We start from the raw sequence: 223,900 nt of genomic DNA, 5'->3' as shown, positions 1-223,900 counted from the left end.
GAACCCAGGTACCTGACTGTGATGGAGTTGGAATTAGAACCCAAGGATCTGACTGTGACTTTGCCCAAATAATAATAATGATGATGATGGTATTTGTTAAGTGCTTAGTAAAGTCTGGGGTGGATTCAAATTGGATGCAGTTGCTGTTCCATGAGGGGTTCACAGTCTCAATCTCCATTTTACAGATGAGATAACTGAGGCCCAGAGAAGTGAAGTGACTTGCCCAAGGTCACATAGCCAACAAGTGGTGAAACTGGAATTAGAACCCATGACCTTGTGACTTGCAGGCCCGTGCTCCATCCACTGGGCTTCAACAGTCCAACTTTCAGGTGACCTCACAATACTAAATACTTTGACAAGAGAAGGTATGATTAGTTCAGCTTATTCACTTGAGTATATTTGCATATTTCGATAATGATAATCAAATGGATGGCATCCATGGAAAATTGTTATGGGTATAGTTTGCAAATATGAATAAATTATTGCTAGGGTGTATAAATATATGTGCCCAGATAGACACGCACTGTACAGTAAAGGTCAAAATCTTTATGGACTGTAAGCTCATCTCTAGATTGTAAACTCATTGTGTGCAGGGGATGTGTCTCTTTATTGTTATATTGTACTCTTCCAAGCGTTTAGAGCAGTGCTCTACCCACAGTAAGTGCTCGATAAAGATGATTGCCTGATTGACTATTTATTGAGCCCTAAGGAAAAGCATTATTGCCTGTACTTGGGAAAATTCATTATAAGAAATTGATTCCAGCCCTCAAGGAGTGTACAACATGAAAAGAACTGTATGTCAGATAACAGAATTGTGGGCCATATGTACAAATTTATACATTTGTACACTGATTAAAGATGTCATCATTTGTAGTGTCACCTTCAGCTTATCGGCATAGGGTAAGCTGAACATGGCATGTTCCTACATGTAAAACTCTCAAAAAGCTGTTTGGGAGGATAACCAGTTAAATTTCTTGCTAACCAGTGTCACATGATGTAATAATCATATCACTATTATTACATAGTAAGATTAATAAGCACTAGTACCATTGTTTTTCCATTTTAGCATAAAGTGGATAAGCAAATAAATATCCTCACCAATTATTCCAGGTATCTCATAGGACTAATGAGTGCAGGCCTGACACTTAGGTGTGAATTCAAATCAGTCAATCAATCAGTGGTATTTATTGAGTATTTACTGGGTTTCAAGAATGAACAAGACGATAGAGTTGGTAGACATGATCCCTGCCCGTGAAGAGTTTACAGCCTAGAGAGATCAAAGCTCAAAGGCAGGGAGTCCCTTCTCCCAGGGAGTCCTAGCTACTTCACTTTCCCACATCCTCCTGCTTTGCCATTTCTCCCTTCCTCCTAGTAATTCCGACATTCATTTATTCATTCATCCCTATTTATTGAGCACTTACTGTATACAAAGCACTGTACCAAGTGCTTGGGAGAGTACATTACAACAAGAAACAGACACATTCCCGGCCCACAATGAGCTTACAGTCTAGAGGTGGGAAGACAGACAGTAATATGAATAAATTACAGGTGTGTACATAAGTGCTGTGGGGCTGGGAGGGGGGAAGAACAAAGGAAGCAAGGCAAAGTGATGCAGAAGGGAGTGGGGGAAAGGGAAGAGGAAGCTTAGTTAGGGAAGGCCTCTTGGAGGAGATGTGCTTTCAATTAGGCTTTGAAGGGGGGAGTAATTGTCTGAAGGATTTGAGGAGGGAGGGCGTTCCTGGCCCGCGGCAGGACTTGGGTGAGGGGGCGGTGGTGAGATAGACAAGAATGAGGCACAATGAGAAGGTTAGCGTTAGAGGAGCGAAGTGTGCAGGCTGGGTTCTACTAGGAGAGTAGTGAGGTGAGGCAGGAGTTTTTGTTTGATGCAGAGGTGGATGAGCAACCACTGGAATTATCAGAGGAGTGGGGAGACATGTCCTGAACATTTCTGTAGAAAAATTATCCGGGCAGCAGAGTGAAGTATGGACTGGAGTGGGGAGAGACAGGAGGTGGGTGGTCACCAAGGAGGCTGATGCAGTAATCCGGGCCGGATAGGATGAGTGATTGTATTAACATGGTTAGCAGTTTGGATGTAGCAGTTTGGATGTAAAGGGCAGATTTCAGCGTTGTTGTGAAGGTGGAAATGACAGGATTTAGTGATGGATTGAATATGGGGGTTGAATGACTATACTGTAAACTCATTATGAGCAGGGAAACATATCTGCTAATTCTGTTGTACTGTACTTTCATTCATTCAGTTGTATTTATTTAGCGCTTACTGTGTGCAGAACACTGTACTAAGTGCTTGGGAAGTACCAAGCACTTAGCACAGTGCTCTGCACATAGTAAGCGTGGCTCAGTGGAAAAGAGCCCGGGCTTTGGAGTCAGAGGTCATGGATTCAAATCCCGGCTCCACCACTTGTCTGCTGTGTGACTTTGGGCAAGTCACTTAACTTCTCTGGGCCTCAGTTACCTTATCTGTGAAATGGGGATGATGACTGTAAGCCCCAGGTGGGACAACCTGATTACCTTGTAACCTTCCCAGTGCTTAGAACAGTGCTTTGCATATAGTAAGCACTTAATAAATGCCATTTAAAAATAAATAAATAAATAAATGCCACTGACCGACTGACTCTCTTGGACCGCTGCTTTTTCAGTCTCCCTTCCCCAGTATTTATCTTTGCTGTCTTGGTGCCTCTTTCTCATCTGTCCTGCCTCAATCCTCTTTGTCTCTTTGTTTGGGTCTTTGGATATATTTCTATCTGTCTCTGACTGTCTGTTTATCTAAACTTACTTTGGCCTTGATCTTGGTTTCTCTCTCTCTCTCTCTCTCTCTCTCTCTCTCTCTCTCTCTCTCTCTCTCTCTGTGTGTGTGTGTGTGTGTGTGTGTGTGTGTGTGTTTCCCTTATTATTATTTCTTAAGTGCCTCCTGAAAGCAGTTCTACCTTTAATTTTATCTGCTTGATTCCCCCTACTTCCCCTGATGAGTTGCCCTTTGGCTCCTGTGGACTCATGTGGTATTCATTCATTCAGTCGCATTTACTGAGAGCTTACTGTGTTCAAAGCACTGTACTAAGCACTTAAGCACTGCTTTAAGCACTATATCTCTTCTCCCACTTTTTCCCCTTTCCCCTTCTTTGATTTCCCCTTTTCTAGAGATTTCCTTTGTACTACTGCATTAGAATAACGAACTTAAGAATGGAGACTCCAAGGCAATTATATTAGGGAGTGGAGGAAGAGTGTGGGAATTGCATATTTAGACAGGGTGGGGAGAATAACAATACCAGCTTTCTTCCACTTAACCAGAGTTCAGTCCACCAGGGTAAGCTGCTGCTGCTGTCAGAACCTGTTGGTTTTGCGGACTATGTTTCGCAAGGAATGAGAGTTGAGTGGGGATGTTAAGTAAAGATAGGTATCAGAACTATGTTAAAAATCAGGGTCATGTTTTTCTGCAATCTATGAAAAGTCATGATTGTATCATCTCTTGGAGTTGATTATTGGGCTAAAGAAACTTGTAACTTCCGGAGTGTAAGCTTTATCCGTTATGTTTTTATTTGTAACTTTTTTTTAAACCTTTCTCTTGTTTTCTTTAATGCTAACATGGTGGTGTGCCAGAAAATTCAAACTCTAGCTTTGTCAATCTGGTAATAGCTGTTTGCAAAAAAGAGTCTGATTCTTTGTGAACAAAGTTTTGTTTGATTCACATGAAAAAAGTGTATAATTTCTCCCCTTGAGGATGAATGGAGTCTGGGAGCTCACAGGATGTTCGCAGGCATGGGCTTTAATCTGTTTTAGCTCTTTGTAAGCTCGTTATGGGCAGAAGACATGTCTGCTGATTATTTTTTTTTAATGGTATTTGTTAAGTGCTTACTATGTGCCAGGCACTGTTCAAAGCACTGAGGTAGATACAAACTAATCAGGTAGGACACAGTCCATGTCCCATGCAAGGCTCACAGTCTTAATTCCCATATTATGGTTGGGGTAACTGAGGCACAGAGAAATGAAGTGACTTGCCCAAGGTCACACAGCTGCAGGTCCTTCTGAATCTCAGGCCCAGGCTCTATCTACTAGGCTATACTGCTTCTCCCGTGGACCCATACCCATACCCTCCCATACTCCTTGTCCCTCCCCAGTTTCGCCCTGAAAGTGGGCATCCTCATCTCTGATGTTAATGGGGGTATTCTAGAGCATTCCTGAGGTCTGCCACATATTTCTAGATGTCCCCTGGTTGACACTCTGTGCAGTTCTTGCAAAAGGATCAGGATCGGATCAGCTAGTATGATCTTCTTGGGCTGATCTTCTGTTTTCCTGCCCTTTTAATATTGCCAGTATCAGCAGTTTTCCTGGTGGTGATGGGATGATCTTTTCTTTGTTTTGTAGCCCCTATTGTCCCTTCTCTGTTGTACTTGTAACTGTCCTGATCCCATCAACATTTTATGGTTCCTGATACTTGCCTTTTAGTATTACTGCCAGGAACTGCCTGTCCCACCTCATTCTGCTCCTTCCAGTATTCCCCATACATACGTTTTGAGCAATCTATCAATCGTATTTATTCATTTATTCATTCAATCGTCTTTATTGAGCGCTTACTGTGTGCAGAGCTGTACTAAGCACTTGGGAAGTACAAATCGGCAACATATAGAGAAAGTCCCTACCCAACAACGGGCTAACAGTTTAGAAGGAGGAGACAGACAACAAAACAAAACAAGTTGAAAGCGGTCAATACCATCAGAATAAATAGAATTATAGCTATATACACATCATTAATAAAATAGAGTAATAAATATGTACAAATAGACACAAGTGCTGTGGGGCGGGGAGGGGTAGGGCAGAGGGAGGGGGGCGATGGGGAGGGGAGAAGGAGGAGAGAAAAAGGGGGGGCTTAGTCTTGGAAGGCCTGCTGGAGGAGGTGAGCTCTCAGTAGGGCTTTGAAGGGAGGAAGAGAGTTAGTTTGGCAGATGTGTGGAGAAAGGGCATTCCAGGCCAGGCCAGAGATTAGCACCAGAGGAGCGGAGTGTGTGGGCTAGGCTGGAGAAGGAGAGAAGGGAGGTGAGGTAGGAGGGGGCAAGGGGATGAAGAGCTTTGAAGTCAATAGTGAGGCGATGTTGCTTGATACAGAGGTGGATAGGCAACCCCTGGATATTTTTGAGTAGGGAGGTGACATGCCCAGAGCGTTTCTGTAGAAAGATAATCCGGGCAGCATAGTGAAGTAGAGACTGAAGTGGGGCGAGACAGATGGTTGGGAGATCAGAAAGGATGGTGATGCAGTCATCCAGTTGGGATAGGATGAAAGATTATACGAACAAGGTAGCGGTTTGGATGGAGAGGAAAGGGCGGGTCTTGGTGATGTTGTGAAGGGGAGACTGGCTGGTTTTGGTGATGGATTGGATATGTGGGGTGAATGAGAGAGCAGAGCACTGTGTCATTCACAGTGAAGGGAAAGCCAGTATAGTGTAGTATGGTACAGCAGAAGGCTTGTTCTGGGTTGTGGCTTCTCTCTACTGCCCAATGGTGCTACTAGGCATTGTTCTGTGAAGCTGTGGCTCTCTAGCACACCTTCGCGGCATCAGGCATTGGTCTGGGAGCCTGCCCTTCTCTATCTCCCTGTGGTGGTACTAGGGTTTTGTTTTGTGATGTTGAGACTCTCTATCACCTTCCAGTGGCACTGATTTTTTTTTTCCCCATGGTGTTTGGGAAGCACTGACTATGTCCAAGGCACTGAACAAAGCACCAGAATAAAGTCATGAGATCGGTCACAATCCGGGGCTCACAATCCCAATCCCCATTTTAAGATGAAAGGGGAGTTGCAGCATTGAGAATTTACTCTGTGCAGAACATTACTAAGTGCTTGGGAGAGTACAATATAACTGAGTTCGTAGACACATTCCCTGCCCACAAGTAGCTTGGTCTTTGAGTACTCCAACATTGGCCAGGGGACCCATCAACCTCAATGCCTTGTCTCCGTAATGAAAAGCATTTCTAAACAAAAGGAAAAAAAAACAGTTTCACAATGAGAGATTGAGAAGCCTGGGTACTGAAACAAAGCCAATGAGGGAGAGTTTTGCTTTGGCCCAGACTATGAGTATGGAAGTAAAGGTCTCTAGTAGATACGCCCTGGATTAGATTAAGGCACTGGTAGGCCCCAAGCCCATGAGACTAGAAGCCGTATATGGGACAGCGACTGCATCTGATCTGATTATCTTGTAACTAGAACAGTGCTTGGCACAGAATAAATGCTTAACAAATATTTCTATTGCTATTATGATGATTGATCCCCCAGACCAGAGTTCCTTCCTTTTTTTTCCCAGAGCATACATATACCTCTGCTTCATAGGCACTCATGTCCCTGCCTTTGAAAAGCCTGTTTACACACACACACACACACACACACACACACACCCCAAGTGCTTAGTACAGTGCTCTGCACACAATAAGTGCTCAATAAGTATGATTGAATGACTATATATGTATATATATACGTGTATATATATATATATACACACATCTGCGCTCTGTGACACTGTGAGGGCTACTTTTAGTTCAATGGAACTGCTGTAGTTCAACTCAGAGCAGGAGTGGGGAGGGAAGCTGTCAGAACAGCTAATCATGTACCCACTGGCCACAGTGAACTCCCATCAGGCTGCCACTGGCCTTCTGAAGACTGGGGCCAGTTCCTCCTTTAGCCCATTGGTTACAGTAGCCTTGGAAGAGAAAAACAGATGTTATCAAGTGAAGCCAAAACCCTGAAAGCAGATCAAGAAAAATGCTTCCTTTACCTTGGATGTGTATATCCCTGCTCTTGCCTAGAAAATACGTCATTGTTGGAGAATATGAGGTTTAAGAAGAGGAACTGGATTGCACAATTTAACCACTGCCTTTCAGAAGGAGAGGTTTTGTAATAAGAGAAGCAAAAAAGCTTTTTTTCCTCTCTCCACCTCTGTATCACTTTACCCATCAGGGTTTAAAATGGTTTAAAGCTCACAGCCCCTGAAGATTAGGAGAGCTCCTGGTGACTTCTGGGAGCAACCATGTACTCTGAAAGCCCTGTTGGCCTCTTGAAGTTGTTGTAATAATAACAATATAATAATAATGATGGTATTTGTTAAGTGCTTACTATGTGTCAAGCACTGTTCTAAGCGCTGAAGGAGATACAAGGTAAACAGGTTGTCCCATGTGGGGCTCACAGTCTTTAATCCCCATTTTACAGATGAGGTAACTGAGGCACAGGAGTAGTAGCAGTATTAGTATTTATTGAACACCCATTTGGTTCAGTGCACTGTACTAGGCACTTGGGAAGTAAACAATAACAAAGTGACACATCTGCCCACCAGGACCTTGTACTCTAATGGGCTCTTTTCAAAGTATTTTTCAATTTACTCCTAATGGTATGAGTGGTGCCGTGAAAGCCACTGGCACCAAAATCAATTCTTCTGCCGAGATTCTAAATCCTGAATCTCAGGGCTGAGGCTCATCTGTTGTTTCTGACAGGAGACTCCATCAAGGGTGATCAGATCTGGAGGTCTTTCATATAGCACCTGTTCCTCCACCTCTGGTTTACTTCATGAGATGTAACTATCCCATAAATCTATCTATCAGTGGTATTTACAATAAATCAGTGGTATTTATTGAACTATGTGCAGAGCACTATACTAAGCTCTTGGGATAATACAATATAACAGAGTTGGTAGTCTGCATTTTACTCTATAGTTATAATGCCTAATGATTTTCACCTTCAAAACACTAAATCCACAGTAATTAATTTTTATAACATATCCAGATAAAGTAGGTACTATGACTCTCCTTTTACCAAAAAAAAAGCCAAATTAAGCTCTTTGCCTTAAAATCCCCAAGGGAATCTTTGCCATAAGGTCCTGACTCTGAGCCCTATTATTTACCACTGCTACCAGAGTAACCTCTAAAGGTAGCAACCAAGCAATCAATTCGTCGTATTTACTGAGCATTTTCTGTGTGCAGAACACTGTACTAAGTGCTTAGGAGAGAACAATATAACTGTATGACAAAATTGGTAGACGTGTTGCCTGCTCACAATGAGTTAATAGTCTAGTGGGGGAAATAGGTGTATTTGAAGGTATTTGAAGGTAGGTGTATTTGTAGGTGTAATGTAGACTTCAATGAACCTCATTTTCTGAGGAATTTATTTCTTAAGAAAATACATTTTGCCAGAATGTATTGAGATACTTATTCACCACTTTTTTCTAGCACCTAGTGTTTGGCACTTTAATCTGGGCTTAAGTTTTACCTTGGGAAAATGTATTTTGATTCCGTTAGCAAATTAGTTACTTATCTTAGTGGATAGAGCATGGGCCTGGGAGGCAGAAGATCATGGGTTCTAATCCCGGTTCTTCCACTGTCTGTGGTGTGGCCTTGGGCAAATCACTTCACTTCTCTGTGCCTCAGTTACTCATCTGTGAAATGGGAATTAAGACTGTGAACCCCATGTAGGACAGGGACTATGTGCAAACCAATTAGCTTGTATCCACCCCATGCCTGGCACATAATAAGTGCTTAATGAATACCACTAGTATTATAATTAAGTACCACTATTCTACCACTATTAAGTACCACTGGTTCTAATTCCAGCTCTGCCACTTGTCAGCTGTGTAACTTTGGGCAAGTCACTTAACTTCTCTGTGCCTCAGATATCTCATCTGTAAAATGGGGATTAAGACTGTGAGCCCCATGTGGGACAACCTGATTAACTTGCATCCCCCCTAGTGCTTAGAACAGTGCTTGGCACATAGTAAGTGCTTAACAAATGCTATCATTATAATTATTATCTGTAGCTGCTATTTATTTTATGAGGAGGGAGACTACCATGCATACTTGTGCACTAGACTAGGTACACAATACTCTGAAACTGAATCAATAGAATTAACCTACCCATATTCACTCTTGTAGTTGCCTCACGTTTTGGCAGAATTTTTGTCTTGTTACAACATGGGAGGGTCAATTTCCCGGATCATATAAGAATGAAGTCTTGCAATAAGGGGAAGAGGAGAAAAAGGAGAAGAAGAAAAGAAGATGGGGAGCAGGAAGGGGAAGGTAAGAGGGTGTTTGAGACCATGTCACTGACTTCTACTGCATCTCTCAAGTGCTGCATCCATTAGGTCCTTGATGAATCCACCCATTCCTTTCCATCCAAATTGCTACCACACTGATCCAGGCGCTCATCATTTCCCACTTTGACTTTTGCATCAACCTCAATCAGTCAACCAATGAATTAGTCATTTATTCATTTATTGAGTGCTTTCTGTAGGTGGAACACCGCACTAAGCACTAGGGAGAGTACAATACAGCAGAATTAGTGGATGGGTTCCCTGCCCATAACGAGCTTACAGTCTAAAGGTCAGTCAGTCAATCGTATTTACCGAGTGCTTACTGTGTGCAGAGCACTTTACTAAACACTTGGGAGAGTACAATATAGCAATAAATAGACACACACAATGAGCTCACAGTCTAAAGGGGGAGACAGACATTAATATAAATAAATAAATTACAGATACATGCATAAGTGCTGTGGGACTAGAGGGGGTTGAATAAAGGGAGCAAGTCAGGGCGAAGCAGAAGGGAGAGGCCGAAGAGGAAAGGAGGGCTGAGTCAGGGGAGGCCTCTTGTAGGAGATGTGCCTTCAGTAAGGCTTTGATGGATGGGAGAATCATTGTCTGTCAGATATGAGGAGGGAAGGCGTTTCAGGCCAGAAGCAGGATGTAGGCGAGAAATCAGTGGTGAGATAGATGAGAATGAGGTACAGTGAGTAGTTTGGCATTAGAGAAGTGAAGTGTGTGGGCTGGGTTGTAGTAGGAATAGGAGTAGGTCTATTGTCTAGAGATCTAAAAGTGTACAGTCTACAGACTAGAATCTGCTCATTGATCTCTCTGGATCCTTTCTCCCCTCCCCCTTCTCCCTGCCTCCAGTCCATACTTCACTCTGCTGCCCATAACATTTTTATGAAAAACTCTTCAGTCTTTCGTTTCCCCATTCCTCAGAAACCTCTAGTAGTTGCCCATCCACCTCCACATCAAACAGAAAGTCCTTACCCTCAGAGTTAAGCTTTCTCCTTCCTACCTGCACTCTCTCATCTTCCCCTACAATCCAACCCATATCTCAACCTATTCTCCATACCTCCATTTTACCTATCTTACCACCGAGCTCTTGCCCATGTTCTCCCTCAGACTTGGAACTCCCTCCCTCTTCCTAGCTGAGAGTCCCCCACTCTCTCCAGCTTTTAAAAATTACATCTCTTCCAAGATGCTTTTCCTGACTAAGCCCTTTATTTCCCCTACCCACCCTCACCTCTGTATCACCCATGCCCTTGGTTATGAACCCATTAAGCACTTTGATACTCACCCCAGCCCCACAAAACTTATGCAACTATTCTTATACTTTACTATTTCCCCATCCCTAATTTATCTAGGGGATAATATTTGTCTCCCAATTTAACGATTATAATAATTATGGAACTTGTTAAGCTACTATGTGCCAAGCACTGTTCTAAGCATTGGGGTTGATACAAGTTAATTAGGTTGGGCACAGTCCCTGTCCCACACTGGTCTCACACTCTTAATCCCCATTTTACAAATGAGGCCCAGAGAAGTGAAGTGACTTGCCCAAGGTCAGCAGATGAGTGGCAGAGCCAGGATTAGAACCCAGGTCCTTCTCCCAGGCTCGTGCTCTATCCACTAAGCCATGCTGCTGGGCAGGGATGACATCTACCAACACTCTTGTATTGTACTTTTCCAAGTACTTAGTACAGTGCTCTGCATACAGTAAGTGCTCAAAAAATTCCATTGATTAACTGATTGGTTGAATTAACACCCCTACCCCCCGCTGCACTGTTGGCGTCTCCCCCTCTTCCTCTAGTGCCACCATCACTTCTTAGTTTATTGTCCTTATGATGCTTGGAGTCAGGCGAGGGGTCATTCTCTCCCTCTGCTCCAGTGAGAAGAGGCCACCTGGAGCCACTGAACCCTTCTCTGCTGCTTTCAATCAATCAATCAATCAGTCATATTTATTAAGCACTTACTAGGTACGGAACACTCTACTAAGTGCTTGGAAAAGTACAATACAGCAGAATTACCAGACATCTCCCCTACCCGTAATGAGCTTACAGTCCAGATGGGGAGATAATAACAATAATGTTAATAGTAATAATAATAATAATGGTATTTGTTAAGCTCTTACTTTGTACCAGACAGTGTACTGAACGCTAGGGTGAATACAAGCAAGGCAGGTTGGACACAGTTCCTGTCTTACTTGGGGCTCACAGACTTGCTCCCTATTTTACAGATGAGGTAACTGAGGCATATAGAAGTAAAGCCAACTTGTACTTCCCAAGCACTTAGTACAGTGCTCTGTACACAAGTGCTCAATAAATACGATTGAATGAATGAATGAATGAAGTGACTTGCCTATGATCACACAGCAGAGAAGTGGCAGAGCAAGTATTACAACAGAGTTAGCAGACACAGTTTCCCTGCCCACAACGAGCTTACAGTCTAGAGGGGGAGGTAGACATTAGTATAAGTAATTTATAATTATATTATAATTTTAATATTCCCTTGTGTGTAAAATGGGGCTAAGATTCCTGTTCTCCCTCCCTCTTATGACTGTAAGCTCTGGGTGGGGCAGGAACTGAGTCATTAACATGGATAAAGAAGAAATAATTAATAATATATAATTTAAGTCTATGTGCACAAGTGCTGAGGGGTTTGGGGTGGGGTGACTAATAAGCATCCATCTTCCAGCATGAGAACTGGGGTGCGGCATGAACTGGTCAGGTCAGCCTCAGCCGGCTGGGGACGCTGGCAGCCACTTTCATTCACTGACAGTAATAGTGGGCTGACAGGGAACAAGAGCAACATCTCTACTCTGGAAAAATAAACTAAATAACCTCATCTAATAATAATAATAATAATAGTACTTGTTAAGTGCTTAATGTGTGCCAAGCAGTGTTCTAAGCACTGGGGTAGATACAAGTTAATCAGGTTGGATACAGTCCCTGTCCCACACGGGGTTCACATTCTTGTCCCCATTTTACAGATGAGGTAACTGAAGCACCGAGAAGTGAAGTGACTTGTCCAAGGTCGCACAGCAGACGCGTGGCAGAACCGGGGTTAGAACTCAGGTCCTTCTGACTCCCAGGCCCATCCTCTATCCACTAAGCCACGCTCCTCAATGCTGCTGAGAGGCTTCTGTAAAATGGGGATTCAATACCTGTTCTCCCTCCCCCTTAGACTGTGAAGCCCTTGTGAGATGAACTGTGTCTGTCCTGATTGTCTTGGATTACCCTAGCACAGTACAGTGCTTGGCACATAGCACTTAACATATACCAGAACTATTACTGATGATAATATTAATACTAATAATAACTTGCTAAACTACAGAGATCATGAGGTTTTCTACATGACTTGATTTTTTTAATATTGGCAAGATCCTGGTGTCTTTGCAAATAATCTATAAATAATCCATTATGGTTCTTGGGATGGAGGGAGACTAGAAGAGATACTGTGTGTAAAAAATGTGCAATTTTTCCAAAGGCTATAACACTTGTTCAATACAAACCTGGGCCAAGCCTATTTTTTGCAGAGAATTGGAGCACTCCAGGCTGGGAGGGCGGAAACAAATGAGACACTGCAGGGTAAACAGTGGTAACCATCATATCAAAGAAAATAAGAGGCAATAGTGTTCTACAAAAAAAGATCTTATTTCCTTCTCAAAAATTGGGATGGCGTAGTTAGCAGCGTGGTTTAATGGAAAGAGCATGGGCTTGGGAATCAGAGGTCATGGGTTCTAATCCCAGCTCCACCGCTTGTCGGCTGTGTGACTTTGGGCAAGTCACTTAACTTCTCTGTGCCTCAGTACCTTCATCTGTAAACTGGGGATTAAGACTGTGAGCCCCACGTGGGACAACCTGATTATCTTGTATTCACCTCAGCACTTAGAACAGTGCTCAGCACATAGTAAGCACTTAACAAATACCATAATTATTATCATGATTATTATTAAACAGGCAACTACATGAATATATATGGTAACAATGAAATCTGTAGTTTAGAGTTATCTGGTCTGCACTTTGTGAGGTACAGATGAAGGAAGCTAGACGAGAGTGAGAAAAATAGGTCCACAATTTAACAGTATGCCCTTGGCCTTTTACAGAGGAACTAAGGTTGGGCTGACATTGATGGAGGAAAGGCTGGCTGAGAAAATCAGGAATTTCCAACCTTCTAATCAAGATCAGTAGACAGGGCACAGGAAACACAGGAAAACACTGTTTCACTTGATAATGGAATTAGCACAGAGAGGAATATTTATTTTATAATCCAGAGGGAAGAGATCTCACTCTCTAGGAATGAGCTGTGTACCTTAGTTACGTCCATGCGGAATGGATCACAGATCATATGATAATAAGTGCTTCAGAAATATTTAGGGAGATTGTCTTAAATACACATCACACATTGTGACAAAATGTATTATTATTTAATTGCATTTTTCTTCATAGCTTTGAGCAAAGCATTGTATTAAACACTGAGGAAACGTACAAACATTATGACTTCAGACACAGTCCCTGGACTACATTTATTGATGTAGACCTGGTCTAGAGTTGACTAAGTGCCTAATAATAATAATAATGTTGGTATTTGTTAAGCACTTACTATGTGCCAAGCACTGTTCTAAGCTCTGGGGTAGATACAAAGTTATTAGGTTGTCCCACTTGGGGCTCACAGTTTTGATCCCCATTTTATAGATGAGAGAACTGAGGCACAGAGAAGTTAAGTGAATTGCCCAAAGTCACACAGCTGACAAGTGGTGTGTAGGAAGAGCACTGTACTGAACACTTGGGAGAGTGAGAAGAAATGATAGTTGCCCTCAAGGAGTTAGGGGGGTGGGCAGTGTCACAGTCTAATAGTAGAGTGGGAAGGAACTGGGGCTCACAGTCTTAATCCCCCTTTTACAGATGAGGTAACTGAGGCACAGAGAAGTTAAGTAATTTGCCCAAGGTTACACAGCAGACAAGTGACAGAGCCAGAATTAGAACCCAAGTCCTCTGACTCCCAGGCCTATGCTCTTTCTACTAGGCCACATTGCTTCTCACTAGTTAAACCCCTACTATGTGCCAAACTCTGTACTAAATTCTGGGGTAGATACCAGAACATCAGGTCAAGCATAATCCCTGTCCCAAATATTATTTATTTGTATTAATGTCTGTCTCCTCCACTCTAGACTGTAAACTCGTTGTGGGCAGGGAATGGCAGTGTTTATTGTTGTATTGTACTCTCCCAAGTGCTTAGTTTAGTGCTCTGCACACAGTAAGCATGCCATAAATATGACTGAATGAATGAATACAGGACTTACAGTCTGAGGAGGGAGAATCAATATTTAATCATCATTTCACAGAGGAGGAAACTGAGGCAAAGAGAAATTAAGCAACTGGCCCTAGGGTCCACAGCAGGCACGTGGAGGTGTGGGGATTAGAACCCAATCCTCCGACTCCCAGGTGCAATTTCTTTCCATTAGACATGCTCCTTCCCGAAAAAGGAGACAATTATCCAAGACCATAAGCACCTCTCTGAATTGTAAACACATTATGGGCAGGGAACATGTCAGCTAATTCTGTTATATTGTACTCTCCTGAGTGCTTAGTACAGTGCTCAGCAAATAGGAAGTGCTTAAAAAATACCATTGGCAGGCATCATGTCCACCAACTCTACTGTGTTGTCCTCTCTCAAGCACTTGGTACAGTACTCTGCACACAGTAAGCACTCAATAAATACTACTGAGGGGTTGAATGACTGAACTAAGTGAAAGGAGAGACCAGAGAAATAAGACCAGCTGAAGAGGCACCCTGTGAAATACAGGTTTCCTCCCTGTGTATGCAGTCCTCTAGACTGCAAACTCAATATCTGTGTATTGTTGTATTGCACTCTACCAAGCATTTAGTACAGTGCTCTGCAAACAGTATGCACTCAATAAATGGGAATCAGAAGGTCATGGGTTCTAATCCCGGCTCTGCCACTTGTCTACTGTGTAACTCTGGGCAAGTCACTTCACTTCTCTGCCTCAGTTACCTTATCTGTAAAATGGAGATTAAGACCGTGAGCCCCGAGTGGGACAGGGACTGTCCAACCTGATTATCTTGTATCTACCCCAGAGTTTAGAATAGTGTCGGGCACACAGAAGTGCTTAATGAATACCACAAATACCACAGTTATAGTAAATATGATTGACTGATGAACGACTGACTAAAAGACTTTGGGGAGTTTGTTCCAGTTCCTGGAACAAAGTGAATCCCCTGGACACCCCCTGAAGTGCCCTCTCCTTTGTACTAATTCTTCTTATCAGTTGTTTTTCCCAGAGATTACCCAAGCTCTGCCCAGGTAAGGCTGCTGAATTACTGACAACTTGCCAGCTGCCCAAAGGCCACCTCAACAGTCTGAAAAACAAGCCCCTCACCTCCAGGTCAGAGGTGTAGTGCACAGTGGACAGAGCCAGGTGTACGATGCAAACTGAGATGAGCGCAGGGCTTGGCCCATGGTTAGCGCACAGTTCCTTGGTAAACCCAGTTATCCAACCCCTCCTGGGACCCGTCCAGTGAGATGGAGAACATACTTCATTCTTTTTTCATTTTGTTTTGGTTTTTAATGGTATTTGTTAAGCACTAAATAATAATAACTATGGGATTTGTTCATTCATTCAGTCATATTTATTGAGCACTTACCGTGGGCAGCACACTGTACTAAGCGTTTGGAAAGTACAAGTCAGCAACATATAGAAACCATCCCTACCCAACAACAGGCTCACAGTCTAGAAGGGGGAATTTGTTGAGTGCTTACTAAGTGCCAGGCAACGTACTGAGCACTGGAGTGGATACAACCAAATACGATTGGATGCAGTCCCTGTCCCACATGGGGCTCACAGTCTCAATCCCCATTTTATAGATGAGGTAACTGAGGGACAGAGAAGTAAAGTGACTTACCCAAAGTCATACAGTGGACAGTTGGCAGAGATGGGATTAGAACACAGATCTTCTGACTTCCAGGCCCGTGCTCTTTCCACTAGAACATTCTCTAAAGAACTGTGCTTCCGGGGAGATTTTCTTCCTCCAGAGGATTCCTTCCCAAGGCTTTTGGCTGTCAAGGGACAAGATAAAATATCTAGCATAGTTGTCAAGTCCTCCCATGCTCCCATTCCCTACCAAATCTAGCTACACTTTGCACAGGGAGAGCAGAAGTCAGATTTACCCCACGTGAAATATCACCTCTGTAAAAGACATGAACTCATTATAATGCCAACCCCGAAAATGGCCCCAATTCTGGAAGAGTGAGGGATCTCATCCTGTCCAGTTTGCCACTGAAGGTATCATGTGAAAAGTGGGATCATTTTCATCCATTTCCTATCTGATATTCGGGGCTGGAGACCCAAAATGGTTCACATAACAGTGGAAAGTGAGGTAGTAGCATCTTCCCCTGGACCATTTTACAGTTCCCAGTATATGGTTCGGTATAACTCTGGGCTCTTTTAGTCAGAATAGGGGATTACACTGGGCCAGCAGGACGCTTCTCAGTCAGTCAGTCGGCTATATTTATTGAGCAGTTACTGTGTGTAGAGCACTGTACTAAGCACCTGGGAGAGTACAATATACCAATATAACAGACACATTCCCTATTTACAATGAGCTTGCAGTCTAGGGGGGGAGACAGGCATTAACATAAACAAATAAAATTACAGATATGTACATAAGTGCTGTGGGGTTGGAAGGGGGGGGATGAATAAAAGGAGCAAGTCAAGGTGATGCAGAAGGGAGTGGGAGAAGAGGAAAGGATCCCTCAGTCAGGGAAGGCAATTAAAATTAGAGAACATTTTTCTGGCCTTGTGAGCCTGCTTGGACTCAGAATGCTGTGCTTTTGAAGAAATTATGAGCATGCGTGCAGCCTCAGTGTAAATGAATTCTTTAATCTGAGCTCTTTTTAAAGTGAGGTTTTACAAGAATACTACCCCCATTATCGGACATTTGAGTGTATGTAAAAATGATTCTTTGCTGATGTTTGCTACTTGTAGCGTGTTTCATTTTTTTTAGTTTTTTGTCTCAAACTGTGCTTATGGAGAACAACCTCTTTCCTGATTGCTGCCTGCCAGACATTATTTGCTATTATTTCCAAAAAAATCTGGTCTATTGCACATTGGTTGAAACTGTGCTTCATCATCATCATCACTATGGCATTTCATTCATTCATTCATTCAATCGTATTTATTGAGCGCTCAAAAAATCACAATGTTTACTGACCGCTTACTGTGTGCAAAACACTATTAAACACTTGACAGAGAGGCAGCGTGGGCTAGTGGAAAGATCCTGGACTTGGGAATCAGAAGACTGGGGTTCTAATCCCAGCTCCGTCACATGTCTGCAGTGTGACTTTGGACAGGTCACTTAACCTCGTCGGTGCCTCAGTTTCCTCAACTGAAAAATGGGAATTAAATACCTGTTCTCCCTCCTATGAGCCCCTTGTGAGACAGGGACTATAGCTGACTTAATTAACTTGTACGTATCCCACCTCTTAGAACAGTGTTTGACTCATAATAAGCGTTTGACAAATTGCATAAAAAATTGGCATTTATTGAGTGCCGTGTGCAGAGTACTGTACCAAGTTCTTAGGAAAGTACAATTCAAAAGAGTTAGTAGACACAATTCCCGCCCACAAGGAGCTTACCATCTACAGGATTGTCTTACAGGGGCAATCTTCCGTCATCTATCTGGTACTGCTACGGACTGGACACTTATGTTCGTTTAAAGCATTTTAAATGCCAAGCCTTCCTCCACCTTGGCTCCTGCTGCCAAGTCCCATTATTGGTGTGGCACTAGTGCTCCCAGGGAATTGGAAGGGAAAAGCAATGATTTTGGAGCAAATAAAGGTTAGGTTCAGGCCCCCTCCTCTTCCTGCCACAGTGAAATTCAAGCATTCAATCAATCAATCATATTTATTGAGAGCTTGCTGCGTGTACTAAGCTCATCCATCTTGCCACTGACCCCTTTCCGTCCTCCCCCTAGCCTGGAACTCCCTCCCCTCCATATATGCCTGACCACCACTCTCTCCATCTCCTCCAAGAGGCCTTCCCCATTGAAGCCCTGTTTTCCTGGCTCTCTCTCCCTTCTGCGTCAACCATGCACTTTAATTTGTGTCCTTTGGACACTCGATATTCACCCCACCCCTAACCCCACAGCATTTATGCCTGTATCTTCAAATTACATATTATAAATTACTTATTTATTCATACTAATGGCTGCCTCCCTGTCTAGACTGCAAGGTCATTATAGGCAGGGAACATGTCTGCTGATTCTGTTGTATTGTACTCTCCCAAGCACTTAGTATGGTGCTCTGCACATTGTAAGTGATCAACAAATATGATTGATTATCAAGCACTTAGGAGACTACAATATAGCAGTATAACAGAGTTAGTAGACACTATTGGTAAAGGAAAAACTCTAGGATCAGCCCAACTTGGTTGTGCTTCCTCCCAATGATGCCCATGACACCATAATGTTATCCAGCCTGTTTGTGGCATCATTTGTGTCCCCGTGTCTGGAATTTGAGAGGGCTTGAATGGCCACTACACTGACAACTGACCATCTGAAGGGGTAACTGGGGGTGGTGGCTCCAGAATGAAGAGGACGGTGAGCCGAAGGCAAACCAGAATTCATCTCTATTTCCCATGCCACCTCTATTATAATGATAAAAACAATAATAGTTGTATTTATTCAGTTTTTACTATGTGCCAAGCACTGCACTAGACTGTAAACTCAGGTCAGGGATTGTGTCTACCAACACCATTGTGCCTCGTTCTCGCCTGTCCCACCATCGACCCTGACCCACGTCCTACTTAATAATAATAATAATTTTACTTCTGGCCTGGAATGCCCTGCCTCCTCACATCCGCCAAACTAGCACACTTCCCCCACTTCAAAGCCCTACTGAAAGCTCATCTCCTCCAAGTGGCCTTCCCAGACTGAGTCCCCCTTTTCCTCTGCTCCTCCTTCCCTCCCCATTGCCCATACTCCCTCCCCCTGCTCTACGCCATCCCTGCCCCACAGCACTTGTGCATATATGTACATATTTATTATTCTTTTTATTTTATTAATAATGTGTATATATCTATAATTCTATGTATTTATATTGATGCCTTTGATGCCTGTCTACTTGTTTTGTTGTCTGTCTCCCCCTTCTAGACCATGAGCCCGTTGTTGGTTAGGGATTGTCTCTATTTGTTGCTGAATTGTACTTTCCAAGTGCTTAGTACAGTACTCTGAACACAGTAAATGTTCAATAACCATGATTGGATGAAAGAATGAATATTTTACTCTTTTTTATGGTATTTTTAAGCTCTTACTATGTGTAAGTACTGTTCTGAACACGGGTAGACTGTAAACTTGTTGTGGGCAGGAAATGTGTCTATTCCTGTAGTGTACTCTCCCAAGCGCTCAGTACATTGCTCTGCACACATTAAGCACTCAATAAATACGATTGAATAAATGAATGAATACAACTTTATTAGGTTAGGCACAGTCCCTGTCCCAGATGAGGCTCACAGTCTAAATTGGAGGGAGGGGGACTTAATCTCCATTTTACAGATGAGGAAACTGAAGCACAGAGAAGCTAAATTAAGAAACAAGCAATTAGTGGCACAGGGATTAGAACCCAGGTCCTCTGACTCCTAGGCCCATACTCTTTCCATTAGGCCACACTGCTTCTCTTCATTAAAGACCATCCTTCCTGTCTCACAAACCCGTAACCTTGGTGTTTTCCTTGACTTCTCTCTCTCTTATTCAACACACTCCTATCACTATCTATCACTAAATCCTGTTGGTTTAACTTTCAAAACATTGCTAAAACCCACCCTTTCCTTTCCAGCAAAAATGGCTACCACACTAATGCTACCCTTCCTTGATTACTGTATCAGCCTCCTTGCTGACCTCCCTGCCTCCTGGTTCTCCCCACTTCAATCCATATTTTTCTCTGCAGCCCAGATCATTTTTCCTACAAAAATGTTCAGTCCATGTTTGCCTACTCCTCAAGAACCTCCAGTGGTTTTCCACCCACCTCTGTATTGACCAGATATTCCTTACCATCGGCTTTAGAGCACTCAATCACCTTACCCCCTCCTACCTCACCTCGCTATTCTCCTGCTACAACCAAGCCTGCACACTTCAGTCCTCTAATGCCAACCTATTCACTGGACATGACTCATACACCTCACTGCCAACCTCTCGCCCACGTCCTGCCCCTTCCCTGGAACGCCCTCCCTCTTCATATCCGACAATTACTCTCCCTCCCCATAAAGCCTTATTGAAGGCTCATCTCCTCCAAGAGGCCTTCCCTGACTAGGCCCTCATTTCCTCTTCTGTTTCCCCCTGATTTGCTCCTGTTATTTACCTCTTCCTGAGCTCCACAGCACTAATGTACATATTCATAATTTATTTATTTATAATAATTAACTGTGGTATTTGTTACGTGTTTGCCAGCCACTGTACTAAGCACTGGGGTGGATATAAGTAGATAGGTTTGGACACAGTCCCTCCCTGTTCCATGTGGGGCTCACAGCCTCAATCCCCATTTTACAGATGAGGTAACTGAAGCCCATAGAAATGAAGTGATTTGCCCAAGGTCACAAAGCAGACAACTGGAGGAGCCAGGATTAGAAACCAGGGCCTTCTGACTCCAATGCCTGGGCTCTATTCTCTGTCTCTCCTTCTAGACTGAAGGTCACTGTGGGCTGGGAATCTATCTACCAACTGTGTTATATTGTACTCTCCCTAGTGCTTAGTACAGTGCTCTGCGCACCATAAATCTTCGCCAAATACCACTGTCTGACTGGATTACTAATAGTTAAGGTAGATACAATCCAAACAGGTCAGACATAGTCCCTGTCTTATATGTGAGCCTTTAATAATGATAAGGATAATAATAATAATAAATAATAATAATGATATATGTTAAGTGCTTACTATGTGCCAAGCAATGTTCTAAGTGCTGTGGTAGATACAAGGTTATCAGGTTGTCCCAGTAGTGCTCACAGTCTCAATCCCCATTTTACAGATGAGGTAACTGAGGCCCAGAGAATAATATAATAATAATAATGATAATTTTGGTATTTGTTAAGCGCTTACTATGTGCAAAGCACTGCTCTAAGCGCTGGGGAGGATCCAAGGTGATCATGTCCCATGTAGGGCTCACAGTCTTAATCCCAATTTTACAGATGAGGTAACTGAGGCACAGAGAAGTTAAGTGACTTGCCCAAGGTCACACAGCAGACAAGTGGCAGATCCATGATTACAACCCATGACCTCTGACTCCCAAGCCTGTGCGCTTGCCACTAGGCACACTGCTTCTCTAAGCTCATTATGGGCAGGGAACTACCCTGCCCATTATGGGCCCCACTCAGAGTTCAGCTCCTCCAGGAGGGTTTCCCAGATTGAGCTGCCTCCTTCCTCTCCCTCTCTTCATCCCCCCCGCCTTTCCTCCTAACCCTCCCCACAGCACCTGTATATATGTATATATGGTTGTACGTATTTATTACTCTATTTATTTTGCTTGTACATATTTATTCTATTTATTTTATTTTGTTAATATGTTTTGTTTTGTTGTCTGTCTCCCCCTTCTAGACTGTGAGTCTGCTGTTGGGTAGGGACCGTCTCTTTATGTTGCCAACTTGTACTTCCCAAGCGCTTAGTACAGTGCTCTGCACACAGTAAGCGGTCAATAAATATGATTGAATGAATGAATGAAGTGTCTACCATCTCTGTTGTATTCTCCCAATCACTTGGTGCAGTGCTCTGCACACAGTAAACATTCAGTAAGTACCATTGATTGACTGAGAGGAGGTACTGAATCCCCATTTTTCAGATGAGGGAACTGAGGACTAGAGAAGTCAAGTGACCTACCCAAGGTCACACAACAGGCAAGTCGTGTAGCCTGGATTAGAGTCCAGGTCCTTTGATTCTCAATTACTTCTCTCTCCTTCAGACAATGGAGAATTGGACTCTAAGCTCATTGTGGTCAGGGATCGAGTCCACCAATTCTGTCTTATCTTACTCTCTCAAGTGCTTAGTGCAGTGCTCCACACACAGTCAGCGCTTAACAAATGATAATAATGATGGTATTTGTTAAGCGCTTACTATGTGCCAAGCATTGTTCTAAGTGCTGGGGTAGATACAAGGTAATCAGGTTGTCCCACGTGGGGCTCACAGTTTAATTCCCCATTTTCCAGATGAGGGAACTGAGGCCCAGAGAAGTGAAATGACTTGCCCAAGGTCACACAGTGGACAAGCGGTGGAGCCGGGATTAGAACCCATGTCCTCTAATAATAATAATGATGGTATTTGTTAAGTGCTTTCTATGTGCCAAGCACTGTTCTAGGTACTGGGGTAGATTCAAGATAATTAAGTTGTCCCACGTGGGGCTCACAGTTTTAATCCCCATTTTCTAGATGAGGGAACTGAGGCCCAGAGAAGTGAAGCAACTTGCCCAAGGTCATACAGCCGACAAGCAGTGGAGCTGGGATTAGAACCCATGACCTCTGACACCCAAGCCGGGGCTCTTGCCACTGAGCCACACTGACTGATTGGAGGGGTCAGTGCTCCACTCCTGCCAACAGCTCTGCCGAGGGTCCAAAGCCCCACATCCTCACTTCCCCCAGACCGGGTGATTTATTAATCATTCATTCATTCAATTGTATTTATTTAGCGCTTACTGTGTGCAGAGCACTGTACTAAGTGCTTGGAAAGTGCAAATCGTCAACATATAGAGATGATCCCTACCCAACAACGGGCTCCCAGTCTGGAAGGGGGAGACAGCCAACAAAACAAAACAAGTAGACAGGTGTCAAAATAATCAGAATAAATAGAATTATAGCTATATACACATCATTATTAAAATAAATAGAATAATAAATATGTACAAATATACACAAGTGCTGTGGGAAGGGGGAAGGGCAGAGGTAGGGAGTAGGAGTGAGGAGGAGGGGAGGAGGAGCAGAGGAAAAGGGGGGGCTCAGTCTGGAAGGCCTCCTAGATGAGGTGAGCTCTCAGTAGGGCTTTGAAAGGAGGAAGAGAGCTAGTTTGGCAGATGTGCAGAGGGAGGGCATTCCGGTCTAGGGGAAGGACATGGGCCAGGGGTCAACAGCGGGACAGGCAAGAACGAGGCCGGGTGAGGCGGTTAGATTCTAATAGTTATTAGAAACTATTCCTGGCAGCAGCACTTGGAAGGCAGGGTTAGTGTGCCCGGGGGTGGGGGCGGCCTTCCACTTGTCCTCTCCCCCATCTAGACTCTCCCCCTTCTCATAATAATAACGGTATTTGTTAAGTGCTTACTATGTGCGAAGCACTGTTCAAAGCGCTGGGGGGTACAAGGTAATCAGGTTGTCCCACGTGGGGCTCACAGTCTTCATCCCCATTTTCCAGATGAGGTAACTGAGGCACAGAGAAGTGAAGTGGTTTGCCCAAGGCCACACAGCTGACAAGCGGCGGAGCTGGGATTCGAACACCTGACCTCTGACTCCCAAGCCCTCACTCTTCCCACTGAGCCACACTTCTGTAATAATAATAATAATGATGGCATTTGTTAAGTGCTTACTATGTGCCAAGCACTGTTCTAAGCACTGGGGAGGATAGAGAAGCAGCATTGCTCAATGGAAAGAACACGGGCTTGAGAGTCAGAGGTCATGGGTTCTAATTCCTTTTCTGCCAATTGTCAGCAGTGTGACCTTGGGTAAATCACTTAACTTCTCTGTGCCTCAGTTACCTCATCTGTAAAATGGGGATGAAGACTGTGAGCCCCACGTGGGACAACCTGATCACCTTGTATCCTCCCCAGCACTTAGAACAATGCTTAGCATATAGTAAGCGCTTAACAAATGCCATTATCATTATTATTATTACAAGGTGATCACGTTGTCCCACATGGGACTCACAGTCTTAATCCCCGTTTTACAGATGAGGTAACTGAGGCTCAGAGAAGTGAATAGACTTGTCCAAGGTCACACAGCAGACTAGTCGGGGAGCGGGGATTAGAACCCCTGACCTCTGACTCCCAAGCCTGCGCTCTTTCCACTGAGCCACACTGCTGTACTAGACTGCGTTGGGTAGGGACCATCTCTATATGTTGTTGATTTGCAGTCTCCCAAGTGCTTAGTCCAGTGCTCTGCACACAGTAAGTGCTTGTGGCTCAGTGGAAAGAGACCGGGCTTTGGAGTCAGAGGTCATGGGTTTGAATCCCAGCTCGGCCAATTGTCAGCTGTGTGACTTTGGGCAAGTCACTTAACTTCTCTGTGCCACAGTTCCCTCATCTATAAAATGGGGATTAGGACTGTGAGCCCCACGTGGGACAACCTGATCACCTTGTATACCCCACAGCGCTCAGAACCGTGCTTCACACGTAGTAAGCGCTTAACAAATACCATCATTATTATGATCACCTTGTGTCCCCCCAGCGCTTAGAACAGTGCTTTGCACATAGTAAGAGCTTAACAAATGCTATCATTATTATGATCACCTTGTATCCCCCCAGCGCTTAGAACAGTGCTTTGCACATAGTAAGAGCTTAACAAATGCCATCATTATTATGATCACCTTGTATCCCCTCAGCACTTAGAACAGTGCTTTGCACATAGTAAGCGCTTAACAAATACCATCATTATTATGATCACCTTGTATCCTGCGCTTAGAACAGTGCTCGGCACATTCATTCATTCATTCATTTAATCGTATTTATTGAGCACTTACTCTGTGCAGAGCACTGTACTAAGCGCTTGGGAAGTACATGTTAGCAACATATAGAGACGGTCCCTACCCAACAATGGGCTCACAGTCTAGAAGGGGGAGACAGACAACAAAACAAAACATGTGGACAGGTAAAAGCGCTTAACAAATACCATCATTATTATGATCACCTTGTATCCAGCGTTTAGAAGAGTGCTCGGCACATAATAAGCGCTTAACAAATACCATCATTATTATGATCACCTTGTATCAGGCGCTTAGACCAGTGCTTGGCACATAGTAAGCGCTTAACAAAAACCATCATTATTGTACATATTTACTATTCTATTTATTTTATTTTGTTAATATGTTTTGTTGTTTGTCTCCCCCTTCTAGACTGTGAGCCCGCTGTTGGGTAGGGACCGTCTCTAGATGTTGCCGACTTGTACTTCCCAAGCGCTTAGCCCAGTGCTCTGCACACAGTAAGCGCTCAGCGTGGCTCAGTGGAAAAGAGCCCGGGCTTTGGAGTCAGAGGTCATGGGTTCAAATCCCAGCTCCGCCAATTGTCAGCTGTGTGACTCTGGGCAAGTCACTTAACTTCTCTGTGCCTCAGTTCCCTCATCTGTAAAATGGGGATGAAGACTGTGAGCCCCCCCCCCCGTGGGACAACCTGATGGCCTTGTAACCTCCCCAGTGCTTAGAACAGTGCTTTGCTCAAAGTAAGCACTTGATAAATGCCATTATTAATTAGTTAATAAATACGATTGAATGAATGATTGAATGAATCTCCCCCATCCCCCTCGTCCCGCCTCCATCCCCCTCATCTTACCTCCTTCCCTTCCCCACAGCACCTGTATATATGTATATATGTTTGTACATATTTATTACTCTATTTATTTATTTTACTTGTACCTATCTATTCTATTTATTTTATTTCGTTAGTATGTTTGGTTTTGTTCTCCGTCTCCCCCTTTTAGACTGTGAGCCCACTGTTGGGTAGGGACTGTCTCTATACGTTGCCAACTTGTACTTCCCAAGCGCTTAGTACAGTGCTCTGCACACAGTAAGCGCTCAATAAATACGATTGATTATCAATACAAATGAGCAAATGAATTGCCCACGATTGAATGAATGATTGAATGAATCTCCCCCTCGTCCCCCTCTCCCTCCCCCTCATCTTACCTCCTTCCCTTCCCCACAGCACCTGTATATATGTATATATGTTTGTACATATTTATTACTCTATTTATTTATTTTACTTGTACCTATCTATTCTATTTATTTTATTTTGTTAATATGTTCTGTTTTGTTCTGTCTCCCCCTTTTAGACTGTGAGCCCACTGTTGGGTAGGGACTGTCTCTATATGTCGCCAACTTCTACTTCCCAAGCGCTTAGTACGGTGCTCTGCACACAGTAAGCGCTCAATAAATACGATTGATTGATTTATTGATCATTATCAATACAACTGAGCAAATGAAAGAACGGCTGCCCGCGGTCAGGCTTCGGGCCTCCGCCCCGGGGGGCGGCCCTGAGGGCGGGCGCCGCGCATGCGCGGGAGCGGGGCCGGGCGCGGGGGGGGAGGGCAGGTCCGGGGCGCGCTCCCGAGGCAGGGCGGTGCGGGTGCCCGGGCCCGGCGCGGCGCGGCGGGACGCGGCCTGGGCGTCCGCCGCGGGACCATGGCCGTGCTGGGCGCCGAGGGCTGAGCGCGGCCGCCGCAGGACCCGCCGCCACCGGAGCCCGCCGCCAGCCTCGGGTAAGCGCCGCGCGGGCAGGCTCGGGCTCGGGCCCGCGCCTCCCCCTCCTCCCCGGGATCGCGCCCGGCCTCTGCCCCCCGCCACCCAGGGGTCCCCCCCGGCCCAGCGCGCCCCCGCTTCCACTTCCCCTTTCTACTTCCCAAGCGCTTAGTCCAGCGCTCTGCACACAGTAAGCGCTCAACCATTCATTCATTCAGTCGTATTTATTGAGCAATTACTGTGTGCAGAACACTATACTAAGCGCTTGGGAAGTACAGGTTGGTAACATATAGAGACGGTCCCGACCCAACAGCGGGCTCACAACCAATACGCTTAGAACAGTGCCCAGCGCTTAGAACGGTGCTTTGCACATAGTAAGCGCCCGTGAGCCCATTGTTGGGTAGGGACTGTCTCTATATGTTGCCAATTTGTACTTCCCAAGCGCTTAGTACAGTGCTCTGCACACAGAAAGCGCTCAATACATACGATTGATTGATTATATGTTGCCAACTTGTACTTCCCAAGCGCTTAGTACAGTGGTCTGCACACAGTAAGCGCTCAATACACACGATTGATTGATTATATGTTGCCAACTTGTACTTCCCAAGCGCTTAGTACAGTGCTCTGCACACAGTAAGCGCTCAATCAATACGATTGATTGATTAACAAATACCATTAAAGAAAGAATGAATGAATGAGTGACCCGACCTCCCCCCTCCTCCCCGACTCCGGCCACCGCCATCCCCCCCCACCCCGTGACCTTGCAGTTTTTCCCGCACGGCGAGACAAGCGCTCAGTCCAGTGCTCCGCACACAGCACCCAATAAAGACGATTGAATCGGATCCCGGGCATTCTTCCGTCCTCCCCCCGGGTCCGGTCCTTAATCCTAAACTGGAAAACCCACAGGGACCCCGCCGGCTCTGGAAAAGACACCAGGAAGAGCCGGAGAAATGGGGACCGGGGGAGAGGGGGGGCCCGAGGACGTTTCATTTGAGAAGCAGCGCGGCTCGGTGGAAAGAGCACGGGTTTTGGAGTCAGAGGTCATGGGTTCGAATCCCCACTCTGCCGATTGTCAGCTGTGTGGCTTTGGGCAAGTCGATTCACTTCTCTGAGAAGCAGCATGGCTTCCTGGAAAGATCCCGGGCTTGGGAGTCAGAGGTCGTGGGTTCTAATGTCGACTCTGCCGCTTGTCAGCTGTGTGACCTTGGGCCAGTCATTTAACTTCTCTGGGCCTCAGTGACCTCATCTGTAAAATGGGGATGAAGACTGGGAGCCCCCCGTGGGACAACCTGATGACCTTGTATCTCCCCCAGCGCTTAGAACAGTGCTTGGCACATAGTAAGCGCTTAACAAATACCAGCATTATTATTATTATTCTCTGGGCTTCAGTTCCCTCATCTGTACAATGGGGTTTGACTGTGAGCCCCCTGTGGGACAACCTGATCACATTGTAACCTCCCCAGCGCTTAGAACAGTGCTTTGCACATAGTAAGCGCTTAATAAATGCCATTATGATTATTAGGACCTTTCTCCTCTATAATAGGGAAAGTCAAGGTTACCCAGTTTAGATTTGTCTCTTTCTTCAGGATATTTAGTGGTGGTGATCAAGTAGCTCCTGTAAATTCATTATTCTGCCCCATTTAAAAATACCTTCAGAACCTCTAGGTATGGAAAAGTGATGGTCCGGACTGTTATTGTTCGTGAGAAGGCAAGCTGGAAAATCCGGGGTAATAATAATAATGATGACATATATTAAGTCCTTACTATGTGCCAGGCACTGTTCTAAGCGCTGGGGGAGGGGGATACAAGGTCATCAGGTTGTCCCACATGGGGCTCACGATCTTAATCCCATTTTACAAATGAGGGAATTGAGGCCCAGAGAAGTGAAGTGACTTGCCCACAGTCAGACAGCAGACAAGTGGCGGAGCTGGGATTAGAACCCACGACCTCTGACTCCTAAACCCGGGCTCTTTCCACTGAGCCGTAGAGCTGCATGCTTAGGTTTTAGGCGTGCATTTTATTTTAGACTACTAGCGGGACGGTAGTGCTTGTGAACAAATCAGGGTTCACATTTATCCCAGCCTCATTAAATCCTGGGGCTTGTTAAATGAGCAGGCAAATAACATGAAATGCCAGTCAAAAGTATGTGTGTGTGTTTCAAAAATAGTTCCTTGCTATAATAATAATAATAATAATAATAACAACATTTGTTAAGCGCTTACTATGTGCAGAGCACTGTTCTAAGCGCTGGACATCTGGCATTAAATAACAAGCTATGTTGGAAATGACCTCTATCAGTTGGTTACCAACAGTAAAATCTTGTGACTTTTCGAAAAAAAAAAACAAAAAACGAACTGCTCAGGTTGGTTTAAAGCCATGCATTGTATGTGAAAATTCAGATGAGTTGCTCGTTGGGAAAATCGATTGGAAGTTTAACCCTTTACAAAGCCCCGTTTTTGAAAAGAATGATTTGGTCAGTAGTCCCCGGTTGTTTTCAGTGTCATTTGGTGTTCACCCTCACGGAACTTATGTTCCTATCTGTAAATTATTTATTGTAATGTCTGACCCCCCTCTAGACTGTAAACTCATTGTGGGCAAGGGCATGTGTTTACCAACTCAGCTTCATTGTACTCTCCCAAACGCTTTGTGCAGTTTTCTGCCCACAGTAAGTGCTCAGTAAATACCACTGATTAGATTAATTGATTGAACAATGAACACTTACCAGGGATCTCCAGCTAAATCCCCGACTTCCCTTAAATGATCATTTGTTGTCTGAGTTGTAGCCCTTATGGGATACAAGGGATTTAGGATGTATTGAACATGGCCCCTGCTTTTGAAGAGTAGAATCTATTGCTTTAAATAAGCAGAGTGGCCTAGTGGAAAGAGAACGGGCCTGGGTGTCAGAGAACCTGGGTTCTAATACCGGCTCTGCCACTTGTCAGCTGTGACCTCAGCCTAGTCACTTAACTTCTCTGTGCCTCAGTTATCTTATCTGCAAAATGGAGAGTAAGACTGAGAATCCTATGTGGGACAGGGACTGTACCCAACTCTATTATTTTGTATCTGCCCCAGCGCTTAATACAGTGCCTGGCACAGAGTGAGTGCCAAACAACTACCTCAGTTATCTGTTGCTTTAAATTTCAGTTTATTTTTACCTGCAGTTTTTCCATCAAGATGTTAATTAAGGTGATTGATATACTCTTAGAAGTTAGGGGAGGGAAGGCCCACTTTATAATATTTGAAATTAAAAGAGTTTTCAAATTTATGGTGACCGTGTTTGCAGAATTAGGAGAAGAATACGTTGAGTTAAAATTTGACCAGTAAAACAAGACTTTAAAGTTTTACCTAGGAGTTTTTTTGCTCCAAATAGTGTACATTTTTTTGTAGTAGTGATTATGAGCCAGGTTATTATTAACTCCAAAGGAGTTTTTGCATCTATGCTTTACCAGTTCAGTATTTTCATCTTGGGCATCGAGCTGGCAAGTGACCTCCGACTGTGGTGGTGGCGGCACTTCAGATTTGGGGTAACTGTGGCACGGCTGTCCAAACTGCAGCCTCCGTCGGCATGTGCCCAGGCTTCCCCACAGGATGACTCCTAGGAACAGGAGAGGAAGGAGACAAGGCGTCAAAAACCTTTATACATAAGTAGTTATGTTTCTCACAACTGAATGAACCCCCATCTGTCCCTTCCCTTCCTTCTCCTTCTCCCCACCCCCTGCCCCCCTGTAAGGTTGTGCTAATCAGCTTCCTGAGATTGTTCATTCTCCCCCTTAGAGAAGCAGCGTGGCTTGGGATTCAGAGGTCATGGGTTCTAATGCTGGATCTGCCATGTGTCAGCTGTGTGACTTCAGGCAAGTCACTTGACTTCTCTGTGCCTTTTACCTCATCTGTAAAATGGGGATTAAGACTGTGAGCCCCACATGGGACAACCTGATAACCTTGTATCTATCCCAGCACTTAGAACAGTGCTTGTCACATAAGCGCTCAGCAAATATTATTATTATTGAATTCCAGACAGGTGACAGGATTTCCGAGAGGTAGGTCCGTGACCCTTTTTGGTCAGCACCATGTTGTTTGAATTTGAGCAAACACAAGTTTTAAACTTGCATGACTTAGTGCAAAACTGGGTCGGAGGTAATTGTACTCTGCCAGAGCCCAGCGGCCTATTGGGGTGATTTGGAGGTAACCATGCTTGCCCTAGTTGAGCTGTGCAGCTATGCTTATATCTCCTGCGACTATTACCTCAATGACGGCAAGCATTTTTAATTGCTGATATCCAAATTCATTCATTCATTCATTCAATTCATTGAATCGTATTTATTGAGCACTTACTGTGTGCAGAGCACTGTACTAAGCCCTTGGGAAGTACAAGTTGGCAACATATAGAGACGGTCCCTACCCAACAGTGGGCTCACAGTCTAGAAGGGGGACACAGACAACAAAAAAAAAACATATTAACAAAATAAAATAAATAGAATAGTAAATATGTACAAGTAAAATAGAGTAATAAATCTGAACAAACATATATACGGGTGCTGTGGGGAGGGGAAGGAAGTAGGGTGGGGGGAGGGGGAGAGGAAGGAGAGGGCTCAGTCTGGGAAGGCCTTCTGGAGGAGGTGAGCTCTCAGTAGGGTTTTGAAGGGAGGAAGAGAGCTAGCTTGGCGGATGTGCGGAGGGAGGGCATTCAAGGACAGGGGGATGATGTGGGCTGGGGGTCGACGGCAGGACAGGTGAGAAGGAGGCACAGTGAGGAGGTGAGCGGCAGAGGAGCGGAGGGTGCGGGCTGGGCTGTAGAAGGAAAGAAGGGAGGTGAGGTAGGGTTAGGGTTATGTTGTTCTATAGCACCTAGCTTAGATTAAGCCCCTGAGCATTGGGGCAGGCCTTTTGTGATGGGGTGATTGCAGTAGGCTATCCCAGTCTCTCTCGGAATCTTAGCCTCAGAGATAAAGGGTAAAGAAAAAGCCTTGTCCTAAGAGTCAGAATATGCCACTGGCTTGGTGTCTGGGGGGAAGGTTTGCCAGTATTTTGTCAGGAAGCTCATAATGGCCCTTTAGAACAAAGATTCTCAAATAATATTTTGCTAAAGCCACGATTACAGTTGGCCAACATATTTGTGGTGGCAACTTTCCTGATACAGTTTTGAGTTCCAGGTATCTAGACAAGTACAGAATAAATGACATGAAAAATGAAATTTTCAATGAGAACATTTGTTGTTTGGATTTAGGAGGTGGCTACATCAAGATGATCTATTCTAAGGAATTCTGTGTACACACTGAAACTTGCAAGGGGAATAATGTATGTAAAAACCTCAGAAACTGTTATCATATAGCAAGACCAAATAAACAGTCAAGTTGAACCTCTAAATTGGCAACTTGCACCTTTTTCAGTGAGTGAATCAAGTTGAGTTTTAGGAAATGGTGGAAATGTGTTCTATTATGCATTCAACAAGTACAGCAAAATGTCAAGGACACCTGAAAACTCTCTTAGGGTATTTTCAAGGAATCACTTAGTAGTAGATTTACCTCATTAGCCTAACAAGGCGGGGGTCTACATTGGGAATTTTGTAGCCTCTCTCCTGGACTGCTCGCATGTCTTGGCCACTCAATAAGAACATTGGGAGAGAGAGAGTCTGTCTCTTATGGGCCCAAGGAAAGCAGAAACACTAGTCAGCTACTGTAACTGCTAAAAATTAATAGGGAAAAATTGAGAGAAATGAAAGTCAGTCAATCAGTGGTATTGAGTGCTATATTAAGTGCTTGGGAGAGTCCAATAGAGTGGACCTGGTACAGGTGATCCCTGTCCACACATAAGTGGGGATTAAATGTTAAACATGTTAATAGAAAAACTTGAAGAAGAAATCCTTAATATTATACAATAATAGCTAAAACTCAGATGATCAGTTTTCATACCTGCCTTTGTTGGTTTTTAGATAGCAGTAATGAGTTCATATGAATGCTGTTGAAAAGGAAACTTAATAGTGTGGTTTTTGAAGAAATCTAAGTCCTTTATGAAAGAGGCTGTTTTAAACAATATTGCTGTACCCTTCAGGTCATTCTGATTTACAACACAATTGGTTCTAGAAAACCGTGTCATCCTCAGTAATCAATCAATCAGTGGCATTTATTTAGCACTATCTGTGTGCAGAGAACACTGTACTAAGTGCTTGGGAGAGTACAATTTAACAGAGTTGGTAGACTTCCCTGCCCACAACAAGCTTACAGTCAAGAGGGGATGACAGACAGGAATATAAATAAATAATGGATATGTACATAAGTACTCAGGGAGGGATAAATTAAGGATGCAAATCCAAATGCAAGGGTGGTGCAGAAAGTGGGAGAAGAGGAAATGAGGGCTTAGTTAGGGAAGGCCACTCAGAGGCGATGTGCCTTCAATAAGGCTTTGAAGATGGGGAGAATGATAGTCTTTCCTTTTGTCCTTGTCTCACGGGTAAAGAGGGAGGGTGTTTCAGGCCAGAGGCAGGATGTGGGTGAGAGGTCGGTGGTGAGATAGATGAGATCGAGGTACAGTGAGTAAGTTGGCATTAGAGGAGCAAAGTGTGCAGGCTGGGTTGAAGAAGAGCAGCAAGGTAAGGTAGGAGGGGGCGAGCTGGTTGTTTTAAAGCCAATTATAAGGAGTTGGTATTTGCAGAAGTGGCTGGACAACCACTGGAAGTTATTGAGAAGGAATGAAAATATTTGTTGAAAAATGATCCAGGCAGCAGGGTTTAGTATAGACTGGAATGGGGCAAGACAGGAGGTAAGGAAGTCAGCAAGGCGGCTGATACCATAATCATGGGGGAATAGGATAAGTGCTCGGATTAACGTGATAGTTTGGGTGGAGAGGAAAGGACGGACTTAACAATGGATGAACTGAGACAAGATGTAGTCCCTTCATAGCCCTACTGAGAGCTCACCTCCTCCAGGAGGCCTTCCCAGACTGAGCCCCCTCCTTCCTCTCCCCCTCCCCAACCCCCCTGCCCTACCTCCTTCCCCTCCCCACAGCACCTGTATATATGTATGTATTTATTACTCTATTTATTTTATTTGTACATATTCTATTTAGTTTGTTAATATGTTTTGTTTTGTTGTCTGTCTCCCCATTCTAGACTGTGAGCCCGCTGTTGGGTAGGGACTTTCTGTATGTGTTGCCGACTTGTACTTCCCAAGGGCTTAGTGCTCTGCACACAGTAAGTGCTCAATAAATACGATTGAATGAATGAATGAATGTAGTAACAGATTGAATATCTGGGTTGAATGAGAGAGAGGAGCCAGTCAATCATATTGAGTGCTTACTGTGTACAGAGCATTGTACTAAGCCCTTGGGAGAGTACAGTCTAGCAGTATAACAGGCACATTCCCTGCCCACAATGAGTTTCCAGTCTAGAGGGGGAGACAGACATTAATATAAATTACTGATATGTATATAAGTGCTGGGAGCGGGGATGAATAAAAGGAGCAAGTCAGGGCGACACAGAAGGGAGTTGAAAAGGAAAAGAATGCTTAGTCAGGAAAGGTTTCTTTTCTGTTTATTCAACACTTGATGTGTACAGAGCAGTGTACTAAGCACTTGGGAGGATATAATGCAACAGAGTTGGAAGCCATATTCCATGCTCACTAGGAGCTTGCAGTCTAGAGGGGGAGACAGATACTAAAATGACTAAATTACAGATACATACGTAAGAGCTTTGGAGTTTAGGGTGGGATGAATATCAAGTGCTTCAAGAGTATAGAAGTAACATAGAAGGAAGAGGGAGAAGCAGCATGGCCCAGTGGAATGAACAGGGGACTGGAAGTCAGAGGACCTGGGTTCTAATCCCAGCTCTGCTACTTGTCTGCTGTGTGATATTGAGCAAGTCACCTAACTTCTTTGTGCCTCAGGTACCTCATCTGTAAAATAGGGATTAAAACCGTGAGCCCCATGTGGGATGTAGACAGTGTCCAACCTGGCTATCTTTCATCTACCCCAGTGCTTAGTACAGTGCCTGGCACATAGTAAGTGCTTAACAAATAACATTTTAAAAATAGAAGGACTAGGGGAAAAGGAGCTTAAACTGCATAAGTCTTCTTGGAGATGTGATTCCAGTAAGGCTGAAAGGTGGGGAGGATGATAGTCTGTTGTATGCAGAGAGGGAGGGAGTTCCATGCCAGAGGGAGGACTTGGGCAAGGGGTCAGTAGCCAGATAGGTTGAGGTACAGTGAGTAAATTGGTATTAGAGGAGTGAAGTGTTCAGAGTAGATTGTAGTAGGAAATCAGTGAGGTAAGGTAGGAGGGGATAAGCCGATTGAGTGTTTTAAAGCCATTTATGAAGCATTTCCATTTGATGCATAGGTAGATGGGCAACCACTGGAGATTCTTGAGTGGGGAGACATGGACTGAACATTGTTTTTTAAGAGAAATGATCCAGGCAGCAGAGTGAGGTATGGATTGGAGTGGGGAGGTGCAGGAGCCAAGGAGTTCAGCAAGGAGGCTGTTGAAATGATCAAAGCAGGATATGATTAGTACTTCGATCAGCATATTAGTTTGGATGAAGAGGAAAGTGTGGATTTTAGTGATGTTGTGAAAATAGAACCAACAGATTGAACATGCGGATTAAATGAGAGAGATGAGTCAAGGATAATGTTGAGGGTAAGGGCTTGTGAGACAGGGAGGATAGTGCCTATTATCTCCAATTGTGGGAAAGCCATGGGGAGTACAGGGTAAGGATGGGAAGATTAGGAGTTCTGTTTTGAATATGTGGATAGTAATAATACGTGTGGTGTTTGTTAAGCACTTACTGTGTGCCAGGCACTGTATGAAGAGCTGGGGTGGTTACAAGGAAATCGGGTTGGACACAGTCCCTGTCTCACATAGGGCTCACAGTCTTCATCCCCATTTTACGGATGAGGTAACAGGTGCAGAGAAGTAAAATGACTTGTCCAAGGCCTCACAGCAGGCAACTGTAGGAGTAGGATTAGAACCCATGACTTTCTGACTCCCAGACACGTGCTCTAACCACCATGACACGGGCACTAAAGTTTGAGGTGTTGGTGGGACTTCCAGGGAGAGATATCCTGAAGGCAGGAGGATATGCGAGACTTCACAGAAGGAGAGAGCTCTGAACTGGAGAGGTAAAATTGGGAGTCATCTGCAAAGGGATGGTAGTTGAAGCCATGCTAGTGAGTAAGTTCTCCAAGGGATCGTGTGCCGATGGAGAATAGAAGGGGGCACAGAACTGAATCTTGAGGAACTCCCAAATTAGAGGGTGAAAGGCAGAGGTTGAGCCTGCAAAAGAGCCTGAGAAGTGATTAGAGAGATAGGCGGTGAACCAGGAGAGGACATTGTCCGTGAAGCGTAGGTTCGATCATGTTTCCAAGGAGAAAGGGCTTGTCCACAGTGTCAAAGGCTGCTGAGAGGTTGAGAAGGATTAGGATGGAGCACAGACTTTTGGATTTTGCAAGAAGGTGGTCATTTGTGACCTTAGAGAAGGCAGCTTCTCTGTAGTGAAGGGGACAAAAGCTAGAATGGAGGGGGTCAAGGAGAGGAAATGGAGGCAGTGGGAACCAATTTTCTTGTAGGAACAATGCTATAAATGAGTGATTGGCTACTGAATCAAGGCTGGATACTCTGGTTTTTTTTAACCAAAATTATCCAGACTTATATTCTCACTCAATTATGGAAGCAACGGCTTCTTTGATGTATTTATATTGAGTCAGGGAGATTCCTTGAAAGGGTAGCTAGCTTTTACTTCATGGAAAATAAATTGGGAATTTCAGTCTTCATTGGTGAATCTACTTTGTGATCAGAAGGACTCCCTGCCCCTTTTAAATCTCCTCTCCCCCTCCCTCACAGTGCCTCCCTTTAAAATTGCTTCCCCATTTCTCCAGGGTGCCATTGCAGGCTCGCACCCGAAAGCTAAGTGTCACAAAGCAGGCTTGATGCTGAAACGGTGTAAATTTAGAGAGATGTTAACTCGAAACTCACAGCGTCTCAAGTTGAGCACTGCCTGCAATAAAATGTTCTTAATAACAGAGTTCAGTTTTCTCTGTGTCAATATAGAAATTCTTGGCCTTCTTTTGAAATACTGTGTTCTTTCAGATTCGTGTCTTGGAAGAGAATTTTTATATACAAAGATCTGTACTGTGATGAACTGTCATAAATATGCTAATACTTCCAAAGGATGCTTTGTAGCCTGGGAACAGTTAACTAACATTCTGTTAATCTTGTGTAAGATGTCCTTTTGCTTATGAACTCAGACTGGTTTAGTAAGGTTTATCTCAATGTATTTTTTTTTCTTTTGCAGTGCTTTGAGATCCCTAGAAAAGCTATCCCCTCAGTTGAATTTTATTTTAAAAATATGAGGACCAGAGAAACTGGTGATATGTTTCTTTGTGTTTGCAGGTGCTTTTACTCTAATAGCTGGTATAATATTCATCCTTTCATGGGAGAATTGGTAATACTAGGGTAGTGAAATTAAAGAATTGTTATTGGCCTTTATTTTCTAACTCCTCCAACTATTTTTCATTTTTATCGTAATTTCAAGAGTTAGACTTTTATTATGTCTGAGAAACAGTTTCTCTACAACAGTGCAATATCTAACTTCAGTTGAGGGAGAGAAACTAACATTTAGGACTTCGTTAGACTCTGGATTCTGAGAAGGATGATCAGTTTTGCTCACGTTCATTTTGAAGAAGTTTTTTGGTATTAATGTTACTCTCTAAGCATCCCAAATGAGGGGACGGGTCTGTAGGAGTGGCAGAAGAGATAGCAGCAGCCTTAGAGGAGGCTGCAGGAGAGAGGTTGGAGAGAATAGATCTAGAGGAACTGGGAAAAGAGAAGCTGGGTAGTCAGGGAGAGTACTGCCCAGGGAAAGCCTGCCTGTGCTAGCTTCTCTACAGTTCTTTCAACCCCCCTTTACTGCTCTTCCACCACATTTCCTGGGGGATCCCCCTTTTTCCGTGGCATTTTTGCTGTTCCTTTGCAGGTATGGCAGGATACATATGCTCCTTCAAAAACCCCTAACATGCATAGAACTTTCTGATGACTAAATAATAGCCCTTCTGTGAATATAGTAAATTAATAGAGTGGCTCGTGTAGAGGATAATTTTTCAGGAGTTTACAAAAGCAATTTCTATCATCTTAATTACCGAGAGCAAATCTCTGTGCTAAACTTCTGAAAATAGAACATCAGCTGTTGATGGGTGGAGTGGTTGAACACGACTGTATAACATGATTGACAGAAATAGGAGTAGACAGGGATCAAAGAAACTCTGAAACGCAGACTCAGAGTGCACATACTCTACTACGTTTACCCTATCAAAAATCAAAAGATTTTCGAATTAACCAAAGGTGTTGGAAACCCTGAATAAGGTAATCAGCCCACCCTTTCAACTACTCTAGCCTCCTTGTGCGCATCTATTTATTGTCTATTTGTTAGTTTTTGTCTTTAGTATTTGTTTCCATAGTTTTATTCTTAGTTGTATATGTGATAATTTGTGTTCATTTGTCTCCCCATTAGAATGGAAGTTCCTTGGATCAGTCAGCCAGCCTGTGGGCTCCCTGTTAGCCCACTGGCCCCTCACGTAGCCTATGGGCTTCTCGTAGTCAAGGAACAGGGGATATGGGGTAGAGAAGCAGCATGGTGTAGTGGATAGAGCATGGTCCTGGGAGTCAGAAGGTCATGGGATCTAATCCTGGCTCCTCCGCTTGTGTGCTGTGTGACCTTGGGCAAGTCACTTTACTTCTCTGTGTCTCAGTTCCCTCATCTGTAAAATGGGGATTGAGACTGTGAGCCCCACATGGGACAGGGACTTTGCCAACACGATTTGCCTGTATCCACCCCAGTGCTTAGTACAGTGCCTGGCACATAGTAAGCGTTTAACGAATACCATAATTATTATTATTAACATGTCTTCCAACTCTGTTTTATTCTCCCAAACATTTAGTACAGGGCTGTGCCCACAGTAAGTGTTCAATAAATACCATTGATCGACTAATTGAGCGCGTACTCATTTAGAGCACTGTACTAAGTGCTTGGGAAAGTCCTGAGTTAGTAGCTGGGATTCCAGCTACACTGTAGCTTTTGTAGTCCAGCTCCTTGAGGGCAGCAATTGTATCTCTTCTGTTGTAGCTTAGGAAACACTAGAGTGTAGTACACTCAGCAGATGCTCACTAAATGCCATTGTTGATGGTTAATGAATGACCAGTTCTCTGTGAAAAGCCTGACCTAGAACCTGTGTTTAATGGAAACTGTCAGCTGGGACAGTGCATGCTCAGTATTCTTTTTGACCCCAGACTCAACTGGATAACGAACTATGAAAGTCCTGTAATTATTCCCAAGGAAGTCCATCCTTGGGGTGTTGAAGGGCTACCATGCTTGAACCCTCAGCTCTTATTTTCTGCCTGACCAGCAGTAAACCCAAGGTAAACATATGACTTAGCCCTAGAGGAGTTGGAAAAGGGATATGCTTGCCACTGCCATAGCCCATGGACATTTGCCATTTTTCATTTTGTAGGATCATCCTTCAGGTCTCAGGTTTTCAGTTCCTGAATTGGAGGAACCAGGGAACAGTGTATTGCTCAGTTAGAGCATAATGTACTGCATCTGTATTCTTGGTTTCCAGTGTCACCCCTGCCACAGTGTGTTATGGTGAGAACATTTTAATTACAGTGCTTATTAGATAATGTCTTGCAAAACACAGGCTACTCCACTGTAATAATCATCCTTTGAAATGGTGTAGCATACCAGATCAGATTATGGGATGCGCTCCATCTCAGACCTGGTTTCTGGATCACGTCCAGATTCTCTGCTGGCTGGAGGCATTAAGACAGCCCAGGTAGGTGACCCTTCCCACCCTCCCAACCCATAGTGGGGGTCATATCTGGGATCCTAGTTAAAAGCCCCCCTTTCACCATGTGAGGATGTTCTGAGAAAACAGAGAAAGCAGAGGTTAATAGTACTACAGTAATGCCGTTCTTTTCCTTCCTGAACAGAAGGAACGGTGGGAGGATGTCTTGATCTAGTGTCCTGCACACTTTTGAAGACGTTATTACAAGTTAATAACCTGTGTTTCCTCTGAAAGTGAGTAGTCGCCAGATCAAACAGGAGAAATTCCACAACTGATTGGTAACAGACGTGGAGAGGGCAAGATCACTTGAAAAACAATGAGTGGAATTCAATTACTCTGAAACACTTTTTTCCCCGTGCAAAGAGATTTCCACAGGGTTTCCTTGGAGATGTCCGTGGGTGCCCAAAGGAAGCCTCTAGGCGAATGACAAGGCCTCACAGTCTGGGTAGTAAATTGCAGTCTTTGCCTGGAAGGTTATTCTGATGCAGTCTTGGCACTGAGAAGAGGGGACACTCTGAGATCCAGTATGAAGTTGTCCTCTTTGAGAACCATGATGCCTCCTTTTGAGCTGGAGTTGAAGGGTGTGAACAGTTGGTTAGCTTGTCAGAGGTTGTAGGAAATGGTGTGCCATCTCATCTTTTCCACAGGGGTTGAGGAGGAATATAAATAAGGTGATTAACTTGAAGTATATGGAATGATGGTTCTTTGGAGAGGAATTTAAGGTTGGTACAGAGGACAATCTTTTTGGGGAGTCAGTGAACTAGAGCCACAATTGACTGGTTCTGTAAACTGAAGTGACCACTATTGCATTTCATTTAGAGATCAGTTGGAACACTGGACAGTTGCCAGCATTACATTAATATTCTAGTGTTATTGGGTGTACCACTGGAGAGTTTTGGATTCTTGAATCTTTGCATGAAATGCCTAGAGAGAGGTAGTTCTTCCTTTTAGTGTTTGGCACATAGTAAGCGCTTAAAAAGTGCCATTGTTATTATTTCCAACTACCAGGAGACGAATAATAATTGTGATATTTAAGTGCTTACTATGAGCAAAACACTGTACTAAGCCCTGGAGTAGATACAAGATAATCAGGCCCCTCATGGGGCTCACAGTCCAAGTAGGAGGGACAAAAGATACTGAATCCCCATTTTGCATATGGGGGAACTAAAGCACAAAGAAGTTAAGTGACTTGCCCAAGGTCACACAGTTTAAAAGCTGATAGGGCTTCTAGGGAACTACCAATCAATTAAGAACATTGAACTAAGCTCTTGGAAGAATATATTTAGAATTAGTATTTTGATCCTTGCCTTCAAGGAATTTATAATCCAGCAGCGAAGAGGGGACAGGCACACAAATAAATTGCAGTTAGGAAGAAATAATAGCACTTCTGAGGTATGTATATAAGTGTTACAGGGCATTGTGAGCCCTTAAGTGCTTAGGTGCTGAGCAAGTGCTGATGTAGCAGTTGGTGAAGGATATAAAATTGGGAGATTGGAAATTAATGGGGAAAGTCATCCTGAAAGAGATGTGATTTCAAAGGCTTTGAAGATTGGAGGAGCTGTGGTTTGCTGGTTACAAAGTGGGAGGGAGTTCCAGGCAGGAGGAAAGGTAGGGTATGAGCAAGAGGTCAGTGGCTGGAGAAATTGTAGTGAGGCACATTGAGTAAGTTACCTTGCGAGAAATGAAGAGTGCAACTGGGATGTAGTGGGAGAAAAGAGTGTTTAATTAGGAGGAAGAAAGCTGATTGAGAGATATAATCCAGTATGAAGAATGGACTAGAGTGAGGAGAGCCTGGGGGCAAGGAGATCAGTGAGGAGGCTGATGCAGGAGTCAGGCCAGGATATGGCAAGTGCCTAGATCAGTGTGGTGGCCTTTTGGATTGAGAGATCTGGGGTGGATCTGGGAAATGTGGAGGAAGGACTGACAAGATTTGGTAAAGACCTGAATATGAGGGTTGGAAGAGACAAATCAAGGATAATGTGAAGGTTACAGCTTGAGAGATGGGAAGGTTGGGGGTATTATTGACTGATAGGAAAGCTTGATGGTGGGGAGAATTTAGGAGGGAAGATGAGAAGTTCAGTTTTGGACATATTGGGTTTCAGGTCCCTGGTCACAGGAGAAAGTGCAACATTGTAGAGGAGAGAAATAGGGTTACAGGGGGTGCGGGGTGGGGGGGGGGAGGGGGTTCATCTACATAGAGGTGGTGGTTCAAGGTACGAGAGAGGAGGAACTCTCCAAGGAAGTGTGTGTAAACTGAAAGGAGAGTGGGGCCCAGAAAGGAGCCCACAGTTCGGGATTGGGTGGAATGGGGAAGAGTAGATGAAACAGACAAGGATTGGCTTTGGTTGGAAATGTCAGGAGAGCCAATTGAATGAGTTACACCAGGAATTCCAGAGCCCTCTGAGTTGAGCAAGTTGAAGGGTCATGATATCTAGATAAAACTTTTCTGATAGGTTCACACTGACATTTTTCCCAATACCAATAGTTTCTAAAATTTTACCTTTTTGACAGTGACTTTGCATTGGGGTAGAGGAATGTTTACTGTCTTGATATTTCCAGTTTTGGGTCCCTGCCCGGCTGTGGGTAACTATCTATTGACCATCAGTCCTGTGATCACAAAACCCCAGGCTTGTGAAGACCAGAATGTTCCAGATATTTAACTCCTTCCTTATCTCCTGTCCGTCCCCCCCCACCCCCACCCCACCCCCACCATCTCGCTCCCCTAATGACCTGGCCTTATACTTCATCAACAAAACTGAAATCATCAGGTGATATCACCCTAAAATCTCCCCTGCTCCCCTCCTATCGCCCCCCCACTTCTCTGCCCTTTTCGACTCCCTATATTCACTGCAGTAAGTCAAGAAGAGATCTCTCGCCTCCTCTCTAAATGTACCCCATCCACCCGTGCTTCTGACCCCATCCCTTCATATCGTTTTAAAATACTCGCCCCACCTTCCCTCCTTGACTGCCCGTTTCAGCCATTCACTTTCTAATGGCTTCTTCCCCACTGCTTTCGAACATGTTTATGTATCCCCTTTCCTAAAAAAAAACCAACCGTCCCTTGACCCCACGGCTCCCTCTGGTCATCTCCCCACTCCCTCCTACCATCCCTCTCCAGACTTCTTGAGAGAATTGCTTACCATTGCTATCTTCGCTTCCTCTCCTCCAATTCTCTCCTGGATCCCCTCTAATCTGGCATCTGCTCCCTTCACTCCACAGAAACAGCCCCCTCTAAGATAACCAGTGACCCTTTTCTCTCCAAATTAGGTGGCCTCTGTTCTATCCTAATCCTTCTCAACCAGCTACCTTCGACATTGTAGACCACCCCCTTCTCCTTGAAACTTTATCCAATCTTGGCTTCACTGACATTTTCCTCTCTTGGTTCTTCCTCTCTGACAGTTCTTTCTCAGTCTCTTTTGCAGGCTTCTCCTCCTGCATCCTACCCTCTTTCATGGGGTCCTTTGAGGCTCAGTACTGGGTCCCCTTCTATTCTCCATGTACACTCACTACCTTGGAGAACTCATTCACACCCATGACTTCAATTGACATCTCTATGCAGATGATTCCCAAATCTACATCTCCAGCCCTGACCCCTCTCCTCTGCAATCTCACATTTCCTCCTGCCTTCAGGACATCTCTACCTGGATGTCCCTCCAACACCTCAAACTAAATTTGTCCAAAACTGAACTCATCATCTTCCCACCGAGACCCTGACCCATCCCTGTAGATAGTACTACTATCCTCCCTATCTCACAAACCCATAACGATGTTGTACTCAAATCATCTCTCTCATTCCACCCACGTTTTTAACCTGTCACCAAATCTGTCTTCACAACGTTGTTCCCAGCCGACCTCAGTGCCTCCTATCTCTTCCCCACTCCAGCCCATACTTCACTTAGATGCACGGATCATTTTTCTTAAAAAAAAAAAAAAAAGGTCAGTCCATGTCTCCCAACACTTCAAGAACCTCCAGTGGTTGCCCATCCACCCTCGCATCAGACAGAAATTCCTTACCATTGGCTTTAAAGCACTCAGTTCCCTCTCTCCCACCCCACTTACTGATCACCCAGCGCTTAGAACAGTGCTTTGCACATAGTAAGTGCTTAATAAATACCATTATTATTATTACCTACTACAGCCCAACCCGCACACTTCACTTCTGTAGCACCAGCTTACCTTATTTTGCCCTTATCTTGTTTACCTTGCAGCCAACCCCTTTTCCATATCCTCTCCCTAGACTGGAACTCCCTCACCCTCTGCATCCTCCAGACCACCACTCTCCCCCTCTTCTAAGCTTTATTAAGGTCACATCTCCTCCAAGGGGCCTTCCCTGATTAAGCCCTCTTTTCCCTGGCTCCCTCTCCCTCCTCTGTTGTTTGTACACTTGGATCTGTAACCTTTGGGCATATGATACTCTCCCCACTCTCAACACCACAGAATGTATATAGGTATCTTTGTTATATTAGATATTATAAACCATTTATATTAATGTCTGTCTCCCTCTCGAGATTTGTAAGTTTGTTGTGGGCAGGGAATGTGTCTGCCAATTCTGCTGTATTGTGTTCTCCAAGTGCTTAGTACCGTGCTTCTCACATAGTACTCAATAAATACCATTGATTGATCGATTGAATGATGCAACATACACAGTGTGCCTCAAATCCTGCTTGAGCTTCATTAGTGTGTAGAATATGAAGACTGTAAGGTCCCTCTATACTGAAAGCTCATTGTCAGCAGGGAATGTGTCTGTTATAGTGCTATGTTGTACTCTTCCAAGTGCTTAGTATAGTGCTCTGCACAGAGTAAGGGCTTGGTAGAGATGATTGATTAAGGATGTACCAGATTCTCTTTTTCCAGTGGGTTGCGAACATGTTTTTGAATTGGGCATTGCGAGATTTCACGAGACATGAGTTTCATATTTACTTCCACTGTGAACAGAACTTTGCCATCACCAGAAGTGGGGAGTCATTGCTCTTTTGCCTAGTTCCCACTTGGGTGGGTCAATTTTTGACCTGTTTTGGTGGTCAGTCAGTACTTTATCCTGAATTTTTTTGAAAGTTGCTATAATCAGTACCTTAAACTGTTTGTGATTGTAGATTCATCAACAGTACTTATTGGGCATGTACTAAATTTGGAGGGTTGAACTAGGAGTCTAAGAGTTTATAGTCCAATTGAGGAAGTAAAAGAAAGGTAAAAAAAATTTAAAAACACATGACCGAAACACAAATATACTTCTATTTTTAGAAGTATTTATTAGATAAAAGCACCCACATTACTTAGGTTTAAGCAACCTGTGGATTTGGGATTTTTACCCATTTTTGACCATCTGGGCCACAGTGTGGTCAGAACATATGATAATCTTAAGAGTATGTTTTGTGAACATAATGCATTTCTGAATATCAGTTTATGCTACTTTGTATCAAAGTACACATATTATAACATAATAGAGAAGCATTGTGGCTTAGTTGGTAGAATACGGGCTTGGGAGTCAGAAGGACCTGGGTTTTAATTCCAGCCCTACCACATGTCTACTGTGTGACCTTGGGCAAATCACTTAACTTCTCTGGGCCTCAGTTAACTCATCTGTAAAATAGGACTTAGGAGTTTGAGCCCTAGGTGGAACAGGGACTATGTCCAATCTGATTAACTTGTATCTACCCCAGTGCTTAGAAAAGTGCTTGACACATAGTAAGCATTTAACAAGTACCATAATTATTATTATTGTAAGTAACTCTTTCACCCTGAACACAAGATGAGAAAATTTGTCCAGCATGCCAAGATGTGTACAATTGCCATACCTTATATGTTGCACAGTGAGTACATTTTGGTTAGTTGTGGATTTTAGATTTTATAATCAGTTAGACAAGTGCTGAGAGTTTTTTAGAAGGATTGGAGTGACAGGAACCAGGTGCAGGTAACCTGAGAAGGATACGTGCAGTTTTTAGTAGAATTTCAAAGAAGGTTAAGGAGAGCGTTTTTTGGCTGAAACAGGAGAGAAGACGATCCCGGTTGGGAGATGGGTGTATAGGCAGGAAATTTCCAAATGGGACTGGTCAGCTGATTTATTTGACTGCAGTTGGAAGCTGGAGTTCATCCACCAGGTGTTAAGGACAGTTAGAGAACCAGCAGATGGTAGGTCTTAAAGACCAGGTCCAGAGTTTTAATTGGGTATGAGTATTGCTTCTTGCCCCCAGAGTTCTGCCCAGGCCTCACTCTGTTGGAAGGGTAGGGGGTGGATGTAACATCTCCAAGAAGTAGGGGATGCCCGTTGGGCAGTATTATCAGTGGGAAAGGCTTTTGACGGAAGAAACGCCCAGGGATTCTTTGAGCTGGACAAGTTGAGCAGGAATCCTGAGAACGAGCTGGCCATCTTGGGTGGTGAAGACCACAGTGGTTACTGAACTTCCTTAATAATAATAATGCTGGTATTTGTTAAGCACTTACTATGTGCCAGACACTGTTCTAAGCACTGGGGTAGGTACAAGGTAATCAGGTTGTCCCAGGTGGGGCTTACAGTCTTCATCCCCATTTGACAGATGAGGTAACTGAGGCCCAGTGAAGTGACTTGCCCAAGGTCACACAGCTGACAAGCAGCGGAGCCGGGATTAAAATGCAGGACTTCTGACTCCCAAGCCTGGGCTCTTTCTATTGAGCCATGCTGCTTCTCGAGCTTTGCTGCTTACTGTGTGCAGAGCACTGTATGAAGCGCTTGGGAAGTACAAGTCGGCAACAATCATTCCACCATATTTACTGAGGGCTTCGTGGGGGCAGAGCTCTGTACTGAGCACTTGATGTGGCTTCTCTAACACCATCCTAGTCACTGTACCTCAATCTCGTCTGTCTAGCTGCTGACCCCTCTCCCACATCCTGCCTCTGGTCTTTGTGTCTGACAGACGATCACTCTCCCCAACTTCAAAGTCTTATTAAAATCACATCTCCTTCAAAAGGCCTTCCCCGACTAAGCCCTCATTTCCCCTACCCCCCCACTCCTTTTGCACCACCCTTGCACTTGTGGCTGTGTACTCCCTGTTCACCCCGACCCTCAACCCCGCAACATATATCGATAGTTTATTTTAATGTCTGTTTCCCCCTGTAGTCCGTAAGCCGTTTTTGCTGGGACATACATGCCTACCAACTCTCTTATATTTTAACTCTCCCAAGCTTTCAGTAAGTACAGTGCTCTGCACACAGTAAGTGCTATATAAGACTTGTTTGATTGATGGCCCCAAGGTAGAGTATTGGTACTATGCTGGGGTCATCATGGACTTAAGTGGTTCTTCTCCCACTCCCTTCTGCATTACCTTAACTCACTTCCTTTATTCATCCCTCATCCCAGCCCCATAGCACCTATGGACATATCTGTAATTTTATTTATTTATATTAATCCCCATCTGCCCCTCCTAGACTTTAACTTGTGGGCAAGAAACTTAAGGATTAGTCAGGCAAAGCCTAGGAGAGATGGCCTTTTTAGAAGGGGCTTAAAGGAAGGAAGGGTATGGTGTGGCAAAGCTCATTGGAGAAAGATAAGAGAATTTCATTTTTGCGAATTATGTTGCAGTGCCGCAGTTTCCTATTCTAGAATTATAGAAAATGAAATCAAATGCTTCTCCAAAATGCTCCAGTTGTAAGGGTTAAGTGTACCTCTACTATATGATATGTTCACAGTAAATTGCCTTTGTAAGCGTTTCCTTGTGGTCAGGGAACGTGTCTGCCAACTCTGTTGCGTTGTCTTCTCACGTTCACTTAGTACCGTGCTTAGTACAGTGCTTGACACATAGTAAGCGCTTAACAAATACCATCATCATTATTATTATTACAATGCTCTGCACTCTGTAAATACCCCATTGACTGATTGATTTACCCTGGAAATTACAGGTACATGTGTAGTCATAATTGCATTTGCGATTCAGGACTCTCAGTTAAAATAGGTGAGCAACCTATTGCTTCTAGATAGAATTATATTGTTCACTCTTGGTCCTGCATATTAGAATGTGACATGTTAATGCTTTGCTTTATAATTATTTCTGTTAAAACCTTGGATTTCTAAAATGTCCAACATAAAGTGGTTGCTTTTGCATTCTCTTTGTATGAATTATTTTACAACCTTATACCCAGCAAAGGAGCATTGCTTTTTTTCCCCTTTTTTCATGACTAAATAAGAATTATTTCCCCCTCTCTCCTAAATCTTCATGTTATCAAGAAAGGAATCATGTAACCTTAGCCTCCAACATTAATTTTCTTCAAAGGTTGGCTCACTCTGGAATTTTAATAAAATTCACTTTTTGGGTAAAATACTCCATTGATTAAAAAGCAGAAATTGTTAAACATTTAGACAAAAGTTGCTGGTATGTATCCAGCAGTCATAATCTCTTTCTTCATCTTTCACTGGGATGAGAAGCAGTGTGGCCTAGTGGAAAGACTTGGACTTGGGAGTCATAGGACCTGGGTTCTAATCCTGGTTCCACCAGTTGTCTGCTGTGTGACTTTGGGCAAGTCACCTCACCTCTCTTCCCTTCCATCTTCTGTGAAATGGAGATTCAGTACCTGTTTTCCCTCCCACTTAGACTGGGAACTGCATGTGGGACTTGATTATCTTGTATATACCCCAGTGTTTAGTATAGTGCTTGATACATAATCAGCGCTTAACAAATAACATAATAGCAATAGTAAAAGTTATGGTTAGGGTTTTTTTGGCTTGACCTTTGTATCTGAAGTGACCGGCTAGACCTGTTTCTGTGGGAAATAGAAGTAGTGTTTAGTATTTTGTTATAGGATTGGAAATCTTTATTGCAGTAGTCATTTTAAAGTTGTGCACACATGAGGTGTCTGTTCTCTCAAGACTGGAGGCTTACAGTCAAGTAACATCATATGCTATACATATTGATCTAAATAATTTCAGATATATATTGAAAACTTTTTAGGATTGCTTTTCAACTTCATTTTAAAGTTTTGTTTTCAGTGTATATTAGAATGAGAAAGAGTAAACGCTAGACCTTTGTGGGATTAGTGTCCTGTTTAATAAATGATTAGAAGGGAGCAGTTGCATCCAATGCATCTGGGGAGCTTTACTAACAAGGAATATTGTGCTCTATACAGGATAAATTAAAAGGATTTGCTCACTGTACCTCTCAGATGAATGTTACTTGGTCACTGCTACCATCAGACTTACTCCCTGGACAGTACTGGGAGCAACTGGGTCCTTGTTCCAACTGGCATCCTGGACTCTGTCCAGACTATTGCTTCTGTGAACAAGTTCAGAGATCTCAGCTAGTCTCAGAGTGTAGCTGGGGCAGACAGCTCAATCTGCCACTTTCCAAACCCCTAGCTTTCGCTCTTCCATCTGGAGCAGTCAGGAAAGATTTGGGTGATTTGGTCCAAAGAGCCATCGAAGGGACTGAATGCCTGCATATTTTAAGCTACATATTTAGCTGTTCATCTTTAGTAAATGGATTATCATGGCTAAGAGGAATGCCAATTTCTTCAGCTCTCATTACCTAGATATGTACAACTGTGCCATTGGATTTAGCTACACCAAGTATTTTTTCAACTGGTGTATAAGTCCCTGGCAGTACTTAAAGAACCTTAAGTGGGATAGGCAGTATGCCAATATGGCAGTAGTGTTAAGCAGTAGCTGCCTCTGAGCTGCTTCTTGTTGGCTTCCAGGTGAAGTGAGAACTCTTGGGAGCCCAGCGAAAAACAGAGTAGCAGTAGGTGAGAAGAACAATTCCTTCTGCTTTCATGGCCACCAATTCCCTGAAGTCTCTGCTTGGAGAACAGCAGTCAGGGACTCCTTAGCTCCAGAGTTCCAAACTCTGGGGAGTTGGCTGGAGTGGCAGTGCAGGAACAGTTTTCCTCACACCGAAAGATGATGATGATAATAATGGTAATAATAATGGTATTAGTACAGTGCTTGGCATATAGTGAGCACTTGACCATGTGACCCTAATCTTTTCATTTTTTTAAGTTTTCAGGTCTTCCAAAACCAGTTGTAGAGTGCCCTAAGATCATACCAGAATGAGTGTTTGATGGAATTATGGCCTTTAAAAAAAATCTGTACCTTTTAGCTGGGTTTTAATTCGATTCAAATTGGTTTTTGTCTTGATCTTTTTAGTGCTGTTGTCTTTTGGAAATTTTTTCAGAGTCCTGCTTATGTAGCTCCCATTCATATTGCAGTTGATGGTTTTGTGTATCTTCAGTCCCATGCCATACTGGGGTTTCTTTTCATCCTTTCATACTATTTGGAAGGGCCTCATGTTACTTTTGATGATTGTGATTAGAGTAGTGCTATCTCATCAAAACAAGATCTCATGTTTTCAGACTTATTTTTTTAAAATATTTGTTTCGCTTTGATTTGTTTCTCAAAGAGTCCAGGTCCTCTGACTCCCAGGCGCACGCTTTTTCCATGAGGCCATGCTGCATCAGGGGTAGCAGTTAAGTTGATGATGGGCCATATGTAATGTAAAAAAGATCAACTTACTGTACCACATTCGGTGATATATATTGAGAGCTCACTGTAAAGTCAGGGAGTTTACAGTCTCATGACGTACAATGCAGTGACCTCCGTCTCGTGAATTTCACGGTCTACCCCTTGAGTTAGAGCGTCAGAAGCAGAGGAGCTTGCGAAAGAGATTGAAACAGAGCACCCAGAGAGATAGGAGGAGAACCAGGAGAGGACAGTGTCCATGAAGCCAAGGTTGGATAATATTTCCAAAAGAAGGGGGTGGTCCTCAGAGTTGAAAGCAGCTGAGAGGTTGAGGAGGATAGTAGGTCCGTCTTACTGGTTAGTCATTACTGACGGACACACACCAGGATCAAGGTTTATGATAGATCCTTTTTATTTAAACATCCAGTGGTTCCACATGCTAGGGTACACCGTGCCAGCATAATCTTGTGCATGCACCCCTTCATCATCAGTGGTTTTTATTATGAGCTCACCATGTGCTAAGTGCTTGGGAGACCACAGTACAATCACGTTGGCAGACGAGTCCCTGCCCGCAGTGAGCTTACAGGTTAGAGGGGGAGACAGACATTGATATAAATAATGTTTAATATATAATTTAACGATACACACCTAAGTGCTGTGGGGCAAATATCAGATGCCAAAAGATCACATACCCCTTTGCAGCAAAGACTTGTGCATCTTACATCCTAAGAAATCCATCCTCCCAAATCCTTCCCAGATGAGCCCCTTTAGTTCAGGTCATCAGAGTGGTGTAGTTGTAAGGGCACTGGTCTGGAAGCTTGAGGACGGAGGTTTGAGTGCAAGCTCTGCCACCAGCCTACTTTGGGACCGTGGGCAACATGCTTAACCTCTTTGTACCTCAGTTTCCTCATCTACAAAATGAGGATAATAATACCTGCCTTTCTACCTCACAGGGTTGTTGAGGTAAAAATGAGATAATGTGAGAGCCCTTTGGGAATAAAAGTGCTCTATAAAACCAAGATATTATTATTATCAAAGAGTCTTTCCTGATGACTAAGTTCCTCCTTTCTTTTGATGATGATATGTGGTAAACCTGTTTTTGAGAGATTCTTTGTTTTAATAATAATAATAATAATGATGGCATTTGTTAAGCGCTTACTATGTGCAAAGCACTATTCTAAGTGCTGGGGAGGTAACAAGGTGATCAGGTTGTCCCACAGGGGGCTCACAGTCTTAATTCCCATTTTACAGATGAGGTAACTGAGGCACAGAGAAGTTAAGTGACTTGCCCAAAGTCACACAGCTGACAATTGGCGAAGCTGGGATTTGAACCCATGACCTCTGACTCCAAAGCCCGTGCTTTTTCCACTGAGCCATGCTGCTTCTCGATGATGGTATGGTAGTGTAGGGGAAGCAATCAGAGAAAAATCCTCTTTCCGGTGATGCAAATGGTTCTGGCTTCTGCTTTTGGTGATATATGCAGAGAGACTCTTTGTTTTGGTGATTGTTCATATGAACCCCTTAGCAGATGATAGTTCGTATGAACCCCTTAGCAGAAGTTCCTGCCATTGGTGATACTCAAGTCCGTTCCTGGATGTCCTGCTTCCAAGAATGAGCTATTTCTGAGTTGACCAAGTTGTCCATCCTGGACTTATGCAGGCTTGATGGGTTATCATGCTGCTAGTATTTACCTTGCAGCTGGTATGTTGTGTGCCCAGTGTCCAGTAGACCACTGGTAACCCAACTCATTTTTAGAAAAACAATTTTTCCCTTAATGTTCTTGGTTTCAGATACCTTCTGTAATTTCCGTAATTGAGGGTCCTGCCTGATTGTGTTGGATCTGCTTCATTATAGTAAGTTGGGTTGACCAAAAACTTCCAGCAGGTTGAAGAGGGGTTTGGATTAATTAGGGACGAACATTTCATAGTAGGTTTCTTGGGAAGCAGAGGCAAAAATAAGGACTGATAGAGGTTCTAGCTCTAAATGTTAAGATGGATGCCAAGTAGGGCAAGCATCCAGTGGTACCTCCAACCACCCTGTTGCCACTGTTGGAGATCGAGAGTACTCAGTTGACTGGACTTTTGGCCTGACCTAGTAATAGCATTTTGTATGTTCTTGCTTTCTTATATGTTGACAATGCAACTTCAAACCTGCCAACTGTGAGAAGCCCATGTGGTTCTAAGTTGTCCAAAGACTATTCATTTGGTTTTGGACCATAGGATATTCAGTCATTTAGGCAAGTTCAACATGCAGTGTGTTTTCCTTGGGCATTTGGAAGGTTTTTTCAACATACATACTGATTTGGTCTCCATGTTATTAATGTTTGCATTTTTCAGTTCATGTGATTTTTAGTTAGGTATTGGAGTAGATGGGTTGCCACACTCTGCATTTGGGTCTAGATAATAAGGCAAAAATACTGCTCACAATATTGCACTGCAGAACTACGATCTCCATATGATTGATAGTAGTAGAATATTCTGTTACGGATTTGTGTATCACCCTCTGCATTTCATATTACTGCTTTTAGAATTTGCCCATAAGTGATGAGGTACTATTCAGAATGCACACATGCCTTCAAAAGACGGGATGAAAATAGGGTTTAGGAAGCACGGAGTAACCCGCTTTAGAGTACATTGAAGAGTGGAGAGGAGTTGAGGTTGAGTGGGGGATGGAGCTGTGGAGGAACTGGGGAATGAAGAGGAACTGTGGTCAGAGGGTTAGAAGATCAAGATCAGGAAACCAAGAAAGGCTAGTTAGTCTGGGAAGGTGTCAGAACTCACAGAACAGAGTGGAGATCAGGATTTGGGGAGCAGGGAGGAGGAGCTGGAATTACTGGAGATTGGAGAGGAAAGGCTTTGACAGGGCCTAGAAAGCATAAGAGAACAGGGAGGCTTGAAGATGGACATCCTCGTCTTTCCAGCCTTAACCCTTGAGAGATTACCCCTCTGTCTACTCATCAAGAAGAATTGCATTTAAATCACGTTCATCAGCCTATCCCTCTTATCTAACTACTTCTCTTCAAATACACCCCCTCCCGAGTCTCACTTTGATTTCCTTCTGCCTTATTCTTGATGCTCTTATTACCAACTCCTAGCATATGCCCTTTATGCTGCCTGGAACTTACCTTCCCCCGTCTTCAAATTCACCAGACCATCATCTTCAAAGCCCCTCTGAAATCCTACTTCCTCCAAATGGCTTTTCCTGATTATATTTTTTCTTTTGTCCAGGGCTCAGCACTTTTGCACTAGTGATCTTACTGCATTTTTGTATATATCGATTGACATACTCTGCTATTTGAGTACTACTTCCTCCCTGATCTATAAGTTGTTGAGTGACGTGTCCCCCCTCTTAGATTGTAAGGTCCTTGCAGGGGGGCGGGGGGGGAATTGTGCCTTTTACCTCTACTGTACTCTTCCAAGCAGTTAGAACAATAATAATAAGTACTAGACACTGGGGTATATACAAAATAATCAGGTCCCACATGGGGTTCAAAGTCTAATTTAAGAGGGAGAACAGGCATTGACTCTCCATTTTGCAGATGAAGGAACTGAGGCACAAAGAAGTTACTGACTTGCCCAAGGTCATATAGCAGACATGTGGCCGAGCCGAGATTAGAACCCAGGTCCTCTGACTCCCAGACCTGTGGTCCTTCCCCTAGGCCATGCTGCTTCCCATAAAGTATTTGAACCCAGAACCTCTTACACCTAAAGTCTGCTGTAGGCAGTACATGCTTTTAAGTATTGTAGTTATCTGTAATTGCCTCCACTTCATTATCTTTCCCACCTCTGGCACCTCCTGATTTTTGTGGAGGTACCAGAAGATTGCTTTTATAACTGGTGGTAACCGTGCATGCTATGGTAGGAAGGTGTATAGAATGCAAGCTCGTTCTGTATATGTTCATTTTATGAAATGTGCACACTAGTGCCAGGGTAAGAAAAGAAGGGAGAGGGAGACTACTAAAATTCACTGGGTGCCTATTGTATGCAGCAGTTGGAAGAGGGCTATAAAAGTGCTGTTTTCTTCTTTTCCTTCTTCTTCTTTCCTTTTTACTCGATTTAATTTTTTGCTTAAAAGTCCCTCCTCTTTCGCAAAAGTGGGTCAATTATATGAGTGAAAGCAAAACTACTGATTGACAATGCTAAGAACCACCAGCCTTCCACAGAAACAGCTATCTTTTGTTTGCACTGCCCCCTACAACCTGACACTTAACTCCATATTTCTCTTTTCCCAGATCTACTCTACCCCAACAATCCTCCATTCTTATAAGGTTGTACTTTAGTGAGAGATACACACTTGACATGGCCCCACAAGATGTGAGGGACACAGTGGGGCTGATGGGTAGGTAATCGGGTTCTCCCTCTACATGTGGCTAACTTGTGCTCAGGCCATCAGCTAAGACTGGGATAAGTAGTGAAAGTTTTGCTTTTAAAAACATCCGTGGCAGGCTCCAGATTTTAGCACTGTCTATTAAGCACTGAATTTTTGTAATAATATTTTGATTTTGCTTTCCAGAAGACTATCACAGAGTTAAACTGGATGCTGAAACTTTGAAATCTAAAGCCAAAGTAGTGAAATAGTGATAGATTTTTTAAAGAAAATTAAGCACTTAGTTTCTCAAATATGGTTTCTTTTTTTTCCCCTGAAGATTGCTTTCGGTTGCCAGAATTTTTTCTCTTCTCAACTCTGTTGAGTCAATAGTTCTGACTTGAGTGGACACTGATTCTCTCAAGAATCCTAATTGGCATATTACTGTAAAATTTCCTGGATATTGTCTGTTTTCCAACTGATAGGGCTCAGATTTGGGATTATGGGTCACGTGTTGCCCATAAGGAACATGATATTAGACTAAGCAAAGGCCTTTGCTTGAAAACTCATAGGTCCTGCAGATTTAACTTACTGTCATCATCATGGTGCTTTATTCAGTGTTCCTTTGCCTACTTCAGAATTTTTGAAGATTCATTTTCTTTGGAATCCAAATAAATCGGATTTGGTAATTTGAAATTAGAAAAAAATAATAAATGGAGAGGATCAATTTGCTGCATAATGGTGAATACATTGAACACCAAAGGCTTTAATCAGATCTTTAGTTCTGTTTCTCTTCCAACATATTTACACTATTGGCTTAAAGAATGAGCATTTCAGTATTTTTAATACCCACTGATTTTTTAAATCTGTTTTGTGCCTTTTCTGAGTTTTAGTTTGGCGTAGTGAATTGTCCACAGAACTGAAAACAAGTCACTCCAAGTGTGCAATTCATTATCCACTTGCTATATGATTTTGGGCAAGGCACACTGCATCTCATTCCATTTCTAAGTAGAACGCACCACACTATATTCTAAGTAGTTCACAGTTCTGATCTGACCAACTCACTCACAAACATGTAGTTGTGTTTCTGGAATTTATAGCTTGTGTGAGTCATTAACAGCTCAAAATTTCATCCCATTTAATTTGGCAGAGATTTTACTCTTTTGTTTGCATTTGTCAGGAACAGTCTCTGGCACTCTCTTGTGGTGAAACGGCCTGTTTAAAGAGCATAATCCTCAGCTTCGGCATTCCTGTTTCAAGGGCTCTTGATGATTTTAATAGCTTGATGAGTAAAATTTCCCTAAGTGCAGTGCAATGCTAGCTTCCTCAAGTGTGCATGCATGAAATGGAATAAACCAAACTAAACCTGTTTCACATTTCCCAAACGTATTTATAATGGGGAATTAGGGCAGCAAGGACACCAAAATGACGAACCATAACATTCTGAAGTAACCTTAGGGTTTTAGTGAAGTTACCTTTGCTGACAAGCTGCCAGGACTAATTATATCAAATGATTCATTAAAGTTAATGAATATAATTTAGTTCTCCTGATTGATTGATGTTCTGTAATTACCACACAGCAGTGATCTTGTCTACTCTACTGTATTGCTGTCTATAATCCCCCTGTGATTCAGGAATTACCCTGTTGGTAATATTCTATAAGAGCTGATCCAGAAGGTGTCTGGCTAGTAATAATAATTGTGGTATTGGTTAAGCATTTATTTGCTATGTAACAAGCAGCATACTAAGTTCTGAGGTGGTTACTAGGTCGGATCAGACACTGTTCCTGTCTCAAGTGGTGTTCACAATGGAAGGGAGAGGGAGAATAAGTATTTAGTCCCCATTTATAGATGAGGAAACTGAGACACAGAAAGATGAAGTGAGTTTCCCAGTGTCACACACAGCAGGCAATTGATGAAGCAGGGATTAGAACCACGATCCCTTACTCCCAGGACCACGCTCTTTCCACTAAGGCATGCTAAGATATTGCCAGCAATGCTCAAAATGAATAATACAATTGAATAATACAATGACTTTGAATAATGCAATGTTAGGCTTGTCCAGGGAGATTCTGGCTCGAGCCCTGCATGTGAAGGATAGGAGTAAGTGCCCCAGTAGTTTCCACAGTCAGTTCTCCACATTCTTTTTGAACAGACCATGGTGGTATGTTTTCAACACATCACATATTGGAGAAGTGCCCAAGCTGACATTTAAGAATTGCTTCCCCGCCCTGTTTGTAGATTTCTCCAGGAATGTCCTTGGGTCCAGGTGCTTTACCATCTTTCCTGGCATTGAATCTAGAAGTTAATTCCTTAAAAATTGGGGGTAGGTTATTTTCACTACACAAAAAGTTCATGGGAAAAGAAAAATTCCTAGCAATTCTTGATTTTCTCTCTTAATTCCTCTGGCCCCATGGTTGCTTGATATATGTTTCCTCTTTAATGTGCTCATCTCTAGACTGTAAGTTTGTTGTGGGCAGGGAATGTGTCTGTTTATTGTTGTGCTCTCCCAAGTGCTTAGTACAGTGCTCTGCACACAGTAAGCACTCAATAAATGCAATCAAAAACCTCAAATCAGCTTCCACTTACTTTCTAAAATCAAAATATAGTGTGAAGCACCTCTTTGGTATTTCCTTTGGTAAATGCAGTATCCTGACTACGTGAGAGAAATTGCTGTTAATTCTGAAGTAGCCCTGCTAGTTCTACTTTGGCTCAAGGGGTAACACCCACTGCTACTAGCAGGCTACTTTGAATGAGAAACTAAATTACAAAACCGAGATGGAAACTGTACTGTTCTCGGCTAGGTACCTGGTTTTTCCAAGACTCCAAACCTTTTTAGATACATATTTCAGTATCACCACCACCATTTATGTTTACAGGGCTCTGATCCATATCTCAAATTCCAGGTGCCCCTAGAAATCAGAATTTCAGTGCCACCATACACAGTAGTGTTAATGTTTGGTTTTCTAATTAGTTGGCTAAAATTAGCTTTACTTTGGTAGTTGTGATCTTGAGCATTCGCTTAATCGTTTGGGTTATTGCTGTGTACCAAAGAAAATGTACTATGCCATGTGTGAATAATTAAAAAAAACACTAAAATACATCACAAATTTTTGAAATTAACCTTTTTTCCCACTTAAAAATAAATCTGGCAACTACCCAATAACTAAAATTAGTAGTAGTAATAGTCTGAAGTGCTTACTGTGTGTGGGACACTGTACAAGGTGCTGGGAAAGAATGCACAAGTGGGAATTAGTTATGGTTTTTATCCCTTGGGTGGCTCACAAACTGAAATTATAAAAGGGGAGAAGGGAATTGGCAACAGCCACTTGAGAGGAAAGGAAACAAAACATTAAAATGATGAACACACAAAGCAAAAGTGTGTAGTCTCTTGGCGGCCCAGTCAGTCATTTGTATTTATTGAGCACTTACTGTGCAGAGCACTGTACTAAGGGCTTGGGATAGTACAATCTAATGCTATAACAGACACATTCCCTGCCCACAATGAGCCTTCCCAGTGACTTACTACAGCAACAGCTGCCACAGCCATCCCAAGGTTTTCCTCAAGAACCTCCCTCCAGTAATTGCTCATCCATCTCCACATCAAACAGAAATTCCTCACCATTGGCTTTAAAGCATTTAAAATCAGCTTGCCCCCTCTTTCCTCACTTCATTGCTCTCCTTCCACAACCCAGCTCTCACACTTCGCTCCTCTAATGCCACCCTTCTCATGGTACCTCCATCTCGTCTATCTTGCCACTGACCTCTCTCCCACATCCTGCCTCTGGCCTGGACCGCCCTCTCTCCTCAAATCTGACAGACAATTATTCATTCATTCATTCATTCATTTGTATTTATTGAGCGCTTACTGTGTGCAGAGCAAATTACTAAGCACTTGGGAAGTACAAGTTTGCAACATATAGAGACGGTCCCTACCCAACAGCGGGTTCACAGTCTAGAAGGGGGAGACAGACAACAAAACAAAACATATCAACAAAATAAAATAAATAGAATAAATATGTACAAGTAAAATGGAGTAATAAATATGTACAAACATATATACATCTATACATATATACAGGTGCTGTGGGGAGGGAAAGGAGGTAAGGCGGGAGGGGTGGGGAGGGGGAGAGGAAGGAGGGGGCTCAGTCTGGGAAGGCCTCCTGGAGGAGGTGAGCTCTCAGTAGGGCTTTGAAGGGAGGAAGAGAACTAGCTTGGCGGATGTGCGGAGGGAGGGCATTCCAGGCCAGGGGGAGGACATGGGCCAGGGGTCGACGGCGGGACAGGCGAGAATGAGGCACAGTGAGGAGGTTAGTGGCAGAGGAGCGGAGGGTGCGGGCTGAGTTGATTTGTTTCCAGGTCTTGGTGGTCAAGTGCAGGACCCAGAGATCCTTGTAGTGGTAGAATTGTTCTCCGTCCGGAGAGGCGAACTCCCCTCCAAATATCCAGAGTTGTCCTCCTCCCTGGGGCACTGCTGCAGCCTGATGAGCACAGCGCCTGGGAGGTGGATTGGGGACATCCACTTTAGTCCATGTGTCCTTCCTGATGTTGTAGATAAACAGCTCATTATACAGGAAAGTTTTTTGGCCATTGAAATATTCACCTCCGAAACGGACTAATTCATCTTTCTCAGGATGGGCAGACAGAGAGGCGTTTAACCTTGATGAGGGTGGAGGACACGGTGTTTCAATGATCTGGGTCTTTTTAGCATCTAATGTCTGGAACTGTGCTATCAGAGCTTCCAGGTCTTCCTTCTCTCTCTTAGCTCTCTTAGAGACCTTCTTCTCCATCTTGGCGGTGGTCTTCTCGGCCCCTTTCTTTCCCTTCTTCCACATCCCAAGGCCTAAAGGGTTCGACGACTGCGGCCCCTCAGCCTCCCCTCAGCCTTACTCCCCCCACCCTTCAAAGCCTTATTGAAGACACATCTCCTCCAAGAGGCTTTCCCTGACTAAGCCCTCTTTTTTTTTCTTCACTTCCTTCTGCTTCTTCCAGGCTGCAGCGGCTTGTCTCTGTCCCCCTGTGTTAGTGCAGGACAGGTGGGCATGGAAGTTCCTCAGTGGAGCACAGGTTGGAGTTGCATCCCAGGGAAGCAGTATCGTGGGCCTGTGGAGGAGAACCCCAAGGGCCCAGGTTGTTGTGGAAGGCAGCGGTATTGGTCTGTCTGATGGAGAGAGAGAGGCCCAGCAAGTGCTCTGTGGTGGCTGAAGTCCACATGGCTGGTGGTGCGTAGGGTGTACCGGGAGAAAGGGTCCTGGGGGACATGAGCAGAAAGTTCCCGGAAGTCATGTGGCCATTTGCTGGAGAGAGAGGCTTGACTTTCTGCTTACCATGTGCTGCCTGTCGTTTGTGCATGTGGTAGATCGCAGTAGAATTAGAACACATGATCCTTGCCTTCAAAGAGTTTACAGTCTACCTGCGGAGAAAGACGTTAAAATAAATGACAGATAGGAGGAGGAAGTAGAGTAATCAATCAATCAATCAATCGTATTTATTGAGCGCTTACTATGTGCAGAGCACTGTACTAAGCGCTTGGGAAGTACAAATTGGCATCACATAGAGACAGTCCCTACCCAACAGTGGGCTCACAGTCTAAAAGGGGGAGACAGAGAACAGAACCAAACATACCAACAAAATAAAATAAGTAGGATAGAAATGTACAAGTAAAATAAATAAATAAATAAATAAATAGAGTAATAAATATGTACAACCATATATACATATATACAGGTGCTGTGGGGAAGGGAAGGAGGTAAGACGGGGGGATGGAGAGGGGGACGAGGGGGAGAGGAAAGAAGGGGCTCAGTCTGGGAAGGCCTCCTGGAGGAGGTGAGCTCTCAGCAGGGCCTTGAAGGGAGGAAGAGAGCTAGCTTGGCGGAGGGGCAGAGGGAGGGCATTCCAGGCCCGGGGGATGACGTGGGCCGGGGGTCGATGGCGGGACAGGCGAGAGCGAGGTACAGTGAGGAGATTAGTGGTGGAGGAGCGGAGGGTGCGGGCTGGGCAGTAGAAGGAGAGAAGGGAGGTGAGGTAGGAGGGGGCGAGGTGATGGACAGCCTTGAAGCCCAGGGTGAGGAGTTTCTGCCTGATGCGCAGATTGATCGGTAGCCATTGGAGGTTTTTGAGGTGGGGAGTAATATGTCCAGAGCGTTTCTGGACAAAGATAATCCGGGCAGCAGCATGAAGTATGGATTGAAGTGGAGAGAGACATGAGGATGGGAGATCAGAGAGAAGGCTAGTGCAGTAGTCCAGACGGGATAGGATGAGAGCTTGAATGAGCAGGGTAGCAGTTTGGATGGAGAGGAAAGGGCGGATCTTGGCAATGTTGCGGAGCTGAGACCGGCAGGTTTTGGTGACGGCTTGGATGTGAGGGGTGAATGAGAGAGCAGAGTCGAGGATGACACCAAGTTTGCGGGCTTGTGAGACGGGAAGGATGGTAGTGCCGTCAACAGAGATGGGAAAGTCAGGGAGAGGACAAGGTTTGGGAGGGAAGACAAGGAGCTCAGTCTTCGACATGTTGAGCTTTAGGTGGCGGGCGGACATCCAGATGGAGATGTCCTGAAGGCAGGAGGAGATGCGAGCCTGGAGGGAGGGGGAGAGAGCAGGGGCAGAGATGTAGATCTGGGTGTCATCAGCGTAGAGATGATAGTTGAAGCCGTGGGAGCGAATGAGGTCACCAAGGGAGTGAGTGTATATTGAGAACAGAAGGGGACCAAGCACTGAACCTTGGGGAACCCCCACCGTAAGAGGATGGGAGGGGGAGGAGGAGCCTGCAAAAGAGACTGAGAAAGAACGACCGGAGAGATAAGAGGAGAACCAGGAGAGGACGGAGTCTGTGAAGCCAAGGTCAGATAACGTGTGGAGGAGAAGGGGGTGGTCCACAGTGTCAAAGGCAGCTGAGAGGTCGAGGAGGATTAGGACAGAGTATGAGCCGTTGGATTTGGCAAGCAGGAGGTCATTGGTGAGTACAAAAACATGTACATAAGTTTTAAGGGGATAGGTGTGTGAGTACCAATCCAGGGGCAGACATAGGGTAGAGGCATGAGAAATTAATCAAGGACGACCTTCTGGAGGAGCTGTAATTTCAGAAGGGCTTTGAAATAGGGAAAGGTGTGGTCTGGTGGATTTGGATTGGGAAAGCTTGTTAGAGGAGGTGGGATTACAGGTGGACTTTGAATGTAGGGGGAGCTGTGAACTGTCCAATTTGGGGAGGGAAAGAATGAGTTCTAACCCCAGGAAACAGCATGAGTGAGGAGAGGTAAATAGGAGAATCCAGAATGAGGTACAGTTGGTGAGCTTTGGAGGAATCAGGAGAATGAGATGGTGAATAATAGGTGAAGAGGGAAGCTCTGTAAGGGGGGGCAAGTTGGTAGACATCCTTGAATATGCAGAGGGGAAGCCAATGGAGGGTTTTGAGGAGAGGGGTGATATAGGCTGAGCAATGCTTCATGAAAATGTTCTGTGAAGTAGCATGTAATAAGCAATGTAATGAAGTTGTAACATGCTGTTACCAATTCTCAAACGGAAGTAACAATAAGGAATCATTTACATCTTTCTTTCCCTTCCGTTCTTTAATTAGTAGAGTGCTGCCTTAATATTGTTGGTCTTCCTCTCCAGTTAAATGCCTAGCGTGTAGTGATTACACAAAAAAACTTAGAGATATGTATATATATGAAATGGTTAGCCATAGTAATACCTGCAAGCTTATGATTAGATATTTGAGTGTCTTTCTTCTTGGGGTTCCAGGTAGACGTTAGGCAACGTGGAAACGCGAGCTGTTTTGGATGCAATTTTTGGTTTTGCCAATAGTGGTTTAATTTAAAAAGAATGAAGAGTTGTGAAGTACGCTTAAAAGGAGTAAATGTTTTCTAATGAACTCAGTATCCATCTTCTATGTACAATCACAAAACTTTAGAAAGCCAAGTTGAATAACTTAAAACAAAGACTTTCTCCTGTGGATATAGAACTTTATCCTCCAATTATTTGAAGTCTACAAGTCCAATCATTTGATATCATATGTCCCATACCAAAGGTGTGGTAAATATAGATATAACTGTGTTTTAGTTTAACAATTTTTCTTTGTACAGCCTCATGTGAATTATAATAATAGTAATTTTGGTATTTATAAAACACTGTGTCACTAAGCACTGAAATAGATATAAAATAGTCTGGTCAGACACAGTCCATGTCCCATGTGGGGTTCACAGTCTAAATAGGAGGGAGAACAGAAATTGAATCCCCATTATATAGATGAGGAAATTGAGACACTGAGAAATTAAATAATTTGTCCAAGGTCACAGAGCAGGCAAATGGTGGAATTAGAACCCAGGTTGTCTGACTGCCAGACTGTTGCTCTTTCCACCAGGCTACTCTGCTTCTCATTTGTACACTCCTCAAAATAGGAGCAAATGGAGTTCATAAACCAGTATCCATTTTGTAGTGTTTTGTACATTTGTATTCTTGGCCACAGTTCAGCTCTTAGTTATGATTAGTTGAGTAGATTCCTAACCTTGTTGTGAAGAGTTCTTTTCTTCTAATCTTTTGTGACAAGAAGATTAAAATATTACAGTAGATTAAATATTTACTCATATTGTAAGGTACAAAGATTCTTTGTTAGAACAGGCCAATAAAAACCCTGTTGCCTGGGAATTGAAGAAGTGAGGAAGAGGTAATGAAAAGGAAGATCTGTACTAGGTTGGCCTTCTTTTCGTCATGTACAGAAAAGTGAATGGCCAGATTCTCAAGTGTCCCTTAGCAGTACAAATTACATAATATCCTTTCACATACACTGTAACTTTTTCCTATGCTTCTTGTAATAATACACTGGATGAGACTAATGATCCATCCAGCCCAGTGGTCTGCTTTTGACAGAAGCACCAAAGGATGCATCCACACCCTCATGATAGAGATGCCCATCATCACTGGGAGTGATATAGAGGATGAAAATTCCATTTGGGGTTATTGTGTTTCATCACATTATTTCCTTTCTTGTACATCTGTTTTCTGCTCCCCATTTTTAGGTAGTGAGTCTCTGTGAGCCAGAGATGATGTCTGAATTGTTTTCCTTGTACCTTCTCCAGTTTTGCACCAAGTGCTTAACAAATGCAGTAACTAATAGTGATGATGGAGTGCACCATCAAGGTTTGTTAGGTGCACCTCTAGTCCTAGTGTATTGGGATTTGGTGAAAAGCAGTTCTGTATTTACCGATCCCACCCCTTTCATGGTTTTACAGGCTTGAATCATGTCCCTTCTCAGCTTTGATCTCTCCAGACTAAATAGTCCTATCCCATTCATCTTCATGTGAGTTTGAATTCTGGAGCTGTCTGGAATCTTTGTAGAGGGTGTTTTATTGAGGAATTGTTTGACCAAGAAGTAAATAATATAACTTTTAGTTAGGTGGAAAAGACCTCAGAGGATATTTAGCTTATCTAAATTATTTGGTATCCATGGAAAAAGAAAATTCATTGTATTAGGTATTATCATTAGTGTATTTTATTTAAAAGGTGTAAGAGTAATCCATGAAAGAAATTATATAGCCTTTTGTAAAAACAATCTGGACCTAATATTTTTTCTATAGGCTAAAGCTGCATCCTGGGACATGGCCACAGCTTCACCCAGATCTGATAGAAGTAATAACCTTAATGGAAGATCGCCACTACAGGTGACTGGTAAGTTACCTTACTGATCTCTCCTAATCCTTCCTCTCTCTTCTTCCCTTCTCTTTATCCTTCCCCTGCTTCAAGAAATTTATCGTCTCAGAGGGAACAAATGGTCCCCAAATCATCGTCAGTGGTATTTATTCAGTGCTTGGGTAGGATGGCTGTAGGATATTGGAGGGGGTCAAAGAAAAGAGATCTCTGTGGAGGACTGAGGGTGGGGTGAATAAAGGGTGCTAGTCCCGATGCAAGAGTGATGCAGAAAGGAGTGGGAGAAGAGGAAATGAGGGCTTAGTCAGTAAAGACCTTGGATGGTGGGGAGAGTGAACATCAGTCGGATATGAAGAGGGAGGGAGTGCCAGGCCAGAGGTAGGACTTGGGCAAGGAGTCAGTGATGTGATAAACGAGATGAAGGTATAGTGAGTAGGTTGTCATTAGAGGAGCAACATGTATGGGCTGGGTGTAGAAGGAAGTCAAGGAGGATAGGTAGGAGGGGGATAGGTGATTGAATGCTTTAAAGACTATCATAAAGGGTTTCTGTTTGATGCTTGGGTGAATGGGCATTAACCGGAGGTTCTTCAGGAATGGGGAGTCATGGACTGAACAGTTTTGTAGAAAAATGATCCTGGCAGCAAAGTGAAGTATGACTGAAGTGGGGAGAGAGGCAGGCAGGTCAGCAAGGAGCGTGATGCAGTAATCAAAATAGGATGGCGTAAGTGCTTGCTTTAATACTTTTGCAGTTTGTATGGAGAGGAAGAGTGAATTTTAGCAATCAATGGTATTTATTGAACACTTACTATATGCAGAGCACTGTACTAAGTACTAGGGAGAGTACAGTACAATAGAATTAGCAGACATGTTCCCTGCCCATAACAAACTTACAATCTAGAGGGGGAGACAGACATTAATATGATATTAAAGTTGAAGTGACAGGATTTGGTGACAGGATGAATATGTGGGTTGAATATTATGGCACCACTGGATTCCTCTATAACTTTGATTAATCTGCAAAGAGCTCTCTCATCGTTCCCCAACAGCACCCTGTGTTCATTTCTGAGGAAACGCTAGAACAGTCTATGAGGGAGCAGTAGCTGGAGCTTCTTGGCCACACATACTCTACTACTATTACTACTACTGATAATGATAATATTTCCCCCTACTCTCTTTTGTTCCCCTGCTCCTACTAAAGGCTTGGAAAGTATGAAGAGTCATTAGGAAGATCATTAGATGCATTTATGAGAAAAATAAAATTTTAACTTTCACTTTTATCTTCCTACTTCTATTTTCCCGGATTCCTATGCATCAGTAATAATAACATTTTTGTTAGTTTCTAGTGCCAAATTGAAAAGAAAAAAGAACTGGTTTGGAACAGCCATCTATGCAGAATTATTAGTAGAAGGAGAAATTAAGAAAACTGCAAAATCAAGTAGCTCTTCTAATCCAAAATGGGATGAACAATTAACTGTGTAAGTATAAAATGTTTATTATTTTAGACAAAATGTCAGTTGTCTGGAGCAAAAAGAAAACTGTCTTATTTAAATATTCATTGGGATGTATTGATGATCATACTGTTCTTGAGTTAATTAGTTCAGTGGTATTACTAATTTTTGGAATAGCAATGGAATTTTTTAGCACTGACAAAGAAGTGACTATTGAAAGTCAGAATTCAGATTTATTTAGTTAGCTGTCGGTGTTGGAATTAATCATTTTCAAAGAGCAGGGATTACTATAATGTAATAGTAATTACGGTATTTGTTAAGTGCTCACTATGTACTAGGCACTGTACTAAGCGCTGGAGTGGATACAAGCAAATCAGGTTGGACACAGTCCCTGTCCCAGGTGGGGCTCACAGTCTCAATCCCCATTTTATAGATGAGGCAACTGAGGCACAGAGAAGTGAAGTGATTTATCCAAGGTCACACAGCAGGCAGATGGCAGAGTTGGGATTAGAACCCATGACCTTCTGTCTCCCAGGCCCATTCTGTAACTGCTATGCCATGCTGCTTCCCGGCAAATTTGTAGTAGAAGATGTAATAGTATTTGAGTAACACTGAGTGCAGTGAAGTGTACTTAGCCCTTGGGACCAACTAAAGTAATGACATGTTCCCTGTCCACAAAAAGCTTACATACTAATGGGGGAGACAGACATTAGCATTCCTAGAATAATCAAAATAAATAATTGATTGAATAATATATATTTAAAAGTGCCAAGCTTGAATATAAGTACATACAGTGGACGTGATTGAGTTTATAATAATAATGGTATTTGTTAAGTGCTTATTATGTGCCAAGCACTGTTCTAAGTGCTTTAGTACAGTGCCTGGCACATAGTAAGCACTTAACAAATATCATAATTATTATTATTATTCTAAGCACTGATATGTTCTCCGCTGCCGGAAATTAATCAACAAGGCTTTCGGAAGGAAATGGAACAAAGTTCCCCACATTGGTCAAAGCGTGCTTTTGCTTTGAGGAGCAATAAGCTTGAATACCCAAAGGTTGTGGCATCTTTTTAGGTAACAAAAAGCATTCATCAATTTCAATGTACTCCAAGGAAAAGTTATAGTAGGAAATGGGAGTTGATTTAAAGGATTTGAATGTTGATTTTAATCAATTGAACTGTCTCATGGTTTTGGTTCTTTATTTTACCTACAGGAATGTGACCCCACAGACTACGTTGGAATTTAGAGTGTGGAGTCATCACACTTTAAAAGCTGATGCATTATTAGGAAGAGCAACTGTAGATTTGCAACAAGCTTTAGAAGTCCACAATAGAAAATGTATGTCTTCTATTGAAATGTTCAGACTTTAAAAAAATATATATTTTTGTCATTTTGATAGTAGTCCTAGGCGTTGACCAACACGTGCTGATCAGTTGTCTTATCTTTGAACCACAGGGCACAATCAATCAGCAGTATTAATGGAGTGCTTACTGTATGCAGAGCACTGCACAAGCTTTTGGCAGAGTTTAATATGGCAGAATTGGTAGACATGTTCTCTTTTTCACAAGGAACTTAGTCTAGAGAGGGAGACAAACTTAAATATAAAAAAATAAATTGCAGATATGTACATAGGTGTAGTGTTATATGAACTATAAGTACTTGGACATGCATACGTTGGCTTGTATTCAGAAATAACTCCATGGACAGTGAGAGTACCAGATGTGTTGGTGTGATGGGTACATATCCGTAATTTATTTATATTAATGTCTGCCCCCCTCTTTAGGCTGTAAGCTCGTTGTGGACAGGCAATGTGTCTGTTGTATTGTTGTGTTGTACTCTCCCAATTGGTAACACCTCGTGGGTGATTCGAAATGCATTTGATTTTCGATTACCTTTGAGATAGCAGATGTTTCAGTTGTATTTATCCAGTTCTGACTGTTAACAGTTTCTTGTGCCTGGAGAAGTGAGGACCAAAGAGAGAAAGCAAATTTGAGTGAGATAAATACGATTCAAAGAAATATTTTTAGAATGTGATGTGGCTTATTTTGATCTCACTCTGCGAACTTTACAGTTTGCAAATCGTGAAGCAAGGTACTCTCCACTGATGGACCATTTCCAGATTTCTGTGCCTGCTGTGATATGATTCAACCCCTAGGCATATGCATAAATCATTTAAAGTTGCCATATCCCAAAAAGGCCTGGAGAATACCATAGGTTATATTTAAACATCTTATTGCCTTTTTGTTTAAAATATTCTAATTATGTAAATTATTATTATTGTGCATACCTTTTTGCAAAGGGTATTCTATAATAGGTTTACGCTGCTCAAACTTTCACTTCAGTGCCCAAATATAATTGCTGCAAGTGCTTTGTAGCTTTGTGGAGCTGAATGTTTAATACAATTTTAGAAACTTCACTCAGAGATTTCACAAACGAGTCTAGCTTCTCTACTCTGTCAATACCTTACCTACCTGACATTTTCAGAAAGGTTGACGGAAATGAACAGAAAATGTTATATGAGTATATATTAGTTCAGGACTGGGAAAATAGTGGGGCTCTGCTTGAACAGGAGGCTCTTGGCCCAGGAACTAAAAATAGAACAGGACAGGGAGGGACCATATAGAACTGAGTTGTAAAACATGGAAAGGGGAAGAGCTGAAGGAACAGATGCAATGAAAAAATCAGGCAGGGCGGAGCAACAAGAATCTTTTCCCCTTCTTTCTTTGGGATGTGTATATTTGTACCTTCAGTTATTGACTCTGATCCCCCTATTTGTAAATATTTTTGTGTCTTCTTTCCCTAGTAGATTGCAAGTGTTTGTTACTGAACTTTTTTCTTGCCATTGCCCAAGTTCATTTTTGGTAGTGAGTATGCAGGGAGAAACATTAACTCCTAGATACGAGGGTATCATTCTGCTTAGATTTCCCTTGCTTAACCTTCATGTGTCTTTGGTTATGGACAAGAATATTTTAGTACTGTGAGCCTAGTTGGCTAGCATTCAAGCTCATGCATTATAGAGTCCTCAAACCTATTTATTCATAACTGTCCTGGATTTGAACCATCATGTGACCCATGTCAGCGTTCTGTTAGGTGGTACAGGTTACTTAAAGCACCTGTTACTAAACTGTCATGGGAGTTACACAGCTGACTGACTGTGAGGCAGTTAGGATAGTTTTCTTTCAAGCAGAACTAGCCACCAAGACTTCACCTTGCATTTTATGTCTAGATGTGAGGTGTTTTATGTGTTCCTTCATGTGGGACCATTGAAGTGGGATGATTCATGAAGTCAACAATATTTTTATTTAGTTATGCTAGATAACAAATTGCTTAAAGGAAAGTGTAGAAGGTCAAGGACAGAATCCAAAAGAGTGTCTTAGAAGCTGAGTTGGAGCATTTTGCAAAGGAGTGAAGGTGATCTATTATATTGACTGTATCATTGCCAGGGATACAGACAGAGGAAAGGCTTTTTGTTATGGCATGTGGTGATCATTACAGACACAGAAGAGTAATAGTGATGGTATTTATGAAGTGGTTACTGTGCAATGCACTGTACTGTACCTTGGAGAAGTACAAGCACAAGAAACATTCACTGCCCACAAGGGTCTTCCAATCTAACAAGGGTGATAATAAAATATTTACAAATAGAAGGAATCAGAAAAAGTAATTAAATGTACAGTGGAGTACACGTAGTCCTAAATGCTGAAGACTGATATAAATAAATACATAAGTACTCAGTAGTGCTTACTCAATAGTAATAAGGGTATTTAATGCATATTCTGCTAGGAGTGGCTTTTGGGTTTTGTATGTCTTGATGAGTGGGAGATTAATCAAGGAAGGCTTGCTGGGACATGTGATTTTAGGAGCACTTTGAAGTTGGGGGAGTGGTTTTGAGAGAAAATAATTTCTGTTTAATTTTCTGGAAGAGCACAAAGTTGGGTTGCACATTTCTGAAACTGGGAAGAAGGATGGAGTGGATGCAGTACCACTGATTGACTAGGAGGCTTCTTGGGCGTGAGCTTCCACAGAGTACCTTGGACAGGCGGGTTGTTTCAGAGCTCCCTTTCTAGTCACTCCAGAGAAATTGAATCTGTCAATCAATGATATCTAGTGAGCATTTACTATTTTCAGAGCACTTAACTTAGCACTTGGGAAGGAACACTAGAGTAGTAGGTAATAATAATAATAATAATAATGGTATTTGTTAAGCACTTACTATATGTCAGGCACTGTACTAAGCGCTGGGGTGGATACAACCAAATTGAGTTGGACACAGTCCCTGTCCCATGAGGAGCTCACAGTTTCAATCCCCATTTTACAGATGAGGCAACTGAGGCTCAGAGAAGTGAAGTGACTTGCCCAAGGTCACACAGCAGATAAGTGGCAGAGGCACAATTAGAACCCATGGCCTTCTGAGTCCCAGGCCTGAGCTCTATCCATTACACCTGTAGACATGATCCCTCAAGCAGGAGCACCTCCATGATGTTGAGGTCTTTTAGTGTGCTGAGGTGGAATTGCCTGTCTGAGGATTTTCCAGAGAGAACCACCTAGGCCTTGTTTAGAGGCTCAGATGTCTTGGTTCTCAGAGTGTTCGCTAAGGAAAAAGACAGCACAGCTTAGTGGAAAGAGCTCAGGCCTGGGAGCCAGAGTTCTGGGTTCTAATCTCAGCTGTGCTGTTTGCATGCTGTGTAATGATCTTGGGCAAATCTCTTCACTTCTCTGGGCCTCAGATTCTTCATCTATAAAATGGAGATTCAATACCTTTTCTCCCGCCTTCTTAGACCAGGAGTCCAGTGTGGGACAGGGACTGTTTCCAACCTCATCATCACCATTAATGGTATTTATTGAGGGTTTACCATGTGTGGAGCACTGTACTAAGTGCTTGGGAGGGTAAGGTACAAGAGAGTTGGTAGACTCCATTCATTCAATCACCTTTACTGAGTGCTTACTTTGTGCAGAGCACTGTAATAAGCAATTGGGAGAATACACTATAACAATAAACACACATTCCCTGTCCACAATGAGTTTACTGTCAAGACAGGAAGAAAGACATTACTATAAATAAATTACAGTTATGTGGGACGGATGAATAAAGAGAGCAAGTCAGGGTGACATAGAAGGGAGTGGGAGAAGAGGAAAGGAGGGTTTGTCAGGGAAGGCTTCTTGGAGGAGAAATGCCTTCAATAAGGCTTTAAAACGGAGAAGAGTAATTGTCTGCCAGATTTGAGGAGGGAAAATATTCCAGGCCAGAGGCAGGACATGGGCGAGGGGTTGGTGGTGAGGTAAATGAGCTTGCAGTGCAATGAGAAGGTTAGTATTAGACTCTGCCAACTCTACACCTGCTATCTCAAGTTCCTCTTCAATTCACTCCTTGACCCTCTCCACTCTGGCTTCCATCCCCTTCACTCTACAGAAACCGCCTTCTCAAGGGTAACAAATGATCTCTTTCTGGCCCATTCCAAGAGCCTGTACTCCATCGTAATCCTCCTTGACCCCTTAGCTGCCTTTGACACTGTCGACTGTCCTCTTCTCTTGGAAACATTTTCCAACTGACACTGTCATCTCCTGGTTCTCCTATCTCTCTTGCCACTCATTCTCAATCTCTTTTGCAGGCTTCTCCTCTGCCTCCCACCTTTTAACTGTGGGTGTTTCTCACAGTTCAGTTCTGGGTTCACTTCCGTTCTTCATCTACACCCTCTCCCTTGGAGAACTCATTCACTCACGTGACTTCAACTACCCCTCTCTGCGGATGATTCCCAAACCTGCATCTCCAGCCCTAATCTCTTTCCCTCGCTTCAGTCTCACATTTCCTCCTGCCTTCAAGACATCTCTCCTTGGTTGTCCTGCCATGACTTCAAATTTAACATGTCCAAAACAGAATCCTTTCCATCCAAACCTTATCCTCCCCATGACTTTCCCATCACTATAGTCAGCACCACCATCCTTCCTGTTTCACAAGCCTGCAACCGTGACATTATCCTTGACTCCTGTCTCTCGTCCAACCCACATATTCAATCTATTGCTAAATCCTGTCAGTTAAACCTGAATAACATTGCCAAAATCTGTCCTTTCCTTTCCAAACTGACACCATGTTTATTCAGTCATGTACCCTGTCCTTCCTTGATTACCATATCAGCCTCGTTTCTTACCTCCCTAATTCCTGTCTCTGCTGACTCCAGTCCATACTTTACTCTGCTGCCCAGATCATTTTTCTCTAAAAATGCTCAATCCATGTTTCCCCACTCTTCAAGAACTTCCAGTAGTTGCCCATCCACCTCCACATCAATTAGAAGCTTCTTGCCCCCTCCTAACCCACCTCTCTACTCCTTCTACAACACAGCCTGCACACTTTGCTCCTGTAATGCCAACCTACTCACTGTACCTTGATCTTGTCTATTTCACCCATGTCTCGGCCAGGTCCTGCCTCTGTCCTGGAACACCCTCCACCTTCATATCCCACAGGCAATTACTTTCTCCAGCTTCAAAGCCTTATTGAAGACACATCTCCTCCAGAGGCCTTCCCTGACTCTGCCCTCTTTACCTTTTCCTCCACTCCCTTCTATGCCACCCTGACTTGCTCCCTTTATTCACCCCCTCTCCCAGCTCCACAGCACTTATGCACATATCCGTAATTTATTGGTTCATATTAATGTCTGTCTCCCCCACCTAGAACTGTTAGCTTGTTCTGGGCACAGAATCTGTTATATTGCTATATTGTATCCTCCCAAGCACTTAGTCCAGTGATCTGTACACTGTAAGTGCTCAATAAATATGATTGACACGTTCCCTACTGATGATCTCATATCTACCACAGTGCTTCATACATTATTTGGCACATAGCGCTTAACAAATACCATTATTATTATTTTGCAGCCCAAAGGGACACTAATTTTTAGCCATCAGGCTAGATTGCAATGGAGAGCTAACAGATTGCTGTGGTTCCTTTGGGCCAAGGCTGCAGACAGAATTGGCAGTGTATTTGGAATTTCTCTTAGAATATGTTATGTGAATTTGCGGATTACAGTCCACACACCTGACCATTGGTGCTCACAGTAAGGTTTCCATCTGTGTGGTTTTACACCTCATCTGTCCCTGATCTGGCACTGATATAATAATAATAATGTTGGTATTTGTTAAGCACTTACTGTGTGCCAAGCACTGTTCTAAGCGCTGGGGTAGATACAAGGTAATTACGTTGTCCCACGTGGGGCTCACAGTCTTCATCCCCATTTTACAGATGAGGTAACTGAGGCACAGAGAAGTTGTGACTTGCACAGCCGACAAGTGGTGGAGCTGGGATTAGAACCCATGACCTCTGACTCCCAAGCCAGTGCTCTTTGCACTGTCACGCTGCTTCTGCATCATCAGTGTGGCATTGGACACCTCTATGCCTGTTCTTTTTAAGCATCCAATGTTGGCTCTGGCCACCAAAATACACAGCTCCATAGATGTGCCCGTGTGAACAGAGATGGGGAGGGAATGCCAAAGATACGAATCTCTCCCTCTGGTCAGGGAGAGGTGCCCTAGGAGCCGGGCATTTCCACAAAAGGTTCCAGAAAACTCTTGTTCTGCAAAGGGCCACACAGTATTCCATCAGTTTCCATCAGTGACTGCCATACACTGAGCATGGAAGCTGCGTCACTTAGTGGGTAGAACACGGACCGGAGAGTCAGAAGGATCAGGGTCCTAATGCGGCTCTGCCTTTTGTCTTGCTGTGTGACAGTGGGCTTAACATGCCTGTGCATCAGTTATGTCATCTGTAAAATGGGGATTAAGACTGTGAGCGCTGTATGGGACACAAACTGTGTCCAACCTGATTAGTTTAGCTACGCCAGTGCTTAGTATAGTGCCTGGCACGTAGCACTTAACAAATACCATTAAAAAAAATTTCATCCATGTCTAAGGGTCCATTTCCTTTCAACAGAGGGAAAAGTCATAAAAACCCTCCAATTATTATTAGCTGTTTGAGTTGTACTAGCTCCTTTAGGGCAGGAATTAGATCTGCCAACTCTATTGTATTGTACTGTCCCAGGTACTTAGTACAGTGCTCTGTGCAGAGTAAGAGCTTAAAAAGCACCATTGGTTGGTAACAAGTTTACACTTGAACTTAAAAATAAATGTTTATATTTGTTTAAATACTCAAGTGTTTAAAATATAATAAACATCAATCTTCTTGTTCTCCCAAATGTATGTATTGATTAAATGATTAAAAAGAATTTTCTGTGAAAATTTATGATGACTTTTTACCTGGGGGAGTTTGCTATATGATTTATGGGAATGTATGCACTGGGATTTAAAAAATATTTTAAAACCACTATTACACTTGAGGAAACAAAACCAACTTAATTATTAAAGGTTGTTATTACCTAGCAGTTGTAGTATAGTCAAAATTTATTTTAAACTAATATTTTTGAAAAAAAAATGATAAATTCATTTGAAAGGTGTTTAATTTGAACATACACTCTTTTGTAGTGGAAAGGGTGAAAGAGCATTTAAAACTCTCCTTGGAGAACAAGAATGGTGTAGTGCAAACTGGTGAACTAACAGTTGTGCTTGATGGATTGGTGGATGAACAAGAAAGTCTAACAAATTGCACTTCAGCTGCAACCAGTAAGCTGAACTTTTCTATTTTTTTTAAAGTGATTGAGCTTTCATTGGCAGAAAAAAAAACCCAACTATTTAATTGGTTTCTTGTTGTTCAGTAGAAGTACAGCAGAATGGTGAAGCATTACATGAAAACAGAGACATTTCCACAAGAACTACAACCAGGTAATTTTTTTTTTAGCATTTTCGGCAATAGTACGTAGCATTTCTGAAGTTGGAAATTGTCATTTTAAGTTTAGCTTGCAAGTTTTGTACAATTTAAAAATCCACATGCCAAAAATCCATGTGCATTTTTTTATTGGGTATATATTTTTATGTTTATGAAAGTGTCCCATTTTCACAGACTCTAGGCAAATCTATTTAAATTGTCTAAAAATAATAGAAGTTCTGACCAGTCCACTGAGACAAATATCTGAATGGAGAAAAATTGACTTTATGATGCCTTGGAACTGATGGAACCAAATTCTGTCAGCTCATTAAAAGGAAGGGCTTTCAATAGATAATGTTCTTCCTCAGAGAAAACCCTCTCTTTAACCCTCCACCATATGACCAGGAGCCATTAGTAGGAGTGCTTTGGGGGAATCTTAATTGCTGTAAGGGTTCATAGGAATTGATTTTTAATGAAATCAGAATTCAGGGAACATATGAATCTGTAGCTTGAAAATGAACAATATTGAATTTCACCCAGAATCAAATAGGTAGCTAGCAAGAATGAGTGGATTGTAAATTACTAGGCTTGTGTAAACTGCCAGGTTAGCAGTGAATTTTGCTTTGTGCTATTGTCTAAAAGTGGACTAATTCTTATCTTTGTAAGAAAAAAATCCAGTTTGTAGCAATTTGGTCTGTAGCCAGATAATCATTGTCATCAACACCAGTGGTATATGAGTGCTTACTGTGTGCAGATCACCATATTAAGCGCTGAGGAGAGTACAGTACAACAGAGTAGATAATCTCATCAGAACAATTTTAAGAGATTTAGAATTCAAAATTGCAGAAAGTAAAGCTGGTTGAAGTCGGTGACCCTGCTATAGCACAGATTTCATTTTTGGAACTTTCTGTTAAAAAAAAAAAACCTGAAGTCATAAATTACCCTCCTCAAAAATCTCCAGTGGCTACCAATCAATCTGCGCATCAGACAGAAACTCCTCACCCTGGGCTTCAAGGCTCTCCATCACCTCGCCCCCTCCTACCTCACCTCCCTTCTCTCCTTCTACAGCCCACCCCGTACCCTCCGCTCCTCTGCTGCTAATCTCCTCACCGTACCTCGTTCTTGCCTGTCCCGCCATCGACCCCCGGCCCATGTCATCCCCCGGGCCTGGAATGCCCTCCCTCTGCCCATCCGCCAAGCTAGCTCTCTTCCTCCCTTCAAGGCCCTACTGAGAGCTCACCTCCTCCAGGAGGCCTTCCCAGACTGAGCCCCTTCCTTCCTCTCCCCCTCAACCCCCTCTCCATCCCCCCATCTTACCTCCTTCCCTTCCCCACAGCACCTGTATATATGTATATATGTTTGTACATATTTATTACTCTATTTATTTTACTTGTACATATCTATTCTATTTATTTTATTTTGTTAGTATGTTTGGTTTTGTTCTCTGTCTCCCCCTTTTAGACTATGAGCCCACTGTTGGGTAGGGACTCTATATGTTGCCAACTTGTACTTCCCAAGCGCTTAGTATAGTGCTCTGCACACAGTAAGCGCTCAATAAATACGATTGATTGATTGATTGATTTAATTTTGTTCTTGCACCAGTGTACACTTTCTTCTGTTCCAAAATTCACGCAATGGGTATATCTACCACTTGTAGTTCTCGTAGTAAGCATCTTACAATAATAATAATTTAAAGTTTCTAGAAATATTTTTCATGAAGGTTGTCAAAGTATGTGTTATAAACTGTTCCACTAGGGGGAAGTCTTTTTTATTAGGATTTGCACCCCCTGACCCTGTGGCACTGTATTGGAAAGATGAAATAGTTATACCTTATTATTTCAATATTTTCCAGATCTTAAAATGATTATGGAATGCTCATTTTGTATTTTTTTTCTATTATTTATTTTTGTCTGATAAGTCAAAACATAACATTGAATAGAAGAAGTTGTATTTAAAAGTGGAGTTTAGGGTGGTGTTTTAAGTAAGTTTCCAAATTTCCTTTCCTCATTTAAAGCATACTGTTCATAATGCATTAATGTATATGGTATTTAACCAGTTACAGTAAGGTAAATGTGTTTCTCTTAAGGTCTACCACTGAAGTTGCTAATGGAATAGATAATCATGCACCTACAAACTCTGTAGTACAAAACCCATTCTGTGTACATGTAGTTAATGGAGACAGCACACCCTCATCTCCTTCTCATGTTGCAGCCAGACCCAAAAATGTACCAGCTCCCAAACCACTTACATCTCAGCCTGCAACCAGCACTGGTAAGAATGGGAAAGTTCTGAAATGTAGTGCAATAGAAATTTTTACAACTTCTGAAATTTGAGTTTTAATGTATTAAAATGTCTTTCTCAGAGTAATTGCGAAGTAATCGCTTCCTTGATTAGGATAGTAAAATTTTATCTTTAAAAGAAAACTGACCACATTGTATTTGTTGTCCCAAATCCCATTAGAAAATTAGAGAATGGCTGGCATTACTAAAGTGTTCTGTAGCCTGTATTTTATGCTCTGTGTTTCAGAACACTGTAGGAACGAATAGAGGTAAAGTATTTTTCCCTCACTGGTTTGGTGGAAAAAAATTAAACACTAATAGGTTTTTGTAGAAATTATTGAAAAGGAATTTCTAAAAAAATACCTATTAGTGTTTTGTAATCATCTTCACAACAGGATCCTGAAAGAGAATCAAGAAAGTAGCCAAAATACATTTGTGAAGATGGTAATCATTGTCAGTGGTAGTCGCCTAAGTATGCTATAATAGATCTTTCAGTATCCAAACTTCTTTTCTGGTAAAATCAGCTAAAAAATGTAGTGCTTTGAAAGTCTGCATGCTCTAGACTTCAAACACCTTTTATAAAGTAAGCTGTATTTAATTTGATATATAGGTGCTCTAAAGGTAGACGCCTTTACACCTTTAGACACGTCTTGTGGTGTCTTCCGAGGGGTAAACCACAAAACACTCCTAAGAAATAATTGGAAACTGTTGAATATGTAGATAGACCCTAAAGATTTGAACAGTGAAATTTTACATGTAGGAGCTACTTTGTTCAATAGGGTTTTTGATGCATGTAAACTTTAAAATATTTATTAGTAGGAAACTGTATTAGTAAAGTGACTTTCAGGCCATAACGCCTTGCGAATCTAGAGTAGCAATAACAACAACAAAAGTAGTAATAATAATAATTGTGAGATTCAAGTGTTTACCGTGTCACAAAGCACTGTACTAAATGCTGGGGTAAATGCAATATGAGGCGATCAGACACAGTCCCTGTCCTATCTGGAGCTCACAGTTTAAGTGGGAAGGGAGAACAGGTACATTTAATCCATATTTTATATATGAGGAAACCAAGGCCCAAAGAAGTTGAGCAACTTACCTGAGAGCACACAACAGACAAGTGGTAGATTTGGGGATCTGAACCCAGGTGCTCTGACTCTTAAACCTGTACACTTTCCACTGGATCCCACCTCTTCTTGTGTATTTACTTGGGCAGCCCTGAAACCTAGGCTCCTGTTTAAAGGGACTGTAGAGTTTGGGGGTGAAGTTGCCACTGCATTCCAGTAGCTCTTAAGTTCCTTGGATAAATGAGATTCTGGCAGAAGCCCATTTTGCTCAGGAAGTGATTCTAGCATTTCCCCTGGACCTCTAGTTAAAATCAAGGTATAAATTCGAACAGATAGGTGTCCCTATGGGTGGCCATTGAAGGTGCATTAGTGGTCGAAGCTCAACAGAGGTGCCCAGTATAATTTGTTACCCCTCACATTTTTTTCAAGATGGCAGCCACCTAAATGAAAGTCATGCCAGCTCATTTACCAAACCCGTCCACTTAGTATTTTTATTTCACTTTGTCTGCTGGCATAATTGAAGAGAGGGGAAGTATGTGATCACAAAGCAATTTTATGAAAAAGGATGCATTGGAGCTTTCCCCTATTATCTGTTGCTTCCAGTGGAAATAAACATAGCTGTTAGGATTCATTAGGGGCAGATAAAGATGGTTATCTCAGTATCTCATTGCATTCCCTAATCATTTAATTCACTTGCCCCAGGTAGGGCAGTGACTTTGGTGTAATGATTAATGAGTCTATGACAATAAACACAAACATAATCATGTGGCATTTCCTCTTCTTGAGTACACCTAATCCTTTGGAATCTTAACAATCCTGGTTCCAGATATATTACCAGGAGTAGGGGAAGCACCTTCCCTATTTACTGAAGAAACCCAGTAGTTTGTACAGGTTTTAGCCATTCCAGCAGCTGAAGCCTCTGCCTTGTGGCTTTTATCTTAATAGCTCTTGAAAGGGCCAGCAAGGGTATGTGTGGGGCAGGTCACAGTGAAATATGTGTGTAGAGTTCCCCATCAGGAAACTCCATCTTCAAATATAAAGATCAGCTCCCTCTATCCCAATTTAATAATTTCTTCTCATGAATACAACTGAAGTACATTTTATTGTTTAATAACAAAGTACTTTCCCTTTCCCTTCTGGGAAACAAGTTGCTCAGTTCTGTAAACCCCCTTCAGGTCCACCATGATTCCCTACCATAGTTCTCTCCTCCTCCTCTGCCATCATAGGGGGCCAGGTCTGTGGCCTTCTGAGGGTTTGTGCCCACCCACCCGCCTGTTTGAGAGCCCAAGGTGGGTTTTCTGTCACTGACTTCCTCTGCTTCTGGAAATGATGGGCCCGATTGGACCCAGTGGCTCTACATCATCTTTTGGAGATTTTAGGTTAGTTGTCGTGGCAGTAGTGGCACCACACTTTGTGGGGCGTGTGGCAGAGACCCCATACGAAGCCCACATTGATGGGTTTGGGTGTCCTGCCCTGTTGCCCTACTCCATAGCCAAATCTGTTTCCAAGAAGAGCTAGATATGACACCCAAGCAATAGGTTACAGACCCCTCAGATTGTGAGCTCCCTAAGGGACAAGGGACCATGTCGAATTCCCACCTGTGTATTATCTACCAGTGCTTAGTACGGTGCTCTGCAAATAGTAAGTGCTTAATAAATATCTCACGACTACTACTACTGCTACTACACTAGGCCATGCTTTATGAGTGCATAAAGGTAGCTAGGAACAGTGAGTCTAACCTCTGGAATTCCAGCGCCTTGTAATAGATCACTTTAGAATTAAGGAGACTGGTTTCTAAGATTAGTGGTGTGTCTATAAAACCACTTGAATTCTAGATGAGTTATTTTGTCAGGGTTAATCATTACCCGATCCATAAAAATGTATTTACTTCTAGTTAATGGGGACTCATCTTCGTCGGCCGCAGCAGAAAATACGTCCACCCCTGGGACATTATTGGGTTCAGAAGAAACTCCAATGTCTACAGATTGCACTACTACCACTACTACAGATCCTCCAAATCCGGAAGTCCCTGGTGTCTCTGAAAACATTGCCTCTGCTGCTTCCACCAGTACTGCAATGGGATTTGAAACTGTAAACACAATAGACTCGGCGGCCTGCAGTTCTAGAAACAATTCTGTAGTTGAAGCAGCCAAACCAAGACAGTCTTCCACTGTGTCTGAGGAACCTGTAAGGCAGCAGCCTGGAAATGCCAGTGTAGAACCTTTGCCCCCAGGGTATGTTGACTGAGATGGAAACGGTAATGTATATGAACATATATGATCTAAGCGTGAAGAGGGCAGGTATATGAGTGTGTACAACATGCTTAATTTTCCCCATGTCATTTGCTGCTTTTTCTCTTTCCTAGTCTGCATTTCGCCCTTTTTGAACCCATAAGCAAATCTCCTTTGTCAAATTTAAAGGAAAAGAATCCCAAACTGCTAATACCATACCTGTTTAGGAGGATGGTCTGATTCTCTTCTGGTTTCCTTCAGCCCCTTCTGTTGGCTAGAACCTGATTGGCAGTAGGCCTGGCTATGGGTCCAGCTCTCTTTGGAAGCATATCTAAGGTGTTTGAGTTGGAAGGAAGAGGATAATCAGAGAGCAGTCTTAGGGAGCATTATGGGAGCAGCTCCAAGCTTTATCTTCTTCCTTCCGATAGTTTGGGTAGCCTTGGTGGCAGCTGATATGTTAGTGGGAGTTTTTTGCTGTTTCTCTTGGGCATTTTGGGAGAGCCAGAAAAATAATCATTTTTATTTCTCCAATCCTCTTGAATCTGGAAGAAGGAAGAGAAGACCCAGTTTGACTCCCAGCCACCAGTGGACAATAGGATTGAGCTGATGCATGTGACTTTCCTTGGAAGTAATTAATAAAACTCTTGCAGAGACTTACCTTGAAGGGGAAGAAAATGATTCAGCCAAGGAAGTTCAGTTTTAAAATCTACTTTCCTATTAACCTCCTTTTCTCATCTCATATTTTCCAAAAGGTTCTCCCTCTTCTGTATTTCTTGGCAGTGGAAATGAGAAGAGTGGTGATGACAGGAGTACAGGGACAAGGTGGATGGAGTAGTTGGCATTTCCTATGAGTCCAGGTGACCAACTAGGGACACGTGGAGAATGCCCAGAGTTGCACACTGCAACTCTGAGACTTGCACTAGCAGCACGTGCTGCTGAGTGTGAGGAGAGCTTTATTTGGAGAGATGTAGATTTAGTTGTGGGAAAATTAAGACACTAATTTTGATACAGTATCAAATGAAAATAATTTGTTTAGTTACAAAGGGATAAAACTAAAGAACATAACTAAGGTAAAATAACTAAAGCAAAATAGAGAAAATAGGCATGAAGAGCAGTCAGAAACTTACACAGACATTTGCTAAATGACTGGAAAAGAAAATCCAGGCAGTCCTTCATCTACAACCGTCCAAGTTATGGCAAACGGCACTTAAAGGCATCTCAGAATTTTCCCCCTATTTTGTGTTTATGACATCATATTTGACTTTATGACTCTAGTCTCTAAAATACTCATTTTGTGGTCTCTCCTTAGTCCGCCTTCTGTCTCACCAACTCCTCTGTTTAATGTCTCTCCTGCCACTGTGCTTATGCCCTGGGGGGCTCTCAAGCCACAGTCTGGGCTGTGGTGGGACAAGGTAGGGGTGCTAGCAGTGGCAACAGGAGAGGAACCTGCAGTGGCTAGCAATAGAAGCTGGCAAAGATTCCGGGACCTCAGAGTAATCTTTCTGCCGGGAGGGGACATTTGATTCCAAATAGACTCTCTCCTTCCCCACCAATGTACAACCGAGAAAGCTCGCTCATTCTTCCCCTCCCTTCTCTGAAACCCACCCTGTGGTGGCTGGGTCCCTTCAAGTCTCTGCTTCCCTCTAACTGGAGGAGACCCTGTTCTCAGGGCCCCCTCCCCTCTCCCCATGTAGTAGCACCATTCACAGACAGTGCTGTTATCCAGCCTGCATTTAATGGTGGAAACATGGTACTTTGCGAACTGAAATTTGACGACTTCTAGACTGTGAGCCTGTTGTTGGGTAGGGATTGTCTTTGCTGCCGAATTGCACTTTTCAAGCGCTTAGTACAATGCTCTGCACACAGTAAGCACTCAGCAAATACAATTGAATGAATGAATGAACGCTGACTCCCAGCCCCCTCAATCTCCCCCCCGAGTAAGTAAAAATGCAACCAGGAATAAAGATCATCCTTTATAGACCTACACAAAATGAAACAGAAAATCAATGTCACATTTATTGAGTGCTTACTGTGTTCAGAGCACTGTACTAAACCCTTGAAAAGAAAGAATTCTTGAATGAGTGAAACAGACTCAGTTTGGAGCAAACTGAATTCCTTTCTCTCTGGCTTTTTTCCTCCCTTCTTCCTCCTCACTCTACCCCAGTCTTTCAACAAGCCCCTCCAAATCACCTCAGAATTAACCGGAAGCCTCACCCTATTAAACCTACCCCAAGTGCCCATTAAAAGTAGTAATAATAATTCAATAGTTTAAAATATCTTTACATTTTAAGATCACTTGTAGAAAGAGGTATTTAAATAGTGCAGTGCAGTCACGATCCACATGTCTGTTTCATTTGTACTTCTACGCGATTTTTATTTGTATTGAATGCTCTTGAAAATATACAGTAAGGAAGCTGTATTCATCATTTTTAATTTGGTAAAAACATTCTCGGTAATTTGGGTAAAAACCAGTAGCCTTGCCTTGATTCTAAACCATTGCTTCCATGAAATGCTTCACCACAGGTAGTTTTCAGGAACCGGTTATGTCTGCATGTAGTATATAAGTGCTACTCATGGGGCGATGTCAAACTTTTAGGTATTTCATTTTAATTCAGTTCATCTGAAGGAAATTAATAGGTCTGGGATTCCTTTGCAAATGTGTAATTTAAGGTCGGACAGAGCAACTCATCTATATTGTTTCCTTGAGGATGTCGCTACAGAATAGTTTACAATAAGTAACGATGGAGGCCTTAAGTATCTGTGAACTCTGTCCTTGTGCCAGTTGTGAATCCCAGGACCATCACTGTTCAAAGATTCTATTATAATGTAATATAATTTACTTTAGATAGGCATGACTAATTCTTCTAAACTTTTGTCTTTTTTATGTTTGTGGTTCAGAATTTTGTTATTCCAAATGTTTCTATTCCCGAAATAATCGCTGTTTTTTTAAATGGTATTTGTCAAGCGCTTAGTATGTGTCGAGCACTGTTCTAAGGTTGTGCATAAATCCCTGCAATTGTAACATGTTTGATTTATCTTTAAGTGAGATCATTGATGAAAAGAAATAGTTTCTGTTGAGAATTTAGAACAAAAGTGGGTAAAGCTCGAGAAAAATGATTCAGTCTTTGGGTAGATCTTGATTAGTTTATTGTCTTGAACAATGATATTTTCCATATTAATCTGACCATGAGAAGGCAACATTTTCATGTTGTCTTAGATAATCTCTCTTGTTTAATAAAGATGGGAACAGAGGAAAGATCTCCATGGTAGAACCTATTATGTTGATCACAACACACGAACTACAACATGGGAGAGACCACAGCCTTTGCCTCCAGGGTAATGTATCTATCTTTGATTTTGTTTTTCATGTAGCTAATTGCATGTTGTGTAACATGGAAAAATGATACCTTTTTCATCAACAGGAAGCGTCTGTTGTACAAATCAATGGTAGTTGCTATTAACTTAAGAAGTGAGCTTAAATGTGTTGTTTCCATTTTGTCTCTGAGATTAGGTACTACTAATAGTAATTATAGTATTAAGCACATTCTGTGGGCCAAGCAATGTGCCAAGCACTGGGTTGTATAAAAGATAATGTGATTGGACCTAGTCCCTGTCTCACGCAGGGCTCATGGTCTAAGAGGGTAGGAGACAGGGACTTTTATCTACATTTTTTCAGAAGTAGAGGCACGAAAAAATTAAGTGGCTTGTGCAGGGTCACACAGTTGACAAGCGGTGGAGCTGGGACTAGAACCCAGGTTTCCTTCCTGACTCCCAGTCCCGTGCTCTTTTCACAAGGCCACGTTGCTGCTGAACGTGGCTCTTTTTACAAGGCCACATTGCTGCTTTTGCCCGTTTACTAAACATGGGCTTAGATTTGCTTGGAACGTTGCATTTCAACCCAGACAGGCTTGTTTAAGGATTTTTTCTGTTCTTCCCTCATTGTGCTGCACTATAATAATAATAACGTTGGTTTTTGTTAAGCGCTTACTATGTGCCAAGCACTAATCTAAGTGCTGAGGTAGATACAAGGTATCAGGTTGTCCCACGTGGGGCTCACATTCTTCATCCCTATTTTACAGATGAGGTAACTGAGGCCCAGAGAAGTTGAGTGACTTGCCCAGGGTCTCACAGCTGACAAGTGGTGAAGCCGGGATTAGAACCCACAGCCTCCGACTTCCAAGCCCGGGCTTTTCACTGTGTGAGCACACATAGTATGTGTGCCTGGATTTTGTTGTCATCTTCAGGAAACTCTCAATTAAGTGCATGCCTGTCATTTTTGTAGTGCATGAGCCATGCTCTTTCCTGTCCTAGTGTTGAGGGTGTGGGTGATGTTCCCAAGCTGAGAGGTTCTAGCCTTCTCCATGGGAGCCATAACAGCGAGGAAGCTTGGGATGTCTAGCCCTGCTCATTTCGGGGACTCTTGTAGGAAAAATACAGGAGTTTTTGTGCTTAGGAATGCCACTACATCTGCTCCTTGCGCAGGGTTTCAGAGCTGAGCGATTTCCAGCCTTGCAGAGAAGTTTGGTGGCTTATTGTCTTGATGTACCACCATGTCAGATTTCTGGTTAGCATGCTAGAACTGATCCACCTCCAACTGTTAAAGTGCAGCAGAGGTTTGAAACCTTGGCTTGGGATGCCACTGGAGGGGGGAGCTGAAAAATTGCCTTCTTTCGCAATGAGAGTTATTTCAAAATTTGTTTTTGGACAGTCTCATTTTCTGGTTCACTAGAGTTGGCTTGGGAACTCAAGGTGTTTGCTTTATTTGATCCTAATTTTGTTCTTTGAAATTGGGATGGAGATGTTTCTTGAATTATGGATTATGTAGAAATTGGCCAATACTAGATAAACTGAAATCTGGTTAATGCCTCAAGATTTGAGGTGAATTAATTGTGAAATAAAATCACATCTGTCTAGCATGCATCGAGAACTTACCAAAATCAGGTCTTAGGTGCCGAGGTTTATGGATACATTGCTTTTAGCTAATTGTTTTAGCCATTGGTAAATACAGTGTCCAGATTTGGTGAAAACTATATTTTCTTATAAAATTCTTCAGTAGCCTGCTAAATTTGCTTTGGCCTTCATTGATTGTGTCACCATTTCTTTAACTCAAGGACATCCATAGTTCCAGGCTAATAAAATACAAAAATCTGTAGTTACTCCCAAACATAAATTCCCATAAGAATATAACAGAATGCTTCCAAAAGAGAGGAAGAAATTATTATAGCTTTTTAGATGTCTGCATTTTTTATGTGGATGGGTGAATTTGGAAAACAGAATTAGGCTAAGTGATCAGTCAATTTATCTGAAACCCCTGTATGATTGAATTAAGACAGCTGTGATTATTCAGAATCTTCATGGATAGCAGTGCAGTTCATTATTGGAAAATACCATGAAATGTGAAGAGGATATAAGCCACTGACTCAGTGGGATTTAGCAGATGAAATTCTTTGTTTCTGTCTCAGAAGTGTCCTGGGTGGGGCCATAAAGGAGACCCCTTTTTGCACTTTGCAGTGTGTGACACTTCTGCCCGCAGCCAGAACATGACTTTAGAGAGCCTGCAAGTGGTGCTCCACAAACCACTAGCATTGTAATTAATTCTCTGCCCAGGTTCTTGGTCTGGAAGTCTCAGGACTGAGGGACACTTGCCACTTTTGAAGGAAGACTCCATTATGTCTCTGATATTTTCTTATTTAAAAATAAATTTTGAGAAATATTTAACAGTAACAGTGTTCATTTGAATAACATCTGTATGTGTTTCTGTGTGTAGGTTATTGGGCATGTTGCTCTGGGTAAATGTGTTGTGATTTTAGCCAGATATTATTGGGATACTGTTTGGCTGATTTCTGGATGTCTGTGTAAATATGAGCAGGAAGGATGCTCTCACCACTCCCTCCTGCTGTTGTGTTCTTAAGCTCCATCGGCTGCCATTTGGCTCTGAATAATTGACATTTAACTGAGGTTTTTGGGAACCACAATACAGAGTAAAGGTACTTTACTTTAGATCTAAACTTGCCTTCCCTTTGGAGGTAGGGAAGAAAAGGGTGAAAAGAAGTATTTCTGTTGAAAGACTCAAAAGAAGGGTCCCTTTTTCGTGAAGGAGTATCAACTTATTTTGTTGAAATTATGGTTTAGAAAAGTTGTTGTATTCAGAGGTTCACTGTATTGGTTTTATTGGTTAATCCAATCAGTAGGCAAACCGAAAGTGTTTTTTCACTCTCCTTCATGTATATACGAATCGTACCCCAGTCCCTTTGAAGGAGATCACATTTTGCATTCTTAGATGAGCTCATCAAAAATTATTTATGGATTAGGCTGGCATCTATGTACCTAAAGAGAGACAGCTAAAATGTTTTAATAAATCACTTGGTTTCCCATTGTGGATTTTTTGGTGTTTTGATGTTTTTTGGTAGTTGGGAGCGACGAGTTGATGATCGCGGAAGAGTTTACTATGTGGACCATAATACCAGAACAACAACTTGGCAGCGGCCGACTATGGAATCAGTCAGGAATTTTGAACAGTGGCAGTCGCAACGTAATCAACTACAGGGAGCTATGCAGCAGTTTAACCAACGATACCTCTATTCGGTAATTAGCAAAACAGTTTTCCTCCATGTTTTCCCCCCGCATTCTCCTTCCCTCTTGATTTCATCTACTTAGAGAATCTGAATTTGAAAGGATCCTTGCTATTTAAAAGTGGGTAGTAAATTGTTTCAAACTTCTGATCATTCTGCAAATACTCTTGGGTGGGAATGGGTGGTTGTGAATGGGTCGTCCTAGGTTTTTTCCCTCTGTAACTATAATTTAAGTAACTAAGGAAGCCAACCTGGGAGTCAGAAGGCCATGGATTCTAACCCCCATCTGCCACTTAACTGCTGAGTGACCTTGGGCAAATCACTTCACTTCTCTGTGCCTCATTACGTCATCTGTAAAATGGGGATTGAGACTGGGTGCCCCACATGGGACAGGGACTGTGTCCAACCTGATTAGCTTGTATTCAGCCCAGTGCTTAGTAGTGCCTTGCAGACAGTTTTTATTATTATTAACATCTCTGTAATCGCCCTTTCCTCTCTATCCAGTGTGCTACCATGCTGATGCAAGCACTTATCAGAGCATACCTATTGGAAAAAAAAGAAATTTCCTGAACCAACTAATCTTGGAAGGAACTGGGATTAGAAACTAGGTCCTCTGACTCCCAGGCCTCTGCTTTTTCCATTACTGTATGGGAATCATAAAAATGAAAATTAAAATAAAACTGAAATTTAAAGCATTATTACCTGAATTGAAAATAAATGTCAGGTTATTTATACCTTAATTAAATACCCTTTAAACCCCTAAATAATAACCTAATAATTCAGTCAAATGGTAGTGACATAACAAACTTTTGTGTTAGTCATTTATTGGTAAGGGACTGCTGACTGGCATGGACAACATAACTTTCAGAGAAATCTTTTTTTCAGGTTTCAAAATTCTGTTGCTGGTGTATGCTTAAAAAAATTGAGAAGTCTGGGCTACCATCATTTTAAATTTCTTTCCTTTGGGTCTTCCACATCTATTAGTATCTTCTGGAATTTTTTTTCCCTTCTGTTTCTCCATACAAACACACACCCTCATGTTTCTCCAGAGCATTTCATCACATCTTTTGTTTAGATTTAGGAGGATTGGAATCCTTTAAAACCAATAATCTTTGATTATAGGTGCCACTGCTAAAATATTTTAATACTACTAATAAAGAATATTTATTTAAGCACTTCTAATATAAGCAGATTGGGCACAGTCCCTGTCCTGCATGGGGTTCACAATCAAAGGGAGAGGGAGAATGGTTATCGTATTCCATTTTCTCCCCACCTAAAGATTAATTTTGCTCTTTTCATAAAATCCCTACTCTCCTGGAAACTCGTGAAACATGTCTTTAAAATAACATGTGGAAGTACAGTCCTCCTCTATGTGCCATGCCTATTAATTATCAGTAACTCCTTGACTTGACACACGTATGCCTCACAGATACACAAATGTAGAGAACTGTTCTGTGAAAAACTACTTCTCTATTCACTTTTTGTCATATCTTTATTCAATAGCATAGTAATATACCTTTAAACAGAATAAAAAGCAACCTGGGTAATCTTAAAATCCTTAATATCATAGAAGGTTATTTCTAGTTTTCCTTTAAATGAGTACCATTTCTGATGTAGTATTCAGAGTTTGAATTAAGAATCCTTAGGCTCTTTAATTGAATGTCCTTGGAGAATTGTCTTTTTCCTTTGATGGACAATGAAATGTATAAATCCAGCAGCCCTACTTGGTTTCCTTCCTAAATGCCCCTACGGTTCATTCATTCATTCAATCGTATTTATTGAGTGCTTTACTGTGTGCAGAGCACTGTATTAAGCGCTTGGGAAGTACAAATTGGCAACATATATTGGTCCCTACCCAACAGTGGGCTCACAGTCTAGTCTACAGTTGGCCTAAAAAGTTAATTTAGTGGATTCCTGAGTTTATATCTCTTCCATTCTGAAATGATTCATTCATTCAATCGTATTTATTGAGCACTTACTGTGTGCAGAGCACTGTACTAAGCGCTTGGGAAGTGCAAGTTGGCAACATATAGAGATGGTCCCTACCCAGCAGCGGGTTCACAGTCTAGAATGGGGAGACAGACAACAAAACAAAACATATTAACAAACTAAAATAAATAGAATAAATATGTACAAGTAAAATAAATAGTGTAATAAATATGTACAAACATATATACATATATATAGGTGCTGTGGGGAGGGGAAGGAGGTAAGGCGGGGGGGAGGGGGAGGAGGGGGATAGGAAGGAAGGGACTCAGTCTGGGAAGGCCTCCTGGAGGAGGTGAGCTCTCAGTAAGGCTTTGAAGGGAGGAAGAGAGCTAGCTTGGCGGATGTGCGGAGGGAGGGCATTCCAGGCTAGGGGGAGGACGTGAGCCGGGGGTCGACGGCGGGACAGGCGAAAATGAGGCACAGTGAGGAGGTTAGTGGCCGAGCGGAGGGTACGGGCTGGGCTGTAGAAGGAAAGAAGGGAGGTGAGGTAGGAGGGGGCGAGGTGATGGAGAGCCTTGAAGCTGAGAGTGAGGAGTTTTTGCCTGATGCGTAGGTTGACTGGTAGCCACTAGAGATTTTTGAGGAGGGGAGTAGCATGCCCAGAGCGTTTCTGCACAAAGATGATCTGGGCAGCAGCGGGAAGTATAGATTGAAGTGGGGAGAGACAGGAGGATGGGAGATCAGAGAGGAGGCTGATGCAGTAATCCAGTCGGGATAGGATGAGAGATTGAACCAGTAGGGTGGCAGTTTGGATGGAGAGGAAAGGGTGGATCTTGGCGATGTTGCGGAGGTGAGAGCGGCAATTTTTGGTGACGGATTGGATGTGAGGGGTGAACGAGAGAACAGAGTTGAGGATGACACCAAGGTTGTGGGCTTGTGAGACGGGAAGGATGGTAATGCCGCCAACAGTGATGGGAAAGTCAGGGAGAGGGCAGGGTTTGGGAGGGAAGATAAGGAGTTCAGTCTTGGACATATTGAGTTTTAGATGGCGGGCAGACATCCAGATGGAGATGTGTTGAAGGCAGGAGGAGGCACGAGCCTGAAGGGAGGGAGAGAGAGCAGGGGCAGAGATGTAGATTTGGGTGTCATCAGCGTAGAGATGATAGTTGAAGCCGTGGGAGCGAGTGAGTTCACCAAGGGAGTGAGTGTAGATAGAGAACAGAAGGGGACCAAGAACTGACCCTTGAGGAACCCCTACAGTAAGGGGATGGGAGGGGGAGGAGGAGCCCACAAAAGAGACTGAGAATGAATGGCCAGAGAGATAAGAGGAGAACCAGGAAAGGACAGAGTCTGTGAAGCCAATGTTGGCTAGCCTGTTGAGGAGAAGGGGGTGGTCCACAGTGTCGAAGGCAGTTTGAGGGCAGTTTGAGAGGTCGAGGAGGATTCCTCCTCCTGGCCTGGAATGCCCTCCCTCCGCACATCCGCCAAGTTAGCTCTTTTCCTCCCTTCAAAGCCCTACTGAGAGCTCACCTCCTCCAGGAGGCCTTCCCAGACTGAACCCCCTCCTTCCTCTCCCCCTCCTACCCCTCCCCATCCCCACCGCCTTACCTCCTTCCCCTCCCCATAGGACCTGTATATATGTATATGTGTATATATGTTTGCACATATTTATTACTCTATTTTACTTGTACATATTTATTCTATTTATTTTATTTTGTTAATATGTTTTGTTTTGTTGTCTATCTCCCCCTTCTAGACTGTGAGCCCACTGTTGGGTAGGGACCGTCTCTATATGTTGCCAACTTATACTTCCCAAGCACTTAGTACAGTGCTCTGCACACAGTAAGCGCTCAATAAATACGATTGAATGGAGTAGGAGAGTAGACTAGGAAATGGTGGTAGGACTTTTCCATTTCTTGTATTATTTTTAGGAGCTCCCTGTTGTGGATCTGCTCAGAAGGTTTCTTAAGGATTTCTTAAGGAAATCTGATTTAAATATTCATACCATTTGAAAAATACCAACTTCATTCTGAGTGGCACATGCCTACTGTGATATTGCTTAATATTTTCAGTACATGGTGGTTTTTAAGTGATGTCTGCTTATTATGCTCGCTGCTGGTGTTTTTAACAGTCTATGCAGAAATATTGTAAGCTAATTTCATTAGGCTTTTAGTGATAGCATATTGATAATAATAATAATAATAAAAATGATGGCATTTATTAAGCGCTTACTATGTGCAATGCACTGTGCTAAGTGCTGGAGAGGTTACAAGGTGTTCAGGTTGTCCCACAGGGGGCTTACAGTCTTCATCCCCATTTTACAGATGAGGGAACTGAGACACAGAGAAGTTAAGTGACTTGCCCAAAGTCACACAGCTGACATTTGGCGGAGCCGGGATTTGAACCCATGACCTCTGACTCCAAAGCCCGGGCTCTTTTCCACTGCGCCACACTGCTTCACGCTATTGATCAGAGCCAACGTCTGTGTAACCCAGAATTTTAATAAAGATGTGTTAATACATTTTAACATTAAAAGAGCAAATTTCAGGAAACATTGGGCATTGGAAAATAATATAAAAATGGACAGCATGTGTGCAAATTATCTCAAGTCTGTATATTATCAGACTTCAAGGAAAACCGGGTTGGATATTTTTCTTAGCATTTAGCTTCTGCTAAATGTCCACAAACAATTTTAGTAATGTTCTAATGTGAGTCCAGAAACTTTCCCATAAATCTTCTAAATGCATAAGTGGGTGCTAAGTGTATAAGAAAAGGAACTAGTTTGTTCTAAACATTTAAAAACAGTAAGAGCCCTGTGTTTATCATCAGTATTTATATGATGTGTAAGGTATGTTTTTTATGACTATGAAATGATCATCTTTGAGGAATGTGCCTTAAGTATTTTTTATGTTTTCATTTCAAAATTTCTAGAAAAATAAGTATGGGATAGACTCCTACTACTAAGATTCTTTTCTGAAATTCAACCAAGTATTTATTCTTAACTGCTCTTCCCTCTCCTTAAAAAATCAGTGCCTTTTTAAGGAAGTAGCAAGGCCTAAGTGGAATGAATACAGGCTTGGGAATCAGAGGACCTGAGTTCTAATCCCAGATCCCAAACTTGCCTGCTGTGTGATTTTAGGCAAATCACTTATCTTGTCCGTGCCTCAATTTACTATCTGTAAAATGGGGATTTAGACTGTGAACCTCATTGTAGGACATGGACTGTGTCCAACCTGATTAGCTTGTATCTACCCCAGCACTTTGTACAGTACCTGGTACATAGGAAACAACTAATACCATTAAAAAAAAAAGTCACAACTTCTCTGTGCTTCAGTTTCTTCAACTCTAAAGTAGGGCTTCAGTAGGGTGTGAGCCCCACCTGGGACAGGGACAGTGTCTGACCTGATTAACTTTGTATCTACCCCAGTGTTTAAAACAGTGCTTGACACATAGTAAGTGCCTAACAAATACCATGAAAAAAAGGGTCGAAGTTTAATGGACAAATAGATATTGTTTAAAATTAAACACATTTTAAAATAAACCAAAATTAATTTATTGTGGTTTTGCTGAATTGTATTCCTTTCATTACATAGATTTTCCAAGTTTTATCAACCCATGGCCTCACCTTTCCTACTTTTCCACCCATCTTGCATGAGATCATTTCAGTAGGGGTGGATGAAAGCATTTGAATCCAGTTTACAAACTGTTTACTGAGTTAGAAAAATGAGTTTTTTACATCTAGCTGTCTACATTTACCACAGGTACCACATTCAGTAGCAGCAATAATAATAATAGCTGTGGTATTTAAGCGCTTACTCCATGCCAAGTACTGCCCTAAGCACTGGGGAAGATACAAGGTAATCATGTTGGACACAGTCCCTGTCCCACATGAGGCTCACAACCTTGACCCCCATTTTACAGATGAGGGAACTGAGGCCCAGTGAAGTGACTTGCCCAAGGTTGCACAACAGACCTGAGGCATTGTTGGGATTAGAACCCAAGTCCTCGGACTCCCAGGCCCATGCTTCTTTTCATTAGGCCACGCTGCTTCCTATTTACTTACGTAATTGCCGCCACTGCGTAACCCTCCATCCCCTGCCCTATCCCCTCAGTTTTTGTGGATGTGCAGGGAAAGGTTGGATTGGGACACAGAGGTTCAGATTTAAGCCCAGAGGATTTCTTTTTTTTTTTTGAAATGTACTCCACATGTGCTGTTGTAGGAAGAAGGGAAGGAGTGTTTCACTTGGGAAATGAAAGATATGTTTGGGCTTATAGAGGAGGTCCCAGCTCATTAAAAAGCAAAATAAAGAGCACAGGAGAAATTCTTCTGTTTCCTGGCTTAAATATATCTATTTGTTTTGTCAGGCTTCAATGTTGTCAGCAGAAAATGATCCTCTTGGCCCTTTACCTCCAGGCTGGGGTAAGATGATGCTGTTCATTGTTAATAGAGATCTTTGTCCTGTACATCAAACAGTGATGAAAAGCAATGTTTACTTTTTCTTCAGAAAGAAGAGTGGATGTAAATGACAGGGTTTACTTTGTGAATCATAATACAAAGACAACACAGTGGGAAGACCCTAGAACCCAAGGGTAAGTCTCATACTATGTTCTGCTTCAGTTTGTCAGTATACCAAGTTGTGCCAGAATGTACGTTTTCACTTCACACTTTGGCTAGAACGGGAGAGCAGAATGAGTAAGTGTCCTCCCAACAACACGAGCCTGTCCGAATGCAGTGCAGTGCTGTAAGAAACGATTGTGCACAGGAGTGTAGCATCACACACCCAGTGTGAACTATAATGTGACTTCCTCCATGTGGGATTCTGCAAGAACACAACTTTCATGTTATAGAAGGACTGGCTGTAGATATCATTGTGAAAACAGACATGAAAATTCGTAGAGCAAAATTTGCCAGCATTTGTTAAATGTTGTTTAACAAATGACAGTGACACTTTGTCTTATAGCTTGCAGAATGAAGATCCCCTTCCTGAGGGCTGGGAAATCAGATACACAAGAGAAGGTGTTAGATACTTTGTCGATCATAACACAAGGACAACAACGTTCAGTGATCCTCGTACTGGAAAATCTTCTGTGTAAGCAATTGGCGGGAAGATGTTTTCTGGCATTGCTGACTATCCATAGTCCCTCAATTTGGTGATACCAAATTGTTCTTTAATTGTGCATCCTAAAAAGTTGCTGAAAAACATCTAATTAGACTGTAAATTATTCTGTATAAAATGTAGTCCACATTAAAGCTTGTCTCTGGAAGGAGAGCCCACCAAAATGTGGTCAATTAAGGAGCAGTATCACCTAGTGGTAAGAGCATAGGCCTGGGAATCAGAGGACATGGTTTCTAATCCTGACTCCACTACTTGTCTGTACATAGCTGTAATTTATTTTTTTTGTGCATTGATGTCTGGGTAAGTGTGACCCTGGGCAAGACACTTAATTTCTCTGTGCCTCAGTTACCTCATCTGTAAAATAGGGATTAAGACTGTGAGCTCCACTTGGAGCATAGACTGTGACTGATCGGATTAGTGTTTCTACCCAAGTTGTTAGTACAGTGATTGGCACATAGTAAGCACTTAACAAATTATTCCCCCCCCCCCCCGACCCCCCCCCCCCCAAATGCGACCTTTATGTCTGCTTGCAGCAAGGAAGGGTGAAAGATTAGGTGCAGCCTTCTACTTTCTTGGAGCACTTTAAAGGAGTGCAGGGCCAGCAGGGTGATGAACAAAGGAATATAACATTTCCTCCTCTTTCCTTAATTTTGTTACTCTTGCTGCCTGAAGTGCATTAGCGGTGATCACTCATGGAGGACTGAGGCTTGTCAGGGCAAAGAGCTTGGCAGCAACTACTCCTGCTTTTGTCTTCTGGGTCCCTTTGTGAGACAAGGAAAGTTCCACCTCATGCCATGCACATTGCTGATAAATGCTGTCCTCGAAAGTAGGGTTCCTGATGGAGGATAGTACCTGTAATGAAATACTGGGCATGGAGTTCACAAATCAAATTATGACTACGAAATGTTGTAAAAATCCCATTCATCAATACAGGCTTACCCCACCATTTAGCCAGTCTATGTTCTTGGAAAAATGGTTTGTACTGTGGGGTATGTTTTCCCAAAAACTTACATTTGGATAAATGGGGTCTATTCTAGAACCAGCCCCAGCATCGTCATCATCAATAGTATTTATTGAGTGCTTACTTTGTACACAACACTATACTAAGCTCTTGGGAGAGCACAATATAATAGATCTGGTAGCATTCCCTGCCAGCAAAGAGACTGTAAACTCAGCTCAGACTGTAAGCTTACAGCCTCCCTTCACAAACACCTCTAGAATTTGCCCTTTTCTCTCTATCCAAACTGCTACTATGCTGATCCAAGCACTTATCATATCCCACCTTGATTACTACAACAGCCTCCTCACTAACCTCCCTACCTCTCGTCTCTCTCCATTCTAGTCCATACTTCATTCACTCTGCTGCCTGGATCATTTGTCTTAAAATGTTTAATCCACATCACCCCACTTCTTAATAACCTCCAGGGGTTGATTCATCTCTGCATCAAATAGAAACTCCTTACCATTGGCTTTAAAGCACTCAGTCACCTTGCCCCCTCCCTCTTTGATGCTTTCCTACTACAGCGCAACGTGCACACTTTACTCCTCCTATCCCAAAATATTCACTGTACTACTGTCTAATCTGTCTCACCACCAACTCCTTATCTACTTCCTCCCTCTGGCCTGGAACCCCTCCCCTTTCATATCCGACAGACCACCACTCTCCCCACCTTCAAAGTCTTATTAAATTCACCTCTCCAAGTGGACTTCCCCGAATAACCCCTCATTGCCCCTACTCCCTCTCCCCTCTGTGTCACCTATGCACTTGGTTCTGTATCTACCCTTCAAGCACTTCATATTCACTCCACTTTCAGCCCCATGGCACTTATGAACATATCCATAATTTCTTTTAATTAATTAATTAATTCAATTGTATTTATTGAGCACTTACTGTTTGCAGAGCACTGTACTAAGTGCTTGGGAAGTACAAATCTGCAAAATATAGAGACGGTCCCTAACCAACAAGGGGCTCACAGATGCTTGAGTCCTTGTGTCCTTTTGTAATGCTTGTGTCCTTCTCTAGACTGTAAATTCCTTGTGGGTAGGGAATGTGTCTGCCCTTTAAAACACTCAGTCACCTTGCCTTCTCCTACCTCATCTCACTACTCTCCTATTACAGTCCAGCCGCACACTTCCCAGCTCTAATGCAAACCTTCTCCCTATACCTCGATCTCATCTATCTCTCCACCAGCCACTCGCCCATGTCCTGTCTCTGGTCTGGAATTCCCTCCCTCCTCATATCTGTGACAGTTACTCTCTCCCTGCCCTTGCCCCCCACCACCCACCTTCAAAGCCTTATTGAAGGCACATCTCCAAGAGGTCTTCCCAAACTAAGCCCCCCTTTCCTCTTCTCCCACTCTTTTCTGTGTGACTTGCCTCCTTTATTCATACACCCTCCTAGCCCCACAGCACTTGTGTACATATCTGTAATTTATTTATATTAATGTCTGTCGTTCCCCCATCCCCCCCCACCAGACTGTAAGCTCATTATGGTCAGGGAATGTGTTCATTGTTGTATTGTACTCCCCCAAACACTTAGTACAATGTTCTATACATAGTAAATTCTTAATAAACACGATTAACTGACTGACTACCCTTCTAAGCTATAAACTCCTTGTGGTCAGGGATCGTGTCTCCAAATTCTGTTTTATTGTACTTTTCTATGTGCTTAGTACAGTCAGCACTTATAAAACATTGGTTGTTTTGTCGATATATGTCAGTTGTCTAGGAAAGGTAGCTTTATAGAAAATAACAGAATGTAAATTAATAGAAAGTCTATAAAACACCTACAGAGTTTTAAATTACCAATTTAGGAAATAGGCAATACAGTGAGGTGTGTGTTCTATTTGAAATACTGAGATGCTTATTCATACTTCTGAGTCTTTCATACTATCATTTTACATCAGTAGTGTTTCCTCTGTGCAGAGCACTGTACTGAAGTGAGAACAGACCCTATCATTTGAGGGGCTCAAATTAAAGTTTCTGTGGAAGAAATAAAGTGAAAATTCCAATAAATATTATAAAGAGAATGATGATAATACAAAGCTATTTATAACAGCCTTAGAGATGCTCTTCTATTACAGATATTTTTGCCAATAACAATGAACTGTCCTTCATCAAATTAATAACTGTAATAGTTTCCTTTATCAAATTAATACCTGTAATAGTCTTAGAATTTTGGGAGCAGATTTTAGGATTTAGAAAATCAGCTGGTCCAAAATTACAAGATTGCTGGCAGAGTTTGGTACATTTTTAAGTTTAGAGCCTGTTTTATAAGCTGAATTATTTTAACTTTCAATTTGTGTTTTTCTAGATCTAAAGGTGGTCCACAAATTGCTTATGAGCGAAGCTTTAGGTGGAAACTTGCTCACTTCCGTTATTTGTGTCAGGTACTTATAAAAAAAAAAAGACCGTTCAGAAATATTTGCCCTTTCAGATACACACATATGACTTATGTGATATTATTTGTTTCTAGTCCAATGCACTACCCAGCCATGTGAAGATCAATGTGTCCCGGCAGACATTGTTTGAGGACTCCTTCCAACAGGTACTATTATATTGATTTTTATGAACATTACTGAAACATTGCTGAAGAAAATCAGTATTTATCCTCCTTAAAATGGATTCAGTGAATCATTTTTAGAAGGTTAATTGTATTTGTAGAGGTTTCTAATTTATTCTAACTTTAATATTTCCTGTGAGACCTATAGAAAATACAAAAATCTTGTGTTGCCTTTAAGCTGGTAAGCATGTGATACGAATGCTTACTGGAGATGCAGCTAAACAGTCTAATGACTGAAAAGCAGAGCTTGGGGAGGGGAGCTGTTGGTAGAAGCGAAATGTACACTATCTGCGTAGGCAGTACTCTTGGTTATCCACATTTGGATTCCCTGTCCCCTCCACTCTCTGATTTCTTCCTTCCACGCAAACCTTTTGAAATTTTGACATGGGCAATTTATGTGAATTTACAAATCAGGGACACCTTTCTGGAGTAGCTGCTTCCTCTAATTCATTAGAATTCATAGGGGCATGGCTAATTTCTGTTGGGCCTACAGCAGGTGTGGCCAAGGTCATACATCTGGAGAATCCAAATTCTTCTCTTCTAAAAAAACAAAACAAAACAAAACAAAAAAACAAAAAAAACTAGATGGATTGCTGATTGAGTTTAGAAGAAAAAAACAGGATTAAAGAGGACGTGCTAACTGTGTGTTTGCTTATGTTACTAGATAATGGCTTTAAAACCCTATGACTTGAGGAGGAGATTGTATGTAATATTCAGAGGAGAAGAAGGGCTTGATTATGGTGGTTTGGCAAGGTAAAATCCACAGATCTTCCATGAAGTCCTTGAAAGATGATTTAGCTAGTGATTTGAAATAAAAAATATACTTTTTATGATTTTTAATTTTGTTTAAAATGTCTTGCCAACCAAGTTCAGAACTTTTTTTCTAAGAAGTTAACTGTAATATTGCAAAAATACAGTCATTTGTGCTATCAGGTGAAGGTTTGTGTTCTTGGAAAACTTAATATGGGAAAATTGTGTTAGCATAATAACCATTTATTCAGTGGGAATTAATGGTTTTGAAGATATTCCACCCCATGACTGATATGTTTCCATCAAATTTGTATATTATATCCACCACTATTAAAAATGGTTTCACCCTGTCATTCATTATTATTTTGCTGTGTTAAATATTGTAAGGCTGTAAAAACAAATCCGAAGTTCTGCACTATAGAATAAGGCAGAGCCTGGGAAGTGTAGCAACATAAGCACAACTGTCTCTTTCATAGCTGAATCTATTTGCTTTGATCTGTAAATAATGGTGGGATTTATTAGGCAATATGGAAAGCATCATGTTAAGGACTGGGTTAGATGCGAGATAATCAGATGTAGTATACAATTCCTGCCCCAAACCAAGCTCACAGTTTAAGGGAAGGAGAATAGGTATTGTAATCCCCCTTTTATAGATGAGGAAACTGAGACACGGAGAGGTTAAATGATTTGTTCACTGTCACATGCAGGCAAATGGTGGAATTGGGATGAAGAACCCAGGTCTCCTGGCTTTCCAGGCCTGTGCTCTTTCTACTAGGCTAAGCTGCAAGTTTCACTAGAACAGACTCACTCTATGTGAAGAAGTTCCCTAATTCTTCTATGGTGGTGTATCCAAAGCATTTAATGAAAACAAGTGTTTCAAATGAAATGACCATATATGGAATTTTGACACAAAAGCCGGAATTCTGACAGTCTTTTAAGTGTATATATTTGATAGATTTTTCTGCCTACTGAGATACTGTAGTGGAAGGCTATGTGTTACACCAAAACAAATCCAGTATTCTGTCTCTCATGTAGAGAATGGTTTTTCCTGCTTTCCCACGAGGTTCTGAATCCTATGTATTGTTTATTTGAATATGCTGGTAAGAGCAATTACTGCCTGCAGATAAATCCAGCATCAACAATCAATCCAGATCATCTTTCATATTTTTGTTTCATCGGGCGCTTTATTGCTATGGTAAGTTCTTGACTTTAAAGCTATTTTAAGTTTTGTGACCGTCACTTTCTAACTTTTGAAGTTTCACTGGTCTTTTTTTAATGTCTGTATTTTAATTGCTTTCAAGTAGAAGTAAAAACTCTGCTGGGCAGAATGATATACTGGAAGATGCATAGGGGTGTAGTCTTAATGTCACCGAGAGACTTTAGGCAATTGGCTCAACTTCGCTGTGTCTCAATTTCTTCATCTGTAAAATAGGGATTAAGTACGTATTCTCCCTCTTAGACTGTGAGTGCATTCATTCATTCATTCAATTGTATTTATTGAGCGCTTACTGTGTGCTCTGCACAGTAAGCAGAGCTTACTCTTACTCTGCAGTGCTCTGCACTGTACTAAGCACTTGGGAAGTACAAGTTGGCAACATATAGAGATGGTCCCTACCCAACAGTGGGCTCACAGTGTAGAAGGGAGAGACAAAACAAAACATATTAACAAAATAAATAGAATAGTAAATATGTACAAGTAAAATGAATAGAGTAATAAGTCTGTACAAACATATATATGGGTGCTGTGGGGAGGGGAAGGAGGTAGGGCGGGGGGAGGGGGAGAGGAATTGGGGGGCTCAGTCTGGGAAGACCTCCTGGAGGAGGTGAGCTCTCAGTAGGGCTTTGAAGGGAGGAAGAGAGCTAGCTTGGCGGATGTGCAGGTGGAGGGCATTCCAGGCCAGGGGGAGGACGTGGGCCAGGGGTCGGCGACAGGACAGGCAAGAACGAGGCACAGTAAGGAGGTTAGCGGCAGAGGAGCAGAGAGTGTGGGCTGGGCTGTAGAAGGAAAGAAGGGAAGAGAGGTAGGAGGGGGCGAGGTGATGGAGAGCCTTGAAGCCGAGGGTGAGGAGTTTTTGCCTGATGTGTAGGTTGATTGGTAGCCACTGGAGATTTTCGAGGAGGGGAGTAACATGCCCAGAACGTTTCTGCATAAAGATGATCTGGGTAGCAGCGTGAAGTGTAGGTTGAAGTGGGGAGAGACAGGAGGATGGGAGATCAGAGAGGAGGCTGATGCAGTAATCCAGTCGGGATAGGATGAGAGATTGAACCAGTAGGGTGGCAGTTTGGATGGAGAGGAAAGGGTGGATCTTGGCGATGTTGCGGAGGTGAGAGCGGCAGTTTTTGGTGACGGATTGGATGTGAGGGGTGAACGAGAGAACAGAGTTGAGGATGACACCAAGGTTGTGGGCTTGTGAGACGGGAAGGATGGTAATGCCATCAACAGTGATGGGAAAGTCAGGGAGAGGGCAGGGTTTGGGAGGGAAGATAAGGAGTTCAGACTTGGACATAATTGAGTTTTAGATGGCAGGCAGACATCCAGATGGAGATGTGTTGAAGGCAGGAGGAGGCACGAGCCTGAAGGGAGGGAGAGAGAGCAGGGGCAGAGATGTAGATTTGGGTGTCATCAGCGTAGAGATGATAGTTGAAGCCGTGGGAGCGAATGAATTCACCAAGGGAGTGAGTGCAGATAGAGAACAGAAGGGGACCAAGAACTGACCCTTGAGGAACCCCTACAGTAAGGGGATGGGAGGGGGAGGAGGAGCCCGCAAAAGAGACTGAGAATGAATGGCCGGAGAGATGAGGAGAACCAGAAGAGGACAGTGTCTGTGAAGCCAATGTTGGCTAGCATGTTGAGGAGAAGGGGTGGTCAACAGTGTTGAAGGCAGCTGAGAGGTCGAGGAGGATTAGGATAGAGTAGGAGCCGTTGGATTTGGCAAGCAGGAGGTCATTGGTGACCTCTGAGAGGGCAGTTCTGGTGGAATGTAGGGGACGGAAGCCAGATTGGAGGGGGTCGAGGAGAGAGTTGGCGTTGAGGAATTTGAGGCAGCGAGTGTAGACAACTCGTTCAGGGAATTTGGAAAGGAATGGTAGGAGGGAGATAGGGCGATAACTAGAAGGGGAGTTGGGGTCAAGAGAGGGTTTTTTTAGGATGGGGGAGACGTGGGCATGTTTGAAGGTAGAGGGGAAGGAACCAGTGGCGAGTGAGCGGTTGAAGATGGAAGTTGAGGGGAGGAGGGACGGAGTGAGAGATTTCATAAGATGAGAGGGAATGGGGTCAGTAGCACAGGTGGCCAGAGTAGCACTTGAGAGGAGGGAGGAGATCTCATCTGAGGATACTGCTGGGAAGGATGGAAGAGTAGCGGAGACGGTGCATGCAGGACAGGTACTGTGTCTGACCTGATTACGTTGTATCTACTCTCGAATTTAGCACAATGCATTGTGCTTACAAATCATTATTATTTTAAGGGTATCCCCAAATATCACAGAAGAAATTTTAACATGATCAGTCAGTAGCATTTATTGAGTGCTTTCTATGTGCAGAGCAGCGTACTTGGGAGAGTTAGTAGACACAATTCTTCCTCTTAAGGAGTTTATGACCTAACAGGGGAGACAGACATTGAAATAAATTACAGGTAGGGGAAGTACCTTAGTACAAAGATGCATGCGTAGGTGAAGCAGTAGTTATGGATAATACAATGGGGAAGGAAATGAAAGTTTAGTCAAAGAAAGCTTCCTAGAGGAGATATGTAATGAAATGTTCCAGATTTTCAAAAACAGAGGATTTCTTTAAGTTCTCATTTAAATAATGGTAACTGAAGCAGCATAGCCTAGATGATCAGGTATGCGCCTGGGAGCCAGAGGACCTGGGTTCTAATCCCAGCTCTTCCACTAGCCTGGTCTGTAACCATGAACAAATCACTTGATTTTTCTGTGCCTCAATTTCCTCAACTGTAAAATGGGGGTTAAGACTGAGCCCTTTGTGGGACATTGACTGTGTTCTACCTAATTAACCTGAACCTACCCCAGGACATAAAACAGTGCTGACATAAAGTGCTAAACAAGTACTATTAAAAAAAAGTTGGGTTTTGTGTGTCTATGAAAAAAACCCAGTTTCTAATACTGTTTCTATTGTACAAGGTTGGAATTACTCCCAGATATTATACCAAAAGCCAGGTATCACTTTCTGAATTAATTATTATATATATGTTTTAATCTCTGACCAAATTATCTCTTTCACTCTCTAGTTCTTAAATTCCTTTGCCGCTAGTGTGATTTATGTAATTCAGTGTTAATTTTGCTTTTCCAGAGAACTTCAAGTCCATTAATATCACCCCCCACCACCACCGACACACACATACACACACATTGTAAGCCCTTTGTGGTCAGGGATTGTCTCTCTTTATTGCTGTATTGTCCTTTCCAAGTGCTTAGTACAGTGCCCTCAAACAGTAATCGCTCAGTAATATGATAGAATGAATGAATTGTTTCTCTAAGTACATTAATTGTTAATGATCCCCCATGTCTCTAGAACTCTTAGCTCATTATGGACAGGGAACATGTCTACCAAGCACATAGTACAGAGCTCTGCAAACAGTAAACACTCAATAAATACCACTGATGATGATGAATGAAAGGTTCAGTAGAGGAGAAAATATGTGTTGTTGTGAAGCGTTTTTTTTTTAAGTCAGGCAGAGTAGAATGTAATTCACTTCTAGGATAGAGAATCCATTTGTGGTAACTTATGTGTATTTAGCAATTTAAGTAGTCTAATTCCTTTAGAACTTCTGGAAGGATGCTTATTAGGCCTTATGATTTACTGCAGTTCATTTTCTTACACTAAAAATAACTTAAAACACATTCTAGAGTAGAGAAGCAGAATGGCCTAATGAAAGGTGTGTGGGCCTGGGAGTCAGAAGATTTGGGTTCTGCTCTTGGTTCTGCAAATTTTCTGCTCTGTCATATGGGGCAAGCCACATAACTGCTCTGTGTTTCAATTTCCTCATCTGTAGAATGGGGATTCAATACCTGTTCTAATCAGTGGTGTTCGAGCACTTACTGAGTGCAGAGCACAAGACTAAGCCCTTTGGAGAGTACAATACAAAAGAGTGGTAGACTCATAACCTGTCTTCTTCTTAGACTATGATCCCCTCTTAGAACAGTTCTTGGCGTGTAGTAAGCACTTAACAAATACTATTATTATTATAATCACTTGGGGAACAACAAGAATTAAAGTAAGTGATTTTGAAGAGGCTGATAATGTTTAATGGTTCTATAGTACCTTTCTCTTGCCTTTGATATGAGTGTAAGCAATCTCTACTCACTCTTGGGATGTATGTTATCCAATAGTAAATAGTAATTATGATACTATGTTAAGCACTGGGGTAGATTCAAATTAATCAGATTAGACAAGGTCCCTATTCCATATGGCACTCACAGTCTTTATCCCCATTTTACAGATGAGACAAAGAGGCACAGAGAAGTTCAGTGACTTGCCCAAAGTCACACAGCAGACAAGTGGAAGAGGCGGGATTAGAACCCAGATCCTTCTGACTTCCAGGCCTGTGCTCTGTCCAGTAGGCCACACTGCTTCTCTTAAAACTCAGTTACTATAAAATAAGTTTTAGAAAACATTCTAGATCTTCAGAGGCAAAATGGAGTCATATTAAAATGAAAATTCACAATAATCTAATGAACTAAAACAGAGTTCCTTTTTGTAGTCATGCTTCCCCAACCCCACTAAAGTGTTATTTAAAAAATTAAAAAAAGTGATTGTCTAAGTAACTTAAAAGCATTGGTAACCTTTGTTTTATGCACATTAGTTAATTTGCCTTGCTTTTAGCATCTGTTTTATAATATAATTAGATGATATAAAGAGTCAGTTCTTGATTAATATGTAATAAGAAATAGATCCGTTTTTACAACTGGTTAATCAATCGTATTTATTCAGCGCTTACTGTGTGCAGAGCACTGTACTGAGCACTTGGGAAGTACAAGTTGGCAACATATAGAGACAGTCCCTACCGAACAGTAGGCTCACAGTCTAGAAGATTGTGGTTAAGCACAATATTGATAGGCAGGAGAACTGTGGTACTGGGACTTTCTTCTAATATAGGAGGAAGGAATGTAACTCTTTAACTTGCATATTGGGTTAACATTAGACCCTTGAATTTGAGCTCTCAAAATTTGTTTTTGTCCTTTCATTTGATATGCCCCTCTGAGAAGTGATGGTGATTTATGTCAGCTACTCTGTGCCTTTTGGGCTATTTAGAGAATTTTTTGTAGCTCATTTATCTGTGAGGTCTGAAAAGAAATAATCATTTGTATTTATACCTGTAAATAAATAAATACGTAATTTTTTGGCAGGCACTCTTTCATGGCAAATTTATTGACACTGGTTTTTCGCTGCCATTCTACAAACGAATGTTAAGTAAGAAGCTTACAATTAAGGATTTGGAATCTATTGATACGGAATTTTACAACTCTCTTATTTGGATAAGGTTTGTGGATGTGTTTTTTTTTCAAATGTGCATTTTTAAAAATTAATTCATACTTTTGGTTTATGTAAATTTAATATTTTCCTTTACCTAGAGACAACAATATTGAAGAATGTGGATTAGAAATGTACTTTTCTGTTGACATGGAGATACTGGGCAAAGTTACTTCTCATGATCTGAAATTGGGAGGCTCCAATATCCTGGTAACTGAGGAGAACAAAGAAGAATATATTGGGTAGGATAACTAATATATACAAAACCTTCTTAGAGAAGAACTTTATTCTGGAGGGAGGTCACAATAGAATTCCATAAATAACCAAAGGTTCTGAATGATGAGGTTCATTTTAAACATTCTTTGCACAAAATGTAGCTTCAGAGTTTGTAGTTCTTATTGGTTCTCATTTTACACTTTATCCAAGAACTATGCTTAGCCTTCCCTCTTCATATCCAACAAATGATTACTCTCTACCCACCTTTCAAAGCCTTATTGAAAACACATTTCCTCCAAGAGGGCTTCCCCAAAGCCCTCGTTTTCACTTCTCCCACTCCTTTCTGCATCGACTTTGCACTTGGATTTGCACCCTTTAGTCACACCTCCCTCAGCCCCATGACACTTATATAAATATCTGTAATATATTTATTCCTTTTAGTGCCTGTCTCCCCATCTAGACTGTAAATTTGTTGTGGGCAGAGAACATGTCTGCCAACTCTGTTTTATTGTACTCTCCCAAGTGCTTAGTGCAGCACTCTGCACACAGTAAGCCCTCAGTAAATATGCTTGATTAGCATTTTGCACCTCTTTTCTCTGAACTACCAAGAGCCAGCAACATTACATTGGTTTTTGTGGAAAACTTCTGCTGTTATGACAAATTGAAGAGGCAGAGTGGCCAATGAATTTATTAGCCACCTCTGTTTTTCTGGTTTCCTTTCTGATAGTGAGGATAACATAACAATCAATCAATTATATTTATTGAGTGCTTACTGAGTGCACAGCACTGTATTAAGCGCTTGGGAGAGTACAATATAACAGACGCATTTTCTGACCACATCGAGCTCATAATCTAGAGGAGGAGACAGACATTAATATAAATAAGTAAATAATGAGTATGTACATAAGTACTGTGGGGCTGCGAGGGGGCATGAGTGAAGGGAGCAAGTCATAACGACACAGAAGGGAGTGGAAGAAAAGGAAAGGAGGGCTTAATCAGGGAAGGCCTCTTGGAGAAGGTGTGCTTTCAATAAGGCTTTGAAGATAGGAAGAGTAATTGTCTGTCAGATATTAAAGAAGGTGGGTGTTCCAGGCCAGAGGCAGGATGTGGATGAGAGGTCGGCAGCGAGGTAGACAAGATGGAGGTACAGTGAGTAGGTTGGCATTAGAGGAGTGAGGTGTATGGGCTGGGTTGTAGTAGGTGAAGAGTGAGGTGAGGAAGGAGGGAGCCCGGTGATTGTTTTAAAGCAGTCGAACATCTGCTTCTCCCTTCTACTATAGGGTATTGTCCTTTAGTTCTTCAGGAGGAATTGGCTTCAGTCCTTTTGTGTTACCCTTTCTGTTCTGCACCTCCTGAGTTATGTTAACAAATTGCTTTAATTGGTATATTTTGCTCATTCCTTTTAAAAAGTTTTCATGATGTTTATTTTAGTCATTCTCCAATTGGCAAATATGTTTTTCTTCTTCATATACATTGTTTGGGGTGCCAGGAATATATTTAATTGTCTTTTTGAAAAACTGTTTTACCTTTTTTCTGCTCTATAGATTGTTCAAGGATTGATTTATAATCTGCCTGAGTAGAACCCTCATCCAGAATGCATTATACTAAAATGTGCATATACATTCTGTGCATAGCCCCAGCTCTTCCACGAAGACAAACAGGGAGAGTGCAGTTTGGCAAGAAGAGCTCTTTTTTCAAGTTTGTGGTTCAACCCAGAGTGCCAATTTTTGATTTTGAGTGCAGAGGTGACCTTGGAGCAGAGCATCCAGAGGGGAGAGCAAAAGAGGAAAGGGAGGAAAAAAAAGGAACTTGAAGGGAAGGAGCTAGGCCGGGGAAAAGGGAATGGGAGTTGGAGAGACAGAGAAAGAGTAGGAAAGTGAAAGAGAGTCTGGGGAGGGAGAAGAAGGTCAAGGTACTCACTGTTGCCGCTGTGGTGGTTCTCACCTTACCAGAGCTATTTAGAGACTTGTGGGGATGAGCTGTCCACCTGTCTTCACCTGTCTTGATCTACCCAAGCAGCCTGGGGGACTCTTTGGGAACCCAGTGGGATTCAGATCCTTGGACCTGTGGGCTGGTTTTCCTAATCAATTAGTGGTTTTTACTGAGTGTCCACTCTGACCCCATTGGTCATGGTGTCGAGGTGGCAGCAGGCACTCGGCTGAGAAGGGTCTGGAGCCACATCTTTGCAGGCTTTGGAAAAACAGCGTGGTGTAATGGATGGAGCAGGGGCCGGGGAATCAGAAGGTAATGGGTTCTAATCTCATCTCCACCACTTGTCTCCTGTGTGACCTTGGGCAAGTCACTTTACTTTTCTGTGCCTCAGTGACCTCATCTGTAAAATGGGGATTGAGACTGCGAGCCCCCTAATGGAACAGGGACTGTGTCCAACTCGATTTTCCACCCTAGCGCTTAGTCTAGTGCCTGGCACATAGTAACTGCTTAACAAATGCCATCATTATCATTATTTAAACTTGTCTTATGGCTCTGGAGCGCCATCCCCTGCTGTATCCTCTGAGAATGCCGCCAGCAGGAGAGATGGGGGGAACCGGGGAAAGGCAAGGCCAGGAGTTGGCTTGCCTTCACCCGGCCTTGGGACCCTATAAGAATAGGAAAAGTGGTATTAGCCTTCTGCTCCTTCCCGTTTTGGTTCTGCCCTCTATTAATTAATCAGTGGTACTGGGAGAGTACACCACAGTTGGCAGACAAGTTACACAATCCTTTCTCCCTTACCTCCCCACCTCACACCAACAAACATCTGAAGTCAATCTTGTTTGCAAATCATAGTTTTAGCATCGAAATGCTGAGTTGTAGCAATTTATGGCAGATTTCACTTTTGTCTGCAAAGAGAAGACAGGTTTATTTGATAAACTAGTTATGAATGCTTGTGTCTGAGTCTTACTGAAACTCAGCTATAATAGTGTTAATAATTCCTCTAAAAATGAGTAGTTTATGTAATAATTAAAAGGAGAAGAGTGAATACAGAGCCTCATAGGGATCAAAATGCCACAGGACGCTCCAGTATTTTCCTCATTTCATCATCAGTCGTGTTTATTGAGCGCTTACTATGTGCAGAGCACTGTACTAAGGGCTTGGGAAGTACAAATTGGCAACATATGGAGACAGTCCCTACCCAACAGTGGGCTCACAGTCTAAAAGGGGGAGACAGAGAACAAAACCAAACATACTAACAAAGTACAACAAATAGAATAGATATATACAAGCAAAATAAATAAATAGAGTAATAAATACGTACAAACATATATACATATATACATTTCAGCGTCTTGTTTTGAAAATGTTTTTGTCTTTCAGGTTAATGGCAGAATGGCGCTTTTCTCGAGGCGTGCAAGAGCAGACCAAAGCGTTTTTAGATGGTTTTAATGAAGTTGTTCCTCTTCAGTGGCTTCAGTATTTTGATGAAAAGGAATTGGAGGTCAGGTTCTCTTTGGCTGAAGTCCTTATTTTAGGATTGGAAATGTTGAATGTGTATTCGTTGTGGGCAGGGAATGTGTTTGTTATATTGTTGTATTGTCCTCTACCAAGTGCTTAGAACAGTGTTCTGCACACAGTAAGTGCTCAGTAAGTACGATTAACAGTTTTGAGTTCCAGATCTCACTGATCCACCTCCAGGCACCCAAGTTGAGTGAGAGGATTGTCCTGGGGCATCAGCCAGCCAGAAGAGCAGCAACACTAGCACTTATTTCCTGGGCAGATCCCCTATAAGCAGGGTCCTCAGAGGGAGGGGGGCTTCTGCAGGTCAGACCAGGGGCCTGGACCTCAGAGAAAACTGTGGAAATCTCCATCTTGAGTTTGAGGGCCTTTCCTGAAGGTTTGCTTTAGAACATGTTGTATTGCAAAAGCATAAAAATAGAAGTAGCAAAACCCAGGAACCAGGTAGTTCACATGTGTGTGTGTTGTACATATATAGATATAGTTGAAATGAGCATGTAAATAACACGAAATCCCCCAACAAACTGCAAATGAAATTCTTAGCTCCCACTATTACAGTTGTGTCAACCTCACTGGCTGTTAGAGCCCTAAGCTAACACCCCTATCCTGGCCATGCAGAGGGAGTACAAATTGACAGGTTAAATTTTGGGTGGATGTCGGCTCATCTTTATCCCTCTGGCCTTTTGGCACATGTTTAGGTGGGAGGAGTGGATTGATCATAGCTAATCGATCCCTGACCTCAATTCCTTCACTTTTTTGATGACACTGCAGTCTCGCTGGGGAAGAGGCAGAGCAGAAGGCTGCTAGTGCTTCTTGCTCCACCTCAACTGGTTCCAGCCCCAGATGGTTCTCCTAAGGATACTGTGTTGTTGGTGACTGCTGGCACAGCCAAGCAATTGCTTTTTTTTTTTTCAAAATGAACTTTCAAGGCTAATATAGTGTAATAGCCCAAAGCCAATTCTGTTTTTCTCAATTTTGCATCACTGGTTATCCAGACTTAGAGAGAAAAACAGCATGGCCTCGTGGGAAGAGCACAGGCCTGGGAGACAGAAGACCTGGTTTCTAATCCTAGCTTGGCCACTTGTGTCTCAGTTCCCTCATCAGCAAAATGGGGAATCAGTTCCTGGCCTCCTTCCTACTTAGAATGTGAGGACCTGGTTATGTTGTATATACTCTAGTGCTTAATACAGGTCTTGGCATGTAATAAGAGCCTAACAAATACCACAATCAGTATTGTAGAGAGTGAATTCATAAACATTCATTTTGAAAAGATCCTCAGTTATCTGCCTGAGTTAGCTACATGGCCTTACTTCTCAGTGACCCTTTTTCCTGCAGTTTCTGGGTTTCTTGTGGACACTACAGGAGGCAGAAGGATAAAATGAGATTGGTCCACTTTGGGCCCAGAAAACAAATATGTTTCACGTTTCAATTTAACATGCAGCTCATGTTTAAAAACTTACTATTTTCTTAAAGTTTAAGACTCTAACATTCACCGTCTTTGTGTAAAAATCAATATTTTATAATTTTAAAAATGTGATTTGTACTATGAATTTGTAGAACATTGGGCATTCAAATTTTAATGAGTAGTTAATATAATAGAGCATTTCACAGGTGAAATACCCATTTGAACTTTGTCCTTTTAAATACATTTACATTTAAATACTTACACTTTTCATCAGCAAGTGAAGTCTAAATGAATGTTTTGGGGGAAAATATCCTGACATTTTATCAATCAGTAGTAGCTGAGTATCTGTGGGCAGAGCACTGTGCTTATTCACTTCTACAGTAGAAGACAGAAGAAGCAGCATGGCTTAGTGGCAAGAGCATGGGCTTGGGAGTCAGAGGACGTGGGTTCTAATCTCAACTCTGCCACTTGTCTGCTGTGTGATGTTGGGCAAGCCATTTAACTTCTCTGTGCCTGTTACCTCGTGTGTAAAATGGGGATTAAGACTATGAACCCCACGTGGGACAGCGTGATTACCTTGTATCTATCCCAGTGCTTAGAACAGTACTTGGCACATAGTAAGCGCTTAACAAATTCCTTAATTATTATTATTAAGGAGATTTCACTCTACCTGGGGACACAGACATTAATCATTTATTGAGGACTTACTGTGTGCAGAGCACTGTACTAAGCATTTGAGAGAGTACAATACAACAGCACTGGTAGACACATTCCCTGCCCACAAGAAGCACATAAAATACTACTCAAGTCATTGTGGACATGGAACGTGTCTATCATCTCTGTTGAATTGTATTCTCCCAGGTGCTTTGTACAGTGCTCTGCATACAATAAGTGCTCAGTAAATACCATTGATACAGACTAAGCCCCAATTGAAACAGGGACTGTGTCCAACCTGATTATCTCAGTTCTGCCCCAGCGTTTAGCATTGTACTTTACACGTTACTAATGCCTAACAAATACCTAAATGAACCCTACAAATAGGAGCCAGGGTGCAGACAGTTATAAAATGAAAAGTGATCTCTACTAAAAAAGCATAATGAGAAGTAGTGAATGCGAAAGTGCTGAGATGATAGTGCAGATGGGAACTGGGAAGAAGAAAAAATCATCTGTGACAGCCACCTGGAGGAGAGGGGATTTCAGGAGATGAGTTTTTGTAATCCTTTGTGGGCTCAATTTTCTTCAGTGCATAGAACACCACACTTTTAGCTGTGTAGTACAAGCTGTATTGGACCTGTTAGTTGGAATCAATATTTCCCTCACCAACTATCAGGATAATTACTCCTTGTGTTTCTTAATCATGGTTGCTGTTTGTTTCACAGGTTATGTTATGTGGCATGCAGGAGGTCGATTTAGCTGACTGGCAGAGAAATACAGTTTATCGGCATTACACAAGAAATAGCAAGCAGATCATTTGGTTCTGGCAGGTATTTTACATTTTACCATTTCAAAATCAGTTGTTTCCTGGAAAATGTTGGCTTGAGATGTATACTTTTGGAGTCCTTCTGAAAGCATTCTTTTGGCAATATAATAGTATCTCACATTAATATTAGCACTGAGACAATGTATATATGTTTTATACATATATACATATACGTATGTAAAATTTACCAGCATTTCTACCCTAACACTGAATCCACACTTTGGCCTGTCTCTTTTCTGAAGCTAAATACTATTAAGGCCTCCAGCTATCTTATTCCTTTAGGTGTTTAGCAAAATGCACTTTAAGCAGGACTGCATTAGGAGCCACCGATTTTAATGTCTTGAATGCTATCCAGAATCTCAAAGAAAACATTATCATTTCAATAATAATGATAATGATGGTATTTGTAAAGAGCTTACTATGTGCAAAGGACTGTTTTAAGCGCTGTGGGGATACACGGTGATCAGGTTGTCCCACGTGGGGCTCACAGTCTTAATTCCTATTTTACAGGTGAGGTAACTGAGGCACAGAGAAGTTAAGTGACTTGCCCAAAGTCACACAGCTGACATGTGGTAGAACTGGGATTAGAACCCATGACCTCTGACTCCCAAACCCAGGTTCTTTATGCTGAGCCATGTTGCTTCTCTAATATTTTATGCTATTGCAAGGTTGTGTTCTTGAAAGACTTAATGTTTTAGGAAAATTGTCATTTGATACAAATTCCTATATTTTGTCCCAGATTTCTGTTGTTTTATTAACCTGATACCCAAGTACTTAATTTGCTAGGAAGGGGTGATATAAATTCCATTTAATTATTAATCAGCTTGGAGAAACAATGTGGCCTAGTGGAAAGAGCATGGGCCTGGGAATCAAAAGACCCCTTTTCTAATCCCGGCTCTGCCTCTTACCTTGCCATGTGATCATGGGCAAGACATTTAACTTCTCTGTGCCTCAGTTCCCTCATCTGCAAAAGGGGGATTCAGTACCTGTTTTCCCTCCTTCTTAGACTGTGAGCCCCATGTGGGACCTGATTATCTTATATCTACCCCAGTGCTTAATATACATAGTAGGCTCTAACAAATACCAAAGTTATTATTAATCAGATAGTTTTGAAACCTCACTAAGAGGGAATGATGTGGTTTATCAAGAAATCAATTTTTTCTCTTGAATGCCAACTGTGTGCAGCTCACCATTAACAGATGTGATTTCTGGCCTCACTGAGTTTACAGTCTACTGGGGGAGACAGATACTAAGATAATTTACAGATCCGGGAAGAACGGAAAGGGGCTACAAAAGTGAGTTAGTATATAAGCAGTGGTTATGGTATGCTCTCAGGGTGCATAACCAGAACTCAGAAGGAAATCTATCATAATATGGTTTAGAAAAAGTAGAGTATAGGTAATTCCCATAAAATTAACAACTCATATTGTTGGACAAGTATTTTAATTATATGAGAAACGTATGGCAGAGAAGAAAGGGCTCAGGCCTGGGATTCAGACAACCTGTGTTTTAATCCTTGGTCATGGCAGGCAGTGCAACCTTGGGTGAGTCACTTCTCTGTGCCTCAATTTCTTTATAAAATGGGGATCAACTACCTGTTCTCCTTCCCTCTTTAACTTTGACTGAACTGATAATCTTGTATCTACCCCAGAGCTTAGTATCACATTTGGCCATAGTAAGCATTTAACAAAAACCACTTCTTATATGCATTTAATTGCATATAACTTTTTCTTTAGCAAGTTGCTAGCTATGTCATAGTGTCTTTTTACCTCGTCCCTTTCTCCCCAACTCAGTAAATCCATTCAGTTAAATGGTGGTCTGCCTCTTTCCACAGTGCAGGGCACCTGCTCCTCTTGGGAAGTCTCTTCTGAACTGATCAATTCTGTGACCTTATCTTTCGGGTTAGGTGGAGGCCCAGCCCTAATAACCTTACATCACACTTATTCCTGCTTTTAAAATTCCTCCTTTCTCTTGAACTTACGCTGACCAATTTCTTATCACACCATTTCTCTGCCCCCATCATAAATCCACAAGCAATGCCATGTTGGGTCAGCTTAATTGTAGTTTGACTAGGGCCTCAGGATATCTAGAGACCTTCTTGACATCCATCCTCAGAGTTAGGGATAGACTACTTAGCATCTTTAACGTTTCGCTCTAATAGCCCACCACAAGCCCCATGTCCATGAAAATATTTAATGTGAAGGGCACAAAATGAAATTATAATTAAATATTTTTCTACATTGCCAGTGCAAGACTGTGAGCCTGTTGTTGGGTAGGGACTGTCTCTATATGTTGCCAGCTTGTACTTCTCAAGTGCTTAGAACAGTGCCCTGCACACAGTAAGTGCTCAATAAATACGATTGAATGAATGAATGAAGTTATTTCCACTTTATAGTTTTAGGAAAATTACAACAAAGGGGTTCATCATTGAGATTTACTTTAAAAAGAAGAAGTTTGGGCATTCAGATGTGGCTTCCTTTGGGCCTTTTAGGGTTTGGGATTACAGACAAGTGAATACTATTTCAGTTAGTTAAAAATAATTTGAAAGAGAGGAAAAATGTCATATGCATAGAGAAATAATCAAGCTTGTTTTTTACTTGCCTGAAAAAAGTTGTGACCAGAACAGTTACAATTAAGAAAATCATTTAAGGTGAAAAGACTTGGGCTGGATAATATCCAGGGAGAAAGGGAGAGGGAGGAACAGTACTGTTGTTAAGAGAAATCTGGAAGAAACAGATTACCCAAGAGCCTGAAGCTGGATATCAGGTTTTTGTGCTGCAACTGATTGAGAGAAATCATTTTTCTCTTTTCTGGACATTTGAGCTTTCTGACTGCTTAAAACAACCATGGCAACTGTGAACTAACGTAAAATTATAATTGTGAAAGAAAAAATGATGGCATACAGCTGACTCGAGCACAGTAATCTAATGTAAAATTATAATTGTGAAAAAAAATGATGGCATACAGCTGACTCGAGCACAGTAATGCTAAGGAATTTTTTTTAGGTAAAAAAAAAATGACCAAAATAATAGATTTGGAAAATTAATCACCAGTTATTTGAAAATATTCTGGTAAAACCATTAAAAATAATGTTGGCCCCCAACCCTTCCCCCTTCTATTGGCTCACGTTGTTAACACGGCTTTTTACAATGCCCCCAGTTGATCTTGGTTTGGGAAATGGCTCTGGGTTTTGCATTTCAGTGTAAGATAGGTTTAAGCACTCTCTGTTTCAGTTTGTGAAGGAAACGGACAATGAAGTTAGGATGCGATTGATGCAGTTTGTCACCGGAACCTGCCGCCTTCCCTTAGGAGGATTTGCTGAACTCATGGGTAAATTGAAGTCTGTCGATGCTGCTTTGGAGATTTTAGAACTTTTCAGAACAGATCGGGTTATTATTAGATCCCCTTTCAGTTGAATTGCCCTTTGACTGCACCCTAAACCTGGATGTCCTGTCCTGTTCAAGACTCTCCCCAGAATAACTGCTCTGGCTGGGGCTGAAGGCCATATTCTCCTTCCTCTCCTCATCCCTGTCAGGATTAGGTCTTGGCTAGGCTGGATTTGCTCCCCAGACGTTCCCGACAGGCCTTGGCATTGTTCTCCTTGTGAGGTTGGGTAGAGGAGGTCCACAGCAGAGGCTTAACTCTACAGTACTTCTCATCCCCTATTGCGCCTCTTGGTGAGCAGTGGAGAGAGGAATCTAGGCAAAGGATGATGGAGTAGTTCTCACCAAAGATTTTCTGAGGTTCTCATTATGAAGCTGTTTAAAAGCAAAGGTAAAAAAAAAGCCTGCTAAGCCTTATTTTGTTTCTCTATTCAGGAAGTAATGGCCCTCAAAAGTTTTGCATTGAAAAAGTTGGGAAGGAAACCTGGTTGCCAAGAAGTCATACCTGGTAAGTACAAATAAAAATTCCAGTCCTCTCTGTGGTCAGCTCCTGCCAACCTGCCTTCACAAAAAGGCACAAAACCATTTTTTGATCCAATAGCTTATTAAAATAGCCGGCTTACAATGGAATGTATGGCTTTTCACTGTCTAAAATGAGTAAGAGCCATATTTAGAATTAATGCTTTATTCTTCATGGAACTCTTAGTTGTCGGTCTTGAATTTTGTACCTGAGTAAAGAGGAAAATGGTTTTACCAAGTCAGTCAGTCTTGGAATTATAACCTGTAACACTTGTTTCTGGGCTGCTGATCTGGACTAGATTAATTATCAGGGGACCCAGTTTTGGAGGTTTGAGAAGAAGTGGAAAAAAACACCCACACACCCAGGTCATATATAGCCCCATCATAGCCTTGGCTTCTACCTATGTGGCCTTCCTTGATTTGATCCCCTTACTCACCGTTTGCTATCTATCATTTGTATTGACTATTTTCCCCAGTAGTAGCTTCTTGAGGGCAAGAATAATTTTTTCCAAGCACATTAATGCTGTTGATCATAATAATAACTATAGTAATTGTGGTATTTAAGTGCTTACTACGCTTAGAACAGTGCTTTGTACATAGTGCTTAATAAATAGCATTATTATTATTATTATTATTATTATTATTATTATTATTATTATTATTATTATTATTATTACATGCCAGGCACTGTCCTAAACTCTGGGGTAGGTACAGGGCAACTGGGTTGGACATAGTACCTGTCCCACATGGGCTCACGGTCTAGTCCCAGTTTTACAGACGAGGGAACTGAGGCACAGAGAAGTGAAGCAACTTGCCCTGGGTCACATTTAGCAAGCAGTAGTTAGGTTATATTTTTCAAGCTAGCTATACCCCAAAAGTGGTCGATTTTAAACGAACTGATTTGTTTCTGTTCAGTTTCAATCGTTTGGATCTGCCGCCATATAAAAGCTATGAACAACTGAAAGAGAAGCTGCTTTTTGCAATCGAAGAGACAGAGGGATTTGGACAAGAATAAAAGGGGCTCCCTCGCTCAGAAGCTCTGGTATTAAAATACTCAGCCAAGTGAAATTGCACAGAGATTGTATATAAGCTGTTTGTTATGTACAGTGACCTTTCTGGAACTCTAAAAGTATAAATGTCCTCCGTTCTTCCACAGAGATATGCAAAGTAATTCAGCCTTTTCTACTTTATTTATTGCCCCTGGAAATGATGAACCAGGAAAAACCCCACACCCTTAAATTTTAGAGCAGACAAGGGACTTTAAAAAGTGGATGAGTATGGATGCTGAGGGCTCTAGTTTTATAGAGCTCCAAGTGCACGAAGCGTTTCAGCTGGCGAAGCGCCTGATTTGCTTGAACCTTGGCCATACGACCCAGAAGCAAGGGCTGAGGTGCTTCCCGTCCTCACTTCAGCAACCTCTCCCAAGGTTGTTTTACTGCATGGCTCTTCCAAAATGTGTTGTTAAATGGCTTAGGCCAAAACTTACCTTGAGTAGGTAGGAAAATGCTGCTGGCTTTCTGACCTGACAGATGCCTGGTTCTGTCGGTTCCATTTTAAAATCCACCTAACTAGCCGAGCAACCCCTTCTCGGCTACTTGATCGTTATAGCCAAAGTCAAGACGAAACCTTTACTCATGAAATCATGTGTGATAAAGTGAATGTTTAGCCATTGATGCCACTTTCACTTGACTCTCCTGTAGGGCTGGGACAGACTTTATCGAGCAGCATTGAGCTTTGTTTACATGTTACCTGGGGGTAGTGGGTAATCAGGAAAGTTAGAAAAAAATACAAGGGAAATTCTCATACTCTTATAAAAGGTTTTTTTACCTGGTAATTCATAGTAAATGATGTTATTTGAATCTTAGGGGTATTTGAAAGGTGATGTGAACTGTTGCTGCTTTTGTGTTCAGGTTTGGTTCTAAAACCCAAATGGAGTACATAAGATCTGAGACACTCGAAGTGTGAAACTAATAATCTTCTATTAGCATTAAATATTTTCATCCCTCTTTAAATTCATGTAAAATTCATTATACCTGAATTAAGTGTATATCATTCTTGTCATTTTTTTTACGCAGGCCAAGTTATTTTCTGTCCTAAGTGAACATCATTTAGAAACTTTTTAATTGTTTTATCCGTATTGAGGGCATTTGCTGAACAACTGCAAAGATGTGTAACAAATTATAAATCCAAGATGAATTATATTAAATGCTACTTTTAGCAAACTGTGCTTCCTTATTAACAGAATATGAAGATTTAAAGTACCATTTGTATCATGCTTTCAATATGCACTGTAAATTTCATTAACTTATACAAAATTTTGTATACCCATGAAACTGATTTCTTAGATTAAGTGATATCTGTAACATATCAACTATTTCACTACTCACTGAATGCAGAAAATACTGGCATACTACTTATCTTCCCAATACAACAGTGTTTATTTTGCCAAAATTTTATTTTTCTACATATTAACTTAGATTGTGTTCTGCCTTTTTATTCAAAATCCAGTTTCCTTTGTAAAGGTTAAAATAAAAGCAGTGATCAAGGTGCCTGAATAGATTTCTTTTGGATTCGTCTGACACTAAGGAACACATCAGCCTTTCCCTAACCAGAGGTAGGTTTAATAGCTTGTGCAGACTGTAAAACTTTGCCCTAATAATTCATCTAAGCTGTGGATGGAGTTGGAACTGCATCCCTCAGACATGACAAACGTCAGGTGATGAACAATATGCTCCAGTACAACAGATTTAACCAGATAAATTTAGACACAGCAAGAAATTAGTTTGAAGAAGTACATGAAAGAGGAAAATTACAAACTACCTTTTTAGGCAAGTAATTACAGTCAAGCTCTAAGCTCTGCCACTTGTCTGCTGTCTGATCTTGGACAAGTGACTTCACTTCTCTGTGCCTCAGTTACTTCATCTGTAAAATGGGGATTAAGACTGTGAGCCCCATGTGGGACATGGACTGTGTCCAACCAATTAGTTTGTCTACCCCAGCACTTAGTATAGTGCTTGGCACATAGTAAGTGGCTTAACTACCATAAAAAAAAGCCTGGTAGGTGGAGTAGTGGGAGACCAGCCCAGAGGAGAAGAGGCAGGGGAAATCAGGAAAACCTCACTCAGAGGAACCTGCCTCTGCCATGAAGCTCCCTGTGTCATTTTATTCTCTGGCAGAACAGGTCTGATATGGAGTCATCCTACTAGGAAGATGAAAGAGTCACTGAAATAGGCAGGAAAGTTCATTTGCTGTCTAGAAAAGCTGTGAAGGGGAGATTAGATCCTGGCAAAAGGGGCAAATAATTTACACTGTCCTGATCCTGTCAAAGAGCAATCTGAATACAAATTTGGCTGAAGCCCTGGGAGATGAAAACCTTTGCCTTCAGACCCATTCCCACTGCTGTGTGTCCTCCAGCAATCAGGGAGTAGATGCTTATGGAGCTCAAAGGAAGTCCAGTGCCAGAAATGGCTTGAGAAAGTTAGCTATCACACTGACAGAAGAGGGTGGGTGGAAGTAGCCGTCATAAACCCTACAATGTAGCTGCAGGCCTGAGGGGTTGAGTGGATATTGTGGGGGGTGGGGGTGTTGGTATTACCTGTGGATGGTTGGATTCACTGATCTGCAACTGAATTTAATAAGAACACATTTACAGGGCTTTAGGTTATGTGAAAGAACTTGCTGCTTGTACTTTGGGATGAAATTATTTGGGCAGTTATAAATCCACCCCAATAGGGGAGAGACATCATGGAGAAAATAAATGACCATGAGAGGTGGACAGATTAACAGGGTGATCTTTAATACTGGTAGGGGCAGAATGATTCCAGAAACCATGATCTCTCACTTCCTCTGGCAAGTAAGAAAGGCACCAGTTCCTGCTTTTGGAGGGATGTTTGAGCTCAGGACTACAAATACGGACCATGGATTATCTACAGCCAACCAGGCTAGGGGACCATTGCGAGATGAGGGAAAACAGGTATTGAACCCCCATTTTGCAGATAAGGCACCTGAAGCAAGAGAAGTTACTTGCCCAAGCTCACCAATCAGACAAATGGCAGACCCAGGTCTTCTGACTCCCATTCATTCATTCAATCATATTTATTGAGCGCTTACTGTGTGCAGAGCACTGTACTAAGCGCTTGGGATGCCTGTGCTCTTTCCATTAGGCTATGCTGCTTCTAGCAACTTTTTCAATTACCCTCCAATAAGCATCCGTCTCTTGCTATGACAGTTGAAAGAAAAAAAGCTTTGATTTTAGTGAGAAGAAAGTCAACTCTTACAGGTTGAAAAATCGGTAAGAAAAAAGTCTTACCATTGCACTAGTAAGAAATATAAGGTGCCTCTGCAGTGGCTTAGGCAAACACCAGCTAACGCTGGGTACGGAAGGTGACAGGTCCTTACATTGGAGGCAGGGATTGTCTCTGTTGCTGAACTGTACTTCCCAAGTGCTTATTATAGTGCTCTGTACCTACTCAGCACAATAAATATGACAATGAACGAATGGAGGACAAACATCCTGGCTACTTCAAAAAGAGGAAGTCATCAATTCTGAAACTGAACAAATAAATAAGGTGGAAGTGAAAGAAATCACGTTTTAAGAAATGATTATTAAAATATATCAACCAATTGTATTTGATCACTGCACTAAACACGAGAGTACAAATGATAGAGGCAGACTTCACTTACAGATAGAAGGAAGAAGCAGATATAAGGTTAGTGTTTAAACAGGTTATGTAAAGTTGGTAAGTCTGGAAGTGCTATGGTGATTGGGACTGTGCTGAGGGTGACGTTAGGGCAGAAGTGCTAGTGGGGCTAGGCTCCCTAGAGCTGTGATTTAAGAGCAGCTTTGGCAATAGGGGAAGGGGGTGAGCAAGAGAGCGGAGGTGGGAGACACAAGAGTGAGGCACAGTGAAGTAAGATGGCTAGTAGCACAGAGAAAAGGGAAGATGATGGTGGGGGTGATAGGAAAGATAATCTACTATTTCCCCTATCCATACTTTAATGGCTGTCACTTCTGTAAACTGTAAGCTCCTTGTACAGAGGAATCACATCTACCAACTTTATAGTATTGTATTTGGGCAGGGAATGTGTCTGTTTATATTGTACTTTCCCAGGTGGTTAGTACAGTGTCCTTTCAATGCCTGTTTTCTCTCCTACTTAGATTGTCAGTCAATTGTATTTACTGAGCGCTTACTGTGTGTACAACACTGTATTTAGCACTTGGGAAAGTACATTATAACAATAAGCAGACACAGTTCCTACCCCCAAGCTTATGGTCTGAGCCCTGTGTGGGACAGGGACTGTATCTGACCTAATTAACCTGTATCTATCCCAATGCTTAAAACGGTGCTTGACACATAGAAAACATGTAAATATCATAAAAAAGAATACCGTTGATTTGATTAGGTGATGAGATGAGAAGGACGATGAGTTCAGTTTTGGGCAAATTTGAGCTTGAGCTACTGGTCAGATATCCATGTGCAGGTGAGCCTGGAGGCAGAGAGGTCTGGACTAGCAAGGAAGATTTGGGAAGTCTTCCATGTAGAAGTGGCAGGTAGTCAGGGGTGTGAAAATCAACTGAAAATCCATTGAGAAGAGAAGAGGACCCAGGAGAGCAGTGAGAGGCAGAGGAAGAACCAGTGAAAGAGACCAAAGAGCAAAAATATAAAGGTAAGAGAGAACCAGTATTAGGATTTTTTTGCTCCATTTTACCATTTTTTTCAAATGTGTCAAACACCACAGCTCTGGAAGAATATGACAAATACCCCTGTTCTGGGTAAGCAAGCTTCCTGTATGCTGAGGTACGGGAAAAGGCAGTGAGTTGGGAGTCCTGAGAGCTGTACCCAGGAAAGCCTTGATCCCCTCCTTCATCTGTCTGGGCCTGGATTTCCCTGACTATAGACTATGTAATCCCCGCTCCTACCGGATGTACAAGACATCTTTGAACAGCATATAAGGGACAGTCCACATGATGAATACTTGCTATTCTGGGTTTGTAATTGGCCGGAAACAGCCACAGACTTGGCAATTCCAAATTAAACATCCCTCCTTGACTTTGTAAACAGAGAAGCTTTTAGATGTTGCTTCTAAATCCTTGGGCTTTCACCCTAATAATGCTAAACAGGGCTAGGTGCACCAACCCTGGACATTGTCTTGCCACAAACCTTGGATTTTGGTGACAGCCTCAAACACTGGTTAATCTCTCATAATCCTTAGTTATGTCATTGGTTAATAAATAATGCAGTGCTTCCTGGATACATTTCAGGTGCTTTATTCTCAGCAAAGTACTTAGGTTTTGACACTGAAGGTTTTGAGCAGGTCTGCAGCTTCTTTCTGAACCTAAAAATAGAGGAAATACAAGAAGTCCAAGAGTAAGGAACCTGCCCATCACTAGTACTAGAGAACGGATAATGGGGGTTGCTCATTGGTGCAACCTTAGAGGAACTGCCGAATCAACTGATCCTCCACTGTCTCTCTGACAGGGCTTAATAATAATCATAATAATAATAACAACTTTGGTATTTGTTAAGTGCTTACTGTATGCCAGGTACTGTACTAAGTGCTGGGGTGGATACAAGGAAATTGGGTTGGACACAGTCCCTGTCCCACGTGGGGCTCACAGTCTCAGTCCCCATGTTGCAGATGAGGTGACTCAGACCCAGAGAAGTGAAGTGACTTACCCAAGGTCACACACCAGACAAGTGACAGAGCTAAGAAACCCATGAGCTTCTGCCTCCCAGGCCGGGGCTCTATCCACTATGGCATGCTGCTTCCCTGATGGGGATTCCTCCTGTGTCTGTCCCCATGGCATTTCACCTCCCTGGATGTCTTGTCATTTAGAAAGACCACTTGGATTAGCCCCAGGAAAATTTGCCACATAAACCTGAAAGACTTCTATATGCTTTATATGAACCTTTTGGCCTATCCTGAAATAGCAGGGGTAGCCCTGGGCCTTTTACCTGTTTGTCCTCTTCTGTATGCACTGGGTAGTCCTTGGCTTTCAGTAACCAGAAGGCAGCAAGTTTCTTGTTATTTAACTTCAGATATGTCTTCCCCAGAAGAAGCAAGTTTTTGCTATAAAAATTTGGATCCGCTGTGTACAAAAACATAAAGAACACATGGGTCTCAGCTATTTTGTTCTGTGGTTTGAAGTTGGACAAATCCTCCAGTGATAGTTTAGGGCCCAGACTACTGAAACTTTTCTTTAATTTCACATGGTTCATAGTGCAAACAAACCTTGCTGATAGAGTTTCTTATCTTTGGTCAGAAGACCAAAGATGGTCATGGATCCTCATGGAGAGCTGACTCAAAATTACCCTCCCAATACCACCCTAACCAGCTTTTTGTGGGCAAGGATTCCAACTCTTCTTCCCTTGGGTGTTCCTCCGGCAAGCAGAAAAGATGGGCTGTTGGGCAGTGAATGCTACACTCAAGTAATAACTTTTGGCCACGAATAGGATAAAGCTAAAAACTTCATTCATCTAGGCTGCATTTTAAGGATAACTAGCTGAGATATATGAAACTATCTAGGATTTGGGTTTCTTTTTTTTATCCCAGTGTCTTCCCACCTTCACCTTTCCTTCTCAATCTCCTCCCTTCCCAGGCTGGAGATAGCGGGAGAGGAATGAGAAGAGTTGCCCTCCCAACCTCTTACTGCAGTTTCCCAATTGGCACCAATGTTCCCTTGAAGGGTTCTGGATAGTAACAGAAGCTCGGGACAGCCCAGCCAGCCCCTATGGCACCTGAGAAATATTGGCAAAATTGAGTGATAATGAAAAATGCCTCTGTTATTAAATTCCCTTCCATTTCACAAACCATCACCAGCATGATGGGGGAGTGTCATGTAACTGCTGGACAGTCCATATATTGACTGTTGATTTTGGTGACAAGCACAATTCTGTTTTAGGGAAAATAAAAGCTAACGTAGCCATGAAGGTGAACATGTCCCTTAATTTACAGCAATTAATTTAGTGCTCTAAATACATTTTATACAATCTGCCTCCCTTTCTTGGCCACCCAGTCTCATTGCTGTTCACTGAAGTCTTGCTAAAATAACAGGTTTCAGATTCTACTTACTAGACCAGATACTAGTAACTATCTAGTTACTGGCATTGGCTTTAGTTCTCCGGGCCTGGTGAGATTAACGGCACTATGCTGGAGAATTATCACTGGCAAGTCTGGATGAGGTCAGGAAAAAATCGGCAGGTAGGCATTCCCAGCACATTTGCATTAAATATCTCCTCTTAAACATGGTAAAAAGCTATAAATTCCTTTGACTACTGCCTGTGAATTTGACTTTATGATGCAAAACATCCAATATGCAATCTTTTTTCAACCAGAAAAAACATTTGAATGTTTTTATTTTTACATCTATTTGTCCTGAGATTACCTATGGGTCTTTTACAATTTCAATGCAAACTGCCTCATAACTCCTGGGTGTTTAGACCATGACTGACTGCTAAGACATAATTACCTTGTTCTGCCTTTTGGAAGTAATTCAGAGCCTGGAAAATCAAAAGAGAAGGAATATTCAATTAAAAACAACTGTCTAGATAAATTCAACTACAAAAGCTACATTACGGCAAAAGTAACAATGTCTGCAAATAATCATCTTTTCTTCTTGGAGTGGATTATTTACGATTGACGATTAATGTAGCATCCTTTATGTTTGCAGAGGGTTTTCCAGTCCCACAGTTCAGCCCCAGAAAGGACCTGGGGAATAGGGGAGAATAGATGTGCAGAAGACCGGCTCCCGGCCCAGGGGGTGAGTTCTGTTTCCTTCTCCCTCCTAATAATAATGGTATTTGCTAAGCGCTTACTATGTGCCAGGCACTGTACTAAGTGCTGGGGTGAATACAAGCAAACAGGATTGGACACAGTCCTTGTCCCATGTGAGGCACACAGTCTCAATCTCCATTTTATGGATGAGGTAACTGAGGCCCAGAGAAGTGAAGTAACTTGCCCAAGGCCAAGGACAAGTGGTAGAGCCGAGATAAAAACCCATGACCTTCTGACAGGCCTGTGCTTTAGCCACTATGCCATGCCTCGTTCTCCTATTCTAGGGATCCTAGCTGCCCATGACCATCCTGGGGCCTTCCAGAACAGACCTGAAGTGACCCATCTCCTGGACATCCTCTGGACCAGAAGCCAGTTCAAGCCCAGAGAAGCTGGCCCCTCCTGGAGCCCCACTCTGCCCTCTCTTCTACCTTGGAGCACGGTAAGGCTCGGGGTCTCTTCGGTCCCACAACGCTGATGGCCATTTTGACAGGACTAGTGCTGGGGGAGCTTACTGACCCAAAGGAAACAGCAGGGAGGATGGGCATGCCTGTAGGGTGTGGCCTGTTTCCGTGTTCCACTTTCTAAAGTGGCCTGAGCTGCTCAGAGAGTAGTTCCTCCTCTAGACTAAGCTCCAGACCAGGTAGACCAACTCTGTTGTACTGTCCTCTCCCAAGCACTCAGCACAGTCCTTTGCACACAATAAGTGCCCGATAAATACCATCAATTGACTGATTCAAGGCACACCAGCCAGGTCGTTAGCTCCTTCCTCCTCTCCAATTTTCTCTTTCTGGGAGGCAGAGGGAGTTCTTCACCAGAGGCATTGACTGAAAAAGGAAGTTCTTCCTGATTGCAAGTTTTTACTGTGGGCTTTGGCTAGAATGCTGTTGGGAAATTAGGTCCCTAATTTCCTCTCTTCAGACCACGGGAGCCTGTTTGGGTCTAGAAATGGGCTGTGCACATGCCCAAGGCATCAAACAGGAGATGAGTCCTACAATGAGCTGGCCTTATTTCAGGATTCTACAAGATGCAACCCTTATATTACAGAATAAGGTAACTATCCATCAATGCCCTGCCTAAAAAAAAAAAATCCCACCTTCCAGGGAACATAAAGCAGATTTTTAAGCCTGTGCCAAAGTTTGTATTTCAAGTCAACCATAAAGCTTATCAGGGAGCATGCAGATAAAGATTCCTAGAGGACAGAATCAAGATGGTTAGTCACCTACTTCCTCATAAGTAGAACTAGGAGGTGTTGCAAACAGCATTGCGGCAATTCTGCTTTGGTACCAAGGCATTTCTGCAAATGAATAACACCTAGGAAGGGAGAAGGCACTAGGTGAAGAGAAACAACATTTAAAGAAATGGCATTTAAAAATACAGCTGCCTTAGCAGTCAGTATCTTCCATCCCACCACCCCTACACCACACAGCCTTGCAGAATGCAGTACAAGGTTCAGAAGTCCCACTGTTGATCCTGTGGAAAGAACAAAGACCCGAGTGGCAAGAGCACGGGCTTCGGAGTCAGAGGAGGTGGATTCTAATCCTGTCTCCTCCACTTGTCTGCTGTGTGACCTTGGGCAAGTCTTTTAACTTCTCTGGGCCTCAGTTACCTCATACATAAAATAGGGATTAAGACTGTGAGCCCCTCATGGGACAACCTGATTACCTTGTATCTACCCAAGCGCTTAGAACAGTGCTTAGCACACAGTAAGTGCTTAACAAATACCATCATTAATATTATTGTTATTATTTTAGGTCCGGTGCTGCAGGTAGGGGAATGCCTGCTGGAGCCACGCCCCCTCAGTGATCAAAGTTTCTGGCCCAAGAAATGCCCAGGGTATTCCACAAGGTGGATAGGTCCAGTGGGACCCCCACAAAATAACTGGCTAACACAGGCATCAAAAACTGCCTACTGTGTTGTGGTGCAAAGGCCCAGCCTCAGTACTCTGCAGAAGTGACAATGTCTGAAAGTAATCATCTTTTCTTCTTGGAGTGGATTATTTACGATTGACAATTAATGTAGCATCCTTTATGTTTGCAGAGGGTTTTCCAGCCCCACAGGTCAGCTCCAGAAAGGACGTGGGGAATAGGGGAGAAGAGACATGCAGAGGACCGGCTCCCGGCCCAGGCAGTGAGTTCTGTTGTCCCCTTCTCCCTCATAATAATAATAATAATAATATAAAAGTATTTGTTAAGTGCTTACTATTTGCCAGGCACCATACTAAGCACAGGGGTGGATACAAGCAAATTGGGTTGGACACAGTCTCTGCCCTACATGGGGCTCACAATCTCAATCCCCATTTTACAGATGAGGTAACTGAGGCACAGAAAAGTGAAGTAACTAGTCCAAGGTCCCACAGCAAAGTGGCGGGGCTAGGATTAGAACCCATGACCTTCAGACGCCCAGGCCTGTGCTCTACCCATTATGCCTTGCTGCTTATTACACTCTGCGACCCCGGGGGAACATGACTGGTGGGGTTGAAAGAGTGTGAGGGGCACTGCCCAAACCACCAGTACAGCTTGCTTGACCTTGTGGGAAAAGGGTGGGCCTAGAAGCCAAAATACCTGGGTTCTAATCTTGGTTCTACCACTTGCCTTAAAGGCATTGGCTTTAAAGCACTCAATTGCCTTGCCACTCCCACATCTCCTCCCTACTCACCTACCACAATCAAGCCCACACACTTCGCTCCTCTGTTGGCGACCTACTTACTGACTGATTTGATTGATTGCCTGCTGTGTGACTTCAGGCAAGTCACTTAACTTCTGTGTGCCTCTGTTTCCTCAACTGTAAAACAGGGACTCAAAACCTGATCTCCCTCTTCCTCTGACTGTGATCCCCATGTGGGACAAGCACTGTGTCCAACCTGATCAACTTATATCTAGCTAGGGATCCTAGCTGCATGTGAACATCCTGGGGTCTTCCGGAATGAGTCAGCTCCCGGGAGAGACCTGAAGTGACCCAGATCACTTAGACAGATTCAGAACAGTGCTTGACTCATAGTGCCTAACAAATACCATAAATAAATAAATAATAATCCATTCCTCCATGCAGTTCTCAGTTCTGAAACAATGAGACTTATCACCCGGACTGCCATCATATGATTCTGGGACAGCCTGAAAAGAGGTTTTGACATTTTCTCCGGTGTGATCTGTAAAAACAAAATTTACAACCACCTATGTATAGGGTTTCACTATTCACCTGCCTGGAGGCAGGGAGCCGGCCAAGATGATCTCTGGAGGCCCTTTTCAGCTCTGTGATTCTATTCCTTCTCTGGGTGTGAAAATTTATAATTGCTCTTTCAGAGTATTCCTTACAATGACTCTACTGCTGCCCAGAACTTGGCTCTTTTACAGCAGCCCCAGGACTACTGTGCTTGGTTCTTTACCCAAATCTTGACTATACCACTTGTCTGTGGTGAGACCATGGTTAAGTCATTTCAATTCTCTGGCCTCAGTTCCTTCAGATGTAAAATGGAAGTTTAATACCTGATCTTCCTCCCCCTTTGACTGTTAGCACCAAGTGGGACAGGGACTGTGTCTGACCTGATTATCTTGTATCTACCATATGGCTTGGCATAAAGTGCTTAAATCCCACAGTTACTGTTTATTCATAAACAATAACAGCCACACCAGACCATGTCCAGGCACCAACCAGTGGTAGGAAGGAGGCAGAAAACACCAACATTAAAGTTTTCAAATCTTCAAAAGAAAAGGTACCAAACAAATCCAACACATAAATCAAACTGAAATCAGGGAAGGTATGCCAGTGAATGACTCTAGACTGTAAGCTCGTTGTGGGCAGAGAACTCTGTTCTGTAGTCTCCCAAGGGCTCAGTACAGTGCTCTGCACCCAGTAAGCGCACTGTGGCTTAGTGGATGGAGTATGGGCCTGGGAGTCAGGCGACATGGGTTCTAAATCCAATTCCACAACTTGTCTGTTGTGTGATCTTGGGCAAGTCACTCCAATTCTCTGGGCCTCAGTTGCCTCATTTGTAAAATGGGGACTAAACCCTACTCCCTCTTACTTAGACTGTGTCCAACACAATTTACTTGCATCCACGCCAGCGCTGAGCACAGTGCTTGGCACATAGTAAGCGCTTAGAAATTACAATTATTATTGATGACGATGATGATGGTATCATTGATGGTATTTACAAAGCCCTTCATTGGTTCACAGTCAAAGGGGGAGGAAGATCAGGTATTAAACTTCCATTTTACATCTGAAGGAACTGAGGCCAGAGAATTGAAATGACTTAACCATGGTCTCACCACAGACAAGTGGTATAGTCAAGATTTGGGTAAAGAACCAAGCACAGAAACATTGGTTCACAGAAACAATGAATACCAGTAATTGTCCACCCCTGGGCTATATTCCTTGTCCTTTCATACTGAAAGAAGACACCATTAACAGTGAAATTCACCTATGACTACATGTGTGGTTGAAAAGGCCAATGTGAGACCCACAGTTCTGGCCACATTGTGGACACACAAAGGCTGGCTTTGTTTAATGTTTCCAATGCCAAGCGCTGGGTTTTTTTCTCCTTCTTTTCTCTCTTTTATGAAGGTTTTGCTCAAAAAGAGCCACTCCCTTCTTAACTGTCTTTTTTCAGCTGAGCTGCTGTGATTTTACTGCAGAATTGCTTACAAATGTCTTCATTTTCCAGAATCTTGAACGTTTTGGTGGTGGCTCTACGCGACAGTGTGAGCTTTGAAGGCACGAACAAGACAGTCTAGCCAATATTTTGCTCTAGGCAGGGCTGCCATGACCTGAACATCTGTGAGGTCCCTTGGCTGCATTATGATGTAATAAATAAGATGCCACTGATTAGCTTTTGAAAGCATCAGGGCGTTTTTCTTCTGTTTGGCAGGCAAAAGATGGTGTTTAATTGTGAAGTGGTGTATGGCGCACTCGCTCAACCAAAGTAAGCCAATGCTGTTGTTTTTCAAGCACATGCAGCCTGATGACTTTCTTCTGTCGGTGGGAGTCACTTTCAACTACGGTACTGAAATTGCCCATTACATTTATCTGACATTGATACGCTAATAACAATAATTGTGGTAATTGTATTAAGTGCTGGGGTAGCTACAAGATAATTGGGTTCGACACAATCCCTGTCCTGCGTGAAGTTCATAGTCTCATCGATGGCATTTATTAAGTGTTTACTGTGTTCAGAGCACTGTACTAAGTGCTTGAGAGAGTATAATAATAATGATGATGATAATGGTATTTGTTAAGTGCTTACTCTGTGCCAAGCACTGTTCTAAGCGCTGGGGTAGATACAAGCTCATCAGTTTAGAAGCAGTCCCTGTCCCACTTGTGGCTTGCAGTCTTAATGCCCATTTTACAAATGAGGTAATTGAGGCACAGAGAAGTGAAGTGACTTGGGCAAGTCACTTAGCAGAGAAGTGAAAAAGCTGGAATTAGAACCCATGTCCTCTGACTTCCAGACCCGTGTTCCTTCCACTAGTCCATGCTGCTTCTCTTCATTATACTACCCACAATGAGCTTAAAATTTAAGGGGGAGGGAGAACAGGTATTTAATCCCCATTTTACAGATGAGTCACAGAATTTATGCTTCCTGTGGACAGGGATTATATCTTCCAACTCTACTGTACTCTCCCAACCACTTTGTACAATACTCTGCATACAGTAAGCACTCAATAAATACTGTTGATTGACGTTAAATGATTTGTCTAAAGTCAGACAGCACGCAAATGGTGGAGCCAGGATTATATCTCAGGTCCCCTGGCTCTCAGGCCTATACCCTTTCCACTAGATCACCCGTTGTTGGGTAGGGACCGTCTCTATATGTTGCCTATTTGTACTTTCCAAGCGCTTAGTAAAGTGCCCTGCACACAGTAAGTGCTCAATAAATACGACTGAATGAATGAATGAATGAACGAATCACGCTGCTTCCCTTATTGACACCCATGCCCATCATCCCCATCAGCTCTTCCGTACATTTAACTCCCTTCTCAGGCCCCGTTCCTCCCCCTCCTCCTTCCCTCACCCCCAACGATCTGGCCTCCTACTTCATTAGTAAAATTAACTCCATCAGGTCTGAGCTCCCCAAAGTCACTCCTCCCCCTTCTCCAACCCCCCTCCTCTCAACCCTCTCTGCTACTCTCCCATCCTTCCCAGCAGTATCCTCAGATGAGATCTCCTCTCTCAAGTGCTACTCCAGCCACCTGTGCTTCTGACCCCATTCCCTCTCACCTTATGAAATCTCTCACCCTGTCCCTCCTCCCCTCCTTAACTTCCATCTTCAACCGCTCACTGTCCACTGGTTCCTTCACCTCTGCCTTCAAACATGTCCATGTCTCCCCCATCCTAAAAAAAACCCTCTCTTGACCCCACCTCCCCTTCTAGTTATCGCCCTATCTCCTTCCTATCATTCCTTTCCAAACTCCTTGAACGAGTCGTCTACACCAGCTGCTTCGAATTCCTCAACACCAACTCTCTCCTCGACCCCCTCCAATCTGGCTTCCATCCCCTACGTTCCACAGAAACTGCCCTCTCAAAGGTCACCAATGACCTCCTGCTTGCCAAATCCAATGGCTCCTACTCTATCCTAATCCTCCTTGACCTCTCAACTGCCTTTGACACTGTCGACCACCCCCTTCTCCTCAACACGCTAGCCAACCTTGGCTTCACAGACTCTGTCCTCTTCTGGTTCTCCTCTTATCTCTCCGGTCATTCATTCTCAGTCTCTTTTGCGGGCTCCTCCTCCCCCTCCCATCCCCTTACTGTAGGGGTTCCTCAAGGGTCAGTTCTTGGTCCCCTTCTGTTCTCTATTTACACTCACTCCCTTGGTGAACTCAATCGCTCCCACGGCTTCAACTATCATCTCTATGCTGATGACACCCAAATCTACATCTCTGCCCCTGCTCTCTCTCCCTCCCTTCAGGCTCGTGCCTCCTCCTGCCTTCAAGACATCTCCATCTGGATGTCTGCCTGCCATCTAAAACTCAATATGTCCAAGACTGAACTCCTTATCTTCCCTCCCAAACCCTGCCCTCTCCCTCACTTTCCCATCACTGTAGACGGCACTACCATCCTTCCCGTCTCACAAGCCCGCAACCTTGGTGTCATCCTCGACTCTGCTCTCTCATTCACCCCTCACATCCAATCCGTCACCAAAACCAGCCGGTCTCACCTCCGCAACATTGCCAAGATCCGCCCTTTCCTCTCCATCCAAACCACTACCCTGCTGGTTCAATCTCTCATCCTATCCTGCCTGGATTACTGCATCAGCCTCCTCTCTGATCTCCCATTCTCCTGTCTCTCGCCACTTCAGTCTATACTTCACGCCGCTGCCCGGGTCATCTTTGTGCAGAAATGCTCTGGGCATGCTACTCCCCTCCTCAAAAATGTCAAGTGGCTACCAGTCAACCTACGCATCAGGCAAAAACTCCTCACTCGCAGCTTCAAGGCTCTCCTTCACCTCGCCCCCTCCTACCTCACCTCCCTTCTTTCCTTCTACAGCCCAGCCCGCACCCTCCACTCCTCTGCTGCTAACCTCCTCACTGTGCCTCGCTCTCGCCTGTCCTGCCGTCGACCCCTGGCCCACGTGCCCCCCCGACGCCTGGAACACCCTCCCTCCGCACATTCGCCAAGCTAGCTCTCTTCCTCCCTTCAAAGCCCTACTGAGAGCTCACCTCCTCCAGGAGGCCTTCCCAGACTCAGCCCCCTCCTTCCTCTCCCTCTCTCCTCTGCCCTACCTCCTTCCCCTCCCCACAGCACCTGTATTGGTGCTATATTGGTACAGATTTATTACTCTATTTATTTTACTTGTACGTATTTACTATTCGATTTACTTTGTTAATGTGTTTTGTTTTGTGTCTCCCCCTTCTAGACTGTGAGCCCATTGTTGGGTAGGGACCATCTCTATATGTTGCCAACTTGTACTTCCCAAGCGCTTAGTACAGTACTCTGCACACAGTAAGCGCTCAATAAATACGACTGAATGAATGAATGAATGAATGAATATTCCTTATACACCTTCAGTGACTGTCTAAATCTTTGTAGAAGTGTATCCCTGGTCGAGTTCATGATTAGAACCCACAATTCCTATGTTCTGAGTTGGCCCAAGGTACCTAAAAATACTTGTTCAGTGCAGCCTGACTACTTCCATGTTTACCATCTAATATTTGGAGTCAAACACCTGTACAGATTTTCTTTTGCAAGGTGACAATTTAAAAATTGCATATATTTGAAGGCTGGGTATTTGTTCCCTAAATAACTGAGCAACAATAACTTTAGGTGATTTTTACATTGCAACTGTACTTCTAAGGAATAGACTCAATGCTAATTAGCATAGCAGATTTACTTAACCTCACTTTAAATAGTTTTACTCATTTTTACATTTTCAACAACTCATTTTAAAGACACGAAAAACAGAAGTCCAAGTATATACACCCTTTTGATCTAATGATTTTCTTACCAAACACCCATCAGGTGAATTGAAGTAGCATCTTTAGGATTCAGCTCAATGGCTTTCTGGCAAGAAAAGATGATAAAATTAATTGCCTGCCTTCCAAAATATCCATTATTATGGATTCGCAATTGTGTCCCACAGTGTGCTCTAGCATCTTCAAACTGTCAATCCCCATTTAACAAGATGGACTTTTCATTGCAATAGCAGTTTTATCTCCTACCTCATCCAGTGCTCACAGAGTCACAGTTAAACACTCCGGTGGAGGAGTTCTTGGACTATGGCCCTTGTCAGAGCAACTGAGCACATCAAAAGTATGGCCAGAATAAAGCACCATGCCTTATGAAGGGGGCGCTGCATTTAGAGATATTTGTGACATTGGGTCATCCTGCTAATCAGCTGTATTTACTGAATGCTTTCTGTCTGGTTTTGATTTTTTTATGGTATGTTAAGTGCTTTCTGTGTGTCAGGCACTGTACTAAGCACTTGGGAGAATACAGTTTAACAGAGTTGTAAGACATAGTCCCTGCTCCTAATGAGCTTACAGCCCAATGTATTTCATTTTGTTTGACATTTTGCTTAAGGAGACCCTCACAATCAGATCCCAAAAGGCAAAATCCTTTTGGGTGATAATTTTGGGAATTCAGTAGATGTTGTTATAGCAAATCGAAATCAATAGTCACTGCGTACCTACTGGGTGCAAAGGACTATAATATACACTTGCGAGAATAACACAAAAATAGAAGGTACAAAATCAGCTCTCAGAGAGGTGACAATCTAATGGATTAGATTGTAATCAGCATCATCAGATATATAGTGCTTCAGGTCTCCAACCAATATATAACAGGTGGGCAAAATACCATCAGAGAAAAGGAAAATCAGAGTACTAATTATTGAAAATAATAAAACTGCACAGCCAGGTACCGTGTTTCAGGACTGTACATGACGCTCAGAATATACCTTGGAGTTGTGACAATTTACTGAAGTAAAGAACAAATCCGTTCATTAATAAACATTAAATTTCAACACTACCTCAAAGTGTTCCTTGATAACATAGGCATTTGCAATTTTAGCCTTGATGCCTTCATAGTCCCCAACGTCACTGATGCAAATGGCATACCACTAAAATTGGAAAAGAAAAGAGTTAATCCTTATGTAGGGTTTTGGCTACACCACACCACCTTCCCCTACACTCAGATTCTATTTTCTTATAGCATTCACGCACATGAGTTACTCACAAAGAATTGTTAATCACTTACTACCAATTACAATGAGGGTAGCAGTCTCTGCCAATGACTTGGGTAAGCTCCTCTGGGCATCATCTAAAACTAGGCTGCCTATCCAGATTAGACAGACAGGGTCACTCAAGAATCAATCAATCTGTGTGCACAGCACTGTCATAAATGCCTAGGAGACTGCAATATAACGAGTTGGTAAGACACATTCCCACAAGAGGCTCATCTTCCTAAAGAGCCACTTGTGGCATCCCTACTCCTCAAAACCTACAGTGGCTTATTTCACTCAATGTCAACAGAAACTCCTCCCAGTTGGCTTCAAGGTTCTCCCCCAAATCTGCTTGCTTCACCCATAACTCCCAACCCCGCTTTCTTCGTTCCTCCCAAGTTCACCTCTTAACTGCAGTTCGCTCTCAACTCTTCCATCTCTGCCCCCTCTCATACTGCTCATCTGTCTTAGAACTCCTTCCCTCCCCAAATTTATCAGACCACAGGCCTCCCCACACCCTCCTGAAAACCCACTTTCTCCAACATGCCTTCTCCGATTAATGCCTGATTAATGCCGATTAATGTCCCTTGCTGTATAAACCCACCAGCTGTCCCTAGGATTTTTAATTTATATATATAAATTAATTATAATAATTATAAATTAAATTAAAAAATTAAAATTATAAATTATAAAATTTATATATATAGTAAAATATATATTTGCCAACTTGTACTTCCCAAGCACTTAGTACAGTGCTCTGCATACAGTAAGTGCTCAATAAATACAATTGAATGAATGAATGAATATATATGTATATATATATAAGATTATATATATATATATAGTTGTCCTCAGTACTTATGAATCATTTATTCAATTAAATATTCATTTATTCTGATTTCTCTCTTTGTAAATACTTTTCTATGTCTCCACCAAAATCAATGGCCTTTATTGAGTGTTTACTGTGTGTGGAACACTGTAATAAGTGCCTGGGAGAGTACAACACATTAGGTAGACATTATCAATCACTGCCCACAAGAAGTTTACAGCCAAAAGCGGGAGACAGGCATTAAAATAAATGACAGATGGATAGGTACATAAGAGCACACGCCTGGTAATCAAAAGGTCATGGGTTCTTAGCTCCATCACTTGTCTGCTGTGTGACCTTGGGCAAGTCACTTTACTTCTCTGTGCCTCCATTCCCTCATCTGTAAAATGGGGATTGAGATAATAATAATAGTGGCATTTGTTAAGCGCTTACTATGTGCAAAGTTATGAGCCCCATGTGGAACAGGGACCATGTGCAACCCAATTTGCTTGTATCCACCACAGTGGAAAGAAGCCTGGCCCACAGTAAGCACTTTAACAAATACCATAATTACTGTTATTATTATAAGTTCTGTGGGGGTGGGAGAAAGGAGAATATCCAAGTGCCTAATGGTTTCAGACCCAAATGTAAAGGTGATGCAGAAGGGAGGGCAAATAGGAGGGCTAGGCAGGGAAGGCCTTTGGAAGATATTTTAATAAGCCTAGATTACAAATTCTGGGACTAAAAGGACATGTCATTTCTTATGTTTGTACTTTTTTAGCATCTAGTGGGCTCCCAATAAATACCGCTATTGCTAGTAAGAGTAGTAGTAGTATTTATTAAGCGCTTACTGCACGCAGAGCATTGTACTAAGTGCTGGGAAAGAATACCCTCAGCCCCCCAACATTTATGAACACAGCCATAATTATCTTAATGTTTGACCCCCTGTTCTAGCCTGTAAGCTCCTGGTGGGCAGGGAAAGTGTCTACCAACTCTGTTGTATTGTACTCTTCCAAGCACTTCAGTACAGTTCTTCACAGGATTCGAGAGTCACCCCAACTAGCTCCTACCTGCCTCAGCTACTGTGGGGATGAATAAGATTGTGGGGGTGCTTTGAGCTCCTGCGAATTCCAAATGTAGTCACTGCATGTAGACAAATCAAACATTCCTTGAATCTAATACAGAAAAAGAGAGCTTTCTTTCAATCAGTCCGTGGTATTTATTGAGGACTAAGCACGCAGAACACTGTAGTAAGTGCTTGAGAAATTACAATATAATGGAGTTGAAAGACACGTTTCCTGCCCACAGTCCAGAGCTCACAGTCTAAAGGTTTACAGTGTCATTACAACTAAATAACATGCAAGAGTTGAATTAAGAGGTTTCCAAAAAAGTCTGCCATCAATTGTCACCCTTACTCTCTGGTCCCCGAAACAACAGATAGACAGTCTTTTGGCTGAGGAGCCCTCCGCTGAACAAGGTGTGACTAAACCACTCTGTGTACCTCCCCCACTAGACAGTGAGTTCACTGTGGGCAGGAAACGTGTCTACCAACTCTGTTATACTGTATTCCCCCAAGCGCTTAGAACAGCGATCTATGCACAGTAAGTGCTTACTAAATACCACTGATTGAGTACCTCACCTTGTGAGCTGCAAAACTGGACGGATTTTTCTCCAGTGCTTTCTTTGCATATTCCAGAGCCTTGTACACCAGCTGTTTCTTCTCTTCTGCTGAAGTGCTGCTGAGCTGAGACAGATCCCGGGAGGCACGTGCGAGTCGCCACAGTAATTCTGCATCTTCACTGGTTGGAAATACAGTATGAAATATTAATGCTTTCGAGTGCTAGATGTTTTAAAGTCAAGCAGTGGCAAGACACTCAAAAAGGCAAAAGACTTTCAATTCCTACCTTTGTTTGTACTTGGCTAGCAAGTGATAAAGCTTTTCCGTTTCCCCACTCTCATACAGGTAGTCTGCTTGATCTAAGAGTTCCTCAACTTGGAAAAAATGTAAAGGAGAAAAGAAAAGACATCATAAACTAAGACAGCTAAATCAGAGATATCAATGATATTTTACACCTAAAATGAACACATACCCAATGCTCCCTTGCCACAAATTTAATAAAAACCAGCTAATGAAGATCCCTATAAAGAGAAAATATCAATCAATGGTATTTATTGAGTGTTTATTGAGTGCAAAGCACTGTACTAAACACTAGGGAATTCAATTCCCTCCCGCTCCGCCACACAGGCTGTGGGGTTCCCCCTCCACCCCAGGTTTGAGGCAGTTTTCCTCCCCCCCCACCCCATCCAGACTCCCTCACTGACAAAATCCTATCACTATAAAGTATGTCTTCAGGATTGTTTCCATTTTGGAATGGTGGTAAGACATTGAAGGCTTGCCAAAAGTTAAAAATGAGTCAGTGGCAGGACCAGGAGGAATAGTAGTAGTAATAATAGTTATTAAGTGCTTACTGTGTGCACAGCACTATATTAAAGACTGGGAAAGGGTGCTTTAAAGCACTCAATCAGCTCTCCCTTCTTACCTTAACCCGCTGATCTCTTATTGCAACCCAGTTTGCACACTTCGCTCCTCTAACGCCAATATACACACTAAATTTCAATCTTGCCTATCTTCCTATTGACCCCTTGCCCACATCCTCCAAGCCTGGAACTCCTTCCATTCTCCCCAACTCCCAAGTCCTACTAAAATCACATCTCTAAGAGGTCTTCTCCAACTAAGCCTTCCTTTCCCCTAGTCCCTCTTCTTTCGCATCTCCTACAAGTTTCGATCTGTATCCTTTAAGCACTAGATATTCACTCCGCCCTCCGCCCCACAGCATTCACTTGTTCATTCATTTATTATGTACCTATCCATAATTTATTTTAATGTCTGTTTTCCTGTAGACTGTAAGCTTCTTAAAGGCAGGGATTCTGTCTACCAACTCTTGTTGTATTTTACTCTCCCAAACTCTTAATACAGTGTGCTGTACCCAGAAAGCACTCAAATACCATTGATTTACTGACTGATTATACAAGTGGGAATTAGACACAGACCCTGTCCCCCAAAGGGCTCACAATCTATCAGTAAGGATTGCTGGGTGTGGATTGGAAACAAACACAGGAGGAGCAATGAGACACCAGACTCCCGTTTAGTGCTCTTGCCATTATAAATAGCATTTACCAAGTGCCTATTCATAGCTCTATACTAGGTTCAGACCATTCTCTCAAGGAACTTGTAACCCAATAAGAGGTTACGGCATTTATTCTAAAAACACAATGAGAAAGGAAAAATGCACATCTCTCAATTATCTGTGCTAATGGATAAGCAAGGCACAGATAAGTGAGGTAAATACAGACAAAACGCTTCAATAAACACTAATTCTAAGATTTACCTTTGATACTAGCATGAACCACAGCACAGTGAGATATCAGTTGAGAAGCCTCATAGCCCAAATAAGAGAATGCAGAAAATATCAGGCCTCTTCTGAAGGCTGAAATTTTTCCAAGGATCTGAGAAAGGAAATAAGACAAAGTTAGCGAACTGCTGCAAATATTACGGAAAGCCCTCTCATATGCTCATCTCAGATATGTTCTCTTCCTCCACAGAATAGGGGAGAAGTCCTGGGCCTTAAAATAAATGAACTGCATAGCTGATGTCATACAAATTTCATGCAAATCCCAAAGTAGCATTTTTTTTATTCCCAGAGGTAACCAATCAATGGTATTTACTGTGTGCAGTGCACTGCACTAAGTGCTTCGGACACTACAACACAACCAAGTTGGCAGCACATTCCCTGCCCACATCAAGCTTACAGACTAAAGGGGGAGAGGCATATTAATAAAAATTACGACTACATACATAAGTGTTGTGGAGCGGAAGCAGAAGTGAATAATGGGTTCAAATCCAAGTGCAAGGATGACACACAAGGGAGTGGGAGAAGAGGAAATGAGAACTTAGTAGGGGAAGGCCTCTTGGAGCTCACCTCCTCCAGAAGGCCTTCCCAGGCTGAGCACCCCTTTATCATCATCATCATCACCCCTTTACCTCTGCTCCTCCTCCCCTCCCCATCAACCCTATTCTCTCCCTCTGCTCTACCCACTTCCCCGCCCACAGTACTTGTGTATCTATTTACATATTTATTATTCTATTTATTTTATTAATGATGTGTGTGTATATATATATATATCTACAATTCTATTTATTTATTTTGATGCCTGTCTACTTATTCTGTTTTACTGTCTCCCCCAGTCTAGACTGTAAGCCTGTTGTTGGGTTGAGATTGGTTCTATCTGTTGCCAAATTGTACTTTCCGAGTGCTTAGTACAGCACACAGTAAGTGCTCAATAAATATGATTGAATGAATGAATGAAAGGAGAGATGCTTTTAATAATATTTTCAAGGCAGGGAGAGTGATCTTCTGTCAGATACAAAGGAGGAATGTGAATGTGTGAGTGCATGTCAGCATTCATTCAATCATATTTATTGAGCGCTTACTGTGTGCAGAGCACTATACTAAGCGCTTGGGAAGTACAAGTTGGCAACATATAGAGACGGTCCCTACTCAACAGTGGGCTCACAGTCTAGAAGAGCACATCGCAGGGAATGCGAAACAGATGGAGGGAGTGGAGAAGAGGCAAGGAGAGCCAGGAAATCCAGGTCTGCACTGCACTCCTCTAAATGAGGGAGTGGAGGCGATGATGGTGTGATGGTGGCAAACATACCACCTGGGATTTCCACAGTCACTCGTACTTAGAGACATCCAGATATCTGTTCCGACATGGTGGATTTTAGCTTCTATCAGTGGATAGTTGGCAACACTGCTGGGGAATCTGAACTTCAGCATTTTTTATGCTATTTGCTAAGCACTCACTTTTTGCCAGGCACCATTCTAAGCCCTGGGGTAGATACAAAGTAATCAGGTTGGATACAGTCCATGTCCCACATGGGGCTTAATCTTAATCCCCATTTTACCAATAAGGGAACTGAGGGCCCAAAGAAGTGACATGCCCAAGGTCACAGAGCAGAAAGATGGAGAAGCTGGGTTTAGAACTCAGGTCATTCTGGCACCCAGGTCTGTTCTCTATCCACGTGGCCATGCTGCTTCTCTAGTTAGCTTTGTACTAAACCCGACTAGTTTGGGGTCTGTATGTCAAGTTGGACTTTTAAGTAAGCCCCCCCCAAACCTAGCCACAGTTTGCATGAATAGATGTCAAAAACACCATATTACTAGCTGGAGAATAGTTATTCTTTAAGGGCAGAAATCAAACATTTCTGGAGTAATTTTTCATACAGTATGGCCTACACAGACCATTTGCTGGGAAGTTCCTTAAAGACCGTGGCATTGCAGCATGCTCTGCACACCCCAGGTATGCCATGCAGATGGTGGGACTGATGGCTCAACATCATCCTCATGAAAACTTGCTTATGGTTCCTTGAGCACTTCCTCCAGAGACATTTATAGGTCAAACTCAATATCAAATGGCAGGACAAAATCATAAAACAATTAAGTTCTGGAAGATAGTTTCCTAGCATCTAATACAGTGTAACACATCTATGCTGGATGGGACACAGGGAGAAGCAGTGTGGCCTAGAGGATATAGCACGGGCCTGGGAGTCAGAAGGATCTGTGTTCTAATCCTGGCTTCACCACTTGTCTGCTGGATCACCTTGGGCCAGTTACTTCACTTCTCTGTGCCTCAGTTACTTCATCTGGAAAATGGGAACAAAGACTGTGAGCCCCATTTGTCCAACCTGATTAGCTTGTACCTACCCCAGTGCTGAATACAGTACCTGGCACTTAGTAAGCACTTAAACACCAGAAAACAAACAAAAAAGCAACATGGCCTACCAGAAGAGCAAGGCTTGGGAATCAGAGGACCTGAGTCTTAATCCAGGCTCTGCCTCAATCCAGCTGTATGACCTTGAACAAGCCACTTAGCTTCTCTGTAACTAGTTTCCTTAACTGTAAAATGGGGATTAAATACCTATTATCACTCCTACTTAGACTAAGAACCCTCTGTGGGGCAGGGACTGTATCCAACCTCACTGTCTTGTATCTACCCCAACGCTTAGAACAGTACTTGCCATATAGTAAGTGCTTAAGTACCGTAGTTATTCCCATTTATTACATGAAGAGAACAAGTGAAACAACTGCCCTAAGGACAGCTAAACTGGGGAAACTGAGCCCGTTGTTGGGTAGGGACTGTCTCTAAATGTTGCCGACTTGTACTTCCCAAGCATTTAGAATAGTGCTCTGTACATAGTAAGAGCTCAATACGATTGAATGAATGAAGGCAGGTAGAAAGAGGAAACATTTTAAAGACCCATATAACAAAGCATTAGACAATGCTCCATTCCAGTTGAAAACTGTCACATTGCCAAGGATACACCAACACGGAATACAACTATGAATAAATGAGTAGCTCATTTCACGCAAAAACTTTGAGCAAGAGACAAGCAGGCACAAGAGAAAACAGCACAAGCCTCTGCAAACCTGAAATAGGACAAGACAATGAGATACTGTCTTTTTGTGGGCACAATGTGGTCTAGACTGTGGATCCCATAATGACCTTTTCTGTCACATGTGCATCTGCAAATGAATTTCACCAACCATGGTATTTATTCAGTCCTGGAATGTGTCTTATACTGAGTTGTACTCTCCCAAGCGCTTAGTACAGTGACCTGCACACAGTAAGCATTTGATAATTACAAGCTATTGATTGCAGAGCACTGTACTCAGCAGTTGGGACATTACATACAATAGAGTAGGAAGGTAGACCTTTACCTGCCCACAAGGAGCTTACACCATCAGTGGCGAAGTGTAAAACATACATGTAAACTGACGAAAAGAATTAATAATTACTCATTCTTCCCGGCTAACTTTCCAAGATCAGTCTCAAAGCTTCGGAAAACCCGACCGCCCAAATACACTCCAAAGCTTGCCACTGGAACAGGTAACTTTGAAATGAAGGAGTGGAGATTTAATGGCTGCAGGAAACCTATTTTTCCTCCCACGGTTTGAAACAAGTTCATTAGCAACATGGGCCGCTAACGGGTTGCCCAGTTTGGATTCAAATCAGTCCATTACTACAAATCAGTCCAGAGCGCTAATCTGGAGTTTACAATCCAGCTGTTCCCAGGGGGGATGCAGTAGCCGGGGCTAGTTCACACAGTGCTAAGCCTGCTGCTGACTCTACTGCTGACCCTAGTGCTGCTAAGTCCAGCCCAGGACATAACGGGGGCGGAGGGACAGGGCTGGTCGGGGGAGGGGGACCGGACGTTGTTGGGTAGGGATTGTCTCCATCTGTTGCCGAGTTGTACTTTCCAAGCGCTTAGTACAGTGCTCTGCACACAGTACGCGCTCAATAAATACGATTGAATGAACGAATGAAGCAGCATGGCTCAGTGGAAAGAGCCTGGGCTTGGGAGTAAGAGGCCATGGGCTCAAATCCTGGCTCTGCCGCTTGTCAACTGTGTGACTTTGGGCAAGTCACAACTTCTCCATGCCTCAGTTACCTCATCTGTAAAATGGAGATTAAGACTGTGAGCCCCACGTGGGACAACCTGAACACTTCGTATCCTCCCCAGCACTTAGAACAGTGCTTTGCGCATAGTAAGCACTGAACAAATGCCATTATTATTAATGACCAGGGTGGGCAGGGGGTTTTCCTCTGCTCCTCCTCCCCTCCCCATCGCCCCAACTCCCTCCCTCTGCTCTACCCCCCTCCCCGCCCCATAGCACTTGTGTACGTAGGTACATATTTATTATTCTATTTATTTTATTAATGACATCATGTCTATAATTCAATTTATTTATATTGATGCCTGTTTTGATGTGTCTCCCCACTTCTAGACTTTGAGCCCGTTGTTGGATAGGAACCGTCTCTATCTGTTGCTGAATTGTACTTTCCAAGTGCTTAGTACAGTGCTCTGCACACAGTTAAGTGCTCAATAAATGCGACTGAATGAATGAATGATGGGAGGAGGCGGACCAGGGTGGTCATGGCTGGGTGGGGGGAGAAGAGAGCCAGGGTGGGCAAGGAGGAGGAGGGGAGTGAGCAGGGGGGAGGGAGATAATAATAATAATGATGGTATTTGTTAAGCGCTTACTATGTGCCAAGCACTGTTCTAAGCGCTGGGGGTGATACAAGGTGATCAAGTTGCCCCACGGGGGAGCTCACAGTCTTAATCCCCATTTTACAGACGAGGGAACTGGGGCCCAGAGAAATGAAGTGACTTGCCCAAGGTCACACAGCAGATAAGTGGCAGATTGGGATTAGAACCCACGACCTCTGACTCCCAAACCCGGGCTCTTGCCACTGAGCCACGCTGGGTTCTAATCCCCCTCTGCCGCTTTGCTTCTCCGAGAAAACGGGAAGGAGGAGGCGGTGGCGTTTACAGTTTGAGAATCAACTTGGTTTGGTGGAAAGACCCCAGGTTTGGGAGTCAGAATCCAGGCTCCACCCCTTGCCTGCCCTTTGACCTTGGGCAAACAGAGAAGCAGCGTGGCTCACTGGAAAGAGCCCGGGCTTTGGATTAAGAGGTCATGGGTTCGAATCCCAGCTCCGCCAATTGCCAGCTGTGGGACTTTGGGCAAGTCACTTAACTTCTCTGGGCCTCAGTTACCTCATCTGTAAAATGGGGATGAAGACGGTGAGCCCCACGTGGGACAACCTGATCACCTTGCAACCTCCCCAGCGCTTAGAACAGTGCTTTGCACATAGTAAGCACTTAATAAATGCTATTATTGTTATTATTCTCTGGGCCTCAGTTCCCTCATCTGTCAAATGGGGATTAAGGCTGTGATCCCCCCGTGGGATAACCTGATAACCTTGTATCTCCCTCAGCGCTTAATTCATTCAATCGTATTTATTCATTCAATCAATCGTATTTATTGACCGCTGTGTGCAGAGCACTGTACTAAGCGCTTGGGAAGCACAAGTTGGCAACATATAGAGACGGTCCCTACCCAACAGCGGGCTCACAGTCTAGAAATAATAATAATGGTATTTGTTAAGCGCCTACTATGTGCAAAGCACTGTTCTAAGCGCTGGGGAGGTTACAAGGTGATCAGGTTGTCCCACGGGGGGGCTCACAGTCTTAATCCCCATTTTACCGATGAGGTGACTGAGGCACAAAGAAGTTGTGAGGAGCAAAGGAATAATGGTCAGGGCAGCACTAAGTAGGGGAAACCAGGGAGGAGCAAGCGGGGGAGCAGTCAACAAGGTGGGGATTAGGGAGGGAGAAGAGGGAGGAACAACCGTAACTGGGGTACAAAGAAGTTGTGAGGAGCAAAGGAATAATGGTCAGGGCAGCACTAAGTAGGGGAAACCAGGGAGGAGCAAGAGGGGGAGCAGTCAACAAGGTGGAGATCAGGGAGGGAGAAGAGGGAGGGACAACCGTAACTGAGGCACAAAGAAGTTGTGAGGAGCAAGGGAATAATGGTCAGGGCAGCACTAAGTAGGGGAAACCACGGAGGAGCAAGAGGGGGAGCAGTCAACAAGGTGGAGATCAGGGAGGGAGAAGAAGGAGGGACAACCGTCAGGACAGCAGGAAGCAGGGGGAGCCAGGGAGGCAGTGAATTGCCCAAAGTCAATCAATCAATCGTATTTATTGAGCGCTTACTGTGAGCAGAGCACTGTACTAGGCGCTTGGGAAGTACAAGTTGGCAACATATAGAGACAGTCCCTACCCAACAGAGGGCTCACAATCTAAAAGCGTCACAGTCACACAGCTGACAGTTGGCGGGGCCGGGATTTGAACCCATGACCTCTGACTCCAAAGCCCGTGCTCTTTCCACTGAGCCCCGCTGCATAAAACAGTGCTTGGCACATAGTAAGCGCCTAACAAATGCGATCGTAATTATTCCAGGCCGCGAAGTCGAAGGTGAAGGGTGGAGGGGGAAGGGAGAGGGGCGGCCCGGCCCCTGGGTCAGCGGTTGTACCTGACGGCCGCTCCTCGCACCCCGCTGCCCAACGTGGACGCTGCCGCCAACCGTGGCCGGAAGGCGCGTCCGGCGGGTCGGGAAGAAGCTCGCCAACCGTGCCGCCATCACCCACCGCCCGCCCGCCCTCAGAGGAGGCCGAGGGGCCGGGCCTCCTCAGCGGGCGGTGCTTCCCTCCCCGGAAGCAGGCGGGCCGTACCCCGTTCCGGCTCTATTTACTACTCTATTCGGTTAATGTGGCGCATATAATAATAATAATAATAGCATTTATTGAGCGCTTACTATGTGCAAAGCACTGTTCTAATCAATCAATCAATCGTATTTATTGAGCTCTTACTGTGTGCAGAGCACTGTACTAAACGCTTGGGAAGTCCAAGTTGGCAACATATAGAGACAGTCCCTACCCAACAGTGGGCTCACAGTCTAGAAGGGGGAGATAGAGAACAAAACCAAACCAAAACCAATGCACCTACTACAATGATTTGCATAAACTAGTAACTAAACAGAGAATGATGATAATAATGATTCCCATCTAACACATCTAGTCTTCCTTTCCTGGAATTTGTTTTTTAATGAATATATGTGGATTGTCATTTTGGATGATTTATGTTCATCTCCTCCTCTAGACTGAACTTCTTGTGTGCAGAGCATGTACTAAGCACTTGGGAATTAATCAATCAATCAATCAATCGTATTTATTGAGCACTTACTGTGTGCAGAGCACTGTACTAAGTGCTTGGGAAGTACAAGTTGGCAACATATAGAGACAGTCCCTACCCAACAGTGGGCTCACAGGCTAGAAGGGGGAGACAGAGAACAAAACCAAACCAAAACCAATGCACCTACTACAGTGATTTGAACAAACTAATAACTAAACAGAGAATGATGATAATAATGATTCCCATCTAACACATTTAGCCTTCCTTTCCTGCAATTTGTTTTTTAATGAATATATGCGGATCGTCATTTTGGATGATTCTTTTATTTTATGTTCATCTCCTCTAGACTGGGAACTTCTTGTGTGCAGAGCACATACTAAGTACTTGGGATTCAATCAATCAATCAATCGTATTTATTGAGCGCTTACTGTGTGCAGAGCACTGTACTAAGCGTTTGGGAAGTACAAGTTGGCAACATATAGAGACAGTCCCTACCCAACAGTGGGCTCACAGTCTAGAAGGGGGAGACAGAGAACAAAACCAAACATACTAACAAAATAAAATAAATAGAATAGATATGTACAAGTACAATAAATCAGTAAATAAATAGAGTAATAAATATGTACAAACATATACAGGAATAATAATTACAATGATAGCATTTATTAAGCACTTACTATGTGCAAAGCACTGTTCTAAGCGCTGGGGAGGTTACAAGGTGATCAGGTTGTCCCTCAGGGGCCTCGCAGTCTTAATCCCCATTTTACAGATGAGGTAACTGAGGCCCAGAGAAGTGAAGTGACTTGCCCAAAGTCACACAGCTGACAATTGGCAGAGCTGGGATTTGAACCCATGACCTCTGACTCCAAAGCCACTCCCCATCCCACCCCACCCCGTCTTACCTCCTTCCCCTCCCCACAGCACTTGTATATATGTATATATGTTTGTACGTATTTATTTATTTTATTTGTACATATTTATTCTATTTAATAATAATAATAATAATGGCATTTATTAAGCGCTTACTATGTGCAAGGCACTGTTCTAAGCACTGGGGGGTATACAAGGTGATCAGGTTGTCCCACAGGGGGCTTACAAGTCTTCATCCCCATTTTACAGATGAGGTAACTGAGGCCCAGAGAAGTGAAGTGACTTGCCCAAAGTCACACAGCTGACAAGTGGCAGAGTCTGGATTCGAACCCTTGTCTTCCCCTTCTAGACTGTGAACCCAATGTTGGGTAGGGACCGTCTGTATATGTTGCCAACTTGTACTTCCCAAGCGCTTAGTACAGTGCTCTGCACACAGTAAGCGCTCAATATGATTGAATGATTTAATGCTCTTTCCATTGAGGCACACTGCTTCTCTATAGCTGTAATCCTATTTATTCTGACGGTTTTGACACCAGTCTTCATGTTTTGTTTTGCTGTCTGTCTCCCCCTTCTAGACTGGGAGCCCGTTGTTGGGTAGGGACCGTCTCTATATCCATTCATTCATTCAATCGTATTTATTGAGCGCTTACTGTGTGCAGAGCACTGGACTAAGCGCTTGGGAAGTACAAGTTGGCAACATAAAGAGACGGTCCCTACCCAACAACGGGCTCACAGTCTAGAAGGGGAGACAGACAACAAAACGAAACATGTGGTCAGTCACCAGAATAAATAGAAATAGAAGTAAATCACTGACAAAATAAATAGAATAGTAAATATTTACAAGTAAAATAGAGTAATAAATCTCTATATGTTGCCGACTTGTATTTCCCAAGCGCTTAGTACAGTGCTCTGCACACAGTAAGCACTCAATAAATACGATTGAATGAATCATCATCATCAATCGTATTTATTGAGCGCTTACTATGTGTAGAGTACTGTATTAAGCGCTTGAGAAGTACAAATTGGCAACATACAGAGACAGTCCCTACCCAACAGTGGGCTCACAGTCTAAAAGGGGAGACAGAGAACGAAACCAAACATACTAACAAAATAAAATAAATAGAATAGATATGTACAAGTAAAATAAATAAATAAATAGAGTAATAAATATGTACAAACATATATACATATATACAGGTGCTGTGGGGAAGGGAAGGAGGTAAGATGGGGGGATGGAGAGGGGGACGAGGGGGAGAGGAAGGAAGGGGCTCAGTCTGGGATGAATGAATGTTTTGGATGTTTTGTCTTGTTGTCTGTCTCCCCCCTCTAGGCTGTGATCCCGCTGTTGGGTAGGGGCAGTCACTATATGTTGCCGACGTGTACTTCCCAAGCGCTTAGTATAGGGCTCTGCACCCAATCAGCGCTCAATAAATACGACTGAATGAATGAATGACTGCCCATTGGGTGGGAGGAAAGGGGGCGGAGCCATGGCAGGGCGTGGCCATGGGAACAAGTGACGCCCCGCCGGCGCATGCGCCGTAACGACGGCAGGCGGGGCAAGGCCCGAACGGTGGTCAAGTAAGTTGGAGACAACACTGTTCCACTCCGTGGCTCCTCACTAATAATCATAGTCATTCAGTCGTATTTATTGAGCAATTACTGTGTGCAGAGCACTGGACTAAGCGCCTGGGAAGTACAAATCGGCAACATATAGAGACGGTCCCTACCCAACAACGCGGCTCACAGTGTCAAGCGCCTACTATGTGCCAAGCACTGTTCTAATCACTGGGGTAGATACAAGGTAATCAGGTTGTCCCACGTGGGGTTTCCAATCCTAATCCCCATTTTACAGATGAGGGAACTGAGGCCCAGAGAAGTGAAGTGACTTGCCCAAAGTTACACAGCTGACAAGTGGCAGATCTGGGATTAGAACCCACTACCTCTGACTCCCAAGCCTGGGCTATTTCCACTAAGCCACGCAGCATCTGCCTCAAGATCCTCCAGTGGCTGCCCATCCATCTCCGCGCCAAACAGAAACTCTTTGCCATCGGCATTAAAGCACTTGGCTCGCCCCGGCCTACCTCACTTAACAGCCTACACACCCCACTCCTGTAGCACCAGTTTACTCACTGTACCCCTGTCCTCTCTGTCTCACCACCAACTCCTTTCCCACAGCCTCCCTCTAATAATAATAATTTTGGTATTTGTTAAGTGCTTAATATGTGCCAAGCACTGTTCTAAGCACTGGGGGAGATACAAGGTAATCAGGTTGTCCCACATGGGGCTCACAGTCTTAATCCCCATTTTACACCCTGGAAATCCCTCCCTCTCCATATATGCCAGACCACCACTCTCTCCATTTTAAAAATATGATTAAGGCCACATCTCCAAGAGGTCTACTCTGATTAATCACTCTTTTCCGCAGCTTCCCCTTCTACATTATGTACTTCGATCTTTGACCTATGGGCATTTGATCTTCACCCCAACCCCACAGCACTTATGTACATATCTTTATATATAAATTACTTATTCATACTAATGTCAGTCCTTCTAGGTGGTAACTTATTCTGTGCAGCAAACCTGCCTGCTAATTCTGTTGTATTGTGCTCTCCCAAGCACTTGTACGGCACTTTGTGCATAGTAAGCGCTCAAAAAATACCGTTGATGAATTGACTAATTCTCTTTGTCTTCTGTGTATTCCAATGAATCTACAACGATTTGCACAAACTAGTAACTAAACAGAGAATGATGATGATAATAATGATTCCCATCTAACACATTTAGTCTTCCTTTCCTGCAATTTGTTTTTTAATGAATATATGCGGATTGTCATTTTGGATGATTCTTTTATTTTATGTTCATCTCCTCCTCTAGACTGTGAACTTCTTGTGTGCAGAGCACGTACTAAGCACTTGGGAAGTACAAGTAGGCAACACATAGAGACGATCCCTACCCAACAGCGGGCTCACAGTCTAGTAGGGGGAAACAGACAACAAAACAAAACATGTAGACAGGTGTCAAAATCATCAGAACAAATAGAATGAAAGCTACTCAAGTGAAAGACAGAGTGTCATACTATCGTATCTAGTCATTCAATCGTATTGTTTGAGCCCTTACTTTGTGCACAGCACTGTACTAAGCGATTGGGAGAGTACAATATAACAATACATAGAGTGCAGAAGGTGAAGAGGGCTGATATATACCACAAAGCCAATATCTTTGGTGCTTCATAATAATAATAATAATAATGATGATATTTATTAAGCACTTACTATGTGCAAAGCACTGTTCTAAGCACTGGGGAGGTTACAAGGTGATCAGGTTGTCCCACATGGGGCTCACAGTCTTAATCCCCGTTTTACAGATGAGGTAACTGAGGCATAGAGAAGTTAAGTGACTTGCCCAAAGTCACACAGCTGACAATTGGCGGAGCCGGAATTTGAACCCGTGACCTCTGACTCTAAAGCCTGTGCTCTTTCCACTGAGCCATGCTGCTTCATCCTCAGTGCTCGATTGGCCCTGCCCTTCAAATGGAGTCCACTGCAGGCCCAGGGATGGTATTTCACCGTTGTCAGAGTTGCATTCAAGCGCTTAGTACAGTGCTTTGCACACAGTAAACGCTCAATAAATAGGCTTAGTAATAATTGCATTCGGCTGGAAATGACCAGCAGGGGACGCTATTTTCCTAGGAGTCTACGGTGCAGCAAGCTCTAGGTAGGGGGAATGGGAGCCCTTAATCAATCGTGTTCACTGACCGCTTACTGTGCGCGGAGCACTGTAGTAAGCGCTTGGGAGAGTAATAATAATAATTATGGTACAATATAACAGAGTTGGTAGATACGTTTCCTGCCCACAAGGAGTTTATAATCAATCTCCTTCAAGAAGCGGTCCCTAAGCCCTCCTTTCCCCTCACTCCCTTCTGCACCACTCGTACTTGCTCCTTCATTCATCCTCCCTCCCATCCCCAAGGCACATATGTATATATTTGTCATTTATCTATTTATTTAGCTATTTATTTATATTAATGTCCATCTCCCCCTCTAGACTGTGAGCTCATTGTAGGCAGGAATGTTTCTGTTGTTATATTGTACTCTCCCAAGTACAATAAGAAGCAGTGTGGCTCAGTGGAAAGAGCACGGGCTTTGGAGTCAGAGGTCACGGGTTCATATCCCGACTCCGCCAACTGTCAGCTGTGTGACTTTGGGCAAGTCACTTAACTTCTCTGTGCCTCAGTTACCTCATCTGTAAAATGGGGATTAAAACTGTGAGCCCCCCGTGGGACAACCTGATCACCTTGTAACCTCCCCAGCGCTTAAAACAGTGCTTTGCACATAGTAAGCACTTAACAAATACCATCATCATTATTATTATTACTTAGTACAGTACTTTGCACACAGTAAGCACTCAGTATGATTGAAGAAGAATCGGTCAGTGATGTGTGAGTGCTTACTTTTGGAAGCAACAACGGTGAGGGGTGGGCTATTAGGGCAATTAACAGTTTACGAAAAGACTAAAAGAGGAGATGAACATTAAAATAATTTACAGCTGAGCATGCACAGAAGTGCTGGGCTAGGGGAGGAATAAATAACAAAATTCATGGCTTAGTGGATAAAGCATAGGTCTGGAAGTCAGAAGGTCATGGGTTCTAATCCCTGCTCTGCCACATATCTGCTGTGTGACCTCGAGCAAGTTATTTAACTTCTCTGGGCCTGTTACCTCATCTGTAAAATGGGGATTAAGACTGTGAACCCTATGTGGGACAGGGACTGTATCCAACCAGAGAATGGAGGGCTTAGGGAATGAGCGTTTAGTCAGGAAAGGCCTCTTAAAGGAGATAAGATTTTAGGAGGATTTTGAAGGTGGTGAGAGTCGTGGTCTGTCAGATATTAGTTCTAGACCAGAGGGAGAATGTGGGCATTCTGGACCACTGAGGCCCACCCTATAGTGAGACCAAGGGCTGAGCCAGAAGGACTGTTAGGTAAAGAAACAGCGTGGCTCAGTGGAAAGAGCATGGGCTGGGGAACCCGAGGTCGTGGGTTCTAATCCCGGCTCCGCCACTTGTCAGCTGTGTGACCTTGGGCAAGTCACTTAACTTCTCTGGGCCTCAGTTCCCTCATCTGTAAAATGGGGATGAAGACTGTGAGCCCCACGTACGACAAGCTGATTACCTTGTATCTGCCCTAATGCTTAGAACAGTGCTTGGCACATAGTAAGCACTTAATAAATTCCAACATTATTATATTATTAGGGTGGAAGGAAGAATGAACCCCCAGCTTCTTCTCCCACCCTTTCCCGGGTGCTGTGGTTATTTAAAAGAAAAATCAGTGACTGACTTCATAAGGCTGAGAGTGACACTGGTTACTTCGCTTTCAAAAATCTTAAGTGGGACAAAGCTAGAGATGCCCCTTGTTTCTTGTATTCACTTCTCCCCCACCCAATTTTTTTTTCTGGCACTGCCAGTGATTTCAATTAAGAGATTTATCCTACATTGCCCAAGCCTTTCAGTCAATCAATTAATCAATCAATTGAGGCACAGAGAAGCAGTGTGGCTTACTGAAAAGAACATGCACCTGGAAGTCAGAGGACCTGGGTTCTAATCCCTGCTCTGCCACTTGTGTGCTTGGGCAAGTCACAACTTGTCTGTGACTCAGTTCCCTTGCCTGCAAAATAGGGATTCAATATCAGTTCTCCCTCCTAATTAGGCTGTGAGCCTCATGTGGGACCTGATTATCTCCTATCTACCCCAGGGCTTAGTACAGTGCTTGACACATAGTAAACACTTAACAAATACCATTATTATTATTATTATTATTCTAGGGTTGGGAAAGATGAAAGAGTGGAACACAGGGCAGGAGGAGGGAAGCACTGGGGAGAAGCAGGGGAGATTTTAGGGATTTAAATCTACAAAAATGCCTCGAAGGCTTGTTTTCCTTAGGAGAAGCAGCATGGCTCAGTGAAAAGAGCCAGGGCTTGGGAGTCAGAGGTCATGGGTTCTAATCCCGACTCCACCACTTGTCAACTGTGTGACTTTGGGCAAGTCACTTAACTTCTCTATGCCTCATTTACCTCATCTGTAAAATAATAATAGCAGCATGGCTCAGTGGAAAAAGCCTGGGCTTTGGAGTCAGAGGTCATGGGTTCAAATCCCCACTCTGCCAATTGTCAGCTGTGTGACTTTGGGCAAGTCACTTAACTTCTCTGGGCCTCAGCTACCTCATCTGTAAAATGGGAATTAAGATTGTGAGCCCCACGTGGGACAACCTGATCACCATGTATCCCCCCAGCGCTTAGAACAGTGCTTTGCACATAGTAAGCGCTTAACAAATATTATTATTATAAAATGGGGATGAAGACTGTGAACCCCACGTGGGGCAACCTAATCACCTTGAATCCCCCCCACAGCGCTTAGAACAGCACATAGTAAGCGCTTTAACAAATGCCATCATTATTACTGATGATGATAATCAAGGGGAATTGGCCCCTTCCTCTCGGCTAATGAATGAATGGTAGAAATCGGGCGCTTACTGTGTGGGGCCGGATAGCTGAGCGGGGGGTGAGGGGGCCGGAGTTTGGTTTTGTTCTCTGTCTCCCCCTTTTAGACTGTGAGCCCACTGTTGAGTAGGGACTGTCTCTATATGTTGCCAATTTGTACTTCCCAAGCGCTTAGTACAGTGCTCTGCACATAGTAAGCGCTCAATACGATTGATGATGATATGTTGCCAATTTGTACTTCTCAAGCGCTTAGTACAGTGCTCTGCACATAGTAAGCACTCAATAAATACGATTGATGATGATAAGCGGAAGGGGGTGAGGGGCGGAGCCCTGACCTGGGGGCCAGGGTAGGGGCCGGAGCGCTGAGCGGAGGTAGGGGGTAGGGGAGTGGGGCTCGAGGGCGGAGCGCTGAGCGGGGGCAAGGGGCTGGAGCTCGAGGGCGGGGCTCAGAGCGGGGGGGGGGGGCGCGCGAGGGGAGGGGATGGAGCGCTGAGCGGGGGGGTCGGGCGGCGAGCGCTAAGCGGAAAGGGGCGGGGGAAGGGGCCGGAGCGCTGAACGGGGGAGTCTTTTAGACTGTCAGCCCACTGTTGGGAAGGGACTGTCTCTATATGTTGCCAACTTGTACTTCCCAAGCGCTTAGTACAGTGCTCTGCACACAGTAAGCGCTCAATAAATACGATTGATTGAATGATTGATTGATGAGGGGGCGGAGCGCTAAGCGGAAGGGGCGAGGGGAGGGGCCGGAGCGCTGAGCGGGAGGGGCCGGGGGGAGGAGCGCTAAGCGAAAGGGGGCGAGCGGAGGGCCCGGAGCGCTGAGCGGGGGGCCAGGGGGCGGGGCTCGAGGGCGGAGCGCGGAGCGGGGGGGCGAGGCGAGGGGATGGAGCGCTGAGCGGGGGGGCCGGGGGGCGGAGCGCTAAACGGAAGGGGGCGAGGGGAGGGGCCGGAGCGCTGAGCGGGGGGATCGGGGGACGGGGCTCGAGGGCGGAGCGCAGAGCGGGGGGACGAGGGGAGGGGATGGAGCCCTGAGCCGCGGGGCGGGGGGGCGGAGCGCTAAACGGAAGGGGGGCGAGGGGAGGGGCCGGAGCGTTGAGCGGGGGGGGGCCGAGCGGAGGGCCCGGAGCGCTGAGCGGGGGGGCAAGGGGGCGGGGCTCGAGGGCGGAGCGCGGAGCGGGGGGGGCGAGGGGAGGGGATGGAGCGCTGAGCGGGGGGCCGGGGGGCGGAGCGCTAAACCGAAGGGCGCGAGGGGAGGGGCCGGAGCGCTGAGCGGGAGGGGGCCAGGGGGCGGGGCTCGAGGGCGGAGCGCAGAGCGGGGGGACGAGGGGAGGGGATGGAGCCCTGAGCCGCGGGGCCGGGGGGCGGAGCGCTAAACGGAAGGGGGGCGAGGGGAGGGGCCGGAGCGTTGAGCGGGGGGGGGCCGAGGGGCGGAGCGCTAAGCGGAAGGGGCCGAGCGGAGGGCCCGGAGCGCTGAGCGGGGGGCCAGGGGGCGGGGCTCGAGGGCGGAGCGCGGAGCGGGGGGGCGAGGGGAGGGGATGGAGCGCTGAGCGGGGGGCCGGGGGGCGGAGCGCTAAACGGAAGGGGGCGAGGGGAGGGGCCGGAGCGCTGAGCGGGAGGGGGCCAGGGGGCGGGGCTCGAGGGCGGAGCGCAGAGCGGAGGGGGCGAGGGGAAGGGATGGAGCGCTGAGCGGGGGGGCCGGGGGGCGGAGCGCTAAACGGAAGGGGGCGAGGGGAGGGGCCGGAGCGCTGAGCGGGGGGGACCGGGGGACGGGGCTCGAGGGCGGAGCGCGGAGCGGGGGGGCGAGGGGAGGGGATGGAGCGCTGAGCGGGGGGCCGGGGGGCGGAGCGCTAAACGGAAGGGGGGCGAGGGGAGGGGCCGGAGCGTTGAGCGGGGGGGGCCGAGCGGAGGGCCCGGAGCGCTGAGCGGGGGGCAAGGGGGCGGGGCTCGAGGGCGGAGCGCGGAGCGGGGGGGGCGAGGGGAGGGGATGGAGCGCTGAGCGGGGGGGCCGGGGGGCGGAGCGCTAAACCGAAGGGCGCGAGGGGAGGGGCCGGAGCGCTGAGCGGGAGGGGGCCAGGGGGCGGGGCTCGAGGGCGGAGCGCAGAGCGGGGGGACGAGGGGAGGGGATGGAGCCCTGAGCCGCGGGGCCGGGGGGCGGAGCGCTAAACGGAAGGGGGGCGAGGGGAGGGGCCGGAGCGCGGAGCGGGGGGGGCCGAGGGGCGGAGCGCTAAGCGGAAGGGGCCGAGCGGAGGGCCCGGAGCGCTGAGCGGGGGGCGAGGGGGCGGGGCTCGAGGGCGGAGCGCGGAGCGGGGGGGGCGAGGGGAGGGGATGGAGCGCTGAGCGGGGGGGCCGGGGGGCGGAGCGCTAAACGGAAGGGGGCGAGGGGAGGGGCCGGAGCGCTGAGCGGGAGGGGGCCAGGGGGCGGGGCTCGAGGGCGGAGCGCAGAGCGGGGGGACGAGGGGAGGGGATGGAGCCCTGAGCCGCGGGGCAGGGGGGCGGAGCGCTAAACGGAAGGGGGGCGAGGGGAGGGGCCGGAGCGTTGAGCGGGGGGGGGCCGAGGGGCGGAGCGCTAAGCGGAAGGGGCCGAGCGGAGGGCCCGGAGCGCTGAGCGGGGGGCGAGGGGGCGGGGCTCGAGGGCGGAGCGCGGAGCGGGGGGGCGAGGGGAGGGGATGGAGCGCTGAGCGGGGGGGGCCGGGGGGCGGAGCGCTAAACGGAAGGGGGCGAGGGGAGGGGCCGGAGCGCTGAGCGGGAGGGGGCCAGGGGGCGGGGCTCGAGGGCGGAGCGCAGAGCGGGGGCCCGGGGTCCGGTCTGCGGTTCCTTGTGGGTCCGGGAACTGGACGCTGCCTCCCGCTGCGTCCGCCTTCCGCTCCCCCTCCCCGTCCGGCTCCGGAGGCTTCCCGTTGCCCTCGGGCTGAGGCTGGGGCTGGGGCGGTCCGGATCGGGGCCACCCCGAGGCCCCGGGAGGTGAGTGCGGGGCCCCGCAGCCGCTGGGGTTGGGAGGCCCGGGGGCCCGTCCCGGGGCCCGCCCCGCTCCCTGGCGGAGGGGGGGCGGGAGGGAGGGAAGCCAAGACAGGGACCGATCAATCAATCAGTCGTATTTATTGAGCGCTTACTGTGTGCAGAGCGCTGTACTAATCAATCAATCAGTCGTATTTATTGAGCTCTTACTGTGTGCAGAGCACTGTACTAAGCGCTTGGGAAGTACAAATTGGCAACACGTAGAGACAGTCCCTACCCAACAGTGGGCTCACAGTCTAAAAGGGGGAGACGGAGAACAAAACCAAACATACTAACAAAATAAAATAAATAGAATAGATATGTACAAGTAAAATAAATAGAGTAATGAATATGTACAAACATATATACATATATACAGGTGCTGTGGGGAAGGGAAGGAGGTAAAATGGGGGGGATGAGGGGGAGAGAAAGGAAGGGGCTCAGTCTGGGAAGGCCTTCTGGAGGAGGTGAGCTCTCAGTAGGGCCTTGAAGGGAGGAAGAGAGCTAGCTTGGCGGATGTGCGGATGGAGGGTATTCCAGGCCCGGGGGGTGACGTGGGCCGGGGGTCGATGGCGGGACAGGCGAGAACGGTGTACAGTGAGGAGATTAGAGGCAGAGGAGCGGAGGGTGCGGGCTGGGCTGGAGAAGGAGAGAAGGGAGGTGAGGCAAGAGGGGGCGAGGTGATGGACAGCCTTGAAGCCGGGGGTGAGGAGTTTCTGCCTGATGCGCAGATGGATTGGTAGCCATTGGAGATTTTACTAAGCGCTTGGGAAGTAAAAGTTGGCAACCTATAGAGACAGTCCCTACCCAACAGTGGGCTCACAGTCTAGAAGGGGGAGACAGAGAACAAAACCAAACATATCAACAAAATAAAATAAATAAAATGAATAGAATAGATACGTACAAGATCGGTCTGCGCCCCCCAGCCCTTCAATCAATCGTATTTATTGAGCGCTTACTGTGTGCAGAGCACTGGACTAAGCGCTTGGGAAGTACAAGTTGGCAACATATAGAGACCGTCCCTACCCAACAGTGGGCTCACAGTCTAGAAGGGGGAGACAGAGTACAAAACCAAACATATCAACAAAATAAAATAAATAGAATAGATATGTACAAGATCGGTCTGTGCCCCCCCCCCCCCATCCTTCAATCAATCGTATTTATTGAGTGCTTACTGTGTGCAGAGCACTGTACTAAACACTTGGGAAGTACAAGTTGGCAACATATAGAGACAGTCCCTACCCAACAGTGGGCTCACGGTCTAGAAGGGGGAGACAGAGAACAAAACCAAACATATCAATAAAATAAAATAAATAGAATAGATATGTACAAGATCGGTCTGCGCCCCCAGCCCTTGCCCCTCTCCCGGCCTGTGCTACCCTGCCGCCCAGTGGCCCTGCGGGCTGCTGTAAAATGGGGATGGGGATGTGAGCCCCCCGTGGGACAACCTGATCACCTTGTAACCTCCCCAGCGCTTAGAACAGTGCTTTGCACACAGTAAATGCTTAACAAATACCATCATTATTATTACAAGTCGGCAACATATAGATACAGTCCCTCCCCAACAACGGGCTCACAATTATTATTATTATTACTGTGTGCAGGGCACTGTGGTAAGCTGCGCCCAGCTGCCCACCACTGGGGCTCCATCCCAGGCTGCAAGGGAGCCTGCTGGGTTTGGCCTCGCTCTTCATCGCCGAGTTATAGTAATCATAATAATAATAATAATAGTGGTATTTGTTGAGCGCTTACTATGTGCCAAGCCCTGTCCGTAGCGCTGGGGGAGATACAGGGTAATCAGGTTGGCCCACGTGGGGCTCACAGTCTTCATCCCCATTTTCCAGATGAGGGAACTGAGGCACAGAGAAGTGAAGTGACTTGCCCAAGGTCACACAGCAGACAAGTGGCAGAGCCGGGATTAGAACCCATGACCTCTGACTCAGAAGCCTGGCTCTTTCCACTGAGCCACTCTCCCCAAGCGCTTATCACAGTGCTCTGCACACAGTAATAATAATAATAATTGTGAGCCCGTTGTTGGGGAGGGACCATATCTATATGTTGCTGACTTGTAATAATAATAATGATGGTATTTGTTAAGCGTTTACTGTGTGCAAAGCACTGTTCTAAGCGTTGGGGAGGTTACAAGGTGAGCAGGTTGTCCCACGGGGGGCTCACAGTTTTAATCCCCATTTTACAGATGAGGTCACTGAGGCACAGAGAAGTTAAGTGACCTGCCTAAAGTCACACAGCTGAGAGTTGGCGGAGCGGAATTTGAACCCATGACCTCTGACTACAAAGCCCGTGCTCTTTTCCACTGAGCCCCATTCCTTGTACTTCCCAAGCACTTAGTCCAGTGCTCTGCACACAGCAAGTGCTCAATAATTATGATTGAATGAATGAATAATGGTATTTGTTAATCGCTTACTATGTGCAAAGCACTGTTCTAAGCGCTGGGGGAATACAAGGTGATCAGGTTGTCCCACATAATAATAATAATGTTGGTATTCGTTAAGTGCTTACTATGTGCCAAGCACTGTTTTAAGCGCTGGAGTAGATACAAGGTAATCAGGTTGTCCCAAGTAGGGCTCACAGTCTTAATCCCCAATTTACAGGTGAGAGAACTGAGGCACAGAGAAGTCAAGTGACTTGCCCAAAGTCACACAGCCGACAAGCGGCAGAGCAAGGATTAGAACCCATGACCTCTGACTCCCAAGCCCAGGCTCTTTCCACTGTCAGGATACGATTAAATGAATGAATGAAAGAGATTTAATTGCTGTTGCCCCTCCCCTCCCCAATCCCAGCTCCATCACCTGTCTGCTGTGTGATCTTGGACAAGTCCCTTCATTTCTCTGGGCCTCAGTCACTTCATCTGGAAAATGGGGACTGAGACCGTGAGCTCCACGTGGGACAGGGACCGCATCCAAGCCCATCTGTTTGAATAATAATAGTAGTAATAATAATGGTATTTAAGTGCTTACTATGTGCCAAGCACTGTTCTAAATTCTGGTGTGGATACAAGGTAATCAGGTTGTCCCACATAGGAATCACAGTCTTAATCCCCATTTTACAGATGAGGGAACTGAGGCGCAGAGAAGTTAATGACTTGCCCAAAGTCACACAGCTGACAAGTCTGTCCGAATTAGAACCCATGACCTCTGACTCCCAAGCCCAGGCTCTTTGAACTAAGCAGCGCTTAATAGTCATCATCATCATAATGATGGTACTTGTTAAGCGCTTAATATGAGCCAAGCACTGTACTAGGTGCTGGGGTAGATACAAGGTAATCAAGTTGGACCCAGTCCCTGTTCCACCTGGGGCGCACAGTCTTGTGCCTGGCACATAGTAACCAATTAACAAATACCACTATTAACTATTATTATCATTGTTATTATTACCTCCGCCCCCTCAGTGTCGGCCCCCATCTGCACATCTTCAAGTGATCCTCATAACTGTCTACCCGCTGTGTTGTATCGTACTCTCCCAAGTGCTTAGTACACTGCTCCAAACACAGTAAGCGCTCACTCAATACCATTGATGGATTGATAACCTGTACCTACCCCAGTGCTTAGTACAGCGTTTGGTGCATATTAAATGCTTAACAGATTTCCAGAATTATCATCATTGTTATTGTCACTGTTCTCTCATGGTAGCATTGTAGTGCACTAAAACTCCCCGCTGAGGGTGCCCAGAGACCCCCACTAAAGGATCCTGTGGCACTGCCACAAACATCTGAATGGGGCAAGCGCTTCGTACAGTGCTCTGCACACATTAAGCGCTCAAAAAAATGATCAACCCCAGAACATTTCCAGAAAGCCTAACTTGATTACCAGGTTAGAATCCCCTAACTCCAGCCCCATCTAATAGTCATCTTACTCTTAGTCTCTCAGTATGGGAGTCTAAAAGACGCATATGCCAATCATATGGGGACTGCCACTGAGGCGGCAGAGTTAGTGTTGAGGGCAGGGCAGAGCCAGCAGCCAAAGCTGATAGTAATAATTGTGGTATTTAAGCACTTGCTATTTTCCATATACTCTACTAAGCACTGGGGTGGATACAAGCAAACCGGGTTGATCACAGTCCCTGTCCCGTGTAGGGCTCATGGTCTCAGTCCCCATTTTACAGATGGGGTAACTGAGGCACAGAGAAATAAAATGACTTGCCCAAGGCCACCCAGCAGACAAATGGAGGAGTTGGGATTAGAACCCACGACCTGACTCCAGGCCCGTACTCTATCCTATTTCACCCCTTGCAGCCTGAAATGCCTCCCAAGCACTTAGTACAGTGCTCTGCAAACAGTAAGTGCTCAATAAATATGGTTGAATGAATGGAATGGAGCCAAACTGTCAATCTCTGAGAGACTCGTTACCATTGTTTGATCCATCCTTCCCTCTGGTCCAGGCCGCTGCCTGCCCGTTTCCTTCTTTGTAGTGTAAGCTCCTTCTGGGCAGGCAATGTGGCTCTTCCTTATTTTGTTGTTATTTTGTTGTTTTGTTCCTAGTGCAGTGCATTGTGCCACGTGAGTGCTCAATAAATACCACATTTTTGAAGTTTGTCCTGTAGTGACTCTGTTTGCCAGGAGCAGAATGTTCAGCCTCCCTTTCCTTCCTGCTGCTGTCACTCAGTCAGTTGTATTTATTGAGCTCTTACTGTGTGCGGAACATAGTAGTACACACTTGGGAGAGTATAATGTAGCAATAACCATATTCCCTGCTCACAGTGCTCTTACAATCTAGTACAATGCTCCGCGTGCAGAAAGTGCTCAATAAATACAATTGATGGATTGATTACTTGCAACTTCCCCTAAGCACACCAGAAGGGGAAAGAGAGAGAAATTCAAATCAGTCTGCTTGGCCACTTGAGAGCAGCTCAGGTAAAGATGAGTTGGGGGAATATGCATTTTTAAAATGAATTAATGGATTTTATTAATCCAATTAAGGAAATGGAGAATACCATGGTAGAAATGCAAATATAGCAATTGTATCGACAAAGGATTTTAGGGTTCTATGGCTGTCCACAGTTTAATATATTTTCTCAAAGTACTTTTGGGGACTTAGTCTTATGAAATTGGTAATAAAATTCAGTAGGCACTCCAGTACAAACCAGTTACTGCAGTTAACAGATTCATAATAACACTGGCATTTATTAGGTGCTTGCAATACACTAAACACTATGTAAGCCCTGGGGGAGGTACAAGATATGTAGATCGGACATATGGGGCTCACATTCCAAGAGGTGGCTTTGAAAGGTATTTAAAATCCATTCTGATAGTGAGGAAGAGTACAGTATAATCTCTGCTTACAGTATAGCGGGAGAGACAGATATTAAAATCATGGCCCACGTCATCCCCCTGGCCTGGAATGCCCTCCCTCCCAACATCCACCAAGCTAGCTCTCTTCCTCCCTTCAAGGCCCTACTAAGAGCTCACCTCCTCCAGGAGGCCTTCCCAGACTGAGCCCCCTCCTTCCTCTCCCCCTCGTCCCCCTCTCCATCCTCCCATCTTACCTCCTTCCCTTCCCCTCAACACCTGTATATATGTATATATGTTTGTACATATTTATCACTCTATTTTACTTGTACATATCTATTCTATTTATTTTATTTTGTTAATATGTTTGGTTTTGTTCTCTGTCTCCCCCTTCTAGACTGTGAGCCCACTGTTGGGTAGGGACTGTCTCAATATGTTGCCAACTTGTACTTCCCAAGTGCTTAGTACAGTGCTCTGCACACAGTAAGTGCTCAATAAATGCGATTGATTTACAGGATGTGTACATCGGTTCTGTGTGGATGGGGTGAGCAACTGAGTGGTTAGGAGGTGAGGCTAAGTGCATTGCTGAGGCAGTAAGGAGGGAGCCTAGAGTGGGGGAATGAGAGCTGAGTCAGGGAAGGCCTCTTGGAGGAGGTGTGGTTTAGTAGGGCTTTGAAGATAGGGAGAGTGCTGGCCGGTCAGCTATGTAGGGGGAGTCGGTTCCAGGCAGGAGGGGCGAGTGTTAACTAGGGGTTAATGGTTGGCAGTAGAGGAGCCATGTGTGCAGGGAGTGAAGATAAGTAAGGGGGAGAGAGCTGATTGACTGCTGCAGAGCCGGTGGTGAGGAATTGAAAAAGTTTAAATGACTTGCCTAAAGTCACACAGCAAAGCAAGTCAGAGGCTCAGCCAGAGCAGAACCTGGGTCCCCTGACTTCCAGGTTCATGCTCTTTTCACTAGCCCATGCTGCCTCCCCAGTATTAATCCTGTTTTTCCTTCCTCAAAAGGAGAAAAATGCCGATTGTGCTCATGCCAGCACAAGCATTTTGAAATCACCTGTTACTCAAGGTGTGATGGTGGTTTAGGGGGTGGAGATAGGTAGGAGGAGCCTGGGGGAAAGTTCCCAAGTTCCTGGAAGCAGGTAAAACTCTGCGTAAACTTCAGGTGAACAAAACTAGCCTTTTGTGGTGGTTACATTTTCTTTACCTAGGGTTTGGGATACTGCTGGGTTTCCATTAGAAATGAGGGTTTTCTGTTCAAAGGTGATGTTACTAACATTGAATTTTGTCTGTAGATATACATAGATATGTATATACAGATTGAGAAGCAGTGTGGCCTAGTGGATAGAGCAAGACTGAACTCCTTGTCTTCCCTCCCAAACCCTGCCCTCTCCCTGACTTTCCCATCTTTGTTGACGGCACTACCATCATTCCCGTCTCACAAGACCGCAACCTTGGTGTCATCCTCGACTCCGCTCTCTCATTCACCCCTCACATCCAAGCCGTCACCAAAACCTGCCGGTCTCAGCTCTGCAACATTGCCAAGATCCGCCCTTTCCTCTCCATCCAAACCGCTACCCTGCTCGTTCAAGCTCTCATCCTATCCCGTCTGGACTACTGCATCAGCCTTCTCTCTGATCTCCCATCCTCGTGTCTCTCTCCCCACTTCAATCCGTACTTCATGCTGCTGCCTGGATTGTCTTTGTCCAGAAATGCTCTGGGCACATTACTCCCCTCCTCAAAAATCTCCAGTGGCTACCAATCAATCTGTGCATCAGGCAGAAACTCCTTACCCTAGGCTTCAAGGCTCTTCATCACCTCGCCCCCTCCTACCTCACCTCCCTTCTCTCCTTCTACAGCCCAGCCCGCACCCTCCACTCCTCTGCCGCTAATCTCCTCACCGTACCTCGTTCTCGCCTGTCCCGCCATCGACCCCCGACCCACATCATCCCCTGGGCCTGGAATGCCCTCCCTCTGCCCATCCGCCAAGCTAGCTCTCTTCCTCCCTTCAAGGCCCTACTGAGAGCTCACCCCTCCAGGAGGCCTTCCCAGACTGAGCCCCTTCCCTCCTCTCCCCCTCGTCCCCCTCTCCATCCCCCCATCTTACCTCCTTCCCTTCCCCACAGCACCTGTATATATGTATATGTTTGTACGTATTTATTACTCTATTTATTTATTTATTTTACTTGTACATATCTATTCTGTTTATTTTATTTTGTTAGTATGTTTGGTTTTGTTCTCTGTCTCCCCCTTCTAGACTGTGAGCCCACTGTTGGGTAGGGACTGTCTCTATATGTTGCCAACTTGTGCTTCCCAAGCGCTTAGTACAGTGCTCTGCGCACAGTAAGTGCTTAATAAATACGATTGATTGATCGATTGATTGATCTGGGTTCTAATCCTGACACCGCCACTTGTCTGCTGTGGGTCGTAGGGCAAGTCATGTCACTTCTCTGTGCCTCAGTTACCTCTTCTGTAAAATGGGGATTAAGACTGTGAGCCCTATGCGGGACAGGGACTGTGTCCAACCTGATTAGCTTGTATCTACCCCAGGGCTTAGTACAGTGCCTGGTGCATAATAAGGGCTTAACAAATTTTGTATATATGTGTGTGTGTGTGTGTATACTGACCCCCCAGTGTCATTGATCTCACTGCAAATGTAAGTTTTGCCCTAGCTTTGTTTAGCATTTATTCGCAGGCTAAGACAATGGTTTTGTATGTAAAATTAGTAAAATTTGATATATAAGATGCTAAGCAGTAGTAAAATAAAGATTGAAGTTATGTAAAGAAATATAGCCGTTATAACTTAGAGCCCTTTATCTGCAGTGTTTTTACTGTACAGTGGGAGAGGTAGAGAGGGAAAGGGTTCTTTCAGGGGCAGAGAGAGAGTGGAGAAAGGGTTAGACGGAGGAAGGAGTTAAGAGGGTTGGGAAACCATTCTTCACCATTCTCTTCTGCCACAATCCCTGCTCAGCAGAGGTATTCTAGATCTGCATATGAATGAGTGTCTCTAGTGGGCATGGGAACACATAGTCCCAGCAACCTTAGCAGTTCCCATCATTCACAGTCCCAAGATGGGCCTGAACAACTAGAGTGAACATGGAGGCTGTAGCAGTGAAGGTCACGGCTGGTACAGAGAGGAGGAAGAAGGAGAGACTGGGTGGGCAACCACCCCTGTCATCTCCACCTTCTCTTCTTCCTGTCTACCTTTTCCCCTGTCCTCTTGCAAGTATTTTGCTATTGGACTCACAGAGTCACCTTCCACCATCCAGGCTGAAGGCAGGTGGAACTTGACAATTAGTGGAACTTGACAATTAGTGGCCTCTTCTTTTAGAGCCAACTTAAAAAGCAATATGTAAAGTGCTGCAGAGTTTTTAGGGTGATAGCCTACTTTCGATCATGAAAATTTGGAGGGAGGTATGCGCAAACTGAAGACAAGCGAAATGTCTTAGGATTTCTAAAGAGTAGCTAAACAAAGATTCTTTAGAATCAGGAAAGGTGGGCAATGTTTTCAGGTGCATTTGAACCCTGACATTGTTCAAGGCGCTTCAGAGATCCGGTACCACAAAGGTGCAGGCTCTGTCCCCAAGTGTTTAAAATCTAAATAATAATAATAATTATTATTATTATTATATTTGTTAAATGCTTACTATGTGCCAAACTCTGTTCTGAGCACTGGGAGAGATACAAGGAAATCAGGTTGACCCACGTAGGGGGTCACAGTCTTAATCCCCATTTTTCAAATGGGGTAACTGAGGCACAGAGAAGTTAAGTGGTTTGACCAAGTTCACACAGCAGACAAGTGGCCTTTTAGACTGTGAGCCCACTGTTGGGTAGGGACTGTCTCTATATGTTGCCAACTTGTACTTCTCAAGCGCTTAGTACAGTGCTCTGCACACAGTAAGCGCTCAATAAATACGATTGATGATGATGAAGTGGCGGTGATGGGATTAGAACCCACGTCCTCTGACTGTCAAGCCCGTGCTCTTTCCACTAAACCACTATACCACACTCCTTCTAAAGGACTGATAATGAATTATCTGGAGAGTCACTGCTGGCCAGTGAGGGGGCTTTGCATAAGGGACTTCAGTCCAATAGGAACTAAATGAGTAATTGCTATTTATTTGTAGCTTGGGGTACATTGTAAAATTGGTGAGATGAGTACTTTGATCTGCTGAAGGAAGGTGCTGTGTAAACAGTGGGTAAAGAGTTATAATACTCCTTAAAGGTAGGACAATAAAGCTTTTGTAGGTGAGTTGAGATCAAGGGTATTCTAGAAATTAAATCAATCAAGGCTTACTGTGTGTAGTTCACTGTACTAAGTACTTGGGAGAGTACAGTGTAATAGATATGCTAGACATGTTCCCTCCCCACAAGGAGTTTAGAGTCCAGAGAGGGAGGATTAAATTAAAGATGCTGAGACTACAATCCGCCAAAATAGGTACTAATGGCGGAATAAAATAAAGATTATGAGATAAATCAGTTTTATTTATTGAGTGCATACAGTGTACTGAGCACTGTACTTAGTACTTGGAATAGTACAGTATAGCAGAGTTGGTAGACATGCTCTTTGTTATAACGAGTGTACAGTTAGAGGGATAAATAGTAAATATTTCTCTGGAAGCAACTTGATTATCGTAGCTCACCTAACTTGATACTGGAGAACTTGGGCCAAGGACTCTTGTTTGTGGAATGTGAAATTTGTCTCATCGTTTTTGTCAGGGGAGTGTTGGGTTTGAGAGAGAATTAGGTGAAGCATGTGCATCCCTTGGACACGTTCTGGCATGTTAAAAAGAACATGTTCTGACTGGAAAACTTCTTTCTCTGTGGTGAAGTCAATAGCTGACTTTAATAGTTTGTTTCATGCTTGTCTACTAATGAAGCTACAAAAGGCCTGGCTTTTGAAAATTGCGTGAAGACTACCTGTTCATCTGTGGTTCAGACAGGCAGATGGAAGGAGTGAATTTTAACAAGGAAGGAGGGAAATTTATGAAAACTGAGTGGAAGATGAGAGAAAAGAAGGTAGAGATTTTCCAGGGTTCCCATTTTGGAGCTGAAGTCTCACCTCTGGGAATCTTATAATTTTGAGCTCAGAGGATCAATCAATCAATCGTATTTATTAAGCGCTTACTGTGTGCAGAGCACTGTACTAAGCGCTTGGGAAGTACAAGTTGGCAATATATAGAGACGGTCCCTCCCCAACAGTGGGCTCACATGTTTCCTTTGAATATTACTACCTAACACCTCATTGGAGGCTTCCTTCATATTTGCAGCATTAGGTCCCATGTGAAGAGTAACCTGTTAAACAAGTTTTCAGTATAGCATTTTGCCTATTTCTCATAACATATGATTATCTGAAGGATTTGGTTAATTCTCAAACCTTTTACCCTTGTATGTGTGGCATGTCACCACACCATATTTTAAGACAGATATTGCAAGGACACTTTGGGTGCACCAGAAACAAAGCAAAAGCCAGCTTCCTGGCCAATGTCAAGACTTCCCTGACTTCTCAGGGGGTTTTTTGTTTGTTTTTTTGTGGTATTTGTTACAGCTTATTATGTGTCAAACACTGTTCTAAGCTCTGGCTTAGAGATAAGTTTACCAGAATGGACACAGCCCCTGTCCCACATGGGGCTCACATTTTGAGTCCTCATTTTGTAGTTGAGGAAACTGAGGCACAAGTCACACAGTAGGCAACTGGTGGTACCAGGTTTAGAGCCCAGATCCCATAGTGGCCAGTCCTGGGCTGTTTCCACTAGGCCACCCTGCTTCCTTCGCTGCTGCATGTTGTCTGTGGTGCTGTGTCAGTCAACATCCACAAGGTGTATTGGGTGCTTTTGTGAGAATGTGTAATGACCTGAATGGAAGGTGTGTAGGAAGCAGGTGGGTAATAAGAATAGTGTGGGCAGGTAATGTGTCTACCAACTCTGTTATAGTTTAGTCTCCCAAGCACTTAGTACAGGACTCTGTACTCAGTAAGCTTTCAATAAGTGCAGTTGGTTGATTGAGTGATTGGTTTGAGTTAAGCATTTACTGTGTGCCAAGCACTGTAATAATAATTGTGGTATTTAAGTGCTTACCATGTGCCAAGCACTGTATTAAGCGCTGGGGTAGACACGAGGTAATCAGGTCCCACCTGGGGCTTACAGTTTATGTACAAGGGAGAACAGGTAGCGAATTCCCATTTTGCCGATGAGGGTACCGAGGCACAGAGGAGTGAATTGGCTTGCCTAAGGTCACACAGCAGGTATGTGGCGGAGCCAGAATTAAAACCTAGGTCCTCTGATTCCCGGGCTTGTGCTCTTTCCATCAGGCCATGCTATTCCTCACTGTACTAAGCACTGGGATCAATACAATAACTTGTGGCCAGGGAATATGCCTGTTGATTGTTATATTGTATTCTCCCAAGTGCTTAGTATAGTGCTTTGCACAGTAAGGGCTTATTAATATGATTGAATGAATGAATGCAATCAGATTGGATGCAGTCCCCGTCCTGTGTGGTGCTCCTGTTCTGTGGGAGGGAGAACAGATAGGGACACTGAACTCTTGCAACCTTAGTTGTCAGAGAGACTTAGGTACCGCAGTGGCCATGGACTCTGGATTGTAGGCTGCTGAAAAGGGCAAGTCAGGACAGGGAGGCAAGTGCTGATTCTTGGTAGTCACCTCTCCTGAGCTGATATTTCCAAAGTGTTTCACTTCTTCACACCCCTGACCCTGTAAAGTCACTCTGCAGCAAAAGGTGGTTTCTCTGTGTGTGTGTGTGTGTGTGTGTGTGTGTGTGTGTGTGTGTAATTGATGACAACAAAATCATTGAATTAGTTGTATTTTTTTAACTGGCATTTAAGTGCTTACTGTGTGCTAAGCTCTGGGGTAGATAAGAGGAAATAAGGTCAGACACAGGCCATGTCCCACATGGGGCTCACAGGTCTTCATCCCATTTTACAGATGAGGAACTGAGGCCCAGAGAAGGGAAGTGACTTGCCAAGGTTACACAGCTGACAAGTGGCTGAGCCAGAATTAGAATCCAGGTCCTTCTGACTCCCAGGCCCGTGCTCTATCCACTAGGCAACACTGTCTCTCATTAATGTATAATGGGATCTTTTATATATGAAACTGGAGGCAAACCCTTTCTGGGAAATTTGAGCATGTTAGTTCCTCTAGGGATTGCATTAATTTGCAAAATAATTAGGTACATCAGGGCATGTTTTTGTATTCACCTAAAGGAATTCTGCTGCCTCCATCAGTCAATCAATGGTACTTACTGTGTGCAGAGCCCTGTATTAAGCGGTTGGAAGAGTACAGTACCACAGAGTAGTAGACATGTTCCCTCCCCACAAGATGCTTACAGTGTAGAAGATTCATTCATTCTTTGTCGTGTTTATTGAGCGCTTACAGTGTGCAGAGCACTGTACTAAGCACTTGGGAAGTACAGGATGGCAACATACGGTCCCTACCCAACAACGGGCTCACAGTCTAGAAGGGGGATACAGACAACAAAACAAAACATGTAGACAGGACAATCAGCATCATTATGCAGGTTTACTGAATCCCTGCTGCTGCTGAGCCCTGAGCCAGGGACCGAAGACATTACAATAACTCTGCTCGATTGAGGAGTTTATAGTAATCCTAAGGAAAGGCTGACATTGGTGGGCCATGCCGGTACTCTCCTGGTCTCAGGTTCTCTGGACAGTTGAAAAATGCTTACAGCACTCCCTGAAAAAATGTTCTCAGCATTCTATCTGGTGCTTTAATCAGTGGTATTTATTGAGAAATTACTGTGTGCAGAGCATGGTACTAAGCACTTTGGAAGACTACACTAGATGAAGACACTAGAGTTAGTTGCCACTCCCTGCCCTCATGGATCTTACAAGCTAGTGGCAGGGGAGACAGACATTAAAATTCAACCACCAACTTGCTGACAGCTTCCTGCTTTTGGGAGACGCTTCTCAACAACACCCATGGTGGCGGCTACAGCAGAGTATATTCCCATTGCTGGGTAGGGATTGTCTCCATCTGTTGCCGAATTGTACTTTCCAAGCACTTAGTACAGTGCTCTGCACACAGTAAGCGCTTAATAAATACGATTGAATGAATATACGAGACTCCTGGGAATTTACAATGGAAGCAAAACGTGGTCTCTCTCCTCGAGGAGTTTGCAGTTTAGTGGTGGTGGTGGTGGTTCATGTGATAGGAGAGAAATAGGCCCTAAGCAGCACAGGGCTCTGCAGATAATGGAAACAGCTATACTACGTACATGTCCAGATACCTACCTGCCCCATGGAGACTCTTGGCTCAAGGGAGGCCCAGCATCGGTAATCCTTGTGCACAATGTACATTCCTTCCCCTCCCAAAGAAATCCTGAGATGGGGGTGAAATTGCCTTTGGGTGGACTCCTTCCAGTGGTATTCCTTCTATTGCCCAAGTTTTCTGCTGGGGAGACAGCCTGGTGAGATTGTCACTGATTGGGGTTAGCTAGGTAGGTTTCATACCAATCTGCCTTCACTCCGATGATTTTTGATCGTTACATTAGTTTTAATTTTGGCTGAGTGCCATCACCAGTTAGAATTTCCAGCCAACCAATCAGTCACTTAGTTGTCTTTATTGAGCATTTACTGTCTGCAGAGCAGGGCACTTTAGTGCTTGGGGAAAATACAATATAACCAGTACAATATAATATAACCCCTTTCCCTTTGTTGCTCTTGCACCACTAACCGACAGCCTTGGATCACTGTCTGCCTCCTTCGCGCTTATGCTTGAGCTGCTGAACGCTACTGGCAAAAGTCTAAACACCAAGCTGACCTTGTACACTTCAAATTTATCTTTTGCTGCCTTAACTCTGCCCTCTCCTCTGCCAGGTGAAACTATTTTTCTTCCCTTATTGACACCCATGCTCATCACTCTTGTCAGCTGTTCCAGACATTTAACTCCCTCCTCGGGCCCCCTGCACATCCCCCTCCTCCATCCCTCACCCCCACTGATCTGGCCACCTACTTCATTAGGAAAATTAATACCATCATATCTGAGCTCCCCATAGTCACCCCTTCCCCTTCTCCATCCCCCGCCCCTGCTCTCAACCCTCTCCTCTACTTTCCCATCCTTTTCAGCCAAATCTTCAGATGAGATCTCCTCCCTCCTCTCAAGCGCCACCCCATCCACCTGTGCTTCGGACCCCATTCCCTCTCATCTTATAAAAACTCTCACCCTTTCCTCCTCCCCTCCTTAACTTCCATCTTCAACTGCTCACTCTACAATGGTTTCTTCCCCTCTGCCTTCAAACATCCCCATGTCTCTCCCATCCTAAAAAAACACTTCCTTGACCCCACTGCCCCTTCCAGTTATTGCTCTATCTCCCTCCTACCCTTCCTTTCCAAACTCCTAGAAAGAGTTGTCTACATTTGCTGCCTTGAATTCCTCAACTCCAACTCTCTCCTAGAACCCCTCCAATCTGGCTTCCGTCCCCTACACTCCACCAAAACTGCCCTCTCAAAGGTCATCACTGACCTCCTTCTTGCCAAATCCAATGGCTCCTACTCTATCCTAATCCTCCTCGACCTCTCAGCTGCCTTTGACACTGTGGACCATCCCCTTCTCCTCAACACGGTATCCAACCTTGGCTTCACAGACTCCATCTTCTCCTGGTTCTCCTCTTATCTCTCTGGCTGTATGTTCTCAGTCTCCTTCGTGGGCTCCTCCTCCCCCTCCCATCCCCTTACTGTAGTGGTTCCTCAAGGATCAGTTCTTGGTCCCCTTCTGTTCTCCAGCTATACTCACTCCCTTGGTGAACTCATTCGCTCCCATGGCTTCAACTATCATCTCTACCTAGACAACACCCAAATCTACATCTCCACCCCTGTTCTCTCTCCCTCCCTCCAGGCTCATATCTCCTCCTGCCTTCAGGACATTTCCACCTGGATGTCCACCCACAACCTAAATCTCAACATGTCCAAGACTGAGCTCCTTATCTTCCCTCACAAACCCTGTCCTCTCCCTGACTTTCCTGTTACTGTGGACAGCTCTATCATCCTTCCTGTGTAACAGGCCTGCAACCTTGGTGTCATCCTTGACTCTGCTCTCTCTCATTCACCCCACACATCCAAACATTACCAAAACCTGTCGGTCTCACCAGCACAACATCGCCAAGATCTGCCCTTTCCTCTCCATCCATACTGCTACCTTATTGGTTCAGTTTCTCATCCTATCCCAATTGGATTACTGCATTGTCCTCCTTTCTGATCTCCCATCCTCCTGTCTTTCCCTGCTTCAGTCTATTCTTCATTCTGTTGCCTGGATTATCTTTCTATTGAAACGCTCTGGGCATGTCACTTCCCTCCTCAAAAATCTACAGTAGTTGCCTATCAACCTTCTCATGAAGCAAAAACTCCTCACTCTCAGCTTCAAAGCTCTCCCATCACCTCTTCCCCTCCTACCTCAACTCCCTCCTCTCCTTCTACAGCCCAGCCCACACCCTCCGCTCCTCTACCTCTAACCTCCTCGCTGTGCCTCATTCTTGCCTGTCCCGCCGTCGACCCCTGGCCCACATCCTACCTGTGGCCTGGAATGCCCTCCCTCCGCACATCCGCCAAACTAGCTCTCTTCCTCCCTTCAAATCCCTACTGAGGGCTCACCTCCTCCAGGAGGCCTTCCCAGACTGAGCCCCCCCTTTTCCTCTCTTCCTCCTCCCCTCCCCATCGCCCCCACTCCCTCCTTCTGCCTTGTTCCTTTCTCCTCCCCACAACACTTGTGTATATTTGTACATATTACTCTATTTTATTAAAGATGTGTTTATAGCTACAATTCTATTTATTCTGATGGTATTGACACTGTCTGCTTGTTTTGTTTTGTTGTCTGTCTCCCCTTTCTAGACTGTAGGCCTGTTGTTGGGTAGGGACTGTCTCTATATGTTGCCGATTTGTAGTTCCCAAGCGCTTAGTACAGTGCTCTACACACAGTAAGTGCTCAATAAATACAGTTGAATAAGTGAATGAATGAACCATATGAGAGAACTCATTGTAGGATATCAATGAAGGATTTGGCATTTCCTCATAACAGTGCCATCCCCTCCTAAGAGTAATCGCATTAACGCAGCAAAGGAAGGTCTACATTTTTGCAATGTAGAAAGGACTGTTGCTGGTTATTGCCTGTTCAGCCTCACCCACATAGCTGTCTCTAAAATTCACCATCAGGAATGTCAAATCCAAGGACCGAATGTGGTGGTGCTTTAGGGTTGAAGTGGAGTAAGATGAGGCTGAAAGTGTATGAAAGGCTCACCACCTTTAGCAAATATGAAACCAAGCGAGTGTAGAAAATGAGAGTTTTTGTGGCCCCCAGGCTGATTAAGGTAGCTTGATTCAGTCTGTGTAAGTAACCCTCCCATGTCCAAGTTGTAGCTGGCTAAATTTAACTGCTACCGTTTGGAGTGGCCTACCGAATTTAAGGTACAAATGGAATTAAAGTTGTTCACATTGTGTCCATCTACAAAATGATTTCATTAAGGATTAAAATTGGGTCCTGCTTTCTAGGGAATTTCAAACTTATACTAGGTGCTTTACTAGGTTTTGTCTGGTAAAAGTTGGTTGGTTTTAGCTATTAACATATGGAACCCTTGCAAAATCTTGAAAATAAAGACAATGACAAAGTTTCTTACTCATTAAAAAAAAATTCAAAACAGATGGGTAAACCATGTTTTGCATTTGTCCATTGGGATCAAAGGCCAAAAGATTCTTTCCTGTTCCAAGTCTGGAACATACAGCATGGAACTGACCATGAAAAAAGCCAGCAGTTTCCAGGTGAATGTCTGAAAGTAATAATAATAATGGTATTAAATGCTTACTATGTGCCAAGCACTGTTCTAAGCACTGAGGTAGATACAAGGTAATCAGGTTGTCCCACATGGGGCTCACCGTCTTAATCCCCATTTTACAGATGAGGTAACTAAGGCACAGAGAAGCTAAGTGACTTGCCCAAGGTCACACAGCTGACAAGTGGCAGAGCCGGGATTAGAACCTGTGATCTCTGACTCCCTAGCCTGGGATCTTTCCACTGAGCCATGCTGCTTCTCTAGCCTAATACCAGCTTCTGAGTGCAGGGGAAGGTGGGTTAAAGTTGGGCTGTGCAGGTTTCATGCGCAGTGCATATATGAGGACAGACAAAAGAACCTTTAAGTTTCGGGTTAAAAAACCCCAAAACTAAAAATAAAGCAAGTCATCAGTCCACAAAGAGGTCAATTAGGGTCACAGGTCAAACATTTATGTCCAAAAATAGCCTGAAATCTGCTCCTGGACACAAGGGAAACGGTGTCTAGTTGGGTTGCTCTGACCCACCAAGGAAAGCAGTATCCAAGCACAGTAGAAAGAATACAGCACGGGCCTGGGGGTCGATTCTTTCACTTGTCTGCTGTGTGATCTTGGGCAGGTCATTTCACTTTTCTGGGCCCCAGTTCCCTCATCTGTAAAATGGGGATTGAGACTGTGTTCCCCATGTGGGACAGGAATTGTGTCCAACCCTATTTGCATGCATCACCCCAGTGCTTAGTACAGTGCCTGGCACATAGTAAGCACTTAAATACCACAATTATTATTAATTATTATTGTTTGGCTGCACTGACCCCCATATTTTCTGAATGCATACAGGACAGCAGATAAACACTGAAAAATGTACGCTGATGTAGAATGGTATTGGAGAAGTGTTGTTTCTACTACTAACTTTAGTGGTATTTTTCACTTAGACAAAAGCCTGCTTTTTTTCCCCATCAAAGAAATACAGGTTAAGCTGGCATTTCCTTCCTGGATACCGAAAGTAAGACTGCTGTAATTGCCTTTCACAGGCTATTCTGATCCTATTCCGATAATCTGGTAGAAAGCTAATGAGCTATAAGAGTTCACTTGTTTCTTGGAGAAGATTATCTAAACATGCCATTTCATTGTTTTGGATGTTTTCTTTCCACCTGCTGCACAGCAAATGGCGGCACAATGTGTGACAAAAGTGGAGCTGAACATCTCCTGTAACAACCTCCTGGATAAAGATGTAGGTTCCAAATCTGACCCTCTGTGTGTCCTGCTCTTCAACACAAGTGGACAGCAGTGGTATGAGGTAACAGTTTAAAAACACTTTTTGCGCAAAGGGAAGTGCAACTGCATGGGAAGTGCCTGAGTTATTGCCAAAGATTAAGAAATGATGCAATATCAAATATTTGGTTCTCAGTGTTTTATGCTGTGTTGTTTATATTATTCAGAGACCCATTCAAAAACCCCAATTAGAATGTGGAGATTGTTTTCTTAAACATAAATTTGTTAGCTGCAAAAGTTACAGCCGTAGGTTCAATATTCACATTCAGTCCATCATTGGTATTTATTACTGTGTGCAGAGCACTGTATTAAGTGATTGGGAAAGAGAGTACAATTCACAGAGTTGGTGGACATATTCCCTGCCCACAAAAAGTTTACAGTCTAGAGGAGAAGACAGATATTAAAATACATTTTGGGTAGGCACCTAAGTGCTGTGGGGCTGAGGGTAAGATGAATATCAAGTGCTTAAAGGGTACAAATCCAAGTGCATAGGTGATATAAAAGGGAGATGGAGTAGGGGGAAATGAGGGCTTAGTCTGGGAAGACCTCTGGGAGGAGGTGTGATTTTAATAATTCTTTGAAGGTGGGAGAGTGGTGGTCTGTCAGATATATGAAATGGGGAGGATTTCCAGGCCAGAGGGAGGCCATGAACAAAGGGTTGGTGGTGAGGTAGATGAGAATAAGGTATAGTGAGTAGTTTGGCATTAGAGGGGCTAATTGAGTGGCTGGGTTGTAGTAAGAAATCAGTGCGGTAAGAGAGGAAGGGGAAAGATGATTGAATGCTTGAAAGCTGATTGTAAGGACTTTTTGGCAACCACTGGAGGTTCTTAACGATTGGGGAGATGTAGACTCATTTTTTTTTCCTTAGAAAAATGATCCAGGCAGCAGAGTGAAGCAAGGACTGTAGAAGGGAGAGACAGGAGGCAGGGGGGGTCAGCGAGGAAGGGCTTTTTAATCAATCGACTACCTATCCATCTACATAGTCTTTTCTGTCTTTACAGGTCAACCGCACAGAAAGGATTAAGAATTGTTTGAACCCCCAGTTTTCTAAGACATTTTTAATTGACTACTATTTCGAGGTGGTTCAGAAGCTGAAATTTGGGATTTATGACATTGATAATAAAACCATTGATTTAAATGACGATGATTTCTTGGGTGAATTTGAGTGCACACTGGGACAAGTAAGTATAATTAGAAACTGCACACTATTTCTCCATCATTCCAGGTATGTTTTAAAAAATATAGAGAAGCAACGTGGCCTAGTGGCAAGAGCACAGGCTTGGGAGTCAGAGGACGTGGGTTCTAATCCCGGCTCTGACACTTGTCTGCTATATGACCTTGGGCAAGTCACTTAACTTCTCTGTGCCTCAGTTCCCTCATCTGTAAAAAGGGGATTGTCTGTGAGCCCCATGTGGAATGGACTGTCTCCAACCTGATTATCTTGTATCTGCCCAATGTTTAACACAGTGCCTGGACCAAAGTAAGCGCTTAACAAATACCATAAAAAAAGAAAAATTCCTGCCTTGCTCCAGCTTCTAAGAAAAGAATCTTATAAAAGACATTGTGCCAGGAAAGACCTTAGGCCATCACTTGAGGACTGGAATTCATTTAAATTGTGGAGCAATGACTTAAAAGGCCCTTCCTTGGGCAATTACAGAAAGAAATTTCAGGGTTCTGGCAGACCACCCTCAAAACTTATGTCTGGGCAAGGAGCCTGAGGACTGGGAGGTAGCATGGCCTAATGGCAAGAGTGTGCATCCGGGAGTCAGGAGAACTGGATTCTATTCCTCGGTCTGCAGGTAGTCTACCGTGTGACCTTGGGGCATGTCATTACCTCTCTAGCCTCACTTCTCTTATCTCTAAAATGGAGCTAAAACAATCGCTCACCCTACTTCATAAATTGTAAACCCTGTTTGGAGCAGGCACTGTATCTGATCCAATTATCAGTGTTTGGCATATGACAAATTCCTATTATTATTATTATTTTTAGAAGTGTGGGGCCTCCCAAGCAAACTGAAGTGTGCAGAAGCTACTGTCCTTAAGAGATACTGAGCCTTGTAGAAGCAGCATGACTTAGTGGGTAGAGTACGGGCCTGGGAATCAGAAGATCATGGGTTCTAATCCGCGCTCTGCCACTTGTCTGCTCTGTGACCTTGAGCAAGTCACTTACCTTCTCTGTGCTTAAGTTCCCTCTTCTCGAAAATTGAAGATTAAGATGGTGATCCCTATGTGGGACAAGGACTATATCCCATGCTATTATCTTATATCTACCCTAGTGCTTAGAACAGTGCTTGGCACATAATAACTGCTTAACAAATACCATTATTATTATTATTATTATTAAAGGTACATCCAGTAGTTTCTCTGAATGTGTACTATAGCCATCACACTAGCTGGGATTTCCTACCTCGGTCAATCATATTTATTCATTCATGCATTCAATCATATTTGTTGAGTGCTTACTGTATGCAGAGCACTGTACTAAGTGCTTGGGAGAATACAGTGTAACAAAGTTAATAGACATGTCCACAAGAAACATATTCCCTGCCCACAAGGATCTTAACAGTCTAGAGGGGAGACCAACATTAAAATAAAATATAGATGTGTACTTAAGTGCTGCAGGGATGAGGGTGGGATATAGATCCAAGTGTGTAAATATTGCAAAAGGAGAGGGAGTAGGGGAAATGGGGACTTAGGAAAGGCCTCTTGGAGGAGATGTGATTTTCATAAAGCTTTGAAGGTGGTCTGTCAGGTGTGAAGGGGAAGAGAATTCCAGCCCAGAGACAGGATGTGGGCAAGGGGTTAGTGGTGAGATAGATGAAAATGAGGCACAGTGAGAAGGTTGAAGTTAGCTTGCTGAATTTTAGTAGGAGTGATTGAGTGCTCTAAAGTGATTGTAAGGAGTTTGATGCAGAGGTGGATGGGCACCCACTGGAGGTTCTTAAGGAGTGAGGAGATGTGGACTGAACTTTTTTTTTTTTAATGATCCAAGCAGCACAATGAAGGGCTGACTAGAGTGGGGAGAGACGGGAGGCAGGGTGATCAGGAAGAAGGGAGATTCAGGAGTCAAAGTGGGATAGAAAAAGTGCTTGGAACAACACAATAGCAAGACCAAAAATAGGGCCTTATAGCCAGCTTTAGCTGGTTCCTGCCTTTTTATGGCCTGGCCAGGCAGGGTTCTAAAGGAGGCATGTTATGTCTGCTTGGAAGTACAATGGAAAATTCTTCTCTTTGAGGACAAAGAGGAGCAACAAATGTCTGCCCAATTTTTGCCATTAAAAAGATGTTTTTTCAGTAACCAAGGTTGGTCTTGATTAAGATAGCACTGGGTCTTTCCAATGGAGGCAACAAATTAGAACCAACCACCTCATGTTGCCAGTGTACAACAGCCCAAGGCTTTCACTAAGGACCTTTCATTTGGCTCTGCTTCTTTATCTATAGATCTTAGTGGTTTCAAAATCTATATTAGCAGTAGCACATTGCAGAAATGTAATTTAAAGAAGTTTTAGGAATTTTACTGGCATTCAATTTTGTGAACTGTATACTCAAGGATATCTTTTGGGAGCTTTGACCTTAGAGACAGGGTAAATTAGTGAACCCAGATATTTCTGGTCTCTCAACTGTTTAATTTCCACTCTGCTAAATTTAGACATTTTCTTTAAAAATTTGTGAGATTAAGTTTTGAGGCTCAAAGATAAATCAGCCTTCAATTTTTTCAAGGAAAGTGGATTGAGATGTCTACTTTGTAACAGACGATTTTTTTCAGAATTCTGGGATAATAAGTCAACTAATGAAATTTCTTGAGTGACAGCTGAGCTGAAAGCACTCAGCGTTTGACCGTTGTCATTGTAGGAGTATATGCAGTGATATCCTCCTAATACTGTTCCCTTTTCTATGGTTTGAATCACGTTGTTTAAAATTTCAAGTTGGAAAAATTGAATTACAGAATTGTTTTAGGCGTCCCTATTTTGCTTGAAGCAGTTAGAGCTTATTTTATGATTTGTATGTGAGCTAAGATCTGGCCCTCATTTTCCGTATTTGAATTTGTGGTGTGTTAGCATGTATCTGCTTAAATAATCTCTTCTGAAAACTGTATCTGATGAACGTTTCTTGTGTGCGGTAAGTATATCAGCAAGTAACTTGTGTAATAATTTTCTTCTCAGAATGAAACATTTCTTCATCTTAATATTTTCATTTTGGTAGATTGTCTCCAGTAAGAAGCTAACCCGACCACTGGTCCTCAAAAATGGCAGGCCCGCAGGAAAAGGGAGCATCACGGTAAGAAATGAGACCCGGGTTTTTCAGTCTGCCACATACTTTATTGATAAAGCGTGGCTCAGTGGAAAGAGCCTGGGCTTGGGAGTCAGAGGATGTGGGTTCTAATTCCACCTCCTCCACTTGTCTGCTGTGTGACCTTGGACAAGTCACTTCACTTCTCTGTGCATTACCTCATCTGCAAAATGGGGATTAAGACTGTGAGCCTCAAGTGGGACAACCTGATTACCTTGTATCTACCCCAGGGTTTAGAACAGTGCTTGCCACATAGTAAGCGCTTAACAAATACCATCATTATTATTACTATAGGAGAAGCAGCACGGCTCAGTGGAAAGAGCATGGGCTTTGGAGTCAGAGGTCATGGGTTCAAATCCCAGCTCCACCAATTGTCAGCTGTGTGACTTTGGGCAAGCCACTTAACTTCTCTGTGCCTCAGTTACCTCATCTGTAAAATGGGGATTAAGACTGTGAGCCCCCTGTGGGACAACCTGATCATCTTGTAACTACCCCAGTGCTTAGAACAGTGCTTTGCACATAGTAAGCACTTAATAAATGCCATCATTCAATTGAATTAATTAAAAATTGAAACCATCAGGTATGATCTCCTTAAAATCTCCCCTGCTCCTCTCCAGTCTCTCCCTCTTCTTGCCCCTTCTTTGACTCTCCCTTCTTTACCAGGAGTATCTCAGGAAGAGATCTTCCTCTTTCCCTTGTGCCTCCAGCCCCAGTCCTTCACACATTATTAAAACACTTGTCACCTCCCTTTTCCCCTTCCTGATCTCCCTCTTCAACTGTTCACTTTTCAATGGCTTCTTCCCCACTGCTTTCAAACATGCTCGTATATTGCCCATCCTAAAAAAAAATGTTTCCTTGACCCCATGGCTCCCTTCAGTTACCACCTCATCTCCCTCCTACCATTCTTCTTCGAACTCCTTGTGAGATCATTCTGAGCAGGAAATATCACTGTTTATTGTTGTATTGTACTTTCCCAAGCACTTAGTACAGTGCTCTGCACACAGTAAGCCCGCAATAAATACGATTGAATGAATGAATGAGTTGTCTACCCCTGTTGCCTCCAATTTGTCTCCTTTACCTTGACAGCTCCACCCCCCTCCACGCCTATCCCATCTGGCTTCTGCCCCCCTCCACTCCACAGAAATGGCCCTCTTTAAGGTCATCAGTGACCTCCTTTTTCGCTCAGTCTAATGGCCTCTACCCAATCCAACTTCTCCTTGACCTCTGATCTGCCTTTGACACCAGGGACCACTCTCTTCTCTGGGAAATGTTATCCAATCTTGGCTGTACTGACATTGTCCTCTCTTCCTTGAGAAGCGGCTTGGCTCTTTGGAAGGAGCGTGGGCTTTGGAGTCAGAGGTCATGGGTTCTAATTCGGGCTCTACCACTTGTCAGCTGTGAAATTTTGGGCAAGTCACATAACTTCTCTGTGCCTCACCTCATCTTTAAAATGGGGATTAAGACTGTGAGCCCCACATAGGACAACCTGATCACCTTGTATCCCTGCAGAGCTTAGAACAGTGCTTAGCCCATAGTAAACACTTAACAAATACCACTATTATTTTTATTATTCCTATCCTGGTTCACCTCTTACAACTCTGACTTTTCCATCTCAGTCTTTCACAGGCTCCTCCTCTGCATCCCACTTTATAACTATGGGAGTCCTCAAGGCTCAGTCCTGAGCCCCCTTCTAGTCTCTGTCTATACCTACTTCCTCCCTAAACCCCCATCCCCTCACCTCTCCCACCCCTTACACCTAATGACCTGGCCACCTACTTTATTGAGAAAATTGAAACTATGAGGCATGAGCTCTTAAAATCTCTGCTGCCCCTTCCCAGTCCCTCCCCTCTCCTCAAGAGGAGATCTCCTGCCTTCTCTCAAAATCCACCCCTTCCACCTGCGCATCCAGCCTCAATCCTTGGAAAACTCATTCACTCACATGGTTTCAACTGTCATCTCAATGCTGATGACATCCAAATCTACATCTCCAGACCTGATCTGTCGTCCTCTCTGCGGTCTTACATTTTCTCCTGCCTTCAAGACATCTGTACTTGGATGTCCTGCCATCACCTCAAACTTAACATGTTCAAAACAGAACTCCTTATCTTTCTACTCAAACCCTGTCCTCCCCCTGACTTTTCCATCACTGTAGACTGAGCCCCTTCCTTCCTCTCCCCCTCATCCCCCTCTCCATCCCCCCCATCTTACCTCCTTCCCTTCCCCACAGCAGCTGTATATATGTATATATGTTTGTACATATTTTTTACTCTATTTTATTTGTACATATCTATTCTATTTATTTTATTTTGTTAGTATGTTTGGTTTTGTTCTCTGTCTCCCCCTTTTAGACTGTGAGCCCACTGTTGGGTAGGGACTGTCTCTATATGTTGCCAATTTGTACTTCCCAAGCGCTTAGTACAGTGCTCTGCACATAGTAAGCGCTCAATAAATATGATTGATGATGATGATGTAGACAGCACCACCATCCTATTTGTCTTACAGGCCTGTAACCTAGGTATTATCCTTGACTACTCTCTCTCGTTCCACCCACATATTCAAGCCATCATTAAATCCTGTCCATTCTACCTTCACAATGTCACCAAAATCCTCCCCTTTCTCTCCATCTAAACAGCTACCACTTTAATGCAAGCACTTATCCTATCCTGCTTTGATTATTGTATCATCCTTCTTGCTGACCTCCCTGCCTCCTGTCTCTCCCCACTCCAGTCCATACTCCTTTCTGCTGCCTAGATCATTTTCCTTCAAAAACGTTCAGACCTGTTTCCCCACTCCTCAAGAAACTCCAGTGGTTGCCCACCCACCCCTGCATCAAACAAAAACTCCTCACTATTGGCTTTAAAGGACTTAATCACCTTATCCCCTCCTACCTCACCTTGCTACTCTCCTATTACAACCCAGCCTGCACACTTCATTTCTCTAATGCTAACCTTCTCATGGTACCTTAATCTCTCTATCTTGCCGCCGACCTCTTGGCCACCTCCTACCTCTGTCCTGGAATGCCTTCCCTCCTCATATCAGACAAATAATTGCTCTCTACCACTTCTCCTCCAAGAAGCCTTCCCTGACTAAGCTCTCCTCTCCTCTTCTCCCACTTCCTTCTGTGTTGCCCTGATTTGCTCCCTTCATTAATCCTCCCTCCAATCACCATAGCACATATGTATAGAGCTGTAATTTATTTTTTATACATATTAATGTTTGTCTCCCTCTCTAGACAGTAAGCTCATTGTGGGCAGGGAATGTGTCTGTTGTTATAGTGTACTCCCCCAAGCGCTTAGTACAGTGCTTTGCACACAGTAAGCGCTCAATAAATACGATTGAATGAATGAATCCTTTCACCCCATATCAAAACACTTGCCCCCTTCCTAACCACCATTTTTAACTGTTCCCTATCTTCCCCATAGCTTTCAAACATGTCCATGTCTCCTCTGTCCTAAAAAATAACCCTCCCTTGACCCCATATCTCCCTCCTACCATTCCTTTCGGAACTCCTAGAGAGAGTTGCCTATACCTGCTATCTCAAATTCCTCTCCTCCAGTTCTCTCCTTAATCCCCTCCAATCTGTCTTCCGTCTCCTTCGCTCAACAGAAACTGCCCTCTCAAAGGCCACCAGTGATCTCCTTCTTGCCAAATCCACTGGCCACTACTCCATCCTAATCCTCCTTGTCCTCTTGGCTGCCTTCGACACTCGACCACCTGCTTCTTCTCGAAACATCCAACCTTGGGTTCACTGACACTGTCCTCTCGTGGTTCTCCTCTAATCTCTGTTCATTCTCAGCCTCCTTTGCGGGTGCCTCTTCTGCCTCCTATCCCCTAACTGTGGGGTCCCTCAAGGTTCAGTTCAGGGTTCCCTTCTAGTCTCAATCTACACCCACTCCCTTGAAGAACTCATTCACTCTCATGGCTTCAACTACCATCTCTTTGCGGATGGTACCCAGATCTACACCTCAAGCCCTGATTGCTCTCCCCCTCTGAAGTCTCACATTTCCTCCTGCCTTCTAGACATCTTTACTTGGATGTCCTTTTGTCACCTCAAACTTTACATGCCCAAAACAGAACTCCTTATCTTGCCACCCAAGCCCTGTCCTCCCCGTGACTTTTCCATCACTGAAGATGGTACCACCGTCCTTCCTGTCTCACAAGCCTGTAACCTTGCTGTTATCCTTGACTCCTCTCTGTCATTCAACCCACATATTCAGTCCATCACTAAATCCTGTTGGTCCCCCCTTCACACAATGCTAAAATCTGCCCTTTCCTTTCCATCCAAACTGCTACCAGGTTAAAACAATCACTCATCCTGTCTCGTCAGGATTACTGCATCAGCCTTCTTGCTGACTTTCCTGCCTTCTGTCTGTCCCCACTCCAGGCCACAGTTCACCCTGCTGCCCAGATCATTTTTCTTCAAAAGCATTCAGGACATGTCACCCCACTCCAGCAGTTGCCCAACCACCGCTGCATCAAACAAAAACTCACCATTGACTTTAAAGCACTCCACCACCTTGTCCCCTCCTGCCTCACCTCACTACTCACTTTCTACAGTCTTCTAACCCTCTCACTGTGCCTCGATATCATCTATCTCACCACTGATCCCTTGCCAATGTCCTGCCTCTGGCCTGGAACACCCTCCCTCTTCAAATCTGACAGACAATTACTCTCCCCCATTTCAAAGCTTTATTGAAGGCACATAATAATAATGATGGCATTTGTTAAGCGCTTACTATGTGCAAAGCACTGTTCTAAGTTCTGGGGAGGATATAAGGTGATCAGGTTGTCCCACCTGGGGCTCACAGTCTTAATCCCCATTTTACAGATGAGGTAACTGAGGTCCAGAGAAGTTGTGACTTGCCCAAAGTCACACAGCTGACAATTGGCAGAACCGGGATTCGAGCCCATGACCTCTGACTCCCAAGCCCATGCTCTTTCCACTGAGCCACACTGCTTCTCTGAGGCACATCTCTTCCAAGAGATCTTTCCTGACTAAGCTCCACCTTTCCTCTTCTCCCATTCCCTTCTGCATACCCCTGATTTCCTCCCATTATTCTTTCCCTGTCCCCGCCCCACAGCACTTTTGTACAGATTTTCAATATGTATTAATATCTGTTTCCCCCACTCTAGACTTTACGCTTGTTATGGGCAGGAAATGTGTCTGTTTATTGTTGTACTTTTTCATGCACTTAGTACAGTGCTCTGCACATGGTAAGCACTCAATAAATTCAATTGAATATAGCAAGCATACACATTTCCTGCCTACAAGGAGCTGATTCTGGGAAATATAGTTACTGCAAGAATAAAGTCCCCTCTTTGTCACCAGTTTTGCCAGACAATAACAGGCTAAAAACATTGTCAAACAAGCCCTGCCAATACCTAACTAGTACTGAAGGCTAACCTTCCCCCCACTTCCACCTCCAACTCTAAATCTTAACATACTTAGAATTCTGCATAGGCAGTCATTCTGGGACCCATCTAATCTCTCCTGGACTGTTCTCCTCCTGAGGTGAGACCAATGAATGAAACAGAGTTGGTTTAAGCTCTTAGTTTCCCCTTTCACAACTTTTTCTGTGGAAAAAGAGATACTCCTTTTCCTTTCTCCACCTTTCCTTCTCTAAATATATATAGTCAGTAATGGAGTGACTTGCTCTGTTGCATTTACTGAAGAAGTTTCTTCAACTGGGGAATTTGCCAAATCCCAAATTGTACTGTTTTCCAAGAGCTGAGTCTCAAACTCTTGGCAGTTCTTAGCACTTGGTGTCTGATTTCTTTAACAACAAGATTACTGAGCCTATCAGGAATGGGGTGCATCCCATCAAGCAGCAACTAAAAAAGTAGTTTTGTAGTTTTATTGCTTTGAGAACCCTTGCTGTCTAGAATTTCAGGTTATAGTTGTTTAAGGACTAATATTCAGCAGTGGTAAGCAAAAGATATTTGCACATTGGGAATTCTAGTGCAAGAATCAGCCTGGGCCATATTCGTCCTCTAGGCTACAAGGCCAGACTTCTCTCCTTTGTTAGATCTGGGGATTTAAAGCTGACAAGCATAATTTGAAATTTTCTTCCAGTTGTGTCCTGGTGAAAGACACCAGTTCATCGTCCAGACTGGTGTTGAGAACAGTCATTAAAATTTCATAATCATTGCTTCCCGTTATCAAAACCTTTTCAAATCTGGTCATTTCCCCATTAATATGGGCACCTAGTCGTTGTAGGGTTGTTAACTCCATCAATATTTTGAAATTCTCTTAGGCTAGTCTGGAATGCTTTTATATTCTAAAAATGGTTAACCCTTGACATTGATCAGAATCCAAAGTAAATGAATGTTCTCAAACTTGTCTCTGATCAGATTTTGGCAGAAGAAGTGAAAGATAACAGAGTGGTTTTGCTGGAAATTGAAGCCCGAAAACTGGACAATAAGGTAGGTGGTTTCCATGGGATCATTCAAGGCCTAATGTAGCATTTGTCCAGTCAGACATCTGGTTGGCTTTTCAGAGGGCAAGTTGTGTAAAGAGATAGTGCTTGCTAAGATAGCTTTTATAGCAAGGACAGGAAGACCGTATCAGTAGAATAATGTCAAATGATTAGAGTATCGAAGTCAGAATTTTGAAATTTTAATGCGATGCCAATTCCTGGCTTTTTATCAGATCACATAACCTCTTTTCTTCATTTTCCCCATTAAGGAGAATATATTCATTTACCTATTTCAAAAGAAGAGTTGAATGGAAGGATCAGTGTTAACTTAAACCACGAAATTATAATATAAACCACAAAATTAAAATTCTAGTTCTAAAATTCTATATTCTATATAGTTGAATTTCAGTGAAGTTACAGCAGTTTGATTCATTCCATTCTCCTTATCATTGGTTTTATCTCCTTTTCACAACCAGTCACCATTACCTAGGATCAACTCAGAGGCAGATTCAAGAACAGAGTTTAAAGGTTCTGAATTCCACCTGTTACTAACCCCAAGCAGCACTCGCCTTTGGGGAAAGGTCATTGAACTGTTATTACAAAGTTCCGTTTGTACTCAGGGGGAAAATAACATTACCTCCATCTAATAAAGTGTGATATAAGTGCAGGACCAGAAAAACATGAGCCCAGATTCCAGTTGGTGACCATGTAATGAGCTGTCATTGCACACATTTCCCTTTAGCTGCTAAAAAGCTTTTAGATTCAGCTTTCTCAAATTGTTCCATGGGACCGATGCCACACACTGTGCCCTTGACAAGTTGCAGAACAAGGGGATTGATCATGTGGATAGGATTTGGGGAGAAAAGCAGGAGGGTAGGAAGGAAAACAAGGCAATAGGACTTAAGCTTGGTGAAGCTAACTTTTCAGTACATTGTTCAAGCAAGGTTCTAAAGGTGGACAAGGGTCTCCTTTAGCCCAAAAATTTACTTCTGGCTCCCTGAGTAACTTGTTGGTTCTTCTACTGGAGATGTAAATGGCTTTTCATTGGTGAGTGAGGCAACCTGATGTCCAGGTAGCTGCCATTCAGGAATATTGAGGAGGTGAGCCTATGTATTGGTAGATCATTTTGAAGCTCTCATTAAGGTAGATGGGATGGCTACTCCAGAGCTTGGAGGTTTAACAGAGCCCATACTTTATGGCAGGGGCTCACCTGCCCTCCCCTCCCAAAGACAGAGGATGATGATAATAACAATAATGATCGTATTTGTTAAGCGCTTACTATGTGTCAAGCACTGTTCTAAGCACTGGGGTAGATAGAAGCTAATTAGGTTGGACACAGTTCCTGTCCCACATGGGGCTCACAGTCTTAATCCTCATTTTACAGATGAGGTAACTGAAGCCCAGAGAAATTAAGTGGCCTGCCCAAACAAGTGGCAGAGCCGGATTAGAACCCAGGTCTTTTGACTTCCAGGCTTGTACTCTATTCCGTGCTCTATCCACTAGGCTGTGTTGCTTCCCTATGTGTTCAATGTGGATGATCTGTTTCTGCCCAACCCCCCTTCCCATTCCGCACTGCCCCCACCCTCCCCCAACCCCCATTCCTTGAAGACTCTGATAACAAAGGTGCCAAATCAACCAGAACTGATGGGTGGTTTATTTTGAGGTGGATTAGCACCAGCACTAGTTCCTTAACGTCAACCAGAGCTTTAAGGAATTTTGATGTGTACATTTAATGGAAGAGATTATTTTTTTGAATGCAGGATTTATTTGGAAAATCTGACCCATATCTGGAATTTCACAAGCAGACATCGGAGGGAAACTGGCTTATGGTTCATCGAACAGAGGTAAATGGCTGAATTTGGCAGGGATTATGTTTGGGTGTCTCATTTATTTGAATTTTGGGGTTTCTGTGTGTATTCCAGAACTCATCATGTGGTATAATTTAATAAAACATACCATCCCACAGAAAAATTGCCAAATTCAGACATGAATTAAGTCAGAGTTAGCCATTCAGAGTCCCAGTTGTAAATCTAAGTGGAACTTCCAAATAACTGTTAGGGCATATTAAGGTGGCTATTGCTCCTTTGTGCTTCATGAATTCTTGCCACAATATGAATGACCCATGGTGAAGGCACAACCATACCAAGGTGTGCCAACTGTGGAACTTGCACCAGTTCTCTCTGCCAAGAGGTGCCTTTGGGAGGGCGAGAAGACGGATGGGTGAGTGGAATGTACCTAAGCAGGGATTGGTGGTGGTTGTTTGTGATATTGTTTTTTCCAGCATTCCCCTGTCCCTGTCTCTGCCCAGCAAGAGACAGTGGTGGTAAAGAAAATGGCTGGAGGGAATGTGAGAAGAGGGCTTGTTGGGTTTCATCAGAGATGCAAGAATGACCAGGCCCAGCTCTAATTGGGCATGCCATTCTCTTCTTCACAGACATGATACCATTTGCTGAGCCTTCTCTTCTTTTACCACTTTACCGGTAAAGAAACATAAATGATCTGGGGAAGGCTCATTATCTAATTGAACATTTCTATTTTTCTCTGCATTCAGTCTTTCTGCACTGCTATATGGAGCTGAATGTTTCTTGACAACATCCTTAGTTAATTCTTCCTGGGATCGAAAGCAGGCTTTGTAATGATTTACAGTAGGGAGTGCCTTTAGATATTCTGTCATAGAAAACTTTCCTATGAAAGGTCCCTTCCATTCTGCTTAGTGTGTAAAGAAGAATGTCGGCTGTGATCACATGTAATTTAGTAAAATCATGTTGTTTGATTAACCATTAAACTTTTTTTGTAGGTTATTAAAAACAATTTGAATCCTGTTTGGAGGCCTTTTAAAATCTCTCTTAATTCTCTGTGTTATGGAGACATGGACAAAACAATCAAGGTAACTTTTACTTTAATGAAACAGTATCTGGAGAACCAAGTCACATGGTGTAACAGTTCTCTAGGAGCTTCAATTCAGACTTTTTGGAGAAATCCAATGTAGACAGTTTGTCTTCTAGGAAAGAAATCAGTTTAAAGTAATAGAAATAGCCAGGCCTTATTTCCAAAAATCAAATGACTGGATGTTATGATGTCTCCAATTCTGTGGTTTATTTTCCTGCCCTCTGCATCAATTTCTTGCGAAATAGTCATCTCTTTGAATGTCTTTTCCTCTGAAGACTTTGTCTCTTGTTTTGCCCTTAGTAGCTAGGCTTAACTTAATTGTTTAGATGGATCTTACTTTCCTTTGTCCTCACCAAGATATCTCCCAATTAAGGCAGATTTTCCCTCATAACCTAGAGAAAAGTCTCTAGGATTATTGGCATTGGAAGAGAATTTATATAAGGGCTCATATTTCCAGTTTTTCCTTGCATGGCTTTAAAGGGAAAAATAAGAACATTTATTTAAGAAAGGTTTTGAGATTCCATGCCTTTACAAGTCCATACAAGTAGGCATATTTAGAGGTAGATGTTCAGAATTCAGCCTTTGAGTTAGTGATTTTTCTCCAAGGACATGGTTAGGAAAGGTGTCAATAATATAATGCAAAGACAGGTTTGCTATAGACCTATTATGCTTAGCTGTTCCAGAGAAGCTCCTGGTTGGAAGAAAGGGGAAGGAAAAGAGTGGGTGGGTATTATGAGGATATGGGACCCAACACATTCTTCCTCCTCCTGCCTTCCACAGTTTTTGGTATCCCTGGCCCCAGAATTTTTAGTTTTGCTACACAAAGAGCACCGGACTAATAGGAGACCTGTAAAAGTGCATGCCTGCTGCTAGTGAGACTAATAATAATAATTATGGTATTTATTAAGTGCTTTCTGGGTGCCAGGCACTGTTCTAAGCACTGAGAAGTAAGATTGAGTGCTGAGTGCCCATTGTTCCCACACTCTTGGGTTCAGAACCAGAGGGAATCGTCATTAGTTCTGGGGACTCAACAGGCAGATTTTTCCATCAATCAGAACCCACCTAGGTGGAGGGAATACTCAATAGGCAGATGTACTCACCAATCAGATCCTGCCTGGGGTAAACCAATCAGGAGAGGTGGGAGGGTCAGGAGAAGCTTAAATCTATGCTTTAATTGAAGGAATTTGAAGGGCAAAGGTCCCTGGAAGCCTTGCATTTGTAGGTTTCCTACTTGCTACTATCTACCTAGTGTTTAATATACTTTTCTTCTAGCCCCATTCTATACTTCTCCATGCATGATCTCTTTAACCCTTCCCCAGTTTCTTCACATCCTAACTCTCTGATAATCCGTTAAGTATTTATTGTTCATGAATTTACCTTTATCCTTTCACAACCTGTTGATCTCTTCAACCACAAATTCTTGCGGTAACAAATCCTATGTTTATCATCTGCTGTGTGAAGTGTTAACCTGTTCTTTACTCTGAAGCTATCTTTTAGTTTCACTTAGGATTGTCCCTGTCCCTGTGATGTGGGATTTGGTGAATAACAATTCCAAGTAATCTCATCCCCTTTCAGCATTCTTGCTTCCAAAGAATAATGAATGACCTTTTCAATCTGTCCTTGTGTGGAAGATGATCTTCACCCCTGACCATCCTAGTTGTCCTTTTCAGTACCTTCTCCAACCTGATTGTGTATTTTCTAAAGTTTGAAAACTAGAACACACAATATTTCTGTTTCAGCATATTGATAGAACTTTAATAGAACAGGTTCCTGTCGGATCAAAATAGGCAAAGAATTCCAGATGTAAGGTTATTAACTGCTTTTTTCCCCGTTTAAAGTGAATTGTTAAAGATTAAACAATGTTTCTTTAAATTTTTCTACTCACAGTGGCATGCTTAAAGGGCTATTTTAATGTAGTAAGTAAACTGTCTTTCTAGTGAATTATTTTTCTTCTTTGTACTGTAGTGAATGCCTCCACTCATTCCTTTTTTCAGTTTGTGGGTTCACTAAATATGCACAAACTGACTTTGTGTCATCACCTCATTATTTCTGAGTTTAATTTTTGTTTGCCATGAGTCTTCTTTAGTTGTGAGTCTCTTTTGTGGGGGGCGGGGGAGAAGCCATCTCAAATCTTGTAGGTGGAGAGGGGGCAAATCACTTATAATTTTTGCTGCTCCGTGCCCTTGCTTTGGCATGCAAAAGTCTCCAGAGACCTTCTGGGTACAGGAAGGCAAATAGCTGTGCATTTGTCCATCTCACCTGCAATAGGAATGCATCAGTGGTATGGTGTTGTGTGGTGTGGTGTGCAATCTTGTGTGTTGTGTAATCTATGCATTTTTGTATTTTACATCTTATAAGTAATATTGATTTGTTAGATAAGCAACCATTTAGTAATACGCAGTGAATTATCCATCAGTCATATTTATTGAGCATTTTCTGTGCACAGAGCACTCTACTAAGTAATTTGGAGAGCACAATACAACAGAGTTGGTAGACCCTTATGGTGCCCACAAGGAGCTTACCGTCTAGAGGGGAAGACAGACACTAATGTAAATAAATTATGGATATGTACATTAGTACTGTGGAATACAAGTCCAGTTGCATGGGTGAGTAGGGGAAATGATGGCTTAGTCAGGGAAGGCCTCTTGGAGGAGATGTGATTTTAATGAGGCTTTGAAGGTGGGGAGAGTGGTAGCTTGTCAGATATGAAAGGGGAGGGAGTTCCAGGCCAAAGGAAAAAAAGATCAAGTCACTGACAATGGGGAGTTAACTTCCCAAAGAAAAGATGAACCAACTCACCCAGAAGAGAGAAGAGGACTTTCTTGTTTTTATTTTGACCACTTCCTGTTAACAATAGGAGGGAAGAGGCCAGTTTTGTAAGCTCACTACCTGTTGCTTCTAGGCTGTGTTAAATCCCTTGAGACTTTGTGGGATCCCAAGTCCTCCTCTTCTCCTCACACTGAATAACTGATCTACATACATGTAGAGGTACTGAAATTTGTATAGGAAATGTCTGCACTTTTCATTAAGAATTAAGAATTAAAATTCATTAAAAATTCTATCTCAATGCAAACTGAGCAGGGGTAAGGATTTCCTCACATTTCCTTTTTGCAAAAATCTCTGCTTCCCTAAAGCTTTATGCTTGTCTCTATGTGAATTGGTGTTTGTGCATGCGTAACCTGAAATTTGTGTTTTCAGTATTGTGTAAGTCTTTTTAGAATATCTCAAGGAGTTTATAGAAAGGGTATTCTCTTTCTGCTAGGTGATCTTGGACAAGTCATTTAATTTTTCTGGGACTCAGTTTCCCCAGCTGTAAAATTGGGATCACGTATCTGTTCTTCCTCCCCATTAGACTGCAAACCCCAGGTCGGACAAGGATTGTGGGAAATTTTTTTTAAATGTATTTAAGCACTTACTACATTCATTCATTCAATCGTATTTATTGAGCACTTACTGTGTGCAAAGCACTGTACTAAGCTCTTGGGAAGTACAAATAGGCAACATATAGAGATGGTCCCCACCCACCAACGGGCTCTATATGTTGAGCACTATTCTGAGCACTGAGGTAGATATAAGATAATCAGGTTGGACACAGCCCCTGTCCCACATAGGGCTCACAATCTACATCAGAGGGAGAAGGATTTGATCCTCATTTCATAGATGAGGTAACTCAGGCACTCAGAAGTTGTGAGCTCCCCAAGGTTGCAAGTGGCAGAGTAGGGATTAGAACCCAGGTCATCTGACTCCCAGAACCTTACTCTTTCTGCTGGGCCATGCTGCTTCTCGATTTGGTTGTATTATACCAATCATAGTGCTTGGCTCATAGTAAGTGTTTAACAAAGGCAAATTATTATTTCAGATTTCTCTTTTTGATTTCCAAAAGATGTAGGAATGTTTCATTAAAATAGGAGCTCACTGTCTTTGCTTCTGAAACTTCCAAGAAGCAGAGGAAAGTTATTTGGTTGAAAGTAAAGGAGGGGTCAGAATAGCCACAACTATTAAAATTGGTCAGAAAGTGGTCATTGGAGATAACCATCTGAAACCTTTGGATAACATCCCTCATTGGTTAGCAGCATTGGGATCTCTTGGCGTGCAGAGTATAGTACGCAACTAATCAGAGGTACGGCCTTCTTGTCCTGCCTGCATCACACATATGCCATACTAACACAAGGGCCCATGTTGCCCAGGATGAGTTCATTTTTTAAACTGGAAATTTATATTTCTGACTCAGATCTGTACAGAGCAAATCTAATTCTCTGTGCCAAACCAGAATTTGCAGGAAAATCATGGTCACTTTATCGGGCACTAGATGTGGTTATATAGATCAGATTGTAGTACAGTTCTTTAATTCTCCCTAGAGAGGAAACAGTGTGACTTGGCAGAAAGAGCACAGTCCTGGGAGTCAGAGAACCTGCTTCTAATCTGACTCTGCCACTTGTCTGCTGTGTGTGACATTGGGTCAGTCACTTAACTTCTCTGTGTCTCAGTTACTGCTTCTGTGAAATGGGAATTGAGACTGGGACCCCTACGTGGAACTGGGACTGTGTCCAACCCGATTATCTTGTACCTACCCCAATGCTTAAAACAGTGCCTGGCAAATGGTATACGATGGACAGATACCATAAAAAAGTGATAGAATGGAATGAAATATAGAGTTCAATAAGCATCAGAACAGGTTATATCCTCATTGTCTTCCCAGTTCTCCGTTGGATGAGTGGCAAACCTCTTTCAAGAATTGATATATCTTTCAATTTCCTTAGTGACTGGGATGTCTCTGTAACATTTCTGCCGTGAATGTCCTATCAAAAGGTGGGGAAGAAGAATGATGAAATACTGTTCCTAAATGTATCAGAGAGTTCAGTTGTGTGTTTTTGTTAAAGCCCCATAATAACAGTTATTATTATTATTATGGTACTTGTTAAGTGCTTACTGTGTGCCAGCACTGTTCTAAGCACTGGGGTAGATTCATTCATTCATTCAATCATATTTATTGAGCACTTACTGTGTGCAGAGCAAGTAAATCAGGCTGGACAGAGTTCCTGTCCCCCATAGGGCTCACACTCTTAATCCACATTTTACAGATGAGGTAACTGAGACCCAGAGAAGTGAAGTGACTTGCCCAATGTTACACAGCAGACATGTGGCAGAGCCAGAATTAGAACCTAGGTCCTTCTGACTCCCAGGCTCGTGCTCTCTTCCATCAATGCTGCCATTGTACTCCCAAGCCAAGCCCTTTTAGCAAAGTGTTCAGAAAATGGTATGTAATGCTTGGGCACCTTATAAATGCTGGACTCACATACATGTTCCCCAGTTTACCTCCGATTTCCCAGGCTCACCCAGTACTGTTTCCCTGAAGAGAGGTGATGTCAATTTGGGTTAGTTTAGATGGGAACTCTGAGTTTGAATTCTCCAGACTCTTCCTTTTTGCCTAAGAAATCCTTTTCCTAAAATGACACACATTCTAATCTTAATCTGGCATGTCTCCCATCAGAATGCAGCCAGGGAAACTGGGTTCTATCAGTTCTTTAGTGTATTAGTCAGGTAAACTAGCCACATAGCAGGTTGGCTGGGTCCTGGCTTCTCTTGCTTGTTGCTAGCTTTTTGGCAATTACACTATCTTTGCATAATCCTAGACTACAAAGCAGAGGAAGGATGATGAAACAGAAAAGTCCGTTTTCGTACCTTGTCAAAGGCTTCATGGGGGAGGAGTCTGAAACTGTTTGATAAAATGTGATGCTTGTGTGATTTATGGATTTCATTGCTGCGGACTATCCCTGCCTGATATTAATACGGAGGTGGCAGACTCGACTGGATCATGGAACTGGTCTGGATGTTGCTTCTCTTCTGAGTACTGGTCCCTTAGAGCAGGCTGAGGTATGCAGGAGGATAGCAGAGACCCTATGTTAAGAATTGGTCAGTTTTTGTTGTTCATGGCATTGTAGTAAATCCTTGAGCATTTTACTATTTTTAATTCTGGTTGTGACATTGTGATGGGACACAAGTGAAAGGTTTGCCATTTCCACTGAAAATGTGGTGGTTTTTGCTGATCTTTTGTTATCTTGAATTTCAGGTGGAGTGTTATGACTATGATAGTGATGGGTCACATGATCTTATTGGAACTTTTCAGGCTACCATGACAAAGCTAAAAGAAGCCACCCGAAACTCACCAGTAAGTCTTGTCCTGCCTGTATCACACGTATGCCATACTAACACAAGGGCCCATGTTGCCCAGGACGAGTTCATTTTTTAAACTGGAAATTTATATTTCTGACTCAGATCTGTACAGAGCAAGTCTAATTCTCTGTGCCAAACCAGAATTTGCAGGAAAATCATCTTGCAGTTATTTTGCTGTTATTATGAAGTTATTATTATTACTATTCTTGTTGTTTTTTTAAAAGGTATTTAAGCGCTTACTATATGCCAGGCACTGTACTAAATGCTGGAGCATATCCAAGCTAATAAGGTTTGGACACAGTCTGCGTCTCACACAGGGCTCACAGTGTTAATACCCATTTTACAAATGAGGTAACTGAGGCCCAGGAAGTGAAGTCACTTGCCCAAAGTCACACAGCAGACAAGTGACAGAACTGGGATTAGAACTGAGGTTCTTCTGACTCTGAAACCTATACTCTATCCACTAAGTAACACTGCTTCTTGAGTAATAATAGTTGTGGTATTTGTTAAGCGCTCACAATGTGCCAGGCACTGTACTAAGTGCTGGGATAGATACAAGGTAATTGACTGGACACAGTCCCTGTCCCAGTCCCATACAGGGCTCATAGTCTACCTACTGAGATCAAAGCACTGTCCTAGGAGACTATGCTAGAAGCAAAGAGGTTATAATCTTATGAGGGAGATACAGACCAAAATCATTTACAAATAGTGGGAGCAGTAGAAAGTGTCATGCTATCACAGGTAGAAAACTCAATCTTTTTCTCTCTCTCTCTCTCTCTCGTTCTCTCTCTCTCTCTCTCACACACACACACACGCATATGCACACAAACACACACACACATATGCACACAAACACGTGTAATGTTGATATAGACCTGAACATCTAGTCCCAACCTGAGAATCCTGCTGTCAGCATGTCCATCTCATTGGCAAGTAGCATTTCCAGCTCTGTAGTTAGCTGCTGCCCTGAGGAGACTCCTGACAATCTCCAGAGTCCAGGATGGCTGGCAATTCAGTGAGAGGAAACTTGGCACAGTGCCCTAGAGAACCTTGGGCAGCTCATGACAAGCAGATGAACGCACACTCAGAGGCCAGTCAGAAATGTGCTGCATGCAATTACATGGCCAACATTTACTTTCTGCGCAGGCTCAAATGACTTCCTGCCAATCCGGAAAAACGACTACCAAAAAGTTTTAGCAGATTCGTCTTTTTGAATTAGACAAGATCTCGTTTCATTTTCACCATGAAGAAAAATTAGGGCTTAGAATTTTTCTAGTCAGATGTTGGTTTTCAGTCTGTGTAAGCTTAGCCAATGCATTTATATTTTGGAGTTTATATGCATTAAAATAAAGTACCATGTATGCCTCTAAATCATGTATGGGATTAATGTCTTAAAGGTCATTGGGCTTCAAGTAAAAGAAGGGTAGGACTCAGTTGAGGAGTCCCATAATAAACTTAGTTTTAGAAGTGCCCTCTTAGTTGATTAATGGTAGTATGTTTGACTTGGAGCAGTGTAAATGATAGCTGTCAGGGCATATTCATTCATTCATTCAGTCGTATTTATTGAGCGCTTACTGTGTGCAGAAAGTACAGTTTGGCAACAGAAACAATCCCTACCCAACAATGGGCTCACAGTTTAGAAAGGGGAAGAAAAACACTGCTCTAAACGCTGGGGTAGATACCAGGTAATCAGGGTGTCCCACATAGGGCTCACAGTCTTTATCCCCATTTTACAGATGAGGGAACTGAGGTCCAGAGAAGTTAAGTGACTTGCCCAAAGTCACACAGCTAACAAGTGGAAGAAGAGGAACCCACGATCTCTGACTCCCAAGCCCAGGCTCTTTCCACTAAGCCATGCTGCTTTTCCAGTGCTTTCCAGAGGCCATGAAAATCTCAGCTCAGAGCATAGGACCCAAACCAGGGGCTTCATGGGACAGTGAAATCCTTCTCTTAATAGGAGTTTTTGTAATCTGCCCTTCTCTTTGTCCCCTCTTGCTGTTTTCAGCCAGCACAGAGAAAAGATCTAAAGTTCCAATGATTTGTGATATAGTATTAATGGATATGACAAATTTTAAGATACTTTAAATCCAGGCTTCTTTGGCTGGCTCATTTCATAATTTTAGATTTAAAATGGTGAAGTTCTTGAAGGTGAAGATTCCCCCTGCCCCCCAACCGCAACCCTAAGCAAAAATCATGTTTGAAGAGAACCTCCCAGGACCTAGGGAGTTTGTGAAGGGTGGATATTTCAGTGATGTGTTTCTTAGCCTTGCCTCTTCAAACAGGCTTGGGAGTTAGAATACTTGATCTCTAGATCCAGTTCTGCCTCAGACTTACTGAGTGATCTGGGACAACTCACCCTTTCTGTACCTCACTTTTTTAATCAGCAAAAGAGGGAGACAAACCTTGTACCCTCACTTCACAGATGTTTTAAGGATGTGACAGTAATGATGCCAAGGAAAAAAAGCAGCAGCATAGAAACTCAAGGAATTATTATTAAATCCAATTTTTCCTGCTGCCTAGGCAACTCCTGGCTATAACAAGTCCTAGACCTGTACTGGGGAGTGTCTTCTCTGCCTGTGTTGTACATAGATATTGCAGCTCTGCTTTCATGGCAGCTACTTCAGCTTTAACCTCTTCTGACTTCAGTAGAGCAAGTAGCGGCAATGATGAGGGAGCTTGACGTCCTGGATTCAGGTCTTCCCCTCTGCCCTTCCCTTTCCATCCAAACAGCCACCATGCTGGTTTATCAGTCATTCAATCAGCTGTATTTATTGTGCACGCACTGTATTTACAGAGAGTACAATATAACAGAGTTGGTAGACACATTACCTGCCCATAAAGTGGTTTAGGGGCCTGTCGTATCCTGACTTGACACCATATCAACTTCCTCACTGGTCTGCCTGCCTTCAGTCTCTCTCTTTTCCAGGTCGTATCTCACTCCACTGCCCTGATGGTTTTTCTAAAACGTCATTCTGCCCACATTTCCCCACTTCTGAAAAACTCCCAATGAGTACCCGTTCCTCTCCATATCAAGCGGAAACTCTTGGCAGTTGGTTTTAAGACCCTCAATCAGCTCTGTTGCCACAACTCCCCAGACATGCTCTCTTCATTTCTGTCAAGCTAACCTGCCATATGAGACTCCTTTAATTTCTTCAAACGTCACCCCTGACCTCATGCTCATGCCCTTCCACTTTTCCTGGAACTTCCTCACCCATCATTCATATCCAGTAGACAACAGGTCTTCCCATTTTCTTTAAGTTCTTTTATAATCACACCTCCTTCAGGAGACCTTTCTCCATTAATATCCAATCTCCCCACTTTGTTTCCCAATTCTTTGTTTAAAATGGTATTTATTAAGTGCTTATTATTGCCAAGCTCTGTACTAAGCAGACAGGAGAACAGGCACTAACTCCCCATTTTACAGATGAAGAAACCGAAGCACAGAAAAGTTAAATGACTTGCCCAAGATCACAAAGTTATGCCATCTAAACATTTAGTGCTTAAATGCTCTAGTTGCACCCTCCTATTTGTAATGTACTGTAGTGTCTTTCTCCCCTGCCGACTGTGACATCCTTGAGGTCAGGGATATTGCCTACTAATTCTGTTGTACTCTCCCGCAACCTTAGTACATGTCCTAGACCCATGAGAAGCAGTGTGGTCTAGTGGATAGAGAATGGACCTGGGAGTCAGAAGGACTTGGGTTCTAATCCTGGCTTCATCACTTGCTGCTGGGTGACCTTGGGCAAGTCACTTCACTTCTCTGGGCCTCAGTTCCTTCATCTGTAAAGTGGGGATTGGGACCATGACCAGACTGTGTTCAGCCTGTAGATTATCTTGTATCTACTCCAGTACTTAATACAGCACTTGCCACGTAGTAAGTGCTTAACAAATACCACAATTATTATTATTTTGCAAGATCTCAAGGAACCAAAGAAGCAAAAGCTACATGTCTTATTGCTGAGCCCAGCTCTCCCACCTGAGTTGTCTGAGGACACAGCAACAAATGCTTGGAAGATGCAAGGGAGAGAGCACCCCTCTTTCCTCTACTTTCCCACCTCTCCCAGTTTGAAAGGGAGAATTTGGCTAAGAACCCAGGTGTTAGGTGCTGTGCTCCCTCTGCCCCAAGTTTGAGGATCCCAGTTGGGGAAAAGGGCTGGGACATTACCTAGTCACCTTGATTTCCTAATAATTCTGCTATTTTGTAAGCTAGTGTTTTCCAAAACTTTTCTCTGTTTAAGTCAACAAGAATGAAATCTTTTCAGTTCGGAGTTTCAAAGCCAAGCAAGTTCTCCTTCCCCTGAGGTATTAAGAACTGTGGGAAAGGGCCATTCCTACGTTATGAAGCTTTTGACTTGATAGTTACAATTTATGGCTTGGTGGTTTTTAACTAGTGTAGTTTCCACAAAAAGTTTCTCCTAGCTCTTCAGTTTAGAACAATGTGCTTAAGTATGTTTTTATGATCTCTATCACCAATGGAAGGTCAATATTTCAGCTGTAATGTAGAACAAACAAACTGAGAATGGAATATTTTCAAAAAACACACCTAAATTTTACTTCCTCTTGTTCAGGATAGCATTTCTTTTATGTTGTTTGTTAAGAACTTACTATGTGCTAGGCACTGCACTAGGCTCTGGGGTAAATATCAGACAGATTGAACATAGTCCCAGTCCTAAATGGAGTGTATAGTCAATTCCCGTTTTTCAGATGAGGAAATTAAGGCACAGAGAATTGAAGTGACTTGCCCAAGGTCACATAGCAGACAAGTGGCAGAGCTGGGACTAGAACCCAAGTCCTTCAGACTCCCAGACCATGTTCTATTGACTAGGCCATGCTGCTTCTTTGACCTTTTTTCCAGGATTAAATGAAAATAAGAATATTGATTTGTGCATGTTTATTTTTTCTTAATGTTTCCAGGGAATGGGAAGAGATTATGTTGGTTTATTGGGATTTTTGCTAAGGCTAAGGTGGTTTTTATATTATTAGAAAACAAGAACTTTGTTCCAAACTATAGAAAAGAAATCAAGAAAATGTAGTGGTGACAGAAATGGACTCAGAAGAATAGGGAAAAATTCACTCTGTCTTGTTAGGCCCTAACAAGCTTGTTCAGTGGAAAAAAAAAGTACGAACTGTTATACAGTTGTGATTTAATATGGGTTTACTTATTCATTCCCCAGGCATCCAGTAAGATTCCTTTTCTAAAGAACTGGCTTGAGTGGTTTACTTGGAAAACAGTTTAGTGGAAGTTTTATTGTATTTCCTGTGTTTGTGACCAAACATTTACACAAGGAAAATGATTTTTTTGGGCCTATCTAATGCCAGTCCAGTTTTATAGATCATAATACCCAGAAGATTAACAGGGAAAGAGGTTTGCAGTGTTTGCCAGTGAATTTTTTAACTATTTTGGGACGAAAGAAAGGCTAACATGATTTTGGCAGTTTTAAGTGGTACTCATTAAAGATGGGGAAAGCATCCAAGTGGGTGCTTGTGGCACTTCTGGTAAAATATGGATTTTCTTGTTGTTTTTGTTGTTTTAAAAATTTCATTTATTTTCTCCAACCCTGAAGGTGGAATTTGAATGCATCAATGAAAAGAAGCGGCAGAAGAAGAAAAGCTATAAAAATTCAGGTGTTATCAGCGTGAAGCAGTGTGAAGTGAGTGGCTCCATTTAGTTGGTTACCTTGGTGGGAGATTAGCTGGAAAAGTGACCCTTAGGCCGAGAATGAATGGGTTCAGCGTTGCCTTAGGAGGAGCTGTCTTCCAGTCAGTCAATCATGTTTATTAAGCACTTACTGTGTGCAAAGCATGTGTTCTAAGCATTTGGGAGAGAACTGTGAACAGACACAGTCCCTGCCCACAACAAGTTTACAGTCTAGACGGAGCTGCCTTTCTTTACCACCAGTCAAGCTGAGCATGGCTTAGGGGTCCCAGGGCCCCTGTGTCTATAAAACTATCTGAGGCTGGGCTGGGGAAGCCCATCCCCTCCTGCCACTTGTCCACTGCCCGACTGAGAGTTGGGGTAGGAGGAGTTGAGTGTTCATTGAGATTTCTTTATCATTGTCCACTGAGGACTCGTCAGGCCGGAACCAACTTCTGTCTGTCAGCATCAGGCTGGAGAAGGATTGGACTCAGGCACATTGTATATTGTATATCTCCTTAGGGTGAGCTGGGAAGGTTGACGACTTAATAGTGATAATAATAATTGTGGTATTTGTAAAGTGCTTACTATGTGCCAAGGACTGTACCATTTAATGAGGTAGATGCAAGTTAACTAGGTCAGAAACAATCCCTGTCCCACCTGGGGCTCACATTCTCTGTAGGAGGAAGAACAGTATTAAACCCCCATTTTACAGATGAGGAAACTGAGGCCCAGAGAAGTTCATTCATTCATTCAATCATATTTATCACTTACTGTGTGCAGAGCACTGTACTAAGTGCTTGGGAAGTACAAGTTGGCAACATAATTATAAGTAGACTGAAAATTGCTAAGTAACCTCTAGACTCCTCCTTGTAGGTAGCGATCGTGTCTACCAACATTATTCTATTGTACAGTTGCAAGTGCTTAGTATGGGGCTTTGCCCCTAGTGAGTGCTCAATAAATACCATTGATTGATTGATTGACTGAAAAATGACTTGTCCAAGGTGACTTAAAAAGCAAGTGGCCAAACCAGCATTAGAACCAAGCCCTCTAATTCCCAGGCCTCTGCTCTTATTCTCCTCAAAGTCTTTCAGAAAGGTGGAGAATATGGTTAATTTTACAGGATTGTCCCTGCCAAGATTTTGTGGGCTGTCACGGTGATTTACCTGGTTACTTACCTTCAGTGAAGTCAAGACCCATAAACCTCCCTCCCCACCTTCAAGGTATAAATCAAGTTGGGTTGATTTTGTGTTCTGCTGTTGAGAAGAGGGCAGTGCTGTTAAATCAGTTCGGTTCGGGAAGCATGGGAGATACAGTAATGTGACATAATGGTGCCAAAAGAGCACCAACACCTTTGCTATAAACAGTGAGGAGAGTAAAGAGATAATATTAAAGAGTCTGTCAGCATCATGCAAGTGCTTGGCACTCTCTAAATGCAGTTTCTATAGTTCCAGCCCTCCCTCTTGAAAACCAGTCTCCGCAAACCGGAGCTCTGGAACTAGACTGTAAACTGTTACTCTAGACTCTAAGCTCATTATGAGCAGGGACTGTGTCCATTGTATTGCACTCTTTAAAGTGCTTAGTACAGTGCTCTGTGCATGGTAAACTCTCAATAAATGTGACTGATTGACTAATCCAAGCGCTTAAGTTCTTGCTTTCTGAGCAGTCCAACTGTTAGGTTGTTTCTGTCCACAAGCTCTTTGAGTATACAGCATCCTTTTTAAAGGGTGCTTATTTCAATCTGACATGGGAAAGGAGTGTGATAAAGGCAAGGAAGGGAGATGGGGAGGGAAATTAGGAATACACAGATTGAAGAGAGTGCTGTGCCTTGTGTCAAAGCTCTCACACCTTATGCCTAAAGCCCCCTTGAGGTTTCTTATTACTCATTTCTTCAGACTTCAAAAGTAATTTATTCCATTGCTGTGCAATACTTGTATTCTGCCTTAGTTTTTATGTAATTTTGTTAAAGGGAAATAATTATCATGCCAAGAACTTAGTGACAAGCACTGTACTAAGTGCTAGGGTAGATGCATGATAATTAGATCAGACACAGTCCCTGTCCCTCATGAGGCTAAAGTCTGAGTAAGAGGGAGATCATTTTATAAGCAAGGAAACTGAGGCACTAAGAAGTTAAGTGGTTTGGGGAAGCGGCCTGTCCTGGTGGAAAGAGCACAGCCCTGGGAGTCAAAGGACTTGGGTTCTAATCCCAGCTCTGTGACTTGCCTACTCTGTGACCTTGGGCAAGTCACTTAACACTACTGTGTGTCAGTTTCCTCATCCTTAAAATAGGGATTAAATCCTACTCCTTCCTTCTTAGACTGTGATCCCCATGTGGGACAGGGACTGTGTCCAACCTGATTATTTTGTAAGTACACTAGCGTTTTAGTTCAGTGCTTGGCAAGTAGTAAACACTTAACAAATAACTATATTTATTGCTCAAGGTCACACAGCAGGCAAGTCACAGAGCTGGGATTATAACCCAGAGCCTCTGACTACCAGATTCATGCTTTTTCCACTAGGCCATGCAGCTTGCCTCCCAACAGAATATTCCAACTTCCAACAGACTATTCCAACCAAAGCAAAAAGTAATCTTTTCCATCCCTAAAAGATGGATAAGACAATCCTGGTACTTGCTTAAGAATGAGATGTGGAGAGGCCTGAAAGTTGACTGGCTGAAGAGAGAAATTATTTTAAATGATAAAGCCCAACCTATATTTGGAAATCACCAGATTTAATTGTAGTCTTCTTTTTGGCCAGTAAGCAAGCTATTTGAATGTTGGTATTTTCCATTAAAAAAATAAGATGAAATGTTTGGTTTTTCAAATAATGTAACCTGGTTCCATATTCTAAAATAGGAAGATTTATTTCTGTTTCTGTTTAGATTATAGTGGAATGCACCTTTCTGGACTACATCATGGGAGGATGTCAGCTGAATTTTACTGTACGTAAAATTAATAACAGTCAACAAAGCGGGGTGGTACTTTCTGAAGTAAACCATAATGCATGATCTTTTATAATTGTGGGGTTTTTTTATATCAAATTAATGATCAGGATTTTAATCTCTACCACTCAGGTCAACTGGGTCCAATACTTGCTGTTATAAGTTATATATAAATTATTATTTATGTCAGTGCCTTTCTCCCCCTCTAGACTGTAAACTCCTTGTACCCTGGCCTGGAATGCCCTCCCTCCACACATCCACCAAGCTAGCTCTCTTCCTCCTTTCAAAGCCCTACTGAGAGCTCACCTTCTCCAAGAGGCCTTCCCGGACTGAGCCCTCTTTTCCTTCTCCTCCTCCCCATCCCCCGCCCTACCTCTTTCCCCTCCCCACAGCACCTGTGTATATGTTTGTACAGATTTATTACTCTATTTTACTTGTACATATTTACTATTCTATTTATTTTGTTAATGATGTGCATTTAACTTTAATTCTATTTGTTCTGACGACTTGACACCCATCCACATGTTTTATTTTGTTGTCTGTTTCCCCCTTCTAGACTGTGAGCCTGTTGTTGGGTAGGGACCGTCTCTATATGTTGCCAACTTGTACTTCCCAAGTGCTTACTACAGTGCTCTGCATCCAAGAAGTGCTCAATAAGTATCCTTGTTACTGATGATGATGGTGTTAGCCTCAAGAGCCTGCAGATGTGTAGAGTCTGTTTTCTCTGTAGTAAATCATTAACACATCTATAGATGATGTAGCTTTTCATTTTGAAGCTAAGCTAAACGAAGTTTAGCAACAGTGTGGTATGCTGGTATTGAGCTCCAATCCAAACTAAAGGTCTCCAAAGCTTGGATGCCATCCACTACAGCGGTTAGGTGAGGACTCCCTGCAGATGCCACATCCGATTCTTTGAAAAGTTCCCGCGGTGTCACTTAGAGGCTACTCTCAATATGGCTAGACAGGATCACAAACAATGAAGACCTGGAGAAAAGCCCATCTCCTACCATTGAACTTGTGTTCTCAAGTCAGTTCATTTGCATTGAATGGAACACGTTAGGAATGTGAATGACAGAAAGATACCTAAATAGCTGCTGCTTGGTGAGCTGAAATTGGCCAACCAAAAGCACGGAGGCTAGAGGAAACAGTTGAAGCATATGTAAATCAAGGTCTCAGAAATAATAATAGTAATAATTGTGGTATTCACTAAGTGCGTAATATGTGCCAGGCACAGTACTAAGCACAGGGGCGGATACAAGCAAATCAGGTTGGACACAGTCCCTGTCTCACATGGGGCTCACAGTCTCAATCCCCATTTTACAGATTAGGTAACTGAGGTACAGAGAAGTGAAGTGAGTTGCCCAAGGCCATGCACAGTTGACAAGTGGCAGAGCTAGGGTTAGAAACCATGACCTTCTAACTCACAGGCCCATGCTCCATCCAATACACCCTGCTGCTTCCCAGTGGTTCACCCATTGGAATGGTTCACCCCAGCTGAAAATGAGAGTCCTTTGCTGCAATTCGAGTAACCTGTGAGTGAGAAAGGAGTGGCTCCTTTTGAACAGAAGCTTTTTAAGAATTGTGCTACAAAGAGGCAAAAGTGAAAGCAGTTCTGGGTGTGTCCAACAACACCACAGAGGATAGTTTGTAAGTGTGCCCAGTGTGTCTGGGACATTGGCCCTTTCAGCCACATACTCACACACCCATAGGTGAATGTCAACATCAGCGGCGGTGCATTTGAACACCAAGAACAACTGTACCGCATAAACAGATTATTTCATTTCATATTTCTAAGCCAAGCTGTAACTATAACTTCAGGAATTAAGACTTCCAGATAAATATGCTTCCTTATAGAGATTGCATCCTATTTAGAGGCAACTTAAATGCTGATGACAGCATACTCTTTGTCATGATTCCATTGTCTTCAGAGATGCTGAACAGACCATTCCTCCTGTCTGGAGCTGTAAATTTGGTCCAGGAAATCTTCCTAGATGTGTCAGATCTTCTTGCTTTTTGTTCCCTGGTAAGATTTTTGTCTGTTTTTTCCATTAGGTCGGAGTAGACTTCACTGGCTCTAATGGAGACCCTCACTCTCCTGACTCTTTGCATTACATCAGCCCTAATGGGGTTAATGAATATTTGACTGCTATCTGGTCTGTAGGAATGGTCATTCAGGATTATGATCAGTAAGTATTAATTTACCATAGCTTCAGCGACTTGTGTATAGTTAAAAAAAACAACAACAAAAAAAACCCATTGGTGGGAATAACTTTCCTTAAACATCTAATGCTTTTCTTTATGCACTTCAAACAGGATTATTTTTAAAGAGAAGGAAACTACCTAAATTTTTATTCATCTTTTTCTCACAGTATTTCAGTGTTTATTATGCTTCAGGCACTGTACTAAGCACTAAGGTGGAGTCAAGCTAATCAGGTTGGACACTGTCCATGTCCCACATGGGGTTCACAATCTTAACCCCCATTTTACAGATGAGGTAACTGAGGCACAGAGAAGTGAAGTAACTTGCCCAAAAACACACAGCAGACCAGTGACAGAGTGGAATTCGAACCCAGGTCCTCCCGACTCCCAGGCCCATGCTTTATCCATTAGGTCACTCTTCTTTCTTTTGTACTACCAATTCTGTCTCTTCATCTTTGTGGAAAACTCGCCAGGTCAGCAGCAGTTGTGAGTAGGGCCCTCCTATTAACCCATTTGTGAACCTGAAGTTACTGGATTTTATGGGGCCTCTACATGACATCATTCCATTACACTGCTTATGGTGGTATCAGAGCTATTTCCTCCTCTTGTCAGCTGGTACTGATCAGCTCCACAAGCTGCATGTGTGTCTCATGTTCCATCACGTCCAGTGCTAATATTCGTTCAAACTCACTAAGTAATTCAGGCTAATGGTTGGAGTCATTCTGTTCATTTCGAGGATCCTCGTGGTCATGGCTGCGGAAGCTGAGGCCTTCTCCAGCCATGGCTGGTGTGGCTCTATCTGGGTTGGCTTCTTCCAGCCAAGGTTTGGTGTGATGATGGATGAGGGGATGCGCCACATGGCCTAGAGGGAAGAGCATGGATCTGGGAATCAGAGCATCTGGATTTTAATCCCGGCTCTGCTGACTGGCCTGCTGTACGACTTGGGCAACTCACTTAATTTCTCGGTGCCTCAGTTTCCTCATGTGAAAAATGACGACTCAATACATTTTTTGGGGGGGGGGGGGTTTGTTTTGGTATTTAAGTGCTTATGTACCATTCAGTCATTCAGTTATATTTATTGAGTGTTCACTGTGTGCAGAGCACTGTACTAAGCACTTGGGGAAGTACAAATAGTCAACATATAGAGACGGTCTCTACCCAACAACGGGCTCACAGTCTAGAAACAGGCACTAGCACTGGGGTAGATACAAAACGATCAGGTTGGACACAGTCCCTGTCCTGCATGGGTTTCTCAGTCTTAAACCCCATTTTATAGATGAGTTAACTGAGGCACAGAGAAGTGAAATGACTTGCCTAAGGTCACACAACAGACAAGTGGCGGAGCTGGGATTAAAACCCAGGTCCTTCTGACACCCAGGCCTGTGCTCTATCCACTAGGCAATTCTGCTTTTCATGTGCCAGGGAAAGGGCAGAGGCAGGGAGTGCTGAATATGTGAATATTCATGAATGTATTCTCCCCCTCCCCGTCCCCCCCGCCCTACCTCCCCCTCCCCACAGCACCTGTATATATGTTTGTACAGATTTATTACTCTGTTTATTTTACCTGTACATATTTACTATTCTATTTATTTTATTTTGTTAGTATGTTTTATTTTGTTGTCTGTCTCCCCCTTCTAGACTGTGAGCCCGTTGTTGAGTAGGGACCATCTGTATATGTTGCCAACTTGTACTTCCCAAGTGCTTAGTACAGTGCTCTGCACACAGTAAGCGCTCAATAAATATGAATGAATGAATGTGTTCTTTGAAAAAGGAGGTGAAATGGGTTTTGGATGCACAGGGTCATCTTGGCCTGGAGTCTTGCCGGAGGTATGGGAGTGAGTTTGGCATCTCTGGGATCTGCAGGTGTGGCGGGGAGAGGCAGGTAGCTTTAGAACAAAAGTTAAAAGGGGAGGGCAGGGCAGAGGGGGCTGGCAAAGGGGCACAGAGAGGACAGTGTGAGAGATTTATGTTGGACTCACTGATACCCATCCAGATTTCCTGAAAGTTGTCAGGTGGAACCCTAAAGCTCATGACCTCTGGTCCCATTTCCCCCGGGGCAAATAGTAGAAGGGTTGAGGTTGTTGGATGAAGTCTCCTGTTGAGGACGATGGATGAATCTTGGCTGTGAGACTTCAGAACTGAGACCCTGAAAGAAGGAATTGATTATAGTGGTAGAAGTTTGTTCAGTGGCACTCTCACACTCTCATCCCTGCTGGTTGTGTTCCTGAGGGGGCACTAGACTATAGCCTCATTGTGGGCAAGGAATGTGTATTATCTTGTTATGTTTTTACACTCCCAAGTGCTTAGTACAGTGCTCTGCACATAATAAGTGTTCAGTAAATGCAACTGACTGACAGAGGGCAACAAACAAGTAGGTGGACAGAAATGCCGATATCGCAAAGTACCACAAATGTTTTTTTTACGTAGCCAAAGATAAGGTAGTAGGGTGCCGACACTGCTGGGCACCAAGACCCAACAGGCCTCTGCCTCTGTAGTCATTGCGGTTTTTTTCCCCCCACACTAACCAGCTGCTTTTCAGGATTCCTTTTGGACCAGTTCATTCTTGTAAAACTCCCTAAGTGGTTTTTGGGTCAAAAATCTTCACCATTAATGGCATAGCCCCAGCAGGCACTCCTCTTCCTGTGGTACTGGCACTGGAACCCAGGTCTTTCAGTTCCCAGAGCTGCATTCTCTCCACTGGACTGCTCACAGGTTGTGGAGGTTGGGGAGAAGGTGAAGAGGAAGGAGGAGGAAAAGATAAGGGCACTTCCTGCTGACAGATTTAAAAGACACCCAGAGAAAAACTGAGCAGTAGAGAAACCAGGAGAACTGAGCATAGACCAACCATATGATCCATTTATTGTTCTGTGTTGAACAGAGCTGGCCAACTTCCTTGTTGGATTTGCTTTTACTCCTCATTGGTGTGAACCAACTCACAGTTTGCAGCTCAGCCTCGGGTTCGATCCTGGAAACTAGTTTCACCCTCAAGATATGGCCAGGAAAAATTACTGAAATAATTTTAACCTGAACCTACTCTGATTGTTTTTTTTAATCTGCAGAAACATTGTCATCTTGTGAGTTTTCTGCAGCAGCCTTTCAGATCTAGCCTATCCAAAAACTCTGCACAACATTGTTAAAACAGCTAAAATTCTGCCAAAAATACATCTTACACCATTGACAAATATTCATCATTCACATACTGATTTTTGTACTGTTTAGGCAGAACATAATTACTGGAAACAGCTAGGGCTGACTGGGCAAAATTATTTATCTTCTTAAAATAAAAAAAAAATCTCTGAGCTAATTCAATGGACTCTTTTATATACCACAATTTAACAAAGAGTTTTCTAAGAAATTTAAAGAGTTCTTCAAGAGTTCGCTGAACTGGAAAATTTTTTATTTATAAATGGTTCCTGATGAGTCTCTTGGTGATCAAAACTGATGATTGCTAATAGAAATGTCCACTAATTCGGGTCCTCAGCTTCAAAGAGGGGGAGAAAAAATAACATTCGTTTATTTAAATCTTTTTCAGTGATAAAATGTTTCCAGCCTTTGGGTTTGGAGCTCAGATTCCTCCTCAGTGGCAGGTAAGGAGACCTTCATTTCTTAAGCTAAACTAAAACCATAGGCTTCCCTACCTGGCTAGAAGCCTCAGTTTCCCTTCTGTGTGTTGACAGGTGTCACATGAATTTCCATTGAACTTCAACCCAACAAACCCGTTCTGTAAAGGTAAGTTATAAGCAATAGAATGAGAGGACTGTAAACTGAAACTTTCGTCCCACTTTGAAACCTCCCAGATATTGTCTCTGTATTTATCATATTACCATTCCTCTCCATTATGTAAAGTAGGATAGAACAGTACCTGGTTTAATGTTACTAATACTGAAAACCTCCTGAATTGAGTCTCCCTGAATCCAGACTTCCTGATGAAGCAAGACTCTCTTTCCTGCTGGATAAACATGGCTCACTGCTTAAGCCTCTTCTCAAGCCTGATCCCAGAGGGGCTGTGAAATGGGGGAAAGTGAAATGGTCTTGCCTGCTGGACCTAAGATGGGCAGAGCATGAAGGGAAGGTGAAAAGAGGAGGGAGGAGTAGGAATGTAGTTAAGGAATTTCCATCTCCCTGTCTCTGTGTGGTCTGTAGGTCTCTGGGTCTCTATCATTTTCTTCCCTCCCTCCTTCTCTCTTTTACTTTCTCCCTCCCTCTTCTTTTTCTCTCTCCTCCTTTCCTCCCTCCCTCTCTCCCTTCTTCCTTTCTTCTTATTATCAATCAGTAGTACTTCTTTCTTCCATTCCTCCCTCTAACAAGTCCTCTATCACAGCAGCAGAGACGGAAGGCAGGACAGCAGGGAAAGATAGCTGGCAGACTGTGAGCCCGCTGTTGGGTAGGGGCCATCTCTATATGTTGCTAACTTGTACCTCCCAAGTGCTTAGTACAGTGCTCTGCACACAATAAGCGCTCAATAAATACGATTGAATGAATGAATGAAAAAAAGGGCCCAGCTGGAGCTCAGAGTCCTCGGCCCAGGTTGGGCAGGAGATAGAAGGGTGGGCCCTGCCTAGGAGCCCAACACTCTGTAAAGGGTTTGGGAAGATCCCTTAAAGACTCCAACCTGGAATAGAGTTAGAGAAAGGTGTCCCTGATTTGACCTTTTCATGAATTCAGTTAGGGATTTCTTCCTATTAATCCACAATTTTGAGGTGTTGCTTTAACATGCTTTAGTACAGGTTTACTAACATCTTGCATTTTAGAGGTCCATTTACTTGCTTTATAGTGGGTTCCAGCCTTTGTCTCACTGCCTCGTTTGTGAGTAGTGGTTCACAGTAAAATTAGTGTGTCATTGGAGAATAGAACATTTTCTCGCAGCAGACATAAAACAGGGTGGCATCCTACCCTAATATTCAGTTGGATATTACAGCCAAGATGCCTGAAATATCCAATTCAGTTGCTCTTTTAACCCTAGTAGAAGATTCTGATTTCATATCGCTCCTTTTAGAAGAGGGTCAATAAAACATTTTTCACAACTTTAGTTACTCATTCTTCACCATATTGGGAAAGAGGGCCATTTGGGAATGATGCTGTGATTGAGTCATTTTCTTTCATTTATTCAGTCATACTATGTGCAGCACACTGTACTAAGCGCTTGGGGAAGTACCATATAACAGTAAACAGACACATTCCCTGCCCACAGTTCCTTGGGGGTGATCATCCCCATGCTGGTCCCCTCAAAACACTTCATGCCCAAGTTTCCTGCCCAACCCCCCGGACAAATGAAGAGTCAGTCCCCTTGCTATAATTGGGCTTCATCATTTTTTTTTTCAAATGGTATTTGTTAAACTCTTATGTGCCAGGCACTGTTCTAAGCACTGGGGTAGATATCAGGTAATCAGGTCAGACACAGTCCATGTGCCACATGGGGCTTAGAGTCTTAATCCCCATTTCACAGATGAGATAACAGGCACAGAGGAGAGAACTGACTTGCCCAAGGTCACACAGCAGACAAGTGGAGAAGGTGGGATAAGAAGCCAGGTCCTTGTGACTCCCAGGCCCGTGCTCAATCCACTAGGCTATGCTGCATCTCTAATCGTTATTAATGCTTCATTATTTCACTCTCTAGGAATCCAAGGCATTGTAGATGCCTATCGGTCCTGCCTTCCTCAGCTGAGGTTATACGGACCCACTAACTTTTCTCCAATTATAAATCATGTGGCCAGGTTTGCTGCTGCAGCTACCCAACAACAGACAGCATCTGTAAGTATTTTGTAAGGCCAGAGGTGCTGGAAGGACATGGGAAGGGAAAGACTCTTCCCCCTGCCCTTACATCTTTGAATCTTTCATGATTTAATATTATTTTCTTTTTTAAGGCAGTGGCTGCAATTCAGGCTGTCTCTGAAGCCTGGAATGGGCCATAATGCCATTTAAATCCTTCAACATGCAGCACTCATCCTTTCCCTTTTTTATTTCACTCTGTCCCTTTTTCCATTTCATGAAACTTCTGCCCTTCTAGAGTGGTCTACTTTTCCTGGATTGTAGCGTATTTACCAGGCTCATTGTTGCCGATGACTTGCCCTACCTCTTCTTTCTGCTCATCTTTCATAATTTTCCCCCCAAAGATTTTTGCCTGCCCTCAAACTTTATATACAGGTATCAAGAAGCCCAACAAAAACTTTCGCTGTAAGGAGAGCTAAAGAGACTTAGAAGTAGGGCTGGCTCAAAACTGACTGACTCTGGAAAGCAGCTGTTCTGGCACATGCCCCCACCCCCACAGCCATGAGCGTTGGTAGTGGGGACTCTGGGAATGTTGTGTGACTTGAATACCCTTGCCAGAGCCCCCGAGGTTAGCTCTCTAAGTATTTCCGGGACAATCAGGGCTTGTTCTTTTTTTCTTTTAGATACAGGTTAATCCAGTCGGATACAGTCCTTATCCCACTTGGAGCTCACAGTCTAAGGAGGGAGGCTAGGCTAATTGAATCCCCATTTTACAGATGAGGAAATTGAGGCACAGGGAAGTTAAGTGATTTGCCCAAGATCTCACAGCAGGCAACTGGCAGAGTCAGTATTAGAACTCAGGAACTCTGACTCCCAGGGCCGTGCTCTTTCCATTAGGCCTTGTTGCTCTTAAGAAACCCCTTTGTCCCCTCTGCCCTTTAATTAAAAAAATTAAAAAATCCAAGTACTGGTCACTGACCATGTTGACCAATTCATTATGAGCTGTAGTGATGGCAGGAGCAAAGGAATGATTTTACTTCTCCTTCCCAACTTGTCTCTCATAGGCATATTGTATTGTGATAGCCAAGCCAACTTGGCCCACCGTTTTACTTTGTCAGTTTGTTTCCTCTACTGGAGTTATTGCTTTCTCACATCAGCTTTTTTACTTCTTTTAGTTTTTCACATATGATATGTCACTCTCTCCAGCAGATCATCCTTTTTCATTGTTGCATTTCCAGAATAGGCTGCTGCTTGGTATGGCAGGTGTGGTCTCCTGAGGAACTTTCTTTCCTCAGTCCTGTTTCAGGATTTCACGTGACTGAGTGACCCACTTCCGTGACCCTTCGTAGTGTGTTAGTCTTGGCCATAGTATATGAAACAGATCTGAGGGGCATGAGGGAATGTTTTATTTCTGAGTTCAAGCCACCCTGCCACCTACGTGTTCTGAAGAAGCTATCCTAACTCCAGGCAAAGAGGGAAGCTGAGCCAAGAAAAGGAGTAATACAAGGCTACAAGATGGGGGGGAGTTCAGAATAAGAAGTGGCCTTCAATTTTGGAGCTTGATGGGGAAGCCTTGACACATCTTCCTCTGTCCCTTGTGATGAGCAGGGCACCAGTTACTTGTGAGCATAACCAGGTCTGTCTTGTCTGACAGCAATATTTTGTGCTCCTGATAATCACGGATGGCGTGATCACCGACCTTGATGCCACCCGTCAGGCCATCGTGAATGCCGCCAAGCTTCCTATGTCCATCATCATCATCGGGGTTGGTGGAGCTGATTTCAGTGCCATGGAGTTCCTGGATGGCGATGGCGGGGCCCTCAGGTCCCCGACGGGCGAGGCAGCCATTCGAGACATTGTCCAGTTTGTGCCTTTCCGACAATTCCAGAACGTGAGTATCCCCTCTCTGTCCTCAGTGCTGATAGACTAGCATCCTGTGGGCCCTGACTGACTGATTCCCATGCCACTGGACTCTTCTGGCACCAAGGGCTGCAAGTCCATCTGGGCTCCTGGCCAGCTGGGGCTCAGGCAGCAGAACTGAAAATTCGGAATTTCTGTCAGTCAGTTAATCGTATTTATTGAGCACTAACTGTGTGCTGAGCACTGACTAAGTGCTTGGGAGAGTATAATACAACAATATAACAGACACATTCCCTACCCACAACAAGCTTACAGTGTAGAGGGGGAGACAGACATTTAGTACAGTGCCAGGCACTCAGTAAGCACTCAGTAAATACAGTGGAGTGAATATAAATCAATTACAGTTATATACGTGGGGGAGAATGAATAAAGGGAGCCAGTCAGGGCGGCACAGAAGGGAGTTGAAGAAAAGGGAAAGAGGGCTTTGTCAGGGAAGGTCTCTTGGAGGAGACATGCAATCAAGGCTTTGAAAGCGGAGAGAGTGATTGTCGGATATGAGGAGGGAGGGTGTTCCAGGTCAGAGGCAGGACTTGGGTGAGAGGTTGGTGGCGAGATAGACGAGATCAAGGAACAGTGAAAAGGTTAGCCTTAGAGGAGTAAAGTGTACAGGCTGGGTTATAGGAGAGTAGCGAGTTGAGGTAGGAGGGGGCAAGGTGATTGAGTGCATTAAAGCCAATGGTGAGGTGTTTCTGTTTGTGGAAGTAGATGGGCAACAAGTGGAGCATCTTGAGGTTCCTGGAATTAGAATGGGAGACCAAAGATAGAGTGAATGAGAAATAGACTTTTAGCCACATACTGAGAAGCTGCTTTATCATTTTTTTAACACTCTATGATGAACTCAGGTTTTTCATAGCCATTTCTAAATTTTTAGGTCCAGTCCCATTTATATAACTATATTTTTTTCCTTTGTTAAAAGACAGTGTGAGAGAACTTTACTGTATGTTCTTCAGGTTTGCTTTTACGTACATGGTCAATTCTCTAAGAAAGTGCATTGTGATTTCTGAAGGGTCCGGATTTTACAATTAATTTCCTTCATACTGGAAGATGGTTAGGTGGGCCATTTAATTTGTTTTACTAAAAAAGAGATACAGTTTAAGAATTCCAGGGAATGGGGCTTCAGAATTACTTTTTTTGGTATGTCTACCAACTCTGTTGATTTATAATCTCCCAAGCGCTTAGTGCAGTGATCTCTCTGCACACAGCGCTCAATAAATACCAATGACTGATTGATGTAACAAGTTAGCACGTTCTCCGTTGTCCATCATTTTTCTTAGACTTCCCATTCTTTGCATAGTTACCATTTTATTGTTCCCCCTCCCCTCCCACCTGGAGGCTATTGCCCCCAGCTTCTTCCACTATAGCCCTTGGACTCTGTCTCTGAAACTTTTCCATCCCCTACCACTGGTCCCTGTAGTACCTAGCTACAGAACAAGCTGGAAGTCGGGGGAATTTTGAGCCCATTTCCCCCGTCCTTCCTGTAGAAGCCAAATCAGCTGTTGACCTATTATCGAGAAGTGGCATTGGCGTAGTGGATAAAGCACGGACTTGAGAATCAGAAGGACTTGAGTTATCATCCAGACCCTTTTACATATCTACTCTGTGACCATGGGCAAATCACTTCACTTCTTTGTGCCTCCATTACCTAATCTTTAAAATGGGAACAGGGACTGTGTCCAACCTGATTAACTTATATCTACCCCATTGCTTAGAACAGTGCTTGGCACATAGTGCTAACAATCACCGTAATTATTATTATTATTGGCTCCCAGCCAGGAATTCCAGGTCTTTCTTTACTGGCTAAATCTAATGATGCTCCTGAAAGCTCCTATGCAAGGCTCTTACTACTGCCAGATTTCTGCAAGAATTACTCATAGTGGAACTAGTTTTCACTGAGCCATTTATGCACTTAGGTCCTCAGACACGATGAGCATAGGTCTTGGGGCCATATTGAGGGGATAAATGATCAGCACCCCCCACCCACCTTCAGGGCCAGACTAACCTTTGATCAGGAGCTTGATCCTTATTTATTTTATTTTGTTAGTATGTTTGGTTTTGTCTCCCCCTTTTAGACTGTGAGCCCACTGTTGGGTAGGGACTGTCTCTATATGTTGCCAATTTGTACTTCCCAACCGCTTAGTACAGTGCTCTGCACACAGTAAGCGCTCAATAAATACGATTGATGATGATGAAGATTGGAGAATCTGCTCTGTCTCACATTCCTAAAAGCCTCCAGGGGAAATTTGTTCATGTGAGTTGGTGGGAGTTACAAGAGAAACCATATTGCCTAGTGGATAGAACACGGGCTTAGGGTCAGAAGGACATGAGTTTTAATTCCGGTTCTGCCACTTGTCTGCTGTGTGACCTTGGGCAAGTCACTTCACTCTTCTGTGCCTCAGTAGTTCATCTGTAAAATGGGGATTAAGACTGTGAGTCTGATATGGGACAGGGACTATGTCTAATCTAGCCCCAGCACTTAGTACAGTGCCTGAAAAATAATAATAAACACTTAAATACCACAGTTATGATTATTGTTAGTTATGGAAACTACTTGACTTTCTTCATGCCTCTGTAATTGACTTATGCCTCAGAGTGTCTAGGAGCAGGGAGAACAGTACAGTGGAAATAAAGGAACATCACTTCTCAAGCTTTCCATCTGCTCCGCACTCCCCCCCTCCCACTCTCAAATCCCACACTTGGACCTTGGACTTTGCAGCCCAATATTGAGGATTTCCCCAAACAGACCCTGCAATCCAACATTGTTACCCATAGAAATCCTGGAACTGCTTTGCTCACACACCCCTGACATATGGTGGTGGAATGTGGTATACCTGAACCTATTCAACTTTAGAGGTTATTCTTGGTGAACAAGTATCAGAAAATACCAACTCACTATTCGTTGTGTTTTTTTTTAAAATGCTATTTAAGCACTTACTATGTGCGAGGCACTGTATTAAGCACTGGGAAAGATATAAGGTAATCAGGTTGGGCATTGGCCCTATCCTACATGGGACTTACAGTCTTAACCCCTATTTCACAGATGAGGTAATTGAGGTACAGATAAGTGAAATCAATTGTCCAGGGTCACAAAGCAGACACGTGACAGAGCTAGAATTAGAATCCAGGTCCCCTGACTCCCACATCCATGCTCTTTCCACTATACTACACTGCTTCTCACTTGCGTGGAACAGGACAGATCATCTGAGAGAAAAGCAGGGAGTGGAGCAGAGGACTGAGACTTATTTCATGCATTTCAATGCTGACAGTGATAGGAAATTATAGGAAATCATCAGAATCATAGGTGGATTGTGAGAACCATCAACTTTCAGAAAAAAATTGCTCTAAAAATGCCTGCAATTAGTCTTAATCATAAATCCTTCAAATTCCTGAGAAGCCAATTATTAATTAGTCCCTCCCTTAAGGGACTTGAGTATTTCAGTACTCACCCCAGCCCACAATACTTATATACACAATCTCTAGACTGTAAGATAATTATGGGCAGGTAACTTGACTACCAGCTTTGTTGTGTTGTACTCTCCCAAATACTTAGTACAGTGTTCTGCACAAAGTGCTCAAAAAATACCATTGATTGATTAATTGTTATACTCTGCTTCTTTCCCTATATGTACTTTTTTTTCATTGTCTCCCCCACTAGATTGAAAGATCCTTGAGGGCAGGAATCATATCAACCAACTCTGCTATACTGCACTCTTCCAAGCACTTAGTATAGTGCTCCTCACACAGTAAGGTCTCAATAAATACCACTGAATGATTGACTGGGCCAAGTGTTAGGTACAGTGCTTTGCACACAGTAAGTGCTCAATAAATATGATTGAATGAATGATGAATTGTCACTAGTGCTGCCTTAGTTACCCAGTAGATTTAGCTGTATTTCAGTCTTCTTATCAATCAATCATTGCTATTTGAGATCTTACATTGTGCAGAGAACTATATTAAGCACTTGGATGAGTAATACAGTTTAATAATAATAATAATAATATTGGCATTTGTTAAGCGCTTACTATGTGCAAAGCACTGTTCTAAGCACTGGGGAGGATACACGGTGATCAGGTTGTCCCACGTGGGGCTCACAGTATTAATCCCCATTTTACAGATGAGGTAACTGAGGCACAGAGAAGTTAAGTGGCTTGCCCAAGGTCACACAGCAGACACGTGGCGGAGCCGGGATTTGAACCCACGACCTCTGACTCCCAAGCCCGTGCTTTTCCCACTGAGCCACGCTGACACAATTCTTGCCCCCCAAGAAACTTAAAGTTTAGTAGGGGAGACAGACATTAAAATAAACTACAGGAAGGGGAAAAGGCAGAGTATAAAGATATGTACATAAATGCTGTAGGGATGGGGGTAAGGTGAATCCAGAAGGTAGGGTGAATAGGGGAAATTTAGTTAGGGAAGGCCTCTAGGAGGAGATACGATTTTAGTAGGGCTTCGAAGATGGGGAGGGTAGTGGTCTGTTGGAAATGAAGGGGGTGGGAGTTCCAGGCATGAGGGAACATGTGAGCAAGCAGTTAATGACAAGGCAGGTGACTTAGAAGTACAGAGAGTGGGTTGGCATTAGAGGAGCAAAGTGTGTGGGTTGGGTGGGAGTTGGAGGTTAGGGAGGAGAGGAAGAGCTGATTAAGTTCCTTAAAGCCAGTGATAAGGAGTTGTTGTTTAATTAGGAGGTGGATGGTGAACCACTGGTGATCTTTGAGGAGCGGGGAGATTTAGACTGAACTTTTTTTAGAAATACGATCCAGGTAGCAAATAAAGTATGGAATGGGGAGGGAAGACAGGAGGCAGGGAGGTCAGTGAGGAGACTAATGCAGTAGTCAAGGTGAGATAAGACAAGTCCTTGAATCAGCATGGTAGCAGTTTAGATGGAGAGGAAAGGGTGGATTTTAGCCTTGTTGTGAAGATAGAACTGACAGGATTTAGTGACAGATTGAGTATGCGTGTTGAGTGAGAGAGATGAGATGAGGATAATGGAAAAGTTGTGAGACAGGGAGGATGGTGGTACTGTAATAGTAATAATAATTATTATGGTATTTAAGTGCTTACTATGTGCAAGGCAACATACTAAGCTGCTGGGATGGACACAAGCAAATTGGGTTGGGGACAATTCCTGTCCCATGTTGGGTGCTCAGTCTCAATCCCCATTTTACAGATGAGGTAACTGATTCACAGAGAAGTGCAGTGACTTACCCAAGGTCAAGCAGCAGACAAGTGGCAGAGCAGGGATTAGAACCCATGACTTTATGACTCCTAGGCCTGTGCTCTATCCACTACACCAAGATGCTTTTTCAGTATTGGGAAAACCTTTGGGAAGATGAGGTTAGTCCTCGTCATGGAGAAGCAGTGTGGCTCAGTGGAAAGAGCCCAGGCTTGGGAGTCAAAGGTCATGACGAATCCCGGCTCCACCACTTGTGTGCCATGTGACTTTGGGCAAGTCACTCAACTTCTCTGGGCCTCAGTTACCTCATCTGTAAAATGGGGATGAAGACTGTGAGCCCCATGTGGGACAACCTGATCACCTTGTATCCCCCAGTGCTTAGAACAGCTTTTTGCACATAGTAAGCACTTAACAAACACCATCATTATTATTATTATTAATCAGGAAATGCTTCCTTTCAGGCATTAAGAAGTGGACAATACTAACAAAACTCCAGAAAGAGCAATTGATGGGATGAAGTAGTGTGTCTGTTGTATGAAGTCTGTTTATTATCCAGTCCCTTGCCCCATGCCTGGCAAGAAAGGAGTGAGGGTAGGACCTGGGTCTTTAGCCCAGTTTCCAGCTTGCAACCTTGGACTCTATTCTCTTTTCTAGGCCCCCAAAGAAGCGCTTGCTCAGTGTGTTCTGGCAGAGGTTCCCCAGCAAGTTGTGGGCTACTTCAACACATACAAGCTCCTCCCTCCCAAGAACCCTCCTTCCAAATGAAGATGAGACCCAGTCCACATTGTCCAAATTCATCCATGCTGCGAGAATCAAGGGATCAGTCACCCAAATGCATCATCCCGCCATGTAGCTTCCTGGGCCTCTCCCTGCACCTATGAGAAACATCCTTCTGCACCAAACCATATCCGTTTAATGCATTTCTTCTGGAATAAGCTTTTTCTATTATTGAAATTTTAAGTGCCAAGTTAATCTTTTTCCTAATCACATCAGGTACTGCTGGTGATTTGCAGTTATCACAAGGCAGGTGATTCAAGGAAGCATCAGGAAGCTGATTTTTGTTTTTGTTGTTCACTAAGTTTAATGAATGCGAATATACTGAACTCACTGTTCCTTAAGGTTAGGTGGAAGAGTCGGAATGGTAAAGGCAGGTCACCCACATATTGCTCACTTGGCAGTTAGTGGCTTACGTGCATATTAAACTTTCAACCTTGATCAAGATAAAGTCCTTGCACCTGATAATGTCTGGAGCCTAACTGGTTTTCCATGCCTTCCCAATTAGATTATGCACTGCAGTCTGTAAACCTCCTGGACTTGTTCCCTGTGGCATCTTGTGTTTCCTAGGAACTGGGCAGCTGATGTTGATCATGCGGATTTGCCAAGATCAAAATCCCAACCTGTTGGCTGGAAGAGGGGACACGCATTTGGTTTGGTACCGTACAATCATCAAATAGCATAAACCTGTCATACAAATGGTTTTGCATTTGCCTCTTTCCCTCCCGTTGCTTTTAGCATTCTCCATCTAAGGAACTAGTAATGGTAGAATCAGTTGTATTTATTGAGCACTTAGTATGTGCAGAGCACTGAACTAAGTGCTTGAGAGAGTACAATATAACAGTATTACAGAGTTCATAGTCACATTCCCTGCCCACTATGAGCTTAAGGTCTCCAGTCTAGTTTCTTAAGTGCTTACCTTAGGCACAGCACTGTACGAAGAGCTGAGAAAGATTACCCAGGTGGGAATTAGACAGTGGTCCCTGTCTTTGTGGGGGCTTACAATCTGAAAGGTTAGGAAGGTATTATCTTTAAAGAAGGAACAGGGAGTAAATGCTAATCAACCACTAGGAAACTTTAGGATTCTAGAATCACAAGGGATTTTTCTCTTTCAGCTCTATTCAGCTGGGTTGGTTCAATCCTCCCATTTGTTTTGCTTTGGGTGGTTTTCTGGACCAAAATGGCTGTCCATTAGAATGCTCTCTGTGTGGCTGCTGATTGGCCACAGGCAGCATATCTCTTTGACCTCTTAATCAAATTCAACTTCTTTCTGAATCCTGCTTTTCTGTACACCTTTGGCCTGAGGAGCTTGCAATTATAACAGTGACCATGTGAGAGACAAGGCTTCATAAGGAGATGAGGAAACTGCAAATGTTTAGAAGCAGTTGCATTACTCAGTCACTGGGCATGCCCTGTAGTTAGGCTAAAGATCATCCGAATCATCTGTAAGCTCACTTTCTACAGCATAATATACACTACGAGGCATTGACTTCATCATTTTGATGATTTAAATGCTTGCTCTCAAAATATCTTCCCTTTGGTCCTATTCCACAGAACACATTGTTCTTGGAAAAGTTCTCCCTTCTCCCCAACCTCCCCACCCCCAATTTCAAGAATTGAAAGAAATTGTTGCAAATCTCACCTGCCTGGGTTCCTTCCCTGTCGGGTAGTCAGAGAGGCAGTCACACTGTAGAGAGCTACTTAGATCTTAGCTCCTCGGAAGTGTCTTTCACGGCAGGAAGAAGGAAACTGGCTTGCCACCATATCAGGTGTTTTTGTGATTTTTAGGTGTCTTTGGCAGTCTAGTCTTCATTGGGAGCAGGTTGGAGGATCAGCAAACATGGGGAAAACCCCTTGCTGTTATATCAGGATTTCCACAGCAAGGGTTAGTATCAGCCCTTGTTTAGAGACACTGAAATGTCCTGCCCTGAATTTCTGTTCTGACCATCAGCTAAGTTGAGGATTTTGTCTGCTATTGATCAAGAGAATTTATAATAATCCTATTTTTATATGTGCTTTTATTAGAGGAAAATGTTACATGAAGATACTTTAGTAGGTATCATTATTTTAAAGGGACATGTTTGTAGATCAGGGTAAGTGGTGAGTAGAGGCATTTATATTTTCTAATTTGTCAAACTTTAAAAAAATAGGTTTCAGAAATTCAGTCCATGTGATCTCTTGCTGCTTTTCTTGCAACGCTTTTTGAATTACACCATCTCCTTTCATACCATACTCACACAAGTGCCCCGTTTAGTCTGTAGTTAGATGCGGTATGCTGCAACCCAGGCCTATACCTTTTAGTACCCAACGTATGATACAATGGCAAGTGAAATTTGCTTCTGCCGAGGTGGATGCTCAGAGGATCAAGACAGGAGTTTATACCTTCAGCTGGTTTGACCTGAGAGACTTGTACCCAGTCCTGCTTGCGGCTTCACGATGCCACCTTGTGGTAGAAAGTCTGAATGGACGTTTTCAAAGTCCCGACGAATATAGGAGTCGGACCCATGGTTGGCTAAACTTTTGGCAGGGTGTCACACTCTCCTCTTGCCCTTTTCAAAATACACTCGATACCTCTCTTCCTTTTATGCTTCATTTCTTTGACAGCTTAAAATATTTTAGCCTCAATACGCTGTTGTGATGACACTTTTGTCTTAACATTTAAATCATTTTTCCCTTTTGGGGGGGATATTTAAGATACATCATGTGACAGGAGTACTTCCCTCAGAGTACAGAAGGAGTAGAAGACAGGAGCATCAGGAACAACTCTTCAGGCAGTTGAAGCTTCTCCCTCCACTTTCATTATCTGGGTCAGGATTTGCTGTCCTGCTCACACCCCCCACCCTCTGTTTGATCTCTCTGATTTGTTCCCTCATGGGGTCTTTTCCCTCCTTTCTTTGAAAGTAACATTTCTTCCTCCTCCAATTATGAAGAGACTAACACGCTCTGACACCTTCTCTGAAGCTAAGAAACATTGACATTTTGCCAGCTTTTGGGGGTGCCGGGGGGTGGGGGTGGGGGCATGGAAGGTTAATGAGAGGTTATAAGGGTCTTAGGAGCTAGGCATTAGGGAGAAGAGTTCAAAATCCCCAGAGATAACACAAAACATTGGTTGATAATCATTGAGCTAGAGGGTTAAGTGCTTTTTTTTAAAAAAAATGATCTCTTTGCTAATATATGTATAGCTATCTCTAATATATGGCCAGGTATTTAAGTGCACACTCACCTTTGAATTTCACTTGTGATAAAATTAATACTGGATGTGAGATGAAAAGTGTCCTGTTTTCATTATGTGGCGGTGGATAGGCAACTCCTGGAGGTTCTTGAGGAATGGGGAAACATGGCCTAAACGTTTCTGTAGTAAAATGATCCTGGCAGCAGAGTGAGGTATGTACTGGAGGGGAGAGAGATGGGAGGCGGCGAGGTCAGTAAGGAGGCAGATACAATAATCAGGTAGGATAGGATAAGTGCTTGGATTAACATGGTACCAGTTTGGATGGAGATGAAAGTTCAGATTTTAGCAATGTCGTGAAGGTTCAATCAACAGGATTTAGTGACAGATAGAATACATGGGTTGAATGAAAGAGATGAGTCGAGGAAAACACCAAATTTATGGGCTTGTGAGACGGGAAGATTGGTAATGCTGTGTACAATGATGGGAAGGTCTGAGGGAGGTCAGGGTTTGGGTGGGAACATAGAGTTCTGTTTTGGACAGGTTAAGTTTGAGGTGACAGCAGGACATCCAAGAAGAGATGTCTTGAAGGCAGGAGGAAATATGAGACTGCAGAGAGTAAGAGATCAGGGTTGGAGATGTAGATTTGGGAATCATCTGCATAAATTCATTCATTCATATTTATTGAGCATTTCCTGTGTGCAGATCACTGTACTAAGCTCAGAGGAGGAAACTGCAACAGAGACTGAGAATGAATGGCCAGAGAGATAGGAGGGGAGAAGGGCATTAAATTACAGCTAGGGTAAGTAGTAGAGAATAAGGTACTTACATAAGTGCTTTGGGGCTGGGGTGAGTACTGAAGGGCTAGTTAGCCAAGGGCATACTTGTGAAGAGAGGGTGGATAGGCAAAGTGAGAGCTTAATCAGGGAAGGCCTCTTGGAGGAGATGTGATTTTTAAGAAGGTTTTAAAGGTGGGGAAAGTGGTGGACTGTCAGATATGAAGGGGGAGGGAGTTCCCAGCCAGAGGGAGGGTGTGGGCAAGGCGTCGGCTGCAGGAAAAACGAGCACAAGACACACAGGGCTGGCTGGCTTTCTAGGACTGGAGCGGGCATGTTTGAAGTAGGAGATCAACAAGGTAAGGTAAGAATCAATTGTATTTATTGAATGCTTACTGTGTGTGCGGTACTGTACTAAGCACATGGGAAAATACAGCAATATAACAGACACATTCCCTGCCCACAATGAGCTTACAGTCTAGAGCGGGAGATAGATATTAAATAAATACATTACAGATAGGTATGTAAGTACTGTGGGGTTAAGGGCAGGGGTGGTGAATAAAGGGAGCAAGTCAGAGTGACCTAGAGGGAGTGGGAAAAGAGGAAATGAGGGCTTAGGGAAGGCCTATTGGAGGAGATGTGCCTTCATGAAGGCTTTGAATGGGGGGAGAGTAATTGTCTGACAGATATGAGAAGGGACAGTGTTCCAGGCCAGAGGCAGGACATGGTCGAGAGGTCAGTGGCAAGATAGACAAGATCAAGCCCATACATTTCGCATTCGAGGAGCGAAGTGTGTGGGCTGTGCTGTAGTGGGAGAGTAGTGAGATAGGAAGGAGTGAGCTGATTGCCTTTTACCTACTCTATTGTCCTTCCCTAAATTCCTTGTACAATGTTCTGCCCACAGTAAATGCTCCAGAAGTACCACTTGATTGAGCCCCCTATTTCAACTTTAAAAAGAATGTTCCTTTCCTGTAACAAAATCATAGCAAGACTTCTTGAGGGCACCTCAGCACGGGCTACTTTGGGTGGCCCTTCCTACAAATGGACCTAGTTGTTTGTGACATAATAATGGCATTTATTAAGCACTTACTGTGGGCTCACAGTCTTCATCCCTATTTTACAGATGAGGTAACCGAGGCCCAGAGAAGTGAAGTGATTTCCCCAAGGTCACACAGCTGACAAGTGGTGGAGCCGGGACTAGAACCCATGACCTCTGACTCACAAGCTCGGGTTCTTTCCACTATACCAGACTGCTTCTCTTCTTCTCACATAATAATAATAATAATAATAATAATAATAATTGTATTTGTTAAGCACTTACTATGTGCAAAGCACTATTCTAAGTGCTGGGGGGATACATGGTGATCAGGTTGTCCCACATGGGTCTCAGTCTTAATTCTCACTTTACAGATGAGGTCACTGAGGCACAGAGAAGTTAAGTGATTTGCTCAAAGTCACACAGCCGATAAGTGGCGAAGCTGGGATTAGAACCCAAGACCTCTGACTCCCAATCCCATGCTCTTTCCACTGAGCCGACATGTTCAGGAATATTGCCCAGCTCTCTGGGGCAGGTGGCTAACTCAAAGAACCTCAGAATAAAAAGAAAGCTATATCTTTTGTTGATAAGCAGCTGGTATAGGTTTTAGGCCTTCCATTGCTCATCTGACACTCCAGGTGTACTTGCATATGCCTGTGTGTGGCTCAAGATGCAGTGATGAGTCCCCTGGCGCACGGTAAGTGCATCATGCTTAGAGGTTGTGAGTGTGAGGTGGATGAATGACACTAGAGAAGTCCAAATCCCCGGGAAAACAGCTGGAAGGGCCCTGATGGGCCTGAGTAACTATATTGTGACACAAAATTGCAGGAGTTTTTTCTTTTATGGTATTTACTAAGCATGTTCCAGACGTATCAATAATAATAATAATAACTGTAGTATTTGTTAAACACTTACTATGTCCCAGACACCTGCACATTTGGTTGGATACAGTCCCTGTACCACAAAGGGCTCACAGTTTTAATCCTCATTTTACAGATGAGGTGTCTGAGTCACAGGGAAGTAAAGTGAGTTGCCTAGAGTTCATTCATTCATTCAATCATATTTATTAAGCACTTACTGCGTGCAGAGCACTGTACTAAGTGCTTGGGAAAGTACAATGTAACAGTAAACTGACACATGTCCTGCTCATAATGAACTTACAGTCTTTACACAGCAGACCAGTGGCAGAAGTGGAACTAGAACCCAGGTCCTTCTGACTACGAGGCCTCTACTCTATCCACTAGGCCATTGTGCTTCCTCACTGAACTAAGCACTGGGGTAGATACAAACTAATCAGACTGGACAGTCCATGTTCCACACTGGGTTCATAGTCTTAACCATCATTTTACAGAATGTTTTATTTTGTTTTGTTGTCTGTCTCCCCCCCGTTCTAGACTGTGAGGCCGTTGTTGGGTAGGGATTGTCTCTATTTGTTGCCGAATTGTACTTTCCAAGGGCTTAGTACAGTGCTCTGCACACAGTAAGCACTCAATAATTATGATTGAAAGAATTTTACAGAAGAGGTAACTGAAGCACAGAGTAGTTCTGTCCTTTACTCATGTTATTCTCTAGTCTGGCTGTGCAAGTTCATGTAATGATACTGTTAAAACTCCAGTCCCCTACAATGCTATTTCCTGATGTAGTTCTCTAGATTGTAAGCTCATTATGGGCATGGAACGTTTCATTTCTACTAATTCTGTTATATACTCTCCCAAGCTCTTAGTACAGTGCTATGCATATAGTAAATGTTCCATAAATACCAGGGATGGATTGATTGATGAGTCCTTTGTATCTTTAGAGTTCTCAGAGCTGCAAAAACAGAGATAATTTGCTTTTCACTTATGCCAACACTGCTGGTCTGATGGGGATGGAGCACTGATCACTTACACCTGAAAAGTGGTGTTTGATATTTGACCATCATCTGAATCCACATCACTTAATAAAGCAGCGTAACCTAGTCTGAGAGAAAGTAGA

At 43.5% G+C, this 223,900-nt stretch overlaps 3 protein-coding genes across 6 annotated transcripts; 2 read left to right on the top strand and 1 right to left on the bottom strand.

The window, feature by feature from the left end:
• Positions 1–26,443: 26,443 nt before the first annotated feature.
• WWP1 (WW domain containing E3 ubiquitin protein ligase 1) lies at positions 26,444–116,886 on the top strand. 4 transcript variants are annotated; one of them, XM_038745833.1, is made up of 24 exons: positions 26,444–26,520; positions 63,621–63,711; positions 65,027–65,165; positions 66,355–66,479; positions 73,611–73,748; positions 73,844–73,907; positions 75,977–76,161; positions 79,131–79,470; positions 82,708–82,803; positions 85,878–86,052; positions 92,334–92,388; positions 92,474–92,558; positions 92,930–93,058; positions 96,399–96,474; positions 96,561–96,632; positions 97,312–97,400; positions 98,433–98,592; positions 103,761–103,894; positions 103,986–104,126; positions 107,413–107,533; positions 110,335–110,439; positions 113,669–113,765; positions 114,254–114,326; positions 115,253–116,886. In XM_038745833.1, exons 2-24 carry the CDS (start codon positions 63,642–63,644, stop codon positions 115,350–115,352), a joined length of 2,769 nt encoding a protein of 922 aa, XP_038601761.1. In that variant the 5' UTR covers positions 26,444–26,520; positions 63,621–63,641; the 3' UTR covers positions 115,353–116,886. The 4 variants fall into 4 exon arrangements, with proteins under 4 accessions (XP_038601761.1, XP_038601760.1, XP_038601762.1 ...); XM_038745832.1 differs by having other exon boundaries at positions 73,841–73,907; XM_038745834.1 differs by lacking the exon at positions 113,669–113,765 and having other exon boundaries at positions 73,841–73,907; positions 115,253–115,401.
• A 3,703-nt stretch (positions 116,887–120,589) lies between these two features.
• Positions 120,590–143,638, bottom strand: RMDN1 (regulator of microtubule dynamics 1). The gene is made up of 10 exons (XM_038745836.1): positions 143,517–143,638; positions 136,965–137,082; positions 135,480–135,567; positions 135,215–135,374; positions 132,576–132,665; positions 131,553–131,608; positions 124,336–124,423; positions 122,808–122,838; positions 121,294–121,427; positions 120,590–120,673 (listed from the first exon to the last, which is right to left on the bottom strand). Exons 1-10 carry the CDS (start codon positions 143,622–143,624, stop codon positions 120,623–120,625), a joined length of 924 nt encoding a protein of 307 aa, XP_038601764.1. The 5' UTR covers positions 143,625–143,638; the 3' UTR covers positions 120,590–120,622.
• Positions 143,639–154,375: 10,737 nt separating this feature from the next.
• CPNE3 (copine 3) lies at positions 154,376–217,386 on the top strand. Its single transcript, XM_038745250.1, has 16 exons — positions 154,376–154,492; positions 172,719–172,853; positions 173,830–174,009; positions 177,032–177,106; positions 183,470–183,541; positions 185,295–185,378; positions 186,332–186,421; positions 192,494–192,592; positions 198,162–198,248; positions 201,114–201,173; positions 203,226–203,359; positions 206,905–206,959; positions 207,050–207,101; positions 208,990–209,123; positions 210,736–210,972; positions 216,826–217,386. Exons 2-16 carry the CDS (start codon positions 172,722–172,724, stop codon positions 216,934–216,936), a joined length of 1,602 nt encoding a protein of 533 aa, XP_038601178.1. The 5' UTR covers positions 154,376–154,492; positions 172,719–172,721; the 3' UTR covers positions 216,937–217,386.
• Positions 217,387–223,900: the final 6,514 nt, after the last annotated feature.

This window comes from Tachyglossus aculeatus, chromosome 4 (assembly GCF_015852505.1).
Source record: "Tachyglossus aculeatus isolate mTacAcu1 chromosome 4, mTacAcu1.pri, whole genome shotgun sequence".
NCBI classification, from domain to species: Eukaryota; Metazoa; Chordata; class Mammalia; order Monotremata; family Tachyglossidae; genus Tachyglossus; species Tachyglossus aculeatus.
This window is presented reverse-complemented; position numbering and strand designations above follow the sequence as displayed.

What these genes read in the sequence shown, in the direction of transcription:
- WWP1 (XM_038745832.1), top strand. Translation starts at nt 63,642, where the DNA reads ATGGCCACAGCTTCACCCAGATCTGATAGAAGTAATAACCTTAATGGA. An exon ending in TCCACAAGAACTACAACCAG is followed by an intron (nt 73,908 to 75,976) that starts GTAATTTTTTTT and finishes GTTTCTCTTAAG; the next exon opens with GTCTACCACTGAAGTTGCTA. An exon ending in CCACAGCCTTTGCCTCCAGG is followed by an intron (nt 82,804 to 85,877) that starts GTAATGTATCTA and finishes GTTTTTTGGTAG; the next exon opens with TTGGGAGCGACGAGTTGATG.
- RMDN1 (XM_038745836.1), bottom strand. Translation starts at nt 143,624, where the DNA reads ATGGCGGCACGGTTGGCGAGCTTCTTCCCGACCCGCCGGACGCGCCTT. An exon ending in GGTTCATGCTAGTATCAAAG is followed by an intron (nt 135,568 to 136,964) that starts GTAAATCTTAGA and finishes ATTTTTTCCAAG; the next exon opens with TTGAGGAACTCTTAGATCAA. An exon ending in CTAGTTCTACTTATGAGGAA is followed by an intron (nt 122,839 to 124,335) that starts GTAGGTGACTAA and finishes TTGATTTTCCAG; the next exon opens with GCTCTGAATTACTTCCAAAA.
- CPNE3 (XM_038745250.1), top strand. Translation starts at nt 172,722, where the DNA reads ATGGCGGCACAATGTGTGACAAAAGTGGAGCTGAACATCTCCTGTAAC. An exon ending in CCCGAAAACTGGACAATAAG is followed by an intron (nt 183,542 to 185,294) that starts GTAGGTGGTTTC and finishes TTTTGAATGCAG; the next exon opens with GATTTATTTGGAAAATCTGA. An exon ending in GTCATTCAGGATTATGATCA is followed by an intron (nt 203,360 to 206,904) that starts GTAAGTATTAAT and finishes AATCTTTTTCAG; the next exon opens with TGATAAAATGTTTCCAGCCT.